Genomic DNA, 248687 nt, shown 5'->3' on the forward strand with positions numbered 1-248687 from the left:
TCTCAGCTATTTGTAAGGCCTCTTCAGACAATCGTTTTTCCTTTTTCCATTTCTTTTACTTGGCATGATCTTGATTACTGCCTCCTGTACAATGTCACGAACCTCCGTCCATAGTTTTCCAGGCACTTTGTCTAACAGATCTAATCCCTTGAATATTTGTCACTTCCACTGTATAATCATAAGGGATTTAATTTAGGTCATACCTGAATGGTCTAGTGGTTTTCCCTACTTTCTTCAATTTAAGTCTGAATTTTTCACTAAGGAGTTTATGATCTGAGCCACAGTCAGCTCCCAGTCTTGTTTAGGGTTCCCAAACCCCTAAGCATCACTCAACATTATAGAAAAAACTTCAGTATGAAAGTAGGATCTAAAACAAAGAGGCTATACAATATGATTCTTAATCAACATGTTGTACCCAGGAATGAAAAGCAGTGCAAAAAATACCAGAGAAATATAAAAAGCTCTCAGAAATTAAGATACCAGTAAGCTACTGTCAAGAACCACAACCAAAGTGTTTGAGGTTAAAGTTGAGACAATTTTTCAGTCCCTAGAGTAAAAACAAAAAATGAGAGAAAAGTGACAGGGAAAAAAAAGGTAAAACAAAGGAAGAAACCTGAGTTTCAGTCCTGGAGATGCAACGTCCAAATGACAGCAACTCCAGAAGGAAAGAATAGAGACAATGGAAAGAAGAATATTGAATAAAATAACTGAAGAAATTTTCCCACAATGGAAGGACATGCGCTTTCAGGGTAAAATTTACACCATTTAATTAGTACTTAGCAAATGGACTTTTTTTTTCCAAAGATCTGTCTAAAGATTCCCAAAACTCAAATCAAGAAAAAAACGTATGGGAGTGGGGGAATCCTACAGATTTCCGGAGAGAGGTGGAAAGTATTTTCTCTTCGAAGTATCAAGAATCAACAAGGCTTTGGACTACCTAGCTTTTAACAAGAGAAGGTAGAAGGAATAATTTCAAAATTCTAAGAAAATCAGATGATTCCAAGTGTTCAAGACACATCTTAAGTATAAATTAAGAGTAAATGTAGAGTGAAGATCTTTTCAGACACATAGAATTAAAGAATGTTCATTTAACCCTCATGCACTTTTCCTTGGGAACCTAGCTGAGGATGAGTTCCACAAGAAGAAGGGAATAAGACAAGGAAGAGATTCAGGGAGCACAGGAGACAAGAGATCTAATAACAGAAAGCAGGAGAGTCCCAGATGATGGTGAGGGAGAGGCAGAAGGAAGGATGATGGATTTCTTCAAATAGATGAAATTGAGATGCTCCCCTCGTGTGCCAGAGGACATTCAGGCAAATAAGGAGTTTGGGGATTATTAGTGAGATGTACAGCAAAGGAAACAAACACAAAAGGCAAATTATAACTTCAGCAAAAATAAAACTCTGTGCCCCAAAGAAATGTCCTTGTTATCTGGCATCAGGCTGAAACTTACTGCAAAAGTCTTATAGGCAACAGTAATGTCAGCATTTCTGCAAAGCTTACAGTGAGGTAATTGATGCTTATTTAAAATATGTAAATGTTATTTACAAGTAAACCCTGTAGTATATGAGGGTTTACTTGTAAACAACATTTACATATTTTAAATAATGTAAAAGCCTGGCACACTCCAGTGCATGGAGTTGCAAAGAATCAGATACAACTTAGTGACTGAACAACAACAATGAAACACTGGTTATTTATTTCACTACAATTAGATAAAACCTATGGGAAGGCAGGAAAGGGGGAAATCGCATGTCTACAGTGGGAGTCTGAGAAAAGGTGAGAAAGATAACTAAAGCCTCATATCCTAGAGTGCATACCAGATAAAGAAAACCTGAAACCCCAAAACTAAAAAGTAGTACAACGGCACCCCACTCCAGTACTCTTGCCTGGAAAATCCCATGGATGGAAGAGCCTGGTGGGCTGCAGTCCATGGGGTCGCTGAGGGTCAGACACGACTGAGTGACTTCGCTTTCACGTTTCACTTTCATGCCTTGCAGAAGGAAATGGCAACCCACTCCAGTGTTTTTGCCTGGAGAATCCCAGGGACAGGGGAGCCTGGTGGGCTGCCGTCTCTGGGGTCGCACAGAATCGGACACGACTGAAGCGACTTAGTAGCAGCAGCAGCAGCATGCCCCCAAAAAGGGACTAAAATGATGTAAGTGATTGTTAGTATGAACTTGGGGATTGGAAAGGAGTGGAACACAGCTTTTTGGATTTATTTCTATAAATCTTGTAGGACAAGATTTTGACTCTTTAAACCATTTTCATGGGCCTCTTAATAAAAATAAACACTAAATTTTAAAAGGCACAGAGTCAATCAGACCTCCTTCTCTGTGACCACCCAGACTTCGTGAATTAAAGTTGCCTTCTCACATCCTCCCCTTCCTAGGCTGCACACTGGGTTCCTGGACTCCTTTAAAACCTGCTGAATCTGGAAGATGGTGATAGATGACCCAGAATCTTGCAGTGAAACCTTGGTCTCAAAAAATGGAGAAGATGCGCTGGGGATTTAGAAGGCAGAGTCACAGGAAAGAAGCATCAATTACCTCAGTGTAAGCTTTGCAGAAATGCTGACATTACTGTTGCCTGTAAGACTTTTGCAGTAAGTTTCAGCCTGATGCCAGATCCCAAGGACAAGTGCAAAAAAAGTGTCTGAGTTTCTCTTGAAATTTTCTGGTAAAATAATGGGGCTCCATCTTTAGGAGTGAGCCAACATCATAACTGACAGAAACTTAGCACCAGGGCCCTATTCTGCTTTCCCTGTATTTGCAGGGAAACTAAGGAGGGTAAGTCAGACCTGGAGAAGACCAACATTTACTGATTCACTGCAATCATCCACCATGTGCTTTAACTGAAACAGAAAGAAATAAAAAGTTAAAGCCCATGACCCCTATGGTTTGCTCTGGATAGAGAGAATAAATTGTTTTCATCACTTCTCTCCCCCTTCTCAGTTCAGTTCAGTTCAGTTGCTCAGTCATGTCCAACTCTTTGTAACCTGATGAACTGCAGTACACCAGGCTTCCCTGTCCATCACCAACTCCAGAGCTTGCTCAAACTCACGCCCATCAAGTTGGTGATACCATCCAACCATCTCATCCTATGTCATCCCCTTTTCCTCCCACCTTCAATCTTTCCCGGCATCAGGGTCTTTTCCAATGAGTCAGTTATTTGCATCAGGTGGCCAAAGTATTGGAGCTTCAGCTTCAGCATCAGCCCTTCCAGTGAATAGTCAGGACTGATTTCCTTTAGGATGGACTGGTTGGATCTCCTTGCAATCCAAGGGACTCTCAAGAATCTTCTCCAACACCACAATTCAAAAGCATCAATTCTTTGGCACTCAGATTTCTTTTCTCCCCCTTCTACAAGCTGCTAATAGGAAAAGAGTTGTCCTGGACCCTTTTTTAGAATAAGAGATAAGAGAACTTTAAAAAAAAGCTCCCTCTTGCTTGCCGCTGCTGCTGCTAAGTTGCTTCAGTCGTGTCCGACTCTGTGCGACCCCATAGACGGCAGCCCACGAGGCTCCCCCGTCCCTGGGATTCTCCAGGCAAGAACACTGGACTGGGTTGCCATTTCCTTCTCCAAGGCATGAAAGTGAAAAGTGAAAGTGAAGTCGCTCAGTCGTGTCTGACCCTCAGTGACCCCATGGACTGCAGCCTACCAGGCTCTTCCATCCCTGAGATTTTCCAGGCAAGAGTACTGGAGTGGGGTGCCATTGCCTTCTTCAATGCATGAAAGTGAATAAAGTGGGTGTATATGATGATGAATGACTCATTAATTTAAGAAAGCCCTCCAAAGTCCTTTATGGTTAAGAAAGACAAGTCTTAGCTGTGGTCTGAAAGGAGGAAGTTGAAAAAAGGTGAGATAAAGTGCTCTGAAAAACAGTTTGTGTCACATCCCAATTCTCAACCCAGGGGACTGTGGGGTTGAGTCCTTGGAAGTGGGAAAAAAGAAGAGACAAGAGAGAATTGCTATACAGGGGGGGGCTAAATCCCAGGAAATAATGCTAGGCTGGGACCTAAGAAGAACCAGGCTGAAAATATTCCATCCTTGGCAATAGCTAAGGAAATTAGAAAGTGACATCAGATAGTTACTTTAATGGATGTCTTTTGTTCTTTGCAGTAACCACTTGCCATTATTTTTAAAAACAAGGCCGTTAAAGGCAAGAACAGCCTTTTAACGGAGTACTTTGGAGAATGGTAAGAATTTTCAGAAATCTTGGGGAGGAAGTTGTACTTCTCTTAGTTATATAGAATGGGGCCTTGAGTTAGATTATTTAGATATTCGAGGAAAGTATGACATGATAGAAGGCAGGAGAACTTAGGGAGCTCAAACATGGCCTCTTTTAATCATCAGGAAAATGGGAGATGATGATTATCTTTTTTAACAAGAATGTGCCCCTTTGCTATCTGAATTATCGATAATGTTCCCAAGTCACTTCTCACAGTATACAGTGGTATAAGAGAGAGACCAAATATCTGGTCTGTGCCATTCTAAGGCACTAATGCACCCCATTTCACACAGGTGTTTAGTGTTGAGGAGACGCTTGGCACAAAGGGGTTATTTATTTATTTCATTGAAGGTTAGGAAGCTTTCATATTTAGATAACAGAAAAACTGAGTTGTTAGTAAATTCTGGAAAAAGTTTGAAAGTCAATAAGACATTGTAAGAAAAATACAAAATAGAAAGTAGAAAACTACATAAGAAGAAAATGTTGTGTTCTTGCTATAAGAACAGAGTAAGCCAAGAATGCATAATCCGATTAAGGAGAACTGAAGTCTCCATAAAGACTGTATGTGCACCATTCCTGGTTACCTTGGTAACCCTTTCCTGAGGATCATGATGTTATCATGAGAAAAGAAAAAAAAATACATGGACAAGAGGTTTAGCAAGATCCCCCTCGGGAAGGCCTGAGGGGAAGTCTGGGAGTGGAAGAATTAAGCTTAGCACAGAGGTATCCAAGAGGAAGGTCTTGAGTACAACAGACCTTGGTGCCCTCTGCCGATTTGGGCAGAGTCCATGTAAATAATAAACTGTGGCTGCAGGGCTTCTCTGCCGCACCACAGGCCACTCTGCCTGCAGGAAACTTTGCACTGAGGAGCAGAAGCCCTGGGCAGAGGATGGTGGAGGCTAAGGCAGAGACGGTTGTAGCTCCCTTCCTTATCTGCAGACAGGAGGGGCCCATCAAAGCCCAGGCTACCTCCTCTCATCTCAGTTCCTTTAACTGAAAAGTGGGAATGGCAACAGCACCTATCTCAAGGGAATTTTATGAGGCTTAAATGAATTAATACAGAGAAAGCACTTTGAACAAAGTGTGGCACGTGGTAAGATTTCTTGGCATGTTAACTATTAATGTCACTGTTACTATTCTCTAACGGAGGAAGTTGAAGTAAAACCAAGAGTTGGCACTTCAGTGCTATCTGAAAATGATATCTATGATGGGAAAGAGGGGGAAAGGGAAGAAAGAACGTTGGTTGTTAAACAGAAGATGGTCTGGCAGCAGGTCAAGTCCAAAATGCAAAGCTGAATCAGAGCCCCTGGCTTCCAGAGAAGCCACAGTTCTTAAAACAAGGACAATAATTCTTTGAGGTGTGAACTGGTCAACTCCCCAAGGTTATACTCTGTGATAAGGACTCCACATCAAAACAGGCTCAAAGTTCAGGCATGATTGCTTCATTACCCGTTCTTTCAGCTCAGGCCCAGAAATAAAAGGTAGTCTCCATTGCAAATCAGACTCAGGAGGATGGGACTTCGGTATCCACGACCTACAAACCTGCAAGAATCATGCCCCTTCTCAACTTCCGTCACAGTTGTCAAGGCCATCCCACTAGTCTTAACTCCACCTACCCTCTTGAAATTGATATAGGTTGAAATGTATCCTCTAAAAAGGTATACTGAAATTCTAACCCCTTGTACTTGTGCACGTGACCTTATTTAGAAATAGTCTTTGCAGTTGTGACCAAGTTAAATATATAAAATAGAAAGCGGATAGGCTAGCCACAAATAAGCAGGGTGACTTAAACCCTCTTCTTCGCATTCAGTTTTTGTTGCTTCTATATGTGTTTACAGAATGGTACGACCCTCATGGAACGATGACATGGACTAACCAGAGCTGATCCTCAATAAATACAAGAGAAAAAGAGAGAACTGAGGGAGTTTGGGAAGGAAAGGGGATAACGAGGAAGAACAAAAGAATAGGTTTACAGAAAAGAAGGGAAAAGAAACAGGAAAGAACAAAGTCTCTCACTGACTCGGAGGCTCTGGTTCTGAGTTGACAACAGTAGGGAAAAGCAAGTCCAAGCTGGAATCACCCACAGAAACACCATGTCTTACATTTTTGAGTGTGAGACACATATTGATTTGATAACAGACTTCCAGAAGCAGTGAGAAAGCAGGGAACTTACCCTTCATTAAATGGGCACATAGATTTTGTGGTTTGTCAGAAATTATCATTCGTTTTTGTTATTTAGTCACTAGTCATGTCTGACTCTTTTTGCAAGCCTCATGGACTGTAGCCCACCAGGCTCCTCTGTCCAGTGGAGTTTCCAGGCAAGAATACTGGAGTGGGTTGCCATTTCCTTCTCTAGGGGATCTTCCCAACCCAGGGATCACACCTATGTCTCCTGCTTGGCAGGAAGATTCTTTACCACTGAATTCTTTACCACTTCAGACGAGCTCTGAAGTTACCATTACAAGCTTTCATTTTCTGAGTTAGGACCTTATTGAGAATTGATATTGGTGTCATCTAGGAAATATCAACTTCATCATGGGTGACCCTGGGTGGGAGAACTACAACTTAGATGGGCTGTCATAAAGGAGGCTGTGTATATTCCCCCCCACCCCCCAAGTCTAGGCTACTACCTTAGCTTTGGTTGAGTCTGCAAAGCAGAAGGACCCTTAGGGGAACCTTTAAATGCAATAGGAAAAGGTGCTCTTTCTGATGAGAGTAGCTCCATGGGTGCACGGCTCAGCGTATAAAATGAGGGCTGCATTTCAGTCCCCACTGCTTCTCATGGTTGGCCAGGTGCTTTTGTCAGGACACTAGCCATTCAATCCCTTATTGCTGGCTTCAACCTATTGATCAAGAGAGCCAGGAAAACCATGGGCCTCTACATCTGCCTCTAGAATGCTCCCTGGATACAGATAATCTTACTGTGTTGAAAACAGAACAAACGGAGTAAACATCACACTAATTGAGCAGGCACACTGGACTGAAAAAGTGAAAATAGGTGACGCATACAGGAGTAATGCCCTGTAATGGTCCATCAAGTCAAGGGACACCAACGAGTGCAGAGGTTTAAAAAGGTTCGGCCAAGACTCACAACAAGAGATATGCTTTATATTGTGACCCAGCATCACACACACATAAACACACATACACACAAACTGAAAATAAAATTTCTCAGAAACTATATTTACAATGTTCTCTATCTTTTTATAAAGTAAATCTCAACATTTACTGATTTCATGACCTTTAACTAGTCACCAACTTGGTGTGAAAAATTCTGAACCAATGGAAGTCAATCTCCTGCTCTATCAGAAAAATCATTCTTTTTCCCTTAGGGAGGAGTGAGTGGAGGAAGAAAAGGGGAGAACAGACATCCCCTTCCTAATACTTCACTGGGGGATACAACTCACATTCTAGGAGCCCCAGAAATGTCAGTAGGAAAAGATAGTCTGACCCTGCCCTGGGACAACACAGACACAATAGTTTGAGTGATGGATGGCAGTCAAACACCAAAGTAGTTTAAAGTGCTTCTTTTCATCAAAGAAACGTGCTTTTTTCCCTTGAACTGTGACTTGAATCAAAAGTATTTTTTGTTTGTTTTTTCTACAAATACACGTACTGGAATGGTTTCAAAGTGTGACCAAATCAATGCAGTACCTGAAGTGACTCAACTGGAACAAACCAAAACAACAAAACATCCTTTGAGCTGAACGAATATTTTGTTCCCTTCAAGCCTCAGTGGATCCTGAGACTGAAGGCTTCTGAAGTGTTGATCCTAGAAGCAGACGGCCCTCAACTCCTGAGGCTCTGCCTCCCTGACTTACACCCTATATGTCAGTCAATTTCAGCTACTCTCAGTTCCCCAAAAGTCCCTGAAGCTTGATACCTCCAAGTCTCTGCTCATATACCCCCTTTTGTTTAGACTGCCCTTCCTTCCTTCTCCTTTTCTATATGATTGGCAAGCACCTCTCCTCTTTCGAAACTCAAGTTAATGATCACTTCCTTCCTGTATGCATTCTTTCATTTATTCAACCAATTTTATTGAAGATTCACCATATGCCAGAAACCCCATTTCAACCCATAGGTGAAAAATACATGGTTCCTGTTTTCTAAAAAGCTTACAATCTAGTCAAGAGCAACAGACATTTATAATGTGAATATAATCATGCAAGCAAGCACTTAGGGTATACAGAGCACAGAGGGGGAACTTTTAACTCAATGTATCGGGCCATGTAAGGCTCGCTGGCAGACCGATGCTTGACATAACTGGAGAGATGAAGAGAGTGGAGATTCTGGGGGGCAGCAATAATGGTGCTAAATATCATTATTCCCAATTTAGAGATGAAGAAACTGAGGCACAGAACAATTAAATACACTTCCCATGGCACAGTTATCAATTAACAGAGCTGATATTTGATCGCAATGCACACTAATTCCAAAACATGTCTTAAAATTAGCTGGAATTATCTTTCATTTGCCATAGAAATCCAGACAAGGAAGTGATTCTGGTAGAAATTTAACAAACAGGACGAAGAAAATGAACCGGATAGGTATGGGTTATAAGCTCCACAGTGAAGCCAAGTCCTAAGGCCTGAGAGGATGACAGAGGTCACAGGAGGTTTGGGTGGGGATGGGGAAAACTCTAGTGTTCAGGACCTGCAATAAAGCAGATCTCTGTCATTAAGTCCCTGTAGAGAATCTACAGCAATGCTACATTGGTTGAGCACTAGTCATTTCAAAGTGAAACCAAGCCAAATATAAATCTAGTCTCTGACAGTCATTAGAAGTGCGTCCTTGGATACTGCATTTAACCTTTGTGAATTTCTATTTTTACATCTGTACAATGGGGCTAGCAATGTCTACATTATGGGGTGAGATAAGGATTAAACTGAAATTAAGTGTGTAAAGCACCAAGAATGGTTTCTGGGACACGAGTGCTAAATTCATATTACTTCTGCTTCCCTTTTGCATCCTTTAGGTTCCCCCTGCCCCCACCTTGCCTAGGAGATACACCTGTTCCATCGAATTCCTCTGCCATGTAGCCCCGTTCTGGTACACGTGACCAGGGCGTGACTGGAAGCAGAGACCAGGGCACCATGCAGAGCTTGTTAGAGTGAAAATGGCAAGAACAGGATCCATCTTAAAGAGATGCCAAGGGAGCCAGGAACCACCCATCCCCTGCAGGAAGGGACCGCTAATTATATCATTAATAATACTTAGCATTGTCCCCATGCTTTTCCAAGCTAATTAATTCCGCTCCAAATCCTGGAAAACAGATGACTGAGTGTGTTGGAAACAAGCTTCTGTTTATAAGTAGGGAAGTGTGTCCTCAGCAGTAACTGGAAAAGGAAAAAATTCCTAGGGTTCAGTTACTTAGGGTGGAGAGAGGACCCTGGGCCCTGGTGGGAATCTTCCCTCCACCCTTAACACTCTCTTCACCCAACGAAACAAAAATGCAAGGCTTACCCAGCCCTTGGATAAAGAACACATTGCTCAGAAACAGCAGATGCTGTAAAACTGGCACCATGGCTAGGGGGTAAAAGTTCATCCCCCTCTTTCCCCAGAACACAGAATCATCTCATGTGTCAGAGGACAAAACATGTAGTTAGTTGGTCAGCTCTGCTGCCCTTTAAGTCCATGACTTATTTTACAGACCAGAACCTCGGGGTACTGAAAACCCAACCTGATTCCCTCCCATCACAGGAGTACAGAGTCCAGCGTAAAAGATGAAAGAGGCTGATAAACAGAGAGAAATCTACAATATAAAGAGAATCATTCAGATAAGGGGAGCACAAAGAACCTGTGGCTGTGTGAGAGATGCAGAAAGGATTCCTGGAAGAAAATTCACTTGGGCTGTTTGGGAAGATGATTTAGAAATAACAAAACAAAGATGTGAAGAGATTGGTCAAGTGAGAACTACTGGTAAAGATGCTTAGAGTCAAGATAAGGAAAAGTACATTTATGGACTTGAATGCAGGTCTGCGTACCTAGAGACTTGGAAACTGCAATGAGACAGTGACTCGTGCCATCACAAAGCGAAGAAAGGCTAGTGGGAAGACAGGCAAACAGACAGACATGTATAACACAAGGAGGAGGGCCCAGAGGAAGGAAAAAAGATTAAAGGAGGAGAGAGTCTGCTTTGGCTTTCAGGGAAGGATCAAATCAGTGGCAAGCTAATAGCTGAAGATCCTGGCTTGAGGCCAGAGGAAGAATTTCTCAGGCATGTTCTTTCAGGAAGCTCACACACATACTACCATGCACTATGCTAGTTGCAGGAAGTCTGTGGTTGGCGGACACTCCATCCCTGTCCTGATGACATAATGATGAATAATAAGACCACCGACTCTCTATACAGTCACTCATAGCCAAAGTTTGGAAGCATCTTGGACAGTGTATCCTCCAATCAGTCACGAAGTTTAGATAATTCTATTGCCTAAAGAACATGTAACAATGAACCCTCTTCTTCATCCTATTATTGCAGAGATATTCCAACCTTCTGCCTTTTGTATTAAGCTTCATACTCTCCCATGGCCCCCAGCTGAGCTTTCTTAAATATAAATCCGATTTTGTTATTGTGCTGTTGATATGTTCTCCCTGATTCCCTTGACACTAGATAACAATAATAATCACTAATGGCAACTTCTTCCTATGCACCAGGCATTGTTCTAAAGGGTTTTGCATATTTTAACTCAATAACTCACAGCAGCCATGTAAGATAAGGTGCCATATTGTCCCCATTTATGTTGGTTATTTGTCTGGAAGCTACTTTGTTCCTGCCCTCCTATGACCTCCTTTGTACTCCAGGGCATGTGGAAAAAAGCCTGCAAACTACATTTCCCAGGTTCACTGGTCAGCTGCCTTCTGGTTGGGTTCTATGCCAGTGGGAGGTACTGAGGAGAGACTGGAAAGCTGGAGAAAGGGAGAAATTTGTTCTTGCATTGTTTTGATTTTCTTTCCGCTCCTTCCCCAAGTGGTAGCAGCATTAGCATGAGTGTAGTTTCTGGTCTGCACAGCTGCACAGCTACAGCGACCTCCTGATCAGTAAGAGCAATCGCACCTCCATTGAACACCAGCAGTACTCGCAGGGTGGGCTCCTGCCAAAGGCTGATCAGTACTTCGTCACTTCTGATTCACTTTCTTCTCCCTTTTACTCCTCTTCCAAAAGATTGCAACTAATTCCATGCATTAAATCCCTCTCTGCTAGAGTTATCTGTAGTGCATCTTCTTTTCTTGACTGGACACTGATGTCTACATACCATTTAACACATGAGCAAACTGAGGCACAGAGAGGTTAAATAACTTGCCCCAATTACACAGCTAGGAAGCACCAGAAAACACAGATAAAAGGAAAAAAAGATACCAAATTAAGTCAAAGCTCCTTAAGCATGTCAATCAAAGTCCTTCATAGTTATTTCCCTTTCTCCATCCACACCTCATAGACCAGGTGGAGAATGACATCCAGTAGGAAATTGTGCTGTGTTGTCATTGTTGTTAAACAAATGAATGCATGCATGCTACGTGCAACATACTTGTGTAAAACCCCAGCAGGATCTGTGACTGCAGAAGATGTCTGGTAGACCAGTTAGGGGATATATGATAAACAAATGAATAGACAGGCACCAAGCACACAGCAAATCAACCTGAGAAGTGATTCCCTCCATTTATATTCCTTCCTGCCTCCCTCAGTATCAGAGCTTCGCTGCATCTGAGACACTGAATATCCACATGCCTTATACACAGCCAGTATACAGTAGGTGCACATTTGTTAAATGAATGAATGAATCAAGCAAAATTGTGTCCCATCAAACCACAGCTCAATAATGTTAAAAATTCTAGTTTATCAAAATATAAACTTTTCCAGGAGTATGGGACAAAAGAAAACCATTACATTTTCTTACATTTTCCTAAAAACAGAACCCTGCAACATAACAGCCTGAAAATAATTAGACGTTAATGTCTGTAACTTAAAAACAAACAAACAAACAAACAAAGCCATGGTTAATCTCAGGGGACATCCTGTATGAAAAAAGAAAAAACAACGAGTCATGGATTCTAACCTCCTATTTATAATCTGGATACACAAATGATCTGTTGCTAAAGGAGAAGAAAGCCATCAATCTCCCAACTCAGGGAGCAATTTTATATTTTGAATAAAAACAAAATAAACAGCATTAAGAAGGGAAATAAATTAGATATACAGTAATTAGTTTGAAAGAGCTGGATTTTCCTGCCTAACACTCTCTTTGGAACTTAAGCCTCATCCATCAAATCTAAAGTGTATCCGATGACACGGAGATTTTCCATTCCCTTTTCAGAGAAAATTAGTTGATCTGAATAGTAAATAGACAGGACCCAGAAGGGGAGGACGGAGTGCTAGGATTATAGTTGAGGTGGGAGCGGATGCTTAATGAAGTTTGGTGAAGCCCTGACTCCTGCACTTTTAACCTCCTGGCCTCTGTGATACCTTATTCACTAAAAAACCCCCTGCTTGTGTAGGGTTTTTTTACCTGTGAAATCTTAGAAGGTTCAGGATTTTTAAAAAATTGAATCTAAGAGGGACATTATTCATTTTTGAATCCAACATCTTAATTTTACAGATTTAGAAAGCTCAGTCAATGGCAGTAACACACTTGCTTAAATTTGCACAACAAAATCAACTGAAATTCTAAGACCAAAATCCTGGCTATGTATCTCCCTGCCCTTTTCCACAATCTCTATAAAGACAAAAGCACCCAGAATCACAAGATGGGTCGTTCAGTTCACTTCAGTCACTCAGTCATGTCTCTTTGCAACCCCATGGACTGCAGTATGCCAGGCTTCCCTGTCCATCACCAACTCCAGGAGCTTACTCAAACTCATGTCCATCGAGTCGGTGATGCCATCCAACCATCTCATCCTCTGTCGTCCCCTTCTCCTCCCATGTTCAATCCTTCTGAGCATCAGGGTCTTTTCCAATGAGTCAGTTCTTCGCATCAAGGCATTATTTTTGATTGTATGCAACACTTACTGCATAAGAGCCTCCTTTATGCTAATTATGGCGAAGGTTTGATGTCCTTTCAGTCTTCACTCATTGTTTCCTCAACCATTTTTATTTCCAATTGAAAACCCTCTCCAGATTCCTCTGCACTCATCTGTAACTTATTCTGGTGTCTAATTATTATGTTTTCTCTTCCCATTTTGGAATGTCCTGCTAGAAGAATTTTTTCAGCAATGGTTTGGTAATTGATTAGTTGACATATATATAAATATATATAATACTGTTGTTATTTTAATATAAAATAGAACTACCCAAGCAGTTGCCCTGTATGATTAGAATAACAATGTAAGACTTCCCTAGAGGTCCAGTGGCTAAGACTCTGCTCCCAATGCAGGAGGCCCAGGTTCGAGCCCTGGTCAGGGAACTGATCTCTCATGCCACAACCAAGAGTTTACATACTGCAAATAAAGATCCTGCATGCGGCAAGGAAGGCCTGGTGCAGCCAAATAAATAAATAATTTTTTTAAAAGAAATTATGCCTGAGTGTTCTGGCTAAATGTATAAACATTGGAGAAAAGGGGGAAGGATCTGGGTGGTCCCATCTTGGCTTCTACCACTCTGCTTTGTTTTACATTTCAATTTCATTTGTTATCATTGAGGTTTCAATGTTTCCTTGGGACAAAAGATCCCAAGGGTGATATGTGCCTGTGTTTTGCTCAGTTTCCTCTTTGAATGGTTGAAATAAGTCCTTATCTGTGAAGAGTTTCTGGGTGTGGACAAAAGGAGGAACCTAAACAGTTATGGTTGATTATGCTTTGATGTATCACACGTCGTCCTGGGACTTTGTCACCACAGCTCTGAGGCGCGGGGTGAATTCCGCTCATTGGAAACCTGGGCAGCTGAGGCTGGGGAAGGTGCAGTGACCGGGTCCAAGGTCTCTCAGGGACACGGCGGTGGGGCTGGAAAGGGGCTGAGTGCCCTGAGAACCGGGTCTGTCCTCCTGGAGCTCACAGCGTGTGGTTTACCAGCTTGGCTTGAGTTATGGTTTGCATTGTGTTCCCCAACAGATTCATGCTCTGAAGTCCTAACCCCCCAGCATTTCAGAACATAGCCGTACTTGGAGACACAGTCTTTACAAAAGTAATCAAGGTAAATCCAGGTCATCCTGCGACAGGAAAGGAACCTGGCACACCTGCCCTTACCTTTAAAAAACTAGCTGGAAGCCATGGACTCCCATGCCCACCACGAACCACCGCCTGCCATCTATGGGGCAGCAGAAAGAGTCAGCAACAGCCTCCATCTCTGAAACTTAGAAAACATGGGAAATAATTCCACCTCAGCAGCCAGGAGGGAGGGGAAGGGTGGATGGCAGTTTAACGGCTAAATAAGGTCCATCTAGTCAAGGCTATGGTTTTTCCTGTGGTCATGTATGGATGTGAGAGTTGGACTGTGAAGAAAGCTGAGCGCCGAAGAATTGATGCTTTTGAACTGTGGTGTTGGAGAAGACTCTTGAGAGTACCTTGGACTGCAAGGAGATCCAACCAGTCCATTCGGAAGGAGATCAGCCCTGGGATTTCTTTGGAGGGAATGATGCTAAAGCCGAAACTCCAGTACTTTGGCCACCTCATGCAAAGAGTTGACTCATTGGAAAAGACTCTGATGCTGGGAGGGATTGGGAGCAGGAAGAGAAGGGGACGACAGAGGATGAGATGGCTGGATGGCATCACTGACTCGATGGAAGTGAGTCTGAGTGAACTCCGGGAGTTGGTGATGGACAGGGAGGCCTGGCGTGCTGCGATTCATGGGGTCACAAAGAGTCAGACACGACTGAGTGACTGAACTGAACTGAACTGAACGGTCAGCAGGCAAGACCTACATTAGTTCTGTTTTTCAGAGTTCATTTTCTGTGTCTCTTTTTTACTGTTTATTTATTTATATGGCTGAACTGGGTCTTAGGGCACACAGGGTCTTCCTTGTGGCATGTGGTATCTTTAGTTGTAGCATATGGGAATAAGACGAGAGTTCCTTGGACTGCAAGGAAATCAAACCAGTAAATCCTAAAGGAAATCAACCTTGAATATTCATTGGAAGGACTGTTGCTGAAGCTGCGATATTTTGACCACCTGATGACAGGAGCTGACGCTTTGGAGAAGACACTGATGTTGGGAAAGATAGGGGGCAGGAGGAGAAGGGGGCGGCAGAGGATGAGATGGTTAGATAGCATCACCGACAAAATGGACACGAATTGGAACAAATTCTGGGACCTAGTGGAGCACAGACAAACCTGACGTGCTGCAGTCATGGAGTCACAAAGAGTCAGACATGACTGAGCAACTGAATGATAACAGTGATGGAATGTAGTTCTCATACTCAGGGTCAAACTGGGTCCCCTGCATTGGAGGTGCAGAGGCTTAGCCACAAGGGAAGTTACAGAGTTGACTTTATTTAAGCTTCTTCTATTGTTTGAATGCAAGGAAAACTCTCAGGTTCTATGATAAAAGGAACTGAGAGTGAAAAATCTATTTCTGTCCTCCAAGAGCACACAGTCTTAGGGAGGAAACAGGAGTGTGAACAAATAATTATAGCCCTCTGTCATCATTTAATGGCAGCAACTTTCTAAGGTCATTGGGACATAGGGAAAGTGGCTTTAGAGTGGCTTGGGAGTCAGGAGAGGGCTTCACAATGTGGGACACTTTTGTTACTGCTTCTGTAGAGAATAGAAGGATGAATAGAGTGTTGGCTAGAAAGTGAAGAGGGAAGGGGTGTTCCTGGCCAAGGGAGCATAGGTAAAGGTGCTAGAATTGTCAGAGAGATGAATCTAAGAGTGAGTCCAAGCAGTGTGGTATAGATGTGTGAGGATGCAGAGGGAAAACGGCAAGAGATCAGACTGGAGACTCAGCAGCTATGAAAACCTTGTGTAACAGGGAAGAACAAGCTGTCTCCATTGGATCTGTTCCTTTTTCACTTTAATCTTTGTGCTCTGTTGCCTGTGCTTATTCACACTGCCTCTGACCTTTAAGAGTCCATTAATAGAGAGATATAGAGTTGCAGAACAGAGAATAACACTTATCTTGTTAGAGGTTTATAGGAACATTGGGGCCTGACATACTGGATAGCTAAAGAACAAAAGATTCTGATAGCCAGAAGTTTGCAACAACTAACTCCACCTTTCCCTCACCCTGCCTTTAAGACTTTGCTGAAATCCTTTGAGGAATTTGGGCTTTTTTTTTTTTTTTTTGCACAAGCCACTCATCTCCTTGCATGCTAAGTCACTTCAGTCGTGTCCGACTCTGTGTGACCCCATAGACGGCAGCCCACCAGGCTCCCCCGTCCCTGGGATTCTCCAGGCAAGAACACTGGAGTGGGTTGCCATTTCCTTCTCCAAGGCATGAAAGTGAAAAGTGAAAGGGAAGTCGCTCAGTCGTGTCCGACCCTCAGCAACCCCATGGACTGCAGCCTTCCAGGCTCCTCCGTCCATGGGATTTTCCAGGCAAGAGTACTGGAGTGGGGTGCCATTGCCTTCTCCGCATCTCCTTGCATAGTCCTGAAATTAACCTTTCTCTGCTCCAAACTCCAACGTTTTGGAATTGCTTGGCTTCACTGTGCATTGGGCACATGAACTTGCATTCAGTAACAATTCTGATTGTCTTTAATCCAATATGACTGCTGTCTTTATATAAAGGGGAAACTTGAACACAGGCAAGTACAGACGGAAGACCATGTGAAGTCACAGGAAGAACACCACATGAACATGAGAAATATCCACAAGCCAAGGAGAGAGGACTAGAACAGGTCCTTCCCTCACAGCCCTCACAAGGAACCAACTCTGCTGACACCTTCCAGAACTGTGAGATAATAAATTTCTGTTTAAGCCACCCACTCGGTGGTACTTTGTGATGGCAACCATAGCAGATGAATACAAGTGGTCACCAATTAAACACACGAGATGTCAGTTTTGATGGTGGAAAGAGTGTTCTTGACTGCAGGAAAATTCGGGGCCACCATATGGAAACAGAAGGCTTTGAAGAGTGAATGGAAGAAAGAGAAGAAATGTCCAATAGAATAGAGGTCCCACAAAGCCCTGCTAACTTTCTACCCATGTTCCCCTTGGCAGCCCTGCTACCAGCAATAAATCCACAAGCCACATTATTCAGAATCATGTGTACTGGGGCCAGAAATGCATTATTTAATTTTTTGCAGCAGATGTACCTTTTTAATTTGGTTTTGTTTTAGGCTAAAATTACAATATTAAATTTTAATATTCAAACATTAGCATGAGTTTGCATTCCCTGAACGTCCACCCACCTCTTTCCTACAGTATGTGCAGAATGGCAATAGGGAAAGGCCAGACGCAGAGAGCTGGAAAGACAGCCAGGCTAGCGCTGCTTATCCTTCCCTGCTCCAGACTGGTCATATGACCTTGACACATCTCTTCACTCCTATGGGGCTCAGTGACTTCCTCTGCAAAAACGATGATGACCTAGGTGTTCTTTAAGATTTCCCCAGTTCAAAGTATTCACAAGTCTGTGCATATTTAGAGGCTGCTGCTGCTGCTGCTAAGTCGCTTCAGTCGTGTCCAACTCTGTGCAACCCCATAGACGGCAGCCCACTAGGCTCCTCTGTCCCCAGGATTCTCCAGGCAAGAACACTGGAGTGGGTTGCCATTGCCTTCTCCAATGCATGAAAGTGAAAAGTGAAAGTGAAGTCGCTCAGTCGTGTCCGACTCCTAGCGACCCCATGGACTGCAGCCTACTAGGCTCCTCCATCCATGGGATTTTCCAGGCAAGAGTACTGGAGTGGGGTGCCATGCCTTCTGGAGGCTATAGGGAGCCAAATAGAGCTTAACCACAGATGACTGCAGGAATCGAGCTTTTGTCTGTGCCATGGTCATTGTCAGGGCCAGGAGGGGTCTTGGAAGTCATGTGAGTACCTCCAAGTGTTGTTAGCTGTGCAGCCCAACCAGGTTCTCTACAGTCCTTTAGAGACCCTCAACAAAGAAAGATTTGGAGTGTCTGTTCCTTACCCTCTTCTGTAAATGATAAGGCATAAAAATTCTATGTATACTAAAGATAATAGATTTTTTGCCTATAAAAAATATTTGATTATTCACTGAAGCTTCTGTGATTCTGTAGGTCTCTTATGTGTGTGTGTGCCTGTGCCTCAGTTTCCCTGGTATCCCAAGCAAATTTTCCGTCTTTCTTTGGTGTAACTAAGCCTTGAAAAGTGGGTGCTTCAGGACTCCTTTGTATTGTCTATGCTAAGGGTGGTCTATTCATTTCTATTATTGGTCAGAGTATAATTTGATGTCACTTTACTTAGTACCAAGATCTTCTCTACAGCCCTCACCCCTAATTGAAAGTCTTTCTGCTACAACTGATAGCTTCACCCTAATCCATTCAAAAGGAACATTTACCTAAGAGGAATTCTTTGCCAAAACTTGGAAAGAAACTGGGTAAGTTGACCTACGTCTCTCCAGGCCTTCTCTTCCCCACCCCCCCCCACCCCGCCACCACCCCCCACCACCCTGCCTCAATTTATTTACCTTTATTTTATTTTTTTTAATTGGGATATGATGGCTTTACAATGCTGTTAGTTTCAGGTTTATAGCAAAGTGAATCTTTTCTTTTTAATTGTATTTATTTATTATTTTTGGCTGTGCTGGGTCTTCCTTCCTGTGCAGGCTTTTCTCTAGTTGCGGTGTGCGGGGGTTACTCTCTAGCTGTGGTGTGCAGGTTTCCCACTGTGGTGGCTTCTCTAGAGCACAGGCTCAGTAGTTGTGGCACATGGGCTCAGTTCCTCTGCAGCATGTGGGATCTTCCCAGAACAAGGATTGAACTCATGTCTCCTGCATACTCGAATCTCCTGTAAAGGCAGATTCTCTACCACTGAGCCACCAGGGAAGCCCCCAAAGTGAATCTTTTATAGAAATACATATATTCACTCTTGTTTAGATTCTTTTCCCATCTAGACCATTACAGAGTATTGACTAGAGTTCTGTGTCCTATACAATAGGTCCTTATTAGTTATCTATTTATATATTAGCAGTGTGTTTATGTCGATCCCAATCCTTCCAATTTTCCCTACCCTCCATACTCCTCCATAACCAGAAGTTTATTTTCTACATCTGTAATGCTATTTTGGTTTTTTAGATAAGTCCACTGATAGCCTTTTTTTAGATCCCACATACAAATGATATCATATGATATTTGACTTTGACTTACTTCACTCAATGACAATCTCTAGGTCCATTCATGTTGCTGCAAATGATATTATTTTGTTCTTTTTTATGGCGGAGCAATATTCCATTGTTTATATGTACTATATCTTCTTTATCCATTCCTCTGCTGATGGACATTTAGGTTGCTTCTATGTTCTGGCTTCTGCTTTATTGACTACACCAAAGCCTTTGACCGTGGAGATCACAACAAATTGTGGAAAATTCTTCAAGAGATGGGAATACCAGACCACCTTACCTGCTTCCTGAGAAACCTGTATGCAAGTCAAGAAGCAACAGTTAGAACCAGAAGTAGAACTACAAACTGGTTCCAAATTGGAAAAAGAGTATGTCAAGGCTGTATTATGTTACCCTGCTTATTTAACTTATATGCAGAGTACATCATGTGAAATGCCGGGCTGGATGAAGCACAAGCTGGAATCAAAATTGCTGGAAGGAATATCAATAACCTCAGATATGCAGATGACACCACTCTTATGGCAGAAAGCAAAGAGGAACTGAAGAGCCTCTTGATGAAAGTGAAAGAGGAGAGTGAAAAAGTTGGCTTAAAATTCAACATTCAAAAAACAAAGATCATGACATCTGGTCCCATCACTTCATGGCAAATAGATGAGGAAACAATGGAAATAGTGACAGACTTTATTTATTGGGCTCCAAAATCACCACAGATGGTGACTGCAGCCATGAAATTAAAAGATGCTTGCTCCTTGGAAGAAAAGCTTTGACCAACCTAGACAGCATATTAAAAAGCAGAGACATTACTTTGCAAACAAAGGTCCATCTAGTCGAAGCTATACTTTTTCCAGTGGTCTTGTATGGATGTAAGAGTTGGACTATAAATAAAGCAGATCACTAAAGAATTGATGCTTTTGAACTGTGGTGTTGGAGAAGGCTCTTGAGAGTCCCTTGGACTGCAAGGAGATCCAACCAGTCAATCCTAAAGGAAATCAGTCCTGACTATTCATTGGAAGGACTGATGCTGAAGCTGAAGCTCCAATACTTTGGCTACCTGATGCAAAGAACTGACTCAGTGGAAAAGCCTTGATGCTGGGAAAGATTGAAGGCAGAAGGACATGGGGATGACTGAGGATGAGATGGTTGGATGGCATCATCAATTCGATGGACATGAGTTTGAGTAAACTCAGGGAGTTGGTGATGGACAGGGAAGCCTGGCATGCTGCAGTCCATGGGGTCACAAAGAGTTGGACGTGACTGAGCAACTGAACTGAACTGATGACGTGGCTATTCTGGATAGTGCTGCAAAGAACATGGTGGGGGTTGGGGGGGGGAGGGGGGGCACACCCTCTTCTTGATCAGTCCCATTAGTCAAATTCAGCAGATTGTAAGGATACTTAAAGTGCATCACTGAAAAGGCAGGTCATGCCAGAAGAGGACTATGACATAGTGAGAGCAAAGGATGACTTTCCAGCTAACTTGGAATTTTCCTTTAAAAAAAAAAATGCTTCTAGTCTTAGGCCTTGGAGAGGAGGGACACTCTTTGCCATATAACATAACTTAATCAAGAAAATGACACCCATCACCTTCCCCATATTCTGTTGCTTAGAATCAAGTCACAGGTTTTGTGCACACAGGAGATTGCATAAAGGGCAACTACTAACATGAATTACCTTAGGGTGTTTCTCCACACCATGCTTCTTATAACTATTTTGAACCCCTAGTATTATTCTGCTTCCTCCTTCCATAGCACAGAAGCAAAATTGGGTGACTGACTTTGTGGAATAAAGGATCACTGCTTGGCTTTTCTCCATTTAGTTCAAAAAATTTTATATCACATCACTCATCTTGGAAAATCTTAAGTAAAATGAGAAACCAAATGAACAATAAAAGTTAATACCACATATCTATTATTTACTGGGTTCTGTGCACTGTAACAAATATTTATTTCATTAAATATTATAGGTTCCTATTATGAATCCCCATTTTGTAAATGAGAAAGTAAGAATTTAGAACTTGATAAAAATCTGTCTGACCCAAGACCATCAATTCTTGGTATAGAATAATAAGCAAAAATCTTACAGAATGCTTAACGTGTTCTAAGAAGTGTTCTGTGGGTTCTATCTATATTAATGGAGTCATTTAATTTTCATATTACTTCTAGCAGATAGGTAACACTTTTGACTCCATTTTATATATGAAAAGGCTGAGAGTCAGAGATGTTAGTTAACTAGCCTTGAATTAAACCATGCAGCTGGTAGTGAGCAGAGCTTAAATTAACCCCAAAAGTATGTTCCCAGAATGTGTATTTTTAATCTTTGTACTATCCTGTTGCTACTGTCTTCAGGACGAAAGGATGGGTTTTAGTAGATCTACCTTCCCAAGAGCTAGCACAATCAATAACTCATAGTAGGTCCTCACTACTATGTGCTATCTAAAGAAAGGGCATATATAAAAAAAGAAAAGAATGAGCAAATGAATAAATAAAACACCTTTCATCAAGAATAAACTTCCATTTAAGAAGCAATGTACTTTGACTGAAATAGCTGGTCAAATGCAGACTTTAAGCAGTATTTCAGACTTTTAGTCCAAACATAGAAGTATAATGACCAGAATTATAAGCTGGTTAGTTCAAACAGTAAGCTAACTGACTGAATATTTAATGACGCTAAGTGATTATTGTTGTATTAGTTGCCTATTGTTGCTGTAACAAATTACTACAAACTTAGCTTAAAGGGCTTCCCGTGCGGTGCCAGTGGTAAAGAACCTACCTGCCAATTCAGGAGAGTAAGAGACCTGGTTTTAATCCCTGGGTCAGGAAGATCCCCTGGAAACGGCATGGCAATCCACTCCAGCATTCTTGCCTGGAGAATCCCAAGAACAGAGGAGCCTGATGGGCTACAGTCCACAGGGTCACAGAGAAGCAACTTAGCACACACACATGTAGTAGCTTAAAACAACACGAATTAATTATCTTACAGTTCTGAGATTTGAAAGGGCATTGAATCATCAGAGCTGCCTTCTTTCTGGAGACTCAAGGGGACAATCTCTCTCCTTGATTTTTCCAGCTTTTATAGGTCACCTCTATTCCTTGGCTCGGGGCCCCCTTCTTCCATCTTCAAGACCAAAAGCATCTGGCTGAATCCTTATGCTGCCCTCTCTCTGGTTCTCCCACTGTTTTCCTCTTCCTCTTTAAGAATCCTTGTGATTACACTGGGTTCTCCTGGATAATCCAGGATAATCGCCCTATTTTAAGGTCTGCCCATTAGCAGCCATAACTTCATATGCCATGTAAATTCTCCACTGCATGTAACACATTCACAGGTTCAGGGGATCAGGATGTGAACATCTTTGGGAGCTATTATTTTGCTTGCTACAAATCTTGGTTTAGGTTTTTGTTTCTGTTTGTGTTTTTGCAGGAGGAAGTGAAATATCAATAACCTCAGGTATGCAGATGACACCACCCTTGTGGCAGAAAGTGAAGAGGAACTCAAAAGCCTCTTGATGAAAGTGAAAGTGGAGAGTGAAAAAGTTGGCTTAAAGCTCAACATTCAGAAAACGAAGATCATGGCATCTGGACCCATCACTCCATGGGAAATAGATGGGGAAACGGTGGAAACAGTGTCAGACTTTATTTTTTGGGGCTCCAAAATCACTGAAGATGGTGACTGCAGCTATGAAATTAAAAGACGCTTACTCCTTGGAAGGAAAGTTATGACTAACCTAGATAGCATATTCAAAAGCAGAGACATTACTTTGCCAGCAAAGGTCCATCTAGTCAAGGCTATGGTTTTTCCTGTGGTCATGTATGGATGTGAGAGTTGGACTGAAGAAGGCTGAGCACTGAAGAATTGATGCTTTTGAACTGTGGTGTTGGAGAAGACTCTTGAGAGTCCCTTGGACTGCAAGGAGATCCAACCAGTCCATTCTGAAGGAGATCAGCCCTGGGATTTCTTTGGAAGGAATGATGCTAAAGCTGAAACTCCAGTACTTTGGCCATCTCATGCGAAGAGTTGACTCATTGGAAAAGACTCTGATGCTGGGAGGGATTGGGGGCAGGAGGAGAAGGGGACGACAGAGGATGAGATGGCTGACTCGATGGACGTGAGTTTGAGTGAACTCCAGGAGTTGGTGATGGACAGGGAGGCCTGGCGTGCTGTGATTCATGGGGTCACAAAGAGTTGGACATGACTGAGTGACTGAACTGAACTAAACTGATTACTATTTTTCAAACTTATGTTTCAAAGACACATATTGTACAATTTACAGATGAAAAGATAAGTGTTTGAAATTTCCTTCAAAATAATACAAAAGGAAAGGAGATGGAGAGAAATTAAGCAAAACTGGCCATAAGCTGATAATTGTTAAAGATGTAGGAGATTATTTTTTTTGTTTTGGCTGTACCTCGTGGCTCTTGGGACCTTAGTTCTCCAACCAGGGACTGAACCTTGGCCACAGCAGTGAAAGCAATGAGTCCTAATCACGGAACCACTGGGAGATTTCTGAATCTGTGAGCTGGATATGTATGGTTGACTACACTATGCCATTCTACCTACTTTTGAATATATTGAAAATGTTTATAAACTAAATAACAAAACTGGAGAAGGGCATGGCAACCCATTCCAGTATTCTTGCCTAGAGAATCCCATGGACAGAGGAGGCTGGCAGGCTACAGTCCATGGGGTTGCAAAGAGTTGGATATGAATGAAGTGACTTAGCATGCACGCAAAAATCAAAATAACTTAGACCAGAAGATAGCATAAATTGATCAATTCTATGTGTCAGGCACTATGCTAAATGCCTCATTTACATCAGCTCATTTGATTCCTAAAAGAGCCCTATGAGAAAAACATTAATAGGCCCACTTACAAATGAGTAACCTGATGCTTAAATGGTTAAATGGCTTGCCCACTGTACCAAGAACCAGGTGCTGAGCACAGGTTTCCTTTGATTTCAAAGCCTATGTTTTTAATCACTATTTGATGTTAAACAGCAAATTTAGGCTAAGGAGCTATATAAGGCACTGGTAAAGTGACAATATTTAGAAGATGTGATGCTTGGTCTCAGGGAAATCAAGGCCTAGAAAATATTAGTTCAATTGCAACTCTAGTCCTGAGGCTTAACTTCCAACAGAAGAGGAGAGGCAAATTATCTCAACTCTCTAGACCTCAGGCTCTTTCCCTATATGATGAAATCATGGAATCCATCCTGCAAATGGTAGAGGACGGCAGGGAAGAACAAATGAAGTCATTTAGGTAAAAGCCATTATGAACAGTAAAGAGCTTTATAAGTACAAAGGACAAAATGCAATGGTGATGATAATGTGGCTTAAGATAAAAAGGCTCTTGACACACACAGAAATAAGATTTTTAGTGTTCCACCATATTGAGGTCTCCTAAGTTCCGTGGTTTTTTCCTTCATGAAAGCTCCCCAGCAAATCCACATAGAATGAGCCTGACCCTAGAAACACCCAAGACAGTGACAATTCAGAGCAATTGTGAGAGGCTCCGTCATCCCATTGGCATAACTCTACCTGAGGGACTGTGCTTAGCACACAGGAAGACCTCTGTACAGGGAACAGGAATTATCTTTGATGTAGGGATTCCGAAATCAATCATGACATGGTATCTTACTAAAAGACAAGAACAAATAGTGTTAGATGCATGTTAACCTTCAACTTGACGCACCTTCAGGATTTGGTCCCAGCTACAATGTCCAGTTTATCTCCCCCATACCCATACCCCAGTCATATGCCTTTCACTCTGGCCTGATGTAAAATGAAGTTTCCAAGGAAACTTTGTTTGGTTCATACTCATTCTTTAAGATTCAAATCAGATCCTTCCTTAGGGAGACTTATCTGGTTCAAGTCCAAGTTGAATTAGATGCCCCTCCTTTGACTTACATGAAATCCTATGACTTTCAAACTACTGTTATCTCTTTTAGCACTAAACCAAGAGGTGCTGATGGCAGCAGCTGACTTTCATTGCTCTCTCTCTAGTGTCTACAGTAGGCCAGAGAACATAGCAGGGGTCTTATAATTGTGGCTTGAATGAAAGATGGTATGCCATAGAAAATAAATATTATTTAATATTTTGTGTAATCAGTCGCTAAGTTGTGTCTGACTCTTTGCGACCACATAGACTATAGCCCACCAGTCTCCTCTGTCCATGGGATTTCCCAGGCAAGAATATTGAAATGTGCTGCCATTTCCTTCTCTGGGGAATGTTCCCAACCCAGGGGTCAAATCTGCCTCTCCTGCATTGACAGGGGCATTCTTTACCACTGAGACACCAGGGAAGCCCATTATTTAATATACTCCTCCCTTTAAAGAGGTGATTCTTTGTAATCAAAAGTTTCTTTGCTGAGTATTATTAATACATTGGCTGTAAGTGTGTAAGCAGCTGAAATCTACATTGTTAATTATAGTTAGGAGAGAGATTTGGAGGAAGACAAGATCAGAAAGAGTGGAAAAGGAATCCTCAGGGAGATGGTTATGTTAATTGATGTAAAGCCAGTGATTATAACAAATAAACCTTGAAATATCCTTGACTCAATACAATGAAAGTTTGTTTCTCACTCACATAAAGTTTAATTCCCAGGTATATAATGTTTTTCACTCCTGTAAACCCCCATAAGATGATCCTGATGGCAAGAGGTAGGGCTGTGGGTTAGAGTTCCAGTTAGTTCTGCCTCACACAGAGCCAGATTGATGGAGGTTTCAATGCCATAAACAGTCCCTGGACTGCAACATCAAGCCAGGAAGGGGGTTAAGTGAGAGAGGATTGTCCGTGGGAGGTTTTTATGGGCCAGACTATCAGGAAGTGGTACATGTCATTTCTTTCCATGTTCCACTGGATAAAAAATTAGACATCATTAACAGGAGTGAGGAGCCATAATATAATCAGGGGGTTGTGCAGTTTTATCATCTGTAAAAACTGTAATGGAGGGACATTCTTCATTTTCAGTAAGTCGTCTAAGTAGTGCATTTGAGGCCAGGAATCATTAGTAAGGCATATTAGTAAGCCTCTCTCTGGTCTGTGGTGTTTCTAAACTAAAAGAAACAAGAGAAGCCATTGACAGGAGTGGAGATGAGAAGCATCTGGGGAGGGGGATGCTGGGACACCTTCATCAAGGGTTGTTCGTCTATCAGCATGGTTTAGGTATCATCCTAGATGGGTAACTCGAACGTGTCACAGAAGTAAGTGAAATTTAGAGATGTCATCATCTGAGCTGAAGGCATATTAGCAGGGCATGTGTAGGGGAAAATGTGCTTGGGTGGAACCTGAGACTTTAGCAAAATTAAACCATTATCAACTCCATCATGTGGCTGCAATCTTATTTAAGGTGTTATTCCTTTAGCTTGAGACCCATAATGACATATGTCACCCTCTGTGTCTTAGTTAGACCAATCCACTATAACACTATAACACAGACTAGGTGTCTTAAACAAGAGACATTTATTTCTCACAGTTCTGGTGGTGGGAAAGTTCATGATCAAGGTGCTGGTAGATTTGGTCCTGGTGAGAGCTCTCTTCCTGACATGCAGATGGTCACCTTTGCAGGTGTCTTTACATAATGGAGCGTGAACCAGCTCTGGTTCTCTTCCTCATATAGAGACATGAATCCCATCATGGGGCCTCATCTTCATGACCTCATCTAAATCCAACCAACTCACAAATGCACCATCCCAAAATACCATCACGTCGGGGATGAAGGCTTCAATAAAGGAATTTTGGCGGGACACAAACATTCAGTCCATAACACCCTATGTCAGGAGCTCCAGAGACCCCTTCATCAGAGGTAGTAATGAGCTTCCACCAACAGGCTTTCCCAGGGCTCTGCAAGTGTTCGTGTTTTTACTTGAGGGAGAAAAACAAAACACAACTTTGTTTCAATAAACTTTAAATTTTGGAATAATTTTAAACTGATAGAACAATTGTAAATATGGTACAAAGAATACCCATATATTCTTCATCCAGCGTCCACTATCACCATCATCTTATGTTACCATGGGATGCTTATCAAAAGTAAGGAACAAACATCGGTACACTATTTTTAACCAAACTCCAGACTTTATTTGGATTTCACCAATTTCTCCATTAACACCTCTTTTCTGTTCCAAGACCAAATGTAGGATAACACATTGCAAGTAGTTGTCATGTCTCTTTAGTCTCTTCTGGTTTGTAACAGTGTCTCGGTCTTTCCCTGTTTCTGAAGACCTTTACAGTTTTGAGGAGTATGGGTCAGATATTTTTTAGAATGTCTCTCTATTGGGATTTGTCTGATGAAAAACAGTATTTATTCTGCAATACATGCCGGGATTTTGATTCTGCTCTGACCAAGTGACCCATACATAAATAGGGCTCTGTTTCATTTTTGTGAAGAAACATCTGCTTGATACACAGAATTTCTGCAGATGGGTATTATTCCTCCATCCTCAATGCCTCCAGGACTAAGAGATGTTGGGTCCAAAGGAAAGGGCATAGATATTAGAACTATAAAAACCTGGATTCAATCTTAGTCTATTTACTAACTTTAATCTCGGGCAGATCACTGCATTTCTGTGAGCTTCAGTTTATTCTTTTTAAAAACTGAGAATAAAATATATAATTTGTGGTACTGTTGTAAAAATGAAATGAGCTAGTATGTAGCACTTGGAATATTACATAGCACATGAGGGTGTTTAATAAACTTCAGTTTCCTTCCCCCTACATTTTTTTTTTCAGTCACCCCAGAGTCTACCTCCAAATATCACCTATTGTAATTTGTTCCTAATAAGAATTTATGGAAAATGGAGATGGAGGTGACTACCCAGACCACAATCCCCCCATGGTCTCACCTATGTGATTAATTTCTTTCTTATAGTAATTGGCCCTGCCATCTTTGTCATAGGAGGGACTTGTGACCCAAGTGGACCAATAACAGGGCCCTTCTTCTCTGATTGTAGTGATTGGTCCAAGTCTAGCCGATCAGAGTCCTTCCCTGAGATTTTCCCTGGAAATTTTATTACTGGAGTTAATAAAGAGAAAGACTGACTTTAGAGCTAGTGATCTGGGCTCATATCTGGCTTAAGCTATTGTCATTACACAAATGAACTTGGGTGACTCATCAAGGAATTTAAGTGCTGATATATATCAGGTTTAAATGAGGGAGTTATTGCAATACATACTATTTCTTTCACTTTGCTTATACTGTCCCCATGTGTTTCAAGTTTATCTGTAACCTGTCTCTCCATCCATCAATTCATTCAGTCAACAAACTAGAAGTCTTTGTGTGCTCAGGATGGCACCATTTATAAAAAATCATTAAATAAATAAATAAATAAAGGTTCCCTCCCTGAGAATGCTTACAATACAAAGTGTCACAGCCAGGTGAGGAAGTAAGGGCAGAGGCAATGAGAGATGGCACTGGGTTTGATGCAGACAGATGTGGTTTCAACTCCCAGTTCTGGCATGACTAACTGAATGGGCCAGATCCACTCTCCATCCTTCATGGGCTCCCTGCTCTGGGAGACCAACCTCCAGGGACCACTTCAACAAGCTTCAGTGCCCTCTGGCTCCTCACTGGGTTTATCCCCCAGAGGAGGTTGGAAGTTGAGAGGAGATGCAGGTGGGCCAGCTTCCTCCTGAAGTGTGACTTAGGACTAGCTGTCTCCTACCACTTGAGGTCCCTGCTCCTCTCAAGCTGTCCATTGGGACACAATCCTCTTCTCTCCACCCTTTAGTCTTACGGGTAACAACCCTGTTGCTAACTAGTCCTGAAGTACCACACTAATCCCTGCGGCTTCCTAATACCACTCTCACCTTTTCAAATAATTTTTTATTAAATTGTTTTTAAAGTAATCTCCCCTGCATAGCCATCCATTTTCTGTTGGGACTCTAAGCAGTCTGTAGGGGTAATCTTAAGCAAGTGTTTTTTTTTTGTTTGTTTTGTTTTTGTTTAAATTTTTAAGCTTTTATTATCTCATCTGTAAAATGGGATTAAGTTCAGTTCCTTCTTTCTGGTCCTAGGCAACTTTAAAGAGGACACTTGGAAGATGGGAATGACTATTAGCATGGGAGAAGAATGGGTCAGGGTTTAAATCCAACTTTTGCTCTTACAAATTGAGTAATCTCCAGCATTTTCAATAAATTTCTTTGTGATACAGTTCCTTGTGGGTAAAAGGATTACAACAAATGTTTTATAGGACTTAAGAGTTTTGGGACTTCCCTGGTAATCCAGTGGTTAAGCATTGGCCTGCCAATGCTTAACAGGGCTTTGATCCCTGGTCTGGGAAGACTCCACATGCCTTGGGGCAACTAAACCCATGCACGACAACTACTGAAGTCCACACAGCCTGGAGCTGGTGCCACAACGAAGGAAACCATCGCAAGAACCTATTTGCAGGGCAGGAATAGAGACACAGATGTAAAGAAAGGACTTGTGGACACAACGGGGGAAGGAGAGGGTGGGACGGATTGAAAAAGTAGTATTGACATATATACACAGATATCTGTGAAATAGCCAGTGGGAAGCTGCTGTATAACACAGGGAGCCCAGCTTGGTGATCTGTGAAAACCTAGATGGACAGGATGAGTGGGGTCGGAGGGAAGTTCAGGAGGGAGAGTACATATGTACACTTATGGCTGATTCATGTTGATGTATGACATAAACCAACACAATATTGTAATGAAATTTCTCCTCTATTAAAAATAAAATTTTAAAATAAAATAGAAAAGAAAAAGAAACCACCATAAGAAAAGTCAGTGCACAACAATGAAGAGTAGCCTCTGCTTGTCCCAACTAGAGAAAACCATGCACAGCAACGGAGACCTAACATAGCCAAAAATAAACAAACAAATAGTTAACAATTAAAAAAAAAAACAAACTTTAGAGTTTTGGCTGAGACCCCAAAAAAAGGGGAAAAGCTAAGTAGCCTGAATTCTAAAGAGAGGAACTAGACCCCTCCACATAAGAACTGCTAGTTGGAGACCAACTCTTATACTCCCAACAGCTTGCTTACAGACAGGCTAGAAGCTTCCTTAGACAGAATAGGATTCTTCCAGAGTCTTATAGTTGGAGAAGGCAATGGCACCCCACTCCAGTACTCTTGCCTGGAAAATCCCATGGACAGAGGAGCCTGGTGGGCTGCAGTCCATGGGGTCACGAAGAGTCAGACAGGACTGAGCGACTTCACTTTCACTTTTCACTTTTCACTTTCATGCATTGGAGAAGGAAATGGCAACCCACTCCAGTGTTCTTGCCTGGAAAATCCCAGGGATGGGGGAGCCTGGTGGGCTGCCATCTATGGGGTCGCACAGAGTCGGACACGACTGAAGCAACTTAGCAGCAGCAGAATCTTATAGTACTGGTTTACTGTAATGGTTTACTTCCATTCACCCATGGCAAACTGATGCTGAGCATTTGCTTCAAACTTGAAGTTTGCTTCAAGTCCAGCTTGGATACATGATTGTGGTTCATGTTAATATGTTGCAGTTGTTCAGTTGCTAAGTCCTGTCCAGCTCTCTGCGACCCCATGGACTGCAGCACACCAGGCTCCTCTGTCCTCCACTGGCTCCCAGAGTTTACTTAGATTCATGTCCACTGAGTCAGTGATGGTATCTAACCACTTCTCCTCTGCCTGCCCCTTCACCCTTTGCCTTCAATCTTTCCCAGCATCAGGGTCTTTTCAATGAGTCAACTCTTTGCATCAAGTGGCCAAAGTATTGGAACTTCAGCTTCAGCACAGTCCTTTCAATGAATATTTAGGGCTAATTTCCTTTAGGATGGACTGGTTGGATCTCCTTGCAGTCCAAAGGACTCATGTTAATATAGACCATCACAGTGCACATGGACCAAGTACTTTCGTCAGCTGACGAATTTTATATAAATATTTCAAAATCGTGTTTGGCTAACTCCTTAAAGGAAAGCTGCCATCTATTGTTGTAGCCACGCGTTCTGGGAAACAAACTCACTCAGAAGGACAGTGCAGATAGTGGAGTGCAGTTTATTACACCGGTGGGCCCAAGACAGAGTCTCCTCTTAGCCAAGGACCACGACCAGTTTTTGTGAAAACCTTATATACCCTAAGTGTGCTTGCTCAAACCCACCTTCCCAAATTCCTTGAAACTAGTCTGGACAAAGTAAAAGAGAGATACGATCAAAGTTAGCCCATGATTCATGTGTCACAAGACTAGATAAACAGTAGACATTTATCAATAGGCCTGTGGTCATATCCCGATAAACATAATGGAATTTATGACTTTGTTCTGTTACAGAGATAATTAGCACATTCTTTTAGGCAACGGAGAGTCCAAGTACAAGTCCTGAGGCTCTTTTATCTGGGGGGTCTGGTTTCCCATTGGTATGCCATTTCTATAGACGCCGGGCACAAAGTTCAGAGTCCCTTGGGAGGGTGACCATGCGTGTAGCCTAATATTCGCAGCCTGGCCTAAGATGGATTCCAGCTCTGTCTGTTTCCTCCTTCACTATCATATTTCATGGCCTTTGATTTCAGCATGCTCTTTCTTCCCCCGCCCTCCAGGTTGCATAGGAGATGACAAGCACAGGCTGGGAACACAGTGATTGCAAGAAAAGCTCTTGTCTGCAGCCTCTTGTCAGACCATAGGTGGGTGTGCTTTTTCAGCAAGATTGCTGGTACTGAGAGTGAGGGGGAGTCAGCTGTCATTCTTTCTATTAAATGCCATCTTAACCAATTCTATTATATCACTAAATAGATTTCAGCTTCCCAGGTGGCACTAGTGGTAAAGAACTTGCCTACCAATGCAGGAGATGTAAGAGACGTGGGTTCAGTCCCTGTGTCGGGAAGATCCCCTGGAGGAGGGAATGGCAACCCACTCCAGTATCCTTGCCTGGAGAATCCTATGGACAGAGGAGCCTGGCGGGCCATAGTCCATGGGGTCGTAAAGAGTCAGACACGACTGAGTGGGTGTATACACAAACAGATTTTGGTGGAATGAAGGGTGAGAGTTGGGGAGATGAGAGCAAAGGTATGGACCTCTAATGATGAACAGGATGAAGGCAAAAAGATTCTGATTTTTACGGACTGAGAAAGGTTAACTGGGAAGATTTTAAAAAAAGAAAAATCACATCTAACCTAGAGATGAACTGTTTAAGCACCCAGCTCATGGCCCAGCATTACCCATACTTAGGAAGGCTCAGCAAACCCCTGCAGTGAGAGCTTTTACTTCTGAGAGGATGAGATGGCAGGGCTTTTAGACTTTCCTTTAGAACAGTTTAAGAGGAGAATGAGCTGGAACTATTGTGTTGACTTAATAACAGAGGTCACCTTGCCACATACACAGCTTTCTTATCTGCTCTTGTCTCAAGTGGGAAGCTTAAGACCTATTTGTAACTTGGGTGGAGCTGCCTGGAAATTTACTTGCTGAAACAATGGAGGTAGCAAAAAAAATGTAGGAACCCCTCATGGGAAGTTACTCCTTCATTACCATGGTCACTGTCATCATATCATCATGGTTACCTTGCTGGATGCAAAGGTGGTGTTGAATGTGTATGAGTACGTGTTTGCGTGTGTGTGTATGTAGATATAAATATCTATATGACATCTATATATAAAACAAAGAGTATATCAACATTTTGTGTATAGCGTGTGTGTGTAACTTCCCAACAACCCTGTAAATACATGAATTTAAAATTTTCATTTCATATATCAACACACTAAAGCTCAAAAAAGACTAGATCACCGTAAGGACTCTCACTCAATAATCAACAAAACCAGAATTATGTCCCCGATGTTATTGGCTCCCAAACCCCTCATAGCTCCATTTTCATTCTGTTTGCAATCATTTAGTTAACAAATGATTGTTGATATTGGCTATTAGGTGCCTGGCACCCTGCATGGTGGTTGGGATAGCAAAATGAAAAGGCACTGCCTTCAGGAAGCCCACAGTCTAGTGAAATATTTGGGAATTTGCTTTAACCACTAAAGCACGGTGTAAACATTAGCCGCTTTTGTTGGTTTAAAGCGAAGTCGCTTTCATCTTTCACCCATTTCTTAAGGAGCTGTGCCAACCTCACCTCCGAACTTTGCATCTCTTATCTCTCTTCCCTTGGGCTGACCTCCAGGCTGCAGGTGAAATGTTTGCCTCTGGTCTCTAGGTTCCTTTCAGCTGGTTCCCTCTTTGTTGATTTCCTGGCTCTGTCTGTCCACCACATGTTCCGCTCACCTGACAGGTAGTCTTACCTTGTTTGGTCCTGCCTTTTAGTATCTAATTCCTTCAAGTTGGGACTAGTCAGAGTCCTGTCCTGACAGGAAGAAAAGGCAGCATCCAAGTTCAATTTTGTTGTGCTTGCAGCTGGTGAGTTTTGTTTGTTTTGTGCATGAAAAAGGGTCTGCTTTCAGCCTCAGCTTTGAACAGAAATTGGCCGGTAACTGAACTAAAATACCATGCTCTCTGTCACGTAAAGACCTTATAATAAAAGAAATGGGCTTCCTAGGCAGTGGTAAAAAATCTCCCTGCTAATGCAGGAGATGCAAGAGATGCAGGTTCGATCCTTGGGTCAGGAAGATCCCCTTGAGTAGGAAATGGTAACCCACTCCAGTATTCTTGCCTGGAGAATCCCATGGACAGAGAAGCCTGGAAGGCTACAGCTCATGGGGTTGCAAAGAGTCAGATACGACTGAATATACACACACAAGAAGAGAAAGCTCTGGGTTTTGAAGTGGTGATATGTATTAACCCATTTAACGTTTGTACCTTTTATTTTCCCAGAAACACTGTTAGTGTGTAGATTGAGATTTGTATCACAGACAGGAAAATGAGCTGGAGAAGTCACAAGTTTATCCAGGCTCACTTGTCCAGCACATGTAACGGGTCATTCATTTGTTTATCTATCAGGCATCAAAGCCTGCACTTGTTTTCAGTGATGAATGTACAGACTGCCTTTCATCTTACAATATCTAACTTGGTTCCATGTTGGCCTGTTCTATATTCACGGCCATATTCCAGATAACTGAGGTTGAGAGGTAAATAACCATATTTTTCAAATGGTTATTTCTTTAGATTAAGCAAAGTCTTTAGTTCCTGGATCATTTTTTTTTTTTTTTTAAATTTAGAGAAATGGCAAACCAGAACTTCTTTACTATTTGTCTGAGGTGACCGCCATCAAAGCAGCATCTGAGACAGTGACAGGATGAATGTGATTCACTGATGGGGAGGGCTCTCAGGAAAGAGGAAATGCAGGAAGCAGGATGGGCAGGGAAGGCAGCCAAGCAAGTACCTGGTTCTCAGCTGGACGGAGCCTCAGCCTGACCACATAGGGAGCTCTGGAACATAAAAGTCATGCAAGTTATTGCTATCTTGAGGCAAGGGGGCTGGCCTTTGTAGAAGATGTGAACCATCTTCTTCCAGCAGCTGGGGAATTGGTACAGGGCCCAGGTAAAGAGAAACTGGAGAGAAAACCAATATCCTATCTCTGCTGCCCTCAGACATTTGGAGGATTGATTGATGAGGCTACAGACAGCCATCTGCACTGCTGTAGAAAGACAGAATAATTTAAAGGGTTGAATTGGAACTAATGAGAACCCACTATCTTTTAAATGATTGGATACCCTGAACCAGTAGTTAAGTACAGGAAAGTTGGAAAGCTAGTCTTAAACGGTTAATTTCTTCTCCCACTTGCAAAACCATCAAATTCATACGCAAGTGTGTTTGGTCAATGCCCGACTACCCAGAGAACCTTCTGATATTCCTTCTGATGATGTCTTCACTGAGATCCCATTGTCAGCTTTGAGAATGATGATTTCAAGGCACTTCAAAAAAATAAAATAAAAATTCCATTTACTTTCTGCAGAAGATGACTGTCTGCTCCCTTCTGGCTGGGCCAGAGGGAGCATTCAAAATACATTGCTGGAAGTAATTGGAATTTTCTCTGCTATTTAAATTGCGATTCACACCTGAAAACTCCATCTTATCAAACCTCCTGGTTAATATTATTTTGCATGCTCAGGTATTCTCCCCAAATACACATATGGGAGTTATAGAAGCCTATAGGAAGACTGTTCCAAAATCCCTTAAAGAAGCCTTAGGTACTAACATCCTCACCACCATGTAACAAAACTCAAAGAACTGACCTCTACCATGGCAGGCAGGTGTGGGTTCGGGCAGAGGGTGCCCTACCTAGAGTCAGAGGAATTAATTTACCTCTCACTAGTGGTGTGCCTATGAGCAAATCATATCATCTCTCTGAGACTTTTGGTTCAGTTCTCTAAAATGTATTTAGGAACACTGTCCCTTCCTATCTCACAGAGTTGTTGTAAATATTTTATTAGTTAATTTATATGATACAGTTCTACATAAAGGAAGTATAGCTGGAAATGATATATTTTAGCCAAATCCTTAAAAACCCACAATAAAGCCTACGGTAGGCAGAATTCCAAGATGGCCCCCAAGAATCTCACCACCTAGTAAATTTACCTTACATACTCCCTTCGGGCTTCCCTGATAGCTCAGCTGGTAAAGAATCTGCCTGCAATGCAGAAGACCCCAGTTCGATTCCTGGGTCACGAAGATCCCCTGGAGAAGGGCTAGGCTACCCACCCCAGTATTCTTGGGCTTTCCTGATGGCTCATATGTTAATGAATCCACCTGAGTTTGATCCCTGGATTGGGAAGATTCCCTGGAGGAGGGCATGGCAACCCACTCCAGTATTCTTGCCTGGAGAATCCCCATGGACAGAGGAGCCTGGCAGGCTGCAGTCCATGGGGTCACAGAGAGTCAGATACTAAGCACAGCACATAGTCCTTTTTCCTTGAGAAAGTCCTGTGAATATGATAGATATTTACTACCATGATTAGCTTATGTAATTTAAGACTCAAGCTTAACTACTGGAAAAACATTCTTCCTGCTGGCTTTGAGAAAGTAAATGTCTTGGTCATGGGTTGGACCTAAATGTGACCTCTAAGAGCTGAGGTGAATCAGCTAGTGATGAAACAGGAACCTCAGTCCTATAACAACAATTTAAATTCTGCCAACAACCTGAATGAGTGTGAAAGAAGACTCTGAATTTAACAAAAGGGCATATAGTCCAACCTACATGCTGTAAGTCTCAGTTATGCTGTGCCAGGATTTCCAGCCTACAAAAACTATGACATAATATCTGGGGGTTGTTTTAGCTGCTAAGTTTGTGATAATTTGATATATAGCTATAAAAGCCAAATATACAATCAACTATTCTGAAATGGCAGATTGAGGGCGACCTCTGAAATCCAGTCCTCCATAAAAGCAATGTGAACACTAGTGAAAACTGTCAAAATAAACTTTTTTAGAACTCTGAAAAATCACTAAAGGTTTGCAACAATCCAAGTAGCATTTATTCAAAAAGAATGGCTGGATATCAGCAAGGATAGTGAGTTTTGTGGCTTTTTAATCTGTGCCCATCACCTTCTCCCCAACTCTTCAGTGGCACTGAGAGCCAATAGGCTCACAACTACATTCTCTGTGAAAAACAGCAGCCAAGTTGCTACTGAAAGAAACAAAATGGGTTCAGAGCTTTCCAGAAGCCCCATTTCCAGAGAACTGTCACTATTTGCCCTGTTTAACAGTTCACGACAAAGCTCCATTTTCAGGGACTGTCTTTATTTGAACTAATCAGAATTTGCTTTTTGTGAAGAGCCCTGCCCACAGAGTATTTGTCAAATACAATCAGTGGAAATTGTTTAGTATCACAGCTGCCTGAGGATATTTTAACAATTGGAGCTAACAAAAGGCTAGCTAAAAATTTTTTAAAAAGAACAACTGGTTAATGAGATGTCCTTAGGGGTCTTTGGAAAAGCCTCAGTGTATTCCTAGGAAATCTAGAAACCAGTGTGCATTTTTAGGACTGCATATATCCAGGAAAGACTTGATAAAGTGTACTCTCTTACCTATGGTTATCTTGAGTCTCTGTATGAGCAAGAAACTTAGGATAAGTTGGGGCTGTAAACTGGCTGCTAGAGCACTTAGAACACACACACACATACACACACATGCGTGCGCACGCACACGGGAAGTCCTTAGAAATGCTAGACTATTAGTTAAAAGAATTTTAAGGAAATCTCTATCCTGTCATTAGCTAACCAGACACAAACTGAATAGAGGCTTTGGTGGCCACATAATACAAAAGAATACAGGTTTTACAGAATTAGTCCAAGAAAGTCACAAAAAAACAGATAGCAGCTACAACAATAAAGCACAAAAGAGAGAGAGATATACAGAGTATTATTTAAAATGTCCAGTTTAAAAAAGGTGAAAACTAATTTAAAAAATACATGCACCCCAATGCTCATAGCAGCACCATTTACAATAGTCAAGACATGGAAGCAAACTAAATGCCTGTCAATAGATGAATGGATAAAGAAGGTGTGGTGTGTGGAGATATATATATATATATATATATATATATATACAATGGAATATTACTTAGCCACAAAAAGAATGAAATAATTCCATTTGCAATAACATGGGTGAGCCTAGAGATTATCATATGGACCTAGAGATTACCATACTAAGTGAACTAAGTCAGATAAAAAAAACACAAATATCATAGGATATCACTTATAAGTAGAATCTTTTAAAAAATATACAAATGACCTGATTTACAAGCAGAAATACACTCAAAGACATAGAAAACAAACTTATGGTTACCAAAGGGGAAAGGAAGAGGAGAGATAAAGGTTTGGGATTAACAGACACACAGTACTATACATAAAACAAATAAACAAGGACCTACTATATGGTAGTATATGGGAACTATATTCAATATGTTGTAATAACCTATAATGGAAAAGAATCTGAAAAAGAATAGAGAGAGACAGATAGATAGCTATGTAACTGATTCACTTTGCTGGCTACCTGAAACGAACATATTATAAATCAACTATATTTCAATACAATGCTTTTTGCTTTGGGAAAAAGTCCAGTTTTCAATAACAAGAGCAAAAGATATAAGAGATGCAAAGAAATAGGGACATATGGCCCACATAAAGGAAAAAAAGTAGTTAACAGACATTGTCCCTGAGAAAGCCCAGGCATTATGCTTACTAGATAAAGACAAATCAGTAATCATAAATATATTAAAAGAACTCAGAGAAACCATTTCTAAAGGGTTAAAGGAAAGTATAAGAAAAATGTGTCATCAAAGACCATAAATTAAAAAAAAAAAGTCTGCCCAACTACAGACTTGAGCAGGTTGAAGAATTAGTAAACTTTAAAACAGATCGATTGGGGCTACTAAATATAAAGACTAAAATTAAAAAATAATAAAAGAAAATAAACAGAAACCTTCAAGACACTGTTCCGTAAGGCTTGCAGTTTGCATCACTGCAAGTAACGTAAATGATGCGTAAAAGAAGACTACGTATCAATATCCCGTATGAACATAGACAAAAAATTCTCAAAAATTACTAGCAAACGGAATTCACCAGCATATAAAAATGATTATATACCATGAATAGGAGCATCTCATCAAAGAAAGATTGTTAAACATACAGAAAGCAATTAATATAACCCATCATATCAACAGAATAAAGTTTAAAAATCACAATGTCATCTCAGTAGCTGAAAAAATAATTTGACAAAATCCAACATTCTCATGATAAAAACACTCCAGCTCAGAATAGAAAGAAATTTCCTCGATCGATAAAGGACATCTGTGAAAAAAATACTGCTAACATCTTACAAAATGATGAAACACTGAAACTTTTTTCCCCTAAGATTAGGAATAAGACAAGATATCTGCTCTTCCCATTTCTATTCAATATTGTTCTGGAGGTTCTTGCCAGAAAGTTTAAACAAGGAAGAGATAAAAGACATCCAGACTGAAAAGAAAGAAGAAAACTATCTCTATTTGCAGATAGCATAACTTTGTCTATAGAAAAAAGGAGTGGACTAAAAAGATAGTAAAACAAATAAATGAATTCATCAAGATTATAAGACAAAATCAGTATATAAAAATCAAATATATTTCTATCACTTACAATCTGAAAATAAAATTAAGGAAAAGTTCAATTTACAATAGCGTCAAGAAGAACAAAATACTTAATAAATGTAAGAAAAGAAGTACTATACTTGTACACTAAAGGCTATTAAAGACTATGGAAAGAAATTAATGAAGACATAAATAAATGGAAAAATACCTCATGCTCATGGATTAGAAAAATTAATGTTGTTAAGGTAATACTCCCAAATTTTATCTGAAGATTCATTGCAATCCCTGTCAAAACCCCAGCTGGCTTTTTTGAAGAAATTGACAAAGTGATCCTAAAATGTATATGGTAATACAGGGACCCAGGAGAGCTGAAACAATCTTGAAATGAAAGAACACAGTTGGAGGAGTCCCACTTCTTGATTTCAAAACTTATAACACAGCAACAGTAATCAAGACAGTGAGGAACTGGCTTACTGATAGACATACAAATCAATGGGATAGAATTGAGAGTTCAGAAATAAACGCCTTCATTTATGGTCAATTGACTCTTGACAAGAGTACCAAGAAAATACACTTGGGAAATACACATATACAAAAGTTATCTCAAAATGGATGAGAAGATTACATATCAGACTAAAACAATACGACTCTTAGAAGAAAACATAAGAGTAAGTCTTCATGGTCTTGGATCAAGCAATGCATTCTTAAATAAGACACCAAAACATAAGAAATAAAAGAAAAAGGTAAATTGAGCTTCATCAAAATTAAAAAAGCTTTGTGCTTCAAAAGATGCTATCAAATAGTAGCAATATTCACCATGATTGCAAAATGTGGAAGAAACCCAAATGTCCATCAACTGATGGATATATTGGTTCAGCTCAGTCGTGTCCGACTCTTTGCGACCCCATGGACTGCAGCATGCCAGGCTTCCCTGTCCAACACCAACTCCCGGAGCTTGCTCAAACTCATGTCCATCAAATAGGTGATGCCATCCAACCATCTCATCCTCTGTCATCCCCTTCTCCTCCTGCCTTCAATCTTTCCCAGCATCAGGGTCTTTTCCAATCAGTCAGTTCATCAGGTGGCCAAAGTATTGGAGCTTCAGCTTCATCATCCGTCCTCCCAGTGAATATTCAGGACTAATTTCCTTTAGGATTGATTGATATATAAGTCCTGTCTATTTTTGAAAATAATGTTTTACTGGAACACAGTCATGTTCATTTGCTTACATATTATCTTTGACTAGTTTCATGCTACAAGAGCAGAGCTCAGTAGTTGCAACAGAGATTGATCATATCACCTGTAAAAACTAAGACACTGTCTGGCCCTTTACAGAGAAAAATTTACTTACCCATAATCTAGGGTACATGGTCATTCATAATGCATTTCAAAATAAAAACAAACAAAAAAACCCAATAATCTCACATATCCCTCTCACTTACTATGCCCCTAAACTCTACTAGACAAGAAGTAGTAAAGCGTATAGTTGCTTAGTCACTCTGTAACCTTGAACAAGTTATGTGAACACTCTGAGTCTTGGTTTCCTCATCTCTAAAATCAATATAATAATATCTGCTTCATTGGGTTGCCATGGAAAAAGATTAACTGAGGTAAGATGTCTTCCATGAATTGTTCCCTTCAGAAGAGATGCTGAAGTCCTAAACCTCAAATATCTCAGAATGGGATTTTATTTGGAAATAAGGTTAGGATATGAATTCGAGCAAACTCCAGGAGATAGTGAAGGCCAGAAGAGCCTGGTATGCTATAGTCCATGGGGTTGCAAAGAGTCGGACATGACTTAGCAACTTACAACAATAGATATAATTAGCTAAGATGAGGTCATAGTGGAGTAAGGTAGGATCTTCCTTCAATAGGATTGATGTCCATATAAGAAGATGGCCATGTGAAGACACAGACACACAGGGAAAATGCCATGTAACAATGGAGGCAGAGACTGGAGTGATGCTACCACAAGCCAAGGAATGCATGGGCTACCAGAAACTAAGAAGTAGCAAGGAAGGATCCCCTTCCAGAGGCTTTCAAGGGAGTTTTGTCCTGTCAACACCTTGACTTCAGACATCTAGCCTCAAAACTGTGAAAGAATACATTGCCATTGTTTTAAGTCACCCAGTTTGTGGAATTTTGTTATGGCAACACTATGAAACTAATTGGAGAAGGCAATGGCACCCCACTCCAGTACTCTTGCCTGGAAAATCCCATGGACGGAGGAGCCTGGTGGGCCGCAGTCCATGAGGTCGCTAAGAGTCGGACACGACTGAGCAACTTCACTTTGACGTTTCACTTTCATGCATTGGAGAAGGAAATGGCAACCCACTCCAGTGTTCTTGCCTGGAGAATCCCAGGGACGGGGGAGCCTGGTGGGCTGCCGTCTGTGCGGTCGCACAGAGTCGGACATGACTGAAGCAACTTAGCAGCAGTAGCAGCATGAAACTAATACACATGTGAAGCTCTTAGAACAACACCTGACATGTGATAATTCCATAATTCATGCAAGAAATTAGTCTAGATGTTTTTACCTTGTTTCTATTAATCTTTAAAAAATTGCTATAAGGTAGGTATGTTGTTCTGCTCAGGCTAACCAAATGAAATATCATAGGCTGGTGGTTTAAACAACAGAAATGTATTTATTTATTTAGGCCATGCCAGGAGGCTTGTGGGATCTTAGTTCCCCAACCAGGTATTGAACCTGGGGCCATGGTAGTGAAAGTATGGTGTCCTAACCCCTGAGACCCTCCAGGAGCCCCTGGGATGTTGATTCACAGTAATTCTGGTTTCTTCACAGCTCTGTAGTCTAGGTCCAGCAAATATTTTGACTCCCACTCCTGGTGCCAGGCACCAAGTTTGGGGCTGTGCACCTACTGTATCTGCCTCTAAATAACTCTTCAAGGTACTTATTCCTATTTTCCAAATGACAAAACTAAGGTTACTTATTACACGATCTGCCCAGCAGCACACAGCTCATAAGTGGCGTCTCGCTGGTTCCCAAGACCGTGATCCTTTCAGTGTGTTTGCTTTCATTGGCTCACAGGCCCTCTCTAAAAATATTTGTCTGCTCTGCTTCAACGAGTTCTTTTCAAAAAGTTTATTTTACCAGCTTCGTAATTCTGGTTTGTCTCAGTTGGTTTACAGTCTCAAGAACAGAGCAGACGATCAACTCTGTGAATAATTAACGAGGTGAGTTTGATCTCTGGCCTAAAATTGACCGTTCAACTTGATTATTTGCCCTGAACAAAAAGACAAGGAAATTTCCCCTGTATTGGCACTTTTCAATGCCTGGAGAGGAAGGGAAGCCAGAAGAATCTTCTCACTCTCTCTGCCCTCTAAGAGATGAAGTCCTCAGCTCAAGGTCATAGGGGCTGAACCACACTTAGTGACTGTGATTTGACTCCACGGAGACTGTACATGGTTTTGGAAATTGAATAGTTTCAGATTAAGTCATTATGTGTGACCTTAGACAAGGTTACTCATTCTCTCCCTGAGTTTTCTTTGTTGTTTGTAAACATGGGTTACAGGACTTATAGGCACTAAGCTAACATTCTGCAATCAAATTAACACTTTTCAGAAGTCAACAACTAATCAAAATGCTGCAGCATTTAGAGCTGTAGCAGGGTCCTGGACGCCCCAGCTCCACAGGCAGGTACCTGTCGCTGGACTGTGGGGATATCCATGGTGGCCCCAGGGCAGTGGCCAGGTGGTCAGGAAGATGAGAGTGCTACGGTAGTGAGGGGAGGGTTTCAGGGAAGCAGTTACTTATCAACTGATACGGAAGTGTTTCCATATTTTAACAACAGGTACAGCTGGTAAATGAATATGGGTCCTTTGCAATGTGAATATGTGTCTTTTGCAATGTGAATACACATTTCTAGGGGAATTTACTCTGGTAGTACAGCTAACTTACCGATGATTCCATATTATCTTCACAAACATCCTGGAAAGTGCTACTTCAGGTCCCTTTGATCAGATAAGGAAGTTCTAACACTCTATAAAAGTGACAATGGCTGGTAAGTGATAAAACAGTGATCCGAATTCAAGCTGACTTGCGGCAGAGCCAGACTTGTATGCACAGTGGGAGAGCAAAGGGAATCCTGGGTTGTAATGCACAGCTGAATTTGAGAACAGGGGTAGGAAAGGAGGAAGAAGAAAGCTGGGCTGTAGGACAATTCAAATAAGGGATAAAAAGGCTACGAGATACCCAGAGTCCTTGGGCGAGAATGACATTAAAAACATTTATGCCACTTGCACTTATGATGGAATAAAATGTTAACAATAGATGAATCTGAGGAAAGGGTAAGCAGAAGTTCTTTTGCACTTTGCTTTTATTCAAGTTACTTTGAAATTGTGCCCAAATAAGAAGTTAAAGTAAAAAAGCAAAGTCCTTTGCACACGGGACTTTGTCTACCATTAGCTCTTTGTCATCTCTCAGTTGGATTATTCAGTTTCTTGCCTTCATCAACTCACTTTTCAGGGCAACAGGGGCCACCAAGGAAAATTCAAGTCTAATATTCCACCTCCGCAACTTTTAGCAGTACTGCAGAAACCTGAAGAGAAGCCGTTGTGATTACGTGATTTGGAAATGCTTGCCAATGAGAATGAGTGCAACATGCAGCATGGCAGGGAGGGCATTGACCCAGGAGTCAGATGACCGTGGACTGAATTTTGTTTGGTACATTTTTCAGCTCAGCGAGTCTGCACAAGTCATAACTTCAACTGTAAAATGAGAATCATAGTGGTGAACTCCCAGTTTATGCTAGGGATTCAATGAAATGCCACTTGTAAGGTTTTAATCATGGGCTCTGGCATATAGTGGGGCTTTCCTGGTGGCTCAGATGGTAAAGAATCTGCCTGTGATGCAGGAGACTAGGGTTCAATCCCTGGGTTGGGAAGATTCCCTGGAGAACGGAATGGCAACCCACTCCAGTAATCTTGCCTGGAGAATCCCATGCACGGGGGAGCCTGGAAGGCTACTATAGTCCATGGAGTTGCAAAGGATCAGACATGACTGAGCAACTAAGTCTTTCTGGCATATAGTATGTGCTGAATAAACATTTTAGTTCTCATTCTCTGAGGCTCAATTTCCACACCTATTCAAGAAAAAACAGTAATCATACCTTAAGGAGGGACGGCAAAAATCAAATATGATAATCTGTGAAACATGCTTTGAAAAGGCAACCTATTACAAATGAGTGTTGTTATTGCTACAGATGACCAACATAACCCAAGTGTCCTCTTGCTTCTCAAGTGGAGTATTTCATTCCATCTTTATTACTTTCAAGTTTTTTCTGATTCTTTAATCTGGATTTCTCCAATAAGCGTACAACTATGGAATTTACTTATACCTCTGAACACAATTCACATCTCCCTGAAGTGCTTAATCCAGGTCTGTGGACACTGTAAACACGAAAACATTTGCATTTCCAAAGCGAAGACTAAGGATATAATAGGCAATATAATGAGAGGTTTGTCTAAAATGATGCTATAAATTGATAAAAACATGAGGGGCTCTGGGTATTTGCTCCCTACTGAAGCGAATCCTCAATTTGGGGACTTAGGCTGGTCAGGAAACATAATCCTAGGTCTGAAGACTAGGGTGCAGACATATTTGTGGGAGGCAAGAGCCATTAATTTGCCTAGCACATCATCTTAGTATGTGGCATCACAGGACAGTTAGTTATTTGCTAAAATGTTAGTTTGTCTGTTTATAAATTTTAGTTTCTTATATGTGCACACATACATACCCACACAAACATATATGTTGTTATTTAGTTAGTTATGACACACAGGGCATGTCTTATTGCAGGTCAATAGTCAGAAAGGCTGAAAAATACTGTTCTAAAGCCAGAAGGAAAACCCTTGGTGAGTTTAAGAAGATAAATGTAGTCTGATGAGGTTAGAATATACCTTGAGGTGGAGGGGCAGTGATGAAGAAGAGAAGTCAACAACATAAGCAGAGGCCGGGTTGTGCAGGCCAGCAGGAGATGCAAGGAAGTTAGATCTCATTCTAAGAACTAACGGATGCAAATCAGCTGCACAGTCTGATATACATTTTTATTTATTTTTTAAAAAATCTTTTGGCTGCCTCACACGGCATGCAGAATATTAGTTTCCTGACTAGGGATCAAATCTGTGCTCCCGGCATTGACAGCACAGAGTCTTAACCACTGGACAACCAGGGAAGTCCCTGATTTACATTTTTAAAAGAAGGATAACTTTGGATACCTTCCACTACTACCTTTATACTGTTTGTTCAAGTTCATAGACTGGATTCTAGAATTTGCCAAGCTAATCCAATAACCAAGTGCTTTGCAGGGAATTAGAATGTTTGTAATAGGGACTTCCCTGGTGGTCCAGTAGTTAAGATTCCACAAGCTTCGACTGTAGGGGGCATGGGTCATGGGGCAGTTAGTTCCTAGTCAGGGAACTAAGATCCTGTATGCTGCTTGGCAGAACCACACACACACACACACACAAAGAATATTTATAACAGAATAAGACTGGTAAACCACTGAAATAAATTCTTGGAGATACCAATGAGACTAGCTCAGGTGGTGAAAAAAATAAAACTCTCATAGAAACTCAAAGACAATCTACTAATTTTTACCTTTGAGTAAGCACATATTTTCAAACACTTGAGAGTTATTGGTATTACTGTAGATTGGCACCTCTTATAGAGTGCTACATGGTTGTTTCAAAATTTAAATTTTGCATGTTTAAGCCAGAAATTTCCCTTCAATAATTATATCCTTTAGAAATATTCACATATATGCCAAGAACAGGTGTAGCAAGATGTTTGCAGACCATTTAAAAATAGGAAAAACACGGGTATTAATGGGCAGGAAATGGCAACCCACTTCAGTATTCTTGCCTGGAGAATCCCAGGGACAGAGGAGCCTGGTGGGCTGCTGTCTATGGGGTCGCACAGAGTCAGACACGACTGAAGCACCTTAGCAGCAGCAGCAGCAGCAGCAGCATGACACATGCAGAGAGATGATCTGATTTTTTAAAAACTGGGAAACTGGGGAAATATATGAAGATAAGCATGTCTGAATATTCACAGAAAAAAGTCTACAAGAAACACACAATATACTTCATATTAATAATCCTTGGTTAGAGGTGGAATAGGGTGAGAAAACGCAGTGGGGGTAATCCTTCACTTCTACTTTATATGCTGTGGTATTTAAACTTCTTTTATATTAAGCACATACATTTTAAAATGTAAAGTAAAAAAATTACATTAACAAAAATATTCACAGGCTTAAAGGGCAGGCAGAGAGAGGCATTAACTAGGGAGGTAGAAAGTGTCATAGCTTTGTGATGATGGCAATGCCCAGAGCGGTTGTCAGGTTGGGTAGAAACCAGAGTCAGATGAACTTGGCTTGGTGTGTGTGTGTGTACACGTATATTTATAATATTCTCCCAAACACCTGGGCCAGATGGTTTTAACTATTATAAAACCAAATGCTACAGTGCCTCTGACCATCTTAACTCTGATTATATTTGTTTGGCTGAACCTGCTTCAGAGTGAAATTCATCTGTGAGATGTTGGAATTGAGTCATGAACACTGGACAAAATAGGAAATGGGAAAATGGATAATGTCTGTGACCAATCCCTGAGCATTGATCTTCCTACCAGGACCACTTCTGGGTGATTTATGTATATTACTACTAACTCCATAACCCTGCTGGGTAGGTGACATATTATGCCCACTTTATAAATGAATACAGTGCAGCTTCCCAATCTGGAGGAGGTCATCTGCACAGGTGGTATAGCAAGGGAGGTGCTGGGGTGTCAGCCCAGGCTTAACTCCAACCACATTCAATGTTTTCCTGAGTGCTTCTCAGCTCCCTTGAAACAGAGAGAGAGGAGGCTCAGTGTTGACCATGTTGGAACTGCTGGGCTATGCCTGACTTCAGCTGGATGACAGTGCTAAAGATAAGAGGATACTTTTACTACAGTAAACTGAATATGCTTCCAGAGGTTTTGATAATGTTCCCTAGTTGGCTGAAATCTATATTAGCACTATGCAAAAGAAAAAAAGGAATTTTGTTCTCAAAACACCTCCCCCTACACTCAGTCTAGCCACAGACAGACAGATGTGTGTTTTACTCCTAAAATAAAGGATTGATGAGATGGGAGGATGATGCCAGAAATTTTTCTCTGATAATACCTCCTCCTACCTGCTTAAGTCTCCCCTAGGAAACCTATCATGGACCTTCTCCACTCTGCCATGTGGGATTAGCTGCCAGAGCCCCTGCCCTCCAGGGCTATAATTCCTGATCCCAGCTGGTCCTCTACATCACACTTTAAGTACAAAATATTGCATTCATTGCTGGCTGGTCCATTTTCCTCAGCAGAACGTGGGCAGGCACCTGTAGCATAGGGCTGTCACTACATTCCTCTTCCTAGTCCTAGAGAGCAGTGCATTGCCTGGTAGTCCCCCCAAAATACTTAAAGAATGAACACAGTTCCAGCCAGGAATGTCATTTGGAAGGGCAAAGAAAGTAGAAGGGCCCAGCAGAGAAGTGTCTCTAAAGGTTTGAAAAGAGCATCTGAAAATAGTCCAATTCTTAGCTTGAGAGGAAAGAAATAACAAATATGTCTTGTGTAAAACTCCTTTGTATGATACTATGATGGTGGATGCATTTGTCAAAACCAATGAATGTACAATACGAAGAGTGAAAACTAGTTAAACTGTGGTTGATAGTGATGAGTCAATGTTGGTTCATCCATTGTAACAGAGGCACCACTCTGATACCCTTGTTGATAGAAGCGGAGGCTGTGTGCTTAGGAGAGACGTTATATCGGAACTCTATGCTTTCCACTGAATTTTTCCATGAATCTAAAACCACTCCAAAAAAAAGTCTATTAGCATTTTTTTAAGTAGTGAAATAGATGTCAGCACAAAGAACTGCCAACCTGTGATGCTTTATGGCTTTGTGAACAACCTTGCTCTTTCTGAAATATAAAAAGAAATAGACCCCATTAAAATAAAGTAGAATAAATCATGCCTATCCATAGAAATGCAGAATTTTCTCACAAGTATGATGTATTGGCCAAGAGTAGAGCCAGGTAGCAAACAGAAATGTATTCAAGTGTGTGTGTGTGTGTGTGTGTGCGTGTGTTGGGTGGGGGTGGGGGGAAATCAGTGTTCATAAAGCAAAAACAAACAAAAATTCTAAACACTTTTTCCAAAATAAAGGAGATATGGATTAATTTATTTCTATCACCATCTTTTTCCTTATCCATGACTCAGATTTGAATTTCCAATGTTAAAGATCGTAACAAAATTTGCCAATTCTCAAGCAAAAGTTTTGTGTACAGTTCCTGCTTTTCACAATAAAAGCACTCCTTGAAATTCTCCCATCTTATTTTTATTAGGGCTTCCCTTGTGGCTCAGCTGGTAAAGAATCCACATTCAATGCAGGAGACCTGGGTTCGATCCCTGGGTTGGGAAGATTCCCTGGAGAAGGGAAAGGCTACCCACTCTAGTATTCTGGTCTGGAGAATTTCATGGACTGTATAGTTCATGGGGTCGCAAACAGTCAGACACAAATGAGCGACTTTGACTTTCACGTTATCATTATTAACTTTTTTACATTTTATATATTAATTTTTTCTATGAATGAGGTTTAGGGTTATCCCCAAGGAACCAGTATTAATTAGTATTAATTACAATTAATTAAGTAGATCAACTAACAACTACTATAACCATCTCCAAGGATAAAGTTGTACTTGGAATCTTGTCATAGACTCCTGCTGGAGTTTGGTACCTCACACACAGAAACATGGATCCAGGGTCCTAGAGGGCAGAAAAACTTCCTCAAGGTCACTTATTCTTAACAGAGCTATCCATGGCAGAGCCAACTAAGTGTTCTATATGGACTTGATTTGCTTGGCCTCATGTAAGCCCTTTACCCCTTTCAGACTGAGGTCAAGTCACACAGGCCTGTTTCTGGCTGAACTGCTGTGTGACCTTGCCAAGTTAGGTTCTTCTTTAAGCCACCTTGACTTATTTAAAAATTAGTGCCTCCAACATAGAGCTTTTTCATTAGCTTACATCAAAGGGAGTGCTTCAGTCAAAGGGAATCACACAGACGGGCAGAGAGAAGAGGGGCAGTTTGAGGAGTTTTCACAGTGCCCAGCTACAAGGAGGGAGGCCAAATGATGGGCTGGCCAACATTCACCATAGCCGTGTCACTGTGATGCAGGACAAGAATGGAAACTTCCTCTGGGCTGAGAGTTGCCTCTCCTCTTTTCCTTGCCTCTTTTTGCCTCCAGTGTCACTGCCTCCCGAGCTGCTACAACAAGAGTGAAAATTTATGTGCTATTCAGATTCTGCTGCACGCTAAAGCTGCAGCAGAAGAAAGTGCCTTGCGTTCCTCCAGGGTAAGGACGGAGGAGCGGCCCAGGGGTGGGAGTGATCAGATGATGTCTTGGTGGAGGAGCCACAGCCTGGGGCTTTGAAGACCAGCATTCCTGTTCCCAGGCCACAACTCTAAGTAGGTGTGTGTGCTCGGTCGTGTCTGACTCTATGGACTGTAGCCTGTCAGGCTCCTCTGTCCATGGGATTCTCCAGGCAAGAATCCTAGAGTGGGCCACCATTTCCTTCTCCAACGGATATTCCTGACCCAGGGATTAAACCTGTGTCTCCTGCATCGCAGGTGGATTCTTTACTGCTGGGCCACCAAGGAAATCTTCCTGGCCACCAGCAGTCGTTTATTAGCTGTGTGTCCATGTACAAATCACCTCATTTTCCTAAACCTGTTTCAACTGTTAAATGAAGATATTAGCATCTGTCCAGAAAGGCTATTGTGATTATTAAAATAGAACCGAGCAGGCAAGGTGACCTCACCATTGTCCATATTATTACTGCAATCTCTCTTCTTATCCCCTCTTGGCTCTCCAGCACCTTAAAAATTCTCAGAAAATACTTGTTGAATTAATGAGTAAACATATAACATGTAGAAACATGTTAAATGGTTCATTTACTAAAGATCAAAGCTCAAGGAATACTTCAAACACTATAGCAGTAGCTAAAATACTAATGGCTTAACTAGAGTCATTTCTTTCTCTTACCGTTTCTTTGTATTTAGTTAAGAAATTCTCCAAGAGTAAAGGGGAGACTTCTCTCCTCTAGACAGTAACTTTATTTTGAATAAACTTTTGGATACCTATAATATCCCAGATTTTCTCTAGTTAATCTCAGTAGCTTCTGATCTGGGCTTTATGTGCACTGTTAACTTATATTATACAAGTAGGAAATAGCAACCCACTCCAGCGTTCTTGCCTGTAAAATTCCATGGGCAGAGGAGCCTGGTAGGCTACATACAGTCCATGGGGTCACAAAGAGTTGGACACAACTGAGCACACATTATGTGCCCATATTATATTTATCATATATTAATTGTTATTTTACAAATAAAACTGATATTCAGAGAGGTAGGTGAATTGACCAAAGCGATAAATCACACTGCTGTTGGTGTTTAGTTGTTAAGTTGTGTCTGACTCTTTGCGACCCCATGGACTGCAGCACCCCAGGCTTCTCTGTCCTTCACGATCTCCAGAGTTTGCTCAAATTCATGTTCATTAAGTCAGTGATGGTATCTAACCATCTTATCTTCTGTTCACCCCTTCTCCTGTTGTCTTTGATCTTTCCCAGCATGAGGGTCTTTTCTAATGAGTTGGCTGTTTGCATTAGGTGGCCAAGTATTGGAGCTTCAGCTTCAGCATCAGTCCTTCCAGTGAGTTTTCAGGGTTGATTGCCTTTAGGATTGACTACTTGATCTCCTTGCAGTTCTAGGAACTCTCAAGAGTCTTCTTCAGCGCTACAATTCCAAAACATCATTTTTTCGGAGCTCAGCTTTCTTTATAGTCCAGCTCTCACATCTGTGCATGACTACTGGAAAACCACAGCTTTGACTATACCTTTGTAGACAAAGTGATGTCTCTGCTTAATATGCTGCCTAGGTTTGTCATAACTTCCTTCCTTCCAAGGAGCAAGTGTCTTTTAATTTCATGGTTGTAGTCATCGTCCGCAGTAGTTTTGGGAGTCCAAGAAAATAAAATAAAGCCATACTGCCAATAGGAAGAAACTGTTTCCAAGGGGATGCCTAATTTCTGCCAAGACTACCAGCAGAGCCAGAAATAGAGAAACTCTGGTAGCTTGACTATTAAGCCTTAACCACCATTTGATCCCCTGGGCCTAAGATCAGACCCTCTGCCTCCAGTTTAGCCTAACAACTGAGAAGGCTCAAAGCTGTCAGGTTAAAAAGAATGCACAGAAAATTGATACTCCAACCTTGGGAGTTAATTACATTGCTGCACAAGTCTCCCAAAAGAAAAGAGCAGAGAGTTCATCTTTTGAGTTATTATGGCCACGCTAGACAAGGCAAGAGAGACTGTATTATAGTAATGGCTTGTGTTGGTTTACTATACAGAAGAACCTCTTTCTCCATCACAGCACCAAGGCTTTGACATGCAGGATGTAAAACCTCTTGCTCCCACTTACCTCTGCTTCCAGCTAGCCTGGCCTGGCCACTTCTCCTTTCATTTGCACTATGCAAAGACCTGAATTCAAATTCCACATCATTACCTAACCGGCAGTATGAGCCATCAGTAGTATGAGCAGCACAGCCTCTAGTTCTGGGCGGTGGGAGGAGAGTCACATTTGCTCTCCCTGTTGAATCCATCCTAAAAGCCTCTGCTACTTTACCTCTCCAAAACCACAGTCCTGACATCACCTCGAGATAACAAGGCTTTCTAGTCTAGCACTTCCCTAGTGGTTCAGATGGTAAAGAATCTGCCTGCAATGCAGGAGACTGGGGTTTGATCCTTGAGTTGGGAAGGTCCCCTGGAGATGGCAATCAATCCACTCTAGTATTCTCACCTGGGAAATCCCATGGACAGAGGAGCCTAGCGGGCTATAGTCCATGGGGTCACAGAGTTAGACACGACTGAGCAACTAAGTTTTCCAGTCTAGCAAATCCCAACCTCCAAATTCATTCACTCACTCAAAACACAGTTTCTCTGCCTGTTCCTGTGTTAAGTGTCAGATACACTGAATTAGACAACAGGTTGCAAAAGGGAACCCCAAGAAAAAATAGCTATCACTGGAGCATGAAGCAAAGACATTTTGAGAGCACTCAATGTTCATTTATTCATTCCCCATTCTTCTTCCCTGAAATAATATAATCTGTGTGCACTCCAAAGCACCTGGCTTTCTCCTCCACCTCTTCCAAAGTTCAGCATAAATTCACCTTCAGGAAGCCTTCCTGACTTGATGGAGAGAGATCCTCTTCCAACACCCAGCACATTTTCCACTTGCACCTATCACATTTCTAAATTCCCTCTTGTAAAGTGTTTTTTTTTTTTTTTTTTTTGGTAGTAAGTAGTTTTAGAAAGTAAATTACGTGAGGACAGACATCATGGATCTGGTTTACATGTTAGGCAATGGAATTTAGGAGGCTCCCACTTAAGTGCTGTTGTCATGGTTCAGTCGCTAAGTCACATCCCATTCTTTGTGATCCCATGCTGCACACCCATAGCACACCAGGCCTCCCTGTCCTCCACAGTCTCCCAGTTTGCTCAAACTCATGTCCATTGAGTCAGGGATGCCATCCAACCATCTCATCCTCTGTTGCCAGTTAAGTGCTTCATGAATATTAGTTGTATTAGTTACATCCTTTCCTCTATCATCATTGTACTTTCAGGGCTTTAATCTGACTTCTCCAATTTCTTTGAGCACTCGAGTTATACCTACACACATCTGCTTTACTTGAATACTGACCAACTGTCTGTGATCACAGGGCCACCTTTCATTATATTTGCTCTGTATGTATGAGATTTTATTTCCCCTTAGAAACAAGCTAGATGGCACAGCGGTAAAGGATCCACCTGTCAACAGGGGATGCAGGAGAGATGGGTTCAATCCCCGAATGGGGAAGGAGGAAATGGCAACCCACTCCAGTATTCTTGCCTGGGAAGTTCCAGGAAAGAGAAGCCTGGCGAGCTAGTCTATGAGGTCAAAAAGAGTCAGACACGACTCAGCATACACAATTACTAGAAACAAGATCAGGGGATTATCTAAGGTTTTGTCTGTAAACTTTTTATGTTCCAGTATCTCATCTAAGGCTCAGCATCACGGAGACCTGCATACTCAGTGCCTTGCTGTGATTGCAAATATAGACACTAACCTTTTTTGCATCTACTCTCCAGATAAAAGTGCTATATATGTTTAATAAGTAGTTTTTCCAGGAAATTCAGTAAAAGGAAATATAAGCCCTTTTGCACACTTTCAGGGCCTGTTCATTTCGGAGGTCCTTTAAAACACTTTCAAACATGTCATTTTTCTACATTAAGCAAACTAAATCCACTTAAGGGAAACATGAACAGCAGCCTCCACCAAAAATACCCCAAAACTGATGCACACTCCACATCAGGCTCCCCTCCCTTCACTTTCTCGTGCAATATGAACTTCAGTCAATTAAGGACTACTGCTCCAAGGAAAAACGGTCTCACTGCTGCTTGAGCTTTTGATAACCTTCACCACTCAATAATCTTCCTATCTAAAACCCTCATGGAAGCCCATTGATAGAGCCCAGATTTTTGAGCCTCACAGGACTATGGTAGTGGCTTCAGGTGCTGGCCTAAAGATCACTGCTGGTCTCCTGCACACCAATCCCAGAGGCCACATCTGCTCCCTATCTACTGCCAACACCTGCATCCTTTATCATGTCAACAGAGCACATCTGCCTGTTTTCTGTAATTAAAATCACTCAGCGAACCCATTCTCTGTTTGGGATTCTGAAACCACCTAAGACACAACATGGTCACTGATTTTATTACTGAACCTTCCCCAACATAGATTCCAAAATGTGAGTGTGGTTTCCAGCAAAGTTTGCACTGATTCTGAAAAATCAATGTGTGTTGAAAATTTACATTTACAAGGAGGCTCATGAACAAGGAGCCTAGAAGCAATGGGTGATTAATTCTCACATGGTAAATGCAGGGAGGGTTTTCAGTCATTAAATGAATTCATCAAAATATTTACTGAGCAATGCAAAAATTGCAGTTAAGCTGAGGAGCTTGGCTTTGGACCCCCCCCTCCCCCCAAAAAAAGGCAGGAAAAAAGTACACAAAAAGAAAAAAATAGAAATAAATGTAGTTAATACTAATAGGTGGTTTATTGGAAACCCTCAGAGCATTTTTCAAAAGGATTTGACAGATTTTATTGTAATGAGACATAGTGAGGAAGAAATGGTTTAAAAGATGTCATCAATCTTTTATTTAACTAAGCACTTGCCCTTCATTTTGAAGGAAACAATACAGTTTCAAATCGGAACCTCCTTCTCAAGAAGTGGTATGAGAACATAACATTGATTTAACATAACTGTCAACAAAAATGAAGTTTATACAATTCACTAGGAAATAAAATGCACGTGGAATTTATCAAGTTAACTGATATAATTCTCCATGGGTTACAGGTATTATCAGTAAGAACAAGACAATATAATGAAAAGTCGAATAAACCAATTGTTTAGATACCTTGATAAAAAAAAAAAAAAAAAAACTCACAAATAAAACATAACTTCCCAAACAAACCCTTTCAATGATCATGACACAACAGATTTTATTCTAATTTCAAAAAAAAAAAAGTTAGACAGTCACATAATATCAAGTCTTCAACACAGTGGATTCCATTCTAAGGAAAAAAAAAATAGAGGAAACAAGTAGTCCTTAAATTTTTTTCATTATCCATATTATATGTTGTAGAAAATTAAAGTTTTGCTTCCAAAAATATGTTTCCATGTGGTTGTGGTGTTGTTGACTGGTGCTATTAGGGACAGAAGCACCAAAGACATGAGAAATGTAACCACTGAAGTATCATTTTTTCATAAAAATTAAAAATTTCCATAAAGGTCTGGAGTAAAGTCTTCTGCTACGTGTGTTAGTGCTATAAAGTCATTTTAAATTAAATGTGGAATAAAAGCTACAAAAAGTATGAGTTCTTTCAATATAAAAAGTTGTGTAGCTGAAGTTGTGGGCTCCTTTGCTATACATAAGCAGTCTCAATAAAATATTTGCTTAAGTAAGAAAATAGAATTTGTCTCATTACATTTAGCATCCGTTCCAGTTGAGTGTCTTGCTTATCCCTGCCAGAGCTTCTGAAGAACATGAGAATCAATATTCCTTGCCTTCAAAGAGCATCCGTAATTCACAGTACAAAACAGTTCTAGAGTCTTAGTCCTAAGGAGAAACAAAAATTAAATATATATATATATTTTTTAAAGTGCCAGATGTAGCCATTGTCTGGACATTCAAAACTCTTATCCACATCTTCAAGAAAGATGCCAACAGTTGATTCGATCCCCTTTCTTTGCAACTTCCACTGGCTGGTTGATGCTTTAACTATGACGACCCTGATAAAACTTCCAACAGAATCACAGTTCCAAAAGCATTACGTACGTACTTCACACCTCTGTTGCTCTGTAAAAACGTATGAAAAAGCCGCATCCGAAGATCTCTTGACTCTTCTAGCTCATTTTCAAGTCCTGTTATCAAAAACCTCTTCCTGAGAGGCAGAATTGCTACTATGGATCTGGATTATATAGGAGTTCTGTCTTCAAGTTGAGATTTCTCACAGAGCTGCAACAAAGAGTCATTGCTGTCCCTGTGCCTGATGACATTCACTTTCCACTGAGGGTTGAAAGAGGGAGACAGACATCCGAGAGTGGAAGAGCGAGCCGGCCCAGAGCCGCTTACAGTGCTGTTCTGTTCTTCCCTCCTGCTGCCTACACAATGGTCATTAAGTTCCACTTTCCCTTACTGTGTTCAACACAAAAGACAATTCAAATCTAATAGGCTCTCCCAAATGTCTTTACCCACTTTACCTTGCTCCGCTTTTCCACAAGCAAAAGAAAACAAACACAAAGCTGTGAGATTATTAAAGAAGGAAACCGGATTAACATTTTCAACAGGAGACGGATGTTTCTCCCAAGTCCTGGACCAGAGCTCAGTGTGGTTCATCTTTAACAGTCAAAGTGATAGGACATGTCTGGGGATTCCTGTGAAAACAGGCAACATAGCCTACGCCCTTGTAATTAAATGAATTCATGTTGTGGTGCTATGAAGGTCTAGGCTTTTAAAACTTAGGGTCTCGACTTCCTAAGTTTGAAAAAAAATGTAAGAGTACAAGGAAATCCTTCAAGTTTTGCTGCCTTGATTTAAAGATCTCCAGGCAGGATGCCTGAGGATGGCCATGGCTGTATCACTTAAATATGGATCATTCAAATATGACCCTACGATAACAGTAAAAACTGAGTCACAAAATAACTGTATAGCCCACGGGGTCACAAAGTGACTGAGCAACTGAGCTCAGTAACATGACTGAGCGACTTTCACTTACATATTGTATCAAGTGTGGCTAGCAATACCTTATCATTGAAATATGCCTCAAGCCAAAAATTTGACCTCAGGCAAAACAGGAGTGAAGGGGGTGAGACAAAAGATAAACGGTAAACAAAATTCACAGGGCCACCACCAAAGCCTTAAATTAAGGAAACAAGTTACCTTCACTATACCAGAAGGGGGTCGGCGCGGGGATTGACAGGAAATTGACCTGAGGATGAACATGGCCACGCAGGTTTAATTAGATCAGAGACACAAAGAGCTTTTCCCTCCTTTGATGACAGCGGCTCTTAAGTGCCTACAATAGCAGGCTATAAACAAAGGCGGCAAAACAGAACCAGAATAGAATCCTTCCCTTAGCTGGCCTGTGACAACGATTTACTTGAAACCTGGGAACCGGTGGGCCGCTCAGGAGATTCATCCTGAAGCCAGCTCCAAAAGACAAATCGCTGGGGGATGTGGCGGGCTGAAGTAGCCAAGTCTTTGTTTTGCAGCCCAAGTTTACTCAACTATTTGTTATACTTCACAGGGGGTTGTTTGGTTTCAGTCTGCTGATCCCAGACCTGGTCCAGGTTTCACCAGCCTTGCACTCCAGGAAAACCATAAAATAAATAAATCACCTCAGCTTCCCGGATCCCTCACATTGCTCCTCGGGGAGTGGCGGGGTGGAAGCACACCACAAACCTGCTCTGGCCTTACTATACAGGGCATCCTCCAAACTCAGGGTAGGAGGGGAAGCGGGCAGAAGGCAGCGGCAGGCATTGGCATTCCGAGGTTGTCTCCATACCTAAATTCAGAAGAGCTGATTTTTGGACCCAAGTCCAGCAGGGATTCAAGTGTCTGGCAAGTCCACAGTTTGCCTCACCTCGGGAAATGAAGGCGGATTGAGCCAGTGGGCAAAAGGCCGAGAAGCGGCCCCGGCCAAAATGCTCCTACCTGCTCCCTCTTCCCCCTCCGTCCAAGATAACAAACTCAAGCCACAGCTGGCTGCGCTTTGCGCCAACTCTTCTTTTTCCAAATGGCCCAGGAGCCCAGATGGGGCCCAGAAGGTGGTGGAGGAGGGAGTGAGAGGAGGGAGCGGGCACGGGCGGCGGCTGCTGCAAACAGCTCCTCAGCTCCCCCGTCAGTGCACCACCGTTTCTCGATTCTCCTCCTCCTCCCGGCCGGGCGCGGGGAGGCGCCCGGGAGGCGGCGTAGTCCGCGTAGCGTCGCTGTCGCCCTCGTCCGGCTCGACGGGGTGCAGGTGCGTGGCCAGCTCCTGCAGGACCGCTGTGCGCCCGATCTGGTCGTTGCGCCGCTTCTCCATGATCAGGTCCTCCAGGCTCTGGAACTCGAGCGTATGGCTGCGCTGCGCAGAGAGCTGGATTTGCAGCCGATAGGGCTGCTTGCCGATGCGCAGCTCGCCGCCGATTTTGAACTCGCGCTTGCCGTAGCGGCACCAGGCGGCGAAGCTCTCCGAGTTGCGCCAGCTCAGCTCGCGTTCCTTGGCGCCCACGTGCGCTAGCGCGTTGCGCACCACAGCGCTGGGGCTCAGCGGTTTGTAGCGGTACAAATCGTTCACCACGCGGCCGCGCCGACCCTGGCTCGCGTCCGTCAGGAAGCTGTTGCTCACCTCTAGTCGGTGCAAATGCACTACCTGGAAGTTGCCCACGTAGACTGCCCAGTGTGGGTACTGCGCCTGCGACACGAACTCCACCAGATCGCCAGGCCTGCACTTGTTGAGCAGGTTCTCGGGCGTGTAGGTGCTCAGGGCCGCAGAACCCGGCGAGAAGCTTTTCTGGTAGATGCATTCATCGCGGTAGAACACGGAGCACTCCACCTCGTGCAGCCGCGGGTCATAGGGCTGCGGCGGGGGCAGCGACGGCCCATCCCCGCCGTCCGGCAAACCCCCGCCCCCGCCGTCCGGCCCCTGGGGCGGCTGCTGCGGCTCCATGTCCTCGTCGTCATTGGAGAAGATGTAGGAGACCCCAATGCGGGGCCCATCGTCCCGATCCACGCCCGTCGGGTCGGCCGTGGGCACTTCCTTGTAACTTAGGTGGGTCAGTTTCTCCACCTGGTTGCCCATCACGCTGCGGGCACACGTTCACGCCGCCGGCAGAGGAGAAAGCGAAACCACCACTAGGGTCATTGGCACCGGTCCCCGGACAGGGGTTGAGACCACCTGTTGGGAGAGGAAGGCAAGGAAGCCGTGTAGGAGGCGCTCCCCCGTGATGTGGGCGATCTGTTCTTAAAGAGAAGAAAGAAAAATTGGGGGCCGGGCACCTGGAGTCGTTTTACGAGGAAATGTCAGATGCAGCGAGCTTTCTCTCTCACTTTTCTGCCTCCAGGGCCACGGTCACAGGAGGCCGGGCAACTCCAGCTCGCCCCTGCCCCCAGCCCTTGACCTCGCCCGGGCAGAAGCCCATTGCATCAGCGACTCCTACTGTTTCCGCCAGGGCCCTGCCTGCCAATGTCAAGCAGGAAGGGGGCAAAGAAACTTTACTCCAAATCCCCTTTCCTATCCTCCCCCCCTCCTCCCCACCTTCATCTCAGGGTCCTAAGTCGGTTCCAGAGACGTCCCCGCCCCACCCCCATCGCTAAGGAAACCGGCGAGGATCCCGCAGCGCAGCCCGGACAGGTGAGCCGCCCAACCTGGCTCACCTGCGGCGCTTCCTGCTACCGTCTTGCCCGCCCCTCCCCCGCGCACCCGCCCTCAGGCTCGGGTTACTTGCGCAAACTCACCCGCCTAGAAGTGGAGGCCGTGGGGAATTGGGAGCCCCCCGCCCCCTACCCCGCCGCACCCTGAGACTTCTAGGGCGAGTTTGCAGGTGTGGGCTCCGCAGTCTCTCCTCTCCCGGCGCCGGCGACTGCGAGGCTGGGCGGGAGGGAGCAGAGCATGTCTTGCCCCCCGCGGCTACGTAGCGCCTCAAGACTCGAAGGCGGGGAGCGGCGCCTTTCACGCCGCACCCCTTCCCTCCTGCTGGGGCTGCTTCACCCCCTCAACCGGATCTCGCGGGGGGGGGGAAGGGGGGGGAGGAGGTGGGGTTCTCTAGAAGAAGGAGAAGGAAGCAGCCTCGGTGCCCGGCGGCGGCAGCTCCCGCTCGGGCCGGGCGAGCAACAAGCGCCGGAGCGGGAGGGACGGGATTGTAGATCCGGCTCCGGGCTCCCAGGGCGGGAGCGCAGCCCCTAGCATTTAAAGAGACAGGCGCTCGCTCCCAGAGCTCGGGTCTTTCTCGCACGGCGCTGAGCCTCCGGCATCCCCGCCTCCGCCCCGCCCACCCAGGCCGCGGGGCTCCGCCCAGGCCACGCCCCCGCGCCGGAGCGGGTTTAAATCCCGCTGGTAAATAACCGAAAGGCTTGAGTGGGCTGGAAGTCTTCGCGCGCTTGTGTGTGCCTAAGTAATGGGGACCTTACTTACCTTCTTAGAGTAAGACCTGTAGTGGAGTCCGCGCTGCTTACTCCGGTCATGTTTTTCGGAGCTGTGAGCTTTAAAATGAAGTTGGAAAGCAATGGCCACCTGCCAGTGTAGAGAGAAGAGTTTGGTGTTTGTTCTGCCTCTTCATCCCCAGAGTACCTTGGAGAGGGAGGAACAGTCAAGCCACTAGAAAGCAAACAGACTTTTGCTTCTTTCTTTTCTTCCCTAGAATCAATTTCTTGCCAAAGGTCACAAAATAATTTTTACTAGGACAACTGGAGAAGTATTTCTGTTTAGAGATATTTCCAGAATAAGTCCTATGAAACTTTCAGGTAGGGAAAAAAAAAATCTCAGAAAGGAAACAAAGCAGAAAGACTTAGCTAGGAACTTAATTCCAAGACCTAGGCTGTTACTAATGTCCTTCTAAGTTAGTACAAAGTAGATTTTTCATAACCTCCATTGTTGTTTTGAGAATTACCGGTTCATCCAGCGGATAGTGAAAGAGGGCATTCAGCTCTGGTGGTTTATCTTGGGGGTAGAGGATGTAGGAATTGCCTAATTGTCTTTAAATTAAGGACATATTAGCAGAGGCCCTCAGTGAATGTATTTCCTTCCTGCTAACTTACAGAAGGAAGTGACAGGAGGCCAGTACTGCCTATTAACCTAAACTAGGAGGATACTTCCTCTCTCTCCCCTCCAGGTTGGTTTTGTTTCTTGTATCTAAGATGAAAGTTACCAGAGTGTTTGGTTTTGTTTTGTTAATAATGGATCAGATTGGGTGGTGGAGGGTTGACACTAAACAGACTTTCACTGAAACCCAGAGTAATTCTTGGTGGAATTAAGAATGCAACTCAAGACCTCCTCTTTGCTTTCCATCACTGTTTATTTTGACTCAGTTTTTCCAGGTAACACAATTATTTATTCAGTGTGTATTCCGACCAGTGGAAACAGGAGTATACTAACACTGCTGTGATTTTTTTTTAGTTTGGAGTGTGGAGGAGGAGAAATCAGTCTACATACGTACTTTTTTGAGCACCAACAATCAGTATTGGCAGGGCGGTGATGGGAGTTAGTCCTTCAGCAAGTCTAAGATCACAGTATAAGTTAGACCAAAACCAGACTTCTGTGCATCTGCTGTGTAGATTAAGTTTTTTCTGACCAGCCTCAGGCATGTGTGACCAGATGAGTCCCCTCCCTGGACTTTTTGATAACACATGCTCTGGGAGGTGCTGTTTTACCTGAATAGTATTTGCCACCACCATAAGAGCTCATGTAAATACCCATCTTACAAGGGAGGAGGGAGAGGGAGTGTTAGACTATGAGAACCAATGGCCAGTCGTGTAATGTCTGTTAGACCGTGAAACCTCTGCTGCCATCAGCTATGGTAGGCCACTTTGTCCCTGGTACTACGTAGGCTCCCTGATGGTGGGAGAATCCACAGGACACAGTAGTATGGTTGTTTGCTACCAGCACCCCAGGGCACAGATCTAATGAATCACTAAGCAACACCTAGTTGTCCAGGTGTCTAGCCTATTACCTTGATGAGCTCTGTTCACAACAGTGACTCAACAACAGTTCTTCTGTTTTGTTTTTTTAAATAATAAGGGGTCCAATTACTGGACTTTACATAAAGCATTGTTTAAACCTTAAGGGAAGCAAAACAATATTCTTGACATAACCTGAATATAAAACATTATTTGCGTTTTAAGATACAATCATCTTGAATAAAAACTTGAAAACTTCAATCGATTTTTTAAAAAGTACTGATAGACGGTTTTATCTTCAAAATAGATATTCAATAAATTCCAAAGTACATAGAACCATCCCAATGTAATGAACTGATATTACTGTATTTCAACCATGCATTTCTAGTTTATTTTTTATTTGAGTATAATTGCTTTAAAATGTTGTGCTAGTTTCTGCTGTAAAACAAAGTGAATTAGCTACATACATATACTCCTTCCTCTCTCCCACCCCTCCCATCCCACCCCTCAACAACAGTTCTTGAATTGAGCAGCTATAAAGTCTCAGAGGGAACAGGTTCTCAGTTATCTTTATATCCCGATACCTGGTACTCAGTAAGTGTTTGGTAAATGCTTGATGGACGCTTGAGGGGAATTCTTGGACATATCAATAGCCCGTTTCCTGTGTAGCTTCTTCCATAAATGCCTGGTTAGGACCTCCATCTGATCCCCAAGGGCTCTTGGTCAGAGGTTGCAGAATGGCTCCCAGACTTGCTTTGCTCATCTCAAATGCTTGTTTAATAAACTTAGATTAATCGATAATTTGGAGACTTGGGAAATCTCACCTAAAAATTCAGAGTTCCCGATTCACTTGAAAGTGTCAGTGATATGAGACCATTGGGCCCACATTCCAGGATAGCAACAAAAAGCTAGAGCTGAGCAGAAATTGCCTTTGAGATGAGATGTAGCCTCCAGTTGGCCCCAGTCTCTGTCCTATTCATCTCGCCTTCCTAGTGCCTTGACTGGCCCTGGGAACCTCTGTTGGCCAGCACTGCCATCCAGTTTTATGCTATACATTGTGTCACTTGATTATATGTAATTCAGCACTTGAACACGTAGCATCTGGTGTTATCCTTTAATTCATATATTTAAAATGTCTTTTCTAAAAAGAGCTTAATTCAAACTATATTTTTTGAAAATCTGTTAGGTACCTGTTAGTCTTAAACACCATTCATTTATTCTACAAGTATAATAGGCACTGCGTTAGGTTTTGCAGGTATTCATGTCCCCATGAGATACACAGACTCCTTAGGACAATATAAAATGTACTACAGGACAGGAAAGTAGAGGATGCTCAGGGGAAGTTTCAAGGCATGCATATATAAAGGTGAATATTAAAGTGCCTGCCATCAGGAGCTTGCACTAGCGAGGGTGACCAGCCCTAAAATCAACAATGGCATCTACCACTGAGTGACCTATTCATTCTGTTATAAAGGACAGTTCAATTTAAAGAAGCTAAGTGACTTCTTCCAGCTGATAAGTAGGACCATCTCACAAGCCTGCTTGATTTCAAGCCCCATGCTCATAACCTCTTTGTTTTAAATAGGGACAAATACATTATTCAATATTTAAAAATATCTGAGTGCCTGGCTTTACTGGGCTCCAGAGATAAAGCCATGGACACAGTAGACAAAGTCCTTTCTCTTAATGGCTTTTCCATGTTGATGGGAGGAGACAATTGACAAGTTCAAGTAAATATGTATTCATTTCTGAGAGAGATAAAGGCCATTAAAAAATAGACTAGGGTGATGGGTTTGGATAACTGTGGCTACAGAGAGGGTGGGGGTTGGGATGGGGAGGTGGGAGGGCCTTTGGATAAAATGGTCAGAGTAGGCTCCTGAAGAAGTGAAACTTGAGCTGGGACTTAAAGGATGAGAAGGAGGTGGCCTTGGCATTCCTCCATGAGCACCAAGAGCAGAGGAATTGGAGCGTTGAGGAAAAAAGGTTGCAGCTAGAGCAAGGTTGGCTTCCCATGTGGCTTAGTGGTAGTCACCTCCAGTGCAGGAGTCTTGGGTTCAATCCCTGGGTCAGGAGGATCCCCCGGAGAAGGAAATGGCAACACGCTCTAGTATTCTTGCCTGGGAAATCCCATGGACAGAGGCGCCTGAACAACAGTAACAGAGCACTGTCAGTGGGAAGGTCTGTGACGGGTGCGGTTAGAGCCATGGGAAAGCTTTGGGGGTTGAGGGTTGTCACTGGCTGCCCTATGGGAAGTGGACCATACAGCGATGAGAGAGGAAGCAGGTCCTATATGGGGAGGAAAGGCCTTCCAGCAGATGGAGCCTAGTGAACAAAGGGTGAAGCCCCCACGGCACCTTCCTCAAGAGCAGCCATAAAGTAACTTGAGCTAGATTTCAATTCTCAGCCATCCTGTGGCTTCATCTTCCCTCACCAGTGACCCAAGTATCACATTCCACACACTTCTGAGGAGGAGGAGGAGGCACTCAATAAAAGCAAACTGTGTCAAATGCCATTTAGTCATTCTCAAAGTATTCCTGTCCTGAGCCAAGGGGAACAATCGAGAATTGTTTCTACCTGACAAGTTTCCCTGGAGTAGGAAATGGCAACCTACTCCAGTATTCCTTCCTGGAAAATCCCATAGACAGAGGAGCCTAGTGGGCTCCAGTCCGTGGGGGTGGCAAAGAGTCGGACATGACTGAGCGACTAAACAACGACAACCTGACAAGGCATCAGCCTCCCTGACTCTGCAAGTGTAGTGGTTGGTATCGATTTAAATGGCCCGGTCCAGGAACGCACAAAACAAGAGCAGGAGGGCAGTTATCTGACGAGGCAGTCTGGAACTCTGTCTGTTGCGAGGGCTGAGCCCCTGATTCCTGGCAGCCGCAGATAGCTGAAAGAGTTTGCTGGAAAACAGGTTCCTCCACCCCTTCCTTGAGTTGGAAAACGTCCAGACTTCCCTGTGCCTCTGACCCTCTGCTGGGGTTTTGTTGAGACATAGGAGGTGAGTGGTAGCAGAGTAAAAACATATGACCTGGGTTGACGTGCTATTTGCTAGTCAACCTGCTCTCAGCCTCCTCTACCAGTCTCTAAAGTGGAACTCGTGTTACTGTTTTCCCTCAGTTGGGAATCCTTATGTAGACAGTGTATGTGGAAGTGTCTGGAAAATCCTAAAGGCCATATAGGTGCCACATGTTATTTAAAGCCACCAAACCCTAGATTAGAGGCATGTTAGGGCCAGATGATTTTAATATGGGGAGCCAAAGGATAGATAAGCATTTGTTATGGGTGTCAACTTACTAAATCTCCAGTGTGTGTTTAGTCGCTCAGTTGTGTCTGACTCTTTGTGACCCCATGGACTGTAGCCCACCAGGCTCCTCTGTCCACGGGGATTCTCCAGGCAAGAATACTGGAGTAGGTTGCCATGCCCTCCTCCAGGGGATCTTCCCAACCCAGGGAGCAAACCCAGGTCTCCCTCATAGAAGGCAGAGCCACCAGGGAAGCCCACATCTCCAGTACCAGTACTAAATCTCCATACCAATGCTGCTTTTTACCAATCCTGTCCTTTTACAGATAGCAAGTCAATGAAGGGGCTTCCCAGGTGGCACTAGTGGTAAAGAATCCACCTGCCAATGCAGGAGACCAAGAGACACAAATTGGATCCTTGGGTTGGGAAGACTCCCTGAAGAAGGAAATGGCAACCCACTCCAGTATTCATGCCTGGAAAATCCCTTGGACAGATGAGCCTGGTGGGCTACAGTCCATGGGGTCGCAGAGGTGTACACAACTGAGCACACACAGCACAGAAGATAGAAATACAAAGACCCATGGCTAGGAATACTATGGATTGTGAGTGGGAGAAGCTGGATACAAATCCAAATCTGGCTGGCTTCAAGCCCATAGTTTTCACACCACACCAAGTTGCGTAAGGAGGACGACGAGCGTATGTGTTGTTCATCGAGATGCTGGCCAGTCTGAGGACCAGGGGGGCTGACGTATCTTCCAGGTGTAGAGTGACCAACTTTCCTAGTTTGTCCTGGTTTAGCACTGAAAGCCCCACATTCTCAGCAAACTGGGCCGCTTGGCTGCTCTACCTTAGTGTTCCCTATCCTAGTCATTGCTTTCTCTGCCCCAGAGGGGAGGCAGAAATGTTGCTGAGGGGGATCAAGGAAGGAAGAGGGGGGAAAGGAGAGTCAGGTGTTTTAGTCCAGACCTCACTCTAAGGGCCGCCATCCCCAACAAGGTTATACATACAGCAGCTATGCAAACTGGGGCATCCTATAAAAGAGACAATAAATGTGACAATCTACTTTAGGCATTCATTATTTTTCTTGTTTTTCTTACTTGGATTCTTTCCAAGAGTGAGGGCAGGGCCTGTCTTCCCTTTAAGAGGACTGGCCTGCAGCCGCTCCCTCTTTCTTCACCCCTGGCCCCCCAGCCTGCCTGACTTAGACTTTAAAACCTGCAGAAAGAGTTTTGCGCATTGGCTGCATGATTCCTCCATCTTTAAAGAAGGGAGTACAGAGGCTGCTGAGTGTCATCCTTTATCTTGACTTCTGCATTTTATTGCCTTTCCCCCTTTGTATCCCCAGGACAGGCTGTCTCTAGCAGGCTGGGTCAAAACTAGTCTGCCCTGTGGGTTAGGGTGTAGAGGAGATGCCTTGAGAAGGGGTCAGGGACTGTCACCCACCCCAAACCATCAGCTCTCTCTGCATTAATCCTGTGCCTAAATGGTGAGAAAGCTTTTAACCCTTTCCTGGAAGAGAGTTCACCAGTTGGAAAAATACCAAGGCTTGTCCCTCCTGGAAGCTGGCTGTTTTAGGATGCCCCTGATATCATATGGTTGATGTTGAACCGGAGTTTGATTTGTGCTCAGGAGTCTGAGCTTGTAGCTGGGCTCCTGCAGAAGCCTCATGAAAGATGCATTTCAACCAGGCAGTTCCAGGGGAGAGAACAGCTTAAATTACAGCTCTACAAATCCAAATATTGGCATATCTGCAAATCCAAATGTAGGGAATTTTAAAAAAAATCTAAATTCTAAGAATCTTATTTTGCACTTCCTGTGCAAGAAGGAAAGGATGAGCTATTCAGAGAAGAGACAAGGCTGTCAATAACAAGAGAAGCTTCAGCAGAGTAAACCCCACCTTCTTTCCTCTCTTCGGCCATTTTTCAGGTGGCTCAGATAGTAAAGAATCTGCCTGCAATGCGGGAGACCTGGGTTCAATCCCTAGGTTAGGAAGATCCCCTGGAGGAGGGCATGGCAACCCACTCCAGTATTCTTGCCTGGAAAACCCCCATGGACAGAGGTGCCTGGCAGACTACAGTCCGTGGGGTCACAAAGAGTCAGGCACAACTGAGAATGAGCAACTCAGCACAGCACATGCTTCCAGGGAAGAAGAGCCTCAAGAAGAGAGGAAGACAGTATTTGTTCAGCACAGTTTTCTGCAGGACCGTCTAAAGAGACCACCCCACCCAGTAATTGGGATGTTGGGCTCACCGAATCTGGTTAGTCTGTTTCTGTCTACTTTCCTCAAATCACTTCTAGGCCTGGGGCCAAGGGATTCCCATTGAGGACTGACCTCCCCATAGTCTGTTCACAACATAGCAGCTGCCAGCAATCCTGTGAGACTGGGAACTTAGCTATGTCACTCTTCTGCTTAAAACTCTCTCATGGCTCCCCATTTCCCTTGGAGGAAAGCCAAAGTCCTAAACCTGAACCTAGCCTCTGTACTCTTAATACCCAGTTAAATCTCAGAGACAGGTTTGGGGTGAAGTAGAAAAGAATGGAACAACAGAAAAGACATGGAACAACAGACTGGTTCCAAATAGGAAAAGGAGTACGTCAAGGCTGTATATTGTCACCCTGTTTATTTAACTTATATGCAGAGTACATCATGAGAAACGCTGGACTGGAAGAAGCACAAGCTGGAATCAAGATTGCTGGGAGAAATATCAATAACCTCAGATATGCAGATGATACCACCCTTATGGCAGAAAGTGAAGAGGAACTAAAAAGCCTCTTGATGATAGTGAAAGTGGAGAGTGAAAAAGTTGGCTTAAAGCTCAACATTCAGAAAACTAAGATCGTGGCATCTGGTCCCATCACTTCATGGGAAATAGATGGGGAAACAGTGGAAACAGTGTCAGACTTTATTTTTTTGGGCTCCAAAATCACTGCAGATGGTGACTGAAGCCATGAAATTAAAAGACGCTTACTCCTTGGAAGGAACGTTATGACCAACCTAGATAGCATATTCAAAAGCAGAGACATTACTTTGCCAACAAAGGTCCGTCTAGTCAAGGCTATGGTTTTTCCTGTGGTCATGTATGAATGTGAGAGTTGGACTGTGAAGAAGGCTGAGCTTTTGATGCTTGATGATGCTTTTGAACTGTGGTGTTGGAGAAGACTCTTGAGAGTCCCTTGGACTGCAAGGAGATCCAACCAGTCCATTCTGAAGAAGATCAGCCCTGGGATTTCTTTGGAAGGACTGATGCTAAAGCTGAAACTCCAGTACTTTGGCCACCTCATGCGAAGAGTTGACTCATTGGAAAAACTCTGATGCTGGGAGGGATTGGGGGCAGGAGGAGAAGGGGACGACAGAGGATGAGATGGCTGGATGGCATCACTGACTTGATGGATGTGAGTCTGAGTGAACTCCAGGAGTTGGTGATGGACAGGGAGGCCTGGCGTGCTGTGATTCATGGGGTTGCAAAGAGTCGGACACGACTGAGTGACTGAACTGAACTGAACTGAGAAAAGAATGGCTTTATTGCTTTGCCAAGCAAAGGGGACCATGGCAGACTAACGCCCAGGGTAGCAAGGAGTTTTATAGCAATGGTTCAGAGAGCACATGATCAGCTGGTGGACAGTCTTCTGATTGGTGGGGTGGAGGTAAGTGAGAGTCAACATCATCAACCTTCTAGTTCCAACCAGTCTGGGTTCTGTGCGCTTGCGGACAGCACACTGTCATTTCAGTGTCTCCATAACAGCTCAAAGATGTGTGCATCCCTTGATGGAGAATGAGGACCCTTCCCCGTTGTTTCTCTTGACCACTGGTTCTTCCCTTGCTTCTGCATCTCCTCTTTTCCTTAATTAACTTCTGCTTGAATCTTCCCATTGGAACTCAGTGAAGAGCATGGAGGCTGAATGAAGCCTATTTCCTGTAATCAAAGAAATGGGGGACACAGAAAGGTTTTTGTGCCCAGGAGCCCCACAGGGTCTTGCTTGGTTTGAGTCCCTAAAATAGCCCCACAGCCCTGCCTGCCTCCCTCATTACCTCTCTGATGCCCCCTTGCTCACACCTGCAGACACACTGTCCCCTTGCTGTTCTTCCCCGGTGGCTGGCATGCTTTCCCCCCATGTCCTCAGCATACGCTGTTCCTTCTGCCTGGAACATCTTCCCTCAGAACACTTCATGGCATGCTCTTCAGTCTTGACTCGGATGTTAGCTTCTTGGTGAGCTGTCCCTGACAGCCCTATTTAAAATTTCAAATGTCCTTTTATATATACTGTCGCTTGGGGGAAAAAAAATAAAAAAGGTACAACCCAAAAGTTGAGAATTAGGTTTTATTCCACAGACTTGCTGAGGACTTAAGCCCGGGAGGCAACCTCTCATGTAGCTCTGAGGGACGGTTACAAAAATGACAGAAATGGAGCCAAGCTAGATAGGAACTTTTGCAACAAAACTTAGGTAGTCAAAAACCAAAAGATTACTGTTAATTAAAGAAAAACGGAATATCTCAAGTTAATGAATTTCACACTTTTCTATTTACGGGAAGATGCAAGTGCCTGGGCTCATTGAGATCCTTCCTTTAATATGCACCTTAACTATGTAGGGACAATATCCCTTTTTTGTTTGTTTGTTTGTTTTTTGTTTTCCTTCCTGAATCCCCTCAGGGTGCTGAGCAGAGCAGCTGCAGTGGCTGATGGCTTGATCTCTGCAATGTCCGTTTGTTTACTGATATGGCAGGAGACATTTTTCATCCACAATACCCTTTTCCCCCTTTCCTGCTCCCTTTCTTTCTCACTTATTCAACTCACTTATCACCTTTTAGTATTTTATATATTTTGGGGTTTCTGAACCTTCATGCTGGAGGAACTAGCCTCAAGGTCAGAGAATTCACGGGGGTGTTATAAACAAACAGGACAGAACTAGCTAATATTTAGAGTGCTTACTGTATCTGCTGCTGCTGCTGCTGCTGCTAAGTCACTTCAGTCGTGTCTGACTCTGTGCGACCCCATAGATGGCAGCCCACCAGGCTCCCCCGTCCCTGGGATTCTCCAGGCAAGAACACTGGAGTGGGTTGCCATTTCCTTCTCCAATGCATGAAAGGGAAAAGTGAAAGTGAAGTCGCTCAGTCATGTCTGACTCTTAGCAACCCCAGGGACTGCAGCCTACCAGGCTCCTCTGTCCATGGGATTTTCCAGGCAAGAGTGCTGGAGTGGGGTGCCATTGCCTTCTCCATTACTGTATCTAGCACCACCCTAATAGCTTTATATGCATTCACTTATCTAATCCTCACCTATGAGGTAGGCATTTTAGGAATCATTGGTATTTTAAGAATCACTGAACTAAAATGGACAAGAATGGGCAAATTTAATTCAGATGACATTATATCTACTACTCTGGGCAAGAATCCCTTTGAAGAAATGGAGTAGCCCTCAGAGTCAACGAAAGAGTGCAAAATGCAGTACTTGGGTGCAGCCTCAAAAACAGCAGAATGATCTCAGTTTGTTTCCAAGGCAAACCATTGAACATTACAGTAATCCAAGTCTGTGCCCCAACCACTAATGCTGAAGAAGATGAAGTTCAATGGTTGTAAGAGCAACATTTTACAGAATCAAAAGCAGAGGAATAGTCTATTCAAGCATCTTGTTGATGGCAACACCGCTAGTGATTTGCAGAGCCAAGATTCAGGTACAGGACAGTGCCTTGGAGTGGAGGGTAACCTCCCACTACCCACCTTGCCCAAGATAGCAACGCATATGGCTGAGTTCCCCTCTCTTCATACTCCACACTTCTCTTGGTCCCATCTGTGGGTGATGAAGCCATTGCCTTTGCATTCATTCACAAGTCTGACTTTTCGTCATCCATCTGGCCTTATTTTCTGCCAGTTTCCCAATCACCCTCTATGTCTCAGCCACTCCAGTCCTTGGTTTATCTCACTCTTCACAAAGCTAAATTTCTCTCATTCTTTCTGCTTCCAATTAAGTCAATTAAGTGGTACCCAGCCTTTTTAGCACTGGGGACCAGTTTCGTGAAAAAACATTTTTCCACGGACCGGAGTTTGGGGTGGGGATGGTTTCAGAATGATTCAAGCACATTACATTTATTGTGCACTTTATTATTACTATCACGTCAGCTCCATCTCAGATCATCAGACATTAGATCCTAGAGCTTGGGAACCCCTCCTTTAGAGAGAGCTTTGCTAACCAGCCTGCTACCCACCTCACTTTGGCCTCTTCTTGTTTCCTAAAATGCCTATTAGAATACCAATAGAGAGTGCTTAGTCGCCCAGTCGTGCCCAACTCTGTGTGACCCTGTGGACTGTAGCCCTCCAGCCTCCTCTGTCCATGGGATTTCCCAGGCAAGAATACTGGAGTGGGTTGCCATTTCCTCCTCCAGAGGATCCTCCTGACCCAGGGATCAAACCCCTGTCTCTTGTGTCTCCTGCATTGGCAGGTGGGTTCTTCAGCCACCTGGGAAGCCCATCACAGTAGTGATGCTATTTGCTTATTTGCTCATCATTCCCTGTTTCTCCAGGAACCCAGACTTTGACATGTCAGTGTCACACCCTCAGTGTCCAATGTCATGTCCTGCACACAGTAAAGGCTTAACAAATATGTACTGAATAAATGAATCCTTCTTTGGATTTGCCTGATACTGTCATCCTGTATGTGTCAAGAGAAATATTTCTTCAAAAAGTGGTTTTGAGTTTCAGGGATGTGCTCAGGTTTGCAAAACTAAGGTGTTAAGTAGAACCAGGAGGAAGCTTGATGGAGTAAAGTGGGTCAAGGAAGATAAATTAAAAAAAAAAAGAAGAGGAAGAGGAAAGCAATAAGGGCCAATTAAAGAGAACAAAGAAAAGAATCTGCTAAAGTTCATTCCATGAGGGGTTGATTCCAGTTGACTAAATGAGTTATTTGACTGCCTTCAATTCAAAATAATCCTTGTACCAAAGTGGCCTCTTTGAGGGTAGTATATTCTGTCACTCTTCATTATGAACTAGCAAAAAGATGAGGTCCTATTCTCCGAGATGGCAGGGGGATTTATTCTGTGCCAGATACTGTGCTAACTACTTGTAATCATTACCTGGTCAACATTCCTCACAACTTCAGAGGGTGGGTTCTATTATCACCCTAACTCCCATTTTAGAGCTGGGGAAGGTGAAATGTCAGAGGTGACTTGTGCCTATCACAGAGCTGGCAAGTCATTCAACTGGATATGTTAATGCAAATTCATATGTCTGCTGCACAAAGAGCTCAAACAAACCAAAACGACTGAAATTGGAGCAGAGGAAGTTTTATTGCAGGGCCAGGCAAGGAGATGGCTCATATCCTAAGAAGCCTCCAGCTCCCCCAAAGGGTTTTGGCAAAGCATCTTCAAAAGCCAGGTGAGGGGTGGATGGTCACAGGGTACCAGAAAAGATTGTACACAATTCTCTGATTGGCCAATAAGGAAACGGGGTGGTGTCACAGAGGTGAACTTTATCAGTCCTTAGGCTACAGGAGGCCTGGAGCTATCAAGTAGTTAACATCTTCCATTTGGTGGGGGGTTTTAAAATGTGCAAAACAACTAAGGAAATTTGCATCAAATACTATTATTATCAGGGTTTCCCAGGTGGTGCAGTGGTAAAGAATTCAGTTTTGATCCCTGGGTCAGGAAGATCCCCTGGGGTCAGATCAGATCAGATCAGATCAGTCACTCAGTCCTGTCTGACTCTTTGCGACCCCATGAATCGCAGCACGCCAGGCCTCCCTGTCCATCACCAACTCCTGGAGTTCACTCAGACTCACATCCATTGAGTCAGTGATGCCATCCAGCCATCTCATCCTCTGTCATCCCCTTCTCCTCCTGCCCCCAATCCCTCCTAGCATCAGAGTCTTTTCCAATGAGTCAACTCTTCGCATGAGGTGGCCAAAGTACTGGAGTTTCAGCTTTAGCATCATTCCTTCCAAAGAAATCCCAGGGCTGATCTTCAGAATGGACTGGTTGGATCTCCTTGCAGTCCAAGGGACTCTCAAGAGTCTTCTCCAACACCACAGTTCAAAAGCATCAATTCTTCGGCACTCAGCCTTCTTTACAGTCCAACTCTCACATCCATACATGACCACAGGAAAAACCATAGCCTTGACTAGATAAAACTTTGTTGGCAAAGTAATGTCTCTGCTTTTGAATATGCTATCTAGGTTGGTCATAACGTTCCTTCCAAGGAGTAAGCGTCTTTTAATTTCATGGCTTCAGTCACCATCTGCAGTGATTTTGGAGCCCAGAAAAATAAAGTCTGACACTGTTTCCACTGTTTCCCCATCTATTTCCCATGAAGTGATGGGACTAGATGCCATGATCTTCGTTTTCTGAATGTTGAGCTTTAAGCCAACTGTTTCACTCTCCGCTTTCACCTTCATCAAGAGGCTTTTTAGTTCCTCTTCACTTTCTGCCATAAGGGTGGTGTCATCTGCATATCTGAGGTTATTGATATTTCTCCCAGCAATCTTGATTCCAGCTTGTACTTCTTCCAGTCCAGCGTTTCTCATGATGTACTCTGCATATAAGTTAAATAAACAGGGTAATAATATACAGCCTTGACGTACTCCTTTTCCTATTTGGAACCAGTCTGTTGTTCTGTGTCCAGTTCTAACTGTTGCTTCCTGACCTGCATACAAATTTCTCAAGAGGCAGATCAGGTGGTCTGGTATTCCCATCTCTTTCAGAATTTTCCACAGTTTATTGTGATCCACACAGTCAAAGGCTTTGGCATAATCAATAAAGCAGAAATAAATGTTTTTCTGGAACTCTCTTTCTTTTTCCATGATCCAGAGGATGTTGGCAATTTGATCTCTGGTTCCTCTGCCTTTTCTAAAACCAGCTTGAACATCAGGAAGTTCACGGTTCACATATTGCTGAAGGCTGGCTTGGAGAATTTTAAGCATTACTCTACTAGCATGTGAGATGAGTGCAATTGTGCAGTAGTTTGAGCATTCTTTGGCATTGCCTTTCTTTGGGATTGGAATGAAAACTGACCTTTTCCAGTCCTGTGGCCACTGCTGAGTTTTCCAAATTTGTTGGCATATTGAGTGCAGCACTTTCACAGCATCATCTTTCAGGATAGGAAATGGCAACCCACTCCAGTATTCATGCCTGGAAAATTCTCTAGACAGGGGAGCCTGGTGGGCTACTGTAGTCCACAGAGTCGCAAAGAGTTGAAGAAAGATGATTGAGCACACACACATACACACTATTATTATCAAGGTACTCAAGAGAGGAGTTAATGGAGGATATGGGGGAAGCCCTGTCCTGGGAAGGCCCTGTAAGGTCCCACTTGGTTACAAATATGGACCCAGGCATGTCTGTATCCAAGCCCCACTAGACATGTCCTCTTTGCACTCCAACCACTGTGTGTCCCATCGACACACACAATTTGAAGCAAAATGCAGCATTAACTCAGTTTTTCCTTTTCCTCTTCCTCCTCCTTTAACTGGGCCATGATTCCCCCAGAGCAGTTACGTCCAAGGGTTTCAGACAGGTTTCTGAGAATTTAGCACATGCATACTGATTGTAGAAATAAACTGATGGAAGATGGCCCCACTAGGAAAAGGAGCCTGAACTTTCCATATAAAGATGGCCCAGGGAGAGGGGAAAAAAACAACCTCGGGACCCTGACTAATTTGACAAATGAATGTACTACCATGGGAGGGTCTGAGTCATTAGAGCTTTGGGGATGTGCCAACTAAGATAAATAAATTGGATTTCAGCCTGTTGTACTGAATCACTACATCCCTGCAGGCGCTTATACACGACATTAACCTGAGCATGATGTCTGCCATTTTGGCAAGGTCAAAAAGATTTCTTTCCCACCAGGGGAATTTTTCTCTCACCTAGCAATTTACAAATTTCCGTCCCCATGGTGAAGGACTAGATCAACACTTATCAATACCGACCTCAGTCTCTCAGTCCTTTTCCTTCCTCATCCTCAAGCCCCACGGCCTTCTGCCTCCTGAGTTATTATGTAAATGACTTACAGGCAGAATCTAAAATCATCGACCAGGAACCCTCCTACCTTGACAATCTCTAGTTAACCGGATTTCTGCTTAACTGAAGGTTAAATAAAACCTCCTTGTTTCAGGCCTTGTTAGTGAAAATCTTTCTAAACTGTGTTAGTTCACTCACCTGCCTAAGTTTCTGGAGCAGAAAGAAAATAATTACATTTTTGCTTGATGATCAGACATCTTGCAGTGCCTTGGGGCACTATTCTGCGAAACGGTTTGGATTAAAATTTCACTGTAGTTGACTTTTGTGAGAAATGGGGCCCTTAACTGTTTTAAGTTGAAGAAGAAATTTTAATTTAATTTTGTTGAGAGAAGCATCTTGCTTTCCCTGTGCTTAGCAGAGTATCAAGGCATTTCCTCAAAAATGCTAATAAGTCGATGAATGTCTAATACGAACTTATTTATTGCTGTTTGTTTTTTTTTTCCCCAATAATAATTGTATCTGTTCGATTAATCACTAGAGATGGTTCCAGATGTTATGCTAAGCACTTTATATGCTTTATATCATTGTATCCCTGCCACGCAGTGAGTGGGCTTTGTGCTGTGGGTATTCAGTTGTGTCCAACTCTGGTGGCCCCATGAATGGTAGCCCCCTAGGCTCCTCTGTCCATGGTATTTTCCAGGGAAGAATACTGGAGTGGGTTGCTATTTACCCTACAGATAAGCCACAGAGCGGTTGAGTGACTTGGCCAAGGTTCCAAAACTAGCAAAGTGCAAACTAGAATCCACGTTACTTGAGGAGTTTTATGGATGGTAGTCTCCATCTGCATATGAAGCTATATAGAAAGAAATGACCTTAAAACCATAAGGAAAAGGAAACTACATGAAATGAGAATTGAGGTGGGTCAGACAGATATGCACAGGTACCTCTACCCACACCCAGAGACATACACACACACAGACCCACAAGCACCCTGGTCCTAGACTCCCAAGGACAGTGTAGTAGTTTAGAGATGCAATTTTTAAATAATCTGCCAAAAAAAAAAAAAAAAAAAGGGCCAGGTTGTTTGTTTTATAACTTACGGCTTTTTGTGAACTGACACCTTTGTAAAATAACATAGATATAAATCATTAGAAGAATGAAGTAAGAACATAATAAAATGACCTTTAAGACCAATTTGTAAAATAAGTATTAGCTTTAGCATACATAAAATAAAAGTCAAATAGTTATAAAATTTCTACCAGCTCAGTCTCGATTTCTGTTCTCCTTTCTCTGTGGACAGCAGTTGGTGGATCTACAGAGGTACTCACATTTTCCCTTTGCAGGGCTAGGTCAGACCGACCTTTGCTTCTCCAATAGTGGTTACCAATAGGCAGTATGGGCCTCACCTGGGAGCTGAGCATGCTGGGAAATGTGGGATCTCAAGCCCTCCCCAACCCTGCCCTGATTGGCTGAACCAGGATCTGCATTTCAACAAGATCACCACTCCAGTATTTTTTCAGGGGAAATTCCATGGACAGAGGAACCTGGCAGAATATAGTCCATGGGGCTGCAAAGAGTCGGACACAACTTGGCGTCTAAACAACAACAACAACAACAACAGGTGATGCTGGTGAGTATTAAGTCTTGGGAAGTAGTGATTTAGAACAAAGACTCAGAAGTCTGACCACTAGAATTAGAAGTGTTCTAATTGAGATCTTTATCTCTCATATCTATGTGACCTCGGGCAAATTACTTAACAGCTCTGTGCTTCCATTCCCTAGTTTTAACAGTACACCCCTCTCTGGGCTGTTGTAAACTCTGCAAGGTAATGGGCCTGGCAGGTAAAGGGCAAATGAGAGAGTGCCCAGTGGAGCCTAGCACTCTATAAGGTAAGGATGCCAAAGCTACTGTTGTTATTGCTAATGATTTTTTAAAATACATTTCTTTTTTTCTTAGGCCATCTTGTTGTCTTTGAGACAGACACACTCAGGCTAAAGACATTTACTTGGATGTTTGATGTTTAATCAGTTGTGGGCCCTTATGGAGGGTTTCCCCACCCACTTCCTCATCCGGGTCTTTTGGCTTGGGCCTATTGATGCTACTTGGGCCCACTTGGACAGTTTCCTCACCCCGCTCAGCATCATCTATTGGTACTAACCGTCCTGAACAGGGTGAGTCTACAGGAGTCACGGGGTGAAAGCCGATGAGTTCTGCTGTTCCAAGCTGTTGAGGACAGAGCTCACTAGGGCCTGGTGGATATTTCAGGCCCTAGTCAAGAGGGGAGGGGCAGTTCAGCTGAGAGAGGAGACATGCCCTGGGTGGTGGGGTTTCTGTGACAGCAGGGATGCTGGTTGCTCCCATCTTTTGTCTTTTGTTCATTCTACAGATAAAAGCCAGTGTGTCCTCTAGTAAGATGGACGCTTCTGTGAGCCTGGAGCTAGGAAGAGGCAGCAAACACAAGTGAACACTCAGTGTTTCCTGAAGATTTACACAGAAACCTACCCACAGATGCAGGAATGCTGGGTTTATAATAGGTGTAGCATCACTTGTTCTTGTGTGCCAAGATAAGGGTAAACAAATCTCATGCTGTGATGGAAGTCCCTATCTGTGGAAGCCAGGAAAGATTCCCTGCCCTGTTGCTGAATTGTGTGCCTGACAGGTTATCCTCAGAGGCTTGTTTTAGGACACTTCATCTGGAGGTCACATCGGGTCCCGCATGTGAACGGTGGAAGGACATGCCTGGGTGCAGAGGAGGGTGAATCCTCTGTCCCTGCTCAGCTAGAAGCTCAGAAATGGAAGCACCTGTGGCAGAGGCTAGAGTATTTGAAAAATCCTGGAGAGGAACTGGGTGGGGAATCAAGTGACCCTGTGAGCCTGGGCCTGATTGAGGAAATATGCCAGGAAACCTGTGTTTCCACTCTTGACCTTGGTCCAGCAGTCATACCCACCCTAGACCCACCTCTGCCTTTTATTTTGTCAACAGCAGGTAGATAAATGCTCTCAAGTTTCCAGTTTTTCATTTCACCTCCAGAGAAGGAAGCCTACACTGACCCGTAGGAACTGGCTGGCTGTCTCCACCACATCTTCTGCCTCTAGAGGACAAAGGCAGTGTCTTGATCATCTCTGTATCCCTTATGTGTAAGCTTTCTACATGTGCTAGTAAAGTTTACAGAAAAAGAAAGAAAGCCAGAGCTCTGAGGGTGAATCTCTTTTAGAAATACAGGAATGTAACTTAAAATTTTGGAAAAATTATCATTCTCCTATAATATTTGGGCTTCCCAGGTGGCTCAGTGGTAAAGAATCTGCTTGTGAATACAGAAGACTTGGGTTTGATTCCTGGATGGGGAAGAGCTGCTGGAGAAGGAAATGGCTACCCTCTCCAGTATTCTTGCCTGGGAAATCCCATGGACAGAGGAGACTGGCGGGCTACAGTCCATGGGGTCACAAAGAGTTGGACACGACTGAGCGACTAAACAACAACAGCATATAATATTTACTATTTGGTGTTCTGTCTTTTAAAAAATAATTCTAATCAATCTATATGTAATTATTATTATCCCACTTTTCAGATATTGAAGCTGAGCCTCCAGAGCCAAGAAAACACAGCTTTCATGTAATGAAGCCAGGATTCAAATCCACTAATGTAGACATCCAACCCCGCTTTGTCCAAGCTGATTCTAGAGACACCATCCCAGGTCCTCTGGGTTGTGTTCCTTTGGGAATTTCCCTGAGCCTAGGCCTGGGCCCCATGTTCCCCCCTGCCCTTTTTTTTTCTTTTTTTGGTTTGTTTTTTTTTGTGGGGGGACAGAAATCAGTATTTTTTAAAACAAATATTTATTTTTTACACTGAAAGATAATTGCTTTACAGAATTTTGTTGGTTTCTTCACATTTGTTAATCTGCAGGAGGAATGGACTAAGACCCCACAGGACGGTTGTCCGGTGGGTGTGAGAAGTGCAGAAGAAGGTGGACAGCAGGGAGACGGGGCTTTAAAACTTGAGCAGTGTCAAGTGTGAGTCCCCAGGAAATTGTGTTGTTGCCACAAGACTTGGACATTAGAAAAATTAACAGAGAGCCAGTTACCATCTCAAGGCCTTCCAAGGGCAGTTCAACCCAGGGACCAGAAATCAGGACTGAGGAGTGCCCAGGCTAGTGTGATAGAGGCCAAGTTGATCCCCGAAGATGTGTATAGCCACAGCTGTGTGCAGAGTAAAGGAGACATATATGCATGTATATATGTCTGCATGAGCACACACACACACAGACACAGCCATCAGGAGAGCAACTGCGTGCAGTCAGAGACACACAGACAGGACAGGGTTCCTTTATATTGCAGAAAATACCACTCAGATTATCAGGCTTCCCCTGAGTCAAACTTTGCAGATTATCAAGATTTCTTGTTAGTCTTATTAGTCATGCTTTCCATATTCCTGGTCCAAGCTGTGTATAGTACTACCTCTTGTAGAAAACGAAGGATGAGATACATAGACACACACACACACAATGTTTTTTCCCATGATTTTTCCACATTTAGACTATGTAAATTTACCTAAAAAGCTTATGAGCATGGTTGGCTCTGAGTAGGAACCTAAGGGCTAGAGGTGAAAAGAGAATCACTTTGCATTACCTTCTTTTTTTAATATTTAAACCTTTCAATTATGGATGTGGGTTCTTTATTCAAAACAATAAAAAAACCAAACAAACAAAAAAACAGACTATGTTCCCATGTCTATATTACACTCCGATGTTTCTGAATTGAGTCCTGTGAGTGAATGGTTGTTTCTGAATGTGATTAACTCTGGGAGCGTTTATGATAGGTTGGAGGCTGTTTATGTTTCAATGTAGAGAAGCAGATTGATGGAAGACCCTTGGAGGTGAGGAGGATGGAAATTCTCTAAGGGAGGTAAATTTCTCTAGCCTCAGCCAGGAAAGGCCAGATTAACCACTAGGGAGTGATGAGTGTCAGTAAATTCCAGTAAATCAGGTAAGAAATAAGCTAGACTCTTCATCTTGACATCTGGCTGAATTGGAATATCTAGGAGTATTGGGAGATTTGAACTGAATTTAGGGAATTTTTTTTTTTAAAGGTAAGATGACTGTGTACACCAGACATTTGTTTCCATGGCCACATAACTGAGATGCAGACTTTAAAAGGACTAGCTGACTTTGTTCAGTACCTGCATGTAGTAGAACAGTGAGTAGTCATTTTGCTGGTCTCATCACATTTAACCTTTAAAGACTCATACCAAGTGATATTCCATTTTACCTGTACAGAAATTAGGACCCCAAAGAGTTAGGAGTTGATCAACTGGCCCAAGATGTCACAGATAATATGGCAGGGTCACAGTATGACATTAAGGACTCTGACTCCAAACCTTGGCTCTTCCCAACACTGACTGGAAGAAAAGGAGCCAGGGCTTAATTATCCACAAGAAACTGGCAAATAATTATCCTAAGGTAGTGGCTGTCAGACCCCAGCTACATCAGAATCTCCTAAAAAGCTTGTTAAAGTACCCCACCCCCATGGTTTGGATTCAGTAGGTTTGGGCTATGGCCTGGGAATTTGCATTTCTAACAAGTTCTCAGAAGATGCTGATGGTCTGGTCTGTGGGCTCCACTTTGAGAACTAATAAAGTAAAGAGATTAGAATAGGGGCTCTTAAATCTTATTTGGTGTTTTTAGGGTCCAATATGGGAACAAGGCAATTACATGCTATTTATTTCTAGTATGTTTGTTTTATTTTTTTATATTTTGATAAAATACTTTTTGGAAATATCCACTATCTCATTTATTTTCAGGGAGAAAACAGAAATGACTTTGTGTTTACAGGCAAATCAGAGGGTAAGGGGGATCAGGCACCTTAAGGTGTACAGTTCAGAAGTAGCCAGAGGACTCCCCAGAGAAAAGGCCCAGTCACTAGTCAGGACTCTTCTGGTCACAAATGACAAAAATCTAACTTAAATCATTTAATATTTTATTTGGCTGTGTGCAATAGAAGCTCACTTTACACAGGTGTCTTGGAACCAAGTTTCTGATTTTGTTGTACAATAACCCTTCTGGAGTTAGATGGGTACTGGCATTGCTTTAGAAGCTCAATAAGGCCTGACATCTCTTTTTTTAGTTTTTACTCATGGCTCATTCACACCTTTTTTTTTTTTTTTACTTATTCACTCAAAGTGGCTGCTATGGCTCCAGTCATCACATCTGTGTTCTAGTAAGAAAGAAGGTAGAAAGTAGAAGAGGTATGGAACATCTTATTAATTGTTCATATCTTTCTTTAAGGTTTCAACTGTGTCACATGACCATATATAGCTGCAAGAGAAATGGACAGAGTAATTAGTTGCATACATTGCATCCTTACACAAAATGAGGATTTTATAGTCAAAGGAAAAGGAGTGATTGGCTATTAGGAAGGCACTTAATCCTACACAGCAAATTGGACAAAATGGGGAATATATTGCCTTTATGAGAAAAGCAGGGATAGAGTACCTTCAAGAAGGCTGTATGAGTCAGCTTCATCTTAATAACAAGCCACTTCAGAATCGAGTGACTTTTAGTTTAAATTCAGACAAATCTTTACTTGATGATGAATCTGTGGATTGGTGACTTGGGCTGGGTTCATCTGGGAAACTCATCTCTGCTCCATGTGGTATCAACCTGGGCGTAGTGTTACTGCTGTGACCTTAGCTAGATGGCTGGGGTGTTTGGGACACCTGGAATTTTCTTTTACCTTCCATCATGGCGTGACTGGGACCGAATGATTTATGATGATCTTTTTCATGTCTGGCAACTGTTGCTGACTATTGGCTGGGTCATCTATCTCCAGCAGGCCGGAGGACCAAGTTCTGAAAGCAGCAAGAGAAAGTGTAGGTCCCATTGTGCAAGTGCTTTCCAAGCCTGTGCTTGCATTGCATTTGCTGATGTCCTATGGCCAAAGCAAGTCATTTGGCCAAGACCCGACCAAGTTAATGTGGACGGGGACTGTGCAAGGCTGTGTATCCCAGGAGGCGTGGCTTATTGGGGCCCATTATGTATCAATCCACCAAATACACCCGAGACCAAGGACCAGAATGTCTCCTTATCGTGTCTTTGCCTTTCTCTGCAGGTCACCTTCATTTCTTTACACAAAACACTTGCCCATATCTGGAATCCAGAGATCCCTTCTTCAGCTTCCCACCCAAAAGGAACAGATGTTTCCTCTTTAACTATATTCTGAAAATCACTGGGAAGAACTTTGATTGGCCTGCTGTGGGTCAGATGCTAACCCTGGGGTTAAGCAATTGAGATATGATCACTGGTGGTTCCCAACGGAGCCTCATATTTGGCCACAGGTTGCAGAAGTGGCAATTTTAAGAGACATCATTCTAAAAGTGAATTGAAATCCCTTCTGGAATAATGGAGATATACTGACCAGAAAAGACAAATAGATGTACAGTGTTGGGAACCATTGAACAGAAAACCTCACAGACTCTCTTTTAGGATTTTTTTTTTTTAATATTTATTTGTTTTGTTAGTTGGTTCAGAGAGTCTGGATTTAGTAAAAACTTAAGCTAATTTAAAACTTAATTTCTATTGTTTTCCAAAACATTACCTTATTAAACCAATCTACATATTTTCTTTATTTTCTTTGAAAAAAATGCAGATCAACATCCACCACTCGCCCCCATGGGAAGATTTATGAGTGTTCTTTGTGGCAAACATACAACAGAGATTGCGTTACTTGTCACTCACCTCCCCCTGTGATTATGTTGGGAAAACAACACAAAAAGTGAAAGAAGAAAGACTTGTGTCCTTAATTGGCATATCGGTCACATCAATGAGGGTCTATTTTTTCCCTCCAATTCTGTTAGGAATTTAAGAGCATGCTGACAAAGTTCCATATCTGGATTTGTGAATATATGGCATTTCTGGCAAAGTGAAAATGCTGGGATCACCTCTCCAGCAGGGTGTCTGATGGAGGCATTCCTGATGAGTGTCACCAAGGATCCCAATCATGAGCGGAGTGTAAGGGCGCCCTCTTGCTTTTTAACTGGAGTGAGGGACAGTTAAGACAGGCGACCACTGGAAGTGTTGGAGAGCAGACAGATGCTGGCCTTTGGGGGAGTGCTCCCACAAATAGTAGAGATTCCTGAAAGGCTTTGAGAGAGGCTCTGCTGGTAGCCATGATGATGCTGGGTTTCTCGTGTCCCCGCTGCCAGAGAGTGAGTTTGTTCCCAGTTCCCAGGGGCCTTAGCTAGTGCAGCCGTGGCTTCTTTCAGAAACCTTGTAGACAGAACTCCTGCTCAGAAGCACTTCATTAATTGGTGGAACTTGCTGCTCACTGTGTCGATGCCCTGCGGCGTTTCACAGGCGCCCCCTTCTGCCCAGCAAACCTTTGCCTGTAATTGTGGTGTCACCACTGGTAGTTAACACGCTCTGGTTCGCCTTCAAGGGGGTGTTCAGTTCTCCTTTGGATTCTTTGTTGGTAATGAGGGTGTGTTTATCAGCAGGATTGCTAAGGAGTCTCTGGGCTGTGACTTTAAATATGAAAACTGTCTGGTATCAGGTATACCCAGTTCAAAATTCATGCTCCTTTCTCTCTGCATTCCTTAGTCTGATCTCCCCTACTGGTCCTGAATGGGAATTTATGAAAGATACTTGGGCCCTAACAGCGATTTCTCACTGAAGGTAGTGGACAAGCCATTAAGAGAAAAGCTTCAATCTGGGAAACTGTGCAGAGGTCCATGAGAAACTGCAAGAAGACTCCAACTTCAAGGCTGGGCTGCAGAGCCAGGAGCTAGTTTAAACTGTCCAGGGCACATTCATGGTGCCAGGAATGAGAGAGAGCTGGGGGCAGTAGGAAAAACAGGAGATAGTCTTCAAATGACTGCTTAGAACAATAGGAATTTTTCATAGTGCAGGAGGGCAAGAGTTAATGAAGCTTTATTTCTTATTTGCTACATCTCTATTACCATTTTTTCCCTGCAAAACATGTTTTGAGCAGTCATGATGCTCCAAACATAGGAGGTACAAAATTAAATGAAATATGGTGTCTGCCTTTGTGTATGATGCTGATGAGTCAATATATAATTGGCTAATACTCTGATGACAGTCCTTGCAGGATGCTTGGGGGGCATCCATGTGTCTCTTCATCTCACAATATTTATTGAGTGCCTGCTGTGTTCCAGGTGTTGTGGTGGGCTGGGAACACAGAGATGAAAGAGGCACATGGTCTGCCTACAAGGACCTCACTTTCGGGTACAGGGGTGACCTATAAACACAACTCAGTGCAGCGAGGGCTGAGATGCAGACAAGAGGTAATTGTACAGAACCCCTTGGAAGAAAACATACTTGAGAGTCTTCGCTTAAACTTTTTTGTTTGTTTGTTTGTTTTGCTTTAGGCAGAGGAATTAGACATCTTATTTTATCATAAAACAATTTATGGAAATGTGTATACATAACTATCTAAGTTTAAAAATTCTCTCCATTTAATCTGAAGTCTGCGATGATGAATCACTCCCCCTGCAGAAGAAGTCTCAGCGATGCAGCCCTGAATAAAGATCTTTGAGCTTCCCTAGGTGGAAGAACAGAAGCCAGCACCCAGAGGGCTGTCCTGCTTAGATGCAAGTGTCATCCTCAGTGAGTTCCCCCTGTGCATTCTCCTGGGGTCTAGTGAATGAATCAGATGTTCAAGGGCAAAAGAGGCCCTGTTTTTCCTTTTGGATAAAGATTCAATTATTGCCTGTCTTGGTCTGGTTGCTGTTTTAAGTAAGCCTCTGCCCCTTGGAAAGCCTTTCATGGTTCATCTGGGACGGTTAAAGAAAGGCCAAAGGAGCCCTGGAGTGGGACTCCCAGCCAGAATTTGAATGTAAGTGAGATCTGACAGCCCTTCCCAGCCTCTCTGCACCAGGAGATGTTTTCTGCCCAGTATCAATGGGTGATTCTAGGTCGAGGAGTCCCGAGGAGGATGTTCATCTTTCATCCCAAATTCATGTGCCTTAGCTCCCTGCGTGATAAAGAGGTTGGCTGATAAGCAAACTGCCTGTACTGTGTAATTCCAGCCGCTGCGTGTTTCCATCAGGAGTTACTCCAGGCTGCATCTCCCAGGCTTCCCAGCTTACCTGCCTTGTCCAGAACTATTTGCCCCTGCTGCAGTGCAGCAGTTATGAAAGTGGGCTCTGGATTTAGACAGGTTTGGTTATGAAATCCAGTTCTGCCACTGACTAGCTGTGAGGCTTGGATGAGTTGCTTTACCGCTCTAGACCATTCTGTAAAATGAGTCTAATAATAGCTATGCATCAGGATCCCAACAGGAAATAGGTGCTGCTGTATTCAGATGAGGATCATTCAAACAGGCCTTGTTCACAAAAGGAGAAATTACAGGTGTGTGAAAGGTTTTGGAAACCACCCTGGCTCATAAGGGAACCCGGGTTAGTAGTACAGAGCTGAGGCCACGCCTAAGCCAGTAGGAAAGTTAGTAGAAAGAAGGAACAGGAACCAAAATGGGGAAGAGGTTGTTGAAAAAGGTTTCTGAGAAAAGTCACGACCTTAGTCCACCAGAAATGACTTTACGGAAGGCAGGGGGCAAACTGACTTTCCCTCCTGTCTCCAGATTCCTGCTCTTCTGAGGCTCCTCATTGTCCCAACCCAACTAGAAGTTGGAGGCCATGAGAGGAGGCAACATAATCTGTTCAGACCAACCTCCCAGGGCAGGGCACAAAGTGGAGGAGGGTGGGGATGGCTGTGTGATGCAAACATCCCGCAGAAACACATTCATGGTATGGCTGAGCTGATCGAATGATGAAATGGCATTAAGGGCTAACACAGTTCTTGGCACCAAGTTTTTAATGAAAGTTAGCTAAGATTATTAGTATTTCTCTGTTCTAGGTCAAAAGTGAGAGAGTTGTCAGTGATTTCAGGCTGAGCCCATGAAGTAGGGCCTGTCAGAAGCAATGAGGGGTTAGGGAATGATGAGTCTTTGGTATAAAAGGCAAATTAAGTTTTGTTTCTCCTTTCCTAAAGAATGTTCAGATACTTCTTGCAACCTGTCCCTATCAGCTTTTCTCTGACATTTTTGGTAGCATGTGAACATGCTATTTTGAAGACAGTGTGATTTAAACTACTAGTCACTTTAATAATAGTTCTTGAAAGGATAAAGAGTTTTTTGGGTTATTGGAGGGGCAGGAAATGGGGCCTCCATTTGCCAGTTAGGCTGTCTTCTCTGCGGGTAGCATCTGAGATTTAATACCAGCAAACATTTGCAAAGAATTCCTAGATTCCAGATATTGTTTTTTTATGCATCCTACTTGCATCTTAATAAATCCTCATAGCCGCCTTATGAGGCCTTGTTAGCTCCACTTTACAGATGAAGAAACTGAGGCACCAAAAGTTTCAACTTTTTAACCTACAGTTCTCAAAGTTCGAAACAGCAGAGCCAGAATTTGAATCCAGTCTGACTGCAAAGTCTCTGTTCTTCTCTACCCTGGCTGTGTTGGCATTCTTAGCTCTGAGTGTACCATCTGCTCCATAATATGCGTTCAGGAAGTGCTTACTGAATTAATTGGAGTAAACACACTGAACTATACTTTAAAAGTTTTAACTCCTTGAACTATAGCCTATTATTTGAAAGAAGGGCCAGCATAATTAATTTGTATTCATGAGGCACAGGAAAAAGCCAGATTTAACACATTAAAAAAAAAACAAACAACTTTTATATTGGAGTACAGCTGATTAACAACACTGTGATGGTTTCAGGTGGATAGGAAAGGGACTCAACCATGCATATGCATGTATCCGTTCTGCCCCAAACTCCCCTCCCATCCAGCTTGCCACATAACACTGATCAGCGTTCCCTGTGCTATGTGGTGGTATGTATGTACATGTCTGCCCCAAACTCCCTAACTCTCCCTTCAGTTTAAAGTCAAACTGTTCTTAAATATAATCTAGTTTATCTAGGGTCCATTTCTGCTCACGGGCTACTACCTAACATGGTATAAAAAGACTCACACACAAACTACCCACACCATACCTTTCCCAGGTAGTGACAAGCTGGGATAAGTTAAGAGAATAAGATGCCAACAGATTTCTTTGTGTCTTTGTAAGAAAATTCCAGCAGCTCACAGTTCAGAATGTTGCTTTTGGTGGGAAGCAGCTCATGGCTGCACAGAAAGACAAACTTTATCAAGGCCTTTGGGATTGACTGTAGTTTAGCCCCAAGGTCACTGGGAGGCCAGAGCCGAATGACTGGCAAGAATGTTGGCCCCTGAGCCAGCCGAGCCTCCGGGCACACTGGCCTCCCTCTGCAGGCCTGCCCGTCAGCGCTGTGACAGTCTGTACCAGCCCTTAGCAGCGCAGCAGCCGCGTTCTCCCCACAGGAAGGGGACCCCCGCCCCCACCCCACGCAGGAAAGAAGGGCACCTCCTTGGCTGGCCCTCCTTCCTTCTTGCCCACACAGGCCCATCTCCCCGCTCACACAAAAGACTCTTTCAGCAACCGGTTACCTAGATTTGAACTTTTCAACAGGCTTTTTGTTTTGATTTCGTTTTTTTTTTTTTTTTCCCCTTTAAGCTCCACAGCTAAAATACCAGATCCTTCTGTTGCTAAGATTAAGGATTTTCTCCTCGTTTTCTCCCTCAGCTCAGTTTCCGTTGACTGAGAAGGACCAAGAGATGGATTACTGTTCCTTTGCCAAATGCGGAGAGGGTACTTGAGCTCTGGGGGGGCTTACACTGGGATTGGACATTACTCAGCCTTGTGCTAATCATTCTTAGTTACTCAACGCTCTCCTCAAAGTCACAGGCGTTTGTGTCGGTAACCAAGGCCTCCTGAAACCACTCAGCCCTAAGTGTACACAGGAGAACCATGGAGTTGGAGTAAAAAGTAATTTAACATGAATATTTATATACTGTGCAGAGTGTGTGCCATGATTCACTCAGCTTATTTTCATTTTATGCTTTTTCTTCCCATTTGCAGTGTTTATTTATTGCAAAGTTGAGGCTGTTAGCAAAATAATACTTCGGGGTGGGTTTTCTTTTTCCTTTAGAAATTTTTTTTTCCCCCCGCTTTCTACTTTATCTCTGGGACAGTATGCCAGTTTAACAGCAAAACTGGTCACTGCTGCAAACCCCGAGAGACTGATGGTGTATTGTTCTGAGCCAAGGCTTTTGCCACTGAGGCCTGAGCATGGTGCTGTGTGAGCCCTGTGGTCATTGAGCTGTGGCAGCTCCCATCAGTCACCATCTGGGGACAGGAATCACCCAATCCTCTGACTTGTGAGATTGCAGGTGCCAAGTGGGCTCTACTCCAATATGACAGGTGTCCTTATAAGAAGACACACAAACACATATAGTGAAGATGGTCATGTGACAATGGAGGCAGGGGTTGAATTGCTACAGCAGGCAGTCATGAACCACCCAAAGTTGCCAGAAAACCACCAGAAGCTTGCAAGAGTCGAGGAAGGTTCCCCCCTACACGAGACTTCAGAGACAGCACAGCCCTCCCGCCATCTTGATTTCAGACTCTGGACTCCAGAACTAGGAGATAATATATTTCTGCTGTTGTAAGTTACCCAGTGTCTGGTGCTTTGTCATGGTAGCCTAGGGAAACAAATGTACTCTTTATGGCCAGCCCAACTCTCAGAAATGGTCAAAGCTGACAGAGCTGTCAAAACAGCAGAGAACCGACAGTATTCTAATCCCTTACATCGACCAGGGAGTAAGCAGCTGGTCAGGTTGGAGCCCTGATTTAAAGGGTTTCCTTTAGATTAAAACCAGAATGGACCAGGGTGGGAAATTGCAAGCTTTATGACTTAACGCTGACTCCATCCAGGGTTACGAGGGAAAGAAACAGATCAATGGTATCTGAAAGATCTTCTTGGCAGCTCCAGACAATATATAGCATCCTTTTTCTGGGACAAAACCCCTCCCACATTTTACTCAGCTATCCTGATAAGGTGAAGGTAACTAGACACATGTGAGCATCAGCACCCATAGATTCACCAGTTACTTCATTTGCATGCACTTTTCTCATTTAAATATCATTACAGTAAGGCGGGGATCCTATTGCCAGGGCAACTGTAACATAAAAAGCAGCAGTGTCGTTGTGATAGAGACTCTTACTCCACTTTGACTGATTCCTACTCTGTCCCTGGGTACCCTCTCATTTGCTGTTAAAAGGATATGGCCATTTTTCTCACTTCATTTCTGCCTTTTCCTCACCTCACTTTGCTTTTCTCTTTGCCAAAGTTCTCATGGCTTCCCCTGAAGTTTGACCTGAACTTCAGACTTTCTACTGAAGTTGCTAATTTAGCTCCTTCCATTCTTCCAACTGAATTTGATGGTATTTCCCCCTCTGTCCAAGAGCCTCACCTTCTGATCAACACACCACTCACCAGTTTCCATGATTGGGTTCTCAGGTCCTGACACCAAGTCTTATGACCTACATTATATTATAACTTGTCCTGAGTAACATCCTCAGCTGGACTGTGAACCAGCTCCATGTGATAAATTCTTCAATAATTCATGGCAGCAGGTTCCTCATCTGTAAAATGAGATGTTCTACTTTGTGAGAATTAAATAAGATAATGTATGTGATGCCTGATGCATATAGGCTTTGTATTAGCTATCTAATGCTGTGTAACTTCATGGCTTAGAGCAGCAATAATTATTATCCTTCACTGTTTCCATTTCTTAGGAATGCAGGGACAGCTTGGCTGGGCTGCTCTGGCTTGGCTGTTCTTGGCTATTCTCATGAAGTTGCAATATGATGCTGGCTGGAACTGCAGTCATGTAAAGGCTTGACTATGGCAGGATAATCCTCTTTGAAGGTGGTTGTCTCACATGGGCCTCTTACCTAGGTGCTGGCTACTGATGGGGAGCATAACTCCCTCTCCATGTGAGTGTCTTCGCAGGGCTACTTGAAAAGCCTATTGTATGGTGGCTGTCATCCCCCAGTCAGAACAATAGGGGTGGAGGGCCATAGGATATATAGTTTTTATGATCTAACCTCTGAAATAGCATCACCTACACCACATTTTTCCAGTAGTCATGTACAGATATGAGAGTTGCACTTTAAAGAAAGCTGAGCACCGAAGAATTGATGCTTTTGAACTGTACTGTTGGAGAAGACTAACTGCAAGGAGATCAAACCAGTCAATCCTAAAGGAAGTTAGTCCTGAATATTCTTTGCAAGGACTGATGCTGAAACTGGAGCTCCAATACTTTGGCCACCTGATGCAAAGAACTGACTCATTGGAAAAGACCCTGATGCTGGGAAAGATTGAAGGCAGGAGGAGAAGGGGACAACAGAGGATGAGATGGCTGGATGGCATCACCAACTTGAGGGACATGAGTTTGAGCAAGCTCTGGGAGTTGGTGATAGACAGGGAAGCCTGGCATACTGCAGTCCATGGGGTGCAAAGAGTCGGACACGACTGAGCAACTGAACTGAACTGATACTGATACAGCACGTTTATTTGTTGAAAACAAGTCACTAAGTCCAGCCCATATTCAAGATGAAGGAATTTAGACTCCACTGTTTGAATGGAAGAGTGCTAGTGAACTTACATATTTTAAATACATGATAGACTTGTAATGAATGTCAACTTCTATTATAATTTTAATTATATGAATATGTTTCTTTTATGGGCTTCTGTGGTGGCTCCATGGTAAAGAATTCCCCTGCACCGCAGGAGATGTGGGTTCAATCCCTGAGTGGGGAAGATTTCCTGGAGGAGGAAATAGCAACCCACTGCAGTGTTCTTGCCTGAGAAATCCCATGGACAGAGAAGCCTGGCAGGATACAGTCCATAGGGCTGCAAAAGAGTCAGACACAGCTTAGCAGCTGAACAATAACAACAACATATTTCAACTACAAATATTTTTATTCATACAAAATATGATCACATGCTACTTTCTCATCCTTGCGAGATCTCCACCCCTGCTCTTCAAAATCTCAACTTTATAGAGAGGTTTTAACAATTTAAAGAGTCTCAATGTCACCGCACTCTCTCAAAACTGCCTCTTTGAAAATGGCTCCCACTGTGGGAAGGACCTGTGGGTGTATATTTCAAGGCCAGAGGAGGGCAAGGAGCCTCATTGTCTGGTCTAGCCCCAGGGTCAACCTTCAGTCATGCCCTCTGGATGTTCCTAAGAAATTGACAGTCTGCGCGTGATCTATACCATTTCTGCTGGGGTTTTGCTGTATCCTATGGCCCCTGGTCACAGGTTGTTCCCTCCGTGATGTGGACTATGACAATAGCCCCTGTGACAAATCGCTCTTTACTGTCTGATTTTCCACTCGGGCCCTCAAAGACTTGCCAGACTGTGGACTGGACCAAGGCCTCTGGAGTACTTCCCAAGGACCTTGCTTGGAAGATTAGCAGCTTCTTCCCAAGCATTGCTCTCAACTTGCTTAACACTTTGAGAACAGTCCCAGCAGGATGGATCTCCCTCAGATCCCAGGGTAGGTAGGTGCTTCTGCGCATCCAACCCTTCTGCTCCAGACCATGTGGTCCTCACCCACCTGGCATGTACTGTGTATATTACGTATATTTGTGTGCATATGTAAGTGTGTATATGTGTATGTGTATACCTATGTTTATCTGTCTGTGGTTAAAAAAAACATGTTGTTTCTAGATTTACCATAACTACTGATGTGTGTGTGTACCCGCAAAAGTCATAGGTTGAAATCCTAACTGCATATTATATATATATATATATATATATATATATTTACATGAAAGTGAAAGTTGCTCAGTCGTGTCCATCTCTTTGCAACCCCATGGACTGTAGCCTGCCAGTCTCCTATGTCCATGGAATTTTCTAGGCAAGAATACTGGACTGGGTACACATTCCTTTCTCCAGGTGATCTTCCCAACCCAGGGATTGGACCCAGGTCTCTCACATTGCAGGCGGATTCTTTACCATCTGAGCCACCAGGGAAGCCCATATATACACGTAATGCATATATTATAGTGAAGCTCGGCAGCTGTAGTCCACAGGGTTGCAAAGAGTCAGACAGGACTTAGCGACTGAACAACAACAATGCATGTGTATGTGTGTGTGTTTATATATGCATATATATGTTTATTTATCTGTGGTTAAAAAAAAGCTTTGTTTCTAGGATTCACCTTATAGTTGATGCCTGTGGCCCCTCAAATTCTTCTGTTGAAATCCTAACTGCACATAATATATTTGTGATTTTAAAAGTGTTTCTAGAATTTACCATAACTACTGATGCTTGTGTCCCCCCTAGATTCATATGTTGAAATCCTAATGGGGCTGGTGATGGTTTTAGGTGGGGCCTTTGGGAAGTGATTAGGTCATGATGGCAGGGCCCTCATGAATGGATTAGTTTGTTATACTGCTGCTGCTGCTAAGTCGCTTCAGTCGTGTCCGACTCTGTGCAGCCCCATAGATGGTAGCCCACCAGGCTCTGCCGTCCCTGGGATTCTCCAGGAAAGAACACTGGAGTGGGTTGCCATTTTCTTCTCCAATGCATGAAAGTGAAAAGTGAAGCTCCTGCATCCCTTCCACCAGGGGAGGATGCAGTGAGGTGTCTTTTGAGCATCAGGAGCCAGGCTTTCAACAGATACTGAATCTTCTGGAGCCATAGCATGGACTTCCCAGCCTCTAGAACTGTGACAGATACGTTTTGGCTGTTTAGAAGCCACCCAGTCTATTGTATTCTGTGATAACAGCCTGAAGTGTCTGAAACAACGGGGGTAGAGTTGTACAACTAAACTTTGGTAATTGAGAAGATCAATCTCTTTCCTTTTGGAACAGTCTCCTCAACCTCTTTCACATAAATAAGCCTTGACCTGAAAGCTCAAACTCCCTTCAGGTCTGGTGGTTTCCCTCTTAGGAAGTCTCTGCTTTCTTCCTGGAGAACCCATACCCACTCACCTTGTTTGGATCTGCTCTTCTGCTTGACTCTCTTTACCTACCTACATCTTAGTCTTAGCTTGGCCCTCATCCCTCATCTTGTTTCTTTGTCTTCTGAGTTGTAGTTATCTTTCATTATCCAGCAAAATGGAAGCACAAAAGATGTTTTCCCCTAAAACTATTGGCCACCGTAGTTTGGTCCCAGGTAAATAACAAGGAGGAAACACGGTCCTATCCATCTACAGAAAATTGGATTAAAGATTTACTGAGCATGGGCCTGTCCATCAGAAAGTGTAGTGAAAGTGAAAGTCCCTCAGTCCCACTCTTTGTGACCCCATGAACTATAAGTTCATGGAATTCTCCAGGCCAGAATACTGGAGTGGAGAGCCCTTCCCTTCTCCAGAGGATCTTCCCAACCCAAGGATGTCTCCCACATTGCAGACTGACTCTTTACCAGCTGAGCCACATACTGAGCATGGCCCTGCCCAACAGAACAAGACCCAAGTTACCCCTCTGTCAGTCTTTCCCATCGGGAAGCTTCCATAAGCCTCTTATCCTTCTCCATCAGAGAGCAGACAGACTGAAAACCACAATCACAGAAAACTAACCACTCTGATCACATGGACCACAGCCTTATCTAACTCAGTGAAACTATGAGCCATGCCACATAGGGCCACCCAAGATGGGCAGATCATGGTAGAGAGTTCTGACAAAATATGATCCACTGGAGAAAGGAATGGCAAACCACTTGAGTATTTTTGCCTCGAGAACCCCATGAACAGGATGAAAAGGCAAAAAGATATGATACTAAAAGATGAACTCCCCAGGTCGGTAGGTACCCATTATGTTACTGGAGATCAGTGGAGAAATACCTCCAGAAAGAATGAAGAGATGGTGCCTAAGCAAATACAACACCCAGTTGTGGATGTGACTGGTGATGGAAGTAAAGTCCGATGCTGTAAAGAACAATATTGCATAGGAACCTGGAATGTTAGGTACATGTATCAAGGCAAATTGGAAGTGGTCAAACAGGAGATGGCAAGAATGAACATTGACATTTTAGGAATCAGTGAAGTAAAATGGACTGGAATGGGTGAACTTAGATGACCATCATATCTACTACTGTGGGCAAGAATCCCTTAGAAGAAATGGAGTAGTCATCACAGTCAATGAAAGAGTCCAAAATGCAGTACTTGGATGCAATCTCATAAACAACAGAATGATCTCTGTTCGCTTCCAAGGCAAACCATTCAATATCACAGTAATCCAAGTCTATGCCCTGACCAGTAATGCTGAAGAAACTGAAGTTGAACAGTTCTATGAAAACCTACTAGACCTTCTAGAACTAACACCAAAAAATATGTCCATTTCATTATAGGGGACTGGAATGCAAAAGTAGGAAGTCAAGAAATACCTGGCAAATTTGGCCTTGGAGTACAGAATAAAGCAGGGCAAAGGCTAATAGAGTTTTGCTAAGAGAACACACTGGTCATAGCAAACACCCTCTTCCAACAACGCAAGAGAAGACTCTACACGTGGACATCACCAGATGGTCAATAACGAAGTCAGACTGATTATATTCTTTGCAGCCAAAGATGGAGAAGCTCTACACAGTCAGCAAAAACAAGACTGGGAGCTACTGTGGCTCAAATCATGAATTCCTTATTGAAAAATTCAGACTTAAATTGAAGAAAGTAGGGAAAACCACTAGACCATTCAGGTATGACCTAAATCAAATCCCTTTCATTTATTCAGTGGAAGTGACAAATAAATTCAAGGGATTAGATCTGATAGAGTGCATGAAGAACTATAGACAGAGGTTACTGACATTGTGCAGGAGGCAGGGATCAAGACCATCCCCAAGGAAAAAAAGTGCAAAAAGGCAAGATGATTGTCTGAGGAGGCCTTACAAATAGCTGAGAAAAGAGGAGAAGCAAAAGGCAAAGGAGAAAAGGAAAGATATACCCATTTGAATGCAGAGTTCCAAAGAATAGCAAGGAGAGATAAGGAAGCCTTCCTCAGTGATCAATGCAAAGAAATAGAGGAAAACAATAGAATGGGGAAGACTAGAGATCTCTTCAAGAAAATTAGAGATACCAAAGGAACATTTCATGCAAAGATGAGCACAATAAAGGACAGAAACGGTATGGACCTAACAGAAGGAGAAGATCTTAAGAAGAGGTGGCAAAAATACACAGAAGAACTGTACAAAAAAGATCTTCATGACCCAGATAACTACAATGGTGTGATCACTCAACTAGAGCCAGACATCCTAGAATTTGAAGTCAAGTGGTTCTTAGGAAGCATCACTGTGAACAAACTAGTGGAGGTGATGGAATTCCAGTTGAGCTGTTTCAAATCCTGAAAGATGATGCTGTGAAAGTGCTGCACTCAATATGCCAGCAACTTTGGAAAACTCAGCAGTGGCCACAGAACTGGAAAAGATCAGTTTTCATTCCAATCCCAAAGAAAGACAATGCCAAAGAATGCTCAAACTACTGCACAATTGCACTCATCTCACACACTAGTAATGCTCAAAATTCTCCAAGTACTTCTGGAAATTTCATGTACTGCTTCAACAGTACGTGAACAGAGAATTTCCAGATGTTCAAACTGAATTTAGAAAAGGCAGAGGAACAAGATATCAAATTGAAAACATCCTCTGGATCATCAAAAAAGCAAGAGCATTCCAGAAAAACATCTACTTCTGCATTATTGACTATGCCAAAGCCTTTGCATGTATGGATCACAACAAACTGTGGAAAATTCTTCAAGAGATGGGAATACCAGACCACCTGACCTGCCTCCTTGAGAGATCTGTATACAGGTCAGGAAGCAATAGTTAGATTTGGACATGGAACAACAGATTGGTTCCAAATTGGGAAAGGAGTACGTTAAGGCTGTATACTGTCATCCTGCTTATTTAACTTAGATGCAGAGTACCTCATGAGAAACACTGGGCTGGATGAAGCACAAGCTGAAATCAAGATTGCTGGGAGAAATAGCAATAATCTCAGATATGCAGATGACACCACCCTTATGGCAGAAAGTGAAGAAGAACCAAAGAGCTTCTCGATGAAAGAGGAGAGTGAAAAATCTGGCTTAAAACTCAGCATTCAAAAAACTCAGATCATGGCATCTGGTCCCATCACTTCATGGCAAATAGATGGGGAAACAGTGGAAACAGTGTCAGACTTTATTTTTTTGGGCTCCAAAATCACTGTAGGTGGTGACTGCAACCATGGAATTAAAAGATGCTTGCTTATTACAAGAAAAGTCATGACCAACTTAGACAACATATTAAAACCAGAGACATTACTTTGCCAACAAAGGTTTGTCTAGTCAAAGCTATGGTTTTTCCAGTAGTCATGTATGGATGTAAGAGTTGGCCTATAAAGAAAGCTGAGCACTGAAGAAGTGATGCTTCTCAACCATGGTGTTGGAGAAGACTCTTGAGAGTCCCTTGGACAGCAAGGAGATCTAACCAGTCCATTCTAAAGGAAATAAGTCCTGGATATTCATTGGAAGAACTGATGCTGAAGCTGAAACTCTAATACTTTGGCCACCTGATGCAAAAAACTGACTCACTGGAAAAGACCCTGATGCTGGGTTGAAGACTGAAGGCCAGAGGAGAAGGGGACGATAGAGGATGAGATGGGTTTATGGCATCACCAACTCAATGGATGTGAGTTTGAGTAAACTATAGGAGTTGATCATGGACAGGGAGGCCTGGCGTGCTACAGTCCATGGGGTTGCAAAGAATCAGACAGGACTGAGTGACTGAATTGAAAACTATTGAGATAAGCTATATTTAGATTTCTAGGCTAGTTGTCAAAGGCTCATTTTTTCCAACAGTGTAACTGATAACTTGCAATATAGAGTTTGGAAAAGTGATGTTACTAAATGAATAACCAAATAAAACAAAATAATATTTATGCATGATTTATGTAACTACCTCCACAATCAGGATACAGAATGGTTATAGTGACCCCAAAACTTCTTTGTGATATCCCTTTAAAACAACACCCCCATCCCTAACCCTGATAAACACTTATCTATTTTTTTTCTTCATCACTGTAACTTTGTCACTTCGAGATTGTTATATAAATGGCATCTTTTGGGGTTTTTGTTTTTGTTTTTTTTTTGAGGTCTATCCATGTGGTTGCCTGTATCAATCGTTTGTTTCTTTTTAATTTTATGTAGTATTTCATTGTGTCAGTATGCTATAGTTTGTTTATCCAACTGCCAGTTGAAGGGCATTTGGGTTGTTTCCAGTTTTGGGCAGTTGAGAATTAGTATTCACATATAGATTTTCCTGTAAACACAAGTTGTTATTTCTCAAGAGGAAATACCCAGGAGTAGACCTACTGACTCAGATGATACATATATGCTTAAATGTATGAGAAACTGCCAAACTGTTTTCCGAAGTGCATGTATCTTTTTCTGTCCTCCTGCAATATGCAAGAGTTTCAGTTGCTCCACATACTCACAAGTGCTTAGTATTATCAGTATTAAAAAAAAAAAAAGTTATTTTAGCCATTGTAATAGGTTTGGAGTGGCATTTTATATTTTAAATTTGCATTTCTCTATTGGCTATTATGTTGAACATCTTTTTCATATGCATATTTGCCACAGCTGTATCTTTAAGGAAGTACCTGTTCTTTTGTCCAGTTTTTTAAATTGTGTTTTTTGTTTTTTTATTGTTGATTTTTTAGAGAGTTCTTTATATCTATATCTACATACCTTCTTGTCAGATATCTAATTTGAAAATACTTTCTTCTAGTTTGTAGCTTGTCTCTTCAATCACTGAATAATGTCTTTTGCAGAGTTTTCAATTTTAATGAAGTTCAGCTTATAATTTTTTAATGAGTCATGCTTTTTGTATCATGTGTAAGAACTCCTGTTCTTCTATGTTCTATGGTTTCTGATGAGAAATCTGTCATTTGAATTGTTCTCCTGTAGGTAAGATATTAGGCATTATTCCTCTCTGGCTGCATTAAAGATTTGTTTGTTTGTTTGTTAAGTTTGATTATGATATGCCTATGTGTGGGTTTCTTTGAGTTTCTCCTGTAAGAGATTTGCTTAGTTTCTTGAATCTGTAGTTTTAAGTCTTTTGTTAAACTTGGGGATTTTTAAACCATTATTTCCCCCCATTTTTTTTTTTTAGCACCATTCTCCTTCTCTTCTATTTTTGGGACTCAAGTGACCTTAATTTTAGGATTTTTAATTTTTTTTTTTCTTTTTTACTTTAGCCTCCCAGGTCCCTGTGACTCTGTTAACTTTTGTTCAATCACTTTTCTCTTTGTTGTTTAGACTGGATGAGTTCTGTTGACCTATTTTTAGGTTCACTGATTTATTTTCCCTGTCATCTCAGTGTCCATCTAGTGAGTGTGTGTATATATGTGTATATATATATATATATATATATATATATATATTTGTTTATTGTACTTTATATTTCTAAAATTTCTATTCCATTCCTTTTTATTCCTTTGCTGAGATCTCCTATTTTTCAAGTCATTTCTAGAATATTTGCTATTGCTTGTTGTGACATTTTAAAAATAGCTGTTTCTTTTTTTTACAGTCTTGGGCTAGAAAATTACAATCAGCGTGTGTGACTTTGCTTAGTTTACTCTAACAAAATAGCATAGACTGGGAGGTTTAAACAACATAAATTAATTTTCTCACAGTTCTGGATGCCGGAAGTCCAAGGTTAAGGCACTAGCTAGCAGGTTTGGTGTCTCCTTGTCTTGCAGACAGCTGCTTCTTACTGTGTCTCACGTGGTCTTTCTCTGTACATAGGCATCCCTTGTGTCTCTCTGTGTGTCTGAATTTTCTCTTCCTTATAAGGACACCAGAGAAGGCAATGGTACCCCACTCCAGCACTTTTGCCTGGAAAATCCCATGGACGGCGGAGCCTGGTGGACTGCAGTCCATGGGGTCGCTAAGAGTAAGACACGACTGAGTACCTTCACTTTCACTTTTCACTTTCATGCTTTGGAGAAGGAAATGGCAACCCACTCCAGTGTTCTTGCCTGGAGAATCCCAGGGAAGGGGGAGCCTGGTGGTATGTCGTTTATGGGATCGCACAGAGTCGGACACGACTGAAGTGACTTAGCAGCAGCAGCAGCTTAAGGACACCAAGTAGATTGAATTAGAGCCAACCCCAATGGCCTTATTTTAAATTTAATCTCCTTTGTGAAGACTCTGTCTCCAAACAGGGCTTACCAGGTAGCTCAGATGGTAAAAATCTGCCTGCAATGCAGGAGACCTGGGTTCTACCCCTGGGTTGGGGAGAACCCCTGGAGAAGGGCATGACAGCCCACTCCAGTATTCTTTCCTGGGAAATCCCATGGACAGAGGAGCCTGGCAGGCTATATATCCCCAAATATAGTCACATCCAGAGGTACTGGTGGTTGGGACTTCAGTGCATGAGTTTTGGGGGCACGCAATGCAGCTCATAACCCTGTATCATCTTGAGGTCGCTGTCTGTTGATGGTCTTTTCCTAGTGAATTGAGGATTTCCTAGGTCTTCATAAGCTGAGTAATCTTGAATTGTACAATATCCTGCACATTTCATATGTTATATTGGGAGACTTTCGACCTCACTTAAATCCTGTGAAAACATAGATATTCTTGTTTTATCAGGCAAGTGACCTGGTTAGCTTCAGGCTACAAGTTCCAATCTCCCTTTTGTGGTCTGTAGTTCCAGAGTCAGCTCAGATTTTAGACTTTGCAGTTCCAATGCGCCCCCCAGGGGTCAGCCTGCAACTTAAGCAGTGGCCTGCCAGTCTGTTCCCTTCTTAAATTCTTTAAATGCGATTAAGATCACATCCAGGCATGGACAGACAGGGGTGACACTTAGGAGTTCATGAGTAACTTTACAGGGTCACATTTTGGTCTCCTTCCTCTGCCATCTATGGATTCTTATTTCCTGGGTGTCCCCCTTTTGCTCCCTTAGCTAGAAAACTGAAGCTTTTCATTAATCCTGCCCTGCTGCACATATTCATGCCTATATCCACATCCAGGGCCAACTGCTGAGAGAGCAGAGAGAGAGTGAAAATCAAGGGAAGTCACCCCACCTTCTAGAAATTACAGTTCTATCCATCAGAGAAGGACTCCCAACACTGCCCACTCAGTGGGCTCCCAAAGATGCTGATGCTACCCTGGCATTGCTTGGGGTCTGGGGGATGAGAAAACCCAGAAAAGAAATAATAATAATGAGGAAAAATTGCACACTCTTATTTCAGTGTTAGACTTCTCTTTTCACTCCTTGAGGCAGATCCAAGGGCTTCTTCTGGAGTTCTCTGTTCATACTGATTCTAATTTCTGGGTTTCAGGCTACACTGTATTCAGGCTGGTTGATACTGAAGGAAAAAAGAATGAATAAATTGCCACGTGGTAATTTTTGCCTTGGTGGTACTTCAAATTTTCTTTGCCAGTCTTCCCATTACTATTCATTTCTCAGGGTACTCAAGTAGCTGTTTCACACATTCTGTCCAGGTTTTACAGCTGCATTTAGTGGGAGAGGAAGAGTGGATTGTGCTTACTCCATCTTGCCAGGAACCAAAATATACAGAAACAGAATGGTATCAAAGTTGAATAGGAAAAAGATGGAAAAACATCTCTTGAAAGTTAATGTTTAAGGCAAACAGATACCAATTAGGAGAAGATGAAGAAGTGGGTAGAAGTTTAAAGAAAAAAGAGAAATTCTGAAGGAGCCATTCAAAAATCTACAAAAGCTTTTGAAATTGAGAATAGTGGTATTTACTGTTTACTTTTGGGGCTCCTCCGGTGGCTCAGATGATAAATAATCCACCTGCACTGTCCTTCTTGAGAGGGGAAGATTCCCCTGGAGAAGGAAGTGACAACCTACTGCAATATTCTTGCCTGGAGAATACCATGGAGATGAGTCTGGCAGGCTACAGTCCATGGGGTCGCAAAGAGCTAGAAACACCTAGGCAGCTAACACATTCATTTTCACTTTTCATTGTGTAATTTTAGATGAAAATGGATAGTTTCTCTCTCTGGCATATGACTAATGACTATCTTTATGCTTATGAGGAATGATTAATTTTTCAGTTCAGTTCAGTTGCTCAGCCGTGTCCTACTCTTTGTGACCCCATGGACTACAGCACACCAGGCCTCCCTGTTCAAAACCAACTCCTGGAGCTTGCTCAGACTCATGTCCATCAAGTTGGTGATGATATTGAACCATTTCATCTTCTGTCATCCCCTTCTCTTCCTGCCTTCAGTCTTTCTCAGCATCAGGTCTTTTCTAATGAATCAGTTCTTCCCATTAGGTGGCCAAATTATTGGAGTTTCAGTTTCAGCATCAGTCCTTCCAATGAATAGTCAGGACTGATTTCCTTTAGGATTGACCGGTTGGATCTCTTTGCAGCCCAACGGATTCTCAAGAGTCTTCTCCAATACCACAGTTCAAAAGCATCAGTTCTTTGATGCTCAGCTTTCTTTATGGTCCAACTCTCACATCCATACATGACTACTGGAAAAACCATAGCTTTGACTAGATGAACTATTGTTGGCAAAGTAATGATTCTGCTTTTCAACTTGGAGAAGGCAGTGGCACCCCACTCCAGTACTCTTGCCTGGAAAATCCATGGACGGAGGAGCCTGGTAGGCTGCAGTCCATGGGGTTGCTAAGAGTCGGACATGACTGAGCAACTTCACTTTCACTTTTTACTTTCATGCATTGGAGAAGGAAATGGCAACCCACTCCAGTGTTCTTGCCTGGAGAATCCCAGGGACGGGGAAGCCTGGTGGGCTGCTGTCTATGGGGTTGCACAGAGTCAGACACAACTGAAGAGACTTAGCAGCAGCAGCAGCAGCAGCAGCATGTTGGTCATAGATTTTTCTTCCAAGGACCAAACATCTTTTAATTTCAGGGCTGCAGTCACCATCTTCAATGATTTTTGAAGCCCATAAATAAAGTCTCTCACTGTTTCCATTGTTTCCCATCTCTCTGCAAGTGATGGGACCAGATGCCATGAGCTTAGTTTTATGAATGTTGAGATTTAAGCCAGCTTTTTCACTCCTTTTTCACTTTCATCAAGAGGCTCTTTACTTCCTCTGACTTTCTGCCATTAGAGTGGTATCATCTGCATATCTGAGGTTATTGATATTTCTCCTGCCTATCTTGATTACAGCTTGTGCTTCATCCAGCCCTGCATTTCATAAGATGTACTCTGCATATAAGTTAAATAAGCAGGGTGACAATATGCAGCCTTGACATACTCCTTTCCCAATTTGGAACCAGTCCATTGTTCCATGTCAGGTCTAATTGTTGCTTCTTCACCTGCATACAGATTTATCAGGAGACAGGTCAGGTTGTTTGGTATTCCTACCTCTTGAAGTATTTTCCAGTTTGTTGTGATCCACACATGCAAAGCCCTTGACATAGTCAATAAAGTGGAAGTAGATGTTTTTCTGGAATTCTCCTGCTTTTGCTATGATCCAGTGGATGTTGGCAATTTGATCTCTGATTCCTCTGCCTTTTCTAAACCCAGCTTGAAATCTGCAAGTTCTCAGTTCACGTACTGTTGAAGTGTGGTTTGAAGAATTTTGAGCATTGCTTTGCTACTGTGTGAGATGAGTGCACTTCTTCCATAGTTTGAACATTTTTTGGTATTGTCTTTCTTTGGGATTGGAATAAAAACTGACCTTTTCCCAGTCCTGTGGCCATTCTGAGTTTTCCAAATTGCTGGCGTATTGAGTGCAGCACTTTCACAGCATTACCTTTTAGGATTTGCAATAGCTCAACTGGAATTCCATCACCTCCACTAGCTTTGTTCATAGTAATGCTTCCTAAGGCCCACTTGACTTTGCATTCCAGAATGTCTGGATCTAGGAGAGTGATCATGCCATCGTGGTTTTCTGGGTCATTAAGACCTTTTTATACAATTTTTTCCTGTGTATTCTTGCCACCTCTTCTTAATATCTTCTCCTTCTTTTAGGTCCATACCATTTCTGCCCTTTATTGTGCCCATCTTTGCATGAAATGTTCCTTGGTATCTCTAATTTTCTTGAAGAGATCTCTAGTCTTTCCCATTCTATTGTTTTCCTTTATTTCTTTGCATTGATCACTGAGGAAGGCTTTCTTATCTCTCCTTGCTATAGCTTTCCTTTTCTCCTTTGCCTTTCATTTCTCTTCTTTTCTCAGCTATTTGTAAGACCTCCTCAGACAAACATTTTGCCTTTTTGCATTTCTTTTTCTTGAGGATGATCTTGATCACTGCCTCCTGTACAATGTCATGAACCTCTGTCTGTAGTTCTTCAGGTACTCTGTCTTTTGGATCTAATGTCTTGAATCTATTTGTCACTTCCACTGTATAATTCTAAGGGATTTGATTTAGGTCATACCTGAATAGTCTAGTGGTTTTCCCTATTTTCTTCAATTTAAGTCTGAATTTTTCAATAAGGAGTTCGTGATCTGAGCCACAGTCAGCCCCCGGTCTTATTTTTGCTGACTCTATACAGCTTCTCCATCTTTGGGTGAAAAAAATATATATAATCAATCTGATTTCAGTATTGAGCATTTGGTGATGTCCCTGCATAGAGTTGTCTCTTGTGTTGTTGGAAGAGGGTGTTTACCAGTGCTTTCTCTTGGCAAAACTCTATTAGCCTTTGCCCTGCTTCATTTTGAACTCCAAGGCCAAACTTGCCTGTTACTCCAGGTATCTCTTCACTTCCTATTTTGCATTCCAGTCCCCTATGATGAAATGGACATCTTTTTTCGGTGTTAGTTCTAGAAGATCTTACAGGTTATCATAGAACTGTTCAACTTCATCTTCTTTGGCATTAGTGGTTGGAGTATAGACTTGGATTACTGTGATATTGAATGGTTTGCCTTGGAAAAGATTCATTGAAAAAGACCCTGATTTTGGGAAAGATTGAAGGCAGGAGGAGAAAGGGACAACAGCGGATAAGATGGTTGGATGGCATCACCGACTCGATGAACATGAGTTTGAGCAAGCTCCAGAAGTTGGGGATGGACAGGGAAGCCTGGCGTGCTGCAGTCCATGGGGTTACAAATAGTCAGACACGACTGAACTGAAATAAACTTGCCTTGGAAACAAACAGAGATAATTCTGTCATTTTTGAGATTGCACCCAAGTACTGCATTTTGGACTCTTTTTTGACTATAAGGGCTACTCCATTTCGTCTAAGAGATTCTAACCCACAGTAGTAGATATAATGGTCATCTGAATTAAATTTGCCCATTTCAGTCCATTTTAGTTCGCTGATTCCTTAAATGCTGATATTCAATCTTGCCATCTCCTGTTTAACCACTTCCAATTTTATTTTGATTCATGGATCTAACATTCCAGGTTCCTATGCAATATTCTTCTTTACAGCATCGGACTTTACTTCCATCACCAGTCACATCCACAACTGGGCATTTTTTTCGCTTTGGATCGTCTCTTCACTCTTTCTGGAGTTATTTATCCACTCTTCCAGTAGCATATTGGGCACCTACTGACCTGGGGAGTTTATCTTTCAGTCTTGTATCTTTTTGCCTTTTCATACTGTTCGGGTTCTCAAGGCAAGAATTCAGAAGTGGTTTGCCATTCCCTCCTCCAGTGGCAGACATTTTGTCAGAACTCTCCACCACGACCCATCCATCTTGGGTGGCCGTACATGGCATGGCTCATAGTTTCATTGAGTTAGACAAGGCTGTGGTCCATGTGATCAGTTCGATAATTTTTCAGTTCACAGATAAAGAAAAAAAAAGTGGGAAAGAGGAACATTCATGGGGGATGGGGAGAGATATAAGAGTGAAACAAGAGAGAAATGGAGTTTAACAGTGTGTGTGTGTTAATACATTTGAGTTTGATACTAAGGATAGTGAAGAACAGAAAGAAGAGAGCTGTGCGTGCTTGAGTCTCCTTAAAGGGAAGAATAGAGATCTGAGGGAAAAAAAGGAATCCTGTTATTCTTTGGTGACCATGTGCTGTCACTGTTGCCATGAGACAGCTTAGTACTGTCATTTCCAAAATAAGGTTGTACGTTCTAGGGATGTGCAAGGCTGTCCTTTAAGGTGCCTGAAGAAAATATTTTGTTTTGTTGTTTAATTGTTAAGTCAGGTCTGACTCTTTGCAACCCCATGAACTATAGCCCGCCAGGCTCCTCTGTCCCTTGGATTTCCCAGGCAAGAATACTGGAGTGGCTTGTGATTTTCTTCTCCAGGGGATCTTGCTCATCAAGGGATTAAACTGGTGCCTCCTGCATTGGTAAACAGATTTTTTTTTTTTTTTAACCACCAAACCACTAGTTATTAGAACTTTAATTTCTATTTAGTTTTTAATCTTGAGAAAATAGAAATACACTAGACTTTGCTAGTATTGAATATATGATTGATACTGGCTCCATCACTCAATCACTAGGGTGGATGATTCTGGGTCATATGGTCTGCAAGAGGAATGGGAGCTCTGTAACTCAGAGTTGGTAGCAGCTACCTCATTCTGAACATACAGTGACATGTTGTAGATTACAAGTTCTTGGTGAAATGGATTTCTACACTATATTATGATGATAAATTAACACTCTTAAAATGTACAAGTGAATTAATATATTTTCTGCAAAGAAACTGCTAGTCAAGATGATCCTAATAATTCAAGCCAATAATAACAACGAAAAAATGGAAAAACAGTATGCTCCCTCCTGGTTTGAACTCTTTCTCAGCTGTATTATGAGCTAAAAACAAAGGCTATTGGTGATATGCTATCTAGCAGCATTTTTTTTTTTTTTTTTGACAGAGGATACCCACTTTGCCAATCTTTTTGAGTGAAAGTGATACTTTTTTTTTTTTTTTTTAAGAAGGCCCTTTGCCTGGGATGCCATCTCAGCTTTAGGAAAAACCAGGCATAAAAAGTGCTACCCACCAAGGTAAGAGACTTCTTCGAAAGTGATACTTTTTGATAGTAAATGAGAAAATAATGGCCTTTGAAGAAAATTCATGGTTTGGAGAAAGAATTTTGAAAGCATATGTTTAAGAATGCTTCCATCACTATGTGATTTTTGTTCCTGAGATTAAGACGGATTTATTTTACCTGTAAAACTCTCATATTTCAATATTAATAATACTTTGAGAATAAATTCTCTAATTTGTTAAAAAACTGTCCATGTGAAGACTTTAGGTAGGTTTTAAGATCATCTGTAAAAATATAAGCATTATATACCTTCTTTTAATTTGTAAAAAAAGAGATTACCATTATAGAAGATGGAATGTATTGATCAAAAATAAGACTTGTATATGAATAAGCTTTTTCATAAGGATCTGTGTTTCTTTATGAAGTGAATTTTTCAATGAGGCTGTCATTAAAATAAAAAACCAAAATAAATTTTGGCTATCAAAATCATTAAAATCACCAGGCCATCAAATCACTGTATCACAAAATGTTATATCCAGACTTTAAAGCATGGTATATGTTCAATCATACTTCTTTGCTAAAATTAGTGATATTAGTAATACTTTTACATAAAGCAGAAAATTGCATATCATTAATCAATACACTAAAATAAAATTTGTTTAGCTCATATTTTCTCATTTCTTTAAGGTTTATTTTTATATATTTTCTTATAGACATGATCATAATTATAATTGATGTTTTATACATCTTATTGTGTACCCTGTACTGTTACAAATATTCTACTTATATTAATTAAACTCTCACAACAGCTAATATATATGCTATTGTTCCCATTTAAAGAATTAGGAAGCTCAAGCAGAGATAGAATAAGAAACTGGCTTAGGAACAATTAGTTAATATGTGACAGACTGAAGATTTATTAGTATAGTAATGCATATACATGAGCTATTAGATTTTAAGACCAATGAACAGACCAATAGACATATAGGATTAAAATTTAGAGACTATATGCCTAATTTTAATAGGTATGGTGGTGACATAAGGGTATGCTCACAGGAAATTCAATCCAACATCAGTATAGTGTATTAGCATTTACAAAACATATGCATGGTCTTATTTAATTCCCGTAGTAACCTTTTAAGATAGTTGTGTTGATCTCAAGAGCATAAGCATATAAAATAATGTTTAATGGAATCTGACAGACCTGGGTATAAAGTTGAACATTACCACTTAACCATATGTGTGACTGAAGGTATTTCCTGTCTTCTTTGGATTTCATTTTGTTAATTTTCATAGTGGGCAAGCTAATACACATCCTTGTGGGTTAGTGTAGGATTAAATGACGCATTATAATTTAACACAGGGTAGTGGTCAAGAACGTGGAATGAGAAGCTGTACTGTCTGGGTTTGAATTCTAGCTCTGCCCACTATTACTAACAACTTTCTTTGTTAGGCTGTATGTTTTCTCTCTACCTTAGTTTCCTCATCTGGAAAAAAATGGGCTAATAATCCTGCCTACCTTACAGAACTTTTATGTGGACTCATTGATGTAATGTGTTTAGAATATAGCACATAAGAAAAACTCAACAAATGGTTGCTATTATTAGTAAATACAAAGTGTTTAGTAGGTATTCAATAAATAACAACTGTTTGTTGTCATTATATGCACTGAGCATATTAGACATGATCATACAATTAACAACTATCCTGGTCACCTACTTCTGGGTTTACATGCATGGAAAATTGCCTTCTGAGGGATGTAGGCAAACATGTGTTCCTGAGGAGAGAACATTTAGTCTTGAGCTCATCAAGAAAGGCAGCTTTGGGATCTGAATAAGATTTGTAGAGTTAGAAAACATGGAGGAGGCAATGAAGTAAAAGCCAAGAGATAGGAAAAGGAAAAAAGTTTGTAGAAGAATGAATAATGTGTTTTGGCTGAAGCAGAGCTGCATGAGAGAACTCTTCAAGAAAATTAGATACCAAGGGAAAATGTCATGCAAAGATGGGCACAATTAAGGACAGAAACAATGTGGACCTAACAGAAGCAGAATATTAAGAAGAAGTGGCAAGAAGACACAGAAAAGCTATACAAAAAAATGTCTCAATGATCCAGATAACAATGGTGTGATGACTCACCTAGAGCCAGATATGAACAAAGCTAGTGAAGGTGATGGAATTCCACTGAATATTTCAAATCCTGAAAGATGATGCTGTGAAAGTGCTGCACTCAATATGCCAGCAAATTTGAAAAACTCAGAGTGGACACAGGACTGGAAAAAGTCAGTTTTAATATCAATCCCAGAGAAAGGCAATCCCAAAGAATATTCAAACTACTGCACAATTGCACTCATCTTACATGCTAGCCTTTTCATACTGTTCATGGGGTTCTCAAGGCAAGAATACTGAAGTGGTTTGCCATTCCCTTTTCCAGTGGACTACATTTTGTCAGAACTTTCCACCATGACCCGTTCATCTTGGGTGGCCCTACATGGCACGGCTCATAGTTTCATTGAATCAGACAAGCCTGTGGTCCGTGAGATCAGATTGGTTAACTTTCTATGCCTGTAGTTTTTCAGTCTGTCTGCCCTCTGATGGAGAAGGATAAGAGGCTTATGGAAGCTTCCTGACTGGGGAGAGACTGACTGAGGGGGAAACTGGATCTTGTTCTGATGGGTGGGGCCATGTTCAGTAAATCTTTAATCTGAAGAATTGATGCTTTTGCACTGTGGTGTTGGAGGAGACTCTTGAGAGTCTCTTGGAGTGCAAGGAGATCCAGCCAGTCAATCCTAAAGGAAATAAGTCCTGAATATTCTTTGGAGGGCCTGATGCTGAAACTGAAGCTCCAATACTTTGGCTACCTGATGTGAAGAACTGACTTATTGGAAAAGACCCTGATGCTGGGAAAGATTGAAGGCAGAAGGAGAAGGGGACAACTGAGGATAAGATAGTTGGATGGCATCACCAACTCGATGGAACTGAGTTTGAGCAAACTCCAGGAGTGGATATTCCCTGTGATGGACAGGGTAGCCTGGCATGCTGCAGTCCACGGGGTCACAAAGAGTTGGACTAGACTGAGTGACTGAACTAACTGAGCTGCATTAAAAGATTTTAGTGTTGGGGATTTACCTGGTGGTCCAGTGGTTAAGACTCTGAGCTTCCAATGGAAAGGGCATGCATTCGATCCCTGGTCAGGGAACTAAGATCACACATGCTGTGTGACATTGCCAAAAAAACAAAAACAAAAACACCCATATAAACAACAACAACAACTGTAAAGATTAACAGGGATGTATTTGGGTGGACTTAGAACAGGAAAAAATTGAATAAGTGAGGAGGCAAAAGAGAAGTTTATTGTGCTCACTTAGGCATAAGAGGTAAGGGCCAGAAGGAGTGAAACTTGGAGGGAAGAAAAAGGAGTCCAGATGAAAGATAGCCTTCAAAAGATAAGTCAGCAGGGCTTGGACACATTAAATGACAGGTGAGCAAATGGAAGACAGAATGACACCAGTATTTTCATTTAAGTTGGTGTGGCGTGTACAATGACATTGAGAAATGGGAAAGTAATATTTAGAAGGGCAATGATAGGTTTGACATTTTTATGTTGAATTTGAATTAACAGAGAAACAGTTTTATGTAAAAATGTCAGGGGGCATTTGGAAAACTTAGATTCAGTTCAGTTCAGTCAGTTCAGTTGCTCAGTTGTGTCCGACTCTTTGCGACCCCATGAATCGCAGCACGCCAGGCCTTCCTGTCCATCACCAACTCCCGGAGTTTACTCAGACTCATGTCCATCGAGTCAATGATGCCATCCAGCCATTTCATCCTCTGTTGTCCTCTTCTCCTCCTGCCCTCAATCCCTCCCAGCATCAGAGTTTTTTCCAATGAGTCAACTCTTCGCATGAGGTGGCCAAAGTACTGGAGTTTCAACTTTAGCATCAGTCCTTCCAAAGAAATCCCAGGGCTGATCTCCTTCAGAATGGACTGGTTGGATCTCCTTGCAGTCCAAGGGGCTCTCAAGAGTCTTCTCCAACACCACAGTTCAACAGCATCAATTCTTTGGCACTCAGCTTTCTTCACAGTCCAACTCTCGCATCCATACATGACCACTGGAAAAACCATAGCCTTGACTAGACGGACCTTTGTTGGCAAAGTAATGTCTCTGCTTTTCAATATGCTATCTAGGTTGGTCATAACTTTCCTTCCAAGGAGTAAGCATCTTTTAATTTCATGGCTGCAGTCACCATCTGTAGTGATTTTGGAGCTCAAAAAAATAAAGTCTGACACTGTTTCCCCATCAACTTCCCATGAAGTGATGAGACCGGATGCCATGATCTTAGTTTTCTGAATTTTGAGCTTTAAGCCAACTTTTTCACTCTCCACTTTCACTTTCATCAAGAGGTTTTTTAGTTCCTCTTCACTTTCTGCCATAAGGGTGGTGTCATCCGCATATCTGAGGTTATTGATATTTCTCCCAGCAATCTTGATTCCAGCTCCTGCTTCTTCCAGCCCAGCGTTTCTCATGATGTACTCTGCATATAAGTTAAATAAGCAGGGTGACAATATACAGCCTTGACGTACTCCTTTTCCTATTTGGAACCAGTCTGTTGTTCCATGTCCAGTTCTAACTGTTGCTTTCTGACCTGCATATAGGTTTCTCAAAAGGCAGGTCAGGTGGTCTGGTATTCCCATCTCTTTCAGAATTTTCCACAGTTTATTGTGATTCACACAGTCAAAGGCTTTGGCATAGTCAATAAAGCAGAAATAGATGTTTTTCTGCAATTCTCTTGCTTTTTCAATGATCCAGCAGATGTTGGCAATTTGCTCTCTGGTTCCTCTGCCTTTTCTAAAACCAGCTTGAACATGTAGAAGTTCACGCTTAAGCCTGGCTTGGAGAATTTTGAGCATTACTTTACTAGCGTGGGAGATGACTGCAATTGTGCGGTAGTTTGAGCATTCTTTGGCATTGCCTTTCTCTGGGAGTGGAATGAAAACTGACCTTTTCTAGTCCTGTGGCCACTGCTGAGTTTTCTAAATTTGCTGGTATATTGAGTGCAGCACTTTCACAGCATCATCTTTCAGGATTTGAAATAGCTCAACTGGAATTCCATCACCTACACTAGCTTTGTTCCTAGTTATGCTTTCTAAGGCCCACTTGACTTCACATTTCACGTCACATTCTTTAATGCCTGTGATGGTGCACAGAGTGCTGGCGGTGGCTGCGCTGCGACGGCGCACAGAGCACGGGCGGCTGCACTGCGACGGCGCACAGAGCACGGGCGGCTGCGACGGCGCACAGAGCACGGGCGGCTGCACTGCGACGGCGCACAGAGCACGGGCGGCTGCGACGGCGCACAGAGCACGGGCGGGTGCACTGCGACGGCGCACAGAGCACGGGCGGCTGCGACGGCGCACAGAGCACGGGCGGCTGCACTGCGACGGCGCACAGAGCACGGGCGGGTGCACTGCGACGGCGCACAGAGCACGGGCGGCTGCACTGCGACGGCGCACAGAGCACGGGCGGCTGCGACGGCGCACAGAGCACGGGCGGCTGCGACGGCGCACAGAGCGTGGCCTAGAGGAGCTGCCCCACGTCCGAAGTCAAGGGCAGAAGCCGGGAGGACCCCATGCCCGAGGGGCGGCGGCCGAGAGGAGTTACCCCACATCCGAGGTCTGGGGCAGCGTCCCAGAGTGCCAGGCGGCGACGGCGCAGTAAGGGCCGAGAGGAGCTACCCCACGTCCGAGGTCAGGGGCGGCGGCTGGGAGGAGCAGCCCCAAATCCAAGGAGCGGTGGCTGCACGGGTGCCGGAGGTCCTGGAGGAGCTATTCCACGTTCAAGGTCGGGAGGGATGGCGTTGAGGAGATACCCGTCGTCCAAGTAAGGAGCAGCGGCTGTGCTTTGCTGGAGCAGCCGTGAAGAGATACCCCACATCTAAGGTAAGAGAAACCCAAGTAAACTTAGATTGCTCTGGTCCAAAGATGAAAGTAATCTGTACAGAGGACATAAGTGAAGGAGGTCTTTATTATTTAGAGCTTTATAGTGAAAAGATCATTTAAATAACTTCATAGAGAACAATACTACTATTTACCAGTAAATAGTGAAAAACTTAAAAGGAAATAAGTAATTATAGTTATCTGTATCTTATATTTAAAGCAATTTATATTCCAATTCCAACTGGCCACTAATTCTTAGAATGAACAGAGAATTAATTTCTGGTTGTTGCTGTTACTATATACCCAGTGAATCTGTGCACTAGTCTCTGAGAATCTACAGTCTGTCTTACTTTCTGAAAAATTGTATAAATGCATATTTAGTTTTTAATCTTTTAGTCATCAGAAAGTCTTTTTTTTTTTTTTTTTTAACAAATCATTGGTATATTGATTTGAATCTTGTGTGGTCTTTTATACACAAACCTAATACATAGTAAAAAAAGTCTGTCTTGGACTCTTTATCGTGGAGTGACACTTTAAAGACTCTTTTGGCAAGCAATCTGCATGCAAGGTCATTTAGATTTCTGTCGTTTCCTTTGAACTATCTTTTTTATATTAAAAAATTGTGGTAAAATACACATAATGTAAAATGTATTAATATCATCTAAATCATTTTCAAGTGTGCAGTTCAATAGTATTGTTTATTTACATTTTTGTGCAACCAATCTCCAGAATTTTTTAATCTTGCAGAGTGAAACTCTATAACCATTAAACAATGCTCCATGTCTACTTCTTCTTAGTTCCTAGAAACCACCATTGCTATATTTTCTTTGTTTTTTCTTTTTTTACTTTCTGACCCTGCTACAAGGCATGTGGGAACTTAACTCCCTGACCAGGGGTTGAATCTGTGCTCCCTGTAGTGGAAGGGCAGAGTCTTAACTGTTGGACTGCTAGGGAAGTCCCATTGTATTTTATTTTCTATTTCTCTGGGTTTGAGTACCTAGATACTTCCTGTAGGTGTAATCAATCACACAGTATTTGTCTTTTTCTTACGGGATTATTTTAGTATTATGTCTTTTAGGTTTATACAGGTTATAGGACATGCCAGAATTTTCTTTTTTATGTCTCAGTGATATTCTGTTGTATACATGCATCACATTTTGTTTATCCAGTCATCTATCAGTGGACCTTTGAGTTCGTTCCACCTTTGGGCTTCTGCCCAACTAAGCCCGAGGGCCACAACTGCTGAGCCTGTGTGCTCCGGAGCCCAAATGCTGAAACTACTGAGCCCACACAGTGTATCTAGAGAGTATTCCCCACTTGCAGCAACTAGAGAAAGCCCATGCCCAGAAACAAAGACCCAGCGCAGCCATAAACATAAAAACAGTGCCCAAGGGTTCCAGCTTTTTCACATCCTTGTCAATGGTTGTTTCTTTTCTTTTCTTTTTATAGTAGCCACTTCAATGGGTATGAGCTGGATATCTGTGGTTTTGATTTGCATTTCCCTAATGACTAGAGATGTTGTCTATCTTTTTGTATGCTTCTTGGCCATTCATTTATCTTCTTTGGAGAAATGTTTTTTCAAGTTCTTTGCTCATTTTTGATCAGGTTGTTTTTGTTTCTGTTGTTGAATCTTAGAAGTTGTCTGTATATTCTGGATTGTGACTCATTGTCAGATACATTGTTAGCAAATATTTCCTTCTGTTGCATGGGTTATCTTTTCACTCTGTTGTGTCCTTGATGCACAAGTTTTACATTTCGGTGTAGTTCAATTTATCTCTTTTCACTTTGTCTGCGCTTTTGGTGTCCTGTCTTACAGAGTTCAGACCATGCTACACTAAAATATGACCCCTTGGCATTTTAAGTTGAAGGACATTGAGAAAACAGCAGTAGCAGGAAGGTTACTTTGACCCTCTGCTCACCCTTCACCTCTGAAGTAGGTCATAATACTCTTTAAGTGAGAAGTGCTTTCTCTATAGATGGCAAAGGTGCATCCTCATCTCCAAAGACAAAAGAATGCCAGAAAGACTCCAAATAGGCTGTTTCCCTTAGTATACTGCATTTACCTCTGCTCTTTGCCATATTATATTTCTCCATGACTATCTACTCTTCATCAAATCTAGTGTAAAAATTTTCAGGTTTCACTGTTTCTTTCAGATATTGATTTTCTTGTAAAGGCTCCCATGTTAAGACTTATATTAAATACATTTATAATTTTCTCCTATGTTTTGTCTTATTCAATTTTCAAAGCCAGCCAGGGATTACTAAGAAGGTGGAGTAAAAAAAGAAATTCACCTAAATTTCTAAGAAATTACAGTGAAATATGTCATGAAGCTTTTCTTCTGTCTTTTAAGACTTTTATAGATTTAGGTCTTGCATTTAGATCTTGATCTGTTTTCAGTTCCTTTTTGTGTATTGTGGAAGGTAAGGGTACAACTTGTTCTTTTGCACGTGGATATCTAGTTTTCCCACAACCCTTTGTTGTAAATGCTGTCTTTTTTCTCACTGAATGGGCTTGGCTTCCTTATCAGAAATCATTTGACTATGATTGTGAGGGTTTATTTCTGGGCTCTCTATTCTATTTCATTGTTCTGTCTGCATTTATGAAAATGCCACACTTTTGATTACAGTGTGAAAGCATGATAATCACTCAGTTGTGTCCAACTCTTTGCTGCCCATAGACTGTAGCCCTCCAGGCCCCTCTGTCCATGGGATTTCCCAGGCAAGAATACTGGAGTGGGCAGCCATTCCATTCTCTAGGGGATCTTCTTGACCAAGGGATTGAACCATGGTCTCCTGCATTTCAGGCACATTCTTCACTGTCTGAGCCACCATGGAAGCTTTGCAAGAAGCTTGAAATCAGAAAGTGTGACACCTTTAACCTTGTTCTTCTTTTTCAACATTGTTTGGCTATTCAAGCTCTCCAGGTTTACTGTTATGACACAGTTATAAAGAGGAAAAAATGTGTAAAACATTTGTGAGGGTTCATCAGTTTTTTCTAAGAATCTTTCTTAATTTTTTGATACTCAAATCAATGTGAAGTCTTTGAAGTATCTGTCATGCCATCATCCCTGTAAATTTATCTTCATTTGTTCACTGAAGTAACTCTTCCATATGAGTGCCTTTCTAAGTGTCTGAACTGTGCTTTGCTATCATGAAATCCTGCATCTTTTACAAGATGTACAATTCTTTTCTGAAATGGATTTGCTCTTATATTTCATGGTGCTAATAGATGTATACATGTGCTAAGCAGTGTATGCTGCCTCAGTTGTCTCAGTACATTAGCAGATCTGTGTGTTAAGTGGGGAGGGATCTTAAAAGTAGACTAATTGTTATAAATTCAGTTGTATAGTGAATCTGTTTTACAGAATTAACCTTTGTGAGTTTGGGGTTTCTGATGTAAGTACTCAAATAAAGATAAGTTGTCATTGTTGAGACTATGAGAATGGATATGTTCTTGAGAATAAAGTGCTTTGAGAGAGCTGGAAAGAAAACCAAAGTGCTCACGAGTCCACTGACTTTTAGAGAGTTGAGGGCAAAAACATTGAGCATTCATTCCTGGGGAATGAGTTCTCAAGGAATTATGAAAAGAATTTGACCAGTTAAATAAAAACTGGTATTAAATAAAGAATTTCAGATTAGTGTCTCAGGAAGAATGATTACCAAGGAAAGAGAAATATGGGATGTGGTGTAATTCTGTAAGAAAGAAAGGGGAAAAAAGAATGATAGATGGAAAAGGACCTTGGGTTTCCATTTCTTTTAGAATAAAATGGAGGTAAGAGATGTGTCTCCCATTGGGCGCCCATTGTCACACATGTTATTTTAACACACAGATTTTTGCAGAGAGACAATTAGAGACCATACAAAGCTTCTCAGTTTTGAATTTATATTGAACGCTACTGTCTCTTCATGTTTCCTGTCCCGTGAACTACTCTGCAGGGCTTTTGTCACAGCTGGCATCCACCCACCTTGACATTAGTAACAGCTGAGAGTATTTCCCCTCGGAACTACCTGCAATTTAATGAGGGAATCTCGACATTTAGTAGAACCATATACAAAACAAAAGTTATAAATATATATGGAGGCATTTTAAGCATATGTATAAAGTCATATTGTTTTATTCATTCTCTACTTGTTTCTACTGATGGTGTTTACTAAGTTTTGTGCTCATCACAGTATTAGACTGAGAACACGAAAATTAACCAGTCCTTAAGAAGTTTGCTATCTAAGTTCTCAACCAGGAGGCATAATAGTTTGTTTTCCATGTTTGAACATATCTGGGGACAGTTTGGTTTGTTCCAATGACTTGGGGGACGTTACTGGTATTTAGTGGGCAGAAACACTCTAGAAAGATTTGCATAGAGCAGAATCATCCAGCCCTAAGCAATGGTGTCTCCATTGATAAACAAATGCTAGAAAAAGTATAATACTAGTAGCAATGATTTATTATACCGCACTGTCTTAAGCTTACCTTACCTGCCTTGTTTAATTTAACTTCACCTTGACAGTTTGGGCTTCCCTTATGGCTCAGCTGGTAAAGAATCCGCCACAGTGCGGGAGACCTGGGTTCAATCCCTGGGTTGGGAAAATCCCCTGGAGAAGGGAACGGCAACCCACTCCAGTATTCTGGCCTAGAGTGTTCCATGGACACGACTCAGTTGGACACAACTGAGCAACTTTCACTTTCACTTGACACTTCGGAGTAAGTACTATCTTCACTTTTTTGAATAGCTGAAAGGATAAACAAGTCTTTCATGGCTATGCTGCTAAGTAGATGGCAGAATAAGATGTTAAACAATGTTACAGATTAGACCCCAGGACCTATAATTTTAATGACAAATAATTTATTATTATATTATTATTTGAATAATTTAATAACAATTTTAATAACTGGCACATAGAGCTTCTTAAGGTCGAGGTAAAACAGAACATGGATATCTGCATGCATGAGAATGCAGAACATGTGTGAGCAAACCCAAAGGGCACAGACTATGATTCATTCATCTCTCTTCCTTCTGCCTAGTTCAAGGACTGCCAAAATTCCTCTCCTCTATCCGTCATTTTATTTAGTTCAATAGACTTTAAAAATGATCCACATCAAAAAAATTTTTAAAACGCCACACATCAGGGTCCCTCCCCATAGGGGAAGGAGAGAGCCCAGCTCCTGCAGGATATTCAGGGAAGTCATCTGCACAGGGACCTGACCACACCACACACTGGCTGGTTCACAGGACTTATTATCCTATCCTAGATGTCCTGGTCCTTTTAGCCCTAGCGCAGGGACCGAAAGTATCCTTTGCCCCTTCTGAAAATATTAGGTAATGTCAGTGCAGGGAGATAAAACACTCTTTCTGCATGTCTGGCTTGCAGTGCAGGGCAGCAGTATTTGCTCTTGGGAATGATTGCACTAATTCTTAGGTCATTAACGCTAAATACTACATGACTACACACTTCTCTAATGAGAGAGAACACAAAACAGTGCAATACGTATTTCTGGAGCATAAAGTTTAGTAAGACTGAACTAAGAGAAAACAAAGGAGTTGGCAATAACTATCCCCTCCCCCACCAAAATGAAAGACAGAAGTGTGGGGGGTGGGGGACATGCCCCAGGGCACAGTCCAGTCTCTGAAGTTTCACCCAGCAGGGGAGGAGGGGCAGCCAGGCCAGGGTGGTGCCTCTTCTGGTCGCCCAGACCACTCCAGAGCATCATCTGAGCTGGCCAGGGTTTTCTATAGGAGGCTTTTCTGAAGGCGGTGGAGGTGCTGGATTTGAATCCCATCATCCAGGTGGGAACATGACTAGGTCCCAAGGAGCTTTGCAGGTCATCCATGGGCTGTTTTTGGTATCACTTTATTATCAGCTCTCATGCTGGGCAGCCCACAGCAAAGATATTTAGATAGACATCTCCAGATTCTCCCAGCTATGCCCTTCTTTTTCTGGGTGAGGCCAGAGGGAGTGACTGGGGACATATGCTCAGGCTACCCAACAAGGGTTTAGCTTCCTGCGTCAGGCACATCCGGGAGGTGGTGGATTCCTTCTGGGACTTTACCGCCGATGTCATGGGTGCCATTGGTGTTGGAGGTGTCACAGGTGCCATGAGTGCCATCTGTGTCGTGGGTGACCCTGGTGTCACGGGTGACGGTGGCATAAGTATCATGGGTGGCGTGGTCACCACTGGTGTCACGGGTGCCTCTGGTGTCACGGGTGCCTCTGGTGTCACGGGTGCCTCTGGTGTCCCTGGTGAGGCAGGTGTCACTGGTAATGTGGGTATCAATGGTGCCACGGGTATCATATACGTTGCAGGCCCCAGTGGTGTCCTGGGTGCTTAGGGTGTCATAGGTGAGGCTGGGATCACAGGTGTGGCTAGTGTCATGGCAGCTGCAGGTGTCACAGGTGAGGCTGGTACCTCTGGTATGGCAGGTGTCGCAGGTGCTGATGGTGTCGCGGGTGTCTCTGGTGCCACGGGTAACGCTGGTGTCACGGGTGTGGCTGCTGTCACGCCTGCCGCAGATGTCGCAGGTGAGCCTGGTCCCGCATGTATCGTGGAGGTCACCAGCGTGATCGGTGGCTAGGGCGCTGCTGTCATCATGGGTGTTGCAAGTGGTGGGGGCTGGGCGGGGGGTGACAGTCCTCGCTTCTGGGCAGGGTTGGGGAGTGGCAGGCTCTCTGGTCTTCTCCCTTGACTCCTGGTTCTCCTGCTGCTGAATGGTCTCCCAAAGCCAGGTGGGAATAAACATGGAAATCTCAGGGCTGGTGGGAGGCATATGTTCTTGGCTGCTGAGGTCAGAGGAAACGGCTGGCCTCACAATGATCGTGCGGACCCTCAACTTGGGTTCATTCATGTTACTGCCACTGCTTATGTCTAAGCTCTGGATTTGGTCTCTGCATCAGCCCAGTATCATCTCCACTGTCACCCCAGGGTGCTCTTCACGGGCTGGTGGGAGTGAGTCCTGGCCCATGTTCACCCATGGATGCTGCCAAACATCATCTAAAGTACCTCTGTTGGTAGGTTGAACATTAACATTCTTCCTAGTAAGTCTGTTATCTCATTGAATAGTTATTTGGGCACATGTTGCTGCCCCCTAAGCACACGCTGCCACAGCTCCCAGAAATCTTATCCCCCGAAGGGGAGTGATCCAGTTACCTCGGTGTACTGGACACCACCGAGGCTTCACACATCCTCCTCTGGGCCTGTGTAAGGGCTCCCCAGGAAGAGTCCTGGGGCCATGAACGCAGGACTGCCACAGAAAGTGTTTGGCTTCTTTCCTGGGTGCCACTGGTTGTTAAGTACGAAGTCGGAGATCTTGGCATTGTTGTTGGCATCGAGGAGGAGGTTGTCCAGCTGCAAGTCCCGGTGCACCACACCCAGCTGGTGGCAGTGATGCAGAGACGAGAACAGCTTTTGGAACGGGCCTTGGGCCTCCCCCTCCATCGTGCGGCCTTTGGCCTCCAAGTGGGTGAACAAGTCTCCCCCGCTGAGGTACTCCATTACTATAAACAGAGTCTCCTCAGTATCAGTCACTTCCAGGAGTTTGACAGTATTCGGGTGGTTTAATATTCTCATGCTTTTAACTTCTCAAAATGGTTCCTGGATGCTGGAGAAGTCTGATTTGTCTTGTTAATGGCCATGATGGCTACCACTCCCCTGGTCAGAACATGCCTGGCCAACTCCACTTTGGCGAAGTGGCCTTCACAATTGTGTGAAGGATCTCATAATTCTCAATATGAACCACCTTTTTTGTTGAGATGGCCATGAGGTTCGCATCCCTAACTATACTAACTACCACTGCTGCTGCTGCTGCTGCTAAGTCACTTCAGTCGTGTCTGACTCTGTGCAACCCCATAGAGGGAAGCCCATCAGGCTCCCCCGTCCTTGGGATTCTCCAGGCAAGAACACTGGAGTGGGTTGCCATTTCCTTCTCCAATGCATGAAGGTGAAAAGTGAAAGGGAAGTTGCTCAGTCATGTCTGCGTCTTAGCGACCCCATGGACTGCAGCCCACCAGGCTCCTCCGTCCATGGGATTTTCCAGGCAAGAGTACTGGAGTGGGGTGCCATTACTAAGCTATACTAATTGCCTAACTACACTATCTACACCACTAAATATACTAACTACCACTAAGCCCTCACTAAGAATGCTAACTGTTCTAACAATACTGCATATGCTAACACTGCTATACAACTATTCTAATGCTAAGAACTATACTAACAGTGCTAACATTAACTATGCTGATAAAGTATTAACTATACGAACTTACGCTAAGTATACCAACAATACTAACAGTGCTAACACTAACTATACTATCTATGCTAACAAACTATTAACTATACCAAATATGCTAACTATATCAATGATACTCTCTCTACTAATACTAGCTACACTAAATAAAAAAAGTAAGATAAAAGAGGAAAAGAACTAAGGGAAAAAAATGGGGAAAAAAAAAACAAAAAAAAATATGAGGAGAAACTAAAATTAAAAGAAAAAAATGATAAGACAAATTTTAAAAAATGAGGAAAAGACAAAGGAAAAAGAGAAAAATGAAAAAGAGAGAAAAAGGAAAAAAATCAACAAAATGGCAAAACACGGAAAAAAGCTCACTAACTGTAGGTCCAGCCGTCAGGTCACCAAAATCAGATTCCTGGGCTCTGTGGACAAAAACCTGCACCCAGCTGGGGGCTTATAAAGGGTTTTTTGTGAGTTTCGTCACAGTGATGCCCTGTGAGGTCAGAGCAAGAAACGGACCAGTCGTGGCTGCCCTCAATCTTTCCCAGCATCAGTGTCTTTTCAAATGAGTCAGCTCTTTGCGTCAGGTGGCCAAAGTATTGGAGTTTCAGCTTCAACATCAGTCCTTCCAATGAACACCCAGGACTGATCTCCTTTAGGATGGATAGGTTAGATCTCCTTGCAGTCCAAGGGTCTCTGAAGAGTCTTCTCCAACAGCACAGTTCAAATGCATCAATTCTTTGGCACTCAGCTTTCTTTAAGTCCAACTCACATCCATACATGACCACTGGAAAAGCCATAGCCTTGACTAGATGGACCTTTGTTGGCAAAGTGATGTCTCTGCTTTTTTATATGCTGTCTAGGTTGGTCATAACTTTCCTTCCAAGGAGTAAGTGTCTTTTAATTTCAGGGCTGCAATCACCATCTGCAGTGATTTTGGAGCCCCCCCAAAATAAAGTCTGTCACTGTTTCCAGTTTCCCCATCTATTTCCCATGAAGTGATGGGACCAGATGCCATGATCTTCGTTTTCTGAATGTTAAACTTTTAAGCCAGGTTTTTCAGTCTCCTCTTTCACTTTCATCAACAGACCCTTTAGTTCTTCACATTCTGCCATAAGGGTGGTGTCATCTGCATATCTGAGGTTATTGATATTTCTCCCGGCAATCTTGATTCCGGCTTGTGCTTCTTCCAGCCCAGCATTTCTCATGATGTACTCTGCATAGACATTAAATAAGCAGGGTGACAATATACAGCCTTGAAGTACTCCTTTTCCTATTTGGAACCAGTCTGTTCCATGTCCAGTTCTAACTGTTTCTTCCTGACCTGCATACAGGTTTCTCAAGCAGCAGGTCAGGTGGTCTGGTATTCCCATCTCTTGAAGAATTTTCCACAGTTTATTGTGATCCACACAGTCAAAGGCTTTGGCATAGTCAATAAAGCAGAAGTAGATGTTTTTCTGGAACTCTCTTGCTTTTTCGATGATCCAGCGGATGTTGGCAATTTGATCTCTGGTTCCTCTGCCTTTTCTAAAACCATCTTGAACATCTGGAAATTCATGTTTCGTGTATTGCTGAAGCCTGGCTTGGAGAATTTTGAGCATTGCTTTACTAGCGTGTGAGATGAGTGCAATTGTGTGGTGGTTTGAGCATTCTTTGGCCTTGTCTTTCTTTGGGATTGGAATGAAGACTGAGCACATTAGTCATGATTATACAGTTAAGAAGCATCTTGATATGTTACTTCTGGGTTTACATGCATGGAAAATTGCCTTCTGAAGGATGTAAGCAAAAATGTGTTCCACACTTAGTCTTGAGCTCATAAGAAAGGGAGCATTGGGGTCTGAATAGGATTTGTAGAGGTAGAAATCATGAAGAGGTGATGATGTAAAAGCCAAGAGATAGGAAAAGCAAAAGCAAGTTTGCGGAAGATGAATATAGTGTTTTGGCTGAAGCAGAGCTGCATTAAAAGATTAATAGTGTTGGGGATTTACCTGGTGGTCCAGTGGTTAAGACTCTGAGCTTCCAATGCAAAGGGCGTGTGTTCCATCCCTGGTCAGGGAACTGAGATCCCACATGCTGTGTGCCCTTGCCAAAAACCAAAACATCCACACAAACAACAACAATGAAAAAGATTAACAGGGATGTATTTGGGTAGAATTAGAATAGGAAAAAATTCAAGAAGTGAGGAGGCAAAAGAGAAGTTTGTTGGGGTTATCAGTCCATGGGGTCGCGAAGAGTCGGACACGACTGAGCGACTTCACTTTCACTTTTCACTTTCATGCATTGGAGAAGGAAATGGCAACCCACTCCAGTATTCTTGCCTGGAGAATCCCAGGGACGGCGGAGCCTGGTGGGCTGCTGTCTGTGGGGTCGCACAGAGTCAGACATGACTGAAGCGACTTAGCAGCAGCAGGCATGAGTGGTAAGGGTCAGAACAAAAGTAGCCTTGGAGGGAAGGAAAAAGGGAGTGCAGATGAAAGCCTTCAAAAGAGAAATCAGCAGGGCTTGGACAGATTAAATGACAGGTGAGCAAACGGAAGAAGACAGAATAACAGCAGTATTTTCACTTAAGTTGGTGTGGCATGTACGATGGCATTAAGCAGAGCGAAAGTAATATTTAGAAGGGCAATGATAGGTGTGACTTTTTATGTTAAATATGAATTAATAGAGAAACATTTTAATTAAAATGTCCAGGGCATTTAGAAAACTTAGATTGCTCTAGTCCACAGATGGAGTTGGAAGTCATCTGCATGGAGGACAGAACTGAAGGAGGTCTTTATTTTCCAGAGATTTATAGTGGAAAGATCATTTAAATAACTTTGTACAGAACAACACTGCATACCTGTAAATAGTGGAAAAACTTAAAAGGGAAAAGTAATTACAGTTATTTGTATCTTATATTTAAAAAACTTTCTATTCTAATTCCAACTGTCCACTAATTCCTAGAATGAGCAAAGAATTAATTTCTTATTGTCACTGTTTTGTATACCCAGTGAATCTGAGCACTAGTCTCTAGGAATCTGCACTCTGTCTTTCTAAAAAATTGTGTAAATGTACATTTATTTTCTAATCTTTTTGTCATCACAAAGTTTTTTTTTAAAAAAAACAAAAGTGATTGGTATATTGATTTGAGTTTTGTCTGGTCTTTTATGCACAAGTTTCACACATGGTAAAAAAGTCAGTCTTGACTCTTCGACATGTAATGAAATTTTAAAGATTCTTTTAGCAAGCAATCTGAATGCAAGATTCTTTGACATTTTTTATTATTGTTTCCCTTGAACTATCTTTTTGATATTTTTTTTAAAAAATGTGGTAAAAAACACGTAATATAAGTGTATTAATACCATTAAAGCATTTTCAAGTGTGCAGCTCAGTAGTGTTAATTATACTCACGTTGTTATGCAGCCAATCTTCAGAAATCTATAGTCGTGCAAACTGAAATTCCATCACCATTAAACAGCAATTCTCCATGTCTCCTTCCCCCTAGCTCCTAGAAATCACCATTGTGACATTTTCTTTTCTTTCTTTCTTACTTATTTATTTATTTTTTTACTGTTTAACCGTAGTGCAAGGCATGTGGGATCTTATTTCCCTGGCCAGGGGTTGAACCCATGCTCCCTGCAGTGGAAGGGCAGAGTCTTAACCATTGGACTGCTAGGGAAGTTCCCATTATATTATGTTTTCTGTTTCTCTGAGTTTGAGTACCTGGATACTTGCTGTAAATGTAATCAAACACATAGTTTTTGTCTTTTTGTTACTGGATTGCTGCTGCTAAGTTGCTTCAGTCGTATCCGACTCTGTGCAACCCCGTAGACAGCATCCCACAAGGCTCCCCTGTCCCCGAGATTCTCCAGGCAAGAATACTGGAGTGGGTTGCCATTTCCTTCTCCAATGCGTGAAAGTGAAAAGTGAAAGTGAAGTTGCTCAGTCGTGTCCGACTCTTAGCGACCCCTTGGACTGTAGCCCACCAGGTTCCTCCATCCATGGGATTTTCCAGGCAAGAGTACTGGACTGGGTTGCCATTTCCTTCTCCGTGTTATTGGATTATTTTAGTATTCTGTCCTTTTGGTTTGTACAGGTTATAACACATGTCAGAACTTTCTTTTTATGGTGAATACTATTCTGTTATATGTTTACATCAGATTTAGTCTATCCATTCATCTATCAGTGGACCTTTGGGTGGCTTCCACCTTTGGGCTTCTGTGAGTAGTGCTGCTAGGAACACGGGTGTACAAGCATCTCTTCAAGACCACGCTTTCAATTCTTCTGAGCATATTCCAAATGTATACATGGTGGACCATACAGAAATTTAATTTTTAAATTTTTTGAGGAACCACCATGTTCTTTCATGGTGACTACACTATTTTACATTCCTATAAATAGTGCAAAAGGGGAGTTGTCTGGTGGTCCAGTGGTTAAGAATCTGTCTGCCAGTGCAGGAGACACGAGTTCAATCCCTGGTCTGGGGAGATTTCAGATTCTGTGGGGCAGTGAAGCCTGTGGCCACAGTTACTGGGCCTGTGTGCTCTAGAGCCCGTCCTCTGCACCTGCTGAGGCCACACACTGCATCCAGAGGGTTTCCTCCACTTGTGGCCACTGGAGAAAGCCCGCATCCAGCAGCAAAGACCCAGCGCCGCCATGAAGAAACACATGTGAACATAGTGCCCAGAGACTGCCGTTTTTAGCATCCCTGTCAACAGGTGTTCCTTTTTCTTTTATTTCTGTTTTCTTTTTATAGCAGCTACTTCAATGGGTATGAGCTGGATGTGTCACTGTGGTTTTGATTTGCATTTCCCTGTTGACTAGAGAAGTGGTACATCTTTTCATGTGCCTGTTGGCCATTCGTATATCTTCTTTGAAGAAACTTCTTTCAAATCCTTTACTCATTTTTTATTGTGTTCTTTTTGTTTCTGTTGTTGAATCTTAGAAATTGCCCTTATATTCTGTATTTTAACTCATTGTCAGATACATGGTTTGCAAATGTTTCCTTCCATTCCTTGGGTTGTCTTTTCACTACTGGTTGTGTCCTTGATGCACAAACGTTTTACATTTTGGTGTAATCCAGTTTATCTCTTTGAATTTTGTTTGTCTGTGCTTTCGGTGTCATATCTTATGGAGTTCAGACCACGCTGCACTAAAATATGACACCTTGGCATATTTTATATTTTAAGTTGAAGGACTCTGAGAAAACAGCAGGAGTAGGAAGGTTACTTTGTCCCTCTGCTCACCCTTCACCCCTAAAGTAGGTCATAATACTCTTAAGTGAGAAGTGCTTTCCCTATAGAAGCAAAGGTGCGTCCTCATCTCCAAAGACAAAAGGATGCGAGAAAGACTCCAAATAGGCCTTGCTAAGTTTCCCCCAGTATACTACACTCCCCTCATGCTCCTTGGCCTGTTATATTTCTTCATGACTATCCACTCTTCATCAAATCTGGTGTGAAAACACTCGGGTTTCACTGTTTTCTTCAGATCTTGGTTTTCTTATGAAGGCTCCCATGTTTCTTAAGACTTAGGTTAATAAATTTATATGGTTTCTCCTATTACTCTGTCTTGGTCAATTTGATTTTCAGAGTTAGCCAAGGATCCCAAAAAGGTGGAGTAAAGAAAAAAAATTTCCCCGAAATTTCTAAGAAATTACAATGAAATACGTCATGAAGCTTTTCTTCTTTGTTTTCTTCTAAGAGTTTTCTATTTTTTTTTTTTTTTTACACATATAAAATAAATGTAGAGCTTCTTTTTTACATAAAGGTTACTCTTTACGAATTATTGGGTGACTTAAAAATATTAACTTTTTTTTTAGGCCATCCTTTATAGTGATATCATATATCTCTAGTTTAAAGATATCAATGGTTACTTATTCCTCTATTATAATATTCCTCTGTTGATAGAGGAATATCAAACTTTTAAATGTTACTTCAAGATTTATTTTTTTCATAAATCTTTTTTTTTTTTTTTTCTGATTCCAAAACCTTTATTTATTTTTTTTTTATGTTGTCACCCTGCTTATTTTTTTTTTTTTTTATAATTTTTAATTTCAGATATACACATGCTCCCCATCCTGAACCTTCCTCCCTCCCAACCTCCCCATACCATCCCCCTGGGCCCTCCCAGCGCACCAGCCCCAAGCATCCAGCATCGTGCACTGAACCTGGACTGGCATCTCGTTTCATACATGACATTTCACATGTTTCAATGCCATTCTCCCAAATCTTCCCACCCTCTCCCACAGAGTCCATAAGACTGTTCTGTACATCAGTGTCTCTTTTGCTGTCTCGTATACAGGGTTATCGTTACCATCTTTCTAAATTCCATATATATGCGTTAGTATACTGTATTTATGTTTTTCCTTCTGGCTTACTTCACTCTGTATAATAGGCTCCAGTTTCGTCCACCTCATTAGAACTGATTCAAATGTATTCTTTTTAATGGCTGAGTAATATTCCATTGTGTATATGTACCACAGCTTTCTTATCCATTCATCTGCTGATGGACATCTAGGTTGCTTCCATGTCCTGGCTATTATAAACAGTGCTGTGATGAACATTGGGGTACACATGTCTCTTTCCCTTCTGGTTTCCTCAGTGTGTATGCCCAGCAGTGGGATTGCTGGATCATAAGGCAGTTCTATTTCCAGTTTTTTAAGGAATCTCCACACTGTTCTCCATAGTGGCTGTACTAGTTTGCATTCCCACCAACAGTGTAAGAGGGTTCCCTTTTCTCCACACCCTCTCCAGCATTTATTATTTGTAGACTTTTGGATCGCAGCCATTCTGACTGGTGTGAAATGGTATTGCATTTAGATCTTTGATCCATTTTCAGTTCTTTTTGTCTATAGTGTAAGGTAAGGGTACAACTTGTTCTTTTGCATGTGGATATCTAGTTTGCCCACAACTGTTTGTTGAAAAGGGTTCCCCCCCCCCCCCCCTAATTGAATGGTCTTAGTTTCCTTATCAGGAATCATTTGGCTGTGATTGTGAGGGTTCATTTCTGGGCTCTCTGTTCTATTCCATTGTTCTGTCTGTATTTATACACACACCACGCTGTTTTGATTACAATAGCATTGTGATAAGCTTGAAATCATAAAGTGTGAGACATTTAACCTTGTTCTTTTTCAAGATTGTTTTGGCTATTGAAGCTCTCAGCTTTACTGTTATGGCACAGTTATAAAGAGGGCAAAACATAAAATTTGCAAAACATACATGAGGATTCATCATTTTTTTTTCTAAGTCTCCTAATTTTTTGATATTCAAGTAATTTTCTGTAAAGTCTTTGAAGTCACCATTCTGTCATCAGCCTTGTAAATTTATCTTCATTTGGTCAGTAGAGTAACTCTTCCATACGAGTGCTTTTCTAAGTATCTGAACTGTGTTTTGACATCATGAAATCCTGCATTATTTGCAAGAAGTGCAATTCTGTTCTGAAATAGATTTGCTCTTGTATTTCATAGTGAAAACAGTTGTTTACATGTACTAACCAGTGAATGCTACCTCACTTGTCTCAATGCATTAGGAGATCTTTGTGTTACGTAGGGAGGGATGTGAAATGGAGACTAATTTTTATAAATTGTCAGTTGTGTAGTGAATATTTTTTACAGAATTAAGCTGTGAATTTGGGGTTTCTGATGGTAAATAATCAGATAAAGATAAGTTGTCATTGTTAAGTCCACGAGAATAGGTATGTTCTTCAGAGTAAAGTGCTTTGTGAGAAGTGGAAATAAAACCAAAATACACACAAGGCCCCTGACTTTTAGAGTTGAGGACAAAAATATTGAATATTCCTGGGTGGGAGAATGAGTTTTCAAAGAATTACGAGAAGAATTTGACTAATTAAGCGAAAACAGGTATTAAATAAAAATTTTCAGCTTAGTTTCTCAGGAAGACTGATTAGGGAGGAAAGAGACCTGTGGGATGTGGTGTAATTCTGTAAGGAAGAAAGAAGGCAAGAGGCTGATAGATGGAAAGGGAACTTAGGTTTCAATTCTTTTAAAATAAAATGAGAGGTAAGAGATGTGTCTCCCATTGGGCTCACATTGTCACACATGTTCTTGTTTTTGTGTGCAGATTTTTTGCAGAGGGACAATTAGAGACCATACAAAGCTTCTCAGTTTTGAATTTATATTGAACACTACTGTCTCTCCATGTTTCCTGTCCCATGAACTACTCCTGCAGGGCTTTTGTCACAGCTGGTATCCACCCACCTTGATGTTAGTAACAGCTGAGAGTATTTCCCCTTGGCTGCTACTGCTGCTAAGTTGCTTCAGTCATGTCAGACTCTGTGCGACCCCATAGATGGCAGCCCACCAGGCTCTGCTGTCCCTGGGATTCTCCAGGCAAGATTACTGGAATGGGTTGCCATTTCCTTCTCCAATGAATGAAAGTGAAAAGTGAAAGTGAAGTTGCTCAGTCATGTCTGATTCTTCGCGACCCCATGGACTGTAGCCTACCAGGCTCCTCCATCCATGGGATTTTCCAGGCAAGAGTACTGGAGTGGGTTGCCACTGCCTTCTCCAATTTCCCCTTGAAACTACCTGCAATTTAATGAGGGATTCTAGACATTTAATAGAAGCATACACACACACATACAAAGGTATAAATATATAATGGTGGCATTTCAAGCATATCTATAAAGTCATATTGTTTTATTCATTCTCTACCCATTTCTATTAAAGGTGTTTACTGAGTTGTGTGCTAGTCACAGTATTAATCTTAGAACACAAAAATAAACAAGTCCTTAGAAGAAGTTTGCTGTCTACGTAGTTCCCAACCAGAAGGCATAAGAATATTCTCTCCATCTTTGAACATATCTGGAGGTGGTTTGGTTTGTTCCAGTGACCTGGGGGACATTACAGGAACACTGTGGAAAGATTTGCGTAAGGAAGAATTATCCAGCCCTAAGCAGTGGTGTCTCCATTGATAAACAAATGCTAGAAAAAGAATGAGTGCTAGTGGCAGTGATTTATTATATACCATACTGTCTGAAACACCTTGGCTGCATTGTTTAATTTAAGCTCACCTTGTCACTTTGGAGTAAAAACTACCTCCACTTTCATGAATGGCTGAAAGGAGAAAGTCTTTCAAGGTTATGTTGCTAAGTAAATGGCAGGACCAGTTTTTAAACAGTTCTAGATTAGACCCCAGAACCTACAATTTTAATAACTGGACCATAGAGCTTCTTAAGCTGAAGATAAAACGGAACCTGGAGATCATGCTCGAGCCCAAGCCAGAGGGCACCTACTATGATTTAGTCATCTGTCTTCCTTAAACCTAGTACAAGGACTGCCAAAATGCCTTTCTTTTATTTTCATTTTATTAAGTCTAATCCTTCTCATTTTTATAGATAAAGAAAAGTGAAGTTCAGGAAGGTTAAGTCCTTCTAATATGAGGCAGAGCTGAGATTAGAATCCAAGGAAAGTGGCCTAGCCATTATGGAAAACAGTTATGATAATAAGTCAAAAAGTGAAAGATAACTCCCATATGATCCGGCATCCCCACTTCTGGGAAATAAGCCAAAGGAAATGAAATCAGTATGTTGAAGAGCTCTCTGTACCCCAGTGTTCATTGCAGCATTATTTGAAACTATCAAGAAATAGAAGAATCTGTGTCAATTGACAGATGAATAAAGGTGGATAACAAAAATATGGTGTGTGTATATATACATTCATACGTATTCTATATGTATATGTATATGTATATGTATGGTGGCATATTATTCAGCCATGAGAAAGAAGGAAATCCTCCCATTTGTAACAACATGGATGAAGCTTGAGGGCATATGCTAAGTGAGATACTTCAGATAGAGAAAGACAAATACTGTACGATCTCACTTGTATGTGGAATCTAAAAATGCCAAATGCTTGGAGGAATGTTTGTTGTTTGAGGGGGGAGAGCGTTTGGGAGGTATTGGTCGAAGGACATAAACATAAGATGACTAAGTTCTAGGGGTCTAATATATAGCATGGTGACTATAATACCATAGAGTGTTGTAATGTATACTTGAGAGTTGTTAAGAGTAGATCTTAAATGTTTTGACCACAAAAAGAAAGAAAAGGGTAATTCTATGAGCTGGAAGATGTGTGAACTAACCTTATTATGGAAATTCTTTTATAGCATACTTTGTTGTTGTTATTTAGGTGCTCAGTCATGTCTGACTCTTTGGAGACCCCATGGACTATCACCCATCCGGCTCCTCTGCCCATGGGATTTCCCAGGCAAGAATACTGGAGTGGGTTGCCATTTCCTTCTCCAGGGGATCTTACTGACCCGTGATCAAACCCGTGTCTCCTACATTGGCAGGCTGGTTCTTTACCACTGAGCCACCTGGGAAGTTTCTAGTACATACATGTATCAAATAATTACATGGTATGCCTTGAACTTCCACAATATTATATATCAATTATATTTCAGTAAATCTGCAAACATTACAGAGTGCATCTACCACTTTAAAAAAAAGAAGAAAGCAAAGAAGGGATTTGACAATTTGGCAGGAGCCAGCGGCTCAACCTGCCTATCTCTCTTAGTTTACTCAGTTTCCTGGTCCCTCAGTCCCCGATATCTGTTTATATCAGGTGTTGGCAAACTTTTTTCCACAAAGGCCAGGTGGTGACTGTTTCAGGCTTTGCAGGTTATACGGTCTCTGTCACAACTGCTCTCTGCAGTTTTAACAAGAAAGTAACAAAAAAATTTTTAATGAAGAAATATAGTAGCTGTAGATAATTTGTAAACAAATAAACATGGTTGTGTTCCAATAAAACTTTATATGTAAGAACAATTGTTGAGTCAGATTTGACCCAAGAATCATACTTGCTGTTCCTTGGTCTATTTCCAGTGGTAGACTTTGTGCTTTTTAGATGAATTTATACTTGAATAATCATTGATACTTTGGAATAAGACTGGTAAACATTTAGAACAGTATTCGTCAAACTGGCAGTTCACCGAAAGACTTGAGAACTGTGTTAAGAATGTAGATTCCTGAGTCCTGCTCCTAAAGATTCGAATACAGAATGTCTGGGAAAGAGCCTTAGCGTGTGTACTTCTGGCCCCTGGCTCTATATATATACAACAGAGTTTGAATACTGTAAGTGTATGGCTTCAATAGATAATTTTGCAAAGACATCACATGAAATAAATCTCTGTGTAATTTATTTCACCCACAGTCATAACTCCACACCATAACCTCTGGTTTAACGAACAGACTATCCATTCCGTCTCCAAACCTCGTGTCATTGTACCCTTTCCTGTTTTATTTAGAGGCAGACACATTTAAGTGAAAATAATCACCATCAGAATACTAATATGCCATAAGCTGATGTCAGGATATTTATTCAACAGAATGCAATTACCAGTAAAATTTTATGTTCTAAATGGCATGGCTATAATCCAGTGTAGGCTTTTTAACCCCTGGTGATTTTTGTTTCATTTGATTTGTGATGAGTGGCAACCAGGCATGGTTGCTGGGGGCTGGCAAAGCAAGAATAAAGGGGAAATAGCCCCATGGCCCCTACAGGCAGCTTTCAACTGCAGTATGCCACTAAATCTCCATCACCACCGGGTGGCTCTACATGATTCCGTTGTTAATTGAATTTTTCCCCAAGTAGAATGAGGGCTTGTTTTGCATCAACACAGTTCCATTGCCTGATGATTGTTGTTGGTAATGTCAACTGAACTTAAGATATTTCAGCATCCACATGCACAGGCATCATTGCTGTGATTTGGAGTAAGAGTGGGGAAGTGCACAGGAGGACAGCACACAGGAGACGTGGTACTGTGCTCACTACGCTGTGTGGACGAGATGGTTGGGAAGGTCTCTGCACAGACACGATGGTATCCCCTTCCCGGTGCGTCGCATCCAGAGGTGCATGAGGTTGTTGTTTAGTTGCTCAGTTGTGTCCAACTCCTTTGCAACCCCATGGACTGTAGCCCGCCAGGCTCCTCTGTCCATGGGATTTTCTAGGCAAGAACACTGCAGTGTGTTGCCATTTCCTTCTCCAGGGGACCTTCCTGACCCAGGGGTTGAACACTCAGACCCATGTCTCCTGCATTGGCAGGAAGATTCTTTATGGCTGAGCTACCAGGGAAGCTCCACAAAGGTATACGAGGTTGACACATTTTATTACTAGTGAGGTAGACTTTGGTCAAAGTGTTTAAGGTGGTGTCTGTGAGGTTTCTCCAATGTAGATTTAAAGTTCAACTTTGTAATTAATAAGCATCTTATAGGGAGATTTGTGAATTAGTGAGTTGGATTTCAGGAAATATCCAAAATGAACACATTTAACTCTGTGCATATGAATGATGTATATCAGAGAAATTGATGGCTGAAAGTGGTTATCCTGTGAACGAATCTTAAAGTCCCTCATTTGAGATAGAAGGGTTCACCTAAAAGCCAGCTGAGAATATCATCTCAGATGTGGGATGACCAGCAGCCCAGCCCGTCTCCTCACCTCAGATTGCTTTATTTCTTCCTGACTGCCATTAGGATGTACCACGTATCGAGAGTTCATTGCTCTCTGACTACATTTGTGTTCGAGTAGAGGAAGAATCCATTCAAGTCTTCCTCTCCTTCCCATCCAATTAACATAATTGTTGTTTGGTCTGTCGATGTCTGTTTTTCTCCCCCTCTGCAGTGAGAGATCTGTTTTCACTAACTTGGCCATGGGTCAAGTTAGACAGTAATGAGAGACAGTAATGAAGAAATGAGAAGAAAGGGGAAGGATCCTTGTATACTGGGCCAGTTCCTAGGCTCCCGTTTGCTACAGAATCCAGGTGAAGAGAAGAAAAAAAAGTCAGTGACACTGTTGATATACAAAACAAAGAGCTAAGAGCTGAGAAGAAAAGCAGAAAGAGCCTGATTGACTTAGAATCTTGTAGGCCATTTTGTGACTGCCCCAGGAGGTGGCTCGCGGGCAAGTGGCCAGTGCTCTGCATGCTGGTGGTGAAGAAATGCGCACTCAGCAAGTGACATGTAAGCACACAAGAGCCCACAGAACGGTGCAGCTGATGCCTCTGAGAGGGTGTGCCCCCAGAGCGTGCGCCCCCAGAGCCAGGCCTCTGGGAAGAAGACCCTGTTCCAGTCACCCCTGTGTTCAGTGGCTCCTTGAACCAGGGAACCAGGGAACGCTGACAAATCTAATATTTTTGATAGTCAGCCAGTCCCTGTAGTCAAACCCACACAGTAAAAAAAAATTAAGATAAAAGAGGGACTTCCCTGGTGGTCCAGTAGTTAAGACTTCACCTTCCTGCGCAGCGGGTTGCAGGTTCAATGCCTGGTTGGGGAGCAAAGATTCCACATGCTTCCAGGCCGAAAAACCAGAATATAAAATAGAAGCAATATTGTAGCAAGTTCAGTAGACTTTAAAAGTGATCCATATCAAAAAATTTTTAATCACCTCACACATCAGGGCCCTTCCCCATGGGAGGAGAGAACCCAACTGCTGCAGGACATTCAAGAAACTCATCTGCATGGGGACCTGACCACACCACACACCGGCTGGTTCACAGGACTTATTAGCCTATCCCAGACATCCCTGTCCCTTTAACACAGGCTGCAGGGATCAAAAGTTCCCTTTAACCCTTCTGAAAATATTAGGTAATGTCAGTGCAGGGGGATAATACTCTTTCTGCATGTCTGCCCTGCAGTGCAGCAGTTGTTGCTCTTGGGAATGATTGTGCTAATTGTAATGTCATTAACGCCAAGTACTACATGACTGCACACTTCTCTAACCAGAGAGAAGGCAAAACAGAGTGTGATGCATCTTTCTGGAGCATAAAGTTTATTAAGACTATGAAGAACCAAGGAGATGGCAAGCATTATCTCCTCCCCCACCAACATGAAAGACAGAAGTGTGGGAGATGGGGGACATGCCCCAGGGCACAGTCCAGTCTCTGAAGTTTCACCCAGCAGGGGAGGAGAGGCAGCCAGGCCAGGGTGGTGCCTCTTCTGGTCACCCAGACCACTCCAGAGCATCCTCTGAGCTGGGCAGGGTTTTGGATAGGAGGCTTTCCTGAAGGTGGTGGAGGTGCTGGATTTGAATCCCGTCATCCAGGTGGGAACATGACCAGGTCCCAGGGAGCTTGGCAGGTCATCCATTGGCTGTTTCTTTTATCACTTTAGTATTAGCCCTCTTGCTGGGAAGCCCATAGCAAAGATATTTAAATATACATCTCCAAATTCTCCCAGCCACCCCCTTCTTTTTCTGGGTGAGGCCAGAGGGAGTGACTGGGGACACATTCTCGGGCTGCCCAACAAGGGTGGAGCTTCCCACATCAGGCATCTCCAGGTGGCAGTGGGTTCCTTCTGGGACTTTACCGCTGATGTCATGGGTGCCATTGTTGTTGTAGGTGTAACAGGTGATGTGGTTGTCCAGTGTGCCATGGGTTCTGTGAGTGTTGTGAGCGACGCGGGTGCCACGGGTGACACTGGTGTCACGGGTGCCCCTGGTGTTCCATGTATCACAGTTGCCGTGGGTGCCATTGTGTTGTGAGTGCCCCTAGTGTCACGGTGACGTTACTAGCAAGAGTATCGTGGGTGCCATGGTCACCACTGGTGTCACGGGTGCCTCTGGTATCATGAGTGAAGCAGGTGTCACTGGTGACACTGGTGTCACAGGTATCTCGGTTGCCATGGGTGTCATGTATGTTGCAGGCCCCAGTCGTGTCTTGGGTGCTCAGGGCGTCATAGGTGCGGCTGATGTCACAGGTGTGGCTGGTGTCACGGGTGCCCCTTGTGTCCTGGGGGCCACAGACGTCATGGGTGAGGCTGGTGCTGCTGGTATCATAGCTAGCATGGGTTCACTGGCGTCACGGGCATCATTGAAGTCATGGATGATGCTGGTGTCACAGGTGAGGCAGGTGTCACGGGTACTGCGGGTGCCACGGATGCCATCTGTGCTGCAGTCACCTGCGGTGTCCCAGGTGATTAGAGCATCGCAGGTGAGGTTGGTGTCACGGGTGTGGCTGGTGACAACGCAGCCCCTGGTGTCACGGGGGCCACTGGTGTCATGAGTGCCTGTGGTCCCAGGTGTTGCAGGCATCACAGGTGAGGCTGGTACCACTGGTACTGCAGTTGTCGCAGGTGCCTCTGGTGTCACGGGTGCCTCTGGTGTCACAGATGAGGCCGGTGTCACTGTTGTAACAGGTATCGTGGGTGCCACGGGTGTCATCATTGTTGCAAGCGCTGGTGGTGTCCTGGGTGCTTAGGGCGTCATAGGTGAGGCTGGTATCCCAGGTATGGCTGGTATCATGGGTGCTGCAGGCATCACAGGTGAGGCTGGCACCTCTGGTATTGCAGCTGTTGCAGGTGCTGATGGTGTCGCAGGCATCTCTGGTGTCATAGGAATGCTGGTATCATGGGTGTGGCTGCTGTCACGCCTGCCACAGGTGTGGCAGGTGAGCCTGGTCCCACACGTGTTCTGGCGTTCCCCAGTGTGATCGGTACCTCACGCACTGCTGGCATCGCGGGTGTTGCGGCTGGAGGGGGCTAGGCTAGGGATGACGGTCCTCGCCTCTGGGCAGGGTCGGGGCATGGCAGGCTCTCTGGTCTTCTCCCTTGACTCCTGGTTTCCTGCTGCTGCATGGTATGACAAAATCAGTCGGGAATAAGCACGGACAGCTAAGGGCTGGCGGGAAGTGTATGTTCTTGGATACAGAGGTTGGAGGAAACAGCCGGCCTCACAATGATGATGCGGGCCCCCTTGTAGGGTTCATTCATGTGCACGCGGTACTACCACTGAGTACGTCTATGGCCTGGATCTGGTCCCTCCACCAGCTCAGTATCATCTCACTCTTTCTGGTAATTGAATATATCAGATGGGAAGACCTGTCTACCCTGTTGGAGGCCAAAAACGATGTAACGGAGGGGGAGGCCCGAGCCTAGGAGTTGTCCTGGGTGGGAGTGCTGTTCACAGGCTGGTGGGAGTTGCTCCTCCTGGCCCATGTTTACCCATGAATGCCCAACATCATCTAACGTACCTCTCTTGGTAGGTTGAGCGTTAGCATTCTTTCTAGGAAGTCTGTTATCTCACTGGATAGGTATTTGAGCACGTGTTACTGCCCTCTAAGCACACGCTGCTGGAGCTTCCAGAAATCTTGTCCGCGGAAGGGGAGGGATCTACTTACCATGGTGTACAGGACACCGCCGAGGCTACATGCATCCACCTCTGGGCCTGTGTAAGGCATCCCCAGGAGGAGTTCTGGGGCCATGAACAGGGGACTGCCGCAGAAAGTGTCTATCTTCTTTCCTGGGGGCCACTGGTTGTTAAAGACGAAGTTGGAGATCTTGACATTGTTGTTGGCATTGAGGAAGAGGTTGCCCAGCTTCAAGTCCCTGAGCACCATGCCCCGCTGGTGGCAGTGCTGCAGAGCCGAGACCAGCTGGTGAAACGGGCCTCGGGCCTCTGCCTCTGTCTTTTGCCTCCAAGTGGGTAAAGAAATCTCCCCCGCTGAGGTACTCCATTACCAAAAGCAACACTTCCAGTAGTTTCACAATATTCAGGTGTTTGAACATTCTCATGCTCTTAAACTCTCAAAACAGTTCCTAGAGGCTGGAGTTGCTCCATTTGTCTTGTTAATAGCCTTGATGGCTTCCACTCCCCTTGTAGTATTCACTGAAAGAGCCTCAGGCCTCAGCGTCTGCGTTTAGCCTCCAAGTGGGTGAGGTGAAGAAGTCTCCCCGCTGAGGTACTCCATTAGTATAAGCAGAGTCTCCTCAGTATCAGTCACTTCCAGTAGTTTCACAATATTCGGGTGGTTCAACATGCTCATGCTGTGAACCTCTCAAAACAGCTCCTGGAGGTTGGAGATGCTCTATTTTGTCTTGTTCATGGCCAGGATGGCTACCACTCCCCAGGTGGTATCAGCACAATGGGCCTCGGGCCTCTGCCTCTGCCTTTGGCCTCCAAGTGCGTGAAGAAGTCTCCCCCGCTGAGGTACTCCTTTACTATAAGTAGAGTCTCCTCAATATCAATTGCTGCAGTAGTTTCACAGTATTCGGGTGGTTCCAAATTCTCAGGCTGTTAACCCCTCAAAACAGTTTCTGGCACCTGGAGAGGCTCTCTTTTGTCTTGTCTTTTGTCTCTTTTGTCTTTTGTCATCTATGTTGCAGGCCCCAGTGGTGTCCTGTGTGCTTAGGGCGTCATTGGTGAGGCTGGTATCCCAGGTGTGGCTGGTGTCACGGGTGCTGCAGGCGTCACAGGTGAGGCTGGTACCTCTGGTATCACAGCTGTCGCAGGTGCTGATGGTGTTGCAGGCATCTCTGGTGTCACGGGAACGCTGGTATCACGAGTGTGGCTGCTGTCACGCCTGCCACAGGTGTCGCAGGTGAGGCCTGGTCCTGCACGTGTCGTGGTGGTCACCCGCATCATCGGCAGCTCACGCGCTGCTGGCATTGCAGGTGTCACAGCTGGAGGGGCTGAGCTGGGGGTCACTGTCTTCGCCTCTGGGCAGGGTAGGGGCATGGCAGGCTCTCTGGTCTTCTTCCTTGACTCCTGTTTTCCTGCTGCTGAATAGTCTCCCAAAGCCAGGCGGGAATACATGAACATGTCAGGGCTGGGTGTAGACGTATGTTCTTGACTGCTGAGGTCAGAGGAAACGGCCAGACTCACAATGATGGTGCGGGCCCTCACCTTGGGTTCATTCATGTCACTGCCGCTGCTTATGTCGAAGCCCCGGAGTTGGTGCCTGCACCAGCCAGTATCGTCTCTACTGTCATCCCAGGGTGCTCTTCACAGGCTGGCGGGAGTGGCTCCTCCTGGCCCATGTTCACCCATGGATGCTGCCAAACATCTTCTAAAGTACCTCTGTTGGTAGGTGAGTGTTAGCATTATTTCTAGAAGTCTATTATCTCATTAGATATTTGGGCGCATGGTAGTGCCCCCTAAGCACACGCTGCCGCAGCTCCCAGAAGTCTTGTCCCCCGAAGAGGAGGGACCCAGTTACCATGGTGTATAGGATGCCGCCAAGGTTCCACACATCCAGCTCTGGGCCTGTGTAAGGCCTCCCCAGGAAGAGTTCTGGGGCCATGAACTGGGGCCGCAGATAGTGTCTGGCTTCTTTCCTGGGGGCCACTGGTCGTTAAAGCCAAAGTCGGAGATCTTGGCGTTGTTTTTGGCATCGAGGAGGAGGTTGCCCAGCTTCAAGTCCCAGTGCACCTCGCCCCCTTGTGGCAGTGCTGCAGAGCCGAGACCACCTGGCGGAAGAGGCCTCGGACCTCCCCATCCGTCTCGCGGCCTTTGGCCTCCAAGGGGGTGAACACGTCTCCCCCGCTGAGGTACTCCTATAGTATAAACAGAGTTTCCTCAGTATCAATCACTTCCAGGAGTTTGGCAATATTTGGGTGGTTTAAGATTCTCATGCTGTTAACCTCTGAAAACAGTTCCATTAGGCTGGAGAAGCTCTGATTTGTCTTGTTAATGGCCTTGATAGATACCTCTCCCCTGGTCAGAACATGCTGGGCCAACTTCACTTTGGCGATGTGGCCTTCACCAATTGTCTGAAATACCTCATAATAATCAATATGAGCAATCTTGTTAGCGGAGATGGCCATGAGGTCCTGCGTCCCTAACTATACTAACTACCACTAAGCTATACTAATTACCTAACTATGCTAATATACCACTAAGTATACTCACTACCACTAAGCCCTCACTAAGAATCCTAACTGTTCTAGCAATACTGCATATGCAAACAGTGCTATACAACTATATTAATGCTCACTACTGTGCTAACAGTGCTAACACTAACTATGCTAATAAAGTATTAACTATACAAACTTTTGCTAAGTATACCAATGGTACTAACAGTGCTAACACTAACTATACTATCTATGCTAACAATATTATCTATACCAAATATTCTAACTATATCAATGATACTCTGTCTACTAATACTAGCTATACTAACTAAAAAAAATAAGATAAAATGAGAAAAAGAACTAAGGGGAAAAATGGGAAAAAAAAAAAACAAAAAAAATGAGGAGAAACTAAAACTGAAAGAAAAAAATGATCAGACACAAATTTAAAAAATGAGAAAATAACAAAGGAAAAAAAGAAAAAGAAAAAAGAGAGTAAAAGGAAAAAATAAACAAAATCACAAAATCACGGACAAAAGCTCGCTAACTGTAGGTCCAGCTGTCAGGTCACCAAAATCAGCTTCCTGGGCTCTGTGGACAAAATCTGCACCCAGCTGGGGGTCTTATAAAGGGTGTTTTGTGAGTTTCATCACAGTGATTCCCTGTGCGGTCAGAGCAAGCAACGGACCAATCATGGCTGGGGATAAACCCAGTGGTTTTCTCCCTTTTCAGGTTCAAGGCCCCTTTACATTTAGGAAAAAGGTCCCAAAGAGATTTTTCTTTTAATATATTAGAGACTGGCATTCACTTTGATAGAAATTAAAATCTGTAGGAGGCTTCAGCAACTTTTTCATTTCTAGTTTGAATAATTAGTAATAATTTAAAGGACCTCATCGGAGAAGGCAATGGCAACCCAGTCCAGTACTCTTGCCTGGAAAATCCCATGGACTGAGGAGCCTGGTAGGCTGTAGTCCATGGGGTCACGAAGAGTCAGACACGACTGAGTGACTTCACTTTCACTTTTCACTTTCATGCATTGGAGAAGGAAATGGCAACCCAGTCCAGTGTTCTTGCCTGGAGAACCCCAGGGATGGTGGAGCCTGGTGGGCTGCCGTCTATGGGGTCGCACAGAGTCAGACACGACTGAAGTGACTTAGTAGTAGTAGTAGTAGTAGTAGTAGTAGTAGTAAAGGACCTCATAATGTCTACACTTGAAATATTCAGTTCTTTTTCCTTAATCTCTGGTTGCAAAATGATGATTTAACTGACTTGATGAAACTGTAGGAAAATGTTCTATTGTGTGAGACACTGGTAAAGCACATTATTAATGTTTATGAAGCTGAGAGAAGATATGCCAGGAGGATCAAGAGCAGATTTCTCATCGGGAGCCTCAGAAGTCAGATGACATGGGTCAGTGTCTTTGAAACGTTGAAGGAAAGAAGCTGTTAACCAAGAATCCTATGTTTAGCAAAACTGTCCTTCAAAAATGAAACAGTGATTAAGGCATTCCCAGTTCATGAGAGGTGCGAGAATTCTCCACCACCCGACCTTCCTGAGCAGGGAGTCCTTCAGGTTGGAATGAAAGATCCTCAACAGTAACTCTAAGCCTTATGAAGAGATGAAGATCTCTGGTAAAAGGAGATAAATGGATGATTAGAAAAAAGTGCTACACTGCTGTAATTAAAATGGATAACCAGCAAGGACCTACTGTATAGCCCAAGGAATTCCACTCCATGATATGTGGCAGCCTGGATGGGAGAGGAGTTTGGGGGAGAATGGATACATGTGTGTGTATGGCTGAATCCCTTTTCTGGCCATCTGAAATTATCACAATATTGTCAATCAGATGTGTTATTGTTGTTCAGTCACCTAGTCATGTCCCGCTCTGCAACCCCATGGACTACAGCACTCCAGGCCTCCCTGTCCCTCAGTCAGTTCAGTCGCTCAGTCGTGTCCGACTCTTTGTGACGCCGTGGACTGCAGCACACCAGGCCTCCCTGTCTATCACCAACTCTCAGAGTTTACTTCAACTATTGTGTCGGTGATGCCATCCAACCATCACATCCTCTGATGCCCTCTTCTCCTTCTGCCCTCAATCTTTCCTAGCATCAGCAGCTTTTCCAATGAGTTGGCTGTTTGCATCAGGTGACCAAAATACTGGAGCTTCAGCTTCAGCATCAGTCCTTCCAATGAATGTTCAGGGTTGATTTTCCTTAGGATTGAATAGTTTGATCTCCTGGCTGTCCATAGGACTCTCAGGAGTCTTCTGCAGCACCATAGTTCAAGGACATCAGTTCTTTGGTGCTCTTCCTTCTTTCAGTCCAGGTCTCACAAACTTTGGGAAGAGCAGAGCCTTTACTATATGGACCTTTGGTGGCAGAGTAACGTCTCTGCTTTTCAACACACTGTCTCAACAAAAATATGACACAAAGACGAGTATAAAATTAGCTTAGAAAAAAGAAACTGAAAAGCTAGTACTATTGCAACTGATTTGTAGCCCCACTTTTTGTTTTTAATTTGAGACTAATATATAGCAACCATTTCTAATACTTTTTGTTTGTTTGTTTACTTTGGGGGAGAAATGTGATTGGTCTCTAAAATGAATGTATGTGTCTGATCTCAAGGATAGCATTTGGAAATCTTCGTCCTCCAATATGAAGGTAAACCACGGTCAAGTCCCTTTGAATGAAACAGCTAAATAACAGAAGCTACAAAATAAACTCATGTGAGGCAATAACATTACGAGCAGGCTTCAAGAAAAGGAACTGAGGAACACTAGTAATAGGTGCAGAAAAGTCTCAGAACCTGAATTCCAGATACTGCCTTGAATAATATTACAGTAACAAATTCTGGGAAAAATTAAGAAATGTGTAGGACCTTATATTGGTAAATCTGTGTGCATATGTGCCAAGTTGCTTCAGTCGTGTCCAACTCTTTGCAACGCTTTGGACTGTAGCCCACCAGGCTCCTCTGTCCATGGGATTCTCCAGGCAAGAATACTGGAGTATGTTGCCATGCCCTCCCTCCAGGGTATCTTCCCAGCCCAGGAATTGAACCAGCATCTCTTGTGTCTCCTGCGTTGGCAGGCAGGTTCTTTACCACTAGTGCCACCTACTAAGCCCTAATAAGCAGGGTACCATAGCAGGAAAGCACACACTTTGTGCCTTAAACAGCAGAAATTAATATTTTTTCACAGTTCTAGAGGGTTGACGTCCACAATCAAGATTTTGTCAAGGTTGGTTTGGATCAGACTTACTGTCTTGTAGACAGCCACCTCCTATTGTTGTTGTTGGTCAGTCGCTGAGTCATGTCCAACTCCTCTGCAACCCCATGGACAGGACTGTAGCCCCCCAGGCCCCTCCGTCACGTCCTCACATAACCTCTTCTCTGTGTACACACAAAGACAGAGTGTTCTGGTGTCTCTTCCTCTCTTTGTAAGGACACTTCCTATTGGATTAAGGCCCCACCCTTTGGCCTCTTTTAACTACTAACCTCCTTATAGACCCTATCTCCAAATACAGTCAAATTAGTGGTTAGGGCTTCAGTATATACATTTTGAGGGGGAACAGTTTGGTCTATACATTCCATCTTTTGTCCACCCCCGCCCAGATTCATGTCCTTGTCATGTGCTATTAAAATACACTCACCTCATCTGGACATCCCTAGAAGTCTTAAGCCATTCCAACATCGATTCCAAGTCCAAAGTGTCATTAAAATGTCACCTGATCAGGTATGGGTGAGAAGTGATGCACAAAATTAACCCTCACAGAACCCATAAAGAAAAATATAACACATTGTTGAAAAACAAATAACAGAAAAGTTGAACAAGTAAAGGTATTCTCAGTGCTATAAAGGAGTCCAGTCCCTTAAATGAACGGGAACATGTACCTCCAATTCAGATTGCTGTGGAATTCTTTCTTTCAGAACTTAAGATAATTTTGACATTCATATGGGAGAATGAGTGAGGACAAGAGATTTTGAGAAAAACGGATTATTACAAGTATAGAAAGACTTTCCTTTTCTGATTTCAAAGTGTCCAGCAAAGCTGTTGTAGGTAAAATAGTGCAGCATCAGTGCAGAATAGACATAGGTCGTGGAGTATAATTAGATACAGAAACAGATCCATGTTAAATGAGTGAAGTTCAAAAGAAGTTAATCATAGAGGGAGGAAGAGTTTTAAAAAATGAACAGTATTAAACCAGAGAAAGGTTTTTTTTATGGACATTAAAGAAGACCTAAATAAATGAAAAGGCATCATATACTGATAGATCACAAACTTAGTATTATTCACATGACAGCAAATTGATCTACAGGTTCAACACAATCCCAGCATCTTTGCAGAAATTGATGAGCTGATCCTAACATTCTTATGGAAATACAGAGACCCAGGATAGCCAAAACAATTTAGAAAAAGAAAAAAGTTGGAGGACTCAGACTTCTGAATTTCAAAAGACATTACATAGCTGTAAAAACCAGAACAGTATGGTACTAATGTGGGCTTCCCTGGTGGCTCAGTGGTAAAGAACCCAGCTGCCAATGCAGGAGATATGGGTTTGATCCCTAGCTTGGGAAGATTCTTGGAGAAGAAAATGGCAACCCACTCCAGTATTCTCCAGCCTGGGAAACTGCATGGGCAGAGGAGCCTGGTGGGCTACAGTCTATGGGCTCACAAAGAGTTGGACATGACGTAATGATGAAACAACAGCAATAAGACCATTTTGGGATTTTGGATATGTATGTATTTCACTTCTTATTTTGAAAGAATTTAGAACTTATAGAAACTGGAAAAATAATACAAAAGTCTGACATACCTTCAACCAGCTTCTACTAATGTGAATATCTTATATATTACAATGATTAAAATCAGGAAACCTACACTGAGAAAGTAGTTATTATAGACAGTATTTGAATTTTATCAGTTGTTCAACTAGACTGGATCAGTCCTTTTTGCAGTCTAGGATCCAGTTTAGACTTCTTGATTAATTTGGTTATCTGTCTTCTTAGTGTGCCCAATCTGTGAAATCTTTGGTCTTTTGTTACTTTCTTTTCTGCCTTTCCTTTCTTGCCTCCTCCTTACTTCTTTCTTTCCTTTTTCACGATGACCTTGACACTTTTGAGAAATACTATCTAGTGCTTATTGGGCTTCCCTGCTGGCTCAGTTGGAGAAGGCGATGGCACCCCACTTCAGTACTCTTGCCTGGAAAATCCCATGGATGGAGGAGCCTGGTAGGCTGCAGTCATGGGGTTGGGAAGAGTCAGACACGACTGAGCGACTTCCCTTTCACTTTTCACTTTCATGCATTGGAGAAGGAAATGGCAAGCCACTCCAGTGTTCTTGCCTGGAGAATCCCAGGGACGGGGGAGCCTGGTGGGCTGCCGTCTATGGAGTCACACAGAGTCGGACACGACTGAAGTGACTTAGCAGCAGCAGCAGCTGGCTCAGTGGTAAAAAATCCACCTACCAATGCAGGGGATGTGGCTTTGATACCTGCGTTGGGAAGATCTCCTTGGAGAGGGACATGGCAACCCACTCCAGTACTCTTGCCTGGGAGAATCCATGCACAGAGGAGGCTGATGGGATACAGTCCATGGGGTTGCAAAGAGTTGGACACGACTTAGCAACTAAACAACAACAATCTACTAGTTACCTTATCAAGTGCCTCTCAGCCTGGATTTGTCTGATCAGAAGGGATAAAGGATTTTTGGCAAGATCACTACTGATGTTATGACCTTTATCCTTGTCTGTGCGTCACTTCAGAAGGTGCATGAGTGCAGTTTGTGCCACTAATGATATCGATTTTGATCACTTGGTTAAGGTGCTGAATGATAGAATTATCCACTGTAAATGTGTTTTCGCATTTGTCATGAATAAATATCTTGTGGGGAGATACTTTGAGACTATTCAAATACCCTGTTTCTCATCTCACTTTTGCCCATTAACTTTAGCATCCTTCAATGATTACTTCTCTGCAACAGTGTTCACTGTGGTGTTTTCTAATGGTCATTTTTAATATTCATCATTCCTTATAAAATTATTAACTGAATTATACTGTAAGGAAGAGCAAGTCCTTCATCCCCACTTATTATTCATTTATTTTTTGTATTAGTATGGATTCATGGATTTTTTTTAAATTTTATTTTATTTTTAAACTTTATAATATTGTATTAGTTTTGCCAAATATCGAAATGAATCCACCACAGGTATACCCATGTTCCCCATCCTGAACCCTCCTCCCTCCTCCCTCCCCTACCCTTCCTCTGGGTCGTCCCAGTGCACCAGCCCCAAGCATCCAGTATCGTGCATTGAACCTGGACTGGCAACTCGTTTCATACATGATATTATACATGTTTCAATGCTATTCTCCCAAATCTCCACCCCCCTCCCTCTCCCACAGAGTCCATAAGACTGATCTATACGTCGGTGTCTCTTTTGCTGTCTCGTACACAGGGTTATTGTTACCATCTTTCTAAATTCCATATATGCGTTAGTATACTGTATTGGTATTTTTCTTTCTGGCTTACTTCACTCTGTATAATAGGTTCCAGTTTCATCCATCTCATTAGAACTGATTCAAATGTATTCTTTTTAATGGCTGAGTAATACTCCATTGTGTATATGTACCATGGCTTGCTTATCCATTCATCTGCTGATGGGCATCTATGTTGCTTCCATGTCCTGGCTATTATAAACAGTGCTGCGATGAACATTGGGGTACACGTGTCTCTTTCCCTTCTGGTTTCCTCAGTGTGTATGCCCAGCAGTGGGATTGCTGGATCATAAGGCAGTTCTATTTCCAGTTTTTTAAGGAATCTCCACACTGGTCTCCATAGTGGCTGTACTAGTTTGCATTCCCACCAACAGTGTAAGAGAGTTCCCTTTTCTCCACACCCTCTCCAGCATTTATTGCTTGTAGACTTTTGGATGGCAGCCGTTCTGACTGGCGTGAAATGGTACCTGATAGTGGTTTTGATTTGCATTTCTCTGATAATGAGTGATGTTGAGCATCTTTTCATGTGTTTGTTAGCCATCTGTATGTCTTCTTTGGAGAAATGTCTATTTAGTTCTTTGGCCCATTTTTTGATTGGGTCATTTATTTTTCTGGAGTTGAGCTGTAGGAGTTGCTTGTATATTTTTGAGATTAGTTGTTTGTCCGTTGCTTCATTTGCTATTATTTTCTCCCATTCTGAAGGCTGTCTTTTCACCTTGCTAATAGTTTCCTTTGTTGTGCAGAAACTTTTAAGTTTAATTAGGTCCCATTTGTTTACTTTTGCTTTTATTTCCAATATTCTGGGAGGTGGGTCATAGAGGATCCTGCTGTGATGTATGTCGGAGAGTGTTTTGCCTATGTTCTCCTCTAGGAGTTTTATAGTTTCTGGTCGTACATTTAGATCTTTAATCCATTTTGAGTTTATTTTTGTGTATGGTGTTAGAAAGTGTTCTAGTTTCATTCTTTTACAAGTGGTTGACCAGTTTTCCCAGCACCACTTGTTAACGAGATTGTCTTTAATCCATTGTATATTCTGGCCTCCTTTGTCAAAGATAAGGTGTGCATATGTGCCTGGATTTATCTCTGGGCTTTCTATTTTGTTCCATTGATCAATATTTCTGTCTTTATGCCAGTACCATACTGTCTTGATAACTGTGGCTTTGTAATAGAGCCTGAAGTCAAGCAGGTTGATTCCTCCAGTTCCATTCTTCTTTCTCAAGATCGCTTTGGCTATTCGAGGTTTTTTGTATTTCCATACAAATTGTGAAATTATTTGTTCTAGCTCTGTGAAGAATACCGTTGGTAGCTTGATAGGGATTGCATTGAATCTATAGATTGCTTTGGGTAGTATACTCATTTTCACTATATTGATTCTTCCAATCCATGAACATGGTATATTTCTCCATCTATTAGTGTCCTCTTTGATTTCTTTCACCAGTGTTTTATAGTTTTCTATATATAGGTCTTTAGTTTCTTTAGGTAGATATATTCCTAAGTATTTTATTCTTTCCATTGCAATGGTGAATGGAATTCTTTCCTTAATTTCTCTTTCAGTTTTCTCATTATTAGTGTATAGGAATGCAAGGGATTTCTGTGTGTTGATTTTATATCGTGCAACTTTACTATAATCATTGATTAGTTCTAGTAATTTTCTGGTGGAGTCTTTAGGGTTTTCTATGTAGAGTATCATGTCATCTGCAAACAGTGAGTTTTACTACTTCTTTTCCAATTTGGATTCCTTTTATTTCTTTTTCTGCTCTGATTGCTGTGGCCAAAACTTCCAAAACTATGTTGAATAGTAATGGTGAAAGTGGGCACCCTTGTCCTGTTCCTGACTTTAGAGGAAATGCTTTCAATTTTTCACCATTGAGGATAATGTTTGCTGTGGGTTTGTCATATATAGCTTTTATTATGTTGAGGTATGTTCCTTCTATTCCTGCTTTCTGGAGAGTTCTTATCATAAATGGATGTTGAATTTTGTCAAAGGCTTTCTCTGCATCTATTGAGATAATCATATGGTTTTTGTTTTTCAATTTGTTAATGTAGTGTATAACATTGATTGATTTGTGGATATTGAAGAATCCTTGCATCCCTGGGATAAAGCCCACTTGGTCATGGTGTATGATCTTTTTAATGTGTTGTTGGATTCTGATTGCTAGAATTTTGTTAAGGATTTTTGCATCTATGTTCATCAGTGATATTGGCCTGTAGTTTTCTTTTTTTGTGGCATCTTTGTCAGGTTTTGGTATTAGGGTGATGGTGGCCTCATAGAATGAGTTTGGAAGTTTACCTTCCTCTGCAATTTTCTGGAAGAGTTTGAGTACGATAGGTGTTAGCTCTTCTCTCAATTTTTGGTAGAATTGAGCTGTGAAGCCATCTGGACCTGGGCTTTTGTTTGCTGGAAGATTTTTGATTACAGTTCCAATTTCCGTGCTTGTGATGGGTCTGTTAAGATTTTCTATTTCTTCCTGGTCCAGTTTTGGAAAGTTGTACTTTTCTAAGAATTTGTCCATTTCTTCCACGTTGTCCATTTTATTGGCATATAATTGTTGATAGTGGTCTCTTATGGTCCTTTGTATTTCTGTGTTGTCTGTTGTGATCTCTCCATTTTCATTTCTAATTTTATTGATTTGATTTTTGTCCCTTTGTTTCTTGATGAGTCTGGCTAATGGTTTGTCAATTTTATTTATCCTTTCAAAGAACCAGCTTTTGGCTTTGTTGATTTTTGCTATGGTCTCTTTTGTTTCTTTTGCATTTATTTCTGCCCTAATTTTTAAGATTTCTTTCCTTCTACTAACCCTGGGGTTCTTCATTTCGTCCTTTTCTAGCTGCTTTAGGTGTAGAGTTAGGTTATTTATTTGACTTTTTTCTTGTTTCTTGAGGTATGCCTGTATGGCTATGAACTTTCCCCTTAGGACTGCTTTTAAAGTGTCCCACAGGTTTTGAGTTGTTGTGTTTTCATTTTCATTAGTTTCTATGCAAATTTTGATTTCTTTTTTGATTTCTTCTGTGATTTGTTGGTTATTCAGCAGGGTGTTGTTCATCCTCCATATGTTGGAATTTTTAATAGTTTTTCTCCTGTAATTGAGATCTAATCTTACTGCATTGTGGTCAGAAAAGATGCTTGGAATGATTTCTATTTTTTTGAATTTACCAAGGCTAGATTTATGGCCCAGGATGTGATCTATCCTGGAGAAGGTTCCATGTGCGCTTGAGAAGAAGGTGAAATTCATTGTTTTGGGATGAAATGTCCTATAGATATCAATTAGATCTAACTGGTCTATTGTATCATTTAAAGTTTGTGTTTCCTTGTTAATTTTCTGTTTAGTTGATCTATCCATAGGTGTGAGTGGGGTATTAAAGTCTCCCACTGTTATTGTGTTATTCTTAATTTCTCCTTTCATACTTTTAGTCTGTGGGTTATAACCCATTACTATACTTGTATTTATGTTGTTGCTCAAACTGTCCCAGATTTAGTCAGTGGGAGCTTATTCAATTTAGTCCATGTGTCTTTCTCAACGTGTTCACATCATTTGTTGAACATTTCCTTCCTAATTTTTGGTTCCATAAATATTCCAGGCTCATCTTACACATATAATTTTTAATGCTTCTGTCCTCCAATTTCCTATATCTTTAAGGATCTCTATTTCCTTTTATCCAATAATGATATTTATAAACCAAAGGATGGGCACTACTTATAGTTATTGCTACTGATATGTTACTGCTTCTAGGATTTCTCAGCAAAGATAGCTATGAAATGATTTATTTACTAATGAAAAATATACATACATATTCATTTCTGTATCTATTTACGCACACACATATTACAACTATGAGTTCATGCTAATAGTCCTAATCCCAGTCCCACATCAGTGGATTTATTGTCACTTTCTTTCCTTATTTATAGCTCCTTTCTCTGACTGGGAGAAACTTGGCCCACATTTTTCACCACAGATTTACTTACTATAATCCAAGTATACACGTAAACTAGTTTCCGAATTTCTAACTCACAGTCTTGCACCAAAAACAAATTTGCTAATCTTAAAGAAAAAAATGCTCCATGATGTGTGTTACAGATGGTAAGGCAGACTTTGTTCAGGACCATCATGGTAGGTGGAGGGACCACTGTAGTGGGATTTTACAGTGGAGTCATGAGATTGGGCTCAGCTCTGTATACAACCTGGACCAATGGGGATTTATAGCCAGAGACTAAGGCAGTGGGTGAGAAAACATTACAGGGAGAAAAAGGGGATCTGGCTAAAATGACCTAAGAGGATTCTTGCTATAACATACTCTACAGAAAACAGTTTAGACAGCTCTTTTTCACTTAAAAATCAGATCATTAAAGTCATTCCATACCAATTTGGGGAAGTTGTCCCCCCCACCCCCACACACCTCTTTTTTAACGGCTATCTACCATTCAGTGTATGGATGGAGTATAGTTTATTCAGTAACTCTTCAATTTATGGACATTTAGGTTGTTTCCAGTATTTTGCATATGCAAGCAATGCTGAAGAAATGTTCACATTTACTTTCATATTTTTGAAGGTGTAGCTGCTGGATTAGAAGTGAAATTGCTGAGTCAAAAGGTCGGTGTGTATGAAATTTTGCTAACTATCTCCAAATTCCCTTCCACATGGAGCACACCAATTTTCATTTCCACCAGCAATGTATGAAAGAAACTATCTCCTTTGGGGATTTATTTAATGGTCAGAGACTGGGCCACATAAACTTCTGGGATGCAGAGATTTTAAAATTCAATTTAATATTTGTTGAAATACTTTCTTGCTATGCTCCTCTGTATGTGTAAGCCAGCAGTGTATTAACTGTGACTTTGGGCAAGGTACTTAAACAATAAAACTAGGCTTTATTGTTTATAAATATGTACAATAATAAAACTTGCTTTTAAAAGCTTTTTTTTTTCATCTTTTTTTTTTTTTCACGGCAGTTAATTTGTTGCTTTGAATATAGTACCTTTTTTTTTTTTTTACTTTCTTTTTTTTTTAATTTAATTTTATTTTTAAACTTTACAAATTGTATTAGTTTTGCCAAATATCAAAATGAATCCGCCACAGATATACATGTGTTCGCCATCCTGAACCCTCCTCTCTCCTCCTTACCCATACCATCCCTCTGGGTCGTCCCAGTGCACTAGCCTTTTTTAAGATAGTAAATGAGATTATGTATGTAGGGAGTGTATTACGGTGCCTGTCAATCAATGAGAATTTGGGATGAGTGAAGTGCTTCATAAATACATAGGGAAATAAAGTATTTAATTTTCTCCTGGCATCTTTGCACAGCACAAATGCCTCAATAAGGTGGCTCTCTTTCACAGTAGTTCATCTGTGTCTGTGCTGGGAGGTATTAGGACCCGTCCTTTGCTTTAATTGTTGGGCCCTCAACAGTAGCACAGTGTCATGTTCAAATATTTACTCAAGAATGTGGTACATCTTGATTTGGCTACATGTCCAAAATATCTACCAAACCCACCATCTCTTCTCTATCCCTAAAGACACGGCCCTAATCCAGGGCTCCATCTGTGACCTGGTCTCATGTCTTCTAACAGCTCTCCCTGACTCTGGAGTCGCTCCTCCACCTCCTTCTCTACATGGTTCTGGAGGATTCCACTTAATCTCTTGTGTAATTTCCGTGGTTAAAAGCCTTTCTTTGACTCCACATGGTTTAGGGGTTTTAAATCCCATAGGTATATTTGCCTTTTCCTTGATAATCTTTGGGCTTTCCCACCAGTAAGCTTTTGGGCATGTTATTCCATTGGCCTGGAATTCCCTGCCTGATCTTTCAGCCTGGTGAAATCCTTGTGAAATTTTAGTTTTGAGCTGTCCGTGACTGCTTGCTACTGCCAATGGCACTTTGAATGAAATCTCCACCCTAGCTCTTAACAGCTGTTCTGGCCCCCTGCTTAGACCTTAAGTACAAAATCTAGGTTCTGCTTATCCTTGTTACATGTACTAGGTTATATTGCCTTAGTCTTACTTGTTCTCTAACAGTCTCCTCAGTCAGACTTCCAGCTGCTTGAGAGCAACAGTGATGGTTTAATCACCTTACCATCTGTAAGACCTCACACAGAACCTGGTCCAGAGTGAGGGGTCAATAATGCATGCTGCTGAGTGTGTTTGCTGTGGGCCGTGGAGTCAGGGAAGAGAGACTCCCGTTTTCAAAAGCAGAAGTCTGTTCTCCACACTGATGGGACAGGCATGACGTGCTCCCTCCTGTTTTCTTTCTTTCCTCCTATGGGAGGCCAAGGGTCCCAAGACCAGGCTGCTTGTACTGAAAACTGCTCTGCTCTTTTATGCACTGCCTTAGAGAGAGCTTATCCCTGCCTCTTTAACATGAAGTGTTGAAGTTATTTTAATCTTGTTAATCGTAATTTATTTTGGGTAGTCAGCCAAACACTGATACATGTGTCTTAAACCAGTGGTTCTCATTTTTTTTTCTCCTAATGCCTTGTCCTAGAGTACACTTGAGAATTTGTCAGACTAGCATGTGGAGGAATGCAAAAGGGTTCAGAAGTCTCTAGAGGTCAGCAACAGAGCCCCTCTCTTCCGCTTAGCCAAATGAACTCACTCTGTAGGAGTAAAATACTCAGAACTGCATTAGTGAGAGCCTAACCCTCACCATACACAGGAATATGGTTTTATTTTAAAGACCATTTTAGGCATCACAGTGCATGTATTAGGAATTGCAAAGATAAGTGCTTTGGAAAATATGTTATCTGAGGAGGGTGATATTTAATGTTCTTTAGCAAAGGTAAGACTTGTGGCAACATGGTTTCTATCTTCTAGTATTTGTCTTAGGAAATTGGTATCAAACATGCCCTGTGTGTTTTTAGGAGATGAAATTTGGTCCTATGGATGAGTGAAAAAAGCACGAAGATTTTGGCTGCAACCAAGAGGTGGTGTGTGTACCCCGTGCTAGGCCACAGTGGGTGTGTGTGCTGTCACTTCAGTTGTGTCTGAGTCTGTGCAATCCTGTAGACTGCAGCCTTCCTAGCTCCTCTGTCCATGGGATTCTCCAGGCAAGAACGCTAGAGGGGGTTGCCATGCCCTACTCTAGGGTCTCTTCCTGACTGAAAGATCAAATCCGTGTCTTCTGTGTCTCGTGTGTTGGCAGGCGGGTTCTTTACTACCAGCACCACTTAGGTAGCCCAGGCTACAGTGGGTAGGAGGTATAATTTTGTTATCACTACATCTCTGTCCGTTGAAAGTTAATATTCACAGAGAAAGGCACCAAGACCCAGAAAGTATCCTGCCTGAGGTTGCTCTGCTCACTGGGCAGGAGGGACGGGTGCCCAGGCCTGAGGTCTTTCCCCTGCACCTCTCTGTCTGCTGTGGAGCTGAGCTCTTCACTAACCCCTTGGGTCATTTCTGTGTCTCCCATTACTGTCTGGCACAGGGTCCAAGGCTGCACCAAGTGACCTTTAAGACCCCTTCCAAACATCAGACCCTACTTTTAATTCAAACCAAGGAGAAAATGAACTGGTCTTAGTTAGCTTCACTCTGCTTTTAGTCTCTTCCCTGCCCTGAACCAATCGACTCATCTGTTCTTCCTAGAGTTGCCAAAGAACCGTCTGGAAAGCACATTTCTCAGTTTGTATCCCGTACTGCTCCAAAATCTTGAGCAGTTCCCATCTGCGTAGGGGATAAATAAAATAATATGGAATAAATTAAGAAAAAAACAAAATAGGTACATTTCTCTTTTCTAAGCCTGTTTGCTTTTATCTTCAGTCCCATTAGGCCCCTTTGCAGAGCCTGCCCTCCTGGGAAAGCATTTTTCTTAAATTCCAATGCTCTCTACTTTCTGGAACCTGGCTCTTGTCTCCTGCTGAAATGTGTTCCTCCCTGAAAACTCTCCTTGAATGCTATTCATCCTTGAAGGGTGTCTAACTCCAGCGCATGTGCCCAACCACTAGTGATGCCCAACTGCCCGCCCGTGATCCTTAAGGGTGTCTAAGGTCAGCGCATTGGCCAAACTGCAAGTGACGTTTGAGGCTGTGTGTAACGTCAGCGCATGCGCCCAACCCCCCCCCCTCCCCACCCCCCCCCCTCCCCACCCCCGCCCCACCCCCGCCGTCATTCCCCAGGGCCAAGACTCCTGAAGGGTGTCTAACGGCAGCGCATGCGCCCAATAGCCAGTGATTCCCAAAGGCAAAGACTCCTGAAGGGTGTCTAACGTCAGCGCATGCGCCCAACCCCCCGTGAGTCCCAAAGGCAAAGACAGGGTGTCTAATGTCAGCGCATGTGCCCAACAGCCAGTGATGCCCAACGGCCAGGAATCCTGAAGGCTGTCTAACGTCAGCGCATGCGCCCAACCGCAAGTGCTGTCTGAGGAGGTATCTAACGTCAGCGCATGTGTCCCGCAGCAAGTGATGTTTGAAGGGTGTCTAACGTTACTCATTGGAAAAGACTGATGCTGGGAGGGATTGGGGGCAGTAGGAGAAGGGGACGACAGAGGATGAGATGGCTGGAATGCGGACGACAGAGGGTGAGGTGGCTGGATGGCATCACCAACTCGGTGGATGTGAGTTTGAGTGAACTCCGGGTGTTGGTGATGGACAGGGAGGCCTGGCGTGCTGCAATTCATGGGGTCGCAAAGAGTCGACACGACTGAGCGACTGATCTGAACTGAACTGAACTAACGTTAGTTAGCACATGCACCCAGGCACAAGTGGAATCTGATGTGTGAAAGTGTGGAAGAATTATCTGTCTCAGGCATGCATGCACCCCGTTGTTCGTGGTTTTGGATTGTATGTGCTCTCATCTTGTCTCTTCACTAAACTGTGAGTTTCCTGAGAGCAGGGTATAGATCAGAGTCTTCCTGTCGGTCCGTCCCTCCCTCCTTGTGAATGTCTAAAGTGAAAATGAAGTCACTGAGTCGTGTCTGACTCTTTGTGACCGCATGGTCTGTAGCCTGCCAAACCCCTCCATCCATGGGGTTTTCCAGGCAAGAATACTGGAGTGGGTCACCATTTCCTTCTCCAGGGCAGCTTCCCGACCCAGGGACTGAACCCTGGTCTCCTGCACCACAGGCAGACTCTTTACTGAGCCACCAGGGAATGTCTAGTGCAGTAACAAATCCACACTAGATAATCAGTGTTAACAGATCTATGGAGCCGGTAACAGACAAAAGTCATCAGGTTAGCTCCCAGAGCAAACTGTTCAATATCATGTTCTAGTGCCTGAAGAATTTAGCGTTACTGACTGGAGAGGGAGAGGACGGGGAGGAATATATTTTAGCTACTAATTCTTGGCTTGGTATTTTTAGTATTTTGAAGGATGAAAAGGAAGAAAAAAAGTAAAAGCTCTGTTGACAGTTAAAAGCAGACATCTGTTCTCTTTACCAAGTAAGTGCTCAGTCTTTTCAGGAGAAACTTAATTCATCTTTACATTTTAAAAAATATCCCTATAATTGTTTTTCCTTTTTTATTCTTCTTTTTTTTGTTTGGTTCTTTTATTTATTTATTTGTTTTTTACTTTACAATATTGTATTAGTTTTGCCATACATCAACATGCATCTGCCACGGGTGTACATGTGTTCCCCATCCTAAACCCCGCTCCCACCTCCCTCCCCAATCCATCCCTCTGGGTCATCCCAGTGCACCAGCCCCAAGCCTCCTGCATCCTGCATCTAACCTGGACTGGCAATTCGTTTCTTATATGATATTATACATGTTTCAATGCCATTCTCCCAAATCATCCCCCATCCCTCTCCCACAGAGTCCAAAACACTGTTCTATACATCCTTTATAAATTTTCCATTTTCATAAGAAAATTCAGTTTCAGAGAGGCTCTTGAGTTTGCCCGAGTAAGTGGCAGAGGTGTCTAGACCCTAAGGTTTAGCTTCTGCTTGTCTTCCACTCTGCCTCCTCCTGGAGCCTGAGAGCACTTGTGAAAACAAGGCAGCCAGGGGGATGGTCAGCAGCTTCAGGAGATGCTTGAGCTCAGGTCGTGTTGCTTAGAGTTTGAAAAATACAAAAGTTAATAGTGCAACTACTGTTGAAAGTTAGCAGATTTAACTCTTTTCCATTTGTTCCTCTTTTAAGAGAATGAGAGAGAAAGAGCTCAGGAGTCACCTTCTTGTCTTTAATTTTTCACCCTTTAACCAACCATTGGGCTTCCCAGGTGGCCCAGGAGCCTGGTGAGCTATGGTCCATGGGGTCAAAAGAGTCAGACACAGGTGAAGCAACTTAGCACAGCACACAACCAGCTATTAACCCATCTTTAGAAAAATGAGTGATAAAAAAACCAGTGTCTCCACAGTGTAGTAAAATAAGCTATGTAGGTTTTTTTTTTTTTTTTAAATGAAAATAGCAGGGAATCATGCTATAATCTAAGATTGTCTTTTTAGCATGAGTTTGTTTGGCCTGAGCAACCACACCAGTGCTCTGAAGAGACTTGTCCTGATTTCTGGAGTATTAATCAGTGAGGACACGAGCCTGATCTGGGAGTCAGGCCCCGGGTCTGACTCTACCACTGTTTTGGTGGGCAAGATTGAGTCAGAAATATCATCTCTTCAGTTCTCAGTTTTTTCATTAATCAAAGGGATGCAGTGAATCAGAACAGAGATTGTCAGCCTCAGCAGGGTTGATACCTTGAGAAATTCTTTGTTATGGAGGCTGTCCTGTGTATCCTAGGCTTTCCCAGCATCCCTGACCTCTACCGGGCAGACCGCAGTGCCTCTCTTCTCCACCCCCTCCTCACGAGGTGTGATGACAAAACCTTCTCCAGACACTGTCCAGTGTCCCTTGGGGGACAAAAACATCTTCGTCTGCACCACGGGCTAGAAGCAGACTTTACGTCCTCTGGGTATTTATTGAGAATACCTGACAGGAGAGGCTCTGAGCTGTGTGCTGGGGCTATGACAATGAAGAGAGTAAATGTCCTTCTGTCTTCATGGAGCTTTGGTCTGGTGGGGAAGGGAAGTCTCCAGGCTGTGGGGAGACACTGGAACGGGTGTTATGCTCAGGTCCTGGCAGGAGTCAGGGGTCCTCTGGACCTATTACTCTGAGGACATGTAAACCTTGGAAGGACCCAATCACTTCTCAGTACAATGTGTTATCTTGACCTCTTGGCCCCTCAGATAAGTGGGGGAAATGAGCACTTCCACTTGGGGATAGCTTCTGCAGCACAGGCTCATAAGGAGGTGGAGAAATGAAGAGTTGAGTATAAAATGGGCCCCAGAGCAGAATAAAATAATTCTTCGTGCTTACAGACCATATACCTCTGGGGTAACGATTCGGGCCCGTTTATTTTCCTGTTGGTTACCATATGCATGGATAGAATGCTGCAGGGTGAGCCAGACATGGTGCCTGGAGTTACCTTTCTTAGCACTTGATTTTCTTTTGCAGTTCCACTTTCTATTTGAATAAAATCAGAATAAGCACAGCACATGCAGTGCTATTAGCACTCAATATTTCACATTTCTCTGAGGTGTTTCTATTTTCATGGGATTATGAGGACATTCTAAACCCAGTTTGAGAGGGGTCCAAAAATGAAGAAAGTGGTTCCTGCTTTAAAGGAATGCATTGATAAGGTGTAAAGTTGTAGGCACTATACCTGAGAGGGTCCAGGTCACAGGGGTGGACTGTTTGGGTCCATAGTGCTCTCCCAGCTACTTTTTAGCTGTGCAACTTCAAGAAAGTCACTTGATCTCCCTGTACTTTTTTTTTCCACTGGTAAAATCATAATCCTGATAGTATTTACCTCACCAGCTTCTTGTGAGGATTAAAGGAGTTTGAACAGAAACTGGCACATGGAAATCACTTATTAAGTTTTGAAATAGTATCTGGGAATCACTGGGTCACTTGGATAAGGTCCTAACTTATCCAAGTCACGAGCATAATTGTGCCAAGCACTCTGTTTAATGGACCTGGTGTTCTTGCCTGGGAAATCCCATGGACAGAGGAGCCTGGTGGACTACATAGTCCATGTGGTCACAAAAGAGTCAGACACAGCAACTAAACAACAGCAGGATTTCACCTGCAAATCTTTTTATTTATACAAGTGATGATCACATGCTACTTGCTCACCCTTGCGAGTAGATCTCCTCCCCTGCTCTTCAAAATCTCAACTTTATAGAGAAGTTTGAACAATTCAAAGGGTCTCAACATCACCCCAATCTCTCAAAACTACCTCCTTGAAAATGGCTCCCTTCCACAGGGAAGGACCTGTGGGCATACATTTTAAAGCTAGAGAAGGGTGAGGAGCCTCATTGTCTGGACCAGCTCCAGGGTCAACCTGTGGTCACATCCTCTGGATGTTCAGGAGATATTGATGGTCTGTGTGGGAACTATAGCATTTCCGCTGGGGTTTCGCTGTGTCCTTTGGCCAGGCCGTGGGCTGTTGCCTCGGCGACTTGGACTGAGACAACAGCCCCTGTCACAAATCGCTTCTTACTGTCTGATTTTCCACTAGGACCCTCAGAGACCTGTCAGACTGGACAAAGGCCTCTGGAGCCCTTCCCAAGAACCTTCTTGCTTGGAAGATTAGCAGTTTCTTCTCAAGCATCGCTCTCAACTTGCTAAACACCTTGAAACAGTTCCAGCAAGACGTGTCTCCCTCAGATCCCAGGGCAGGTAAGCGCTTTGCGTGTCCAGCGCTTCTGCTCGTAGCCATGTGGTCCTGACCGTCTGGCACATACTTTGTATATTACTTATATATGTGTGCAATTTTAAGTGTGTATGTGTGCTGTGCTTAGTTGCTCAGTCATGTCTGACTCTCTGCGACCCCTTGTACTGTAGACTGCCAGGCTCATCTGTTCGTGGGGGTTCTCCAGGCCAGAATACTGGAGTGGGTTGCCATGCCTTCCTCCAGGGGGATCTCCCCTACCCAGGGACTGAACTCAGGTCTCCCACATTGCAGGTGGATTCTTCACCATCTGAGCTCCAGGGAGTGAGTATATGTGTATGTGCGTATCTATGTTTATATGTCTGTGGTTAAAAAAGTGTTGTTTCTAGAATTTACCATGACTACTGCTGTGTGCGTATCCCCAGAAGTCATAGGTTGAAATCTTAACTGCATATTAAATATATTTATAAAATGCATGTATTACAGCGAAGGGCAGGAAATCTGGTGTGCTACAGTCCATGGGGTCACAGTGAGTCCAACAGGACTTAGTGACTGGCCAACAACAATGCATATGTATGTGTGAGTGTGTGTGTCTTTGCATGTATATGTTTATATATCTGTGGTTAAAACCCACTCTAGCATTCTTGCCTGGAGAAGTCCATGGACAGAGGACCCTGGCAGGCGATAGTCCATGGGGTCTCAGAGAGTGGGACACGACTGAGAGACTAACATTTTACTTTTCATTGTTTAATTTTAGATGAAAATGGAGAGTTTCTATCTTTGGCATATGACTAATGACTATCTTTATGCTTCTAAGGAATGATTAATTTTTCAGTTCACAGAAAAATAAGCGTGGGGGAGAGGAAGATTCATGGAGGAGAGATATAAAAATGAAACGAGAGATGGAGTTTAAAAGTGTGCCTGTGTGTTAATATATTTGAGTTTGATAATAAGGATAGTGAAGAATAGAAAGAGAAAAGCTGTGAGTGCTTGAGTGCCCTTAATGGGAAGAATAGAGGTCTGAGGCAAAAATAGGACTCATGCTACTCTCTGATGACCATGCAGTGGCACTGTTGACATGAGCCAGCTTCGTGCTGTCACTTCCGAATTATGGTGTGTGCATTCTAGGGAAGTGCAAGACTGTCCCTTAAGATGCCTGAAGAAAATATTTTGTTGTTGTTGTTTAGTCGCTAAGTTGTGTCTGACTCTTTGGCAACCCCATGGAATGTAGCCTGCCGAGCTCCTCCGTCCATGGGATTTCCCAGTGCTATTTCCTTCTCCTGGGGATCTTGCCTGCCCAGGGGTCGAACTAGCATCTCTTGCATCAGCAGGTGGATACTGTACACTGAGTCACCAGATATTAGAACTCCAAACTCTATTAAGATTTTATCTTGAGAAAAGAGAAATACACTAAACTTTGCTAGTAGTGAATATGTGATTGATACTGCTTCCATCACTCATCACTCAAGTAGAGCATTCTGCATCACATGGTCTGCAAGAGGAATGGGAGCTCTGTAACTTAGAGTTGGTGGCACCTCCCTCATTCTGAACTTCCAGTGACGTATTGTAGTTTGCATGTTCTTGGTGAAATGGATTTATACACTATTACTGAGTATGATAAATTAACACTCTTAAAATGTATAAGTGACTTAAAATATTTTCTGGAAAGAAACTGCTGGTCAAGATGGTCCTAATAATTCAAGTCAATAATAAGAACAATGGAAAAATGGAAAAATAGCATGCTCCATCCTGGTTTGAACTTTTTCTCAGATATATCATGAGCTAAAAACAATGGCTATTGGTGATATGTTATCTAGCAGCATTTTTTTTTGAGAAAATATACATACTTAATCAATCTTTTTGAAATGAAAGTGATATTTTTGGTAATAAATGAGGAAATAATGGCCTTTGAAGAAAACTCATGGTTTGGAGAAAGAATTTTGAAAGTGCATGTTTAAAGATATTTTCATCACTATGTGATTTTTGTTCCTGAGATTAAGACTGATGTATTTTACCTGTACAACTCTTATATGTCAATATTAAAAATACTTTGAAAGTGAATTTTCTAATTTGTTAAAAAACGGTCCAAATGAAGCCTTTAGGTAGGTTTTAAGATCATCTGTAAAAATATAACTATTACATACCTTCCTTTAATTTGTTAAGGAAAGAGATTAACGTTATAGAAGATGGAAATTTATTGATCAAACATAAGACTTGTATATGAATATGCTTTTCCATAAGCACCTGTATTACTTTGTGAAGTATATTTTTCAACTAGGCAACCACTACAATGAAAAACCAAAGTAAGTTTAGAACCAGGCCATCAAATCACTGTGTCACAAAATGTCATATCCAGGCTTTAAAAAGCAGTGGCACATGTTCAGTCATACTTCGTTGCTAAAATCAGGGTTCCCTGGCAGCTCAGCTGGTAAAGAATCTGCCTGCAATGCAGGAGACCCCAGTTCAGTTCCTTGGTCAGGAACATCCCCTGGAGAAGGGATAGGCTACCCACTCCAGTAGCTTCCCTGGTGGCTCAGACTGTAAAGAATCTGCCTGCAGTGTGGGAGACCTGGGTTCGATTCCTGGGTTGGGAAGATCCCCCGGAGAAAGGCATGGCAGCCCACTGCAGTATTACTTAGAACCAGGCTATCAAATAGCTATATGACAAAATGTTATATCCAGACATAAAAAGCAGTGGTACTTGTTCAATCATACTTCCTTGCTAAAATTAGTGATATTAGTAATACTTTAGGGTAAGGCAGAAAAGTGTATATAATTAATCAGTACACTAAAATAAAATTTAACTCATTTCTTATTTACAGTTTATTTTTGTATATTTTTTTATGCACAATCATATTATTTTATGCATTTTATTGTTTATGCATTTTGTTTATGTACCAGGTACTGTTACAAATGCTCTACTTCTATTAGTTACTTTAACTCTCACAACACCTCATATAAATACTATTGTCCCTATTTAAAAATGAGGAAGCTGAAGCACAGATAGGATAAGAAGCTGCCAGGAGCAATTAGCTAATATGTGGCAGACTGAAGATATATTAGTATAATAATGCACGTATGTAACTTATACATAAACTATTACAGTTTAAAATCAACAAACAGACCGATAGACATACAGGATTGCAATTTAGAGACTATTTGTCTAATGCTAATAGGCATAGTGATGACTGAACGGTGTGCTCACAGGCAATTCAGTCCAACATTCAGTATAGTATATTAGCATGTATAAAACACATGGGTGGTCTTATTTAATTCCCATAATAAGCTTCCAGAGGTAGTTGTGTTGAACTCAAGAGCACAAGCATATAAAATAATGTTTAATGGAGTCTGATGGACCTGGGTATGAAGTTGAGCATTGCCACTTCACCGTATCTGTGACTGAAGGTCTTTCCTATCTTCTGTGGATTTCATTTTGTTAATTTCCAAAGTAGGCAAGCCAATATATATCCTTGTGGGTTACTGTAGGACTAAATGACACATTATAATTTAACATAGGGTCGTGGTCAAGAATGTAGATTGAGGAACTAGACTGCCAGGTTTGAATTCTAGCTCTGCCCATTATTACTGGCAACTTTTTCTGGTAAGTGGTATGTTTTCTCTCGACCTTAATTTCCTCACCTGGAAAAGTGGGCTAATAATCCTGCCTACCTTACAGAAATATATGTGGACTCATTCATGCCATGTGTTTAGGATCTAGCACATAAGAAAAACTCAACAAATGATGGCTATTATTAGTAAATAGAAAGTGCTTAAAACAGTGGGCATTCAATAAATAACAACTGTTTGTTGTGGTTATATGCACTGAGCACATTCAGTTAGGTTCAGTCCAGTCACTCAGTCGTGTCCGACACTTTGCGACCGCATGAACTGCGGCACGCCAGGCCTCCCTGTCCATCACCAACTCCCAGAGCCTCCCCAAACTCATGAGTCGGTGATGCCATCCAACTCTCTCACCTCTGTCATCCCCTTCTCCCCATGCCCTCAATCTTTCCCAGCATCAGGGTCTTTTCAAATGAGTCAGCTCTTTGCATCAGGAGGCCAAAGTATTGGAGTTTCAGCTTCAGCATCAGTCCTTCCAATGAACACCCAGGACTGATCTCCTTTAGGATGGACTGGTTAGATCTTCTTCAGTCCAAGGGTCTCTAAAGAGTCTTCTCCAACAGCACAGTTCAAATGCATCAATTCTTTAGCGCTCAGCTTTCTTTAAGTCCAACTCTCACATCCATACATGACCACTGGAAAAGCCATAGGCTTGACTAGACAGACCTTTGTTGGCAAAGTGATGTCTCTGCTTTTTAATATGCTGTCTAAGTTGGTCATAACTTTCCAAGGAGTAAGCGTCTTTTAATTTCATGGCTGCAATCCCCATCTGCAGTGATTTTGGAGCCCCCCAAAATAAAGTCAGCCACTGTTTCCATGGTTTCCCCATCTTTTTGCCATGAAGTGATGGGACTGAATGCCATGATCTTAGTTCTCTAAATGTTAAACTTTTATTTTTATTTTTTTAAATTTTATTTTATTTTTAAACTTTACAATATTGTACTGCTTCTGCCATATATCGAAATGAATCCGCCACAGGCATACACGTGTTCCCCATCCTGAACCCTCCTCCCTCCTCCCTCCCCAAACCATCCCTCTGGGTCGTCCCAGTGCACCAGCCCCAAGCATCCAGTATCGTGCATCGAACCTGGACTGCCGACTTGTTTCATATATGATATTATACGTATTTCAATGCCATTCTCCCAAATCATCTCACCCTCTCCCTCTCCCACAGAGTCCAAAAGACTGTTCTATATGTCAGTATCTCTTTTGCTGTCTCGTACACAGGGTTATTGTTACCATCTTTCTAAATTCCATATATGCGTTAGTATACTGTATTGGTGTTTTTCTTTCTCGCTGGCTTCACTCTGTATAAAAGGCTCCAGTTTCATCCACCTCATTAGAACTGATTCAAATGTATTCTTTTTAATGGCTGAGTAATACTCCATTGTGTATATGTACCACAGCTTGCTTATCCATTCATCTGCTGATGGACATCTAGGTTGCCTCCGTGTCCTGGCTATTATAAACAGTGCTGCGATGAACATTGGGGTACATGTGTCTCTTTCCCTTCTGGTTTCCTCAGTGTGTATGCCCAGCAGTGGGATTGCTGGATCATAAGGCAGTTCTATTTCCAGTTTTTTAAGGAATCTCCACACTGGTCTCCATAGTGGCTGTACTAGTTTGCATTCCCACCAACAGTGTAAGAGAGTTCCCTTTTCTCCACACCCTCTCCAGCATTTATTGCTTGTAGACTTTTGGATGGCAGCCGTTCTGACTGGCGTGAAATGGTACCTGATAGTGGTTTTGATTTGCATTTCTCTGATAATGAGTGATGTTGAGCATCTTTTCATGTGTTTGTTAGCCATCTGCATGTCTTCTTTGGAGAAATGTCTATTTAGTTCTTTGGCCCATTTTTTGATTGGGTCATTTATTTTTCTGGAGTTGAGCTGTAGGAGTTGCTTGTATATTTTTGAGATTAGTTGTTTGTCGGTTGCTTCATTTGCTATTATTTTCTCCCATTCTGAAGGCTGTCTTTTCACTTTGCTTATAGTTTCCTTTGTTGTGCAGAAGCTTTTAAGGTTAATTAGGTCCCATTTGTTTATTTTTGCTTTTATTTCCAATATTCTGGGAGGTGGGTCATAGAGGATCCTGCTGTGATGTATGTCGGAGAGTGTTTTGCCTATGTTCTCCTCTAGGAGTTTTATAGTTTCTGGTCTTACGTTTAGATCTTTAATCCATTTTGAGTTTATTTTTGTGTATGGTGTTAGAAAGTGTTCTAGTTTCATTCTTTTACAAGTGGTTGACCAGTTTTCCCAGCACCACTTGTTAACGAGATTGTCTTTAATCCATTGTATATTCTGGCCTCCTTTGTGAAAGATAAGGTGTGCATATGTGCGTGGATTTATCTTTGGGCTTTCTATTTTGTTCCATTGATCTATATTTCTGTCTTTGTGCCAGTACCATACTGTCTTGATGACTGGCTTTGTAGTAGAGCCTGAAGTCAGGCAGGTTGATTCCTCCAGTTCCATTCTTCTTTCTCAAGATCGCTTTGGCTATTCGAGGTTTTTTGTATTTCCATACAAATTGTGAAATTATTTGTTCTAGCTCTGTGAAGAATACCGTTGGTAGCTTGATAGGGATTGCATTGAATCTATAGATTGCTTTGGGTAGTATACTCATTTTCACTATATCGATTCTTCCAATCCATGAACATGGTGTATTTCTCCATCTATTAGTGTCCTCTTTGATTTCTTTCACCAGTGTTTTATAGTTTTCTATATATAGGTCTTTAGTTTCTTTAGGTAGGTATATTCCTAAGTATTTTATTCTTTCAGTTGCAATGGTGAATGGAATTGTTTCCTTAATTTCTCTTTCAGTTTTGTCATTATTAGTGTATAGGAGTGCAAGGGATTTCTGTGTGTTGATGTTATATCCTGCAACTTTACTATAATCATTGATTAGTTCTAGTAATTTTCTGATGGAGTCTTTAGGGTTTTCTATGTAGAGTATCATGTCATCTGCAAACAGTGAGAGTTTTACCTCTTCTTTTCCAGTTTGGATTCCTTTTATTTCTTTTTCTGCTCTGATTGCTGTGGCCAAAACTTCCAAAACCATGTTGAATAGTAATGGTGAAAGTGGGCACCCTTGTCTTGTTCCTGACTTTAGAGGAAATGCTTTCAATTTTTCACCATTGAGGATAATGTTTGCTGTGGGTTTGTCATATATAGCTTTATTATGTTGAGGTATGTTCCTTCTGTTCCTGCTTTCTGGAGAGTTTTCTTTTTTATCATAAATGGATGTTGAATTTTGTCAAAGGCTTTCTCTGCATCTATTGAGATAATCCTATGGTTTTTATTTTTCAATTTGTTAATGTGGTGTATAACATTGATTGATTTGCGGATATTGAAGAATCCTTGCATCCCTGGGATAAAGCCCACTTGGTCATGGTGTATGATCTTTTTAATGTGTTGTTGGATTCTGATTGCTAGAATTTTGTTAAGGATTTTTGCGTCTATGTTCATCAGTGATATTGGCCTGTAGTTTTCTTTTTTTGTGGCATCTTTGTCAGGTTTTGGTATTAGGGTGATGGTGGCCTCATAGAATGAGTTTGGAAGTTTACCTTCCTCTGCAACTTTCTGGAAGAGTTTGAGTAGGATAGGTGTTAGCTCTTCTCTCAATTTTTGGTAGAATTGAGCTGTGAAGCCATCTGGACCTGGGCTTTTGTTTGCTGGAAGATTTTTGATTACAGTTTCAATTTCCGTGCTTGTGATGGGTCTGTTAAGATTTTCTATTTCTTCCTGGTCCAGTTTTGGAAAGTTGTACTTTTCTAAGAATTTGTCCATTTCTTCCACGTTGTCCATTTTATTGGCATATAATTGCTTATAGTAGTCTCTTACGATCCTTTGTACTTCTGTGTTGTCTGTTGTGATCTCTCCATTTTCATTTCTAATTTTATTGATTTGATTTTTGTCCCTTTGTTTCTTTTTTTTTTTCCCCTTTGTTTCTTGATGAGTCTGGCTAATGGTTTGTCAATTTTATTTATCCTTTCAAAGAACCAGCTCTTGTCTTTGTTGATTTTTGCTATGGTCTCTTTTGTTTCTTATGCATTTATTTCTGCCCTAATTTTTAAGATTTCTTTCCTTCTGCTAACCCTGGGGTTCTTCATTTCGTCCTTTTCTAGCTGCTCTAGGTGTAGAGTTAGGTTATTTATTTGACTTTTTTCTTGTTTCTTGAGGTATGCCTGTATTGCTATGAACTTTCCCCTGAGGATTGCTTTTACAGTGTCCCACAGGTTTTGCATTGTTGTGTTTTCATTTTCATTCGTTTCTATGCAAATTTGATTTCTTTTTTGATTTCTTCTGTGATTTGTTGGTTATTCAGCAGCGTGTTGTTCAGCCTCCATATGTTGGAATTTTTAATAGTTTTTCTCCTGTTATTGGGATCTAATCTTACTGCATTGTGGTCAGAAAAGATGCTTGGAATGATTTCAGTTTTTTTTTGAATTTACCAAGGCTAGATTTATGACCCAGGATGTGTTCTGTCCTGGAGAAGGTTCCATGTGTGCTTGAGAAAAAGGTGAAATTCATTGTTTTGGGATGAAATGTCCTATAGATATCAATTAGGTCTAATTGGTCTATTGTATTGTTTAAAGTTTGTGTTTCCTTGTTAATTTTCTGTTTAGTTGATCTATCCATAGGTATGAGTGGGGTATTAAAGTCTCCCACTGTTATTGTGTTATTGTTAATTTCTCCTTTCATACTTGTTAGCATTTGCCTTACATATTGTGGTGCTCCCATGTTGGGTGCATATATATTTATAATTGTTATGTCTTCTTCTTGGATTGATCCTTTGATCGTTATGTAGTGACCGTCTTTGTCTCTCTTCACAGCCTTTGTTTTAAAGTCTATTTTGTCTGATGTGAGTATTGCTACTCCTGCTTTCTTTTGGTCCCTGTTTGCATGGAAAATCTTTTTCCAGCCCTTGACTTTCAGTCTGTATGTGTCCCCTGTTTTGAGGTGTATCTCTTGTAGACAGCATATGTAGGGGTCTTGTTTTTGTATCCATTCAGCCAGTCTTTGTCTTTGGGTTGGGGCATTCAACCCATTTATGTTTAAGGTAATTATTGATAAGTATGATCCCACTGTCTTTTACTTTATTGTTTTGGGTTCGAATTTATACACCGTTTTTGTGTTTCCTGTCTAGAGAATATCCTTTAGTATTTGTTGGAGAGCTGGTTTGGTGGTGCTGAATTCTCTCAGCTTTTGCTTGTCTGAGAAGCTTTTGATTTCTCCTTCATAGTTGAATGAGATCCTTGCTGGGTACAATAATCTGGGCTGTAGGTTATTTTCTTTCATCGCTTTAAGTATGTCTTGCCATTCCCTCCTGGCTTGGAGAGTTTCTATTGAAAGATCAGCTGTTATCCTTCTGGGAATTCCCTTGTGTGTTATTTGTTGTTTTTCCCTTGCTGCTTTTAATATTTGTTCTTTGTGTTTGATCTTTGTTAATCTGATTAATATGTATCTTGGGGTATTTCGCCTTGGGTTTATCCTGTTTGGGACTCTCTGGGTTTCTTGGCCTTGAGTGATTATTTCTTTCCCCATTTTAGGGAAGTTTTCAACTGTTATCTCCTCAAGTATTTTCTCATGGTCTTTCTTTTTGTCTTCTTCTTCTGTGACCCCCATGATTCGAATGTTGTAGCGTTTAATATTGTCCTGGAGGTCTCTGAGATTGTCCTCATTTCTTTTAATTCATTTTTCTTTTTTCGTCTCTGATTCATTTATTTCTACCATTCTATCTTCTAATTCACAAATCCTATCTTCTGCTTCTGTTATTCTACTATTTGTTGCCTCCAGAGTGTTTTTGATTTCATTTATTGCATTATTCATTATATATTGACTCTCTTTTATTTCTTCTAGGTCCTTGTTAAACCTTTCTTGCATCTTCTCAATCCTTGTCTCCAGGCTATTAATCTGTGATTCCATTTTGATTTTAAGATTTTGGATCAATTTCACTATCATTATTCAGAATTCTTTATCAGGTAGATTCCCTATCTCTTCCTCTTTTGTTTGGTTTGGTGGGCATTTATCCTGTTCCTTTACCTGCTAGGTATTCCTCTATCTCTTCATCTTGTTTAAATTGCTGAGTTTGGGGTGTCCTTTCTGTATTCTGGCAGTTTGTGGAGTTCTCTTTATTGTGGCGTTTCCTCACTGTGTGTGGGTTTGTACAGGTGGCTTGTCAAGGTTTCTTGGTTAGGGAAGCTTGTGTTGGTGTTCTGGTGGGTGGAGCTGTATTTCTTCTCTGTGGAGTGCAATGAAGTGTCCAGTAATGAGTTATGAGATGTCTATGGTTTTGGGGTGACTTTGGGCAGCCTGTATCTTGGAGCTCAGGGCTGTGTTCCTGTGTTGCTGGAGAATTTGCTTGGTATGTCTTGCCCTGGAACTTGTTGGCCCTTGTGTGGTGCTTGGTTTCAGTGTAGGTATGGAGGCGTTTGATGAGCTTCTGTCAATTAATGTTCCCTGGAGTCAGGAGTTCCCTGGAGTTAGGGGTTGGACTTAAGCCTCCTGCTTAAGTAAGTTATCGGTCTTATTTTTACAGTAGTTTCAAAACTTCTGCTTCTATACAGCACCACTGATAAAACATCTACGTTAAAGATGAAAAGTTTCTCCACCATGAGGGTCACCCAGCGTTCACAGCGTTACATGGAGAAGAGAAGAGGGAGGAGGGAGTTAGAGGTGACCTGAATGAGATGAGGTGGAATCAATAGAGGAGAGAGCAGGCTAGCCAGTAATCACTTCCTTATGTGCACTCCACAACTGTACCGCTCAGGATGTTCACGGAATTATACAGAGAAGAGAAGAAGGAGGAAGGCGACAGAGGTGGTCAGGAGGATAAAAGGGGGAATGAAAAGGAGGGAGACAGATCCAGCCAGTAATCAGTTCCCTAAGTGTTCTCCACTGTCTGGAACACACAGAAATTCACAGAGTTGCATAGAGTCGAGAGGGGTTAGGGAGGAGACACAGGTGACCTGGTGGAGAAAAAGGAGAGTCCAAAGAGGGAGAGAGCAGTCAAGCCAGTAATCTCGCTCTCTACTGAAAAATGGGTACTGAAGATTGGGTTCTTAAAGGTGCAAAATTGGTAACAAATATATAAAAGCAAAAATTAAAAATCTAGAGTAGAGTTTGGAATTTCAAAAATACAATGTTAAAGAAAAGAAGAAGGAAAAGAGAGAAAAAACAGAAAACAAACCAAGTCGCAAAAATTATAAAGAAAATATAGGTACACTATTGATAACAAATACCACAAAGCAAAAGTTAAAAATCTAGAGTAGAGTCTGGAATTTCAAAAATACAATGTTAAAGAGAAGAAGAAAAAAAACAAGGTCACAAAAATTATAAAAAAAATATATATGAAGTTTGCTTTAAAAAAAATAAGAGTCTTTTTTTTGTTGTTGTTGCAAAGTAATAGTAGGTTATAAAAGTGAAAATTAAAGAAATAATAGAGGACTTAAATTTTTTTAAAAAAATTAATAAAAAAATAAAGAATGATCATAAAAATAGTAAAAATATATCTAGAACTTTCTCTGGTTTTGTTTTGGGTACTGTGTGCCATGATCTTCATTTTCTGAATGTTGAGCTTTAAGCCAACTTTTCACTCTCCTCTTTCACTTTCATCAAGAGGCTTTTTAGTTCTTCACTTCTGCCATAAGGGTGGTGTCATCTGCATATCTGAGGTTATTGATATTTCTCCTGGCAATCTTGATTCCAGCTTGTGCTTTTTCCAGCCCAGTGTTTCTCATGATGTACACTGCATATAAGTTAAATAAGCAGGGTGACAATATACAGACTTGACGTACTCGTTTTCCTATTTGGAACCAATCTGTTGTTCCATGTCCAGTTCTAACTGTTGCTTCCTGACCTGCATACAGGTTTCTCAAGCGGCAGGTTAGGGGGTCTGGTATTTCCCATCCCTTTCAGAATTTTCCACAGTTTATTGTGATCCACACAGTCAAAAGCTTTGGCATGGTCAATAAAGCAGAAACAGATGTTTTTCTGGAACTCTCTTGCTTTTTCGATGATCCAGCAGATGTTGGCAATTTGATCTCTGTTTCCTCTGCCTTTAGTGGCTGTAGATAATTTGTAAACAAATAAACATGGTTGTGTTCCAATAAAACTTTATATGTAAGAACAGTTGGTGAGTCAGATTTGACCCATGAATCATACTTGCTGTTCCTTGGCCTATTTCCAGTGGTAGACTTTGTGCTTTTTAGATCAATTTATACTTGAATCATCGTTGATACCTTGGAATAAGACTGGTAAACATTTAGAACAGTATTCGTCAAAATGGCAGTTCACTGAAGACTTGAGAACTGTGTTAAGAGTGTAGATTCCTGAGTCCTGCTCCTAAAGATTCGAATACAGAATGTCTGGGAAAGAGCCTCAGCTTCTGTACTTCTGGCCCCTGGCTCTATATACATACAACAGAGTTTGAAAACCGTTAAGTGTATGGCTTCAATAGATAACTTTGCAAAGACATAATGTGAAATAAATCTCTGTGTAATTTGTTTCACCCACAATCCTAACTCCACGCCAGAACCTCTGGTTTAATGAACAGACTATCCATTCCATCTCCAAACCTCGTGTCATTGTACCTTTTCCTATTTTATTTAGAGGCAGACACATTTAAATGAAAATAATCACCATCAGAATACTATGTGCCATAAGCTGATGTCAGGATATTTATTCAGCAGAATGCAATTACCAGTAAAATTTTATGTTCCAAATGGCGTGACTATAATCCAGTGTAGGCTTTTTAACCCCTGGTGATTTTTGTTTCATTTGATTTGTGATGAGTGGCAACCAGCATGGTTGCTGGGGGCTGGCAAAGCAAGAATAAGGGGGAAATAGCCCCATGGCCCCTACAGGCAGCTTTCAACTGCAGTATGCCACTAAATCTCCATCACCACCGGGTGGCTCTACATGATTCCGTTGTTAATTGAATTTTTCCCCAAGTAGAATGAGGGCTTGTTTTGCATCAACACAGTTCCATTGTCTGATGATTGTTGTTGGTAATGTCAACTGAACTTAAGATATTTCAGCATCCACATGCACAGGCATCATTGCTGTGATTTGGAGTAAGAGTGGGGAAGTGCACAGGAGGACAGCACACAGGAGACGTGGTACTGTGCTCACTACGCTGTGTGGACGAGATGGTTGGGAAGGTCTCTGCACAGACACGATGGTATCCCCTTCCCGGTGCGTCGCATCCAGAGGTGCATGAGGTTGTTGTTTAGTTGCTCAGTTGTGTCCAACTCCTTTGCAACCCCATGGACTGTAGCCCGCCAGGCTCCTCTGTCCATGGGATTTTCTAGGCAAGAACACTGGAGTGTGTTGCCATTTCCTTCTCCAGGGGACCTTCCTGACCCAGGGATTGAACACTCAGACCCATGTCTCCTGCATTGGCAGGAAGATTCTTTATGGCTGAGCTACCAGGGAAGCTCCACAAAGGTATACGAGGTTGACACATTTTATTACTAGCGAGGTAGACTTTGACCATGTGTTTAAGGTGGTGTCTGTGAAGTTTCTCCAATGTAGATTTAAAGTTCAACTTTGTAATTAATAAGCATCTTGTAGGGAGATACTCCCAAGGCTTTGTGAATTAGTGAGTTGGATTTCAGGAAATATCCAAAATGAACACATTTCACTCTGTGCATATGAATGATGTTTATCAGAGAAATTGATGGCTGAAAGTGGTTATCCTGTGAACGAATTGAAATCCCTCATTTGAGATAGAAGGGTTCACCTAAAAGCCAGCTGAGAATGTCATCTCAGATGTGGGATGACCAGCAGCCCAGCCCATCTCCTCACATCAGATTGCTTTATTCCTTCCTGACTGCCATTAGGATGTACCATGTATCCAGAGTTCGTTGCTCTCTGATTACCTTTGTTTTATAGTAGAGGAAGAATCCATTCAAGTCTTCCTCTCCTTCCCATCCAATTAACATAATTATTGTTTGGTCTGTCAGTGTCTCTCTTTCTCCCCCTCTGCAGTGAGAGATCTGTTTTCACTAACTTGGCACATGGGTTTTTTTTTCTGATGCAGAACTGAGAGACAGTAATGAAGAAATGAGAAGAAAGGGGAAGGATCCTTGTATACTGGGCCAGTTCCTAGGATCCCAGAATCCTTGCTACAGAATCCAGGTGAAGAGAAGAAAAAAGAAAAAAAAAAAGTCAGTGACTCTGTTGATATAGAAAACAAAGAGCTAAGAGCTGAGAAGAAAAACAGAAAGAGCCTGATTGTCTTAGAATCTTGTAGACCATTTTGTGACTGCGCCAGGAGGTGGCTCGCGGGCGAGCGGCCAGAATGCTCTGCGTGTGGAGGTGAAGAAATGCGCAGTCAGCAAGTGACATGTAAGCACACAAGAGCCCACAGAACGGTGCAGCTGATGCCTCTGAGAGGGTGTGCCCCCAGAGCGTGCGCCCCCAGAGCCAGGCCTCTGGGAAGAAGACCCTGTTCCAGTCACCCCTGTGTTCAGTGGCTCCTTGAACCAGGGAACCAGGGAACGCTGACAAATCTAATATTTTTGATAGTCAGCCAGTCCCTGTAGTCAAACCCACACAGTAAAAAAAAATTAAGATAAAAGAGGGACTTCCCTGGTGGTCCAGTAGTTAAGACTTCACCTTCCAGCACAGGGGGTTGCAGGTTCAACCTGGTTGGGGAGCAAAGATTCCACAAGCTTCCAGGTCGAAAAACCAGAATATAAAACAGAAGCAATATTGTAACGAGTTTAATAGACTTTAAAAATGATCCACATCAGAAAATTTTTAAACATCTCACACATCAGGGCCCTTCCCCATGGGAGAAGGAGAGAACCCAACTGCTGCAGGATATTCAAGAAAGTCATCTGCATGGGGACCTGACCACACCACACACCGGCTGGTTCACAGGACTTATTAGCCTATCCCAGACGTCCTGGTCCCTTTAACACAGGCTGCAGGGATCAAAAGTTCCCTTTGACCCTTCTGAAAATATTAGGTAATGTCAGTGCAGGGGGATAATAATCTTTCTGCCCTGGAGTGCAGCAATTGTTGCTCTTGGGAATGATTGTGCTAATTCTTAGGTCATTAACGCCAAGTACTACATGACTGCACACTTCTCAAACCAGAGAGAAGGCAAAACAGAGTGTGATGCATCTTTCTGGAGCATAAAGTTTATTAAGACTATGAAGAACCAAGGAGATGACAAGCATTATCCCCTCCCCAGCAACATGAAAGACAGAAGTGTGGAGGATGGAGGACATGCCCCAGGGCACAGTCCAGTCTCTGAAGTTTCACCCAGCAGGGGAGGAGGGGCAGCCAGGCCAGGGTGGTGCCTCTTCTGGTCACCCAGACCACTCCATAGCATCCTCAGAGCTGGCCAGGATTTTGGATAGGAGGCTTTCCTGAAGGTGGTGGAGGTGCTGGATTTGAATCCCATCATCCAGGTGGGAACATGACCAGGTCATCGGGAGCTTTGCAGGTCATCCTTTGGCTGTTTCTTTTATCACTTTAATATTAGCCCTCTTTATGGGCAGGCCATAGCAAATATATTTAGAGAGCCATCTCAAGATTCTTCCAGCCACCCCCTTCTTTTTCTGGGTGAGGCCAGAGGGAGTGACTGGGACATATTCTCGGGTTACCCAACAAGGGTGGAGCTTTGCGCATCAGCACATCCGGGAGGCAGGTGGTTCCTTCAGGGACTTTCCGCTGATGTCATGGGTGCCATTGGTGTTACAGGTGTTGTCACAGGGGATGTGGTTGTCCTGTGTGCCATGGGTTCTGTGAGTGTTGTGGGCGATGCGGGTCCGCGGGTGACACTGGTGTCATGGGTGCCTCTGGTGTCACGGGTGAGGCAGCGGTCACTGGTGACACTGGTGTCACAGGTATCGCAGGTGCCACGGGTGTCATATACGTTGCACGGCTCAGTAGTGGCCGGGGTGCTTAGGGCGTCATAGGTGAGGCTGGTACCTCTGGTATCACAGCTGTCGCAGGTGCTGATGGTGTCGCAGGTGCTGATGGTGTCACGGGTGTCCCTGGTGCCTCGGGTAACGCTGGTATCACGGGTGTGGCTGCTGTCACGCCTGTCGCAGGTGTCGCAGGTGAGCCCGGTCCTGCACGTGTTGTGGTGTTCACCGGCATGATCGGTGGCTCGGGCTGCTGGCATCGCGTGTGTTGCAAGTGGAGGGGGCTGGGCTGGGGGTGACGGTCCTCGCCTCCGGGCAGGGTAGGGGAGTGGCAGGCTCTCTGGTCTTCTCCGTTGACTCCTGGTTCTCCTGCTGCTGAATGGTCTCCCAAAGCCAGGCAGGAATAAGCATGGACATCTCAGGGCTGGGAGTAGGCTTATGTTCTTGGCTGCTGAGGTTGGAGGAAACGCCCAGTCTCACAGTGATGGTGCGGGTCCTCACCTTGGGTTCATTCATGTCACTGCCGCTGCTTATGTCTAAGCCCGGTATTTGGTCTCTGCACCAGCCCAGTATTGTCTCCACTGTCACCCCAGGGTGCTCTTCACAGGCTGGCGGGAGTGGCTCCTCCTGGCCCCTGTTCACCCATGGATGCTGCCAAACATCTTCTAAAGTACCTCTTTTGGTAGTGTTCAGTGTTACCATACAGTCTAGTAAGTCTGTTATCTTGTTAGATGAATATTTGGGCATATGGTAGTGCCCCCTAAGCACACGCTGCCACAGCTCCCAGAAATCTTGTCCCCTGAAGGGGAGGGATCCAGGTACTATGGTGTACAGGATGCCACCGAGGCTCCACACATCCTCCTCTAGGCCTGTATAAGGCCTCCCCAGGAAGAGTTCTGGGGCCATGAACGTGGGGCTGCCACAGAAAGTGTCTAGCTTCTTTTGTGGGTGCCACTGGTTGCTAAGGCTGAAGTCGGAGATCTTGACGTTGTTGTTGGCATCGAGGAGGAGGTTGCCCAGCTTCAAATCCCGGTGCACCACGCCCCGCTGGTGGCAGTGCTGCAGAGCCGAGACCCGCTGGCAGAACAGGCCTCGGGCCTCCCCCTCCGTCAAGCGGCCTTTGGCCTCCAAGTAGGTGGACAAGTCTCCTCCACTGACGTACTCCATTACTATAAATAGAGCCTCCTCCGTGTCAATAACTTCCAGTAGTTTTACAATATTTCGGTGGCTTATTGTTTTTAGGCTATTAATCTCTTGATTGCATTCCTTGAGGCCGGAGGAGCTCTGATTGGTCTTTTGAATGACCTTAATGGCTACCACCTCCTTGGTCAGAACATGCCGGGCCAACTTCACTTTGGCGAATTGGCCTTCACCAATTGTGTCAAGGATCTCATGGTTCTCAATATGAGCCACCTTCTTAATGGAGATGGCCATGAGGTCCTGCATCCCTAACTCTACTACCAGCCCTCACTAACAGTGACTAACAGTGTGCTAACAGTGACGAGGATGCTAACAACACTGTAGAGCTGTCAGGTTGGTTTATTTCTCTTCCTCGTTTCCTGTTTTGTTGCAACAAAATTGTGGAGTGATGGACCAAAAGGTGTGGAACAGCAGACAAGTTACAGCTCAGTTCAGCTCAAGCAGACAGATCTTTTCCTAGTCCAGCGCTCCCAAAGGAGTCCTCCTCACCCCGTTGATCCCTCTTGGCTTCCCCTTTTTACATTTCCTTTTGATTATGCCCAGGTCAAATAGGGCTTGTACCCACCACCAGTCAATGAAAGGGAATGCAAATGGGCACATGCTCAAGGCTGATTGACAATTATAAGTTGTCTAGCAGCTGGCTGTGTTGTTTCTGTCTCCCCATAATTCTGTCTGTTAGATGTAGAATATTCATGAGTCCTTAATGGTCTCCTAACTGCCTAAGGTTACTAGGAGAAGCCCCTGTGGTCTTTTTGTCTCCACGGTGTGCCTAGGCGCATGTGCAGGAGTTGAAAAGTCTCTGTGGTTATTTTGTAATATATCTGTGCGCTCTCCAGGGTGTGTCTGGGATGGAGTTTAGAGATGAGTTTACATCCCTTTCAGCCAGGCCTCCCTTCAAGTTGCTCATGTTTAACTTCCTACGTAACAGTCCCCCCTCAAGTGTATGGACCCCAATTCATTGGGGAAATGGGTGTCATTCATTCTGGCTACTTCCTGCTGAGTTGGGGCAGTGAGGGGCCTTGGGGTGTCCATCACTTGCTAGCTGTCAATGAGGAGGGCCAGTAAGGGCTGCTGATGTCTATCCAAGGGGGAGTGGCTTGAGGAAGTCGTCAGAGGGGTCAGGGGTTGATATCCCTGTTGTATCAGAAGTTGAGCCTGTATTTTGTTGACCTGCTGCTGCTGCTGCTGCTAAGTCACGTCAGTCGTGTCTGACTCTGTGCGACCCCACAGACGGCAGCCCACCAGGCTCCTCTGTCCCTGGGATTCTCCAGGCAAGAATACTGGACTGGGTTGCCATGTCCTTCTCCATTGTTCACCTGAGAAGAAGTAAATTAAGTAAGTTGAGGGAAGAGGGAGCAAACAGAATTTTAGGCCCGAAGCACGGTAGGACTGTATCCTTATTGACTGAAACCAGGTTGCTGTGGGGACCTTGTCCAGGATTTGATTAGTGTTGAATAAGTTTTGGGTGCTCAGTCCTGACCTATTGATATAAGTCAGCTTGTTAAGACTTGGGTTAGAACATACCACAGCTAGTCTTATTGAGCATGTTCATGATTTCTGTGGTGGCTAGACCTAAGGAGTATATATAAGAGTAACAGCACCAGAGGTACATGAACCACATCGGGGTGTCCTGAGTATGGTCTTATGGGAACTGATAACAGACATGCAAAGGATCTCCCTGACTAACACAAACCAAGAGAGAGACAATGAAGTAGCTCAGACTGAACACAGGCACCGTCCCAAGAAAGCTTATCCCCAGGAGCTTAACTTTTTGGATATTCATCAGAATGACACTTATCTGTAGTCCTGAATAGATATCAGAAGTCTTCCAGAGGCTCGCAGATATATCAGGTATCTTCTCCTATTTTATTCCACAACTTTACTTGAGAGTGGTGAATCCAGGAGTCATGCCTTGGTAACTTGGGTGCTGTGGAGGGCGAGAGTATTACGGGGTAAGGGCCCTTCCGTGTGGGCTGGAGTTGAACTTTTGGGAAAGCATCTTTCCAAACCTTAATTAGTAGGTAGGGGTATACAGTGGAGGTCCGTCAGATTCCTTTGGGTCGTGGTTGACACCCCACAATCACATTTCTTATTGGAATTACCCAATGACCATAGTGTAAGTTCTAAGGGTTTGGGTCTCTGGATCTAAAAAGAGGTCATTGAAATAAACAAATGGTCTCTGATACAATATCTCATAGGGGCTAAAACCAACCTGTTCTCTCGGAGCAATGTGAGTTTGGAGGAGGGCTGTTGGTAAAGCCTCCTTCCATATGAGGGAGATCTCCTGGATTATCTTTTTTATTGCCAATTTTAAGAATTGGTTGGCTGCTTTTTAGTTGTGCAATTTCAAGAAACATACTTGACCTCTCTGTACTTTTTTTTTTTTTTTTCGCTAGTAAAATCAAAATACTGATTGTATTTACTTCACCAGCTTGTTGTGAGGATTAAAGGTTTTTGAACAGAAACTGGCTTATAGAAATCAGTTATTAAAAAGTTTTTGAAATAAATTTTGATGAGTCTGGGAATCTCTGGGTTACTTGGATAAGGTCCTAGCTTATCTGAGTCATAAGCATAGTTTTGCCAAACGCTGTGTATAATGGACCAGGTTATGCTCTTTTGAGGCCCTTCACACCTTTCTCACCGAATCTCAGTCCTAGAACTAGCTTGTGTTATCTATAAAATGGGGGAAATTAAGCGTTATCCAAAGTCAAGCATTTGAATGGGAAGATTTCTGGAAGATCCATCCCATCTCCAAAACCTCTGATAATTTGAATCATTCTGGATTCTTACAAACTCATTGTAGCTTCTTTGGCTCTATAAAATATGAAAAATTGATTTAATCCCCATTATGTTGCTCAAATATTAGGTGAGGGTTTAAGAAAGATGCTTCAGCTTATTGGTAGAAGGAGTACTTCGTAAATCAGGATAAAAATATACCTTGACTGACTGGTTAAACACATTTGGACTCACTTGTCTTTCTCCCTTAAGATTTTTCTCTCCTTTTACCCATTCCGCTGTATGTCCCTTCCTCTGCTATTTCCTCAAGTCCCAGTCAATACCCTTCAGAATACAGGCTTCTGATGCTTCTTCTCTGTCAGAAGCAGGGCATTTAATCTGCAGTGCGTACTTGCCTGCGGTATCTAGGGTGGTAGGTATCAGAGGAGCAGAACAGGGGTCTTGTAGAGTTGTCCATCACCCTTCTCCTCAACTAGTATAGACAGCCTGTGTCTGTTGGTTGTTGACTTGAGACTTCAACATGGCAGGATACCTACAACTTCCTGAGCTTCCTTGTGCATCTTATGTTTACTTAATCCTCTGAACCTCGTGAGGGAATTCAGAATCCCCATGCTTGGTATGAGCAATATAGTCACAAACTGATTCTGAAAGAGAAATTTCTTAGTGGGCAGGAAAGTAGCATCCTGTGCAACCATAAGAAGACCCATTCTCCTGTATTAATGAGTACGACTTCCCTGAGCACTGTGTGCTAGGCTCTGTGCTAGGTGCTGGGGATGTGAGTGAGCAAAACAAGTCCAAGTCTCTATGATAATAACGCTAGTTTTCTGGAGGAGGCTTATTGGGTAAGAAATTACACGGTTCAGTTCAGTCGCTCAGTCGTGTCCAACTCTGTGACCCCATGGACTGCAGCGCACCAGGCCACACATACAAGTGTTTGTCAGATTACGGTGGTGTTAGGTGCTATCAGAGAAAAGTTGCACAAATAATGATTGACTCCTATTGATGTGGGGTGCTAAAGACGATTACAGGGTGATTGGTTCATCTTGTAGTGGTACTTACCCCAGGTCCTTACACACACCCAGGTGACAAAGTTTCAATGTCATTTCGTGGTTCTGGACTTTTTGCAAAGGGGAAGGTTCAGATCATGGGTCTAGATGAAATGGCGTTTGAGGTTTCAATAAGGAAAGAACCTGGGAACAAGGGGTAGAATCTTCTACGATGAGCTGATGCCTCTAGATGATTGGCTTAGCTCCGGGGACTGGAGAAACACGGAGCATGGATTGTGACTGACATGTGGTCTCATCAGACTCATGCAAGGAGCCTGAGAAAATCTGTGAAGTCTGTTCAGGGGATCCCAGTAAAGTATACTCTTGACTGAGGAGCTGACATATAGCTGGGATGGGTATCCTCTCATACCTGGCTTGCAGCTTTCACATGGACATTTAAGGGGTTGGCGGGTGGTGCAACTTTCCAGGAGTCACACCAGGCCCCTCAAGATCTGTGGGCTGATAGATTGTTACAGCCTTCTCACCTGTCACAGCTTCTCACTCATTGACTGTTAGGAATGGAAAGGGGTGAGGTGATTCAAGTGAATGGTTCTCATCCCTGGAACTGGAATCACTCTGAAGTGTATAAAAATAGAGAAACCCAGGGCGTAGACTTACTGGGACAGATTTAGGATGATGTCAAGAGATAAGGATTGGGAATCTGTATATTTTTATATGTTCAGAGTAAATGCCAAGTAAGGGGAGTCTGTGAGCAAGCATGAGCCAGTCAGAAAGGGCCCCTGGTGGCTCAGATGGTAAGGAATTTGCCTGCAATGCAGGAGACCTTGATTTGATCCATGGGTGTGAAGATCCCCTGGAGAAGGGAATAGAAACCCACTCCAGTATTCTTACCTGGGGAATTCTATGGACAGAGGAGCCTGTTGGGCTACAGTCCATTGGGTTGCAAAGAGTTGGGCATGGCTGAGTGACTAACACATTATTCTTTTCATTAATTTTAAATAGTTATCATTACTGGAATATTAGAAAATCACGATTTAAATCTTTGCATTAATGTATGATTCCCAGAACCAGATCAGAATACTTCTAAGACTATTCCTCTTTGGGAAACTAAATGCCTCCTCCTAATCCTGAGGATGAATTTGTAGTTAAGGTGCTCACTATTTCTGTGGGGAAAGTGTGTGTGAGTGTGTGTTTGTGAAAGCATGCTCACAGAATGTTTTCGGCAGTTGTTTCCAAAGAGTAGGTGAGGTGAGCCTGGCGTTTCAGATGTCCTTTGACATGGCCCCGTGTGGGTTCTCTCAGTTGCATGTGGATTGCACGGATGAGAGGCAGAGCAGCATGTAGGTGAGCTGCTTTCTTCAATGTTAAAGGCTCTTGTCTGTATTTGCTCAGTCGTGTCCGACCCTTTGCAGCCCCGTGGCCTATAGCCCATGGTAGTCCACCAGGCTCCTTTGTCCATGGACATTTTCAGGAAGAATACTGGAGCAGCTTTCCATTTCCTTCTGCAGGGATCTTCCCTACCCAGAGCTCAAACCCATGTGTCTGTGTCTCTGGCATTGGCAGGTGTATTCTCTACCACTGGCTCCACCTGGGAAGCCCCTTAAAGGCGATTATTGTTGACCTAAAAAGGACACTGTTTGCCACCATAACTATTGTAAAAGGCGTTCATTGATTCCATCAGCAAGTAACAAATAGTTAGCCCAGGCCACGTGCCAGATAACTATTTCTGTTCTAGGGATTCAGAGAGAATTAGGGCCTGGACATTAGTCATATGGGACCACCAAGGTTTTGAGTTTAGTTGGGGAAGTGTATTTAGGCGAAAAGGCTGTTCCACTGCAGTGTGGTTAGGTTTATACTTAATTCTCTAGCCCCATCGCTTACACAGTGTTCATTGACTGCAAAGATCACACTGAGAGTAAACGGGACCTAGCACTAGGAGGTCCAATACCTCTTTCAAGTCCTCTGCTCCCCATGAACACTTTGGGGAATTATTCATTCTCCACTAGTAACCCAGTCTCTATGGCTCCTGTAGAGCAGGGCTGAGAGCTTCTAATTCAGCCACACATATGCTGTTTCCATAGTTAAATGATCAGAGTGACTAATTCATCAAAAGTAAGTTTCTAAAGCCTAATGTAATAGTATCTATGAGCTGATACACACTTCCTTTAAAAGTGATATATTTTTTCTATTAAAAAATACAAGAAATAATCTGGGACGGCTTTAAAAGTCATTCAGTTTATTCCCATTTATTCCATTGCTATGCATGAGGAATATGCGGAGAGTTTTACATAGGTGATTTTAAGTTACAACAATTTTGTGAGATTTTTATTATCTCCAGATGGGGAAATAGAAGCATAGATAGCTGAACTAGTTTTCCAAAAAGACAAAGAGAAAATAACAGAATTAGGCTTCATGTTTAAGTGTGTCTAATTCTAAAGTCCACAGTTTAAAAAAGAAAACTTCTCTATGCTGTCTATTTTGATTATAGATATATATGTGTGTAGTATTGGAAGCTGTCATTCATCATCTGAATTTTAGGACCACTTGGAGAATATCTGATCTTGAGTGTAAAATATAAATCCTGTCTATAAAGATTTTGATTTGCCTTCAGACATATAGCAAGCATCTACTGAGCAAGTATTGGACATTGTGTGTACCCACACGCACACATGCACACACACGCGGACGCAGCCATCAAAAGAGCAGCTGTGCAGCCAGAGACACAAAAGGCAGGGTACGATTCTTTTATTGCAGAAACATCACCCAGATTATCAGGCATGCCCTCTGTTGGACTTTGCAGATTATCCGGATTTCTTGTTAATCTTATTGGTCATGCTTTCCATGTTCCTGGTACAAACTGTGTATAATGTTCTACATTTTGTGGAAAACAAAGGATGAGATACACAGACACACACACACACATGTAATGAGTTTTCCCCCGTGATTTTTGCACATACAGACTTTCTGTAAGTTTACTTAAAAATTCATAAACATGGTTGCCTTGAGTTGGAACGTAAGTGCCAAAGGTGGGAAAGAGAATAACTATGCATTACATTCTCTTTTATCATATTTAAACCTTTTAATCACAGTATGGATTCCTTATTCAAAATAATAAACTATTAAACATACAAACAAACAAACATAAAAATGGACTGTGTTCCTGTGTCCATCTTACCTTCTGATGTTTCTATATTGGTTCCCGTGAGTGAATGGTTGATTCTGAATGTGATTTTCTCTGAGAGCATTTATGATACAGTTGGAGGCTGTTTATGATTTAGTGGAGAGAAGCAGATTGATGGAAGCCCGTTGAAGTTGGGGAGGATGGAAATGCTCCAGAGGAAAATTCCTCCATCCTCAGTCAGGAAAGGCCTGGGAGTGATGTGTCAGTAATTGTAGTAAATCAGTTAAGAAATAAACTGGACTCTTCATCTTGACACCTGATTGGAGTGGGAGTATCTAGGGGTATTAGGAGATTTGAACTGAATTTAGAGAATTTTTTTTTTTTTGAAGATAAGATGACTGTACACACCAGACTGACCCATGGCCACATAACTGAGATGCAGACTTTAAGAGGACTCGCTGACTTTGTTCAGTACTTGCATGCAGTGGGACAGATGAGTTGTCATTTGGCTGGTCTCATCTCACTTAACCTTTCAACAATCATGTCAAGGAATATCCCATTTTACCTGTGCAGAAATTAAGACCCCAGAGTTAGAGGTTGGTCAATTGGCCCAAGATGTCACAGATGATATGCTGAGGTCACAATATGGCACCAAGGACTCCGATTCCAAACCCTGGGCTCTACCTAACACTGCCTGGAAGAAAAGAAGCCACAAGAAACTGGCAGATAAGTATTCTAAGGTAGTGGCTGTCAGACACTGGCTACATCAGAATCTCCTGCATAGCTTTTTAAAGCACTTATTGCTACCCCCATGTTAGGGAAGTAAAATAGATAGTCTTGTTTAGGCTTCAGAGACAAAGCAACACAGGCCTCTGGCCTTGCTTCTAACCTGCCTAGACACTGCCCTGACTGTGAGTGACCGGGAGTGACTGCCTGCTGTGAGTGCAAGACTTGCAGCACCACAGATAAGATGGGAGATGAATCTTGAGATTGTTGAGCCCCTGGAGCGGGGCTGGCCATGAACCCAGGCTTGCAATTTGCTCACAGATTGATGATATCAGTTTGGGTCCTGGGATTATAAGCAGGAACCCCTGAACTACAGTTTTGGAAGTCTCACGCACTGAGGAGACTCGCTGCCTGGGACCTTTTCCCAATTGGTACTCCAAATACGCTGTGACACGGGACTTCCCAGCTCTGTTTAAGTCTGAATGTTGAACCCAATTTGGTGATGTATCCTCTGCTGTTTCTATTTCTGCCTTCTTTTAATGTTAGTATATTGAAATTAAGCTCTATAATTCTCTAATAATTATTTGTATTATTTATTTGCATAAAATGTGTGGCTTATCTTGTTAACAAAGTGTTTGAACCTGAGACAAAAAGGAGAACTTTCCGGCAAAACATTAATTGGTGCTGTGAGCAGGACTTGTGAAACAAAATGCCACTCTAATAATAATAAGATAGAGATTAAGATTGATGAAGTTTTTTTTATTCCCAGATGGGAAGATTCACCTTATTGCTCATTAGCTAACACATGGGACAGATTCACTGGATTGTGTGAGAATTGGAACTTTACATTAAAGTGGGCCAAACCTTTAAAAGTTATTGAATGTTTGTGGGTCACACTGACTGAGAAAGGATAAGAATGTGCCGTGCTGGATAAGAGGCTTGATCCTCCTTTCTGCCTCCTGTAAGGTACGTGAAGCTAACTTAAAATTGTCTAGAGAGAAGTTACAATTGGAAAATGAATTATGTGATCTGTGAGGATGGTTGTCCATGTTACCATGCCAAAATTATATTTAACTGATCAATCTTCATTTTCCTTTAGATCAGCTCTCCCTTGAGCCAGTCCACAGCCCTAACTCTCCTTTCTCTCTCCTTTCTTTGTCCACTTGCTATCTTGCTGCTGCCTTATCTGCCCCCCTTCTTCCTCTGTTTCCTTCTGTATCAGCTAATTGCTTTCTAGCTTCCTCTATTTCTCAGAGGAGAGGGGGAACCTAGCTTCCCCAACTCCTTCCCCCACTCTAGCAAGTTTCTTTTCTGCCCCTGTTGTCAGAGACAATGTGAACACCATTTGATCTATATTTTGGCTATAAAAGATGACACTTTTGGACACAGGATGGCCATGATATTCTTTAGATTCTGGAGCAAACTGATTGAAATGAAATTGTTTTTTTTTTCCTTTGAAACTGCAAAACCAGTGCTTTTTGCATATGCAATGAAAGACAGCTAGCTGATCTGATCTGATCTGAGCTTGTTAAAAAGCCTACCTAGAAAAAAGCTTCCAGTTACCTTTGCCTGGGCTGTCCAGATGGTGCTAGTGGTAGATAAACTGACTGCCAATGCAGGAAATGCATTGAACCCATGTTCAATCCCTGGGTCAGGAAGATCCCCTGGAGGAGAGCATGGCGGCCCACTCCAGTATTCTTGCCTGGAGAATCCCATGGACAGAGGAGCCTGGTGGGCTGCATTTCATAAGGTTGCAAAGACTTGGAGATGACTGAAGTGACTCAGCACAGCAAGCGACCTTTGTCACGTCCTTGAAATGCACAGCCCAATTTGTCTGTCCTCAGTTCAGTTCAGTTTAGTAGCTCAGTCGTGCCCGACTCTTTGCGACCCCATGAATCGCAGCATGCCAGGCCGCCCTGTCCATCACCAAGTCCCGGAGTTGACCCAGACTCAGGTCCATCGAGTCAGTGATGCCATCCAGCCATCTCATCCTCTGTCGTCCCCTTTTCGTCCTGCCCCCAATCCCTCCCAGCATCAGAGTCCTTTCCAATGAGTCAACTCTTCGCATGAGGTGGCCAAAGTACTGGAGTTTCAGCTTTAGCATCATTCCTTCCAAAGAAATCCCAGGGCTGATCTCCTTCAGAATAGCCTGGTTGGATCTGTCCTCAGCCTTGTCCAAATTAGAATTTCAAGTCATGGGGGGAAACAAAAAGAGAGAGACATTTTAAATCTCAAGGGGAAAACTATGAGATCTCTGTCTGGATTTATGTATTATGTCTCAGTGTACATCTTTGCTTTTGGGTCACATTGCTGAAGTTGGTTTGTAAATGAGCTCTAATTCAATTGACTTAAACAAAAGTAAGTGCTTACAAATTAAACAATTAGAAGAGAAGTTAACCTAAATGCATTTCAGGTTCACGTGAACTAGAGATATCTGTTTGCGAATCTAATTAAGACATGTCTTGAGTCATCAATATTGTGTAATACTTTCATTGTGCCTAGGCTTAATGTAAACTAACTTTGTCAACAAGGAAAGTAACTCGAGTGAAGAAACTTTAAAAACGAAAAATATAAATGAGACAAGAGCTTTTAGATAAACTCTATTAAGAATAATTCGAGTTTAGGAATGTCTGTCTAAATAGTCTCTCCAGATTGGGGTAATTTGGATTTCTAGGGTTGTGCTAAACTAAGTGATGAAAGTTTATTGAATAGCTAGGTCATTTCCAAATAAATAAGATTTTGAAACATTAATTACTGAACACTAACCTCCCCTTGGGGATTCCCAGGTGGCACTAGCGGTAAAGAACCTGCCTGACAGTGCAGGAGGAGCAGGAATATTAGGGTCAGGAAGATCCCCTGGAGGAGGAAATGGCAACCTACTCCAATATTCTTGCCTGGGAAATCCCATGGACAGAGGAGCCTGGCGGGCTACAGTCCATGAGGTCTCCAAGAGTCAGACATGACTGAAGCAACTTAGCGTGCATGATGCTATAACTTCCTCTTACAGAGAAACTAAAGAGATTTTGGACAATTAATGAATATGTTTGGTGCCATCCTGAGATGTTCTCTCTAAGAAAGCAAATGTTTTTAGAAATTATCACTGGTATTTATGTTCACTAATCTATAGAATGCTAATATAAAGGACAGTTCATGATTGCTTAAGGAAAAGAGAATGTGTTTTTAGTTAAAAAGTATGAGAAATATAATTACATTTTATTAAGAAAAAAGAAAGTAGGTCTGACTTACAGGTGGCTGTTTCTAAATGAGCAAAGTGATTAAAAAAACAAAACTAGAGAGAGACAGGTTTTATGGCAAGTAGACCCCAAGAAGAGGTTAGTGCATAATACAAATTTTCTTGAGATGTTGAACTGCCTTTGATAATGGGTTTTAAGTTTCTTTATGCCTAAAGTGCTCTGTTCTATGTTTACTTTGAAATCTTTTGTTAACTTTGGCTAAGTGAATAACTGTTGTTGCATAGTGACCTAAATGATCCTATCTCACTAAGTATTATAAAACCTTTTGATGTTTTGGCAAAACTTCCTAAAATTAAATTCTAATGAAGTTCTTTTGACCTCTAGCTCACTTTGGGGTACTTCAGAGGATCCTTGAGACTTCTCAAAGAGAGATATTAAACTACATGGGTTCATTTGACATGTTAAATTACATGGGAAGTATTGTTTAAGGAGTGATAAATCTTCTCAGGTTAAACCCTGTGGTTGGTGTTACTGTGGATATGCTAAAAAATATGTGGAATTCATAAACACCTGATGTATCCTGATAAAATGTTGTCAGTTATAATTCCATTTATCATAGTAAAGTGTTGCATGTCAGAGTAGTGACCAGGTTGCTTTGTCAATTGCAATATAATGAGATTTTAAAAATGCCTTCTGTGGTTTTACTCTCATACCTTTGAAAGAACACTATTACTTTTTTAAGATTTATGAAGAAATCTTTCAAAGATTAACCAGATAAACAAATTTTGTTACTCACAGTGAGCTGGTACCAGACTGGAATTTGGTTTGCTCTCTCTGTTAAGAGAACAAACTTTTCTTAGAATGCAGCTTTTGAGCAATAGGTTGTGAATTTCTCCTCCTTGAAGTGATTTATGTTTGTTAAAATCTTCTGTTACTTTAGTAAAGTAAATGTGCAGTATTGCACAATGATCTATGAAGATTTTGGTACATGTAGCTAAAGGTCATTCTGCTTCTACAAAGTTAACCCCTCACTGCCAGATTGTTGCTATCCTGATGTCCTTAAAACATGGCAATAGTCTGTTCCTAAACTGGGGAATTTAAAATGGGTAAGAGGTAGCTATGAATCAGTCAGGGCTATGGGAAATCCAAGATGGCCGCTTGGCTTTTCCCAGCTCCCTGACAAACCTCAGTTTTATTTGATGGGATAAAGCCTTCCCTGGCTGCAAGGTTAATGCTCTCACAAGGAAAAATGTTTATGTTTCACTAAACATTAAATTCTAGTTTTGTTACTCACTTCTGAAATGGTTCCTTGTTAAGTGTTATTGTTAAAATTTTAGTTCAGTTATTAAAAGACACGCTAATTTTGTTTCTAAAGTTTATATCAATAGTCAATCTCTGGATAAAGATCAGATGTTCCGTGATGTACAACCAAGAGATTAATACCTGGCTGTAATCATTTAACTAAGTCAGATGATCTGGGGTATACTGGGCTGTACCTAAGGAAAGTTCTTGACTTAAATTCTTGCTTGTGACCTTACTGATAACTGCGATCTATATCATTGTCTATGTCACCTGTTGCAGAAAATTGTTATCTCTTACATTACCAAGTATGTGACTGAGCCACTGATAAAATATGAGATCAATGATTATAATAATGTAACGCCAGGTATGGGAAGAAGCAACAAGAGGGAATCGTTTCCTGGCCCAAGAGGCTAGTAAGACAGGAATGGTCCAGAGACGTTTTCTATTCATAGGGCCTGGTCCTTTAATAGCACACTGAGTGGCCTGTCGATGGAATCTTCGCTAGACCTGGGAATGAGCCTTTCCAGCATCATGGGACCCGATGGCCATGAAATGCCCCCAAAACATGATCAAATCTATGGCTATGAAGGGGCCCTGCTCCCTGGAGCCTGGCACTTGCAGACTGCCACTGCAAAGATTAAATAATGGCTACTACGCTGCTGAACTTCAGCACCCCCTTAAAGGAATTCAGGGTCATATCAGAAATTAGGCACTCACTCTGTGCTCTGGGAAAAATGGGCAAAACAGGCCTTCAGATAGATGTTTTCAGGTAAAGATTTTTTTGTTTTTCCTTTTTTCTGAACCCAAACTCTTGCATCTTCTCATACCTAGAGAAACAGTAACATCCTGGGCCAAAGTCTGGTCCTGGTTTCCTGGCTAGCTTTTATTCTAGGCACCTTGACAGCTCTTCTACTTGTATGCCGCTTTAACCCTCTTGTTAAGTTTGTTCTTTGAGAATGAAGCAAATGGATCTCCACGTGGTCATACAAGAATATCACCTGGCCAACACCCAAGACAGCTTCACCTGCCCTACCATTGGCCAGTAGAAACACAAAGTCATAGACTCTTGCAGCGGTGGTTAAATTATCTAGGCTTTGATAACTGTGCCCATTTACTGACAGACTGTGACAAGCCTGTGAAAGGACCAACTTCTCGAGTTTGAGAACCCCACTTATTGGAGCACTTCATCAATTACTATGAATGGACTGTTTTCCCTAAAACCTACAATATGTTCTACATTGGTGTTTATAGAAATTAAAAAGACTGCTCATGTTATTTTGTCTTCTTCCTATGCTCTTTGGCCTAAACAATCCTGGGGCTAACTGTGAGGGAAATTAAATAAATGGTCTTGCTTAGGCTTCAGAGACAAAGAAAGCAGGCCTCTGACCTTGCTTCTAACCTGCCTGGACACTGCCCTGACTGTGAGTGACCAGGAATGACTGCCTGCCGTGAGTGCAAAACTTGCAGCACCGTAGATAAGATGGGAGATGAATGTGGAGATGGTTGAGCCCCTGGAGGGGCCTGGCCAACCAAGTCCCAGGCTTGACAACATTCCGAGTTGTACAAGACAAAACAAACAGCATTACCATGAACCCAGGCTTGCAGTTTGCTCACACATTGGTGATGGTATCTATTTGTATCCTGGGATTAATAGTGGAACTCTGAACTGCAATCTTTGAGGTCTCACACACAGACCAGACATGCTGCCTGGGACCTTTTCCCAAATGGGACTCCAGATGTGCTGTGACTTGGGACTTCCCAGCGCCATTTAATTCGGCATGTTGACTCCAATTTGGTGATTATCTTCTGCTATTTCTATTTCTCTTTTAATATTAGTATATTGAAAGTAAGCTCTATAATTCTCTAATAAATATTTGGAATATTTATTTGTATAAAACGAGTGGTTTATTTTGTTAACAAATCCTTTGAACCAGAAACGAAAGTGAAAACTTTTGGCAAAACACCCTACCACCATGGTTTGGATTCAGTAGGTTTGGGCTGGCCTGGGAATTCGCATTTCTAACAAGTTCTCCAGAGATACTGATGCTCCTGTCAGGGCCTCCACTTTGAGAACTAGTACCATAAAGTAAAGAGATTAGAATAGGGGCTCTTAAGCTTTTTTGGCATTTTTAGGATCAAATATGGGAACATGACATTTACATGCTCTTTGTATTTCTTGTATGTGTGTTTTATTATTTTGGACTTTAATGAAATACATTTTGGAAGCATCCACTATCTCATGTATTTTAAGAAGGAAAATGGAAATGACTTTGTGTCTGCAGGCAAATCAGAGAGTCAAGAGGGGTCAGGCACCTCAAGGTGTGGCATTCAGAAGTAGCCAGAGGACTCCCCAGAGGAAAGCCCCAATCACTAGGCAGGACTCTTCTGGCCACAAGTGACAAAACTGTAACTTAAATCATTTGAAATTGTATTTGGCTTTGTATACCTGAGACTCACTCTACACAGTTGTCTCAGAACCAAGTTTCTGATTATGTTGTACAGTAATGAAACCATTTACCACAGATTGGGACTTGAACCCATGTCCTGGGACTTGAAGCCAGCCAAAACCCAGTTTGGGAAACGAACCCACGTGGCTGGAACTCAAATCCAGCCAAAACCCATGATACTTGGTTTCTGGACCTAATGAAACTCAGGTTCTTGATGTCTCATCACAGAAAGAATTCAGTGAGAGACAAAGTGATAGGTAAGAAGTGAATTTATTCAGATTCAGAGAGAAGGACACTCCACAGACAGAATGGTTTTTATAGGCTGGGTAATTTCACATGCTAATGAGTGGGAGGATTATTCCAACTGTTTTTGGGAAGGGGCGGAGATTTGGGCCAGCACCCACTCCTTGGTCTTTTAACTGCCTTGGAACTGTCAGGGCACCTTGGGTGTGTCATTTCACTTGCTGATTGAGGATCAAGGTCTTGGTCTTGCCATCTTGGTCCAATTTAATTCTCGTTTGTTGATGTTGTGCCCTTGGGGTATGTCGTTCTTGGGGTGTATCTTGAGAAGTTGTGCCCTGCCACTTTCCCTTCTGTTACAGTAACATTTTTGGAGTTAGATGCTCATGGCATTGCTTTAGAAGCTCAACAATATCAGATCTGATGTCTTTTATTTTTCACTCATGGCTCATTTACTCTTTTTTTTTTTTTTTTCTCCCTCATTTAATCAAAGTGGCTGCTGAGACCCCAGTCATCACATCTGTGTTCTAGTATGAAAGAAGGTAGAAAGTGGAAAAGGTATGGTCTGTCTCATTGATTGTTCATATCCTTCTCTAAGGCTTTAACTGTGTCATATGATGATATCTACAGAAAGAGAAGTGGACAGAGTGAGTAGTTTACTTAGGTACATTGCCTCCCTACACAAAATGAAGATTTTGTAGTCAAAGGAAAAGGAGTGATTGACCATTAGGAAGGCACTTAATCCTACACAGCAAATTGGACAAACTGGAGAATATATTGCCTTTATGAGAAAAGCAAGAATAGAGTACCTTCAAGAAGGCTGTATGAGTCAGCTTTGTCTTCATAACAAGTCACTTGAAAATCGAGTGACTTTTAGTTTAAATTCAGACAAATCTGTACTTGATGAATCTGTGGATTGGTGACTTGGGCTGGGTTCATCTGGGAAACTCATCTCTGCTCCATGTGGTGTCACCTGGGCGTAGTGTTACTGCTGTGACCTTAGCTAGATGGCTGGAGTGTCTGGGACACCTGGGCTTTTCTTTTACCTTCCATCATGGCGTGACTGGGACCAAATGGTTTATGATGATCTTTCTCATGTCTGGCAACTGTTGCTGACTATTGGCTGGGTCATCTATCTCCAGCAGGCTGGAAGACCAAGTTCTGAAAGCAGCAAGAGAAAGTGTAGGTCCCATTGTGCAAGTGCTTTCCAAGCCTGTGCTTGCATTGCGTTTGCTGATGTCCTATGGCCAAAGCAAGTCACTTGGCCAAGACCCAACCAAGTTAATGTGGACGGGGACTGTGCAAGGCTGTGTGTCCCAGGAGGCGTGGCTTATTGGGGCCCATTATGTATCAATCCACCAAATACACCCGAGACCAAGGACCAGAATGTCTTCTTACCATGTCTTTGCCTTTCTCTGCAGGTCACCTTCATTCCTTTACACAAAGCACTTGTCCATATCTGGAACCCAGGGATCCCTTCTTCAGCTTCCCACCCAAAGGGAACAGATGTTTCCTCTTTAACTGTATTCTGAAAATCACTGGGAAGAACTTTGGCCTGCTGTGGGTCAGATGCAAACCCCAGGGTTAAGCAATTGAGATATGATCACTGGTGGTTCCCAACAGAGCCTCATATTTGGCCAGAGGTTGCAGAAGGGGCAATTTTCAGAGACATCATTCTAAAAGTGAATTGAGATCCCTCCTGGAATAATGGAGATATACTGACCAGAAAAGACAAATAGATGTGCAGTGTTGGGAGGAACCACCGAACAGAAGACCTCACAGACTCTCTTTTTTGGATAGTTTCTTTTAATATTTGTTTTGTTAGTTGATTGGGAGAGTCTGGATTTATAATAAGAACTTAAGCTAATTGAAAAATCAATTTCTATTATTCTCCAAAGCATTAACTTATTAAACCAATCTACATGTTTTCCTTATTTTCTTTGAAAAAATGCAGATGAACATCCACCGCTGGCCCCCGTAGGAAGCTTTCCTGGCAAATATACAACAGAGATTACATTAGTTGTCACTCACCTCTCTTTGCAATTATGTTGGGAAAACAACACAGAAAGCAAAAGAAAGGCTTGGGTCCTTTAACTGGTACATTGGTCACATCAATGAGGATCTATTTTTCCCCTCCAATCATGTAAGGAGTTTAAGAGCATGCTACCGAGGTTCCAGATCGGGATCTGTGAACATACAGGACTTCTGGCAAAGTGAAAATGCTGGGATCACCTCTCCAGCAGGGTGTCTGATGGAGGCATTCCTGATGAGTGTCACCAAGGAAGAGTCCCAAGCATGAGTGGAGTGTACGGGCGCCCTCTTGCTTTTCAACTGGATTGAGGGACGGTTAAGAGAGGCAACCACTGGAAGTGTTGGAGAGCAGAGGGATGCTGGCCTTTGGGGAATGCTCCCCAGTTTCCACAAATAGTAGAGATTCCTGAAAGGCTTTGAGAGAGGCTCTGCTGGTAGCCATGGCGATGCTGGGTTTCTCGCATCCCCGCTGCCAGAGAATGAGTTTGTTCCCAGTTCCCAGGGGCCTTAGCTGGTGCAGCCGTGGCTTCTTTCAGAAACCTTGTAGACAGAACTGCTCAGAAGCACTTCATTAATTGGTGGAACTTGCTGCTCACTGTGTCGATGCCCTGCGGCGTTTCACAGGCGCCCCCTTCTGCCCAGCAAACCTTTGCCTGTAATTGTGGTGTCACCACTGGTAGTTAACACGCTCTGGTTCGCCTTCAAGGGGGTGTTCAGTTCTCCTTTGGATTCTTTGCTGGCACTTAGGGTCTGTTTATCAGCAGGACTGCTGAGAAGTCTCTGGGCTGTGACTTTGAATATGAAAACAGTCTGGCTTCACATATACCCAGTTCAAAATTCATGTTCCCTTCTGCCTGTATTCGTTAGTCCTGTGGTCTCCACTACCCACTGGCCTATGTGTGGATTTCTTTGAGTTTCTCCTGTCAGAGTTTTGCTTGATTTCTTGAATCTGTAGGTTTAAGTATTTTACTAAAGACTTGGGGATTTTTAAAGCCATTATTTCCCCCAGTATTTTTAGCACCATCCTCCTCCTCCTCTAATTTTGGGACTCAAGGGACCTTAATTTTAGGATTTTTGCCTTTTATTTTTGCCTCACAGGTCCCTGTGACTTGGTTAATTTTTATTCAGTCTCCTTTCTCTTTGTTGTTTAGAGTGGATGAGTTCTCTTGATCTATTTTCAGGTTCACTGTTTTCTCTGTCATCTCAGTGTCCATCTAGTGTGTATATGTCTATATGTACACATATGTAGATATGGTGGTTACACCTTACCTTTCTAAAATTTCCATTCCAGTCTTTATTTCTCTGCTGAGATTTCCTGTATTTCCAGTCATTGTGAGAATATTCCCTACTGCTTGCTGTGGCATTTTAAAAAGTCTTTGCAGAAAATGATGAGATCAGTGTGTTACTTTGCTCAGTTTGCCCTGACAGAGCGCCGTAGACTGGGTGCTTTAAACAACAGAAATTAGTTTTCTCGAAGTTCTGGTGCTGGGCGTCCAAGGTTAAGGCACTACCAGCAGGTTTGGTGTCTCCCTGCCTTACAGACAGCTGCTTTCCTGCTGTGTCTCATGTGGGCTTTCACATGGTACGTGGGCAGCCCTGGTGTCTCTGTGTGTGTGATTTTTTTCTTCTTATAAGGACACTGAGTAGATTGAATTAGAGCCAACCCCAATGGCTTATCTTGACTTAATCTCCTTTTAAGGACTCTGTCTCCAAATGTAGTCACACCAGAGGTACTGGTGGTTGGGGCTTCAGTGCCTGAATTTGGGGGCCACACACTGCAGGTCATAACCCCTGTCATCTTGAGGTCGCTGTCTGTTGCTGGTCTTTTCTTAGTGGATGGAGGACTTCCTGGATCTTCATATGCTGAGTAATCTTGAATTGAACAATATCCTGCACATTTCACATGTTACATTGGGAGACTCTTGACCTGACTTCAGATCAGATCAGATCAGATCAGTCGCTCAGTCGTGTCCGACTCTTTGCGACCCCATGAATCGCAGCGTGCCAGGCCTCCCTGTCCATCACCAACTCCCTGAGTACACTCAGACTCACGTCCATTGAGTCAGTGATGCCATCCAGCCATCTCATCCTCTGTCGTCCCCTTCTCCTCTTGCCCTCAATCCCTCCCAGCATCAGAGTCTTTTCCAATGAGTCAACTGTTCACATGAGGTGGCCAAAGTACTGGAGTTTCAGCTTTAGCATCATTCCTTCCAAAGAAATCCCAGGGCTGATCTTCAGAATGGACTGGTTGGATCTCCTTGCAGTCCAAGGGACTCTCAAGCGTCTTCTCCAACACCACGGTTGAAAAGCATCAATTCTTCGTCACTCAGCCTTCTTCACAGTCCAACTCTCACATCCATACATGACCACAGGAAAAACCATAGCCTTGACCAGACGGACCTTTGTTGGCAAAGTAATGTCTCTGCTTTTGAATATGCTATCTAGGTTGGTCATAACTTTCCTTCCAAGGAGTAAGCGTCTTTTAATTTCATGGCTGCAGTCACCATCTGCCGTGATTTTGGAGCCCAGAAAAATTATGTCTGACACTGTTTCCGCTGTTTCCCCGTCTATTTCCCATGAAGTGATGGGACCAGATGCCATGATCTTTGTTTTCTGAATGTCGAGCTTTAAGCCAACTTTTTCACTCTCCACTTTCACTTTCATCAAGTGGCTTTTTAGTTCCTCTTCACTTTCTGCCTTAAGGGTGGTGTCATCTGCATATCGGAGGTTATTGATATTTCTTCCGGCAATCTTGATTCCAGCTTGTGCTTCTTCCAGTCCAGCGTTTCTCATGATGTACTCTGCATATAAGTTAAATAAACAGGGTTACAATATACAGCCTTGACATACTCTTTTTCCTATTTGGAACCAGTCTGTTGTTCCGTGTCCAGTTCTAACTGTTGCTTCCTGACCTGCATGCAAATTTCTCAAGAGGCAGATCAGGTGGTCTGGTATTCCCATCTCTTTCAGAATTTTCCACAGTTTATTGTGATCCACACAGTCAAAGGCTTTGGCATAGTCAATAAAGCAGAAATAGATAAATCCTGTCAAAACATAAATATTCGTGTTTATCAGGCAAGTGACCTGGTTAGGTTCAGGCTACAAGTTCCAATCTGACAATTAGGATAGTGAAGAACAGAAAGAAGCAAGCTGTGAGTGCTTGAGTCTCTTTAATGGGAAGAATAGAGGTCTGGGAAAAAACATAAATTGTGTTATTCCTTGGTGACCGTGTGGTGTCACTGTTGGCATGAGACAGCTTAGTGCAGTCATTTCCAATATAGGGTGTGTACATTCTAGGGATGTGCAAGGTTGTCCCTTAAGGTGCCTGAAGAAAACGTTTTGTTGTTGTTTAGGCGCTGTCATGTCTGACTCTCTGTGACCCTGTGCACTGTAGGCTGCCAGGCTCCTCTGTTCGTGGGATTTCCCAGGCAAGAACGCTGGAGTGGGTTACCGTTTTCTTCTCCAGGGGCTCTTGCCCACAAGGGATTGAAGTAGTGTCTCCTGCATTGGCACACGGATTATTTTTACCACTGAGGCACCAGGTTTTAGAACTCCAATTTCTATTTAGTTTTTAATCTTGAGAAAATAGAAATACACCAAACTTTGCTAGTATTGAATATATGATCGATACTGGCTCTGTCACTCAGTCACGAGAGTGGGTGATTCTGTGTCAATGGTTTGCAAGGAAAGTGTGAGCTCTGTGACTCAGAGTTATTGATGGCCTCCTTATTCTGAACATACAGTGATATGTTCTAGTTTACATGTTCTTGGTCAAATGGATTTATACACTGCATTACTGATTATGATAAATGAACACTCTTAAAATGTGCAAGTGACTTAAAATATTTTCTGCAAAGAATCTACTGGTCAAGATGACCCTAACAATTTAGGTCAATACTAACAACAATGAAACAATGGAAGAAAAGCATAGCCCCTCTGGGTTTGAACTCTTTCTTGGATATATTGTGAGCTAAAAGCAATAGCTATTGGTGCTGTGTTATCTAGCACCAACTTTTTTGGACAAAATATGCCCACTTAACCAATCTTTTTGAAATAAAAGTGACATTTTTGACAATAAATGAGAAAATAATGGCTTAAAAAAAAAAAACAACAAGAAACCTCATGCTTTGGAGAAAGTATTTTGAAAGCATATATTAAAAAAATTTCCATCACTATGGGGCTTTTGTTCCTGATTAAGACTGATTCATTTTACCTGTAAAACTCTCATATTTCAATGTTAATAATGCTTTGAAAATGCATTTTCTAATTTCCTAAAAAACTGTCCAAATGAATACTTCAGGTAGGCTTTAAGGTCATCTGTAGAAAATATAAATACTAAATACCTTTTTTAATTTGTAAAAAAAGAGATTAACATTATAGAAGATGGAAATTCATTGATCAAATATAAGACTTATATGAAAGTGAAAGTTGCCCAATCGTGTCCAACTCTTTGTGACCCCATGGACTATACAGTCCATGGAATTCTCCAGGCCAAAATACTGGAGTGGGTAGCCTTTTCCTTCTGCAGGGCATCTTCCCAACCCAGGGATCAAACCCAGGTCTCCCACATTGCAGGTAAATTCTTTACCAGCTGAGTCACAAGAGAAGCCCAAGAATACTGGAGTGGGTAGCCTATCCCTTCTCCAGGGGATCTTCCTGACCATGGAATCGAACTGGGGTCTCCTGCATTGCAAGCAGATTCTTTACGAACTGAGCTGTCAGAGAAGCCCCAAGACTTGTATATGGATATACTTTTCCATAAGGACCTGTGTTTCTTTGTGATGTATATTTTTCAATTAGACAGCTATTAAAAACCAAAAGAGATTTAGAACCAAGCCATCAAACCACTGTTTCACAAAGTTTTATACCCAGGCTTTAAAAAGCAGTGGTACATGTTCAATTATACTTTCTTGCTAAAGTTTTAGGTAAGACAGGAAAGTTTATATCATTAATCAGTACACTAAAATAAAATTTATTTAGCTCATATTTCTCATTTTCTTTAAAGTTTATTTTTGTATATTTTCTTATAGACACAATCACAGTTAATTTTGGTGTTTTATGCACTTTCTTGTGTACCAGGTACTGTTACAAATGCTCTACTTCTATTAATTAGCTTAACTCTCACAGCACCTAATATATATATATACTATTGTCCCCATTTAAAGAATTAGGAAGCTGAAGAACAGATAGGATAAGAAACTGGCATAGGAACAACTAGCTAATATGTGACAGACTCATGATTTATTAGTATAGTAATGCATATATTGAATTTATACATGAACTATTACATTTTAAGACCAACAAACAGACCAATAGACGTATAGGATTAAAATTTAGAGAGTATTTGTTTAATGTTAATAGGCATGGTGGTGACAAAAGACTGTGTTCACAGGAAATTCAATCCAACATCATTATGGTATATTTAGCATTTATAAAACATATGCACGGTCTTATTTAATTCCCATAGCTTCCCTTGTGGATCAACTGATAAAGAATCTGCCTGCAGTGCGGGAGACCTGGTTGCGACACCTGGGTTGGGAAGATCTCCTGGAGAAGGGAAAAGCTTCCCACTCCAGTATTCTGACCTGGAGAATTCCATGGACTGTTTAGTCCACGGGGTCGCAAAGAGTCAGACATGACTGAGTGACTTTCACTTCACTTTCAGCCTTTGAACACACTTGTGTTGATCTCAAGAGCACAAGCATATAAAATAATGTTTAATGGAGTCTGATGGACCCGGGTGTGAAGTTGAGCATTACCACTTAATCATATCTGTGACTGAAGATATTTCCTGTCTTCTTTGGATTTCATTTTGTTAATCTTCAAAGTGGGTAAGTCAATATATATCTTGGTGGGTTACTGTACAATTAAATGACACATTATAATTTAACACAGGGTAGTGGTCAAGAGTGTGGATTGAGAATCTGAACTGCCTGGGTTTGAATTCTAGCTCTTCCCACTATTACTAGCAACTTTCTTTGTTAAGTTGTATGTTTTCTCTCTACCTTAGTTTCCTTGCCTGGAAAAATGGGCTAATAATCCTGCCTCAGTTCAGTACAGTTCAGTTGCTCAGTAATGTCCGACTTTGCGACCCCATGAATCGCAGCACACCAGGACTCCCTGTCCATCACCAACTCCCGGAGTTTACCTAAACCCATGACCATCGAGTCGGTGATGCCATCCAGCCATCTCATCCTCTGTTGTCCCCTACTCCTCCTGCCCTCAACCCTTCCCAGCATCAGGGTCTTTTCCAATGAGTCAACTCTTTGCCTGAGGTGGCCAAAGTATTGGAGTTTCAGCTTCAACATCAGTCCTTCCAATGAACACCCAGGACTGGTCTCCTTTAGAATGGACTGCATGGATCTTCTTGCAGTCCAAGGGACTCTCAAGCATCTTCTCCAACACCACAGTTCAAAAGCATCAATTCTTCAGCACTCAGCTTTCTTCACAATCCAACTCTCACATCCATACATGACCACAGGAAAAACCATAGCCTTGACTAGACAGAACTTTGTTGGCAAAGTAACATCTCTGCTTTTCAATATGCTATCTAGGTTGGTCATAACTTTCCTTCCAAGGAGTAAGCGTCTTCTAATTTCATGGCTGCAATCACCATCTGCAGTGATTTTGGAGCCCCCAGTAATAAAGTCAGCCACTGTTTCCCCATCTATTTCCCATGAAGTGGTGGGACCAGATGCCATGATCTTAGTTTTCTTAATGTTGAGCTTTAAGCCAACTATTTCGGTCTCCTCTTTCACTTTCATCAAGAAGCTTTTTAGTTCCTCTTCACTTTCTGCCATAAGGGTGGTATCGTCTGCATATGTGAGGTTATTGATATTTCTCCCAGGAATCTTGATTCCAGCTTGTGCTTCTTTCAGCCCAGCATTTCTCATGATATACTCTGCATATAAGTTAAATAAGCAGGGTGACAATATACAGCCTTGATGTACTCCTTTTCCTATTTGGAACGAGTTTGTTGTTCTATGTCCAGTTCTAACTGTTGCTTCCTGACCTGCATACTGGTTTCTCAAGAGACAGGTCAGGGGGTCTAGTATTCCCATCTCTTTCAGAATTTTCCACAGTTTATTGTGATCCACACAGTCAAAGGCTTTGGCATAGTCAATAAAGCAGAAATAGATGTTTTTCTGGAACTCTCTTGCTTTTTTGATGATCCAGTGGATGTTGGCAATTTGATCTCTGGTTCCTCTGCCTTTTCTAAAACCAGCTTGAACATCTGGAAGTTCCCGGTTCACATATTGCTGAAGCCTGGCTTGGAGAATTTTGAGCATTACTTTACTAGCCTGTGAGATGAGTGTAATTGTGCGGTAGTTTGACCATTGTTTGGCATTGCCTTTCTCTGGGATTGGAATGAAAACTGACCTTTTCCAGTTCTGTGGCCACTGCTGAGTTGTTCAAATTTGCTAGCATATTGAGTGCAACACTTTCACAGCATCATCTTTCAGGATTTGAAATAGCTCAACCGGAATGCCATCACCTCCACTAGTTTTGTTTGTAGTGATGCTTTCTAAGGCCCACTTGACTTCACATTCCAGGATGTCTGGCTCTAGGTCAGTGATCACACCATCATTATTATCTGGGTTGTGAAGGTCTTTTTTGTACAGATCTACTGTGTATTCTTGCCACGTCTTCTTAATATCTTCTGCTTCTGTTTGGCCATTTCTGTCCTTTATCGAGCCCATCTTTGCATGAAATGTTCCCTTGGTATCTCTAAGTTTCTTGAAGAGATCTCTAGTCTTTCCCATTCTGTTGTTTTCCTCTATTTCTATGCGTTGATAACTGAGGAAGGCTTTCTTATCTCTCCTTGCTATTCTTTGGAACTCTGCATTCAAATGGAAATATCTTTCCTTTTCTCCTTTACTTTTCACTTCTCTTCTTTGCACAGCTATTTAAGGTCTCCCCAGACAGCCATTTTGCTTTTCTGCATTTCTTTTCCATGGGGATGGTCTTAATCCCTGTCTCCTGTACAATGTCATGAACCTCTGTCCATAGTTCATCAGGCACTCTATCAGATCTAGTCCCTTAAATCTTATTTCTCACTTCTATATGATCCTGTATAATCATAAGGGATTTGATTTAGGTCATACCTGAATGGTCTAGTAGTTTTCCCTAGTTTCTTTAATTTAATTCTGAATTTGGCAATAAGGAGTTTATGAGCTGAGCCGCAGTCAGCTCCCGGTCTTGTTTTTGCTGACTGTATAGAGCTTCTCCATCTTTGGCTGCAAAGAATATAATCAATCTGATTATGGTGTTGACCATCTGGTGATGTCCATGTGTAGAGTCTTCTCTTATGTTGTTGGAAGAAGGTGTTTGTTATGACCAGTGCGTTCTCTTGGCAAAACTCTATTAGCCTTTGCCCTGCTTCATTCCGTATTCCAAGGCCAAATTTGCCTGTTACCCCAGGTGTTTCTTGACTTCCTACTTTTGCATTCCAGTCCCCTATAATGAAAAGGACATCTTTTTTGGGTGTTAGTTCTAAAAGGTCTTGTAGGTCTTCACAGGTCTTCACAACTTCAGCTTCTTCAGCATTACTGGTTGGGGCATAGAGTTAGATTGCTGTGATATTGAATGGTTTGCCTTGGAAATGAACAGAGAACATTCTGTCGTTTTTGAGATTGCATCCAAGTACTGCATTTCAGACTCTTTTGTTGACCATGATGGCTACTCCATTTCTTCTAAGGGATTCCTGCCCACGGTAGTAGACATAATGGCATAAGAACCTGGAATGTGAGGTCCATGAATCAAGGCAAATTGGAAGTGGTCAAACAGGAGATGGCAAGAGTGAACGAAAACATTCTAGGAATCAGCGAACCAAGATGGACTGGAATGGGTGAATAATCCTGCCTACAGAACTTTTATTGGACTCATTTATGTAGTGTGTTTAGGATCAAGCACGTAAGAAAAGCTCAACAAATGGTCGGTATTATTAGTACATAGAAAGTGCTTAACATATTGTGTATTCAGTAAATAGCAACTATTGGTTGTCATACACACTGCACATGAGTCATGATTATATAATTAAGAAGTATCCTGGTCTCTTACTTCTGGTTTTACATGCATAGAATATTGCCTTCTGAGTAATACAGGCAAAAATGTGTTCCTGGGGAGAGAGCACTTAGTCTTGAGCTCATCAGGAAAGGCAGCATTGGGATCTGAATGGGATTTAGAGAGTTAGAAAACATGGAGAAGATAATGATATAAAAGCCAAGAGATAGGAAAAAAAATCATGTTTGTGGAAGAAAAGATATAGTGTTTTGGATGAAGCATAGCTGCATTAAGGGATTAACAGGATTGCGGGCTTAACTGGTAGTCCAGTGGTTAAGAGTCTGAGCTTCCTATTGAAAGGGTGTGTGTATGATCACTGGTCAGGGAACTAAGATCCCACATGCTGTGTGGCACTGCCAAAAAACAAAATCAAAGCACCCACATAAACAACAAGAGCAACACAAAAGGTTAATAGGGATGAATTTGGGTAGAATTAGAACAGGAAAAAATAGAAGGAGTGAGGAGGCAAAAGAGAAGTTTGTTGTGCTCACCTAGGCCCGAGTGGTAAGGGTCAGAATGAGAGAAACGAGGGAAGGACAAAGGGAGTTCAGATGCAAGATAGCCTTCAAAAGAGAAGTCAGCAGGGCTTGGACACATTAAATGACACATGAGCAAATGGAAGAAGACAGACTGACACCAGTATTTTCATTTAAGTTAGTGTGGCATGTATGATAACTTTGAGAAATAGGAAAGTAATATTTAGAAGGGCAATGATAGGTTTGACATTTTTATGTTGAATTTGAATTAATAGAGAAACATTTTTAAGTAAAAATGTCCAGGGGCATTTGGAAATCTTTGATTGCTTTGGCCCAAACATAGAGTTGAAAGTCATCTGCATGGAGGACAGAACTGAAGGAGGTCTTTATTATCCAGAGATATATAGTAAAAAGATCATTTAAATAGTTTCATACAGAGCACCACTGTATATCAGGAAATAGTGGAAAAATTTTAAAGGAAAAAAGTGATTACAGTTACTTGTATCTTACATTTAAAACAATTTGTATTCCAATTCCAACTGGCCACTAATCCTTAGAATGAACAAAGAATTAATTTCTTCTTGTCACTGTTTCCATATATCCAGTGAATCTGTGCACTAGTCTCTGAAAATCTACACTCCATCTTACTTTCTAAAAAACTGTATAAATGCAGACTTATTTTCTAGTCTTTTTGTCATCACCTGGTGTTTTTATTTAAAGAAATCATTGGTATGTTGATTTGAGATTTGTTGGTCTTTTATGCACAATCTCACACATAGTGAAAAAGTCAGTCTTGGACTCTTCAGCATGGATAAAACTTCGAAGACTTTTGGTAACTTATCTGAATGCAAGATCCTTTTAGATTTTTATCATTGTTTCCCTTGAGCTATCTTGATATTTTTTAAAATTGTGGTGAAAGACACATAATATAAATGTCTTAATACCATCTCAGTCATTTTCAAGGGTGCAGTTCAGTGGTGGTAAGTGCATTCACATCGTTGTGCAAACCATACCCAGGAAGTTTCAGTCTTGCAAAACTCAAACTCCATAACCCTTACACAACAGCTCTCCATGTCTCCTTGCCCTTAGCACCTAGAAACTACCATTGTGACATTTTCTTTTCTTTCTTTTTTCCCCCTCACTTTTGACCATACTACAAGACATGTGGGGTCTTAGTTCCCTGAGCAGGGTTGGAGCCTGGGCTCTCTGTGGTGTGCGTGCAGAGTCGTAACCACTGAACTGCTAGGGACGTCCCCACTGTGTGATATTTTCTGTTCTCGGAGTCTGAGTACCTAGATACTTGCTGTAAGTGTAATCAGTCACACAGTATTTGTCTTTTTGTTACTGGATTATTTTAGTATAATGTCTTTTAGGTTTATGCAGGTTATAGCACATGTCAGAATTTTCTTTTCTATGGCTGAATACTATTCTTTTGTATGCATGCATCACGTCTTGTTTATCCATTCCTATAATCAGTGGACATTTGAGTTGCTTCCACCTTTGGGCTTTTGTGAGTAGTGCTGTTAGGAACATGGGTTTACAAATATCTCTTCATGACCATGCTTTCAAGTCTTCTGAGAGTATACTCAAATGTAATTGGTGAACCAATCAGCAATTTAATTTTTAATATTTTGAGGAACTGCAATGCTCTTCCATTGTGACTGCACTATTTTTCATCCTATTAATAGTCCAAAAGGCACCTCCCTGGTGGTCTAGTGGTTAAGAATCTGCCTGCCAATTCAGGGGACAAGGGTTCGATCCCTGGTCTGGGAAGAGTGCACCTACTGCAGGGCAACTAAGCCCAACTCAGCCACAATGAAGACTCAGTGCAGTCGTGAATAAATAAATATAAAATAGCGCACAAAGATTCCAAGTTTTTTACAGCCTTGTCAACAGTTGTTCCCTTTTTATGTCTTTTTATAATAGCCAGCTTAATGGGTATGAGCTGCATATCACACCGTGTTTTCGATTTGCATTTCCCTAATGACTAGAGATGTACATCTTTTCATGTGCTTTTGGCCATTCGTATGTCTTATTTGGAAAACTGTTCTTTGCTCATTTTTGAATCAGGTTGTTTTTGTTTCTGTTGTTGTGGAATCTTACAGTTTTCTGTATATTCTGGATTTTAACTCGTTGTCAGATATATGGTTTGCAAATTTTCCTTCCATTGCATGGTTGTCTTTGTACTCTATTGATTATGTCCTTGATGGACAAAAGTTTTACATTGTGGTGTAGTCCAGTTTATTTCTTTTAACTTTGTTTGTCTGTGCTTTTGGTGTCATATCATATGAAGTTCAGACCATGCTACACTAAAAGATGGCACCTTGGCATATTTTATATTTTACGTTGAAAATTTGAGAAAACAGCAGATGCTACTTTGACCCTCTGCTCACCTTTCACCCCTGAAGTAGGTCATAATACTCTTAAGTGAGAAATGCTTTCCCTATAGAAGCAAAGGTGCATCCTCATCTCCAAAGAGAAAAGGATGCCAGAAACACTCCAAATAGGCCTTGCTAAATCTTCCCCAGTGTACTACACTCACCTCATACTCCTTGGCCTGTTATATTTCTCCATGAGTATCCACTCTTGATCAAATCTAGTGTGAAAATACTCAGATTTCACTCTTTTTTCAGATCTTGATTTTCTTATGAAGACCCTAATGTTTCTTAAGACTTACATTAAATAAATTTATATGTTTTCTCCTATTACTCTATCTTGATCAATTTAATTTTCAAAGCCAGCCAGGGATCCCAAGAAGGTGGAGTAAAAAAAAAAAAAAAAAAAATTCCCCCAAATTTCTAAGAATTTCCAGTGAAATATGTCCTGAAGCTTTTCTTCTGTATTTTAAGACTCATAGATTTAGGTTTTGCATTTAGGTCTTTGATCCATCTTCAGTTAATTTTTTATATGGTGTAAGGTAATGAAAGAACTTGTTCTTTTGCATGTGGATATCTAGTTTTCCCACAACCGTTTGTTGAAAATGCTGTCTTTTTTTTCTGTGGAATGGTCTTGGCTATCCTTATCCTTGGCTCTCTATTCTATTCCATTGTTCTGTCTGCATTTATGAAAATACCACACTTGATTACAGTGTGAAAGCATGGTAGTCACTCAGTTGTGTCTGACTCTTTTCCGTCAATAGGCTTTGGCCCTCCAGGCTCCTGTGTCCATGGGATTTCCCAGGCAAGAATACTGGAGTGGGCAGCCATTCCGTTCTCTAGGGGATCTTGTAGACCAAGGGATTGAACCATGGTCTCCTGCATTTCAGGCATGTTCTTTACTGTCTGAGCCACCATGGAAGCTTTGCAAGAAGCTTGAAATCAGAAAGTGTGATACCTTTAACCTTGTTCTTCTTTTTCAAGAGTGTTTCGCTATTCAAGCTCTCCAGGTTTACTGTTTTGACACAGTTATAAAGAGGAAAAAATGTGTAAAACATTTGTGAGGGTTCATCAGTTTTTTCTAAGAATCTTTCTTAATTTTTTGATACTCAAATCAGTGTGAAGTCTTTGAAGTATCTGTCGTGTCATCATCCCTGTAAATTTATCTTCATTTGTTCACTGAAGTAACTCTTCCATATGACTGCCTTTCTAAGTGTCTGAACTGTGCTTTGCTATCATGAAATCCTGCATCTTTTACAAGATGTACAATTCTTTTCTGAAATGGATTTGCTCTTATATTTCGTGGTGCTAATAGATGTATGCATGTGCTCAGCAGTGTATGCTGCCTCAGTTGTCTCAGTACATTAGCAGAAATGTGTGTTAAGTGGGGAGGGATCTTAAAAGTAGACTAACTGTTATAAATTGTCAGTTGTGTAGTGAATCTTTTTTACAGAATTAACCTTTGTGAGTTTGGGGTTTCTGATAGTAAGTACTCAAATAAAGATAAGTTGTCATTGTTGAGGCTATGAGAATGGATATGTTCTTGAGAATAAAGTGCTTTGAGAGAGCTGGAAAGAAAACCAAAGTGCTCAGAAGTCCACTGGCTTTTAGAGAGTTGAGGGCAAAAACATTGAGCATTCATTCCTGGGGAATGAGTTCTCAAGGAATTATGAAAAGAATTTGACTAATTAAATAAAAACTGGTATTAAATAAAGAATTTCAGATTAGTGTCTCAGGAAGAATGATTACCGAGAAAAGAGAAATATGGGATGTGGTGTAATTCTGTAAGAAAGAAAGAGGAAAAAATGATGATAGATGGAAAAGGACCTTGGGTTTCCATTTCTTTTAGAATAAAATGGAGGTAAGAGATGTGTCTCCCATTGGGCTCCCATTGTCACACATGTTATTTTAACGCACAGGTTTTTGCAGAGAGACAATTAGAGACCATACAAAGCTTTTCAGTTTTGAATTTATATTGAACACTACTGTCTCTCCATGTTTCCTGTCCCGTGAACTACTCCTGCAGGGCTTTTGTCACAGCTGGCATCCACCCACCTTGACGTTAGTTAGTAACAGCTGAGAGTATTTCCCCTCGGAACTACCTGCAATTTAATGAGGAATCCTAGACATTTAGTAGAACCATATACAAACAAAAGTTATAAATATATATGGAGGCATTTCAAGCATATGTATAAAGTCATATTGTTTTATTCATTCTCTACTCGTTTCTGTTGAGGGTGTTTATTGAGTTTTGTGTTCATCACAGTATTAGACTGAGAACACGAAAATTAATCAGTCCTTAAGAAGTGTGCTATCTAAGTTCTCAACCAGGAGGCATAATAGTTTGTTTTCCATGTTTGAACATATCTGGGGACAGTTTGGTTTGTTCCAATGACTTGGGGGACGTTACTGGTATTTAGTGGGCAGAAACACTCTAGAAAGATGTGCATAGAGCAGAATCATCCAGCCCTAAGCAATGGTGTCTCCATTGATAAACAAATGCTAGAAAAAGTACAATACTCATAGCAATGATTTATTATACTGCACTGTCTTAAGCTTACCTTACCTGTCTTGTTTAACTTCACCTTGACATTTTGGGGTTCCCTTATGGCTCAGCTGGTAAAGAATCCGCCTGCAATGCAGGAGACCTGGGTTCAGTCCCTGGGTTGGGAAAATCCCAACTGGGGAAGGCAACAGCAACCTACTCCAGTATTCTGGCCTAGAGTGTTTCATGGACACGACTCAGTTGGACACAACGGAGCGACTTTCACTTTCACACTTTCACTTTCACTTGACACTTCAGAGTAAATACTATCTTCACTTTTTTGTGTAGCTGAAGGGATAAACAAGTCTTTCATGGTTATGCTGCTAAGTAGATGGCAGAATCAGATTTTAAAGTGTTCTAGATTAGACCCCAGGACGTATAATTTTAATGGCAATTAAATAATTTATTTTTTAAGTAATTTTAAGTAATTTTTAAGTAATAAATATTTATTACTTGAATAATAATTTAATAACAATTAAAGTATAACAATTTTAATAACTGGCACAAAGAGCTTCTTAAGGTAGAGGTAAAACAGAACATGGAGATCTGCATGCATAAGCATGCAGAACATGCGTGAGCAAACCCAGAGGGCACAGACTATTCATCTCTCTTCCTTCTGCCTAGTGCAAGGACTGCCAAAATTCCTCTCCTCTACCCATCATTTTATTTAATTCAATAGTCTGTAAAAATGATCCACATCAAAAAAATTTTAAAAACGCCACGCATCAGGGTCCCTCCCCATAGGGGAAGGAGAGAGCCCAGCTCCTGCAGGATATTCAGGAAAGTCATCCGCACAGGGACCTGACCACACCACACACTGGCTGGTTCACAGGACTTATTATCCTATCCTAGACGTCCCGGTCCTATTAGCCCTGGCGCAGGGACCCAAAGTTTCCTTTGCCCCTGCTGAAAATATTAGGTAATGTCAGTGCAGGGGGATAATACACTCTTTCTGCATGTCTGCACTGCAGTGCAGGGCAGCAATATTTGCTCTTGGGAATGATTGCACTAATTCTTTGGTCATTAACTCTAAGTACTACATGACTACACACTTCTCTAACCAGAGAGAACGCAGAGCAGTGCAATACATCTTTCTGGAGCATAAAGTTTATTAAGACTAAACCAAGAGAAGAACCAAGGAGTTGGCAATAACTATCCCCTCCCCCACCAACATGAAAGACAGAAGTGTGGGGGGTGGGGGACATGCCCCAGGGGACAGTCCAGTCTCTGAAGTTTCACCCAGCAGAGGAGGAGAGGCAGCCAGGCCAGGGTGGTGCCTCTTCTGGTCACCCAGACCACTCCAGAGCATCGTCTGAGCTGGCCAGGGTTTTGGATAGGAGGCTTTCCTGAAGGCGGTAGAGGTACTGGATTTGAATCCCGTCCTCCAGGTGGGAACATGACCAGGTCCCAGGGAGCTTTGCAGGTCATCCACTATCTTTGTCTGGTATAACTTTATTATTAGTCCTCATGCTGGGCAGCCCACAACAAAGATATTTAGATAGACATCTCCAGATTCTCCCAGCCACCCCCTTCTTTTTCTGGGTGAGGCCAGAGGGAGTGACTGGGGACATATTCTCGGGCTGCCCAACAAGGGTGGAGCTTCCCGCATCAGGCACATCCGGGAGGCAGTGGGTTCCTTCTGGGACTTTACCGCCGATGTCATGGGTGCCACTGGTGTTGCAGGTGTCACAGGTGCCGTGAGTGCCATCTGTGTCACGGGTGCCCCTGGTGTCACGGGTAACGGTGGCATGAGTATCATGGGTGGCGTGGTCACCACTGGTGTCACGGGTGCCTCTGGTGTCCCTGGTGAGGCAGCTGTCACTGGTGACACTGGTGTCACAGGTATCACAGGTGCCATGGTTGTCGTATAGGTTGCAGGCCCCAGTGGTGTCCTGGGTGCTTAGGGCGTCATAGATGAGGCTGGGGTCACAGGTGAGGCTGGTGTCACAGGTGCTGCAGGCATCACAGGTGAGGCTGGTACCTCTGGTATCGCAGCTGTCACAGGTGCTGATGGTGTCGCAGGTGCTGATGGTGTCACAGGCGTCTCTGGTGCCACGAGTAACACTGGTATCATGGGTGTGGCTGCTGTCACTTCTGCCACAGGTGTCGCAGGTGAGCCTGGTCCCACACGTGTCGTGCCGGTCACCGGCGTGATCGGTGGCTCGGGGGCTGCTGGCATCTCTGGTGCTGTAGGTGGAGGGGGCTGGGCTGGGGGTGACGGTCCTCGCTTCCGGGCAGGGTGGGGGAGTGGCAGGCTCTCTGGTCTTCTCCGTTGACTCCTGGTTCTCCTGCTGAATGGTCTCCCAAAGCCAGTCGGGAATAAGCACGGACTCCTCAGGGGTGGCGGGAGGCATATGTTCTTGGCTGCTGAGGTCGGAGGAAACGAACGGCCTCACAATGATGGTGCGTACCCTCACCTTGGGTACATTCATGTCACTGATACTGCTTACGTCTAAGCCCTGGATGTGGTCCCTGCACCAGCCCAGTATCAACTCTCCTGTCATCCCAGGGTGCTCTTCACAGGCTGGTGGGAGTGGCTCTTCCTGGCCCATGTTCACCCATGGATGCTGCCAAACATCATCTAAAGTACCTCTGTTGGTAGGACTGAGCATTAGCATTCTGTCTAAAAGGTCTGTTATCTCATTGGATAGAGATTTGGGCACATGGTACTGCCCCCTAAGCACACGCTGCTGCAGCTCCCAGAAATCTTGTCCCCTGAAGGGGAGGGATCCAGTTACCATCGTGTACAGGATGACGCCGAGGCTCCACACATCCACCTCTGGGCCTGTGTAAGGCATCCTCAGGAAGAGTTCTGGGGCCATGTACGCAGGGCTGCCGCAGAAAGTGTCTAGCTTCTTTCCTGGGTGCCACTGGTTGCTAAGGCCGAAGTCAGAGATCTTGACGTTGTTGTTGGCGTCGAGGAGGAGGTTGCCCAGCTTCAAATCCCGGTGCACCACGCCCCTCTGGTGGCAGTGCTGCAGAGCCGAGAGCAGCTGGCGGAACAGGCCTCGGGCCTCCCCCTCCGTCAAGCGGCCTTTGGCCTCCAAGTAGGTGGACAAGTCTCCTCCACTGACGTACTCCATTACTATAAATAGAGCCTCCTCCGTGTCAATAACTTCCAATAGTTTTACAATATTTGGGTGGCTTAATGTGTTTAGGCTATCAATCTCTTGATTCCATTCCTTGAGGCCGGAGGAGCTCTGATTGGTCTTTTGAATGACCTTAATGGCTACCACCTCCTTGGTCAGAACATGCCGGGCCAACTTCACTTTGGCGAATTGGCCTTCACCAATTGTTTGAAGGATATCATAATTCTCAATATGAACACTGTTGTTAACAGAGATGGCCATGAGGTCCTGGATCCCTAACTACACTAACTACCACTAAGCTATACTAATTACCTAACTATACTAACTCTACCACTAACTATACTCACTACCGCTAAGCCCTCACTAAGAATGCTAACTGTTCTAACAATACCGTGTATGCTAACAGTGCTATAAACTATCCTAATGCTAATAACTATACTAACAGTGCTAACACTAACTATGTCAGTAACTATTAACTATACTAACTTATGCTAAGTGTAGCAAGGATACTAACAGTGCTAACACTAACTGTACTATCTATGCTAACAAACCACTAGCTATAACAACTATGCTAACTATATCAATGATACTCTCTATACTAGTACTGGCAACACTAACTAAAAAAAAAAAAAAATAAGATAAAATGAGAAAAAGAACTAAGGGGAAAAAATGGGGAAAAAAAGAAACAAAAAAAATGAGAAACAAAAATGAAAGAAAAAATGATAAGAAAAATTTAAAAAATGAGAAAAAGACAAAGGAAAAAGAGAAAAATAAAAATGAGAAAAAGGAACAAAATCAGCAACACTATAAAAACACGGAAAAAATCTCGCTAACTGTAGGTCCAGCTGTCAGGTCACCAAAATCAGCTTCCTGGGCTCTGTGGACAAAATCCTGCACCCAGCCAGGGTCTTATAAAGGGTTTTTGTGAGTTTCATCATAGTGATGCCCTGTGAGGTCAGAGCAAGAAATGGACCAATCGTGACTGGGGATAAACCCAATGGTTTTCTCCCTTTTCAGCTTCAGGGCCTCTTTACACTTAGCAAAAAGGTCCCCAAGAGATTTTTCTTTAAATATATTAGAGACTGGTATTCACTTTGTTAGAAATTAAAATCTGTAGGAAGCCCCAGCAACTTTTTCATTTCTTGTTTGAAAAATTAATAATAATTTAAAAGACCTCATTATGTCTACACTTGAAATATTCAATTCTTTTCCTTAAACTCTGGTCGCAAAGTGATGATTTAACTGACTTGAAACTACAGGAAAATGTTCTATTGTGTGAGACACTAGTAAAGCACATTATTAATGTTTATGAAGCTGAGAGAAGATTTTCCAGGAGGATCAAGAGCAGATTTCTCATCGGGAGCCTCAGAAGTCAGATGACACGGGTCAGTGTCTTTGAAACGTTGAAGGAAAGAAGCTGTTAACCAAGAATCCTATGTTTAGCAAAACTGTCCTTCGAAAATGAAACAGTGATTAAGGCATTCCCAGTTCATGAGAGGTGCGAGCATTCTCCACCACCCGACCTTCCTGAGCAGGGAGTCCTTCAGGTTGGAATGAAAGATCCTCAACAGTAACTCTAAGCCTTATGAAGAGATGAAGATCTCTGGTAAAAGGAGATAAATGGATGATTAGAAAAGGTAGTGCTGCTGCTGCTGCTGCTAAGTCACTTCAGTCGTGTCCGACTCTGTGTGACCCCATAGACGGCAGTGCACCAGGCTCCCCCGTCCCTGGATTCTCCAGGCAAGAACACTGGAGTGGGTTGCCATTTCCTTCTCCAATGCATGAAAGTGAAAAGTGAAAGGGAAGTCGCTCAGTAGCGTCCGACTCTTCACGACCCCATGGACTGCAGCCCACCAGACTCCTCCGTCTGGTGGAGTTTTTTCCAGGCAAGAAATGGGATTTTCCAGGCAAGAGTACTGGAGTGGGGTGCCATTGCCTTCTCCAAAAACTAGCGCTACACTGCTCTAATTAAAATGGATAACCAGCAAGGACCTACTGTGTAGCACAAGGAATTCCACTCAATGATACGTGGCAGCCTAGCTGGGAGAGGAGTTTGGGGGAGAATGGATACACGTGTATGTATGGCTGAGTTCCTTCTTTGTCACCTGAAATTATCACATTGTTCATTAGCTATGTTGTTGTTGTTCAGTCACGGCGGTGTATCCGACCCTTTGTGACCGCATGGATGGCAGCATGCCAGGCCTCCCTGTCCCTCACCATCTCCTGAAGTTTGCCCAAGTTCGTATCCATTGTGTCAGTGATGCCATCCAGCCATCTCATCCTCTGACGCCCTCTTCTCCTTCTGCCCTCAATCTTTCCCAGCTTCAGGGACCTTTCCAAAGAGTTAGCTATTTGCATCAGGTGACCAAAATACTGGAGCTTCAGTATCAGTCCTTCCAATGAGTATTCAGGGTTGATTTCCTTTAAGATTGACTAGTTTGATCTCTTGGCTGTCCACAGGACTCCCAGGAGTCTTCTCCAGCACCACTGTTTAAGGGCATCAATGCTTTGTCACTCTGCCTTCTTTACAGTCTAGCTCTCACAACCATATGTGACCACTGGGAAGGCTCTACAGACCTTTGTCGACAGAGTAACATCTCTGCTTTTCAACACACTGTCTAGACAAAAAGATATGACACCGAAAGATGAGTATAAAAGTTTAAAAAAAAGGAAAGCTAACACTATTGTAACTTTGATTTGAAGCTCCATTTTTTGTTTTCAATTTGATTTGAGACTAATATATAATAAACATTTCTAATACTTCTTTTTTTAATTTGGGGGAAAAATCTAATTAGTCTCTAAAATAAATGTATGTTTCTGACCTCAAGGATAGCATTTGTAAGTCTTGTCTTCCAATATGAAGGTAAACCAGGGTTGGATCCCTTTGAATGCATCAGCTAAGTGACAGAAGCTACAAAATAAACTGATGTGAGGCAATAAATAGCAATAAGAGCAGACTTCAAGAAATGGAACTGAGGAACACTAGCAATACTTGCAGTAACATCTCAGAAGCTGTATTCCGGATACCACCTTGAACAATATAGTAAAAAATATCCAATAGAATTTTTTATGAAATGTGTAGACCCTGTATTAGTAATGGTCTGTGTGCATATGTGCTAAGTCACTTCAGTCATGTACAACTCTTTGTATCCCTATAGACTATATAGCCCGACAGGCTCCTCTCTCTTTGGGATTCTGCAGTCAAGAATACTGAAGTAGCTTGCCATGCCCACCTCCAGGGGATCTTCCCAGCCCAGGAATTGAATCAGCATCTCTTGTGTCACCTGCCTTGGCAGGTGGGTTCTTTACTGCTAGCGCTACCTGCTGCTGCTGCTGCTAAGTCGCTTCAGTCATGTCCGACTCTGTGCGACCCCATAGATGGCAGCCCACCAGGCTCCTCTGTTCCTAGTAAGCCCAAATAGTCTGCAGGGCACTGTAACAGAAAAACACACTGGGTGCCTTAAACAGCAGACATTTATATTTTTTCACAGTTCTAAAGATTTAAGTCCAAAATCTAGGTGTTGTCAGGGTTGGTTTCGATCAGACTTCTCTTACTGGCATGTACACAGCCGCCTTCTAGTATTGTTGTTGTTAAGTCACTGAATGATGTCCGACTCCTCTGCAACCCCATGGACAGGACTGTAGCCCCCCAGGCTCCTCTGTCTACATCCTCACATAACCTCTTCTCTGTGTACACACAGAATGAGAGTGTTCTGATGTCTCTTCCTCTTCTTAGAAGGACATTTCCTATTGGATTAAGGCCCCAGCCTTTGGCCTCATTTAACCACTAACCTCCCTATAGAGCCTATCTCCAAATAGAGTCACACTGGTGCTTAGGGCTTCAGAATATACATTTTGAGGGAAAACAGTTTGGTCTATAGCATTCTGCCTTTCGTTCCCCCAATTCATGTCCATCCTCATGTGCTATTAAAATACAGTAATCTCAATATCCCTAGATGTCTTAAGCCATTCCAACATTGATTCCAAGTCTAAAATCGCATTAAAATGTCACCTGATCAGGTATGGGTGAGAAGTGATGCATAAAATTAACCCTCACAGGACCCATAAAGAAAATATAACACTTTCTTGAAACATAAATAACATAAAAGTTGAACACATAAAGGTTCTTTCAGTGCTATAATGGACCCTATTCCATTAAATGAACTGAAACAGTTATTTCCAATTCAGATTGCTGTAGAATTCTTTTTTTTTTCAGAACTTAAGATAAATTTGACATTCATATGGGAGAATGAGTGAGGACAAAAGATTTTGAGAAACGCAAATTATTGGAAGTATAGAAAGACTTCCCTTATCTGATGTCAAAGGGTCCTGCAAAGCTGTTATAAGTGAAATAGAGCAGCACCCATGCATTTTGAGTAGACATGAGCAGACTCAAAATAGACATGAGTCATGGAGTATAATTAGAGTAAAGAAACAGACCCATGTTAAATGAGTTTAAAGTTCAAAAGCAGTTGATCATAGAGGGAAGAGTTTTAATAAGTAAAAAGTATAAAACCATAGGAAAGTTTTAAGGATATGAAAGAAGACCTACTAAATAAATGAAAATACATCATAAATTGATGGAGCACAAAACTGTATATTATTCACATGACAGCAAATTGATCTGCAGACTCAAGATAATGCCTATCAAAACCCTAACTTCTTTGCAGAAATTGACAAGCTGATCCTAACATTCATATGGAATTATAAAGGACCCAGGGTAGCCAAACAATCTAAAAAAAAAAAAAAAAGAACAAAGTAAGAGGGCTCAGACTTCTCAATTTCAGAACTTACTACAAAACCATAATAATCAAGACGGTATGGTAGTAACATGGGCTTCCCTGGTTAGTTTAGTGGTAAAGAACCTGCCTTCCAACGTAGGAGACGTGGATTTGATCCCTGGGTCAGGAGGATCCCTGGAGAAGGAAATGGCAACCCACTGCAGTATTCTTGCCTGGGAAATTCCATGGACAAATGACCTTGTTAGGCTATAGTCCATGGGATCTGAAAGAGTCAGACACAATTTAGTGACTAAACAACAAAAATAAGACCGTTTCCACTTATGGAAACTTGAAAAATAGCACAAAATTCCCATGTACCTTCAACCAGCTTCTCCTAATGTGGGTATTTTACACATTACAGTGATTAAAATCAGGAAATTAACATTGATGTACTAGTTATTATAGACCATATTTGAATTTTACCAGTTATTCCACTGGACTGGATCCGTCTTTTTTCCAGTCCAGGATCCGGTCTAGACTCCTTCTTTAACTTGGTTATCTGTCTTTTTTAGTCTCTCTGTGAAATCCTTGGTCTTTCATTCCCTTTTTTTTTTTTTCCCCTCCCTTTCCTTCCTTCCCTCTTCTGTCCTTCCTTTTACCTTTTTTTCTTTCCTTCTTTTTGATGGCTTTGACATTTTTGAGGAGTACTACCAGGTAGTTATTGGGCTTCCCTGCTGGCTCAGTGGTAAAGAATCCACCTGCCAATGCATGAGATATGGCTTTGATCCCTGGGTTGGAAAGATCCCCTGAAGAGGGACATGGCAACCCCCTCCAGTATTCTTGCCTGGGGAAACCCATGGACAGAGGAGCCTGATGGGCTACAGTCCATGAGGTTGCAAAGAGTTGGACACGACTTAGCAACTAAACAACAACAACCTAGTAGTTATCTTATCAAGTGCCCCTCAGCCTGGATTTGTCTGATTAGAAGGGATAAAGCATTTTTGTCAAGATCACTACTGAAGTGATGTTATGACCTTTATCCTTGTCTGTGCGTCATTTCAGAAGGTGCATGAGTGCAGTTTGTGCCACTAATGATATCGATTTTGATCACTTGGTTAAGGTGCTGAATGATAGAATTATCCACTGTAAATGTGTTTTCCATTTGTCATGAATAAATATCTTGTGGGGAGGTACTTTGAGACTATTCAAGTACCCTGTTTCTCATCTCACTTTTGCCCATTAACTTTAGCATCCTTCAGTGATTACTTTTCTGCAACAATATTCACTGTGATGTTTACTAGTGGTCATTTTTAATTTTCATCATTCCTTATAAAATTGTTAATTGAATTGTACTGTAAGGAAGAGCAAGTCCTTCATCTCCACTTATTTATTATTCATTTATTTTTTGTATTAGTGTGGATTCATAGATATTTATTTTAGCCTACAATTTTAGCCTATAATTGTTACTACTTTTATTTATGTTGTTGCTCAAACTGTCCCAGATTTAGTCAGTGGGAGCTTATTCAATTTAGTCCATGTGTCTTTCTTAACATGTTCACATCATTTATTGAATATTTCCTTCTTGATTTTTGGTGCCATAAATAGTCCAGGCTCATTTTATACATGTGATTTTTAATGCTCCTGTCCTCTAATTTCCTACATCTTCAAGGATCTCTATTTCCTTTTATTAAATATACTTAGAAACTGAAAGATGTCCACTAGATATCCTATGTTTTTGCTGCTGAGATGTTATTGCTTCTCAGATTTCTCAGGAAAGATAGCTTTAAAAAGTATGTATTATTAATGTAAGATATGCATATATATGTTCATTTCTGTGTCTATCTATGCACACACATATTAAAACTATGAGCTCATACTGATAGTTCTAATCCCAGTCCCACATCACTGGATTTATTGTCACTTTCTTTCCTTATTTATAGCTCCTTTCTCTGACTGGGAGAAACTTGGCCCTCATTTTTCACCTCATAGTCACTTACTATAATCCAAGTATACATGTAAACTAGTTTCCGAATTTCTAACTCACACCCTTGCATCACAAACAAATTTGCTAATGTTAAAGAAAAAATACTCCATGATGTGTGTTACAGATGGTAAGGCAGACTTTGTTCAGGACCATCATGGTAGGTGGAGGGACCATTGTAGTGGGATTTTACAGTGGAGTCATGAGATTGGGCTCAACTCTGTGTACAGCCTGGACCAATGGGAATTTGTAGCCAAAGAACAAGGCAGTGGTTAAGAAAACATTAGGGGAAGGGGGGCGTCTGGCTAAATGACCTAACAGGATTCTTGCTATAACATACTCTACAGAAAACAGTTTAGACAGCTCTTTTTCACTTAAAAATCAGATCATTAAAGTCATTCCATACCAATTCGGGGAAATTGCCCCCCACACACACACACACCTCTCTTTTTTAAGGGCTACCTAGCATCCAGTGTATGGATGGACTATAGTTTATTCAATAACTCTTCAATTCATGGACATTTCGGTTGTTTCCAGTATTTTGCATATGAAAGCAATGCTACAACAAAAAATGTTCATATTTATTTTCATATTTTTGAAGTTGTAGCTGTTGGATAAATTACTAGAAGTGAAATTTCTGAGTCAAAACATTGGTGCATATGAAATTTTGTTAAGTATCTCCAAATTCCCTTCCAGATGGAGCACACCAATTTTCATTTCCACCAGCAATGTTTGAAAGAAACTGTCTCCTCTGGGTATTTATTTAATGGTCAGAGACTTGGCCACATAAACTTCTGGGATACAGACTTTTTTAAATTCAATGTAATATTGTTGAAATATTTTCTTGCTTTGTTCCCCGATATGTGTAAGCCACCAGTTTATTAACTGTGACTTTGGTCAAGGTACTTAAAACATAAAACTTGGCTTTATTGTCTAAAAATATGTAAAATAATAAAACTTCTTTTTAAAACCTTTTTTAAGATAGCGAATGAGATTCTGTATGTAGGGAGTGTAATACATCCCAAATGAAAATTTGGGGTGAGTGAAGTACTTCGTAAATACATAGTGAAATAAAGTATTTAGTTTTGTCCTGGCACCTTTGCAGAGCACAAATGCCTGAATGAAGTGACTCTTCTTCACGGTAGTTCTCCTACACTTGTGCTGGGAGATATTAGTACCTGTCATTTCCTTTAATTTTTGGGACCCCAGTTGTAGCACAGCGTCAAGTTCAAATATTTACTCAAGAATGTGGTACATCTTGATTTAGCTATTTGTCCAAAATATCTACCAAATCCATTATCCCTTCTCTGTCCCTAAAGACACTGCCTTAATCGAGGGCCTCATCTACGACCTGGTCTTGGGTCTTCTAACAGTTCTCCTGCCTCTGGGCTTACTTCTCCAAGTCCTCTGCACAGTTCCTTGAGGATTCCACTGTAATCTGTTTTGTGTAATTTCCATGGTTAAAAGCCTTTCTTTGACTCCACATGACTTATGGATTTACAAGTCCATAAGTATATTTGCCTTTTCTAAAAGAAGCAATGGAAACAGTGACAGACTTTACTTTTGGGGGTTCCAGAATCACCGCAGATGGTGACTGCAGCCATGAAATTAAAAAACGTTTGGTCCTTGGAAGGAAAGTTATGACAAACCTAGACAGCATATTAAAAAGCAGAGACATTACTTTGCCAACAAAGGTCCAGCTAGACAAAGCTATGGTTTTTCCAGTAGTCACATATGGATGTGAGAGTTGGACTATAAAGAAAGCTGAGCGCTGAAGAATTGATGCTTTTAAACTGTGGTGTTGGAGAAGACTCTTGAGAGTCCCTTGGACTGCAAGGAGATCCAGCCAGTCCATCGTAAAGGTTATCAGTCCTGAATATTCATTGGATGGACTGATGCTGAAGCTCCAATACTTTGGCCACCTGATGCAAAAAAACTGACTCATTTGAAAAGACTCTGATGCTGAGCAAGATGGAAGGCAGGAGGAGAAGGGGATGACAGAGGATGAGATGGTTGGATGGTATCACTGACTCAATGGACATGAGTTTGAGTAAACCCTGGGAATTGGTGATGGACAGGGAGGCCTGGCATGCTGCAGTCCATGGGGTTGCAAAGTGTCAGACACGACTGAGTGACTGAACTGAACTGAAGCTATTTCTTGGGCTTTCCCACCAGTAAGCTTTCTGGCATGTTTTTCCATTGGCCTGGAATTCCCTGCCTGATCTTTCAGCCTGGTGAGATCCTTGTGAAATTTTAGCTTTGAGAAGGCATCCCCGACTCTGCTTGCTAATGCCAATGGCACTTTGAATTTCCACCCTGGCTCTTAAGAACTGTATTAAACTGAGCCATCTTTTCTGCTCTGGCCCCCTGCTTAGACCTGAAGTACAAAATCTAGGTTTCGATTATCTTTGTTTCATTTACCAGGTTATATTGCCTTAATCTTTCTTGTTTTCTATCAGTCTTTTGAGCCAGACTTCCAGGCACTTGAGAGCAACAGTGATGGTTTAATCATCTTACGATCTGTTAGGCCACACACAGGACATGGTGCAGAGTGATGGATGGATGGATTGATGCATGCTCCTGAGTGTGTTTGCTATGGGCCTTGGGGTCAGGGAAGAGAGACTCCGTTATCAAAAGCAGAAGTCCGTTCTCCACACTGATGGGACAGGCTTGACTTGCTCCCACCTGTTTTATTTCTTTCCTCCTATGCAAGGTCAAGGCTCCCAAGACCAGGCTGCTTGTACCAAAAACTGCTATGTTCTTTTCTGTGCTGCCTTAATGAGCGCTCATCCGTGCCTCTTTCACATGAAGTGTTGAAGTTATTTTAATCTTGTTAGTCTTGGTTTTTTTTCGGGTAGTCAGCCGAACACCAATCCATGTGTCTTACACCAGTGGTTCTCTTTTATTTTCTTCTCCTAGTGCCTTATCCTACAGTAAATTTGAGAATTTGTCAGACTAGAGCCTGGAGGAATGTAAAAAGGGGTCAGAAGTCTTTAGAGTTCACCAGCGCAGCCCGCTCTCTTCCTCTTAGCCAAGCGAACTCACTCGTTAGAAGTGAGATAATCGGAACTGCATTAGAGGAAGCCTACCCCTTCACCATACACAGGAATATAGTTTTATATTAAAGACCAATTTAGACATCAACAAAGTGCATGTATTAGGATTGCAAGGATAAGTGCTTTGGAAAATGTTATCTAAAGAAGGTGATATTAATCTTCCTTATCAAAGAGAGGACTTGTAGCAACATGGTCATCTAGGGGATGGTCAGCGACTTGAGGAAATGCTTGCGTTCAGGTCATGTTGCTTAGAGTTAGAAAAATACAAAAGTTGTTAATGCACCTACTGTTCAAATTTAGCAGATTTAACTTTTCCTTGTTTCAGATGACTCCCTTTAAAGATAGAATGAAGAAAGAGAGCTCAAGAGTCGCCTTCTTGTCCTTATTTATCACCCTTAAACCAACCACTGGGCTTCCCAGGTGGCGCTAGTGGTAAAGAACCCACCTGCCAGTACAGGAGACAGAAGAGACACAAGTTTGATCCCTGGATCGGGAAGATCCCCTGGAGGAGGAAATGGCAACCCACTCCAGTATTCTTGCCTGGAGAATCCCATGGACAGAGGAGCCTGGTGAGCTATGGTCCATGGGGTCACAAAGAGTCAGACAACTGAAGTGATTTAGCACAGCACACAACTAGATATAAACCCATCTTTAGAAAAATGAATGATAAAAAAGCAGTGTCTCAACAGTCTGAAGAAAACTAAAGAAGGAAAAGGCAGTCAAGTCTACATATATATGAAACATTTGCCTTATTTATATACACTAAGATATGTAGTTTTTTTTTTTTTTTAAGTGAAAATAGCATTCTCTTTTTAGCATGAGCTTGTTTGGCCTGAGAAACCACACGAGAGCTGTGAAGAGGCTTGTCCTGATTTTTGGAGTAGTAATAAGTGAGGAAAGGAGCCTGGACTGGGAGTCAGGCCCTAGGTCTGACTCTGCCACCATTCTGAGGGGCAAGATTGAGTCACAAATATCATCTCTTCAGTTCTCAGTTTGTTTTTTTTTTAATTAATCGAAGGGCTACAGTGTATTAGAACAGAGTTTCTCAACCTCAGCAGGGTTGATACTTTGGGAAATTGTTATGGAAGCTGTCCTGTCCATCCTAGGGTTTTACCAGCATCCCTGACCTCCACCAGGTAGCCCGTTGTATCGGTCCTCTCCACCCCTTCCTCATGAGGTATAACGACAAAAACTTCTCCAGACACTGTCCAGTGTCCCTCGGGGACAAAACTGCTTCCAGTTGCACCACTGGCTGCAAGCAGGTTTTACGTCCGTGGGGTATTTATTGAGAACACCTGACAGGAGGGGCTCTGAGCTAAGCGCTGGGGCTATGACAGCGAGGAGGGTAAATGCTCTTCTGTCTTCATGGAACTTCCGTCTGGTGGGGAACGGAAGTCTCCAGGCAGGAGTCAGGGGTCCTCTGGACCTATTACTCTAAGGACATGTAAACCCTGGAAGGACCCAGTCATTTCTCAGTACATCGTGTTATCTTGACCTGTTGCCCCCTCAGATAAGTGGGGAAATGAGCACTTCCACTTGGGGATAGAGAGCTTCTGCAGCACAGGCTCATAAGGAGCTGGAGAAATGAAGAGTGGAGTATAAAGTGGGCCCCAGAGCAGAATAAAATAATTTTTAGTGCTTACATATCATCTACTTTTGGGGTGATGATTTGGGCATTTTTAAAAGTTTGTTTCTTCTTGGCTACCATACCCATGAGTAAGAATGTCATCAGGGAGAGCCAGATCTGGTGCCTGATGTTATCTCTCTTACTACTTGATTTTCTTTTGCAATCCAATTTTTTACTTTAGTAAAATCAGAATACACACAGCACCTGCAGTGCTATTAGAACTCAATGTTTTCACATTTCTCTGAGGTTTTTATATTGTAATAGGATTATCAGAACATTCTAAACACAGTTTTCCTTGAGAGGGTAGAAAAAGGAAGAAAGTGGTTCCTTCCTTAAAAGGAATGCATTGATAAGACTTGCAAGATATGAACTTGCTAGGCACTGTAGCCTAGAGATGAAGAGTTCAGGTTAACAGTGTGGACGATTTGGGTTCTGGCTCAGCTACTTTTTAGCTGTGCAGTTTCAAGAAACTTACTAGACCTCTCTGTACTTTTTTTTTCCCACTCAGATCAGATCAGATCAGATCAGTCGCTCAGTCGTGTCCGACTCTTTGCGACCCCATGAATCGCAGCATACCAGGCCTCCCTGTCCATCATCAACTCCCGGAGTTCACTCAGACTCACATCCATCGAGTCGGGGATGCCATCCAGCCATCTCATCCTCTGTCGTCCCCTTCTCCTCCTGCCCCCAATCCCTCCCAGCATCAGAGTCTTTTCCAATGAGTCAATTCTTCGCATGAGGTGGCCAAAGTACTGGAGTTTCACCTTTAGCATCATTCCTTCCAAAGTACACCCAGGACTGATCTCCTTAAGAATGGACTGGTTGGATCTTCTTGCAGTCCAAGGGACTCTCATGAGTCTTCTCCAACACCACAGTTCAAAAGCATCAATTCTTTGGCGCTCAGCTTTTTTCACAGTCCAACACTCACATCCATATAGGACCACTGGAAAAACCATAGCCTTGACTAGACGGACCTTTGTTGGCAAAGTAATGTCTCTGCTTTTTAATATGCTATCTAGGTTGCTCATAACTTTCCTTCCAAGGAGTAAGCGTCTTTTAATTTCATGGCTGCAGTCACCATCTGCAGTGATCTTGGAGCCCAAAAAGATAAAAGTCTGACACTGTTTCCCCATCTATTTCCCATGAAGTGATGGAACCAGATGCCATGATCTTCGTTTTCTGAATGTTGAGCTTTTAGCCAACTTTTTCACTCTCCTCTTGTCCTTTATTATTGAGTGAAACTTCCCTCAGCACTGTGTGCCAGGCTTTTTGCTAGGTGCTGGGGATGTGAGTGAACAAGGCAAGTCCAAGTCTCTGTCCTCATAACAGTAGTTTTCTGGAGGAGACTTATTGGGTAAGAAAGTACACAAGTGTTTGTCAGACTACAGTGGTGTTAGGTGCTATCAGAGAAAAGCTGCAGAAAGAATTATTGGCTCCTATTGATGTGGCGTGCTAAAGAAGATTACAGGGTGATTGTCCATCCTGTAGTTGTACTTACCCCAAGTCCTTACACACACCCAGGTGACAAAGTTTCAATGTTGCTTCTTGGTTCTGGACATTTTGCAAAGAGGAAAGTTCAGATCATGGGTCTAGACGAAATGGGGTTTGAGGTTTCAATAAGGAAAGAACCTAGGAGCAAGAGATAGAATCTTCTACCATGAGCTGATGCCTCTAAGTGATTGGCTTAGCTCCGGGGACTGGAGAAACACAGAGCATGGATGGTGACTGACATCTGAACTCATCAGATTCACACAAGGATCCTGAGAAAATCTCTGAAGTTTGTGCAGGGGATCCCAGTAAAAAGTATACTCTTGACTGAGGAACTGACATAAAACTGGATGGGTATCCTCTCATACCTGGCTTGCAGCTTTCAGATGCACATCTAAGAGGCGGCCTAATGAAGTCAGATGCCTATTTCCAGGGAACCATACCAGGCATGTCAATATCTGTGGGGTGACAAGATGTTACAGCTTACTCACCTGGCTGACTCATTGACTCTTAGGAACAGAAAGGTCTTTGAGTTGATTCAAGTGAGTGGTTCTCATACCTGGAACTGAAATCAGCCTGAAGCTTCTAAAACTAGAGAAACCCAGGGCATAGACTTACTGGGACAGAATTAGGATGATCTCAAGGGATAAGGATTGGGAATCTATGTATTTTTATACATTTAGACTAAACCCCATGTAAAGGGAGCCCATGGGCAAGCATGAGCCAATTAAGCTTATTTGGTGAATGCCATCATTCTATTCATTATTTTAAATATAGTTATCATTTCTGGAATATTCCTTAGAAAATCATGATTTAAATACTCTCCATAAGTGTATGATTCCTGGAACCACATCAGAATATTTTTTATACTGTGCCTCTTTGGGAAACTGAATGTCTGTTCCTAATCCTAGGATGAATATTTAGTGAAGGTGCTCCCTACTTCTGTGTGAAATGTGTGTGCATGTGTGTGTGTGTGTGTGTATGTGTGTGTGAGTGTGAGTGTGTGTGAGTGTGAGTGTGTGTGTGAGTGTGAGTGTGTGTATGAGTGTGAGCGTGTGTGTGAGTGTGTGTCTGTGTAAGCATGCTCACACAGTGTTTTCAGACTTGTTTCCAAAGAGTGAGTGGGGTGAACCCTGTCATTTCAGATATCATTTGACATGGCCCAGTCTGGGGGTGTCTCAGTTCCATCTGGATTGCACAGAGAGGCAGAGCAGCATGTAGTGAGAAAGCAGTAATGAGCTGCTTTCTTCAATGTTTAAGGCTATTATCGTTGACCTTAAAAGGACACTATTTGCCAGCATGACTATTGTAAAAGATATTCATTGATTGCATGAACAGTTAAAAAATATTTAGTTAGCTCAGGCTACAGGCCAGGTACTAATTTTATTCCAGGGATTCAGAAATTATTAACGCCTGGACCTTAGTCGTATGAGGCCACCAAGGTTTTGAGTTTAGTTGGGGAAATATATTTAGGTTTAGAGGATGTTGCTCCATCGCAGTGTGGTTAGGTGTTTGTACTTAATTCTCTAGCCCCATGGCTTACAAAATGTTCATTGACAGCAAAGAACACCTTGAGTAAAGTGGACCTAGCACTAGAAGGCCGGACACCGCTTACAAATCCTCTGTTCCCCATGGGCGCTTTGGGGAATTAGTTCACTCTCCACTAGTAACCCAGTCTCTATGGCTCCTGTTGAGCTTCTAATTCAGCCACACATACGCTGTTCCATAGTTATATGATCAGAGTGATTAATTCATCAAAAGTAAGATTCTAAAGCCTAATGGAATAGTATCTATGAAGTGACACACCCTTCTTTTAAAATTGATATGTTTTTTCTATTTTTTAAAAAGATTAACAAAAATAATCTAGGTTTTTAAAAGTCATTCAGTTTATTCCCATTTATTGCATTGCTGTGCATGTGGAATATGCTATGTTTTACATAGGTGATTTTAATTTACAATAATTCTGTGAAATCTTTATTATCTCCATTTTACAGATGGGGAATTGGAAGCATAGACAGGTAAACTAATTTGCCAAAAAGACAAAGAGAAAATAACAGAATCAGGATTCAAATGTAAGTTTATCTAATTCTAAAGCTCACAGTTTAAAGAAGAAAACTTCTCTACGCTGGTTTGATTATATTTACACACGTATGGACTTCCCTGGTAGCTCAGCTGATAAAGAATCCACGTGTAAGGCAGGAGACCCCGGTTCAGTTCCTGGGTCAGGAAGACCCCCTGGAGAAGGGATGGGCTACCCACTTCAGTATTCTTGGGCTTCTCTGGTGGCTCAGGCAGTGAAATATCCACCTGCAATGCGGGAGACCTGGGTTTGATCCCTGGGTTGGAAAGAACCCCTGGAGAAGGGAAAGGCTACTCTCTCCAGTATTCTTGCCTGGAGAAACCCATGGACAGAGGAGACTGGCAGACTACAGTCCATGGGGTTGCAAAGAGTCGGACACAACTGACTGACTTTCCCTTCCTACACACGTATGTATGTAGTATTGGAAGCTGTCATTCATCATCTGAATTTTAGGACCTCTTAGAGAATATCTAATCCTGAGTCTAAAATAGAAATTCTGTCTATAAAGATTTTTATTTGACTTCAGACACATAACAAGCGTCTACTGAGCATGTGTTTGACATTGTGACAAACACTGGGAAGCTAACACTGAGAATTCACATGCAATCTAATAACAGACAATTACAAAAATCGAATCAAATATTTGCAATTCTGTGATTATTGCAAAAGATAAATCCTAACTTCTCTTAGTCCTGGGAGAACCTGAAGAGCAGTACTAACTATAAAAGCCCATGTCAGTACTTATGGGAAAAAAAACCCTGGATTGGGGGCACAGATAAAATCACACATAAGGGAAAATTTAAAACATGGTACAGCAACTACCTCCCTCTATTTCATCTTAAGCACATGTTTCATGTTGAGTGAATAAGTCACATGAACTTGAAAACGAAGCATGGGTTTTAGAAAGAAAAATGAGTTTGTGTGCAAAGGCCTCTATTGTTTCCTGGGATCAATGCTATTGATTTTGCTCTATGGCACACAGGAGTCGAGGCTTTGAAATGTGGATGTTGACTAGCAGCAAAAAGCCAAGGATAACAGCTTGATAATGAGAGAGAATGACTTAAAGTTTCTCTGTCTAATCTCTTTAACAAGTGGTGCTGGGAAAACTGGTCAACCACTTGTAAAAGAATGAAACTAGACCACTTTCTAACACCACACACAAAAATAAACTCAAAATGGATTAAAGATCTAAACGTACGACCAGAAACTATAAAACTCCTAGAGGAGAACATAGGCAAAACACTCTCCGACATACATCACAGCAGGATCCTCTATGACCCACCTCCCAGAATATTGGAAATAAAAGCAAGAATAAACAAATGGGACCTAATTAACCTTAAAAGCTTCTGCACATCAAAGGAAACTATTAGCAAGGTGAAAAGGCAGCCTTCAGAATGGGAGAAAATAATAGCAAATGAAGCAACCGACAAACAACTAATCTCAAAAATATACAAGCAACTCCTACAGCTCAACTCCAGAAAAATAAATGACCCAATCAAAAAATGGGCCAAAGAACTAAATAGACATTTCTCCAAAGAAGACATACAGATGGCTAACAAACACATGAAAAGATGCTCAACATCACTCATTATCAGAGAAATGCAAATCAAAACCACTATGAGGTACCATTTCACACCAGTCAGAATGGCTGCGATCCAAAAGTCTACAAATAATAAATGCTGGAGAGGGTGTGGAGAAAAGGGAACCCTCTTACACTGTTGGTGGGAATGCAAACTAGTACAGCCACTATGGAGACCAGTGTGGAGATTCCTTAAAAAACTGGAAATAGAACTGCCTTATGATCCAGCAATCCCACTGCTGGGCATACACACTGAGGAAACCAGAAGGGAAAGAGACACGTGTACCCCAATGTTCATCGCAGCACTGTTTATAATAGCCAGGACATGGAAGCAACCTAGATGTCCATCAGCAGATGAATGGATAAGCAAGCTGTGGTACATATACACAATGGAGTATTACTCAGCCGTTAAAAAGAATACATTTGAATCAGTTCTAATGAGGTGGATGAAACTGGAGCCTATTATACAGAGTGAAGTAAGCCAGAAGGAAAAACATAAATACAGTATACTAACGCATATATATGGAATTTAGAAAGATGGTAACAATAACCCGGTGTACGAGACAGCAAAAGAGACACTGATGTATAGAACAGTCTTTTGGACTCTGTGGGAGAGGGAGAGGGTGGGAAGATTTGGGAGAATGGCATTGAAACATGTAAAATATCATGTAAGAAACGAGTTGCCAGTCCAGGTTCGATGCACGATACTGGATGCTTGGGGCTAGTGCACTGGGACGACCCAGAGCGATGGTATGGGGAGGGAGGAGGGAGGAGGGTTCAGGATGGGGAACACATGTATACCTGTGGCAGATTCATTTCGGTATTTGGCAAAACTAATACAATTATGTAAAGTTTAAAAATAAAATAAAATTAGAAAAAAAAAAAAGTTTCTCTGTCTACAACAGGAAGATTTTGATTTACCTCTGTTCCTCCAGCCTCAGAGTTTAAAGCAATTGTACATGTAGCACTTTAAGCAGTGAGCCTCCCAGGAGTGACAAGGTTATACTTGGAATGTCAGGAGCAGTTTTTGGCATTTAAGAGGAAAAAGAGGGTGGTAATAAGGACAATAAAATTGTCCTCGCCTCGCCTGATCGTAATGCTCTTTGACCTCATATCAGTACTATGGCCATAATTTTGTTGTGTAACAACCACCTTACCAGTGGAACTTATTGAGCTTACCTGTTTTCTGTCAGTTGGGTGGGGGTCAGCCGGTCTACACTGAACTTGGCTTATAGGGTATCTGGTCTCCTGTCTCAGTTGGGCTGACATGAGAGTCTGCTGTCGCCTGGGAGTCATCTATTCTGAGCTGATCCCAGCTGGTTCACAAGTCTCTCATCCTTCTCCTGGGTCAGCAATTTAGAGAGGACACATTTTCCTCATGACAGTGTCAAAAGTACAAGAATAACGCTAAGGACTTTTCAAGCTTTGATTCTTTAGTGCCCACTGATACTCCATGGCAAAGAGTCAAGAAAGGGTGAAGAACTGGAACCATCCTTGCGCTCTGTCCTATGTTTTCTATTAAATATGTTAAATGTAATATTCTGAATCAGAATCTCTATGAAAGGTGCCTGAGTCTCTGACTTGTCATCGAGCAAATTTGGATCTACAATAAAAATCATATTAACTTTATTTTGACATAATCATGTATGTATTGTGGAGAAGCAAATGGAAACCCACTCCAGTATTCTTGCCTGGAGAATTCTATAGATAGAGGAGCCAGGTGGGTACAGTTCATGGGGTCACAAAGAGTCAGACACGACTGAGAAAGCACTCACTCACTCACTCACTCACTCACATATATGTAGAGATGAATATATGTTCAATGTATCCAGTCATTTTGGAAAAGGCAAGCTAACAAAAATTCTTTCCAATGAAGCTTTGAATCTTTTCCCAGTAATATTTTTTTTTTTTGGTGACAGTTTTTTGAGATAGAATTTACATACCATACAATTCACTCATTTAAAGTGTACAGTTCAATTGTTCAGTTGCTCAGTCATGTCCAGCTCTTCACAACCCCATGGACTGCAGCATGCCAGACTTCTCTGTTCCTCACTGTCTCCTGGAGCTTGCTCAGACTCATGTCCATTGAGTCAATAATACCATCCAAGCATCTCATCCTCTGTACAATTCAGTGGCTGTTCATATATCCCCAGAGTTGGGCAGCCATTACCACAATCAATTCTAGAACATTTTCATCAACTCAAAAGGAAACCCATACTCTATAACTGTGACTCTTAAAAAACCTCTTTTCTCAGTTTTTCAACCAAAGGTTCCAATAACTTCCAAAAGGCAATTTTTTTTCTGGCTCCCCCAGAGTTTTGGAAATAACTGCATTATAGCATTTTTCACAGAGCATGGCTATTAGTGCTTTCTTTTTCTGTCTCTCCTATGCATCTGTAACTTCCTTGAAGAATACTGTGCCTTATGAAGCTTTACAGCTATACATTCAGCCTATATCTTCAGGTTCAAATAATGAAGGAAAGGAAGAGAGGAAAAAAGGAAGAAGAAAGAAATAAGAAGGAAGGAAAGAGGAAAGTTATAATCAAAATTTTGGTTTAGCCTATACGATATGATCCAGAGAAAATATCTCCATGACATATCTTGGCATATATTCCTGAAGTTAAAAAATATTTTTTTTTTCAAAGAGAAAAATTTTGAGTTTTGAGCAAAATTTTTTTGTACTAGCCACATTCTGGTAATTCTAGAGTTATTTCCTTCAGAACCCCCTAGGATTCTTCACTATATCATCATCATTTGTTTACACTGGTTACGGCTATATAATATATATATGTATGTATGGATTTTATATATATATATATATATATATATATAATCTTTATGTGTATATTTAGTCACTTCAGTTGTGTCCGACTCTTTTCAACTCTATGGACTGTAATCTGCCAGGCTCCTCTGTCCATGAGATTCTCCAGGCAAGAATACTGGAGTGGGTTGCCATGCCCTTCTCCAGGGGATCTTCCTGACCCAGAGATCGAACCTGCATCTCTTATGTCTCCTGCATTGGCAGCGGGTTCTTTACCACTAGCACCACCTGGTAGGCCCCAATCTTCTAAAGAGACAAATTTCTATATAGAGAGAGACAATTTTCTAACTCGTTTATTTTGAATCTTTTTGTGATTAAACAAGTTAGAACTAACATAGCAATCCGTAAGTAGATGGTTCAGAACTGATGCAGAGGCCTTGCTCCATAAGATTGTCTAAGAAGCCTGTCCTGTGCTTCATCATTTCCCAGGGTACCACCTCCAATTGTACTGTCTAGGATGACCCTCCAGTATCTCTGTGTTCCAGTCAGTTGAGGAAGGTTAGGGACTTTAAGAACGTAACTCAGAAGTTACAGCATCACTTCCAGGTACACTCTTCTGGTGGAATTAATCATATGGTCATACCTAGGAGCACAGGTGGCTGTGAAATATGCTTTTTACTCTGGTTGGCTCTGTATTCAGCTACAGATTGAGTGTTACTTTCCTTTCTAAAGGAAGAAAGAGAGACTGGATGTTAGGAAGCAGGTAGATGTGATTTCCATGCTGCTTTTACAGATACTAATTGGCAACATAAAACTGAGGTCCTATTAATTTTCTTTATTTTAAATTTTGTATCCTTTTTTTAAATTTTTATTTTATTTTTAGACTTTACATAATTGTATTAGTTTTGCCAAATATCTAAGGCCTGAAAACTTATCATGACTTCTAAATGTATTTTTGCTCTACCCTCCATGTTTAGACATGGTTTGTGGCATTAAAAAAAAAAATCAATGCCTTTACAGCATTGTTTTCTACTTTTTGTCGTTGAACATGTATTTCAGTTAAATTATGAAATAAATGGGTTTTGGTGAGCTAGCCTGGAAAACTTACAAACACAATATTGTTTCTATGGGAAAAAGACTTCAAATTCTTAAGAAAATCTGACAAAGAAATGTGCTTTTGAAATTGAACACATTTGAAAGGTGGGAACTGCTAAATGCACTCAGGTTTACACATATGAAATAACAGATGAGGTTTACTGGAACATTTTCCCAGTAATGACTTACCCAACACTCCAACAGCCTCAGTACTTGGCCAGAGCTAGCCAAGTCCAGATCCAGTTTCCTCCTTTCTCCATATGTTCATCAGGCACAGAACTGTTGGTTTCTCTTTTTCACTTCAAACATTTAGCCTGTTACTGGAAAGTTGTTTAGTTGGGAAGTTGTAACAAGAGTATAAATAGAAGATTAGATAAGGATAGTTTAAGACCTTTGAGTTATAAATTTAACCAAGACTTTAGAGACCATTCATTCAGCTCCAATACTTTGGCCACCTGATGTGAAGAGCTGCCTCATTTGAAAAGACCCTGATGCTGGGAAATACAAAAGGAGAAGAGGGCAGCCAAGGATGAGATGGTTGGATGGCATCACCTATTTAATGAACATGAACTTGGATGAATTCAAGGAGATGGTGAGGGACAGGGAGGCCTGGTGTGCTATAGTCCATGGGGTCGCAAAGAATCAGATATGACTTAGCAACTGAAGAAGAACAATATTTAATTTTAATAAATGTAATGATGGGGCTTCCCTGGTGGCTCAAAGGTAAAGGGTCTGCCTGCCAATGCAGGACACACGGGTTCCATCCCCGGATGGGAAAGATCCCCTGGAGGAGAAAATGGCAGCCCACTCAGTGTTCTTGCTGGGAAATCCATAGACAGAGGAGCTCGGTGGGCCACAGTCTATGGGGTTGCAAAAGAGTCAGGCATGACTTCATGACTAAACAACAACAAATGTAATGATGGCCTTCTTACTCTAGAAAGAAAATGGTTATGGATTTTACTTTTTTAGAAGTAACAAAATGCTTATGGATGCTAATGTTAAAATAGCTACTTATCGAATAGTTTGATTTCAAATCTCTGAATAAGTTTGTCAAAGGAGTTCTATGCTTTTAACTGTCTTCTCTCCCCAACCCCCACTATTTTGCCTGCTGCTGCTACTGCTAAGGCACTTCAGTCGTGTCCGACTCTGTGCGACCCCATAGACGGCAGCGCACCAGGCTCCCCTGTCCCTGGGATTCTCCAGGCAAGAACACTGGAGTGGGTTGCCATTTCCTTCTCCAATGCATGAAAGTGAAAAGTGAAAGGGAAGTCGCTCAGTCGTGTCCGACTCTTCGCGACCCCATGGACCACAGCCTACCAGGCTCCTCCGTCCATGGGATTTTCCAGGCAAGAGTACTGGAGTGGGGTGCCATTGCCTTCTCCAACTATTTTGCCTAAGCACGCGCTTAGCCTGAGAATTGAATAATCCAGTGTTGACTGTGGAATTTAACTCCCAGTTCAGTCTCAACCAGACCAGAAAGTTTTCTTTCATATACTGAACAAATTATTTATTACGTGCCTGTTAACAAAGCATTTGAATAATGTTCCGAGTACTGGGAAGCAGAGGTTAGGTAAGAGTCACAAACCTTGCTCTCAGTGAAGCCTATTCTCTGTTGGGAAAGATAAACAATAAGCAGGTAGTTACGACAGGTGTGAGGAGGGTTATACTGGATGATGTGGGGACAGATTGCAGGGGTGGATGGTTTAGTTTAAGGGTCACAGGAAACTTCCCCCAAGAATGAATCAAAGTATAAAACAAGTTCCCTAAGCAGAGAGCAGGTTACATCCCGTTTTATTCAGAGATTACATCACTGGCAAGCAAGTGGCCTGTGAGAGGAAGAGAAGAGGTTCCTTAGCGCCCATGGACCTGCCTCTGGGAAAACATCGGGCAGAGCACTTGGCACATTCCTGTCATAAAACTGAATCAGTGAATGGTGGAATTTCAGCCAGTCTTGATGATGACAAGAAAAGTTTTCTTCACATCCAAGGAGGGAGTAATGACCTAACATATCACCTTCTTGCAGACAAGATTAATCCTCTTTAAGATAGCTTAGAAACAGTTAAGCTGGTCAGAGGTTCCGGAATCTAAGGGAGGGAAAAAAAAGCACTGTCGAAGAGATGGTAATGAAGCAGCTATAGGATTGTGAAATCAGAGTGTCAGAAGCAGTAGGCTCTCTAGAAGCAGTCATGGCCGCATCTTCCATTTTAAAGGTAGAAAATAAAGTCCTTAAATATGTATGCACATGTATGTATGTGTGTCGGGGGGGTGGTATGGGCATGTAAGGAATGTATAGGCTTTAGAGTGCAGAGCTCTGAAAATGTCTTCTACTCAACAAGGGGAGCTTTAACAACTTAGAAATAAAATGAAAAATGATAAATTCAAATTTTGGCCAGAGAGAAGGATATTTGAAGATGAATTGGGTGATGACTCTGAATTAAACACGAGGATGAATAAAGGACATAGATTCCTTCCTCTCTTGTAAGGCACCTAAGGCATTGAAACACTGGAGTAAACCATCTCAAAACAATACAGAAGAAGTTGAGATTTCATCTACTCATTTTTAAAGTCATTAGTTGATTCATTCCTTCAGTGGTATTTCTTTGAGCAGATGATAGCAAGGAAGTACTGTGGTTATTTGTTATTGGATAAGACAGGATTTGTATCCTCATGGAATGTTCAATCTAGTGGGAGATGATAGGAGATTGAACTCAAGTGTTAAATTCTAGGATGGAGGGCTCTGTGACAAAGGTACTTAAGGACAATATGGTGATGTGTGTATAGGGATTTCCAATGAGGGCTTCCTGGAGGAGGTCACCTATAATTGCATGTCTGAAAGATGAATCAGGCATAATCAGGTGAAAACAGGCAGAGAATAATGAGAGCTCAATGTCTAAGGAATAGCTTATACAAAAGCACCGAAGTCAGAGCATAATAAGTCAGGGGCAAGCAGAACATGCAGACAGTTAGTTGGCTCTAGGTACAGTGCTGGGTTTAGGTTCTTAAGACAGATGAGATATGATTCTTGTTTGTTTGTAACAGGCCACCTTCTCCACCCCATCCTTCCACCAGGATTTTTTATAGAGACTTGTATATAAAAGGCTTCCCTGGTGGCTCAGTGGCAAAGAAACCGCCTGCCAATACAGGAGATGCAGGTTCGATTCCTTGGCTGGGAAGATCCCCTGGAGAACGAAATGGCAACCTACTCCAGTAGTGTTGCCTGGGAAATCCCGTGGACAGAAGAGCCTGGCAGGCTACAGTCCACGGGGTTGCAAAGAGTTGGATTCAACTTAGCCACTAAACCACCACCACTATAGCCAATTAACCATGTTGTGATGAGGGACTCAGCCATACATACACATGTATCCATTCTCTCCCTAACTTCCCTCCCATCCAGGCTGCCACATAACACAGAACAGAGCTCTATGTGCTATACAGTAGGTCCTCATTGGTTATCCATTTTAAATATAGCAGCGTGTGCATGTCCCTAACTAGCTTTTCCCCCTGTCTACCTTCCCCCTAGCAGCCATAAGCTCATTCTCTAAGTCTGTGAGTCTCTTTCTGTTTTGTAAGTTCATTTGTATCATATTTTTCTTAAGATTCCACATATAAGGAATGTCATACAGTAGTTCCCCTCTGTCTGACTTATTTCACTCACTTTGGCAATCTCTAGCATTCTCTAAGCCAAGAAATTTTGCAACACAGAGCACAAAGTACAAGTTTCAGAGTCCCCGAATTTCCCAGGTGGCTCAGTGGTAAAGAATCTGCCTGCCAATGCTGGAGACGGAGGTTCAATCCCTGGGAAGATCCCCTGAAGGAGGAAATGACAACCCACTCCAGTATTCTCGCCTGGGAAATCCCATGGACAGAGGAGCCTGGTGGGCTACAGCCCATGGGGTCACAAACAGTCAGACAAGACTCAGCAACTAAATAACAACAGCAGCTATGGATGGCATGTTTGTATCCCTGCTTAATGCATATGTTGAAACCTTATCCATAGTATGATGATTTTTGGAGATGGAGGTAGGGCCCTCATGAGTAGGGATAGTGCCTTTATTAGAGGAAACCCAGAGAGATCTCTCATCCCTTCTGCCATGTGAGGTTGTGGTAAGAAGGCTCCCACCAGATCTGCTGGCCACTTGATCTTGGACTTCCCAACCTCTGGAACTGTGACAAATTTCTGTTGTTTCTAACCCACCCAGTCTGTGGAATTCTGTTATAGCAGTCTGAATGGACTAAAATAACTGTCTTGGTGGATTTTCTGTAAAAGTCAAATCAGGGCTCAAACAAACAAACCAAAAAAGATAAACATGCAACAGAAACACCTAGGGACCAGCCAAGCCAGGCTGGTAGCAGGAGCAGACTGTTGTTTGCTGGAAATCCTGTCTGGTGAGAGACAAGTGGAGCATCAGGCTTCTGTATGAGCTTCACATTCAGGCCTTAAGCATCTTAGTGGTCTCTCTTAGTGTCTAGAGAGGAAGCAGGGGGCAGCACGCCCACACGACACCACTGTGCTCGCTTCTAAAGAACAGAAAACTCTTAAAGCCGGGGTGTGTGGCTGGATGTGCTCCCAGTGATTTTTTTTTTTTTCAATAACTTTTTAAATTATTCTTGGTTGTGTTGGGTCTTTGTTGCTGCCTGCAGGCCTTCTCTAGTTGCGGCGAGTAGGGGCTAGAATCTAATTGTGGTGCGTGGCCTTCTCATTGCAGTGGATTCTCTCGTTGCGGACCACAGGCTCTAGGGGCGCAGGCTTCAGTTGTAGTGACATGTGGACTCAGCAGTCGCAGCGCGCGGGCTCTAGAACTCGGGCTCAGTGGTTGTGGCGTGTGGGCTTAGTTGCTCTAAGGCATCTGGAATCTTCCCGGCCCAGGGATCGAACCCATGTCTCCTGCTTTGGCAGGAGTATCCTTATCCACTGTACCATGAGGGAAGTCCTTCCAGTGGTTCTATAACAAGAAGAGAAACCTGATGGAGCCTGAGTTTTAACTTAGTACATGGCTGCTCCAGTTAGAGGGTCTGTTTTTGGTTATTTGAGTGTGGTGCAGAGTGTACATTTAGAACTTGTCCCAGTTTTCTTGAAACTTGCTCTTCTTCACCTCATTACCAACTGGTAGCCATGCATCCAAATGCTAAGTTTTCTTAATTAAATATATGACAGTTTATAAAGATGACTTCTCTTTCCATTGTAATTAGATGTAAGTGATTCTGCTGTCTATACTAATTACTGTGTATCTGCCTCCTGAAGACTATATACGTATATGCATATATATAAAACTATATATGTATTTATATGCACATAAGCATATATGTGTGAACATATGTATGTGAATACATGTATGTGTATATATATATATATATACATACATACACACACATATAGAATTGACATTTTAATAACCTGCCTCTTGGGAGAATGCATCATTATAAAAATATCCCTGCCTTGGGTTGGTGGTTTTCTGATATTTCAATTTCAGTAGCTTCTTCCATATTAGGCTGCTTTCACCTCAGAGGAAATAATTATATCCAGGTTTGACTCTGTTCAATGGGGCGTGACTACAGCAGAATGGGTCTCTTCCTGAACAGAAGAAGAAAATTGAAAAGAAAAAAAAATAATAATAGAAATCTGACACACCAAACTCCAAATTATCTAAATCCATTTTCAATGAAAAGCTTGGTGGCTTGGTAAAGATGATGACTTTTGAAGGAAAAAAGATCCATTGAAAAATTCCATTTCCCATGCTGTAAGGTTAGGAGAATAAATTGCACCCGGGGAAGAGGGGAGATGCTCCTTTTGACATGTAATAAAGCAGGTGGCCTCATTTGAATTTTCCCATTAGGTCTCCTGGAGTGATCTCAGAAATATGTTGGCATTGCAAACTGTAACTCAGCCTTGGCTCTCTGACTCCAGGACTCAAACAGGTTTTCAAACAGAAGAATTAGAGTCTGGATTACTTGAAATGTCCAGCAGAAAGTTGTTTGTTATTGTGCTGGGTTTCCTATTTGCCATAGAATATTAAACAGGTTTCTTCTTTTCCACAGAATATTAATAACTGGATTGCAAAGTGGACAAGTGTCTTCCCTCCCAACCAGCCTTTTCCTTCTGTCCTCTCATCCTGTTTTCCCACCACAAGGATCGGTGGGGATGGTTCCACCCCATGTCAGGGAGGGGCTTTCTAGATGGAGCGTCTGATACTGACAGGTTTGTGTCTACAGCCAGAGACTATCAATCCCAATGGAGGCTTGCCCATGAAAGGTGTGATAAATAAGTCCATGGAGTGTCCACTTCATCCCTTTGTTCATTCGGCAGATGGAATTTTTTTTTTTTTTGGCTGTGCTGAGTCTTTTTTTTACTGTTTGGGCTTTTCTCTAGCTGTGGCTGGTGAGGGCTACTCTTTAGTTGCGGTGCGCGTACTTCTCACTGAGATGACTTCTCTTGTGCAGAGCGTGGGGTCTAGGGCACGCAGGTTCAGTAGTCATGGAACACGGTTTCAGTAGTTGCCGCACGTGGGCTCTAGAGCACAGGGTCGATAGTTGTGGCACACGAGCTTAGTTGCTCCACAGCATGTGGGGTCTTTCTGGACCAGGGGTCGCACCCATATCTCCTGCATTGAGCAGGTGGATTCTTTACCACTGAGTCATCAGGAAAACCCCTTAGCAGATGAATGTTGAAGGAAGCTAAACAATACAACCAACACGTTCCCTGTCCTCATGTGGTACACAATCAGGAGAGAGACAATAAAGAAAAGAGTTAGCAAAACATTAACTAATTGAAATTTTGAAAAGTTCTATGAAAAAGAAGTATAAGATAAGCAATGAGAAAATGTATCAGAGGGACTCAAAAGTATAGTTGCCCCACACAAGCTAATAATTTGGTATGCTTACAAATGTATTTATTGGAGGTAGGAAGAAACTGACTTAGAAAAAAGTCATTCCATTTTAGTAGTTCAATTCAGTTCGGTTGCTCAGTCATGTCCCACTCTTTGCAACCCCATGAACTGCAGCACTGCAGGCCTCCCTGTGCATCACCAACTCCTGGAGCTTGCTCAAACTCACATCCATCGCGTCAGAGATGCCATCCAACCACTTCATCCTCTGTCGTCCCCTTCTCCTCCTGCCTTCAATCTTTCCAAGCATCAGGGTCTTTTCTAGTGAATCAGCTCCTCGTATCAGGTGGTCAAAGTATTACAGCTTCAGCTTCATCATCAGTCCTTCCAATGAATATTCAGGATTGATTTCCTTTAGGATTGACTGGTTGGATCTCCATGCAATCCAAGGGACTTTCAAGAGTCTTGTCCAACAGTTCAAAACCATCAATTCTTTGGCGCTCAGCTTTCTTTATGGTCCAACTCTCACATCCATACAAGACTACTGGAAAAATCATAGCTTGACTAGGGGGACTTTTGCTGGTAAAGTAATGTCTCTGCTTTTTAACTTGCTCTCTAGGTTGGTCATAACTTTTCTTCCAAGGAGCAAGCATCTTTTAATTTAATGGCTGCAGTTAACATCTGCAGTGATTTTGGAGCCCAAGAAAATAAAGTCTGCCACTGTTTCCATTGTTTCCCCATCTATTTGCCATGAAGTGATGGGACCAGATGCCATGATCTGAGTTTTTCTGAATGTTATGTTTTTAGCCAGCTTTTTAACTCTCCTCTTTCACTTTCATCAAGAGGCTCTTTAGTTCCTCTTCACTTTCTGCCATAAGGATGGTGTCATCTTCATATCTGAGGTTATTGATATTTCTCCCAGCAATCTTGATTCCAGCTTGTGCTTCATCCAGCCCAGCGTTTTACATGATGTATTCTGCATTGAAGTAAATAAGCAGGGTGACAATATACAGCCTTGACATACTCCTTTCCCAATTTGGAACCAGTCCATTGTTCCATGTCCATTTTACTAAAGATCTTTTCAGGATATGTATGTGAGTGAGAGTACGTATTAATGTGGTAGACAGGCATGGATTTATCAATGTGCTTTGTGAGATGATCTCAGATCTGTCGCTAGCAGCTTTTGCAGAGTGACAGATCCACCAGGTCGGAGGAGTACAAGTCTGTCTTCCATCTTTGTTTAGGCTGGTGACCCAGTCCTAACATCTGCATTCTGGGTGCACCATTTCTTCTTCTACCATAGCTGGGAAGGTTACAGAATGCTTCCAAGCATCTCACACAACCTAATGGCTTTCTCCTTTTAGTTCTTGCTACATCTATGGGGCCCCCATATGACACTGCTAGGGACTCTCAGCAATTATCTTGCTATAACTGAGTGGGATATTTGGTGGTGGGAGGTGGGTGGTTGGAAATCACGCTAATTATTAAGGGAGGTAGAAAAGAGGCAAGAATTAAAGGAAAGCATTCTGTTCCTGGCAGTGCCACCCCATCTATAACCCATGGGCCAGTGAAGAGTTATACCTCAATTAACCAACTGATCTAATGGGCATTTGTGGGAGAGTCTGGGGGAACCTGACCTCATGCAAAATCTAAACACATTTGTCTTTTGCTCTGGTCACCCGTGTTCTCCAACAGTACCCTTACTCTTAGCCCTTGATGTCTTCCAGCGCCCCAGTATTGGCTTCCCCCATTGCTCAGTGGTAAAGAATCTGCCTGCCAAGAAGGCGATGCAGGTTTGAGTTTGGTCCCTGGGTGCGGAAGATCCCCTGGAGAAGAAAATAGCAACCCACTCCAGTATTTTGCCTGGGAAGTCCCATGGACAGAGGAGCCTGGCGGGACTACAGTCCACAGGATAGCAAAAGAATCAGACACGGCTTAGTGACTCAACAGTAACAACAACAACAATGCGCCTATGTAACCTCTGCCTGTGTCCAGACAGCCCAAGGCTCCGGCTGCAAGCTGACTACAAGGATGCACACGGTTCAGCACTACACGACGTAGGTGGTCCTCGTATGTGGCTGCATTCTTCAGTGCTGTGCGTCATTTTGATTCCTTTGAATTGCATTCCATGTGTGAGTGTTACCTGCCTACTTACCTGATCAGGGAGATCCTGATCGGTAGACTCAGTGTTTAATTCACCTGTGTCCCCTGACCCATAGTAAGTATCCCAGTAATGGCTGAAGCATGAAGAAAACTTCCTCTGTCTGCCTCTTGCTAGACTCCAGCAGACACTGGAAGCTGGTGGGAGGTCTGTGTATCCAAAAATAAAACTGATAGCAGCAGAGCCTGTAATTTGGCTTGCCTGAGAGAGGTGGGTGGAACAAACAGAGGGCACAGCCATGGAACCTGTGGCTTGCCTGTAGCCAGACTTCCAAAAAACTTATGCTAGATTAATTAAAATTGTATACCAAAATAGTTCCATCCATTAATTCACTTCCACTGACAAGCAGAATTGATAGTCTTGCATACTTTAAGCAAAATGTTTTCTACATTTCCATAGTTCTTATTCTCGCTTAAGTTTTCTTTTGCAATTTCCCGAGACAGCATCTTGTGAAACATGTTAAATGATCCAATATGTGTATATGAAAATAATTTGCTCCCATTTCACTCCATGAATTAGGAGTCCAGATCTCAGCTGACTGCTGATAATATGCATCTTTTTTTTGCCATGTATTTATTTATTGGGCAGCACCCTGTCTTAGCTGGGTCTTGTATGATCTTTGTTGTGACATTTCAACTCTTAGTTGTGGCATGTGGGGTTCAATTCCCTGACCAGGGTCTAAATCCAGGTCTCCTGTATTGAGAGCAAGGGGTCTTAGCCACTACACTACTCAGAAGGTCCCCCCCTTTCTAAAAAATTGATTAATTTATTTGGCTGTGCCCTGTCTTAGCTTGCATCTCTTAAAAAATATGCATCACAGGTGGGCTCAGCCCAGCAAGAAATATTTGCTTCAGTTTATACTCAACATATGATTAACATTTCTGAAATTAAGATTGGTTTGTGTGTTTTGTTAGTTTACTGTGTAAACCTGAGTTAATTGCTTCCAAAGTTCTATATTTCAGTGATGTCCTAGAGGAAAGGTCAGCAAACTATGGCCCACAGGTCAAATCCAGCCTGCCACCTGTTTTGGTGAAAAAGGTTGTTTTGGAACCCACAGCTACACCTGTTCGTTTATGTATTATCTGTACTGGCTTTCACACTACAGCAGCAGGATTGAGTAGATGCACCAGAAACTATACGACCCATAGAGCTGAAAATATTTACTATCTGGCTCTTCATAGGAAAATGCACTGTTGATGTTTGAACGGCCTATATAAATCAGTGCCCCGTGGCTGCCCAGTCTGATGAACTCACCTAATCTGACATGGCAGAACAAAGAAGCTCAAAAGATAAGTAGTGAAAGTGAAAGTTGCTCAGTTGTATCTAACTCTCTGAGACCCCATACAGTCAATGGAATTCTCCAGGCCAGAATACTGGAGTGGGTTGCTGTTCCCAACCCAAAAGACTAGTAGAGATAAGTCCAGTATTCTTGGGCTTCCCTTGTGGCTCAGCTGGTAAAGAATCACCTGCAATGCAGGAGACCTGGGTTCGATCTCTGGGTTGGGAAGATCCCCTGGAGAAGGGGAATGGCAACCCACTCCAGTGTTCTGACCTGGAGAACTCCATGGACTATATAGGCCATGGGGTTGCAAAGAGTCGAACACGACTGAGTGACTTTCACTCACTCAAATAAATGGCAGGGGGAGCAGCCCTGAGCCTGGAAAGCCATCAGTCAGGGAGGAATCTGTTGTATTTGAGGAATCAAAAGGAGGCTGCCTTGATCAGAGCTGAGAGTCAGAAAGAGTTGTTCACGGTGAGACTGTAAAAGCCCACCAAAGCCATATCACACAAAGCCTTGTAAATCATGAAATTTCCAGATATTTTGACCATTTTAGACTTTGAATGTCCTGAGACTGCATTGAAAGTTAAAACTACAGAGGTGTGGTGTCTTTTGTCACTTTCGTATCTTGTGTCCATGAGCTTGAAGTTGGAGCGCTGTCAGCTTTCCCCTTGCCAAGATGGCCGTTGATGTTTTGGGATTCACCCCAGTCAGCCTGGAACATCTCCTCTTATTCTGGATGTGCAGCTGCCCTCCAGCCCACCATGGGAAAGCGCAGTGGGGGAATCGACCATTCTCTGAGGGCCAGTGAGCACAGATCTGGCCAACACCTTCTGGCTTCACGAGTCTCCATTCCAGAGCTTCCATGAACCTCAGAGACCACGTCAGATTTGACTGGAGTGGGCATGAGAGGGGAGAAGTCAGACCCACAAAGTCTGGTCTTACCGTGTCAGCTCTCAAGTGCTGATGTTATGGGGTCCACCGAGCACAAAAGCAGCAGGCTGAACTCTCAGAAAACAGAGACAAAAAGAAGTATATGGGAAATTAGTTAGAAGGAGATTTGAGTTTTAACTTTCAGCCTCCCAAGCTGTGTGAGATGTAGGCAACTGGCTGCCTCTCTCTGAGCCTGAGTTTCCCTGTCTATTAAAGGAGGATACCAATATTAAGCTGGTAGAATTATGGTGATTATATGAGATGAGATACTAGTGCAGAGTCTGGCGGCAGAACCACTGATTATTGATCAGGGATGATTTCACTGGCCTTTGGCTAGATTGTTTGCAGATCTCTTTCTCTTCCTCTGAAGGGACACATATTACACAGAATATTTGGCTGGACTGGGCTGGCAGTGGAGCAACGTCACATGCTTGCACTGGGCGGCCCGGGATTACATCAGAGACAGCATCCGCGCCTGTGCTCCCCCAGTGCGTCTCTCCCCGCCTTCAAATGAGGCCTCCTCCGTCTGTCACAAAGTCCAAGAAAAGGTTCCGGTCCCTTGAGGTTGGAGAAGAAAGCAGCTGCAAAGAAACAAGCTATTAATATTAATGTTCCAGGAAAAAGAGAAGAGAGAAAGGACACGAGCGCCCAGAAAGAATGACTCCATCTGGCTTTGATGTGTTCCTTTCCACAGGATGGCAGCAGCCCGGAGAATACTGAATAGTGAGGAGGAGGGAAGAGAGGAGGTGGAGGTGGCCTGGCAGCATCTGAGGGATTATGTGAGCTGTGGGGAGTCGGTTCTGTCTAGACAAAAAGTCAGCCAGCCACACCACCATCTGCAACTATCAGAGAACAAGCCAGCAAGGGAAAGGGGAGTCCCTGGGAGCCCTGTTTGTTCCAATGAGCGGGTGTAGGATATTCTTTGTAAAGGACTATTGTTGTGCTAAACCTGGGGAGAGGGGGCACCTGGTATTACTGAGACTCTTCCCAAAGGTCTGCTTTTTTTGTGGATCTCTTCAGCCAAAGGTATTCTTTCTTTGCCTCTCCATTGAGGTCCTGTGATACCTTTTAATTTCTCACATGGGTATCTTGTGTGATACTTAAGAGGTCAATCTGAAGTTTGACCTAGATTTAGTTCCTACCTGTATGTCTCTCTGGCCTTGCATGGTGGGCAAATCACTCTGAGGGCCTCTGTTTTCTCTTCTGTAAGTAGTGTAAGAAGTAGTGAGGTAGTAGTTTGTGTATAGGCTCTAACAACAGTGGCTGGTCTTACAACTGCTAGAGCCTGTTTTTTCTCTTCCCCAAACCAGAGACAGCAGAGGGCAAGGCAGTGAAGGAGTGACAGCAAATGGAAACATCTTGGGATAATCACTTACTAGCTGCACAGATGTTTCATATTCTGCTGAAGGAAGCAAGTTTCCTTGGAATACTTGAGGTAAGGCCTCTGTATGTTGAGTGAACTTTGACCCTTTTGCACAGTAGAAACTGAGACTCAACCTGCCAACTCCACAGAAGTAATAGAGATCTCAACACATGAAGAAGCATTTCAGACTAGATCAGCTGGGAGGTGTGACATTTAATTTAAAGAATTTAAGAATTGATAATTTGTGACATGTTGGAGGTATTAGCTAATATGATTAGTGTGATAATCACATTGCATAAGTAAATGTTTCAGATCAACATGTTGTGTATCTTAAACTTACACAATGTTGTTTGTCAATTATATCTCAACTTAAAAAATAACAGAAAAGGCAAAAGGAAGAGGAATTAGATGAGAGCTTAGACTATGTCTGGCTAACTATTTTCATTTCCTTTGTGATGAGGAATGATGGTTGGGTAGCAGAAACCCACCAAACAGTATCTGTAGTCTGTTGTACAATATAAAAATTTAGTCCATTGTTCAGTAAACCCTATGTACCATATTATATAGTGGCAATAGTCGTGTTCAGTTATATCTTTTGATCGTCTTTGTAGAAGCTCACATTAAAGAACCCTTTAGGTATGAAATTCATCTGGTTAGGACCATACCTGAATATTGTTGACAACATTTAGTTGCCCAGAGACAGGAAAATCTTATTAGGCAAATCCCCTTAAGAATGCAGCATTAGAGAAAATATGTCCTTAAGCAATCTTGGAATGGAGAGTTTCCTCCCAAACAAGTTGTAAAACCCCCCGGTGGCTGAGAGGTTAAAGTGTCTGCCTGCAGTGCAGGAGACCTAAGTTTGATCCCTGAGTCTAGAAGATCCACTGGAGAAGGAAATGGCAACCCACTCCAGTATTCTTGCCTGGAGAATCCCATGGTGGGATTCTGGGAGCCTGGTGGGCTACAGTCCACAGGGTCGCAAAGAGTCGGACACGACTGAGCGACTTCACTTTCACTTTTCTTTCTAAGAGAAAAGACTGAAAAAATTGGCTACATAAAATTATAACATTTCCGTCCAGGAGAAAAAGTGTAATGAATGACACTTAAAGGACTGTTTTTCTCAACAGATAAAGTGAGAGTGAAAGTTGCTCAATCATGTCCAACTCTTTGAAACCCCATGGACTATACAGTCCATAGAATTTTCTAGGCCAGAATACTGGAGTGGGTAGCTTTTCCCTTCTCCAGGGGATCTTCCCGACCTAAGGATCGAACCCAGGTCTCCTGCATAATGAGCTATTACAAATTAGTAAGAGATCATTTGGTCAAAAGAAACATGAGTAAGCTGATTGATTAAAAAAAAAAATTGGCTTATTAGCATATGGAAAAATGCTCAGCATCGTGTATAATTAAAGAAATGAACATTACACCACCAGTGAGGAGTTTGTCCAGGTTGGATTGGTTTGTCAGTTTGATTATCATCATATTGGTGAGGTGTGAAGAAATAAGAATTTTTATCAAGAACAGATACAGATTTTTGGAGGGCAATTTGACAGTAACTATCAAATTTAATACAAATGCTTGGTCAAGGACTAATATTTTATTTTTATTTTTTGAACTGCAAGAATTCCCTCATCATTTATTCTTCAGAAATCGAGACACAGTGTGGAAGAGAGGATGCATGCCTTTGCTTTCTGGCCTCCCTGGGATCACAAGAGGAAAGAGAACACAGACCGCTATCAGTACAGAAAGTATTTTTATAGAAGGGAGGAGGAGCTTTCCACCCCGTTTGTAAGACCTGGTCTGAAGGAGAGGGGCCAGACCCCAGGGTCCTCTTGAAGGACTAATATTTTAAATAAGGTATTTTACCCACGCATATGCACAGATGAACGTGTACTTGGATTGTTTTGTAGTATGTAAAGTTAACACCAAAGACTAGCGGCAAATTCAATCAGGAAGATACTGTGAAGTAAACTACTGTAAATCTATAAAATGGAATACTACACAGCTCTGACAAAGATGACAAAGAACAGTATGTGTGTGTGTCTGAAATATGTATATTTTGAAATGTGTGTGTGAAATATATATGGTCTTGAGATTCAGTTAAATTAATTATGTCCTTTTATACCCATCTTTAACCTTTCTTTGTTGCAAGTGTGCTACATATGTAAAATTGCACAAAGCAGAATACACAGCTCAATGAATGAGAACAAAATGAATATCATGTAACTGCTAATCTGATGAAGAAAGAGAACTCTGTCTATACCCTTTCTTTTTGTCTACAAGCTCATGGATAATTTCCGTCATTCAAAGCTTCTGTTTCCTTACCTATGATTGGGAACACTGAAAATAGTTAACACCACTGTTCTCTCCTATCTGAAAATGTCTTTGTGAGAATCACATGACTTAGTGTTAATGTTGTTCTTCTAAGTGACAGAGAGCTCTGCAAATGAGGATGAAGATAGCCATTCAGTCTGATAGATGTGTGAAGCCTGCAAGGACATCATGCTTGCAGTTGTCCTTAAGCCTTCCCTTCCTTGGGAAGACAGAATGTAAGGAAAAGAGTGGTATTCTGAACGAGACAATCTGTTGGTCATCATCCTTCCAGTAAATTTGACTTGAAGCCATATAGTCCAACCTGTGAATGAGAATGCACAAACTTCCTCATTGTTCTGAATCTCTGACTTTTGGCAGGACGCTTCTGAACTGGAGCCATGCAAGCTTTTGGGAGACTTTCCCAGAGCCGTGACCTTGTAGGAATGGTCTTCAGTGACTAGGGGAGGGGATCCCTTACCAGTAATTGCTAGGGATGTGAAATAATACATGTGCCCTGCCAGGTTCCATTCTAGCTATGTGACCTCTGACGAGTCATTTAACCTCACTGAACCTGAATTACCTACCTTCTTGAGGATATACATAACCCCAACCTACCTAACCCTAACCTCACAAGGTGCTGTGAGTGTCCCCGTGAGATGGTTCATATAAACTTCTCACTGAGGTTCCTCACTTGACCAGTACTCAGAACTGTTTGCTGTGTAAACTGTCTTGGAATATCTAACTGGGTCATCACGGTGAGTGAGACTGCAGCATGTGGGCCTATATGTTTCTTACACATGAACACAGGCAGCCAGGTATGGACGTGGAGAGTGGGGTGATGGTTTTCTGACTCAGAAAACCACGATTTAGCCCTCAGCTCTCCATTGCTCCTAAGTAGGTCTTTCATGTATGAAGTCACAGAGTCTTTGTACATTCAAGATAGTGACACATGGGGCTTGCAGTGCAAAGACCAGGATCTGCCAGGCTTATATAGAAGAAATAAGAGTATGAAGTGAATGCTAAGGCTTCATGTTTGTGTGGGTAGGATGTGGAGAGCAGAGGGGAGAGAGAGAAAGGCACAGAAGTAGAAATGTATAAAGCTTGACTTTTGGCACCAGAAAGATTGGAATGGAATGTTCTTTAAGAGGAACACTAGAGAGCCCAGCAAGATGTATATTTGGGGGACCTCTCTGGAAGTCTTTGATGCCAGTCTAGGCACTTAGCATTGATCTCCTAGATAGTAGAAAAGAGCCACTGAAGGTTCTTAAACAGGGATGTGACAGGTCTCAAGCCCAGGAGGTAAAACTGAATTAGCAAATTAGTTAGGAAACAAGATAGTTATTATCCACAACTAAGGCATTATTATGTTCCGCTCAAGAACAATCCACTGGCACAGAGCCTCATGTTCTCAACAGATGCCTGCTGAATTTTTATTTTGAATATAAAATTGCTGTAGCCCAGATGTCATTTGGCCTCCCCAGCTTTTTCATATAAAGTGATGTGACATTTTAAATCTGAAGCACATGACTTTAAATCTTTCTCTTGCACAGACCCAGTCCAAGGGGTGAGATGAGTTTAGACATGACGGCAGCCCTCCATCCTCCTTACTCCCCCTCAAATGGGCCACGGGGCCTGGGTTAAGCCCCACTTCTTATTCCTCTGGTTCTTTCTCTGATACTGCCTATCACCATGTGCCAACCCCTCCAGGCTTTCCAGACTTCCACAGCGAGTGTGGTGCAAGGCTCTGATGTGAAGTAAATGAAACAAGACTAAAGGCCATGAAGTCAGCAGCATGCAGAGGTGCCGGGGACCAGCCCCGGCTGATCCAGGGTATTCGAAGGAGAGACGGCATAGGCGAGGATCAGGATACAATAGCTTCAATTTGATATTAATTAAAGATATAAAGAGTAATAGAATAAGGATAGCTCAGTAGGAAAATTCAGTGGAGAAAAGAGGCTGAGTAGCTTGGTTTACGCGGGAGACCAATAAAACTTCAAGACAAGAAGTTTGCACCACTTACGTAGGCTGCAGGCGTCCTTCCGTTCTCCCGAAGGAGAGGAGACACTGAGGCCTCCCCGGTCGGATCTTAGAAGCCCAGGCATAATTAGTAAGCATGGTGGGTTCCGCGCTCCAGATGGAGACTCAACCAGAGTGAGAGAGAGAGCGACATGGGGAGACCAGTATTTCGAGAAACTGATCCCAATTCTTTATTTTCCAGAGTCTGTTTTTATACACTGAGATGTTATACAAAAGTCACGTGGGGACAGCAGTCCTGACTTTTATTAAAGTCAGGTGCTTCACACAAATGTATACAGAGGTCTTAGGGGTGTTACATCATCTTCTGGCCAGGGGGGCCTGCTGACAATTTACGACCCTCTCCTTGTGACAGCGGTCAGTCAATCGGACACTTATTTCTCCAGGGCTGATTATTCTCAAAACAGACGCCACCCAAATAAAGTTACATTCCTACAGGGTGAGGGTGTAGTGGGTTTTAGTTAAGGAAAGAATTTACTTAACCTAAGGTCTAACGTGATTAATATCAAAGGTTAATACTTATTTCTTCTATATATTCATTAATGTGTGTAAGGGCAGGGGATGTGGAGACTTAGCAACAAACATTGGCTCAACAAATGAAAAACCCTTCACCAACACAATTTCTAATTAGCCCACTATACTTATAGTTTTCTAACTTCTCTAAAGAACCTGTTTTTAGAGGGTTTAAAGCATCTCGTGCCTCTCATGGTTGGGAGGCTGTGAGCAATCACATGTGGCCCGACGAGCCTGTCAGGCAGGCTAGAGAACCTTCAGAGGAGTTTGTAGGTTAAAACACTCTTGTCACACCCAAGAGTTTTTATTGACTAGAGCTCTAGGTTAACTCCTTCTCCAAAAGAGGTGGTGGGGGACAGCCCCCCGTAAAGTCAGAAGTGTAGGTGAGCACAAAGTAGTAAAGTAGGCAGGCTCTGGTTATGGGGGTAGATGCTCGAGGAGTTCCAGGGGGACTCCTGAGGCTCGATCCCGCCTTTGCGTATGTCGAGCCTCCTTCCTCATGACCTTTGTCACGGGCGGAGTACCTCACTCTGGCCCCCAACACAGAGGCACCACTTTAAGCGGGTGTCTGCCTTTGAAAATATCCACGAGGTTTCCTCTGCCATGGGCACAGCCCTGTCATAGGAACTGATGTACAAGAGAGCAGAATGCATAAAATACACCCCAGTCTATCCATCTCAAGCCATTGACATTTGCCTCATGGTGTCCTAATTAACTCTGGATGCTTTTTATGTCCTTTATGCGTTTTTATATCATAGAAAGTGAACTGTGTTGGTTGCCCCACGTCATTTGTGAGAGAATTGTGGAAGCTAATTAAAAACAAAACCAAAAGCCACAGATGTAATTATTACATAATGAGGTAAGGATAACATTATCAGATGCTATTACATATACCAAGAGCGAATTTTAATTAGAACCCCAGGTAGTTACTGAGAAATCAGGTATAAAGAAATTCTACCAGGACCACCTATTTGCAAAATAATCATGCATCACAATTATTGCTTGGGTATAAATCAAATTCCATGGATGTACTTCTTAAAAGGAAGACAGTTCTCTGGTCTTGGCCTGTGCAAAACAAATAAAACACATGCATTATCAAGACCAGTTTCCTCAATCTGATACTGCAGGCACAAAAGATTTAGGACCTTCTGAAACATGTAATCCTCTAGTATCAAAGATTAGATTCATTCTTTCTAGTTTCTATAAAGTATAAATATGAGCTGCGTCTGTAATGGCAATGAAATAAATATTTTAAGGCATATACTCCTGTTCTTACACATAATTTATAATCCTATTTTATGACTCTGTGTGTATATGTGTATAAAATACACAATTCATCCCAGCACAATATGTCACAATGACAGTAATATACTTGTACATATTGTGAAATAGTGCCAAGCAACTGGTAAACTTTTCAGTAAGTCATCCCTAAAGACCCTTTCTAGAACTTAAGCCATGTGTCGTCTCCATCTTGTGGCCAGGTGGCCAGGAGAAAACAAAAGAGGCAGTATGATAGAAGGCGGGGAGGCAGGTTAATCTCTCTGAACATCTATTGCCTGACGGAGGCTGACTGGAAGGCCCGCCCTGGTCCAGCGGAAGGAGAACCACTGGTGGATGATCACTGTCTTCTGTGATCACGAGGGTGTTGTGGCAGGTGGTGGTGATGTGCAGGGAATCAGTTTCCTATTTTGCGCCTAATGAAAACATTTGCTAGATTCAAATCCAGATTTTTGTGTTCTAACCTCAGCCACCTGTCTCCCCAACAACTAAATGGCTGCATGACCTTGGGCAAGCCCTTTAACTTCTCTGAACCAGAGCTTCTCTATCTTTTGAATGGGAACCGTGGTGCTCACTCAGTCCTAGTGTAGCATGAGGTCACCATAGGATGAGCAGTTTAAAATTAGTGGATTCAACTTCGATGGGTTCCCAGGTGGTGCTAGTGGTGAAGAACCCGCCTGCCAGTGCAGGAGATGTAAGACACACAGGTTCCGTCCCTGGGTTGGGAAGATCCCCTGGAGGAGGGGAGCCCAGTGGGCTACAGTCTGTAGGGTCAGAAGAGTTGATTATGACAGTGACTTAACAGCAACAGTAAAGGAATTCAGTGACATTTGAAGTGTCATGTAGTGCTAAATGCCACAAAGGACAGATGCAGCAGGACTGGGGAGAGAGCTTGCCGGTCGGGAGGACGTTGTTTTGGATAAGGTGCTGGAAGGGTCTCAGGATGCACATTTGATGACAGAAATGGATGTAGTCAGGGAGTGGGTCACATGGCTCCCTGGGGGAAAGCTGTTCCAGGTGGAGGGACAGCAAATGCCAGAACTGTGTTGCATGGGTTCAAGGGCCAGGAACAAAGCCAGTATGGCTTTTCCATTTCTGCATGCTTGTCCATTGGAGTTCATTTTGAGGTGTAGCCCTCACAAATAACCATGGATTTCAGGGGCCAGGAAAAGTCAGATGGTGGTGCTCACTCACTCACACAGCACAGTG

General features: G+C 42.4%; 4 protein-coding genes, 2 long non-coding RNA genes and 2 pseudogenes across 24 annotated transcripts; 2 read left to right on the forward strand and 6 right to left on the reverse strand.

Annotated features, from left to right (window-relative positions):
* Positions 1 to 56958: 56958 nt before the first annotated feature.
* On the reverse strand, positions 56959 to 59893 carry LRATD2 (LRAT domain containing 2). Of its 3 annotated transcripts, none has more exons than XM_086337232.1 (2): positions 59468 to 59893; positions 56959 to 58907 (listed from the first exon to the last, which is right to left on the reverse strand). In XM_086337232.1, the coding sequence occupies exon 2, from the start codon at positions 58809 to 58811 to the stop codon at positions 57870 to 57872; it is 942 nt and encodes a 313-aa protein (XP_086193358.1). In that variant the 5' UTR covers positions 58812 to 58907; positions 59468 to 59893; the 3' UTR covers positions 56959 to 57869. The 3 variants fall into 3 exon arrangements, with proteins under 3 accessions (XP_086193358.1, XP_086193356.1, XP_086193357.1); XM_086337230.1 differs by having other exon boundaries at positions 56959 to 58967; positions 59468 to 59843; XM_086337231.1 differs by having other exon boundaries at positions 56959 to 58972; positions 59468 to 59722.
* A 14604-nt stretch (positions 59894 to 74497) lies between these two features.
* On the forward strand, positions 74498 to 79524 carry LOC147359618 (uncharacterized). The gene is made up of 3 exons (XR_015141071.1): positions 74498 to 76444; positions 76771 to 76985; positions 77201 to 79524. It is a non-coding gene; the product is annotated as an uncharacterized LOC147359618 (long non-coding RNA).
* Positions 79525 to 108842: 29318 nt separating this feature from the next.
* On the forward strand, positions 108843 to 243445 carry LOC147359619 (uncharacterized). 15 transcript variants are annotated; one of them, XM_086337241.1, is made up of 7 exons: positions 108843 to 111498; positions 154040 to 154118; positions 157189 to 157349; positions 189310 to 189374; positions 237332 to 237661; positions 241288 to 241412; positions 242963 to 243445. In XM_086337241.1, exon 1 carries the CDS (start codon positions 110699 to 110701, stop codon positions 111275 to 111277), a length of 579 nt encoding a protein of 192 aa, XP_086193367.1. In that variant the 5' UTR covers positions 108843 to 110698; the 3' UTR covers positions 111278 to 111498; positions 154040 to 154118; positions 157189 to 157349; positions 189310 to 189374; positions 237332 to 237661; positions 241288 to 241412; positions 242963 to 243445. The 15 variants fall into 15 exon arrangements, with proteins under 15 accessions (XP_086193367.1, XP_086193369.1, XP_086193375.1 ...); XM_086337243.1 differs by lacking the exon at positions 189310 to 189374 and having other exon boundaries at positions 237600 to 237736; XM_086337249.1 differs by lacking the exon at positions 189310 to 189374 and having other exon boundaries at positions 237600 to 237736; positions 242988 to 243445.
* LOC147359620 (uncharacterized) lies at positions 112187 to 120258 on the reverse strand. Its single transcript, XM_086337233.1, has one exon. The coding sequence runs from the start codon at positions 118332 to 118334 to the stop codon at positions 117486 to 117488; it is 849 nt and encodes a 282-aa protein (XP_086193359.1). The 5' UTR covers positions 118335 to 120258; the 3' UTR covers positions 112187 to 117485.
* LOC147359621 (serine/threonine-protein kinase MARK2-like) lies at positions 136672 to 143494 on the reverse strand (annotated as a pseudogene). The gene has a single exon (XR_015140980.1). The product of XR_015140980.1 is annotated as a serine/threonine-protein kinase MARK2-like (transcript).
* On the reverse strand, positions 171062 to 176557 carry LOC147359622 (serine/threonine-protein kinase MARK2-like; annotated as a pseudogene). The gene has a single exon (XR_015140976.1). The product of XR_015140976.1 is annotated as a serine/threonine-protein kinase MARK2-like (transcript).
* Positions 183660 to 190979, reverse strand: LOC147359623 (uncharacterized). The gene is made up of 2 exons (XR_015141072.1): positions 190848 to 190979; positions 183660 to 183803 (listed from the first exon to the last, which is right to left on the reverse strand). It is a non-coding gene; the product is annotated as an uncharacterized LOC147359623 (long non-coding RNA).
* Positions 206396 to 209519, reverse strand: LOC147359624 (MAP/microtubule affinity-regulating kinase 3-like). Its single transcript, XM_086337226.1, has one exon. The coding sequence runs from the start codon at positions 208654 to 208656 to the stop codon at positions 206731 to 206733; it is 1926 nt and encodes a 641-aa protein (XP_086193352.1). The 5' UTR covers positions 208657 to 209519; the 3' UTR covers positions 206396 to 206730.
* Positions 243446 to 248687: the final 5242 nt, after the last annotated feature.

The sequence above is a fragment of the Bos grunniens genome, chromosome 14 (assembly GCF_055505025.1).
Source record: "Bos grunniens cultivar Pamir isolate PY7600 chromosome 14, Bosgru_T2T1.0, whole genome shotgun sequence".
Classification (NCBI taxonomy): Eukaryota; Metazoa; Chordata; class Mammalia; order Artiodactyla; family Bovidae; genus Bos; species Bos grunniens.

Excerpts from the sequence above, each read along its gene's own strand:
- LRATD2 (XM_086337232.1), bottom strand. The coding sequence starts at position 58,811 with ATGGGCAACCAGGTGGAGAAACTGACCCACCTAAGTTACAAGGAAGTG.
- LOC147359619 (XM_086337241.1), top strand. The coding sequence starts at position 110,699 with ATGCTTTCTAAGGCCCACTTGACTTCACATTTCACGTCACATTCTTTA.
- LOC147359624 (XM_086337226.1), bottom strand. The coding sequence starts at position 208,656 with ATGGCCATCTCTGTTAACAACAGTGTTCATATTGAGAATTATGATATC.
- LOC147359620 (XM_086337233.1), bottom strand. The coding sequence starts at position 118,334 with ATGAATGAACCCAAGTTGAGGGTCCGCACGATCATTGTGAGGCCAGCC.